This window comes from Desmodus rotundus, chromosome 2 (genome assembly GCF_022682495.2).
Source record: "Desmodus rotundus isolate HL8 chromosome 2, HLdesRot8A.1, whole genome shotgun sequence".
Classification (NCBI taxonomy): domain Eukaryota; kingdom Metazoa; phylum Chordata; class Mammalia; order Chiroptera; family Phyllostomidae; genus Desmodus; species Desmodus rotundus.
The window spans coordinates 45004366-45217132 of record NC_071388.1 but is presented as its reverse complement, the minus strand read 5'-3'; the positions used below and the strand labels follow the sequence as shown (position 1 = coordinate 45217132).

The window sequence follows — 212767 nt, the reverse complement described above, 5'->3', positions numbered from 1 at the left end:
TCTAATGTGTAAATTCATGTTGGCACTCTAGGCCTCCCACTAAGTCTTTAATTTTAGTGCATTTTGAAATAATGAAATACTTCAAACACACTGAGAAAAAGAGTCAAAAATCCATGTGCTGTTCAGACTTGATGAAACATGTCCCAGGCAGGGACATGAACAGAATTCCAGTCCAAGGACTAAGTTTGTACCATAAGAGAGAAGGTGCATTGGGCCAGAGGAAAGAGCTCTGATCCTCAACTCTGAAGGATCTCTTGGAATGGACCGGGGTTCCAGTCCAAGCTCTGCTGCCTAACAGCTCTGAAAGTTAGAGAGAATCGCACTCTCTGTGCCTCAGTTCCCACAGCTTCCCTGTGGGTTTCTCTTTCTTTCCAACCTCTCTACAGGGAGAGCCCTAGGGCTCTGTATGAATTAGCCCACCCAATCTCATGATATTGAATATTATCTCCAGCTTGGGCCTCTCCTGAACTGCAGGTATGAAGAGTCAACTGCCACCTTGACATTTCTCACATTTAAAGTCTAACAGAATGCTTAAAACACATCTCAAAATTTACATCTCGTCCAAAACCAAACTCCTCATATGGCCCCCAAATCTTTTCCTACACAGCCTTCCTCACCTCAGAAAGTGGCAACTATATTTATCCTTCCAGTTGCCCTGGGCCAAAAAAACACTTGGGGTCTCTATGACTTCTCTTTCTCTCAGACCCCGTGTCTGAGTCACCAGCACATCTTCTCAGCTTATCTTTAAAATAGATCCAGACTCAACCCCAGTTGTTACCACCCTGGGACAGGCCACTGCCCTGGAATACACCCCTTTCTTTACTCTATGGTTCCAACCCACCGGTGGCTTCTTGTCTCGTTCAAATTAAAAACCAATGTCCTGACAATAATGTATGGCTTATATTCTCTGACCCCCATTATCACATAGTAATGATTATTAAGCCTGAACTGAACTCCAGCCACATTGGCCTCTTTGCGGTTGAACAGTCCACCTGCTCCTATCTCAGGGCCTTTGCACATGTCATTCACTTCGCTCAGCTCTTCCATCTTTTTTCAAATGTCACTTAGCGAGACTTTCTCTACTTACCCAATCTAAAAATATGATTCTATAACCTGCCCTTCCTATCCCCTCTGCCTACTGTATTCTTTTCCTTACTACTTAGCACTACCTCATATACACATATTTTACTTATATGGTTTATTGTCTAGTCCCTGTATGATCCATAAGGTCAATTGATTTAGTCACTTGGCGCTTCACTATATCCCCAGTGCCTAGAACAATGTCTGGCACATAACAGGTACTCGATAAACATCTGTCGAATAAATGAGTCTTGGAGATAGGTAATATATTATGTCCTCAGAATATTACTATGACCCTATTAAGACAGAAGTGAAAACACTGGGCTAATTTTAGAAATGAGGAGACAAGATAGACTGAAATTCCATCACTACCATCCAAGTCCTTGTGTAAGGCAGCACCTCTCAAAATAAGAATACCATTAGAGAAGTCTAATCAGAGTAAGATTTATAAAAAGTTTGCTTCCAGAAAAGAAAGGAAAGAAACATGTTATGATTACTCAGTTAAGGGGGTCAAATTCCAAACTGACCTAGGCAGATTAAAATCCTGGGGTTACAATTAGATGACCTGCTGGAGGGGATAAGGGCAGGGGACCACCCCAAATACTCAAGGACAAATAGGGCTAAGCAGCAGTCTGTGACAAGGTCAGAGCTAGCAGGGACCCTTCTGATCACCTTCCCTCTTTGCTTTACAAGTGAGAAAACTGAGATTCAGGGGAGGGAAAAGAATAAGTCACCCGAAGTCAGCAGCCTAGATATCTGTATAAAGGCTAGACTAAGGCTGAAACCCTGGTTGCCTGTCTCCTATACCAACCTCACCCCATCACAAGGAGAGCTTGTCACCAAATAGCCATACAAAAGACGTATTTCATTTCCCTGGTACATGTGGCAGTACCCACACAATGCCAAAATGACTCCAAAGGAAATTCCTTAGCTGGAAGCCCTACTGAGAACCAGAATGAGACTTGGAAAAGAATTAAATTCCTTCTGGACTGTTTCAGCCAATGGAGTGGAGCCCAAAAATCACTGGTGTTTTCTGTTTGGGGAGATTTTTAAAAATATCTATCTTTGAAGAATAAAGAGGGGCTACAATGCTGATAGAAAATAAAGTCATTGCTTTAAAATACATTTGAGGAACAGAAAAGAAAGGACTGTACATATATTGACATAGACCAGGTCTCAGCCTTGTGCTGGAAAACTAAACCTTGCTTCCCATGTTTTTCCTAAAGCACGTACCTACAGAGCTGAAATCATAAAGAGAAAGAGTCCATCATAAAGAGACTCTGAGACTCAAAAAGAGGAGGGGCCGTCAACTGAAAGGGAAAGGGGAAGAAAGAGGAGGACCATGTGCTCTTGATCAGTCACAGATAATGTATTATTTATTTCTTACCATAGCCCTCCAATGCACATAGTATATTCCCATTTTGATGAGGAGCAAAATAGGGTTTGAGGAGCTTAAGTAACCTTCTAAGGCCATACAACTAGTAAATAGCAAAGCCAAGAATCCAGTGTTTCTTAGCCCCAAATTTCATGGTCTTCCCTTAATTCATGCTGTACCATGATGGTCAAGTTCCTTACTTTCTCCATGACATAAGGACCCGAGATTGAGGTATCTCTAATATCTCTTACAGATCAGATAGTCTCTGGACTTAATTTGTTGGGAATTGACCATTATTAGTGATCTTCTTGGTTCTCAATGCTCCTGACCCCTAGGAAGAGTTCTCCTCTTGGCTGGTCCACGGTCCCAAAGAGGTTGAGGAAAGTGATCAAGGCAGCACCCCTTGCTGACCCCACACAGAGGACTGCAGCCTCCAGAACCATAATTCAGTGCCTGTAGGTCTTCTTCTAGCTTGAACATCAAGACCAGTGCACAGAAGCTCCAGTGGGAGAGGCTTGGGATCCTGGAATGTCCCTGAAGAGTTCATTTATAACACCTAGGATATATCTAACAAGTTCATTATGTGGCATGTGGCAATGTATGCAAAGAAAGAATTGTCCCAGAGAAGTCTGTGCCAAGATAGGGCTAAGCTGGTGAGCAAGCCTAGACCCTCCCATCTATAGCAAGTTTAAGGGACATTAAGAGAGACAGAGTGGGTCTCCATAGACTGTAGACATCTTCCTATAGAAGAGCCAGAGCTTTAGTGCTTTAGGAAGGAGTTCTGGGCTAAAACTAAAACTGAGTGAGGCTTTAACTCCTTGTTCTGACACTATCTGTCAGTGAGACCTGAGGTAAGTCACTTTCACACTGGGGTCACATTCTAGCAGGGAGTATAGCCATAGACAAGTAATTATAACAAAGTTTGATAAGCATCTGTCAAGGATGGTAGAGCCAGTAATGGAGACTCTGAGAGCAACATAAAGCTAACGTAGCAGGCAGGAGCAAGAAGGTTTGAGGAAGGGTCAAGTCCCCAGTGTAAGGAGTGAGAATGAGTGTGGAAGCTGAACCTTAGTCCTACAGAATCCTAGGCAGGTCATTGAGGAAAATCTCAGGGCTCATTAGTACAAGACCAGGGGCCAATGGAAGCCTCTTCTTCAGTTAGAAGTCATACCAGGCAGCATAGGTGGATTACCTGGCAGTTTTATTCTAAGTCAGTTGCTGAGAACCCATTCCCCAAAATTCTGATTTTATTGATCTGAGGTGAAGCCTAGGCCCTGATATTGCTTTAAAAGCTCCCCAGGATTTTTCCAGTGCAGCCAGGGCTGAGAACTTCTGTAATAAGCAGAGATCTCTGAAAGACAGGGCCTGCCCCTTAGTACTCACTGGATCTCAACACCCAAGTCAGGGCTTGCCAGATACAAGGTGCTCAGGATATGTGACCTGAACAAAGATGAATGCTGTGTGACTGGAGCAAAGGAAGTCACCAGACAGTTATTAGAATTAGAGTAAGGGCAGGAGTAAGACTGACCTTGTATTGAGTCCCTCACCAAGCGCTGCCTACATCCTTCTTGACTATGGACACATTTGGACAAGATCTTGAAGTTGGTGGAACATAAAGCCTTATGCAGGGATCCCAAAAAGGAAAGAGAGGGGAAGGGAGGTGTCCAACAGCCCATCACAGATCAGGGGCAGTATGGTGACTCTGAAGCACACATTAATGACTACTAAACCTGATTGAAGATATCCCATCTTTATTAAAGTATCCTATCTTTATATAAGTGGCCCTCTTCCCTCCACCACTAATAGATGGCAGTGACTTTTCATTATAAAGGGGAGCAGTGGGGGAGAGGGGAAAAACAGAGTCAAATTATTAAGAGAGGTGAGGTGAACAAGGAACCTCAAAAGTACAGGGTGGCACCCCATCTCCTTTCTGCCTCCCACCACCCCCCGCTCTGTACCCCTATTATCGGAAAGTCTTCTCTCCTGCCACTCTAAACCATAGTGCATCCCATTTTAGAAAGGTATAACATCCTGCCACATATCTAAGCACTTGTGTATGGGCACATCTTTAATGCTTCCTCTATTTCTGATGACCCCCATCCCTGTGGCTCTGGGTGGACAGCTGATTTTGGTGAGAGAGCCCATGCATGGCCAATGTGAGAAGACCTTAGTATCTTTGCTGAAATTCCTAAGGTTTCAGCAAAGAGCCCAGGAGACCAGGTCCCTGCTCCTGTATTTCAGCCATCAGAACTTCTGAGAATCAGTCAGACTTGATCCCTGAACTCTGTAAAGCATGTTACAATGGAAAGTCATTGTACTTGTTTCCTAGGGACTTTGTACTTTGCTTCTAACACTCTACCTTCTAATCCTCCCCTAAATTCTCTGCCAGTTCAAGTACAGTGGGTGGGAAGCCTAGCTCTATGGGCCTCCACCCCAAGCAACATCTCTGAGCCAGGCAGACCCCAGAATTTACCCAGAGTAGAAGGAAGCTGGAAGATGGGAGCCTGGTAAAGAGAAGCAAGGGACCCTGTGGACCCAGCAGCAAAAGGACAACCTAGTGACCCCGCCTCTCTTTCTTCAAAAGGAACTTCTGCTGTGTACATGAAAGCAGAGCTGCGGATGAGGCTTGTACACTAGGCAGACGTTAATCTAAGGCTGCAGCTCCAGATGGAGGTAGAAGGGGTAGGGGCTGGACTTCACAAGGAAACAAGGATGCACTCATCGCTGTGGAAAGGCCTTTTGAGATCACCTAGTCCTGTAATCTTCAAACTTTTTTTAAAGCAGTTCATCTTTTTTTAAACAAAATTTTAAATGGAACTTCATCTAAGACGGAGCTGTTCTGGTTAAAGCCACAGGAGGAGGAGGCAGGAGTTGGGGATGGGTGGTTTCATCAGGATGGAAGACTCTACCTTCCAAATCCAAAAGTCCCTGAGGCACCTGTGCAGAAATTTGGGGCCCTGGGTTTCACTTGGAAAAACCAATGATCTAGCCCAACCCCATGATATCATAGATGGAAAAGCTGGGTGATCTCTCCAGGGAACCCAGTGAGTCAGTGGCGGCATCAGTGTTAGAACTTAACCCCATTCCCAACCCAGGTCTCTCTTCGCCCCTCCCACTAGCTGGCTGGCCCCTGGCCTTGGGTCCCCACAGTTCCCTGAGGCCCACGAGAGGAATCTTAGACTGAGCTGCGGAAGGAGAACTGCAGGTAGATGATCAGCAGCAGGACCGTGGCCCAAAACAAGCACCAGGGGACAGAGAAGAAGTTGCAGCCAGAACCCGCCTCGGCTTGCGGCTTGGAGGGGCTGGGTGGCGGCTTGAAGGTGTAGGTGCTCGCCTCCTCTTCCAGCAGCTTCTGGCTGGGCTTCCAGTGCACGATGCCCTCTTGACAGGCCTCACAGAACTCGCCCCGGTGCCGTCGGTTGTCTTGGCGGCTGGCCACGTGGATGCGGTAGTGGCCACCAGGCTCGCCGTAGCACTGCTCACGCAGGCTGGTGATGAGGTTGTCCACCAGGCTCTCGATGTTCTCCTCCAGCATGCTGGACTCATCCAGCCTCGCAGTGCCGCACTCATAGCACAGCTGCTTGAAGACGCGCATGCGCACCGAGCCCGCACGCTGGGCGCGGTCCAGGTACATGTGGAAGAGGATGACCACATGGGGCGACTGCCAGGTGTGCCAGCACCAGGAACAGTGGAACCTGCGGGGATAGGGGAGAAGAGGAGAGGACGAGTGGATGCAGTGGCAACAGCAGCAGTTAGCGGGTTAGGCGGTGGGTTTGCGGTCACCTGCATTCATTATTTTTCCCCAGGTGGCTGCCCAGCCTGCCCCCGTGTGTGTGCTGCTAGACCCAGAGCGAGCTCCTAGGATGCACCTGGCATCCAGCAACTCTCTGTCAGTCACCAGGGCCACCTACTCTGTGCTTTGCAGAGGCCTCAACTTCCTCCATCCCAGTGCACTGAGGCCTCGCTCCTGGGCTTTTGCCTCTGGGCATCTTTCCTCATTTGTAAAACATGCCAGTGTCTACATGAGCGCGGATAGCCTGCATCATATAGGATTTGTATCATCTATCCACACATTCTTACCTGTCAACAGTGGCTAGATCCAAATCAGGAGGTAGTAATACTATTATTTCTCAGCCTCCTGCCAGAGACAGGGTTAATGCATCCCAAGGCCTGGAAGTGCAGGCAATCAATCCCCAGAGTGAGCTCGCTGGGGCCAGCTGGGGATCACAGGTCACCAGCCAGTCTGGAGGACCACAAGCCCTCCTCACTTAGCCCCACGAGCCTTCCAACTCTTGTAGAAGCTCCTGGGCCCTACCAGGAAGTGTCCAGCCTTTTGCACCCCCAGCAAGTGTCCAGCTATTTACACACATTCTACCAACAAATTTAGGGGCTTCAAGTTTTCATTCTTATCTCCCCTTTTACTCACATCGTTTGAGGACTGTTTGCCCTCCCTCAGACTGAACTACAAAACTTGGGTTAGAAAATGTCCAGGACTTTGTTACTCTAAGGCAGAGAATAAGAAAGCAATCCATAAACATGTAATTAGACACAGAGCCAGTACCTAGCACATTGCAGGTGCCCAATAGGTGTTTCTTGAATTGAGTTGAATAGACTGAACCAGGGCAGGAAGGAAGGCCTTACTTCTGACCCTCAGGCAACACTATTCAGCCTCCCTATTATGTCCTAAAGGTAAGTTTTTGCATAATAGACCCCCAGTCAAGAGTGATGGAATCATCTCAGATATCATACAATATATTGTGCATACCCAGAGGCCTTTATTAAAATGATGATTTTTGACTCCGTAGGTCTAGATTAGCATGCAAGCTCTTCATCTTTAACAAGTTCCAGGTGATTTTGATGCTGCTGGTCCGTGAAGCACAAAGCAAGGATCTAGGCTAACCCCTCCTTTTGTAAATGGGAAAGTGGGATCCAAGAAGGAAATTGAATTGCTGAAGCGCCATGGAGCTAAGAGTAGAGCCAGTTTCTAGCACACTTCTTGTGTTCAGTATTTTATATTAAATCAAGCTGAATTAAATACATTAAAATAAAACTGTCCCAGAACAAGAATACTTGACCCCCAATTAATCTCAAGCCCTCCTTCTCTTAACCATGTTAAGAGATGATGAAAACCTGAAAGTATGTACAATGCAGAGTTTAGAACTAATTAATACATCCCACCTCTTTTATAGAAGGGAGGAGTTGGGCTCAGGGAGGGAGGGTTACACAGGGGCTCAGTGGAAGAGCGGGACCCAATTCTGGTGTCCCAACTCCCAGTTAGGGGCTCTTTTCCCTGCCTCCAGTCTACATGGACCCAAGAGTGAGACTGACTCTTAGTACCTGGGTTCTCCATGTCTCTGTCTCCTCTTGGAAGGTGCCCCAGTAGCTGCCTGCAAGGCCCCTATTTATTGCACTACTCACCTGCCTGAGGCATGCAATTCCAGGTACTGCTTCCAGCCAGGAGCCAGCACATTGTGCTTGAGGTTAGGGTCTATGATGAGGTCCCAGCTGTCAGCCGGCTTTGCTGCCTCCATCTTCTCATAGAAGACTTTCTTCCATTCACCTGTGGTCACGCTTTTACACATGGTCTCGTCAGTGTCGGTGGCGAGGGAGGGCAAGCTGCACCTGAGCGAGAACACAGGGAGCGATGGCAGGCTCAGGGCAGGGCAGCGCAGTCTCCACGGTCTAAAAATCCTCATCTACCGGACCAGGAGGAAGCAGGACCAGCTCCCTCCTTTGTCCGCTGAGGAACCTGTTTCCACGGCAACCAGGCGGGGCGCCAGAGAATAGAGCTTGGGGAAAAGAAAATCTCCGAAAGGGTGTTTCAGGGCCCTGAGGCTATGGAGGCAGGCTTTGTGTGTCTAGTGACCCAAGACAGAATGGGGGTCCTGAAAGGAGGCTGAGCTTCAGACCATCTCACTCTGGCCTGCGAAGGGCATGCAGAGATGAGGACCCGGGAGCTTGCTCAGCTTCACTTCACTGCCCCTGGAGGAATCGTCAGCATCTGGCTGCTATGGTAACCATGATGCCTTAGGGAGCCAAAGAGAAATAAGGGATGGGAAGATTAAACCTGTTAATAGATGCAGCAATAATAATAAACTCTCTCTCTCTGCACCTCTACCAATCTTGTGAACATCACTTTGCCATTTACAAAAACTACTGGAGGTCTCTTGATCCACAATTTTTATTGCTACTGTAGAGACCAGGAGCCTGGGACTCCCCTAGCTTATAAATGGCAGAGCTTGTATCCAAATCCAAGTTATTAAGCCCCTACCGGTTCGTTATTATTCATTTCAAACATACTCATATGCCAGGCAATCTGCCAACTGCTTGTAACTGGGTATGAACCCACCAGGCAAAATGCAACAAGATCTGTGCTATGACACCCATTTACAAGAGGAGCCCTGCGCCCAAGGGTGGGAGCCATTGCATCAGCCTGGCAGGAGCAGAAAAGGTGACTTTCAACTTCTCTATAGAAGAGGAACATAATATCCATGGGGAAAACAGCCTTTACTCTAGGTGCTTCTCCTGTTACTTTTTAATAAATTATTTTTCCTTTATAAAAGTCATTCAGGTTTGTAGAAAAACTGGAAAATACAGATAAAACAAGGCAAAAGTAAGACTCCTCCTAATAGCCATGCTCAAGATTATCACCATTAATATTATGATATACACACCTTGCCTGCGATTTTCTATACATGTACGTATGCATGTATGCATATATATACATACATTTTACATACCGCACTGTGATCTATTGTTTAAATAACAATATTTCACGAATATTTTTCTAGGTCTTTAACATTATTACACCTGTACGCTGCCAATGTTCTGTTATGTGGTTGAGTTTGATTCATATAGCCTGTCCTCTATTTGGAGGCATACATTTTTTTAATCTCTCACAATTACACTCTTGCTACCTATTTGTATAAAACGTACATATGAAACTCATAGGACGTGAATTCTAGGCATCAGAGACAATGCTTTCTGCAGTTGGAAAGCTCTTTACTCTCTGCAGAAGCTTTGTGTGGCTAGAACCTCCGAGCAGGTTCTTCAAACAGTGTGACTATGGACAGCCTGTACATCCTGAAGTTTAGGGATGTAAAGAAGGGTCTAAATCTTCCATCTGGTTCTGAAGACCATCTTCCAAGTGCTCGCCCTGCCTCTGTATGAATGTTTGATGCTTTGATGTCCTTTACTTTAGCCTCAATTTATTCATCTTAGCAATAGGATGATTAGGAAGCGGTATCTGTTGTGATTACAAGCAGGAGCTCTGGAATCGCTTGCTTGGGTTTTTGTTTGTTTGTTTTCTTTTTTTGAGGGTGGGGGTGGAGAGAGATTGTTTTTGTTCTTTGTAATTCCCTTATATCTTGCTAGGTAGCTATTCTAATATATTTAATGTGTGTCATTCATTCTGGCAAAGCATGTGTTTTTGTTTTATATAAATATATTTTTTAAATTGTATAGTACAGCAATCACTCTATAGTATTTAGTAGGTATCAGGTATTGTCCTAAGTACTTAGTGCATATTAATCTCTTTTATCCCAATAACCTCTATAGGTAGATATTGGCAGCTAGAGCTCCATTTTTCATGTATATAAGTTAAGTGGAGAGGTTAGGTAACTTGCGCAAGAATCAAAAGCTAATAATTAATGGAACTGGGATTTGAACCCATATGAGTGTCTCCAAAGCCCCAGCTTAATCACTACACTGCCCAGCATAGAATCTAAAAACGTGCTAAATAAATGTATCTTTCTACCTTTTCATCAGCTGGATATTGTCATTCGAGACTCCAAGAATTGAAATTTATATCCATTCAGCAAATGGCTCACTAGGCCATGCTGAGACCATAGCCCCCAGGAAGAGGAGTGAGGTATATTTGACTAGTCAGCCTCCCTGTTCCTATTATGCCACCTCTGCTTCTGAGCCTAAGGGAGCAACAGAGTCCACAGACTCCTGATGTGTAGTGTCAATATTTTAGAGTGAAACAAAAATTCAACTTGAAATCTTACCAAAGGCTATAGTGCATAAAGCCATCTCTAGATACACCATTCCTGCAAAGCCGTGATCATTTGATGACAGGCATCCTGGTTCCGTGGAGAGAGCACTGAATTGGAAGTCAGCAAATTTAAATATATGTCTCAGCTCTGCCCCCAGCTGGCTCTGTGACCTTGGGCAAGTCATTTCTCTTGGCCTCAGTTTGTTCATCTGTTCAGTGAAGATTTAGAGTAGGTGGTACCACTCTACCCTCTGACTGTGGCCATATGTGATTTCAAAGAGCTTTATACTTAGAAATCTGAATCCTAGGAGGGCAGGAGGTAGGATGGAAGTCACTGCATGGAGGAGGGCAGCTTCTAATCAGGCGTTGCAGGCAGTACCTTGAGTCAGGGTCTGTCTCTTTGGGGGCTGCTACATAGCTAAAAAAAAGTGGAGAGGTGTCACTCCACTAGCTTTGTACAGGACACAGTGAGAAAGACAAAAATTAAATCAGAGCCTCTGAATGCTAACCCTGGAATGGATTTTTAAGTTCACTAAATTTTTTACCCTTCAGGTCAGTACTTTTGCCTCTGAATTAAGGCAGTCAGAGCCCGTAGAAGTAAGGTGATTTAACCAGCCTCAGAAGTGTGGTGGGAGATGTCTCAGGTTGCAACCATGGCCCAAGGCGAGAATGGAGGCTGAGGACATTCCCAGAAAGTGTGTGAAGCTCAGAGAAGCTTATAGAACTTTTCCTGGAGCCAGACTGCATAACCCAACACCAGGAACAAGTTCTCTAGAAGTATTTTGCATTTGTTGCTACAGTAAACATGATGATGAAAAACAAGAACACAGAAAGTAAGGATCACCGGAGCTGTGCATGTGTGTGTGCATAACCAGCTGACGCAATCCCCATTGGCACAAATTAGGTTTCATTTAGAACCTTAGCTTGCTATGTAGAGGCCAATGTAGTACATCCTCTGTATAGCAGACTGTCTTATCTAATAATAATACTTCTATCAAGACAAATAACCCTATGGGACTGCAACCTGCTCTCTATCAGAAAAGCTCCAATGCCCTGAAATCTGCAATTTTGAGTTTGCCAGTCTAGATAGACTTCTTTGAAGCTAATGGTCTCACCTTGGCTAATTTCTTAAAGTTTGTGATATGAATAATTTAAACCCATAAGATGTTTTAAAACTAAATTTCAACTAGAAAATAAAGTGGTGAAAAACAACAGAAAGAAAACCATGCCTCTAATATGCTGTTTGGCTCAATAGGAAATATTTTATAAGGTGTATTCTTTTATTATTGTCTATCAAAATGTTGCAAAAATAAACATTGTCACTCTTGAAATGCACTAATGAAAAGCAATTCTCATATAGGGACAGATCCTTACGGGGCATTTGGGAAGTCGGGGGCGAGGAGTGGCTGTTGTTTGCTGGCTGGATCAATGATCAGAAGTTTCTACTGGCACTCAGTGCCCAGGGAACCAAAAATCTAAATGTGCCTGACAATTCCACAACAAAGAATCTTCTCAAAATCCTTCTCAAAATGCCCCACCCTTGCTGAGCCCGAACCTGAAGCTCCTCCATGACCTGTCAGTTTAGTGGTTAAAGAGGCCAGGTAGTAGTTTCAGCTTCCACTCTAATGGAACCATTGTTTTGTTCCCTGGTGGAAACATTCCTCCCTTGGGAACCAAAATGTCTAAACCAGCAGAGCCCAAAGTTATGGGGATGGGGAGCAAAGAATAAAACAGAATACAAAAAATATATATCACTAGTGTGTCTTAGGGGTAATTTTGAGAGAGCTTTCTACCTCTTAATTCTTGGAGCTGGAAAAAACAGCCCCAAACCTTGGCTGCTAAGTCAGAGCATATGCCACATGCTGGAGAACATTACCCCAACCCTCCAACGTGCCATCACCTAGATGGTCCTATAACTGAGTCTTCCAAAGGTCACCCTACTGTTCAGTCAGGACAGCTACCCAGGGTGGTGGAGATAAGGTAAGATAAATGAGTTTCATGAGCTCATTGCCAGATTCCATTTGCTTTAAAATGAGTTCCTGGTCAGAAGCAAGGCTCTACAGAACATCACAATGGTAATGGTGATGGTAAGGTATTCTCTAAGTTCACTGCTGGGTGTCCAAAGGCCATTAGCAGAAATCAACACTGAATCCTTGATAGGGGCACAATTCAGTGGGGAACAGACAGTTTGATTACAATGGACTATTTCCATAAGGGAAGAGGCAGAGTTTTGTTCTCACTGGAGTAGACAGTTGCCAGGGATATAGGTTTGCCTTCCTTCTTCACAATACTTCTGCCATTTGTGAACTTTCAGAAAGCCTTTTTCACCATTGTGGTATAACTCTACTTGGACCTCTCAACTTACCTGCTTTGGCTTCCTCACTGTGTGGTGGTTGGTTTCAGGAAGGAGAATTCCAAGAGGAAAGAAATGGAAGCTACCAGACCTTTTAAGTCAAGGGTCAGAAATCCCAGAATATCACTCCTGTCATATATTCTGTTGGTCAAAGCAATCACAGAGCCAGATTTAAGGGATGGGAAATAAACTCCCCCTCTTGATGGGGAGGCGGCATGTACCTACAGGAGGGAAGGAATTAGTAGTGGCCATCTTTGGAGACCATCTACCACAGTGCCTGATCACTTTTCCTTACCTTCCAAAAAGTTTACTGCTTTTAGACAGCTATGGAAAATTCTATAAGTAGAGATTGACATTATTTTGCAGAATAGTAAGCTAAGAATCAGAGAGGCAAAGTAGCCAAAGAGTACACTAAATCCTGCAAGCCTAAGCCCAAAATATAACCAGACCAAGAAACAGTAGGGCTTCCCACCTTGGAATCCAGCAAAGAAAACATCGCAGGTATTCATTCCACCACTACCACCCCCACACCTGCATGCCTGATCGTGATGTGTAGGAATTTTTCTCTTCTTTCCCCTCCTCCCGTCACTACTACCACTGAGCTTTTCTTCCATGCCATTGCTAAATTTTCTTAGTGCTATGTGCCACTGTCATACAAGTCATTATCAGAGCTATAGCCATGCCTCCACCCTCATTTGTCTCAGTCACAGCCCAAAATCTAAATTCCCTCATGCTCTTGAACTCTTACCCCACAAAACTCTGTTTTTCGTTTGTGCTTATTTTTCAGTGCATGGCCTGATCTCTGAGAGGGCCATTTCCCAGGAAATATTCTAAAGCTATTCACAAGGGATCAGTGCCACAGTCTACAAGGTGGAGAAAAAAGGAGGGGGGGAGCATCTGAGAAAAATTACCAAGTCCTGAAAAAAAGATTGTCTCCATTTTCACAATACTTGGTCCAAAGAAAAGACAATTACCTTCCCTTCTTTTGAAGAAGGGGAAAGCCTCAACAACATTACCTGTAGGGAAACAGCAAATTTCTTATTCATTTATTCATTCAAAAAACTGAATTCTTAACTACTATGTGCCAGGCTCTACACTAGGCACATGGGTATAATAATGAATTAGTCCCATCCATTCCATGTCCAATAACACAGTCAGCCAGGCAACCCAGACTAACTCAGAGACTTTTATGACCTGAGCACTGAGACTTATTTATAAGCCTATTGCCATACCATGGAAGTGTATCTTCTCCCAGATCGAATCATGGCCCCTATTCCAATGAATAGTGTCCCTGTCCTGAGGTGGTTTTGGAAAGGTACGCAGCTGCTTAACTCCAATGACTTGGTTTGTCATGGAACATCTAAAAGGGAAAGAGGGCACAGAATATTATCAGAAAGTCTTACACTAGTTGAATGTCATACTCATGGAGTCTAGAGGACAGGGCACAACTTTCCTTTATTCTTCTATTGAGTCACCCATCAGTACACTGAGATGTGTACCCAGAACTTTCTCTTCTCTCTCTGATCCTTTTTCTGTCTTCTCCTTTTCAATCTCTTCTGCACATCTGTTTATCTTCAGGGCCCTGATTCAGTCTTCAAAGTAGAGTATCTACAAACCAATCCACCTTTCTCCTACTGACACTGACCACCTACCATTGCATAACTTTGATTCATTAGCAAGTTTCTTTCACTTCATTCTATTAAAGGCCCTGTACTCATCACGGTAATGGGAAGAAGCAAAGGAACAGTAAAGGAGAAACAAAATTCCATCATGCCACACACTGTTCTTCCTCCAAGCATGAACATTCCAAGAAAAGCAATGAAGAGGAAATCTGGTTCTCTCCTTTGGTATTGAGGGGGAACTGCTCTGAACAGCAAATGTGTATTTCTCAGCAGCCCCAGAATAATCCTGGACTTCAGTTGCATTCAATTACTTTGGCTGAACTTCTATCATGTGACCTGGAAATAAAAATTTCTATAGGACAGAGTCAAGGAATGGAAGGTGTCTGGGAGATTATATAATCCAACCCTGATCAGATGCACCAGTGACTGACGCATCACATGATTTATGAAGCCTGAAATAGGCGTAAGATGATCAGCTTTTAACTTAGTGTGAAGGTGACTCTTCACTCAGAGTAAGGAGACTTCACTGCCGATCTTCAGACAGACTCAGTGGCCCAGGACTGGAGTCACTACAGAAGTCCAAGTAATTGGATGCCTGTTGACAGTCCAGTGGTCACCAGGCCTGAGGGTGAACTCTTTAGACCCGTGCAGCTCACTCCTTCCAGAGGCAGCAGATCTATCTACACTTTGATGGTTAGAAAGCTCTCCTTGGCTGTATTTGCAGCTTTTTCTTGAATATCTCCTCCTATAGTCAGCTCACTACTTCATAAGCTGCCTGATTTTGACAAAGCACTGCCTTTCATCAAAGTCTTTCAATGAGTTGAGCCATTTGTTTTCCTGTTTTATTCATATGGTGATCTTAGGTTTGCCTTCTGGACACTCCTCACCCCATTAATTGTGTTACACCTTCCCCACCCTAGCCACACTCTGTAACACCATTCAGATACTTAAAGCCACCCAAATTCTTCTTGTCTGCAGAAGCCCTCATTCCTTAGCTTGGAATACTAGGAATTCTGATGGCTCACTGGAAATTTCCCTTCACAACAGAATTGGGACAACTCTGAAGGGCTATCGAAGTTCCAGAGCTCCCCATAAGATCATCTATGTCTCAGTTGCAACCACATTGCGTGACAGTTTCTTGTCTGGCCAATTCTGCCTCCCTCACCTCCCCACAGGTGCAAGTCCTGAGAGCGCTTTTCGGTAAATTCTGTATGTGACTCTCCAGCTTGGAGCCTGTTTCTAGGAAACTCGCTCTAAAAGACATCCTTAAATTCTACATAGGACATCACTATTGCCACACACCTGGTGCATCTTGCCTTCGTTAGCAAGCCTCAACATGTGAACATGGAACCAAGGGAATCTGATGTAAGACACAGAGTCAAAGGGAGGGAGCCGCAAAAAAGAGAAGTTTCCCCAGGAGGCCCAGGGATTAAAAGGACCTGGAACTTTAGACTTCAACATACTTACCATGACACAGGATGGAGAATGGGAAAATTTAAAGATGTTAATCATGTCATCTTCCAGGAACTATAAACTGAAAGGGATAAAGGAAAAATAAGGAAAGTAAGATGCAGAGGAAGGAAAAACGGAAGAGGGGGCAAGTAGAGGGAAGAAGGAGGAGAGAAAGGGTAGGAATAGTAAAACGCTCAGAGAGACAAGGGAGCCATGGGAACAAAGAAACAGCTGAGGAGAAAAGAGGGGAAGCATGTTCTTCTAAAGCATGCTTTTAATTCCTGTAGTAACTTCTTTGAAGCTTGTACTTCCTTTACATCTTTAGAGTATTACTATGCTTTTCTGTGGCTTATTTTTATAGATTGCCTTTGGACTGGGTTTTTATTTTGATTTGACTTGATTTGTTTTTTGTTCATTTGTTTGTTTTCCTATTTGCTCAAATTTAAAAGAAGATGCCTGGAGGCCTGGTGTTTTCCAGCAGGCAGGTGGCTCGGGTTCCCCTCATTCAGATCACACCCTGAGTGAGGTGATTGTGCTGTGGAGGTGCATCAGGAGTAACTCACCCAGACCAAGAAGGAATCCCTCACTTCTTCCACTGCCCATTTGTATGGCTTTGAAGAGGAGATAAGTTTGGTTGGACCACTTTATGGCCATTCATTATACAGAGCCACAACAAAAAGAAGCAGAATCTAAAAAGGCATTGAAAAATAATTTATATTTGTATTGGCATCTTTCAGAGAGGTGCTAGATGTGGAATTACAATACATTGTATAACATAAAACAGTGTTCTAAACTTTCTTTTCATCCAAAAAGAAAGCTTACCATTTCCTACTTATGGTAGCAGCTATCCCTTTAAAATCTTTTTCTTTCTCTTTCACCCAAGCCACACAGAAACCCATCCTTTGCTGGTTCTCCTGAGTGCCTCTCCCAACAACCTGTTGACTTAAGAATTCTCCATTACTTCCGTGGGCACAGCAAGGCACGTGCAGGGAAGGAGGAGCAGAGCAGCGCTTTCTCAGAAAACCAGGCCCAAGTGCACTCCTCCCAGGCTCTTCCTCTGCCTGGCTATTTTTACATGTTGTGCCAGGAAGAAACTAATGCAGACTCTTCCTCTCTGTTCTCCCACCCAGGGAATTGCTGTGTCCAGTGGATGTGGTGACTTAGAGATGGGTGTTGGCATGGCCTAGAGAGACAAATGCAGGGAGGGAAATTTATTGTAAGCCTCACCACCTCTCACCTCGCAGGAAATTTCCCAGACACTGGCAAACAGTCCATCACCATATCTATTTCCCCAGGGCTGTGGTAATTGTGTCCTTTGTGTGTTTTTGTACATTTTGGAAGTAGGCCAGTAAGTTCCACAAGCTATTGCAAATAGAAGTGTAAATCCTCTCTGGAGGAAAGGATCCTAAATTCAGGCCCCAAGTTCTCCACAGATGGAGCTCAACTAAATAGAAGAATACAAAGCATTACCCTCATGGAGTGGGTTTCCAGTCAGCCCTCAAGACCATCAGGCAACAAACCTAGAAGGCTCCTTACCTGTGAAAGAATCCTGTGCAGGATGAAAGCGGATGCTCCTCCAGCTTTGACTAGTGGCAACATGGCCTCAGTTTCCCTTTAGATGACTGCCACACAGGGCAAAGTTTCTGTTTAGCTAATACCGTGGCTATGTGTAGAGTCAAGCTATATTTTCTGTCACTATGTTTTTCCTTTTTTTTTTTTTTTTTTTTTTTAGAAATGTTGCCAGTGACTCATATAGTCTCATTTCAGAAGACCTGAATTTGAACATTAGGATGTAGTGGACAGCCGATGACTCAGCCTTGCCTTACGATTAGAAAAAGACATACCTCCATTGTAGGCATGTGGAGAGGCTTCAGTTAGGACTTAGGCTGGTACATACGTATTAATTCATACATAAGTGATTGCACACTGACAGCCAAGTTAAATCTCAATCTAGTATTATCTGCAAACACATAAGGTGTTTATATTATGAAGGCTCGATGCTATAGTTCAACACAGGTCCAAATTTACATGGTGTTATGTTGCATACAAGATGAACGCTATGACAGTCAAACAAGTAATTAGAGAAGAATTTTATTCACTTGCTTTTCCAAAAGGGGACAAAAGTATCAACGTCACAAGCTGTAGCAACATTTCTCCATATTCCTGTTTCTCCCTCAGCTTTTGTTCTCTGTGCCTTCTGGCTCCTCTCATTTGCTACCTCCACCTCTCCACCACCTGTCCCACCTCCAGTCTCTGTGCCTCCGTTTCCTCACCTCTCACCCCCTAGGTCAGAAAATGGGTCAGAAAATGACCCTTCTCCCTAGGTCATTTTTCTCTGTTGTGAAATTATTATTATATATTTTCTCACAAAAGTCTAAAAACTGGGCTGGCAATGAATTTAAAGTTCAAGGGATGGGAAAGCCTGAGGAAAAGTCGGGAAGGTTGATCTGGCATTGTGGTGTTCAGGTGGGTGGGCTGGAGGGAGAGGAAACTATATGGATAATTCCTGATTAATATTAGTTTTCACAACACAGTCTTATGCTTATAAATGATAGATACAAATATGATCATCAGTTTATTTAGTGCCTCATAAAGCATAATAATAGAAGTAAAAATTAATTTATGCTCCAACTTTCTTGAAAAAGAATTTAAAGTAGCTTTCAAAGACATGTAAAATATAACAATATGTTCTATATTTTAAAACAACCAAAAACATATGATGAAATAATATGGCATTGTCCTTCAATACATCAATTTCATGGTTAGAAATCTATTGCCTAAAATACACTGGCAAAAATACAAAATGATGTACACAAAAAGCTATTTATTGCAATGTTATTTGTAGTAGCCAAAGACTGAAAACAACCGGAACGCTGTAGGGTATTAGATAACTGAAATATGGGACATCCGTCCAATGCAGAGCTATGGAGCCCAACAACGGCACTACGATTGTTCCCATAAGCTGTTGTAGAGTCATCGCCAGGATATGCTCTTAACTTCAAAAAACAAAAAGAAAAAGCTGAAGAGCAGAACTGTATATACCGATTGCTACCTTTGATCTAAGGATGGAAGATAAATATTCACTTATATTAAAGATAAATGGAAGTATTAAAAAAAAAAGAACATTCTTGCCTAGTAGGAAAGGAGGGAACAGGGTGGCTCAATCATGAAAAGAAAGACAGCCAGACGTTCTGTGCCTCCTGATGTAATGCTATCGGAATTGGACAGCACTGATGATGAAATATTCACATCAAACAATTAAGTTGGAATCTGACCAGACCTCTAGAGAAAATACAGGTTATGGGGCGGTGGGGAGGGTAGGTAGCAATAACTCAAACAACACCACAGGGTGCTATCAGCAAAGCCCAAAGTGTAGAAAATCCTACAAAAACATGATCCCCCCCAAATAATAAATAAACAGCAAAGGAAAAATAAGGGAGGGGGAACTATTATAAGTCAAAAAAGAATTGAGATGTACAACCAAATGTGATGTGTGGACCTTCTTTGGATACTGGTTGGACTATTTAAAAAAGGTGTATTTGAGATAACATGGAAAATGTGATTATGGACTGAGATGACTCTGAGGAATTAATAATTTTGTTAGATGTGATAATATCACTGTAGATTTTTTAGAACTTGTGCAAAATTTTTATAGATGCACAGAAGTATATGAGGGTAAAATTGCATGGTATTTAGGACTTCCTTCAAAATTCTCCAGCCATGAACAAAAAATATGACAAAATCTTGATAATTTTAGTCTGGGGGATGGATATATGAAGGCTTATTGTATTATTCTCTCTATGTCTAAGTATGTTTGGAAATTTCATACTAAAACAGTATAAAATTAGTAAAAACAAACAGAGGGCGAGGAAGAGTAGAACTGTAAATAAGATGGATCCAGGACTGAAGTTTGAGCACAGATGAATTTCATGTTCTTCAGTACACGTGTTACAGGGTGGCCACAAAACTGACTCTGTGTTTATAGCCACCAATGAGAAAAGGGGAAGAAGGTTCTCGGTGCCTGTACAGCTGAAACAAACAAGACTCTCAGGTAGAGCACCATTTCTGATGCTGAGTCCTAAGCCAAACCTCTCCTATGGGTCTTCATTAGAGAGCCACTGAGAGGTGCGTCGAAAAGCATCATCCTCAACAACATGTTCACAACAAACCCAGGAAGGCTTCCCTGGGGCTGTGACTGACCTCCCGGGCCACACTGCACCATCTAGCTCTCTTTGTTCTCTGACACTGTGGCCCTCAGAAATGCCTACAGCTCAGCCATGAGAAACAGTGTAGATATATCACCCACTCATTTCCCTCTGTTTTCTCAGAAGTGCTTGGGACAGCACTCTATTCTTCCCCACCAAGAACTCTTTGCAGAGCCCTTAGTTGGCCCTGGTAATACTCTCTGAATGAATAAATGAAGACTGGATTATTAAGGAACCTATTTAAGGGCTCAAATGCTTCGCATTTTCACTTTTACAATGGTTTCCAGACTGAGCTCTATTTGACATATGTTGAACATACTCTTTACCCAAAGCGATTTGTCCAACCATATTTTCTATTGTTAAAAATTAAAGTGAAGATCCTATCTATGGAATTCAAATCAAAGTGAACAAATTTTTGCCAAACTTGAATGGCCTGTTTGAAACAGTCTGGTCTAAATTAGAGGCTGAGTGGCATATATAAAATTTACAAAGATCCCCAGGTGACAAAGGGAAGAAACAACCATCTTTCAGGGTGGCTGAAACTGAAGTGCATTGAAAGGCCATAATGAATACTAATCTGGAGAAGAGTGCCGTGCATGCAAAGACTGCACAGAGAAAAAAGTGATCTAGATACAAGGATATATTATTTCAGGATGCTTGATAATGTTTCCAAGAAACGCTAGAGAGGTAAGCCAGATCAAACTCTTCACTTCCTGGACATGACCTCCAAGCCCACAACATGTCTTTGATCATGCTCTTTCCTTCTCAGATATTTCCTTAGGTGAGGAAATTGGCATCCTGGCAGGTAAAGTGACTCCCGAGATGACAGAGCTGCTACAAGGCAGAACTAGGTTTCAGACCCTAGATCATCTACTCTACGCACAATAACGTTTGCATGAAACCAAGACAGTTCTGGAAAGAGAGGACCTGCAGGGAACTGCAGGGCAGGAGGATGAGAAATGTTGTATGAGGTAGAAGAAGAGGCTGAAGAGAACTGAAGGGCATCCAATATTTTGCCAAGTCCCAAGTTCTGAAGAAGCCTCAGCAGAGTTCCCCACGAATCAGGATCAGGGATGCTTCCTGCAAGAGAAGGAAGAGGGTTGAAGAGAAGTGTAACACAGGCTACTCCAACTCCTTAAGTAAGCCCTTTGCAGAAGTCACCTAGGTGCCTAAATTATAATAACTTGCTAACATTTACATTAATGGTTTGTGCTCTTCTTTGTACACATGTTTATATTTCACATTAGAATATCTTTTAAGGGGAGGAAAAGAGAAAGAAAGAATGGTTAAGGAAGTGAGCAAGAGCAGAGAAACACAGAGAAACACAGAGACTGGTAGAAATAGAGATTAAGAAATAAAGTAGCAAAGAGAAGCTTGGCATTGGAAAAGAACCAAAGACAGGTGCTAAGAGAAGGAACAAAAGGGAGAATGGGGAAGAAAGAGAAAGAAGAAGGAAAAGTCTAGAAAGAAATTTTTTTAATCTTTTTAAAAAAGACTTTTATTTATTTATTTTTAGGGAGAGGGGGAGGGAGGGAGAAAGAGAGGAAGACAAATATTATCAATGTGTGATTGCCTCTCATATGGCCCCCACTGGGGACCTAGCCTGCAACCTGGGCATGTGCCCTGACCAGGAATTGAACCAGCGACCCTTTCATTTGCAGCCCACACTCAATCCACTGAGCTACATCAGCCAGGGCTAGAAGGAAATTTTTAAAAGAAGGTTGTGTGAGGGAGAATACATAAGTAACAAAGGTTAGTAAGGAAAAAGGAAAATAAAGAAAGAGAAAAGATGAAAGAAGAAAAAGATGGTGAAGAGAAAAAGGTGAAGAGGGTTGAAGACAGAAAACATCTAAAAGATGAAGACACAGAATTACGGGGCAGGAGTGTCGATCAGAATCCTGAAGGACAAGAAGTCAGGGCAATTAACCCTGGTCCTTCAGGCAGACTACACCTTGCAGTGGACTGTAAGTAGAATATGACAATGACCAAGAAAGATGCCAAAGACCTCAGTGTCAACAAAGCATTCTTCATCTGTAGATGTGTACGATACAGACAACACTGGGAAAGACTGGGGTGGGGCCAAAGCAGGGATGATGATGCCCAACATCCATCAAAAGGATAGACTCAAGACTTCACAACTCCAGTCTCATTGGAGACTTTTATGTAAACTCTACCAGTACTCTCTCTTTGCCTAATTACTTTCAGATTTATAACTTTCCCTCCTTTTACCCATCACCATCCCCACACTTCTGGCTACTTGGCAGGAATCCTGGACCTCAGGGAACATGCTGGATACGCTGCTGATGCCCTGGAGACATCCACAGTCTCTGCTTCAGGGGAAAACGTGGTGCAGCTAGGGTACATTCCACTCCATTGCTCAAAGATGTTCACTCAAAATTACATCAGGAGCCAGTAAATTAGTCCATTAAGTAGGGACTATAGTTACCCTTCTCAGCATCCTATCACTACTCACTTTTCTCTGAAACAAATGTTTCTATGGCTTGGGAAATTTCCAAGTGTTATTAAGGGTTGGAGTCTAAACCTTGCCATTTTTACTTCTTATCAGAGTTAGATAAACTCTGCCTCATTCTCCTGGCCAAATTGCACCCTGCTCACATAAGAACTGTATCTAAAGACACAACTCTGGGGATCTGAATCCCAACTCTGATTTGTTTTGTGAGGCCTTTTTCCTAGAGGAATCTAATAATAATTCTAGCTAAATATGACACCTTGGCCTAAGCCATAAAAGGTCACATTGGCCGAGGAGTGAGGGCATAGGTGCTACCAGGCAGACAACCCATGTCCTCTCTAGGGCCATCACGAGTTTTGTGAGGGGATCACACAAAGGAGAGTGGCTTCTCTGAGCAGGAAATGGAGCTTCTGCTGGAATCAGAACTATAAGAAGCTTAAATCCAACTGCCATCCCCTCGGGCCTGTGGGGCTGAGGTTCTGCCAAGGTGTCTTTGCCAAGATACACTTTGGAGTTCACACTCTTATCACCCATTTCACCCAAATTGATACCAGCACAGTGCTGGGAGGAGACAGGAGAGGTCAAGGGAGGGGCCCTTGTAGACAAGCCAGCACTGCGTGTGATACATTTCCCTAACCCTGGGCAGAGATTCAGCAGGGGAAGGTGCAGACCTGCCAATCTAGCTTGAAAAAGGATGGGATTTGCTGGGAAACTGGACACTCTGGAGCTCACGGAATTATGGGATGGAAGATTTAAACAGAGGAAGGGCAGAGACTCGCTCTCTTTGTCCTCCTTCAGGATCCACCTGGATGATCGCACTGCAGCCACCTGCGGTTCCCAAAGGACAGCATTTTTAAATGGGAGAAGGAACTCCAGATGCAGCCCAGGATTGGTCTGGCCTGGCGGAGGGTAGCAGGGTTGTTTTTCTTTGGGTGTTTTGGAGGGAATGGGCTCTGATGCAGAAGCTGGCCATTCTTCCAAAATTGTGTAGTTTTTGAATAAAAGACCCCTTCTTTTTTTTCACCAAACTTCTGCCTCCAGAATTTATGGGTGGTGGGCCGCAGGATCTCGCTGTTTGGTAACAAAACATGAAACCACCGAAAAGTATATAAATATCCAGTGATCATCTGCAACAGTCCCGGACAACCAGGAATAGTGTCACCAATGGACCAGAAACTTGAAGGCATTTTTTTTTCAGGGAATGATGTGGATGAAATGAGATTGAGAAACATCTTGGCCAACCAGTCACATGTAAAAAGAGGGCCTGAGAGAAAAATAAGAGCCCTGCCAGGAGCACTGAGGGTAAGGGTAGGCCCAGGGCCACTAGGGGGTTGGTTAAAGGAAAGATGGAATGGAAAAGAAGGTGTGGTATGAAAGAAACTAATCACTGTAAACATAGATACAAAACAATGTAATATGACAAAATAATTCCTGAAAGATAAGGAGCACAATGCAAAAAATATTAATAACCTGTATAAGTTAATAAAGAAGGTGAAGGGATTAGCCAAAGAACATGTATGTAAAATCCGTGGACACAGATAACAGTGTGGGGATGGCCAGAGGGAAGGGGGAGCAGGGCTGAGAGGAGGCAGTCAAAAGCAGGGGGGTGGGGCGTATGGGGACATGTGCAGTAGTGTCAACAATAAAAATAAAGAAAAAATAAATAAAAACAATGACTTGCAAAAACATACTAGGTAAGTTTTATTGAATCACTACATACAGATGCTGCACTAAGTACTCTACATGTGTTATTTCATTTAACCCTGGCCTCATTGTTATATCCACTTAAAGGATGAGGAAACTGAGGCTCAAAGAAAACTTTTTATGTATTTTATTGATTATGCTATTACAGTTTTCCCAATTTCCCCCTTTATCTTCCCTCTGCCCTGTACTCCCAACCCTCCTGCGTTCCCCACCCCCTCTTCATGTCCATGGGTTGTACATATAAGTTCTTTGATTTCTCTGTTTCCTGTACCATTCTTAACCTCTCCCCCTCTATTTTGTGCCTACCAGTTATGCTTCTTATTCCCTGTACCTTTCCCCTCCTAGTCCTCCCATCTCTCTCCCCACTGAAAATCCTCCATGTGATGTCCACTTCTCTAATTCTGTTCCTGTTGTAGTTGTTTGCTTAGTTTTTGTTTTTGTTGTTTTTCTTTTTTTTTTTTAGGTTCAGTTGTTGATAGTTGTGAGTTTGTTGTCATTTTACTGTTCATAGTTTTTTATCTTCTATTTCTTAGATAAGTCGCTTTAACATTTCATATAACAAGGGCTTGATGATGATGAACTACTTTAACTTAACCTTATCTGGGAAGCACTTTATCTGCCCTTCCATTCTATGACAGCTTTGCTGGATAGAGTAATTTTGGATGTAGGTCTTTGTCTTTCATGACTGTGAATATTTCTTTCCAGTCCCTTCTTGCCTGCAAGGTTTCTTTTGAGAAATCAGTTGATAGCCTTACAGGCATTCCTTTGTAGGTAACTGTCTCCTCTTGCTGCTTTTAAGATTCTCTCCTTATCTTTAATCTTGGGTAACTTAATGATGATGTGCCTTGGTGTGTTCCTCTTTGGGTCCAATTTCTTTGAGACTCTCTGACCAAAAACACACAGCACCAGAATGTTACCCAGGCTAGTGGGGCTCTGCAGTCCAAGTTTTTAATATAACTATAGAATGTTTCATATGATTCCAACAAAAACTAAAGAGTCCATGAGACGGGCAGAGAGTGTTTTAGAAACTTGTGTTTTAGAAACTACCCTTATTCAACACACAATGTGTTATTGTTGCCAGTTTTCCCAAATGAAAGTGAAAACAATTTGTGAAGTTGATCCCCTAGAGACTTTCAGGAGTGGCATTTCTGCTTTTTGGTTTTGTTTTGTCTTGTCTTTTTTAAAAGTTCATACTTGATGGAGAATAGTGAACATGAAAGAGCTAACAGACCCTGACCACAGTAATTCTCCATCCAGTAGATTCCATTCTGAGCCTTTCAGGACCAGAAAGCAAGTACAGCTAGAAAATTGCCCTTGGAACATGTTGTCCCTGATAAAGCTCCATCCCCTGCCATGGCATTTCCCTGGCTTCTCAGTCGAAGGGAAAATTCAGAGATGTGATACCTGTTCCTGCAAGCTGGGATCTCACAACACTGTCCAAGGGGAGGAAGAGCCTCCAGGGCAGGAAAAAGCCCCAGCTTTACAAACCCACAGCCAGAGAGAGGGAGGGACCAGCCTCAGGGTTTCTGTCTTCTGGACTACAGTGAGTGGGGCAGAAATCGGGTCACAGCAGGGGAGACAGTAAGAAAAGAAAATGGAGAGCAGGAAGTGGATGGAGAGAAGAAAAAAATGTAATAAATGTGATAAGTAGCAAAAGGGAGGAAAGAAGAAGGAAAGAAGGGATGGAGAGATGGAGGACAAAGACGGAATCTTTAGAAAAAGTTAAGCAATGACTTGGGGAGAGAAATAGAGGGGGAGGTATCTATCAATAAAAAGATGAAGATGAGAAGTAAAGGAACAAAGAGGAAAATAACAAAAAGCGACGAAGAGATAGCCAACCTATCGGATGCACAGTTCAAAGCACTGGTTATCAATATGCTCACAGACTTGGTTGAATCTATTCGAAAAACAGATGAAAAAATGAAGCCTATGCTAACAGAAACAAAGGAAAATGTACAGGGAACCAATAGTGATGAGAAGGAAACTGGGACTCAAATCAATGGTATGGACCAGAAGGAAGAAACAAACATTCAACCAGAAAAGAATGAAGAAACAAGAACTTGGAAAAATGAGGAGAGGCTTAGGAACCTCCAGGACACCTTGAAACGTTCCAACATCCGAATTATAGGGGTGCCAGAAGGAGAAGAGGAAGAACAAAAAATTGAAAACTTATTTGAACAAATAATGGAGAACTTCCCCGATCTGGCAAAGGAAATAGACTTCCGGGAAGTCCAGGAAGCTCAGAGAGTCCCAAAGAAGCTGGACCCAAGGAGGAACACAACAAGACACATCATAATTACATTACCCAAGATTAAACGCAAGGTCCTACGTCCAAGATTACTATATCCAGCAAAGCTATCATTTAGAATGGAAGGGAGGATAAAGTGCTTCTCAGATAAGGTCAAGTTGAAGAGGCTCATCATCACCAAGCCCTTATTATATGAAATGTTAAAGGGAGTTACCTAAGAAAAAGATCAAAAATAGGAACAGTAAAAATGACAGCAAACTCACAGTTATTAATGGCCACACATAAAACAAAAACGAGAGCAAACTAGGCAAACAACTAGAACATGAGGGTTGTCAATAAGGGAGTGGGAGGGGGAGAGGGGGGTAAAGGTACAGAGAATTAGTAGCATAGATGATAGGTGGAAAATAGACAGGGGGAGGGTAAAAATAATGTAGGAAATGTAGAAGCCAAAGAACTTATAAGTATGACCCATGGACATGAACTATGGGGGGGGAATGTGGGAGGGAGGGGGGTGGGCAGGATGGAGTGGAGTGGGGGGGGAAATGGGACAACTGTAATAGCATAATCAATAAATATATTAAAAAAAAAAAAGAGACAAAGAACAAAAAGAAAAGATATTGGGCCAGAAAGATCAAAGAAGAGAACAGCAAGGAGAAAAAAACTAAAGGAAGCCAAGGTAGAAAGAGAAGAAAGAAAAAGACAAACACAGAGAATGAGACAGAGAGACAAAAGGAAAGGGGAGGGAGAATCCTGGAGACTAGGGAGATAGAATGGAATGAAGAAAGGAGAGAAAGAGGACAGACAACATCAGAATGCCAGAAAGGACTGAAGGGAGGTGGGGAGAGAGGAGGAAGTGAACTGAGAAAGGGAAATGAGAATGGAGAGGCAAAAGTTCAAGAGAAACAACAAGCACATAGAGAAAGAATTTGAGAGGGAGGGAAAGTATAGATAATAGGGTAGTGCTAAGGAGAAGCAGGGAGTGGAAAGAGGTAACATTTATGGAAAAAAGAGAGGAACAAAAGAGAAAGGGTTGTGTCAGAAACAGGATACAGGAGCTTTGTCCGCTAGTCGTCTGATTCTGATTGTGTCTGGGTCTTATTTTTCTCAAATGCAGAAGAAAATGCTTCCTTCAATGATTATTGTGACAATTAAATACAATAACATGTGTGAAGCACCTGAAACACTGTAATCCCCTAATGATTTTTTTTATTTTGCATATTTATAGTCCCAATGAAAACAAGGATCCTTTTTACTCACCTGTATATAACCACCACCTAACATGCGCCCCGGCACAGAGCACGCATCTCATGTGTTCAGATGGATTGAACACACACAATCAGAAATGGGAAGATACAAAACTCCTACGAACAAGGAAGTTGCACACAGAAAAAGAAAAAGAAACGTGGGCAAGAGAGAGACAAAGAAGCAAAGAAATAAGACTAAACAGGAAAAAAACGGAAAAAGGAAGCCAATGAAGAGAAAGGAGAGAGAGGAAACAAAGAACATTGTTGACAGCCGAACAGCTCACTGAGCAGCTGCCACTCAGCAGTGAAACCTCTAATCACATGGACCTCACAGGATGTGAGCTGCCAGACGGACATTTCTGGCTGAGACATGCAGCTGCAATGAGTGATGGGGCAGGTGGCAACCCTGAGGAAGATCACAAGGACATGTTGAGGGTTGAAGAGCTCATGACATCTGTCACCTTTTGAAATGTTTAGAAAAACCCTCTTGAGCCCACCCTGACTTCTTCAAGCCCACTCTAATTTCAGTACCTAGATCTCGGGCCACAGACTCTGTGTGTCACATCCCACGGGCTCTGTGTGTCAGGGCCCACCATCATGGGGCTGAGGCACTAAGATCTCAGCCCATGGCTACCTTCAGTGATTGTAAAATACAAAGTTAGTGAGGGCTCAGCAACCATCCCATTGGATGAGAAGTTTGCTTCAAGGTTCAGTAGAAATAAGCGGGATTGATTCGTGGATGAATCAGCCAATTAGGTCCCTTAACTCCCTGACGCACACCTAGACATTATCTTCTCCTGAGGAACCTCTTGGGAGTCTACTGCTTTGGTGAACTGAATATATTGGGGGCTCAATATCTTAGATTAGTAGGTATCTGGGTAAATGGTGAATTGGCTAAACTACTTCATTAAAAGCAGTAAGCATGAAAAATGGTCAGAAAGTTTGGACAGAAAATTTGATGACCCAGTAACATCAGATGGGGAGGGACCATTCTGAGTATAAGTGTTTACCATGTGCCCTGGGGAGTGGGGGTGGAGTGGAACATGGAATAAAAATTAAAGAACTATTTCACTAATATCATTGAACGCAGGCACAGGCCTCACGGTTATGGTGCCCAGTGACCAAATATAACGTACAAAGAAGAGGGGTGTTCTCCCGCATTGAATGCCATGGAGCTTTGGCACAGTATCTCCCCTGCATCATGGTCACCAATCTCAGTCGGAGCTGTGCCACCCAGAATAGCAGCAGCAGTGCTGAGTGCAACAATATGGTGCCTAATGCGAGAGGATTGTTCCTGAGAAAAGAGAGTAGTGTCCAGAAAAAAACAAGTACAAAAAAGGGTCCAGCAAGGACAGTGTGCAACAGAATTTAATGAAAAGAACAGGACCAGAAGGAGTGTCAGTAGAGCCTAAGGTTGGCAGTGGTGAGCAGATAGCAAATGCCCCACAGTGGAGTGCCAGGTCAGAAGCAGGAAGCCCACAGCTGCCCTAATAACGCCCAGAGGTGATTGTTGGGGAAGTGGTTCCTTTCTTAAGATGAGGGAAAATCTACTCTTTGGGAGACACAGCTGAACCTCACACTCTCTAGTTCTCATTCCTTGAGTGCCGCCCACCTCTGTGTGCATAGGGAGATAGCAGGCAACTTGCAACCATGAGGAACAGGCCAAAAGCATCAGATAGTTGCTTATCCTCACATCACCGAGCCAGAGCCTCCCTCTAGATTTATGTGAGGAAAATAAAACTCCATTTAGTTTACATGTGTGCTGGACTAGTTTATGTTACGATGAAAAGCATGCGCTTTGCCAGTCTTGAAAAGTAACTGAAAGGAATTGTACCCAAGAACATATTGCTAGCTACTACTACTTGTATCCCCTCTCAAAGCCCAACACCCCAGCCCCTCTCCGTGTTTCTCTTTCCTGGGTGCTCTGTCAGCTATTGATCTTGTTGGTGTCCATAGCCATCTATGACCCAGCAACTCAAAATACCAGACCTCAGACCCAAGAGAGAATGAACTAAAATAAGCAGGAGGTAAACCTGGATTCAAGGAATAATTTGTTGGAGTGCCGGAGAGTAGTTGCTTTATTTCTTCTATAAACGGGAGACAGACATGCACAAGTTTACAGCACCCATAGAGAGAAGGGAGTTGCATACAGAGTTTCAAGAAAGTGAATGATGATAGAAGATAAAGGATTTTTCCTGAACAGAAGGAGTCTTTATTCCTCTGGGCTTAGACAAAAAGGAAGTGATAACTAAATAAAGTTTCAGGAGTGCAGGCAGGTTGAAAGGAAGGTTCTACTGCGGGGGGTAGGCAGGGAGATGTGTACAGAAAGGTGGGGTGAAGGCTTGGGAAGAAGTCATGATGGTTTGGAACAACCTTTTGGGAATAGAGGATTAGCTGTTTGTTAGGATGAAGAGACTCTGTCACAATTTGTCCCACGCTTATATATAATCAAATTAAACTTCTGGTTGGAAATGGCAGCAAGTAAAAGCAAAAAACACTTGCTTTTTTATTTGTACTTTCTTCCCACACCACATAAAAACAAAAAAAACTTTTTAAAATATTTAAACCCACAAGGACCAACAGAATGGGAAGTGAGATTACAAATGCCAGGATAATTTAGTACAATTTTGGAAAATAGAATTGGTTGGATGAGTATTAGAAAAAAAGTAGATCATAAGAAATCAGAAAACTGGAGGTGAAACGTCTGTAGGTAAAAGCAAGGCGCATCACTCACTTGAGGCACCTGGGAGCCTGTCAGAAATGCAAAGACTGGCCCCACCACAGGCCTACTAAATGAGAATCATTGGAGGGGGGCAGATATCTGTTTTTCAGGGAGCTCCTCAAGTGATTTTTATACTCCAAAGTTAGGAAAGGGCTGCAATTAGTAGGGTATGCAAAACCAGTCTTGGGAACTGTAAGCATCTGGTATATTTGAGGACAGGGATTCAGAATGAGGCAAAACTTCAAAAAAAAAAAAAACTGGTTAAAACTCTGTTTGAAGAGAGGTTGGAACTCCAGTTTCTTTTTTTCATTTGAACAACCAGATCATTCTACCTAACAGGAGGTTAGCATCCAGAAGATAATGAAGCAGGTGGACTTGAAGCCAATGACTGGAAATGGCTGAGATTAAGAATGAGACAGACTCCTCAAAACGGTATGAAGAACCTGCTTATTAAACCGGCTTCTTCTCCCACTTGGCTCCTGAAATTTAAATCAAGATTACAATTACCACAGATTAAATTACATTTTTTAACCCAAGAACTTTAATATTTGAATATTAAAATTTTCAGTATAAAAAAGTATAAACAAATAATTTCCCAAAAGTAAAAACATGGATTTCTTGATTTAAGGGAGCCTGTAGAGGTGTGGCTCTATGGCTGTACCAGGAACCACAAGAAGACATTATTATGAAATTTCAGAACAGGAATAATGACAAAAGAATCCTAAAATTTCAGAGATTGATTGAGGAAAGGTTACATAAACAAGTTCAAGAATCAGGTAGAGACTGGATTTCTCTCAACATCATGAGAGAAAATTATTTCCCACCTACAAGTCTACACCCAGCCAAATTTTTATTAAAATGACAAAACAAAGATATTTTAACACATTATGTATCAAAATATTTTTCCCTCTCATGCTTTCATCCTTAGCAGACCACTAGAGGCAGTGTTACACCAAAATAAGAGAATAAATCAAGGAAGAGGAATGGCTGAGCATACAGAAAACAGAATCTGACACACAAGAAAGAGGAGGGGATTTGAGTTTGACGATGTGGGGGAATCCATTTCCCCGAAAAGCAGCCAAAGAAGGATTCTGTGGAACAGACATCTCTTCATGACAAGCAGATTGCAAGACTTTTCTTCCAATGTCACAATCTAAAAGTGTATTTGTATGGTTTCATTTATGGTGTTTCCAGGAGATACAAAACATTGAAGTCCATTACTGGAAGAAGACTGGGAGTACATCAAGTTCACTTCTGATGCCAGGGAATTTTCGGGTGGTTCACAAGTGAAATGGGAACAAATGAGACTGCGATAACATGTATCGCACAGGGAACAGGGGGCCTGGAAAAATTAGCCTTTTTCTATTTAGGCTTTGAAGCAAGATATGGCTAGAAGGGCTCATTATTAGCTCGAAGGTCAGGGAAGAGTCTCCATACCAGAAACTCAAATGGAAATGTGCAGTAAAATAAATACCTGCCATTGGAAATTCCTCACTGGCCACATTTTCCCACATAGTCTTCTCTACGTGAATCAAAGAAAAATTTCTAGCAAGTTCTCGTGGCTGGAAGTGGGAAACTGTAACGATGAAACTTAAGCATGAGAACAGTTTAGATTGAGGACCTTTGGTTTGGAGATGGGCGGGAGGTTTCTGTTTCTTCCTTTTCTTAGAAATCTACTTAAAGCCACTAGCAAAATCAGAAGCAGAAATGCAAGTTCTTCCTTTAGAGAAATTAGAAGACTGATAAAACCTCCATTCACAAAACTAGAGGAAACAGGAAGGGTTCAGGAGAGCACTGGAAGTCCATGAGGGGTACAGGAAGAAGTGGAAAGAAAATGTCTGTAGCTTTAGACCGCAGAAAGAGACCATACAGTATACTTTCTACAGAAAGGAGCACACTCTGAAATGTAAAACCTAAATCTTTTGTTTGTAACTGAGGCATATAGTGTTCAGACCATGGCAGGGTCTCTGGACCTGGTTTTGATGTGAAAAGTGGAGGAGACAAGGGTGAATTAGACAGATAAGACACATTTCAGTCTACCCATGCGATAGGGGGAAAACAGACTTACAGAGTAAAAAGCCCTATAGCTGCCTTTTCCCATTATTATGGAGACCTAAAGACTATAAAAACTCATAGTCAAACTCAGAATCAAAAGAAATTTTCTTCTCCCTTAAAACATAGGTCTGGCACCACCTCCACATGAACCCCCATAAATATCTGGTATAGGAAAAAGTCACCTTAGTCAAAAAATGAGGTCACTAAAAGCAAGTGATCTATACAAAGAGCTATAAAAACAAATGAGAAAAAGAAAAGAAAACAGATTATGAAGTATATTTATCAGGGGAAATGTTTCTTTGGACAACTTGAAAATTATGAATATTTCATCATGACATGTTTTAAATTAAAAGAGGATTTGATTGCAAAATTGAAAGGATGCACAATGTCCCAGGAAAAGGGCACACAGAGAAATACTGTAATAAAGCTACTGAACTTCAAAGACAAAGAATCCTTTGGAGAGCAATGACAAAATATTAAGTCATGTACCCAAGAGAAAATAAAGCTGACCTCAGATTTCCCCAGAGCAAATTTCCATACCAGAAAATAGTGCAGCAATGCTGATAAAATACTCAAGAAGAGGAAATGTAACCAAGGAATATTTTAGTCCCTCAAAATGTCATTCCAGTATATAGGCAAGAAATGAACATTATTAATACCTGATGAGCTTTTCTTGTGGGAAATAATAGAAGACGAACTTCCGTTGATTGCAACAACAACAACGACAGAACAGGACTGGCGTTAAGATTGAACCTACTTTATTGTAGGGCAAAGCAAAACAAAAGCAGGAGTTATGGTAACAACACAAAATGTCATGTAGTAATCCTGATGGTGTGGAACTGACATGTCTAACAGATTTGAGAAAAGAATTGGGAGAACAAGTGAGTACCAATGTACTTAGAGCAAGGGGTCACTCACCCTTATAGCAAGGGGTCAAAAGATTCCATTGGAAGGTGATAAATCAAGTAAAAACAATGAAGGTTTATTTAGCAATACAATGGCAAATGCTAAGAAAAATAGCTACTCAAATTGAATAGAGGGGTTAAAGGGAAGAAAAGAAAATATATTAATTTGCAACTGCTCCCAGTGTGGAGTTAATAGGTTCTATTTAAACTGGTGTAAACTAAAGATTTTATCCTAACTTTAGTGGTGGTGGTTATAATAGTAGTCCTTAGATCAAAATTAAGTACTTTCCAAAGTATTAGAATAAGTACACACTGAAACAACTACAGAACATATTGCATAGTAGATTTTAAAACACAGAAATGTAAGAATCGGGTGATAGAACTAAGCTAAACACATCAGTGATGGCCAGTGGTGTGCTGAAAACATATTTAACAACGGAACTCAGGAAAACAAAAGAAAACAAAAACGTTTTGCTGATGTCCATGGTGTACCTACACCCCTGGACGTGGCCAACTTCAAGCTGCAAGTCCGACATCACCAAACGTGAAGCTGGGAACTTGAGAGCCAGTATGCCGTGGCTCGAGGACACCACTGTGGATAGCAATACATTTAAATGAGCGAAGGAGGAAACTTTCATATTGTGTTACAAAGCAAATCCAACTTAGTACTATACTCAGGAGACCTTCTTAATAACACAGTGGTTGAAAACTTTGCAAGTAAATTGGTGGGCAAATGTACACTAGGCAAAGGCGAAGAAATAGGGACAGGGGTCACCATCTGTAGTATGTCACTATGAGATAACCTGAGTTTAAAGAACACAGTACCCAATGAGACGTCTCGAAGAGTGCTTTATGATGATAAAGCATACAAATAACAATAGAAGTAGCAATTATGAACATGTATGCACCAAGCATCAATGTCATAAATAAAAATTGCAGGAGTTTTGAGGAGAAACATTAAAAATGCATTAGTAAATACAGATTTTATTACTCTCAGCCCAAGAAATTCCAAGTGAAAAAATATTATAAATAAAGATATAGAAGCATAATAATTTACTGATATATTTTATATCAAGTAACATTCTGGGAAACAAAAACAAAACAACTCATCCTTTTTCCAAGAAACCACGGAAGGGAAGAGTCATGAAAATTGAATACGTACCAGGCCACAAGAAAAATGTTTTCATATGGGTGAATACTACAGACAATGTTCTCTGAATAAAATTTGTAAACAATAAAACTAAATATAATAAAATTTGAAAACAAAATTCTCTTACCATCGGCACATTTTAATTTTATAATTTTTAAACAACTCTTGAGTCAAATAGGAATTCTAAACTAAAATTGTGGCATATATCAAAACTAATACAATTATCACATTTCATATCCCAATCCATGGATAGAACTATAGCAATGTGGAGAGGAAGTTGTATAGATTAAATTACTGCATTAATGAGCAAAACAAATTTAAATAATTGAGTATCCAACTTTAGAAGTTAAAAAAATAACTATAAAAATAAATATAAATATAGTAAGGAATGAAATAATAAAATAAAAGGTAGATGTATTATAAGTTCAAAATCAGAAAAAAAAGGTCAGAATATTTTTAAAGGTCCAAAAACTGGTTCCTTGTAGGGCAGTAAAATAGATTTGCTTTTAATCTCATCTTTTTTTAATTAATTAATTTATTTTTATTCAGTTACAATTGTCTGCATTTTCTCCCCTTCCCTCCACTCCACCCCAGCCAGTCCCACCTCCCTCCCCCACCTCTACCCTCCCCCTTGATTTTGTCCTTGTGTCCTTTATAGTAGCTCCTATAGACACCTCTCCCCACTATCCCCTCCCCACTCCCCTGTGGCTATTGTTACAATGTTCTTAATTTCAGGAAAATTACAATCACATAAAATGAGACATAATAGAGGAATCATTACAGACAGATGAGCTTCACACGTCAGAGACAACTTTGCTAAACATTGTGGGACTGAATTCGAAAACCTGAATAAAACATACAATGTTCTAATAAAAATTAATTTTAGTAAAATATGACTCAACAAAATTAGCCTACATAGATCAGTTACCACAGAACATATTTAAAATTTGTCAAAGACCTGTCTTCCCCCAAATGGGACTACTCTGAACTTTAAAAAGCAGGTGATCCCAATGCTGCCTGTACTGCTTAGAACACACAAAAGGAGACAGTTTATGTTTTACTTCCTCCAAGGAAAGATGCTATGAAGGAAAAAAAATTATAGAACAATCCCACTTATGAATGTAAACATAAATTATAAATAAAATATTAGCAAACACAGCAGTATATTAAAAGATGAATACAAGTGACTACACATGGTTTATTCTAGGAATGAAATATTAGTTCAATATCAGAAAACCTTATCATATAAATTGACATATCAAACACTAACATATAAGTATATTATCATTTCCTTAGACACTAAAAAGCGTTAGATAATATTGAATATCTGTCTGGATAAAATCTTTTGAACTGTAAACTGTTGGTACATCATTAATATGATAAAACATATTTCTCTTGATCCCCAAAGCAGCATTTATGCTAAATGATGACAGATTAGAAACATCCTCATTAAAACCAAGAATAAAATATAAATGTAAATCCCACAGTACTGGATAAAATTTCATTTTACACTCTGTACAAGTGTGTATCATGGTAACAATGGAAAGAAATGCAAGTTAAATATTTTCTTGTATTGTCTTGAGTAAGTAAGTTTTTTGAGAAGAACCAAGGACAGGGTGAGAGATATCCAAAAATAAATTGCAGTCAAACCAATTTTCATTACTATGCATGAAAGCATCCTGAATGATAATGTGTGATATGAAGCTTTGCTGTTCACCTATTTGAGAGTTTAAGAGATTAAAAGATGATAGAGTACCTAAAACTACTATGATGTTGTATGTCAATTATATCTCAATTTAAAAAACAGTTTTACATGACTCATGTTGCTATAATAATTCCATATATATTTCTTTTAATGATTGCATAGAATAGCATTCAGGGAAGGTACCTAAAATGTTATACTTTTAGGATAAGGATATATAAGAATAAGCATATATATGTTTGCTAACATAAACAATGCTACATAGAACATTCCCCTTCTTTTGGACTATTTATGCAGGACACATTATGAAGCCAACTAGCTCAAAAATATCCTCTTCTCCTGCCATCATACTTAGTGCAAAAGTAGTATTAATTTTTCTATAACTGACACACTGTTTTAATAGGATTTAATATCAAAATCTTTAATTTTGTTGTTTCACTGAATTTACAAATTTCTTCTTTTAAACAAAGTTTGTATAAAGAGATGATAGAGGTTTAATTGGTGCTGAAGCAGTTGGACATCAAAGAAAGAAAGGAGAAGAAAGAAAGAAAGAAAGAAAAAGAAAGAAAGGATCCTGACCTCTTACACCTTATACAAAGTTAATGCAAAATGCGTCCAAACTTAAATGTCAAAGATGAAACTATAAAACTTTTGGAAAAAATAGGAGAAAATCTTCAAGATCTAGGGCTAAGCAAAGAGTTCGTAGACTTAACATTAAAGGCACCACATATAAAAGGAAAAATTGATGGATTGGATGTCATCAAAGTTAAAAACACTTGTTCTGTGAAAGATGCTGTTAAGAAACTGAAAGTGCCAGCTACATGATGGGAAAAATATTTTCAAAACACATACTGACAAAGATTCAGTACTTAGAATACATAAAGAACTCTCAAAACTCAACAGTAAAATAGGGAGCAGTTGGTGAAAGGGTACAAACTTCCAGTTATACGACAAATAAGGTCTGAGGATCTAATGTGTCATGCAGTAGATATAATTGATAACAATGTATTGCAGCGATTTTCAACCTTTTTCATCTCATGGCACAGATAACTAATTATTAAAATTCTGTGGCACACCAAAAAAAGCTTATATTTTTTTCCTGGCAAAAAAAAAAAAAAGTTGTATAACTTTGACTCATTCACACCGAACAGCTATGATTGTGTTGGCTGTTGTCAGTTTTTTATTTGACAATGCAAAGGAAAAGAGATCAGTGGCCCTGACCAAATACTCGGGTATTGCATGTTTTAAAAATTCCTGCCTCACACTGGTTGAAAATGGCTGCAGTATTATATTATTAAAATTTACTAAGAGAGTAGAATTGAAATGTTCTCACCCCCCCCCAAAAAGGAAATATGTGATAGATTTGTTAATTAACTTGATGAAGGCAAACTTTTCACAATGTATGAAAAGGACCAAAAAAATACTTGGAATTTATTTATAAAAAATTGTATACCTATTCTTACATGTTTAAACTTCACTCACCTTCAAAGTACTCTCCATTTGATATAATACCCCTATCAAGACATTTTTCCACTGCTCAAAACAGTTTTTGAACTTGTTTTGAGGCCTTTCTGTGCTTCTGCCCTTTTTTGTTTCACCTCTTCTACATCAGCAAAACATTTCCCTTTGAGGGCTTTTTCATCCAAGGAAACAAACAAACAAAAAAGTCACTTGGGGCAAGATAGGGTGAATAGGAAGGGTGGGGCATGGGGGTCATGTTGCTTTGGTCAAAAACCGCTGAACACTCAGCAGTGTGGATAGGTGCGCTTGTAAATCACCCATCATGAAAGAGTCTTCAAAAAAAAAAAAAAATCACCGAAGTCAAACGCAGCCTCTCACAACAATGCCAGCTGGTGCACTGATATGGATGAGTTTCTAGAACACTCCCTGGGAGGGAAGCCTGTACTACAACAGGCCTGCTCTCCAGAAGATCATTCCATTTTTTGAAATTTATTTCAGATATGTGAGATTAATCCATTTGTGATTATCTAAAACAAACTCAGGCAATATTTGCTGGACAATGTAGGTAGGTAAGATACCTGTTCCATCATAGCCAGTGTAATTGGAAACATTTTAGATCTAATTTAAACTTCCATATACTCTTACTTGGAAAGCAGATACACTGGAACCATCTCCAACTACATATTTGTTTGAAACAGGTTTTGATGTAGCATTGCGCTTACTACAAACGTAAGCAAGAGGTAAACTGCTAATATGTAACAGAAATTTGCAATTCCTTTAAACTTAGAACTAAATATAGATATTGTATTAGAAGAAATCTTATTAATTTTCTCGATATTTTTAAATAGAACGATTCATTTAAATTTTTGTTGCATAAGAAATCTGATGTGAGCCCCGGCCAGGTAGTTCAGTTGATCAGAGCGTCTGCCAATATGACAAGGTTGTAGGTTCCATCCCTGCTCAGGGCACATACGAGACTCAACAGATGACTTCATAAGAAAGTGGAAAAACAAATACATATTTCTTTCCCTCCCTCCCTTCCTCTCTGTCTAAAAATCAACGAATATATTTTTTTAATCTGATGTGAGAATGGCATCTTGCCTCCAGGCTAGAAATTGAACAAATTGTGAGCAAGACAGATGGAATTCAGGGTTGTTGGTCGTGGTCTCTGAAGGCCTGGCATTTGCTCTATTGGACAAGAAGACGTCCCCCGGAGGCCTGTGCAGTCCCTCGCCGGTTGTTTTCAACCTTACTCGTTTATTCAACACAAGCGTGTTGAGTGCGCTGGGTGCGTCCTTGCCAAGCTTCAGACAGGCGCTGCAGCAAGTCAGAGAACTGGGGAAGAACCGGAAGCCCAAAGAGAACCAAAAGGGCATCACACCTGCAACCAGCTGCTGGCCACCGGCTCCTCTGAGGGGCACGGTCAGCGCACTACCGGAGGCGGGTCCTGTCGCCACAGAAACCACCGTCCAGTTGTCCCGCGTTTCCAGGCCCCAGTTTTGGTTGAGCGGCTGCTAATCGACGCTCCCCACGCTTGCCACCCTGGAACACTAGTGTGGCCATGGAGTCTTAATGGCTCGGGGACACTGAGGCCCTGTGACAGCGTGGCCTCGGCTAGGCCAAAGCTGGGGCAGGGACGAGTTTCCAGCCTCCCGTTGAGACGCCGCGGTGGGTTTCAGGACCAATGGGTTTGGATCCGGTGGGTTGCTCGCGGACCTGGTGGTGCCTCGGGTCTGGGTGGCCAACCGGCAGTCCCCATCCCTGTCTCACCCTCTAATATTCTACAGATCCGCGTCTCCCTAGTGGGAGAGAAGCAGAAATGCGGACAACCGCTGTGGAAAGTGGGTGAGGACCGTCCACAGAAGCAGTCTACGTCTGGCCAAACAGGGTCAGTGGCTGGGAACCATCCCACAGCTCCGACTCCCACGGGAGTAGCCTCCAGAGGCCGCTCATCGCCACCGCCTGTTTCTGGCGTGGAGGAGGGGAAAGTTGACTATAGTAGCCTGGAAAGGATTCCTGCTCAGGCCCACGAGTCACCTTTGCTGGTGTCAGTCTGGTGTTGCCCAACTAAGGCCCACAGAAGCTTGACCTGATAAATACCGGGATGTGACACTGATTAATCAGTGGTTTAATCAGCAAAGGCAAGCTTCTTACCTACCTACTTTATCCGCGCACTGCCTCTACCCAAGGGGTCCACACTGGCTCAAAACCTCTTTCTCAGTGAATCCCAGTACATCAGGTTTTGGAGTCCACTTTAAGGTCCAGTTCCTCTCCGACAGACCTGGAAGTCTCACCACTTCCTTGCTTCCTCTGACTTACTGCACTAACTGGTCCAGTTTCATGGAGGTCCATCCTGTGCAAATCACAGGGCTCCACGTTCAGGAGGACCCTGTGTTCAGAGGGCACTGTGCTTGTTTCAGTGCTCTGTGGGCACGATTTGGAAGTTCTTAAGTTTTGGACAAAGGGCCCCACATTTTCATTTTTCACTGGGCCCAGCGAATTATGCACCTGGTACTGGCTCCAACTCTCTTTTCCCAAAACCCTCTTTGACGACATTCAATTTTTTTTTTTAATGTTGTTAAAAGGAATTCTTTCTTCTGTAGACCTCTCAGTAACTACTAAGACAACAAGAGACAGAGGAAGGATGATTCTGATAACCGAGTTGTTGAAATCATTACATCTTTGTGATCCAGAGCTCACCCCCCACTTCCAACCCCATTATACTTCAGGGCCTTTGAAGAATGTGCAGAATGTGGAAGTGCCACATCTCTGAGGGCAGCAACATTTGGCTCTTTGCCTAAAGAGAGTCTGCAGGTGAGGACTCAGCTGGTCATGTATTAACGGGTGCTCTGGGACTGCTTCCCAGGTGCCCTGGAAAGGCTGGCGCAGGTGGGTGTAGGGGGTGCAGAGAAGAGAGACTGCATTGCTAGACATGATGTGGAGGAAGTCACTTAGAGAAGGAAGGTGAGGCCGTCTAACATCGTGCTGTCCAGTCCTGCAGCCACAAGCTCCAAGTGGCTGTTGCACGCTTGGAAATGGCTAGTCAGGAATATGGCCAGTGCTGTAAGTGTAAAATGCACACCAGATTTTCAAGTCTCAGTTTTAATATAAAATGGTTTATTTTTATATTGATTACATGTTGAAGTGGTATTTTGGATATGTTGGATTAAATAAAATATATTAAACTTGATTACATCTGTTCATTTTTACTTTTTAAAGTGGCTCCTAGAAAATTTTAAATTATATAATGGTTCACACTATATTTCTCTTGGAGAGCACTGTTCCTAAGATTTTGGAGCATTGGAAACAACTTAAAATGTTCAGAAAAACTACTTCTCCCCACAAAACTCACATTGCCCTTCATCAGCTAGGCGGTCTCCCAACCTACACTTACCCTATCATCTATATCACCCGCAACCTTCCTAACCTCACACTAAAGGCCTTGGTGGTTAAAGAACTGCAGCTGAACCACACAGAGCATACGCCTGCAAAGTCGTAGTCACTTGTGCTGGAGAGAGTTTCAAACTTCTGTCAGCGGTTGCCACTGACAGAAGGTGCTGGCAGAGCTGTTTCTCCTGCTTTGACTTGTTTTGCAGAAATGGACTGCAGAGAAACTGCAAAGAAGGGAAGGAGAAATGAGCAAGGGAGGGCTGTCACCTCCAACCTTCACTCCAAGTTATTGTTACTATTTATTGGGTTATAGCCATCTTGGCCTGACTTCTTCTTGTTAGTCACCCTATCTTAAAATGTAATTAACTTTAGTGAAGAAATTGCCTGATTCTCTATACTGAAGTATAGATAGGAGCAGAAAATCACCTGTCACTTTAAGCTCCCAGTTGAGCAGCCTCCTATAGTTGTAGAATGTACAATGGGTGGACTCCAATATCTTAATCTTCAGTGTTTTAAATGGCTCTTTGAGGTAGTGCTGAGTAAAGATGTTAGCTCCAAATTAATGTGTACTAGATGTTGGTCCTAACCAATCCTCCTAGAGCCTCTAGTTTCTTGAAAAATGGTCCTGTGTTTACTTAAGACAGCTGAGGCCAAGGCCTGTTAGGGTATGAGATTCTCAATACAGGACCTATTACTGAATGGATTGCCTTGAAGAACTACTCTGAAATGCTCTGTCCAGCAGCTGTGGTTGCAGCCAGAGCACTTGCTGCCATTCTCCCAGCATCTTGGTGCACCTTCACTGCCATCGTTGTGTTTGCTTTCATATTGCTCACATTTTCTGGAGTGTTTCAATTTTAGGTCCACGTCTTCCCAGTGTGGCTTTGTTTGTGAGCTACCTTACCCAAGAGTTTGTTTTGCCTCCCCACTCTTTACCCCTTCAACCATGAAGCTCAATCTCACTTGCATACCTCAATTGCTTTTCTTCATCGGCCATGCTATTTGACCAAGGCCCAGAACACAGATCTCTATTCCCTTAGACACCTGTGGTTGACTGAAATGAGGTTCTGCCCCATCAGTGTGGGAGGACCTACCATCACGTGGACATGTCTAGGCAAGAGATTAAGAAAGCTTTCAGCAGAAAAGCCTTGGAAATCACTCCCATTTTAACCATTTCCAGAGATCTTCATTTATATGTGTAGATGCCAGTTTTGTTGGTATCTTATTCTTTCTGCTGGAGGAAGTTTTTTTAACCTCCTTTCTTGTGTAGGTCTACTGATAATAAATTTTCTTTCTTTCTTTTTTTTTTTTAATCTATCTTTTAAAGTCTATTTTTCCTTCAGATCTGAAAGACATTTTCCCTGGCCCTGGTGTTCTGGGTTAATGGTATCTTCCTTCATTGGTGTAAAGATGTCATTCCACTGTATTCTGAGTTGCATAGTTTCTAAGTCTGCTGTTATCCTTAACTTTGTTTCTCTGTAGTATCTTTTGTCTGTGGCTGCCTTCAAAGTTTTCTCTTTGAGTTTTCAGCAGTTCCAATATGATGTTTCAGGGTGTATATTTTGGTATTTATTCTATTTGGGAATCTATAAGCTTTAGGAGGTTTCTAATTACTTTTGCAACTACACTGGACATTAAATATTATATTAGTTTCAGGTGTACAAACATAGTGGTTAGGCATTCATATAACTTAACAAAGTGACCACCTCCCAATAAGTCTGATACCTAGTACCATACATTGTTATTACAATATTATTGACTTATATTCCCTAAGCTGTACTTTACATCCCCATGACTAACTGCTAATTTGTACTTTCTACTTCCTTCACTTTTTCACCCAGCCCCCAACTCCCTGTTCACCTGGCAACCATCAGTTTGTTCTCTGTATCTATCAGTCAGTTTCTGTTTTATTTTTTTTAGATTCCATATAAGTAAAATCATATGGTATTTGTTTTTCTCTGACTTATTTCATTTATCATACTACCCTCTAGGTTCACCCATGTTGTCTCTGAGCTTTTTGGATTTTGGTTTAGTGTATTGCGTTATTTTTGAACTACTCAGCCATCCTTCAAATGTTTCTTCTATCTCTCCCTTCTTCTGGAATTCCGATACACTTTGGTTATATTATTTGATATTATTCCACAACTCTTGAGTATCTTTTGTGTTTTCTTCACACTTTTTTCTCTTTGTATTTTACTTTGGGTAATTTCAATTGACCTATCTTTAAGTTCACTGACTCTTAACTGTATCAAGTGTACTAATTAGCTTTTTGAGGACCTCATTAATCTCTGTTACCATGTTTTCTATTTGTAGCATTTCCATTTGTCATATATAGTTCTTGTCTCTGGAAAAATTTTCTATCTGTTCATTTATGTTATCCATTCTTTCTGCTACAACCATTTGCATATATGATTAACATATTAATCAAAGTTTTTTCTTTAAAGTATATTTTATTGATTATGCTATTAGAGTTGTCCTATTTTTTCCCCTTTATTCCCCTCTGCCCTGCACCCTCCCTCCTACCACCAACATTCCTGCCCCTTAGTTCATGTCCGTGGGTCATACATATAAGTTCTTTGGCTTCTCCATTTCCCATGCTATTCTTAACCTCTCCCCTGTCTATTTTGTAACTACCATTTATGCTTTTTATTCCCTGTACCTTTTCCCCCATTTCCCCCCACTCCCTCCCCACTAATAATCTTCCATGTGATCTCCATTTCTGTGATTCTGTTCCTGTTCTATTTATTTGCTTAGTTTGTTTTCGTTTTTTATTTTTAGGTTCATTTGTTGATAATTTTGAGTTTGTTGCCATTTTACGGTTCATAGTTTTGATCTTCTAGATAAGCCCCTTTAATATTTCATATAATAAGGGCTTGGTAATGATGAACTCCTTTAACTTGGCTTTAAATCCCCTCCCTGCTAGTTCCAACACTTAGGTTATCTCTGAGTTTGGCTCTGCTGATTGCTTTTTATTTTAACAGTGGATTGGTTTTTCTTCTTTTTTAATGAGTCTTATTTTTTTAAATTAAATGCCAGTCACCTTGTGTACAACAGTAGAGATTAAGATAAAGAGAATGTTTCCCTCAAAATAAGCATGTTTCTTCTTCTACATCAGTAATGTGGGGTAGTGAATCAGTCTAATCAGTAGTTAAGCTGCGAGTGGGTTATTTTTATTCGACTTTCAGTACACCACTGGTTTCGATTTCCTCCAGTGTTACCTTATGCTTAAGGAGTTGGCTGCAAAGATTTTCTCAATGTTCTTGTTCCACTCTCAGCTTCCAGCCTTCCCTGTGAACATGCACCACAATGGGACCTCTCTCCATGCCTTTGCCTTTCCCTCTGCTTGCTGTTACCCAGTGCTTGCTAGCTTGACGCAGTGGAGGCCAGAGGATTCTCACTCATCCTGGTCCAGTCTCTCTTAGGCAAGCCTTATATGTTTAGGCTTTGAGAGTGTGGCTTTTTCAGCCCCTCAGTCTCCCTGTGGCAGACAAAATTCTGCCATGTATCTCTGATGAGTCTTGATAAATGAGAATCTCCTGCATCCTGTAATTGTACTGCCATGAGATCCTTGGCCCAAGACTATTTCCTGTCCCTCCTACCAGGAATTGAAGTTGTTTGTTTGTTCTCCCCTACACTGCCCTTTCCCCTACCTACCCTTGGATGTAAAAGACATCGAAGGTCCTTTACCTGGGCCCTGGAGGCAAGAGTTCGCTGCTCCTTCTCCAGTGGCTTGAAGCTACTATTCATAGGTATAAAAGGGTCTGGGCAGGATTTTGTCCTCATTCCCCTATAATAAGCCTTTAGCACCAATGGAAGCTTCTGTGGTCTCCTGCCTTGTCTCAAATAGTTCTCACCACTACCTAGTAGAGAACATGGAGAAGAAACTGAAAAATAGTAATAAACTTTTTTGTCTGAGGCTCCCAGGGATTCTATATTCTCCTATTAGTCCACGGTTGGCCTTTAACAATTCATTAACAATTTTAGCTCAGTTCTTACCACCTTGCTGGTATTTGATGTCTCTTCTCCAATACTCACATCCTATCTGTTTGGTGGGGCCAGCCTTTCTTTGGGTTCCAGGTGACTTAACTGATCCACAATGCTTGATAGGGTGACCAACCTTACCAGATTATCTGGGACTGAAGAGTTTCCTAGGACATGGGACTTTCAGTACTAAAACCAGAAAAACCCATTTGGTCACCTTAAACTCATCTTCTGATAGGTTCAAGAAAAGTTATTTTTCTCTTTTTCTAGTTATTGAGATGAGAGCAATGTTCTTCATGGATTTGTATATCCTAGATGCAAGCCACATTACTGGGATATTTATGCATATTGCATCTGAACAAGAGTAATTCCTGAGATATTATACAAGTGGGGAAATATCTGTTTCTTATTAAGGCAGAGGTGTGCTTGTGAAATCTTCCCTAAAATAGAAAAAAAGCAAAATGAATTTAGTCTCTGCTACTCTTGTATCTGTCAGCAGCAGTTTTACCTGATTACTTAAATGAGCTCTGGTTGAAGAGGTAGATTCACAGCTATTCTCTCTACAACTCTACTCAACATTCAGCTAGCACCATATTTGGACTTTACTCTGAACAGATGATCATCTCCTATGGATTTTTTAGTGAAACTTAAAATTAATCAGGTTATTTTGTGGAGCAGGAAGAAGACTGAGTACAGAAATGGCTTTCAACAACAAGAGTAGGAACCACCTCTGGGAGCATTTTTGCCTCTTTGGAGTGGGAAGTTCTAATGCCGGAGGAGTGAGTCTCTAGTGAGGACTCAAGCTCCAAGCCTTAAGGGTTCTTGGCTTCACACAGGAAAGAATTTAAGACTTGAGCCAGACAAGAGGTTAAAGTGGAAAAGCAGGTTTCATTGAGCAGAGAGGACAAGCAAGAAAAGCCACTCCGTAGACACAGTAGTGGACCGTCCTCACGAGAGGAGGAAGAGACACCCCACCATCTCTAGAGGCTGAGCTTTTATGTCTGTTCGCTGTTTCTATGGGAAATCGCTGGTATGGGAAAATAGTGGGAAAACATTGGAATTAACTTTAACTTTTACAAGGTATATTTTGTGGCCTTGTGTTTCCCTTTATGGTATGGATAAATGACAATGTATCGCTGAGTAGCTACTGATCTTTGTAAGAATTTTCTTTGTCCAGAGGCTTCTATGGTCTACTTGTATCTTCGTCAGCTGAGTCCCGTGTCAGGCAGCATGTAGCAGGCCCCTGAATTAACTTCCTTTGACTTTGGTTAATTTATATAATTCTCATGCCCTTCCCCTATATTAGTTCAAATTCGTAAATGTAGGCTTTTCCCCCTTTCTTTTAACTTGGTGTGGGGGGGGATTAAAACAGTAACTTTTTACATTAGACTCTTTTTCTTGAAAAAAGTTTGGGATAGTTGTATCTTATCTCCAAATATTAAACAACTTTTTCATCAGGGATTTCAGGAACTTAGACTGAATTTATCTTGTCTTAACTTGTAAAGCATTTTATTTTGTGAGCTAATTACACTAAGAACTAAAGTGAAATTATGTCTTGGAACTTCATAACCTTTTACACTTTTTACTTTGGGAGTTGATTATAACAAAAGGTAGTAGGATGATGGTGGATGGGATTAGTACAATGGCATTGGACTTCCGTGATTGAAAGGGAAAAGGACAATGATGGATCTCATTATGCCTTAAAATATAAACATATAATTTAATGATTACACTTACGTAATCACCTCCAAGAGTGAGCAATCGAAAATTGCCAGCATTGCAGGAAATTTTTGCGTGTTGCTTCCAAATTGCAGCCCTTCTCCTCCCGGTAGGTGACCACAGTTGTGACCTGCCCAGTAATTCCGGTTTTATTCCAGTGTTTCTCAAAGTGTGGTCTGGCAGGGGCATCATCTGGAAACTTGTTAGAAATGCAAATTCTTGGACCTTTCCCTAACCTAAAACACTTATACATTTTTCTGTGGGATGCATAAAATGTGATTAAAGTATAAAGCAGGGATTCGTAAACCCTAGCATACATCAGAATGACCCAGGTGACCTATTAAAATGCAGATCCTGGGCCCTACACCTGGAGTTTCTGATAACCAACTGCCTGCTGTTGTCTGTTTTTATTCACTGACTCTAATATTTTCGGTATATTTAACTCTGTGCTAGTCATTGCATTTGAAATGTTATTGTGTAGGAACACTTGTGAGGCCTGTAATGAAAATACTTTGCTCCAAAGAGTATTTGCATTTGCTTCTGCCAGGCTCCTGGGGGACTACCAGTCTGTACCACCTGTTCAACGTTTGATATTTCCTGGACAACCCAAGGGATTCTTGCTATTTTTAAATTCTCTTCGGATTGCTTCAGTTCTTTCCCACCTTCACTCTGGGATCCTGGAGCCCAGCCTGTCAGGGGAGAAGGCCTCCTCTCAGATTCTCCAGATGTGCAGACCCAAGGTTTTGTTTTCTGTCCCCCGCGAGTCCAAAAGGCCATGAGAACGGAAGGTCTGATTCCGGAGACTGGTGGGTGCTCTCCGGGAGAAGGTGGCCTCGGGCTTGTTTACTTCTCTAGATTGGGTTTACTTTCAGCCTGATAATTCCTTATTATTTTATAATCCCTGTGATGCTTTTAAAAAGGTTATTTTAAATGTATTCTATTCAGTCTTTTCCTGGTTTTCAGCTGTAGGACCAATGCAAACAACCTGAGCCATCGTTACCAGAAAAGGGAAATCTGAAAAACAAATTACTGATGCATGGTATTTGTTTCAAAATACTGTTGTTTTTTTCAAAGCATTAAAAATTCATGGATGTCTATTTTATCATTTTAAAAAAACTTCTGTTTTTAGCTTACAACTTTACCCAGACATGGGACAGACAGGAGGGATTCGGTACAAAACCTCTCCTTGTGAAAAGATGCCCAGGGCGCATGTTTATGACCTTTAACCTCTCCAGAATGCTCTGATATCTACCAGTGGGTTCCAAGGAATGCTTCCTACCGCTTCAGAAATCCTCAAAAAATGCAGAGATGTGCCTAGTACGGAATCTATCTCACACTCTGTGGCACTTCCTATGAAATTTAAATTTTCCATCGCATCAACCAGGCTGGAAACACCAAATTTAGGAATCTTAAATGGCTTGGATTCTTGTGCCTAGGAAAGTTTCTGTCAGGGATAACATGTGAAAGGCCCAGATTTTTTTTACTGTCAAGTTCCAAGCATTTGATGGATAATATTGTTAATAAAAACTCGAGTTCGGCTGCTTGCTGCTTGAAAACCAAAACTCAAGAAACAAGTGCTGGGTGAAAAGGAAAGGCTGCTTTATTCAGGACTGATGTTCAAAGACCATCTCTGAAGTTCCAAACCAAGCAGAAGAGTTTTAAAAGTGGAGGAATAAGGAAATAGCAGGTGCCACACACTGCAGTTAACCATTTTCTTGATCATGAGACTGGCCAGTGGGCTGGCTTCATGCTATAATTTTCACACTATCACCACCCCTGCCACCTCAGGGCTGGAAAGGAGAATCCCTTGGTCACACAGGCTCATACTGCTCGAATATCTCCGACACTGTTTGCAGGAAAACCGTGCTGCCATAATTTAACTGCTCTTACCATCTCAAACTTAGACTTTTTTTTGCACCCAAATTCTTTAAAAATAACAATTTGGGCCTCTTTGCCCCACGTTCAGAATTTGACATCTCTTATTAATAGAAGGTCGAAGATCCTCCAGGGAGTGGAGCGACACCATCTGAAAGCAACTCAGTAGACAGCAAGTTGGTCAATTTTGACACTTAGTTTAAAAATTTAGCATTGACAGCTACTGGCTTTTAAAATAATAGTAATGTGAATATGCCATTAGATGGTTTTACAACATAAAACCTGTTCTAAATGTAGATTTACATTTTGTGTTATAAAGAAGAATTATTTTATTTTTAGATTCCTATTTATTGCCAGCCAGTTATTCCAGCTTTGTATTATTTGTAATAGTGGAACAATGAAACAAATTTAAGATTGCAAATATAAAATGTTATTGCAACAACTTATGAAGTTCCAAAGTCACGTATTGCGTAATTAAATTGTGGTTACAAAATGATACCTACAAATGTATCACTTTATAGAAAGATCATTTCTCTGTGTACATATCTATTATCTGGAAGGCTATTACATCAAGCTGTTATTGCTTTATTTTTTTCCTAGATAAATGGATAATAGCTTTTTTAGTGTTCTATTGCTTTTATTCTTTCTGTAATGAGCTGCTAACTTTTTCATAAGAACATTTTTTTAAAAGATGGAAAAAGTTCTTCTTGATGGAAATTTAACAAGAGAAGCAGAAGTGTGTTTCTAAGAAATGAACAGCAGGCATGTCAGAAACAGCAGGAACCAAGGGGCGCCTGCTTTTGTTGCCAAGACCAGCACGGCCAGAGAACTTGAACTGCGGCAGCTCACGAAGGGCTCCAGAGCTGCCTGTGGAACCTGCATGATGATGAGCCCTAGCTGTGATGCTGGGGATGCTTTGTTGCCTGCTTTTACTTCCTCATCTTACCTTATCCCATCCTATGTTAACATGTCTCTCTGGTCCTTAAAAGCTGTACTTTCAGCTATTCGATAAACACTATAATCTGAGTTATATGCCAAACCCCTGAGTAATAATGGCTCAGGCTATACCAGTGAGCCAAACACATCTTCATGGAATTACCATCTGTGGTGGGAGGGTCCGATGCTAACCAGATCATAGAGATGTATAGAATGGGACACAATGGGATAAGAACTATGAATAGGTTGCTGAGAGGTGGAGTTACTGGGCAAGTGGGAACATCCATGTTACATTATGCACTCAGTATGCATTCAGAGCTGTGTTTAAGCCGATATCTGTAGGAGGAGCAAAAGTCAGGGAAGTGACGATTGTGGTTGGGGAGCATGTATTTGAGACAGAAAAGACAGCATGTGTGAAGGCCCTGAGCAGCGATGCACTCATAGACTTAAGGAAGTGAAGGGATGATGGCTAGAGAACAGAAAGCAAAGAGAGTGACTTAGATGAGTTTGCAGAGGTAAGTAGAGGCCAGGTCACACATAAGTAGTAGGCACTGGCATTTTATTCACTAAGTGAGTAAAAACAGAGTCCCTATGCTCATGTAACTTATTCGACTGGGAGCAAATATTAAATCTTGCAAATGTAATTACAAACCGTGAGATGAGCTTGTCTACTTGTCAGCTACTAAAAGAAGTCTTAAGGTAATACTCTTCTTGACCCCGGACCCCGGCTACTTCTCAGACTGTGCGTTTGGAGTGTTGCACAAAGATGCCTGGCCCAGGGAATTAATGGGGAATAAAACTCTACTCGAACTCCCCTTGCCAGTCCACACCCTTGTGCAAGGCTACATCTGCCCAGAATAAGGGTATGTTTTTCTTTGTACCAAGGTGTCGTATAGGTCAGCGCATCTCTTACTCTGATATTAGGAGGGAATTCCCTATTCTCCAAATAGAATGGGAGGCTCTGCCTTACAAATGTATAGCTTCCCTGAGCACAGGAATGTATCTGAGGTGAATGTCATGGGCATGAGCAACTATAATTGTAGGTTTAGAAAAACATGACATATAAAGCAGCTCCAGGGCATAGATATTTTCTAAATCCTGCATCTGCAGGAATTAGACAATATTTTACAGACCCAGTGCCCAGTGGGTAAAGACAACCCAGTGGTGAGACAGTGGAGGGAACACCCGGCTCAAGTGCGTTATGCTGGTGGTTGAACTGGGGCAATGGGTCTTGTGGGTATCACTTTGGGGAAAGCTGTGCTGGAGGGAAAAGGAATCCATACATAAATTCTGCATTGGTTTCTGTATCCTGAATCTGGCTAATTAAACAAGGCTGTACTCCATCTCATCCAGTAGGGAATGAAAAGGGAAATTATAAGGAACAAGCAATTGAGATGATGCAGACATAAAGTAACCTTACCTACATTATTAAAGAAGTGCAAAATGATTAGGTATGAATATGTCTGTATATAAATGAATATATGTAATATACATGAATATATAGATGAATATACATTTTATATATTCATAAACATTTGTATTAAATATATAAATATGAATATATCAATATATTTGGAAAGACCTATGGGGAGGTTTTCTTGTCTCCACACCAAAAATAGTTTTGCTTCTCACGAATGGCAGATTTCTCTATTTCATGAAGCTCCAGGTAAAGTTTCTCATTTTCATGGACTGTTCTGATGTCCACAGCATACAGATCATAGGAAAAATGGGCAAAACACATGAGTAGATAGATCACACATACACACACACACAAGACATAAAAATGGTCTTTAAACATATTAAATGATATCTGACATTACTCAAATAGAGAGGTACCAATGAAAATTATAATGAAATACTTTTCCTCACCTTTCAGATTGGGGAAAATGTAGAATGTGATAACATTTTGACACAAGGTTATGAGGAAACAGTTACTTATATGTTGTGGGGAAAACTGCAAACCAATAAAACTATTGTGGAGGAAATTTAATATCTAACAAAACTACATAATCATTTACCTTTTGATCCAGCAACCCCACCTCTGGCAATTTACCCACGTGTGGGAATTTACACCTCCAACAACATGAAAATATGTGTCATGAGAATATTGTGGCATTATTTGTAATTGCAATACTGGAAACAACATAAATACCAATTTTTGGAAATATATCCCATAGAAATAAAAATTTCAGGGCATAAGAACTTATGCAAAAGAATTTTCAATGTTTGTAATAACATAAATAAAACAAAATTAAAAACTAGAAACAAAGTGAATACCTATCAATAGAGGTTTGATTGTATGGCCAAACCATGACATATTATGTGGCTATTACAAACATTAAATTACCTGGCTGGTGTGGCTCAGTGGATTGAGTGCTGGCCTGCGAACCAAAGGGTCACTGGTTCAATTCCAAGTCAGGGCACATGCCTGGGTTGTGGGCCAGGTCCCCAGTAAGGGGTGCATGAGAGGCAACCACACATCAATGTTTCTCTCCCTCTCTTTCTCCCTCCTTTCCCCTCTGTCTAAAAATAAATAAATAAAATCTTTTTAAAAATGTTAAATTAGATCTGTACCAGGCTGACTCGAAAATATTTTTCTTTTAATAGAAAAGTTAAGCTATTTCCATTTATTTATATGACTGATATATTTGATCTCAACTCTAATATTACTTGATAATTATCATGCATATTATATTTAGTATGTTTCTCGGTATAACACACTGTTTTTATTTTTTAACTTAGGAAGATTGGTATTATTTAGAGTTAACCTTTGTAATTGTATTATTTTAATGCCCTTAGTCCGCAGTTTTCTTATTTAACCTTTTACCATCCACTTTTCCTTTTTACTGGTAACCCTTAACTTCTACAAATTGCCTATACAACAATAGGCAAGTTCTAGTTTCATCTTTACTGCTTCCATTTTTAATTGTATTATTTATAAGTTGTCAGAGTATAAAACAGTTATATATCATTCTCAACCCAAGCTTGAAGTCTCAGATCTACAGTTAAATACATTAAAAACTTGCAAACTTCTAATTCCCAGCTTTGTATATAAGAAGCTTGGAAGTCTCCACTCTGTCTTAATAAGTAAAAAGCTAAACAGACTGAAAAATTGACAGTGCCTCCTGGATCCATAATAGATGGAAGAACACAGGGTAAACTACTGCCCCCACGACTGGGGAGACAGAATTTGAATACAGGGAGTCTCATAAGTGGAAAGGACCCTGAGAGCCAGTGCCAGGGTCGAAAACCCGGACTGTAATTGACAAACTGCTGGAGGCTCAGTGTGGACAACTCTGAGAATTAAAAACTCCAGAGGGACCCAGTCATGGAGGGAGAGAATAATTTTGTGAGACAGTAAATATTGAAGAAAAATCTCACACTTCCATCAGGGAATAGGGAAATGGAACCATTTAAAATTATGCCAGAGCACTCTGTTCTTCTTAACAAGGCCTGACCTCAGGGCAAGTAGTTAACCAGAGCCTAGCTGTCATGGAGGAAGAGAATTATGTTATTCCAGCCCACTCTAGTCTTTTTGTCCCACCTAAAGGGGGAGAAAAAAAAAAAAACTAAGAAACACTTGTAAAGTTCACAGCCAGAGGTACAAGGCCACTAAAAAACTAAGAGCTAATCATAGGACTGAGAACACTTTCTCTTTCTTTACACTTACCATCATATTTCTGAAGACTGATTTACAGCAGTTTTTTTTAACTGTTACATCCAACTATCAAGAAAAAAATTACAAGGCATACTGAAAAGCAATAAATACAGTTTAAAGAGACAGAGCAAGCATCAGAATGAGTCATAGCAGGAATATTGGAATTATCTGCCCAGGAAATTTAAGTTAATTAACTATGATTAATATGCTAAAGATGCTAATGAATAAAGTAGCATGCAAAAAGAGTTGGGCAATGTAAGTAGAACAGTGAAAATCCTAAGAAAGAACCAAAGAGAAATGCTATTCATCAAAAACACTGAAACAAAAATGGAGAATGCCATTGATGGACTTATTAGCTGACTGGACAGAGGAAAGAAGCTCTGAGCTTGAGTGTTATCAATAGAAACCTCCAAAACAGAAAAGGAAAGAGAACAAAACTGGAAGAAAAAAAAAAACATAACACAATATCCAAGGACTGCGCAACAACTACAAAAAGTTGTAACATACATGTAATGGGAATGTCAGAAGGAAAAAAAGGACAGAACAGAAAAAATATATGAAACAATGACAGAATTTCCCCCAAATATCAGGCAGCAAACCACAGATCCAGGAAGTCTATGGAACACCAACTAGGATAATGCAAAAAACACTACACTTGAGCATAGCATTTTAAAATTACAGATAAATCAAAGATAAAAAATCCTTAAAGAAGCCAGAGGACAGTCTGCATAATCACAACTTTTCTTAAACTCATTAGATGGCTGAGGTTACAGGATGGCTGGTTCTCCTAACTCAAAGTACAGGAGTCTCTAAAGAGAGACAAGATACAGGCACTGACTCACTTCCTGTAGCAAAGCACAGGAAGAAGATAAGGCCAGATAATAAGCCGCAAAGAATTCAGCCTACATTTTTGACCAAGTCTGAATGTGAATGTGGGATAATTTGAGAGAATATGATTTCTCTGAGCCAAAGAAATAAGGGATTTCATATCTACTTGCAGCTTTCCTAAATGGACCCCCACAAGGTATTCACCCCCAGAAAAGACTGGTTGGCAGAGCAGGAGACTAGAGGAGAAAGCATCCCTTGCACAGGCCTGCGGGGATTAAGTAGTCTCTCCTGCAGGAAAGGCAGGAAGCCTGTCTGGAAATTTATTTCTTTCATATCAGAAGAGTTAAATGATGGACCAAAGGCAGAAACCCCTGTTACTCCTAGGGCAAAGGTGAAAATTGATTGTGTCTGAGAGAAAGAGAACGAAAGAGGTGATTTTGAGCTCAGACCACAATAGGTTTCCTGCTGCTAGAGGAGGACAGGATCACTGGGAAGCTTTTATCCTCAAAATATGGGGTGCAGGGTTTACCTAAGCCTGAGGTGAGACCAGAGTGAGAGAGCCTCATTCTGCCCCAAGCAAGCTACCAAGCATTGGCAATAAGTGAGAAACAAGTGTAATCCAGTGCTGGGGGAGGGGCAAGAGGGTGGAAAGACATCCTCTCTGAAACGCAGGCAAAGGCAAACAGTAAAGGCCTTAAGCTAAAAGTGAAGCAGGAACAATGAGAAAAACTCTCAGGTAGCCCTGACCTACAATAAGTATTCGATACAAGGTAACACTAGAACTGAAAGTCAAAGATGAAATGAAAGTAATTACAGAACAACAAAGCCCCAGTCCAGCTTAATTCCTGACTACATTGATTTAACATCCCACATATTTATGGCCTAGCAGAAGAAGAGTACCCAATTCCAGGCATGAACACTACTTACCTTAGTTTTTACTGCCCTCCAAGCAATGTCTGGCTCTCAACCAAAATAAAAAATTCTATATATTCACAGTCAGCCAAAGTAATCAATAGAACCAGACTCATATATGACCCAAATGATGTTTAAACTCTAACTTCAATCGGCGATTTTCAACAAGTGTGCCACAAGAATTTTTAAAACATATGTTACCTGACTATTTAGTCAGGGGCACTGACCTCTTTTTCCTTAGATTGTGAAAGAAATGACAACAGCCAACACAACAAATGTTGTCTAGTGTGAATGAATCAAAATTATACCTATTTTTTGTCAGATCAGCAAAAATATATATTTTTTGGTGTGCTGCAGAATTTTAGTAATTAGTTTCTGTGTGCCGTGAGATTTAAACAATGGTTGAAAATTGCTGACTTAAATAACTATAATATGCTAAAGACTGTAGTGAAAAAGGTAGATAACATGTGTGAACATGGGGGATATCAGCAGAGGGATGCAAACTATAAAAAAGTCAACTAGAAATGAAATCCTTAAAAAATCATGGTAACAGACAAAATATTAAATGCATTCATGATAAAGAAAATACTCAGCAAACTAAGACTAGAAGGGAATTCTATTCCTCCTGTAATAATTAATCTACAAAACCCTGCAGCATTATGCTTAACCAGCGAAAGACCGAGTGCTTTGCTGGTAAGATTAGAAACAAAGCAACGATACCTACATCTAAAATTCCTATTCACATCAAACTGAAGTCCAGTAAGAAAAACAATTTTCATACATGTCGGAAAAAGGAAAACTTTCTATTCATGGATAAAATGGTTTTATACATAAAAAATCCCAGAGTCCACAAACAATTCTACAAGCCACAAGATACATGGAGAATATACAAAAAATCAATTGATTTTTTATATTATAGAAATGACTATTAGAAATTTATTTCTTAAAAGTAATACACACAAAAAGCATGATATTCTTAAGTATAAATTGAACAAAACAGCCCTGGCTGCTGTAGCTCAATGAATTGAGTGCAGGCCTGCAAACCAAAAGGTCTCAGGTTCAACTCCTAGTCAGGGTACATGCCTGGGTTGCAGGCCAGGTCCCCAGTGGGGGGTGCACAAGAGGCAACCACACATTGATGTTTCTCTCCCTCTCTTTCTCCCTTCCCCTCTCTCTAAAAATAAATAAATAATGTGTTTTAAAAAATTAACAAAACAGGTATATGTTGAAAACTACAAAATAGTGAAGAAAAAAAGCAAAGTCCTAAATAAATTGAAAGATATACCATACTCATAGACTGGAAAACTCAATATTGTTCAATGTCATTTCACTCCAAATTCATCTATATTCAACACAATTCCAATAAGAAACATAGTAGGCTTTCTTATGGAAGTAGACAAGTGGATTCTAAAAGTTATATGGAAATTCGAAGGACCTAGAAAACCCAAAACAACTTTTTAAAACAAGAACAATATTGAAGGGCTCATAATAGGTATTATACCTGTGTTTTATACTTATTATGAAGCTGTTGAGACAGTATAGGCATGGTTAAAGAATAGGCATGTAAAATGAAGGATCAAGATAGTTGTATTAGGTCATCTTGGAGCTGATCATTTCAGATTAATTTCCCCAGCTATCGGTAGATCATTTCAATTTGAAGATTCATGTTTTATTTCTGAGTTTTCTTCAATTACAGTTTTAAACAATAGTTCCATTTTTTTAATTTCTTCTTCAATGACTCCAATTATACCTATGTTGCTTTGTCTATTATCTATGTCAATATTTTTCTTCCTGACTCTTTTTACTTTTTATGTCACTTAATTTTTTTAGTTGTTTGCTTATCTTTGTTCAATGTTACTGAATTTTGATTTTAGCCTATTTTTCCTTGGGTGCTGTAGTGGGTTGAATGGTGCTCCCTGTCCTCCAAACAGATGACTACTCAGAAACTGTGAATGTGACTTTGTTTGTGAAAAGGGTCTTTGCAGATGCAATTAAGGTAAGAATCTTGAGAGAAGATCATTTTAGATTTTCTGGTTGGGCCCTAATTCCAATGACAAATGTCCTTAGAAGAGGAAGGGAGAAAACACATAGAAAAGACGATAATGTGAAAATGGAGTCAAAGATTAGAGTGGTGATCCGCACACCAAAGAGGACCGTGTATCTGGGGCAGCCACCAGAAGCCGGGAGAGAGGGATGGAAACTAACGGCCTCCAGAAGAAACCAACCTCACTGAATATTGATTTAACCAAATATGATACTATTAAGACTACATCAGGATTGGGTTATAGGGCAAGGGTGTATGGGTGAGGAGTAAATTGTAAGATAGCTAAATTTTCATCTCCCATCATAGTAAGTCATTTTTAAACTGAAAAATCAAAAGTGGCAGTATAACCATATTTTTTTAGAAAAATGGAAGTAAATACCATAATAAATAATTGAGATATTTAAAAGTGGTTGCCTTTGGGGAAGAGGGATGGAGAGGTAGGATGGGAGAAATGGAGAATGAGTGTTTTGAGACTGGTGTGGTGGTCTAAGGAAGCGCTAACAAAGCATTCTCTTGTCTCTTTCCTCCATACCAGATATCTTCACTCACACATCTCAGCTCCCTTGAAGACAATTCCCTTCCACCTTTTCTATTTCTGAACATATTCTAAGACTCAAATCTGGTCCCATATTCTTCTGAAAGTCATCCTTGTTTGCTTGAACAAAATTGTTCTCTGAGCTTTCATATTTGTAATGTATTACACTTTTTTGGCCTTTCATCAAATTTTGTTTTATATTATTAGACAACAGTGATTTGGAACATTCAGCAAATGCTGAGCCCCCAGAAGATGCAGGCAACTAGTAAACATTCAATTAATATAGACATTTCGAGAGAGAAAGCAGTGTCTTGCTTTAAAACCCTTAGCCTAGTGACCAGCACCCAATACATAGAGGAGAGTGGGAAATGGAAAAGAAAAGGGACTAAGGAGTGTAGTGGGGGAGCAAGAAAGTTAGGCCAATGTGCTCAGCATTACCTCTCCAAAGATGTTTTCTAGAAGAGGCCTTGAAATAGAGACAAAGGAGAGATTAATGAACAAGCATACATGTTTGTGGTATTTGTGATTTGGGTATGCGTTTTTTCTCCAGCCTAACAGGAAGTATTAAAGTATCTCAATAGCAATTACTGCCAGGGGTGTCTGACCCACAGCCCACAGGCCACATGTAGTCCAGGATGGCTATGAATGTGGCCCGACACAAAATTGTAAATCTACTTAAAACATTATGAGATTTTGTTTTGTTTTTGTTAGTGTTTGTGTATTTAATGTGTGGCCCAAGACAACTCTTCTTCTTCCAGTGTGGCCCAGAGATGCCAAAAGGTTGGAGACCCCTGATTCTAGTCCCTTCCCTCAGACTCTTTTCTGTTCTGGTCACTACCAACATCCTCACTAAATGTAACTGTGATGCCCTCACTACTACAATAATCGGAGCCATGTGTCCACTGCCTTTGAATAAATCTACCTGAAATCTGACCTGAAGTCTGACATCAGTATTGTGCAGTGCCCTGAAAAGCTGAAGAAGCTGGTTGTTCACCCTGCTTTTCTTTCCCTGGGGAGGAGAGCTCTTCCTAGCTGGGAAGTACCCTCTTGGCCTGAGTAATGCCAGCTTTCAGGATGGGAAGGTGCATGCAAGATGAAGCTGTCTTCCTTTTCGTCTTGTGCAGTTACCCTTAAGCTTTTTGTTCCACAGTGTTGCTAAAATTTCTTATGTGGACTCCAGAGCTCTCTAAAGTTATTTTTGCTCACAGCTAGCTGTCTAGTTATTGATCTTTGTGTGAGTACACAGGCTGGGGTCTTCTATGTCATAATTTTGGTGATGTCACTTTCCTTGTCATTACTGTTATTATATTTTTGTAACCCCATCAAGTGACACCAGACCTGGGCACAATGCATTTATAACAATATTTCTCAGTTGGATGAACAAGTGTTTGGATGGATGGATAGATGGATGAAGAACATCTTGACTATATAATTTAAGTTCTGAAAGAAGAGGATGCAAAGATATAGCTGGCAGGAATAGAGGGCACTAGATTTAAAGAGTCTAAAATGAATTTTAGGTATGGACTGAAGAGTCTATCCTAAGTCAAGGTTGCTTAGTTAGGCAAAAGTAGAAACTTCAATGTAAGGATAATTTTTAAAAAGTGTTACAACTCTTGAACAGTGGGCTGACAATGTTGGTATCCTTGCAGCTGGGAAACATGAAATACTGCCATGTGGCTTCTGATGGAGTTTACCAGGGCCCAGTGAGAAATAGCTCACATGAGTGAAACTAACAGGGAAAAAGAAGCTGAGATTGCTAACTGCTGGCCAAGTGTAGCAGACGGTGAGATCAGCATGGTCACTGCAGGCCAAGGCACTACCTTCCTTCTCTCAGTGAGCACTGCCTGGACCATTACAGTCTCCTATGGTTAGATTATTTGATTGTAAAAGTGGTTGCTCAGGGTTTCTCTATGTTTTTAATTCCATCCAGAATTCTCAGTTGAACGCTACTTTATTACTTAGTGCTGCCCAGGGCCACACATTTTGCCTGTGCAATATGTTCCAAGAATGGGATGTTTCTCATTTGGAAAAGTATTTATGTAAGGACAAAGCAGGTATTTTCCTTTTGATCTCCTTCCACAGAGATTCGTGAAGGCTCACAGCCTTTGTCTCATCCTGAGCTGCAGAGTTGAACAGACTGTCTCAGCTATTTTCATGCCTGTGCCTATAACTTTCTTTTCCATTCATCCTATCATGCCTTCAGAGAGACCGTTAGCAAGTGGATTTCAGAGTGCCCTGATAAAGAACTTTATGTAACTTTTTCTCCCCTACTTTAAGGCTCCTTCAACCTTTCTTTGGCAAGAGGTAAAAACAAACATTGGAAAAAGCACAGTGAGAGATTTGGGTGACGCCAGGACCTGGGCCTTCAGTGCCGGCCCTGTTTGTTCAGCTGGCCCGGCCCACCTGTAGGCTGCCCCAGCACAGAGATGTTGTCATTAGAGACAAACACAGACTTCATCACCACAGAAAGACAGACCAGATCTCATGTCTGGAAAGAGTGGGTCACTTTTGTAGCTAAAGGGTTTAAAAATACATTTACTCAAAGCAACCACACTACTTTGAGGCTCCCACAATCATACTGCTGGCTGGCTTGCGTGTGTGTATACATACACACTCCATGGGGCAGTGGCAACTTCTCCGTCACAGGCCACTTTTGCTTCCTAAAATCTCGCTATATGCTTTAATTGAAACTCTAGCCCCCTCCAATCTCTCTACCCAAATAAGCCTGTTTTTATGACAACTGTCACTTTCCTCCTCTCCTTTTTTCCTTCTGTGAGCACCAGTGCCAGACACCAGCCACTCTCACTGCCTTTCTTACCACTATATTCACTGTTGCTGAATCTGCAGACTGCTTGTTGCACGCTGAGTTTTCAATATCCCGCAGACACTTTAGGGAAGCTTAACTAGTAGGGTCTTCTCATACTTCCACTACAGTCCTCTCTTCCTATTCCATAACAGAGCTATATAACAATCAGGATCCCTTTCCCCTTTTATTGTGGCCCTTTGAACTTGAGCCCAAAAAAGGCCTTATTGAGGCCTTTTTTATCTCAGCTCTGTCCCTTTTCCTTTGGATGAGGCTTTTTCAGGAAGCTCTTTTCCAATGAAGCAAATAGAGACCCAAAGGATCCCTTCTCCAGTCCCTGAGGCAGAGCCATATATGGTTGAATGAACCCAGATTCAACTTAAGAAAAACTCCTGTAACATATTTCTTTACTTCAACTCTTAATGAAGAGAGATGTCAATTTCTGACCAAGATAGAGTAAAAGAGACTTGATTTACTCTCCTGCCTGAAACAGCTAAAGAACTAGAAAAAAAGGTGAAATAATAGTTTTAAAGACATTGTAAATCAGGTAACAAAAAACAGTGATCCTTGAGAAATGGGAAACAGGGTCTTCTGGACAAGATGGAGGTGTAGGTAAACATGTTTTGCCTCCTTGCACAACCACAGAAAGAATTACAACTAGACTCCAAAACAAATAACCCCCAGAACCATCAGAAAATTGAGCTGTATAAGTCCGACAACCAAGTATTTAACGAAGCCACATTCATCCAGACAGGTAGGAGGGGCAGAGATGCAGAGACAAGCTGTGAGCTGCTGAGATGCAGTGTGAGGCGGTGGCAGCAGACAGGCAGTCCCACATTCACGGTACAAATGAAAGAACAGAACAAAACCCCAGGAAAAGAAATGAACAAAACCTAGATAACCAACCTACCATAGGCAGAGTTCAAAACACTGGTGATCAGGATGCTCCAAGAACTCACTGAGTACAGCAACAACATAAAAACAACTAAGGAAGAAATGAAGGTTACATTAAGTAAAATAAAGAAAAATCTACAGGGAACCAAAATTGGAGGGGAGGGAGGAAGCTGGGATTCAATCAACAATTTGAAACATAAAGAAGAAATAAGCATTCAACAAGAACAGCAAGAAGATAAAAGAATTTTAAAAAACAAGGATGGTATAAGGAGCCAGTGGGACATCTCTGAACGAACCAACATCTGAAGCACAGGGGTGTCAGAAGGAGAAGAGGAAGAGCAAGAAATTGAAAACTTATTTGAAAAAATAATGAAAGAAAACTTCCCTAATTTGGTGAAGGAAATAGACATACAAGTCCAGGAAGCACAGAAAGTCCCAAAGAAGTTGGACCCAAAGAGGACCACACCAAGACACATCATAATTAAAATGCCAAAGGTTAAAGATACAGACAGAATCTTAAAAGCAGCAGGACAAAAGCAGAGAATTACCTACAAAGGAGTTACCATAGACTATCAGCTTATTTCTCAAAAGAAACTTTGCACACAAGAAGGGACTGGCAAGAAGTATTCAAAGTGATGAAAATCAAGGACCTACAATCTAGATCCAGCAAAGCTATCATTTAGAATCGAAGGACACATAAAGTGCTTCCCAGACAATGTAAAGCTAAAAGAGTTTATCATCACCAAATCATTATTACATGAAATGTTAAAGGGACATATTTAAGCAAAAGATGAATATTAAAACTATGAACATTAAAATGGCAACAAATTCACAACTATCAAGAGCTCAATTTAGAAAACAAACTAAGCAAACAGGAATAGAATCATAGGAGATCATTGGGAGGGTTATCAGCTGGGATGGGGAAGGGCGAGAATGGGGAAAAATGTACAGGGATTAAGAACCACAAGTGGTAGGTACAAAATAGACAGGAGGATGTTAAGAGTAGTATAGGACATGGAGAAGGCAAAGAATTTATATGTATGACCCTTGGACCTGAACTAAGTGGGAGGGATTGCTGGAGAGGGGGTGGGTACCAGGGAGAGGAGGACAAAGGGGGAAAAACTGGGACAACTATAATAGCATAATCAATAAAATATATTTAAATTTTTTTTACAAAACCAGAGAAATGTGAAACAAACAAGCTTAGAAGCATTATCTAAATAGAACAAATAGTTGCCAGGAAGCATCCCAGAACAAAGCTCAAGAATATTTATCAGAATACAAAAATATCTAGCACCCAGAAAGAAAATATTTATAATGCCTGGCATCCAATTAGAATTTACCAGGCAAGCAAGGAAGCAGGAAAATATTCCCCATAATGAGGGAGAAAATCATTCAAAACTGACCCCAAAATAACACCATTGGCATTACAACAGACAAGAACATTAAAACAGTTGCTAAAACTCTATTTTATATATCCAAGAAGATAGAAGAAAGATGAAAACTATAATACCTCAGGTGAAAGATACTCTGGGTTGGATTAATGGCAGGTTTGACGATGTAGAAAAAAGGATTAGTGAACTTAAAGATGTAACACTAGAAACTATCCAAATAAAACAGAAAAAAAATTAAAAATAGAAAGCATCACTGAATTATGGGATAGTATTAGACAGCCTATGATTCATGTTATTAGAAACTCAATGAAGAAAAGGAAGAGAAGGAAAAATGTTTTAAAAAAAAATGGCCAAAATTTTTTGAATTTTGATTAAAATTATAAACCCACATATCCAAGAAGTTCAAATAGTCCCAACCATAAAAAGAAAACTCCACTAAGGCACAACATAATCAAATTACTCAAAACTAGTAATTAAAAAAATCTTCAAAATAGTAAAGGAGAAAAAAAGAAATTAATACAGAGAAACAAAAGAATGACAGCAGATTTCTCACCAGAAACAATGCAAAAAGAAACGGTCTTTCTTTTTTTATATACATTATATGATTCCTGTGTAAAAAAATCCCGAAGAAGCTATAATGAAGCTCCTAGAAGTAAATTTAGGAAGATCAGACTACAGTATACCAAAAGCCAATTGGATTTCTATATATTGGCAACAAAGATTCAGAAATAAAATTTAAAAAAATTTATAATAGCATAAAAATAAGAAAATTTTAGGAATGAATCTGACCAAAGACTTGAAAGACTTGTACCCTTGAAACTACAAGGCATTAATGAGAGAAATTAAAGAAGACTTAAGTGGAGAGATACATTATGTTCAGGGATAGGAAGACTTAATATTGTTAAGATGTCAATTCTTTCCAAAATGATGTATCAATTCAGTGCAATCCCAACCAAAATCTAGCAGCGTTTTTTTTTAAGATCTAAACAAGCTAATTTTAACATTTATATGGCAATGAAAAGGACTTAAGATACACAAAATAATTTTGAAAATATGCAAATTGAAAACTACAGTAATCGTGACAGTGTAGAATTAGTATTGAGACGAACAAACAGACCAATGCAATAGAGTAGCCCAGAAATAGATCCACACACATATGGTCAATTTTTTTGGTACAGATGAAAAGGTTATTTAGTGGAGAAAGTATGTTCTTTGCAACAAATTGTGCTGAAACAACTAGATATCCATATGCAAAAAAGTGAAATTTTATTCATACATTTTACCAATACAAAAATTAACTCAAAAAGGATCATTGACTTAAATGTAAAACCTAAAGGTTTGAAACATTTAGAAGACAATTTTAAAAAGATTTATAACCTTGGATTGTGCAAAATGCCTTGGCTCTAACATCAAAAGCATAATCCAGAAAAAATAAAGTAATAAATCGGACTTCATAAAAAATTAAAATGTCTGCTCTTTAGAAGACACTGTTCAGAGAATGCAAAAAAACAAAACAAAACAAAACAAACAAACAAACCCCACAGATTGGGAAAAAATATTTGTCCATCACAAGTGCCAAAAAAAGACTTTGATCCAGAATATATAAAGAACTCTTAAAATTTAGTAATATGGTAACAATTTGTCCATATTACTAACAAAATGGACAAATTATTTGAAAATATTCTTCACTAAAAAAAATAATAAGCACAAGAAAAGATGATGAACCTTATGTCATTTTGAAATTGTAAATTAATGTCAAAATAAGAGACCACCATACACCTTTAAGAATGTCTAAAATTATTCATTCTACCAAATGTGGAGGAACTAGAACTTTCATACATTGCTGATGGGGATGTAAAACAGTACACCCAGTTCAGGAAACAACATGGCAACTCTTTAAAAAGTTAAATATTTGCCTATATCATGGGCCATATGTTACAACGTTAGCAAGTGACAGATGTGTTCATTATCTTGATTGTGGTGATAGTGTCATAGCTGCATACATGAGTCAAAACCTATCAAATCATCACAGTAATTATATACAGTTCATTGTATGTCAGCTCTACCTCAGTAGAACTGTTGATTATTTTAATGCAGGCAAGAGTTGGCATACCCCAACAGTAATTTCCCAGTTCAAGCTACCTAAAAGTAAAAGTCTAGGATCCTTTTGGGTTTTGTTGTGCCAACTTCACTGTGGAGAATGTGACACTTAATAACAGGAAGCTGGCTTAATTCATCCTTCAGAAAGACATGTCATATTTCAATCTGGGAGGAAATATTTAAAAACATACTTTTCTCTTACTATTATCTGTATTTTTTATATTTTTTTACTGTAACCATGAAATAAATGTGTTACTAAAAGAAAGTAAAATATGGCACATTTCCTGGATGTATTTCTCTTTTTCACTGAACATCCTTTTTTACATACTTAAAGAAGTAAAGAATTTTACAGGATGAAGTTGACAGCGTAAGTGAGGATTACCTCTGGTACGAGAATCTACAAAGGGTTCACAGCGATGTGAGCCATAAAGAAAACAGGCAAACCCAGTCCACAGGTGCTCTCTGACCGCTGAAGCCCCATCATCAGGGATTTCATTATTTCATTAAGTTTCCCATTAATTTCATTCTTCTGGAAGGCTGCGGTAATAAAACTCTGCTCCCAGAGAAGAAGAGCATTTGCTTTAGACACAAAATGGGTTTACTGGTGCATAGTGTTTTGGGTTTCTTACTGCTCCCCTTATCATAGGAGGTGAAACACCCAGGGAGGAGATGTTCTCTGCAGATATCTTATTTTTAATATGAAATTTAGTTTTCTCAGTCACAACTTGCACTCAGTTAAAAAGTTTATCTTATTATTATACAACCCTCATACATTGGTTAGTATTGCTTCCAGAATACTGCATCTTCCCTGTTTAACAAATGTTTATTGTGGGAACCAGGCTCTGTAGTAGACAGGAGGGATAAAGACAAATGAGACCCAAGCCCAAGGGAGCCTATAATATAACATTTAACTTCACTATAATGCAATGTATGTGGAAAAAACTACAGCATGGAAAAGGAAGGCACACAGGAGGGGCACCTACCCAAGCCTTGAAAGAAGGAATGTGTGGGCTCGCAGAAAGCTTCCCAGAGAAGATAGAGTTAGCTTTGCTTGGCAATCTTCGCTAAGAGCGTGACAAGCATAAAGACTTATGTAGGCCTTTGGGAGCAATCTATGGAACTGCATAAAATAATTCATGTTGTGCCTAATGAAAGTCCACTTTCAAAATTATGTTTGGCCAGCAAATGCTGGGGTTCACAGCCTTAAGGAAAGGGGGATTTCAGCCCAAAGGCAAAAAACAAACAACAAAAAATACACACAAACACAGAAGATGATATTAGGGTTTTCAGTTTTCGGGGGCACAGATTGGGGATTAGGGGCATTTTAAGGAACTTTTCAGTAGAAATTTTAACTAGGAGGGCGTTTTGCAAACTAACTTGTGAAAATTACAGTGATATAGGGATATGATTCGACTATGCATACCACCACAGAAAAATGCATCGAACCACAAAGAAAGGCAGCAAGAGAGGAGGCAAGGAAAACAGGATCTTCAAAAGTCAGAAAACAACAACGTGGTAATAGGAAGTCCCTACCTACTAATAACTACTTAAGTATATAAATAGATTAAATTCTTTAATTAAAAAGACTGGATAGGTAAATGGATGAACGACAAACAGGGTCCAATGCTATGCTGCCGACAACACACTCACTTTAGCTTTAAGAACACACACAGACCAGGAGCGAAGGGATGAAAAAAGGTATTTCACAAAAATGGCAACAAAAAGCACAGGCAAACAGGAGGGGGCTCTCCTCTCCCTAGCTGGGGAGGTAAAGAGGAGCCAGGACCCTGACTGGGGTGGCTCAGTTGGCTGGGCATCGTCTCACAAAGCGAAAGATAGTGGGTTCAATTACCAGTCAGGGTACATGCCCAGGTTGCAGGTTCAGTCCCCAGTCAGGGTGCATTCAAGAGGCAACCAAATCAGATGTTTCCTTCCCTTTCTCTCTCCCTCTCTTCCCTCCTCTCTAAAAATAAATAAATAAAATCTTTAAAAAAAAAGAGGAGCCAGAGCCTCACTTTTTCTCCCTCACCCCCAACACAAACACCTTTAAAAAATCAATAGATGAAAGGATAGAAATCAGGGGAAAAGCAGCCCAACGAGGTTGCATAAGGTTTCCTCCCGACCTGGACAGAGGGGTCCAAACCACCCAGCCCACCAGTGGAGAGTATCTTACAGAGATTTAGAGCCACTGTAATTTGGCAAGCACAGATCTCAGTTCTCAAACAAAATCTGTTCTTCTGTCACTTCTGTTTTGAGCTCCCATCTCCTGGAATCCAGGCAGAAAACCAGTCTCAATCAACATGGGCATTACATCTGAGCTCCAAGGAGATTTAAACGCTATGGCATTGGGCACAGGGATCAGGAGGACAGTCTTTGGCGTTATCTGGCCATGCAGCACTACTCAGGTGTCCCTCATTCATGATCCCATCAGGAAAGGGCGTTCACTCAGCACTTTCTGTGTGTCTCCAGGCATGGGATCTCTCCAAGCCTGCCTTAAGGTCCCATCTGCTTGCACTTGCATCCCCATGAAGCCCCACCCTCCAAGGACTTGCAGATCCTTCCCAGAGATTTGGCTGGGGAGGAGGACAGAGGACACTCTCTCCAGGCCCTCAGCCCCTCTCCTCTCATTGTTCTTTCCAGCTCCAGGCAACTTGTTGTAGGTGGGGGTTATAAGCAGGAGTACTTGCTAGGGCTGCTTATAACCAAGTACCGCAAACTAGGTGGCTTCCACAGAAATGGGTTTTTGCACAGTTCTGGAGGCCAGAAGTCTGAGATTGAGGTGTCAGCAGGGTGGGTTCTTTCTGTAGGCTCTGAGGGAGAACCCTTCGTGCCTCTCTCCCCTCGCTTCTGGTAATTCGCTGGCAGTCTGGTGATTCGCTGGCAGTCTTTTGTTTTAAGCAACATCTCTAATCTGATCTGATCTTGGCCTTTGTCTCTACATGGCATTCGCCCTGTGTGCATGCCTAGCCCCAAATTTCTATAAAGACATTAGTCACATTGGATTAGGGGCTCACTCTACTCCAGTATGACTTCATTTTAACTAGTTACCTCTGCAACAATCCTATTTCCAAATAAGTTCACATTCTGAGGAGACTAGACATATGAATTTTAGGGGGACATCTTCAACCCATAATGGGAGGTGAGCAGTCCATGGGATAACAGAATTATTCCCTCTCCCCTTATTCCTGCTTCTCCTTGGGAGTTTTATCCAAACATTTAGGCTATTCTCTTAGGACATCATTTCTTTAAGGGTTTTAGGCTTTTGGAAACAAGGTAAGTGCTTTCCTTTTATTTTGCTTTCTCCCTAAGGTGCTACACAAACAACAGCTTAGTCATTTGAACCCAACAAAAGCAAAAGGAAGAAAAATCAATAAATCAGTCAATATTTCACAGATGCTATCCTGCCACATAAGTGAGCATCCCTTTTCCTGGAGTACTGCAGAGGAGCTAGTGGGGGAGGGTTTGGGGATTCAGGATTCCAGCGGTGTCCTCTCTGGAGATGAGAGTAGACAAGTAAGAAAAGAGGGACATGCTTTTTTAAAAAACAGACACATTTATTTTAAAATTTTACATAATCTTTGGGTAATTCAGAATTAGCTGAGGCATTTTTCGGAAGTTGCTGAGATTGATGTCTCAGCTCCACACAATGTCAATAGCTATTCGATTGGTGAAAGGATTGGAGGACCTGATGAGAAAGGATGAAGATAGGAGCCCTTAGAGACAGAGGCTTTCCTAATTTTTAAATTATCTATAACAAATATTAAACATCTTGACAGACCAACAGTATCTGCATTTTACCAGTTTCTATGTAGAACACAGAATCACACTTAAATTAATTTGATCCCTTATATTAATAACTAAAAGCTACCATCTACCCAGTGTAATCTCAGTGTCCACACCAACATCTACCCCTGCTGATGGAATGACACCTTCCTCTGCACTCCGTGTTCATGATTCAAAGATTGCAACGAGTGTGTCAAATAAGAATAAAAAGCAAGTCAGGAATTCATGGGCCCCAGGAGGCAGACAAGACTAGTTCCACACAGCATTTAGTGGCCCAAGCACTCCTTCCCCCATTCCCAAGCAGAATCAGGCCTGGGATGCAGGCAGGAAGGAGGAGGGTCATGTTCTGCCCCCTCCATTGCCTCGGATAGTTTCCTGAGTGGTCCAAACAAGACAGTTGTTGTCCCTCAATAGGACAGTTAATTCCCTAAGGACAGGGCCCCATCTCTGGCCTCCTTCAAAGCAGGGAGCTGACCAGGAGTGAGAATAGAGCAGGTCCTTATCAAGAGGAGGAAGGAAACTGCCATGTACTGAGCACCTGTTAGGTGCCAGGAACAGGGTCAGAGCAGGTGTTCCATGTGACCCTCACAATAGCCCTGTAAAATAGGCCCATCACACCCATTTTACAGACGTAGAAACAGGCTCAGACAGGTGAATTCGCCCATGGTGGCATAACTAGGAACAGGGGAACAGGGGAACTTCAGTTTGAAACCCCAGGGCTTCTTGCTCCAGGCTCTGTCCACTGCCTCCCAAAGCCCAGTGATTTGCAATGCAGGAGTACTCCAGCTTCCAGGTAGCTGGTCCAGAGTTCAAACAGTAGAAGCCCTTGAGCACAAGGGGCCAGCTTCCCAAGTCCAGAAGCCTGGGTCTAGGAGGCCTGGCTCTACAGCATGACTCAGTAATGTTGAGTGAGTCCTTTACCTCAGTGGTCCCCAATCTTTTTGGCACCAGAGACTGGTTTCATGGAAGACAATTTTTCCAGACTAGGCAGTGGGGATGGTTTTATAACCTCCACCAGATGCAGCTCAATTGTCACTTGCCACTCACTGATAGGGTTGTCATATGAGTCTGCAAGCAATTTATTATGCTCTCTGTGCAGTCAAACCTCTCTGCTAATGATAATCTGATTTTGAAGCTGCTCCCCAGCGCTAGCATCACTGCCTCAGCTCCACCTCAGATCGTCAGGCATTAGATTCTTTCAAGGAGCATGCAACCTAGATCCCTTATATGTGCAGTTCACAGTAGGGTCCGTGCTCCTGTGAGAATCTAATGCCACTGCTGATCTGACAGGACACAGAGCTCAGGTGGCAATGTGAGTGATGGGGAGCGGCTGTAAATACAGATGAAGCTTTACCTGCTCCCTGCCACTCACCTCCTGCTGTGTGGCCTGGTTCCTAACAGGCCACGGACTGATATCAGTCCATGGCCTAGGGGTGGGGGACCCCCGCTCTACGTTCTCCACACCAGGCACTGGAGCAGTCCAGGATGGTTCTCCACCAGGGGGCGCGGATGAGCAAGCCATCTAGAAAGCCTGTCTGCAGTGGGGAGGAGGGGCTTCAGCTGTGAGGCTCTATCCCCAGCTCGTGGAGATAGACCTGGCGTGTGGTAGCGCCTCTCCAAACACTAGACAGGCAGAAGGCAAGGCCATCTGATCCACATTGTGAGAATTAGTCATAGTCTCTAAGGTTCTGACCTCTGAGAGCGACTTAAGTTCTGGGAAGCCCCATCCCCACTCCCTGAGAGACCTTTCACAGAAGGCCCATGAAGGTCAAAGAAATTGGGTCATGATACTTTTAGGGAGAAAATGCTTAGAAGTAATCTGGGAGGGGAAATACCACTTTAAAGGGAAAACCCATGATGGCAGTTAGGGGGAGATATGGGAGTGGGCATTAAAAAGGAAGAGGTGGACACAGTGTGCAAATCCAGCTAGTAGGACAGGGTCAGGGCTGACCAAGCTGAGCCTGGAAGAATCAGGGTTTTGGCAACATTCTTGTCTGGAATCTGCCATGGGTCTGCGCCCACTCCCTCAGACATGGATTGGGGTTTTCATCGAAAACTAATTTGAGCCTGTAAATTCAGGCAGACCTTAGAGAATAAATATGCATAATCAAGGCAGGAAGGAAACCACAACTCAAATGACTCCAAGAAAATCTGTTTGGCATGTTTCTCTTCTTCCTCTAAAGCCCGCGACCTCAGTGCTCCATGACCTTAGCTCTGTGAAGCCCCCTGTGGCCCAAAGACACAGGAAGTGTGTGCCCCTCCTCTCCGGGTGCACCCGCAGACCGCACAGTAAGCCCACCTCTCTACAGGGCCCCGGAGCACTGAGCTCACTGCATCCCACCTGTCTGTCACTCTCACTGAACTGAGAGCAACTTGAGCATGGGGACTGTATGTTTCTGTCCCCCCATCTCCATGTGGAAAGGAATGTGAGTTCACCAAGACCTTTTGCACATATGCACCCAGGCTAAGGACCAGCCAAACCAGCCTGCATGATGGGAACACAGGATCGCAGACCTTAGGAGCATCTCTGTTCTGGAGGAACCGAGCCAATGTTTCCTACACCCTGTACCACTTACTTGCCTCCCTTTCCCCAGAGCCAGCCTTTACCAGGCACAATCATAACTTGGAATAATTTGTTTAAAGCCTGAAATCAATGTCTAGGTGCAGATTTCAAGCAATTCAGAGTGCTGGTTTGTGAGAATAACACCCTTCAGGCAGAGAAAACAGCCCAGCTTTGGCAGCCCTGGTAGGAAAGGTGGGTCTTGCATTTACCCGTGTGGAAGGAGGGGAGGACTGTCTGGAAAGAGTGCTGGGTGTGTGTGTACATGTGTGGCAGGAGGCTCTGGGCTCACACACGTCTATGGCTATAGGGCAGACTGGACCTGGTTCCTGAAGCACAGGGCCCTTGCTGACAGAAGGCCTGGAGTGCAAGGAGCAGGCAGGGATTGTTCAGGAACATGGTCTCCCCAGGCCCAGGGTGGCCAAGAGGGGGGCTGTAAAATGCCCGATGAAGGGCGAGGGCGCCTCAGCAGTGAATGCTCCGGAAACCAGGCAGTGTGGCTTTCCCAAGCAGGTAGATGTCCTCGTCTTTGCCCAGGTTGAGGTACTTCACCATATTCTTCTCAAAGAGGAGCGGGTGGTAGGCGCCCATTGTGCAGGCGCTGTCGAAGAACTTCTGGTAGTAGTGGCACACGTCAGTCTTGCGCTTGGATGGGAGGAACTCATAAATATCCACCTGGTCACACAACGTCATCATGAGGATGATACCTGGGGAGGGGAGCAGAGGTAAGTCAGTCCTGCCTGACAACCCATCCCGCACCTCAGAGCTCATGGCCCGAAATGTGGGGAGACGTCTATCTGGAGTTTCAAGTTATTACTATGATTCCAACCTGAGTTCTCTGGTAAGCGAAACTGGCAGGCTGTTCCTTGCGCATTACTGAGCCGGATACACCTTTGTAACCCCAGCACATAGGCCAAGACCTGGTGCATGGTAGGCTCTCCCTAAACACTAGCAGACTGAAGGACTCCATCCATCAGTCAATGAATTTACCAATGTGAATAAGCTGTATGAAGAGAGAGGACAAGGCGACGGAGAAAACAGTACTGAAGCAGGGTGCAGAGCTAGAGGTTCCCCCCAAATGGAGAAGTCCCCCACAAACCTGGCTTGGGGGATGGGAAAGCTTACCACACTTGTGCAAGAAGCAGGAAGCCCCATGAGAGGCAGGAGCCTCCGTGAGACATAGGAAGTTCAGGTGAGTATTTAAACTAAGTGCAGGCAGTCACCCTCTCTCTTGGTCGTGCGGGTTGAAAGGGTGCATTTTGGACCAAGAGCTGGAGAACATGGTGGCAGGGATGATGACGATGTTGGGAAGTGCAGATCCTGCCTAGCCAAGCACGGATTACTGGGAGAAGCCAGAAATGCTGACCTGAGACTGGGGGGATGTTAAGCTTCGGACTACTTTTTTTTTTTTTCCCTGAAAGAAGGTACCTCTGACCGGCATATTCTGAAACTGGCCTGATTTGGCAAAAGGGAGGCAGGAGTGTGTGTGCATTCGTGGGTGTTTTAAAGGGAGTGGGACTTAATGGCAGAATTCCGCCATTATTCCAAATCTGTATAACTTTCAAATAAACAATGCCTTTCCTTTTCACCAAACTCTGGCATTGGGAGTCATGCTTCTTCTTGGTGGCAGGCAATCAGGCCCACACATCTGTTTCAGAACTGCATAGGCGGGGGTTCTGTAGCAGTACCATCACCCATACATAATACTGTTTAGCACTTGTATATCCCAGAGGAACCTCTTAGATGGTGCTATTTGGGAAAGGTGTTTCTTATTGTACTTGCAGGAAACGGTGTGGAGAGGAAGACTGTTCTTTCCTCAGCTGGGAGGAGGGACATTGGAGCAGGGGCACACCATGGTCTGTGTTGATGGGCTCTGCTCACTCAGGCAGGAGACTGGAGCCAAGGGGGTGGGGTCAGGTGGATGCTCTCTGGGAGACGGTGTAGATGCTGAGATGCAAACCAACAACAGGCAGGAGATTGTTGCTACCACCCACACTTGTCCCCACCTAGCTCAGTCATCTTGTGCAGGACAAGTCCTTTTCTGGGCCTCAGGTACATCATCTGCCCCAAGAGGGTGATCTACCTACTCCTCCCACCATGTGGGCTATTGTTAGGATGCAATAAGTTCATGGCTCCCCTTTTGTCAACCATAAATATCCCACTAACAGCAACACAATGAACTGCTAGCAGTGACTTTGTTCCAGAAGAATCAGATATGGGGAGATACTCCCTCCTAACTCCCTCCCTCGGCCCTCTGGCTTCCCCTGGTCCAACGAGGGAGGAAAGACACCTCTGCGACTAGGAGAGTGTAGGCACAGCAGGGATGCTTCTGGACATGACAGTATAGAACACTTCCTATGACCCAGGGCTCCAGGAAACCTCCTGGAGGGAGCACTGGGGTGGGGCCTAGCAGGGGCTGTGGCTGTGAGGGCTGGGTGAGAAGGGAGGACTGCTGGTGGATAGAGGGGGTGGGGGTGCGGGGGTCCCAAGGCAGGGCAGTAGAGTGATGAGAAAATAAGTTCCCCATGATGCTTTCCCGACTATTTCTGCTCTAAAGGACTCCAGGATGAGCCCCAGATGCAGCCACCTAAAGGTTGAAGAGAAAAATATGAAGATGTGAAATGGGAAGAGGGCCCATCTCTTTCTCTAAGGAGTACCTCTGATATTAAACATGTATTTGGTTGGTTACTCAGGGAACATTTACCAAAGGGCTATCTTGGACCAGGACACAGGAAGGATGAGTCATCCACAGTCCCCACCCTGAGGGAGGTTTTGGTCTCATGGGGTAGGAGTCACAGTCCCCACCCTGAGGGAGTTTGCATTTTAATAAGGGAAGTGGATGGGCAGATTACACAATGGTGAGTGGTTGGCGCCATCAGGAGAAAGTGGTCCATGCAGGGGCCCAGAGGACAGAGCTGCCCTTCCTGTGCATAGCCTAGAACCTCACAGACACTGCCGATGGTCCAGTCAAATTTAAAGTGAAAAGGAGGGAGGGCAGACATTCCACAAGGGCCAAGAGGACTAGAGAAAATCCAAGAAGAAAGTGTGTAGCTAGCATTCAGGGCCTTCTGTACTCTGACCCCAGGCCACCTCCCATCAGCTTTCGTCAGGGCTCCCAAACCCGGTTAAGCCTCACTGCTCATTCTATCAGGGCCACAGCTAGGAGTCCACTGGGGTGAACAGTTTTTTGAAATTTTGAACAAAGGATTATTGATTCTTTACTCTCAGATTTCAATATGGCTCAGCATGATGTTATTACTGATCCTCTCTTTATTTAAAATTTTGATATTTCATTCCTAACACTTTTATTAATTGTGATTTTAAAAAATATATACTATATTAAGTTCTATCTTATTACTGAACATTTTGGCACCCCTTTCAGTTGCAGCCTGACCCAGCCCTGCTCCTCCCATGTTCCCACCTCCCCTCTTGTCTGTGCTTCCTTCTACTCCATCTCCACTTGCCAAATCCGCCCTTCTTGCCAGCCTCACCCAAATCCACTCCTCCACAACCCTCTCGGACTGTCCCCCTAGATGGGGCCCTCTCTCCTGTGGCACAAAGTGGTTGCCCCCTGCTGGCACAAATTGAATGTTGTCTCAGACTGACACTCTAAAGAAAAAGTGTTGGGCAGGATAAACAGTAAACCAAGGCAGGGAGGAGGAGGGAGACATGTTCCACCCACTCACTCAGCAGTCCTAAGCCTGGTCTGATAATATCGCCAGGGGTTCCGAACATCACAGGAAACACCGTGCTAATAAGGGAGGTGGGGAGCCCTTGACACTCTATGTATCATTTCTACTATCAGGGAAAGAAAGCCTTTGAAACTGTGTATTCATCCCAAGGCCTAGAAGGGGGAAGAAGAGTGGCTCAATGGTGTCCAAAGAAAAAGCCCATAAAACAACTTTGGTTAACTGCCTGCCTCTGGTCACTATCTGTTTTACAAGGGAGTCCCTAGTGCTTACAGAAAGAGCCCATAAATAACTTTAGGTAACTGCCTCAACTTTAATTAACTGCCTCCTGTCACGTACCTATTTTCCAACAAGATGAACAAATGGGGTTTGAAGCAAGATAAGGATTCGGGCTAACAGACTCCACATATACCTAAGTTTGGGTAGTCACATCCCCCTGGGAAAGCTGGCACCACCTTTACCTGTCAATCAATATGTAACTTCTTCACCCCCATCCTGTCAGCTATTTAAGTCCTCAGAACAAAGGACCTGATGTTCTTACTGTCCTTACCTTGCCATGCCCTGAACCTATGTCTTTTACCACCTCCCACCATAGCTGGGCCCATTCTCTTCCATGAAAATATATCACCAGTAAACCCTGCTTGCACACTAATAGACTTGCTGATCTGTAATTCTTTACTGCATTGGCAAGAAAAACCGAGTTTCTCCCATCACAAAAAGATTCTCTTATTAATTTCTGTATCTTAGCTAGAACTTGCCACAGTGTATGAACCCAGCAAAAACTTATCAACTGTCTGGTGAATGAACAAATGAATGAATGAATGAATGAGTGAGACCCCAAAGAAAGCTAACCCCTCCTGGAAACAAACATGAGAGGTCTTTCCCCAGATGTGGACTCACCGAGCATCCCAGAGGATGGGGGATTTGGCTGAATCTCCTCTGTGGAGATTTCCTGAATGACGTCCCACAGCTGCCAAGGCATCTGGGGTCTGAGGATGTAAAAGGGCTGATCAGGATGCAGTTTACGATAGCTCTTGTAGTTATCAAAGAATCTGTAGTCGGGATTCTGGTACCACTGAAAAAGAAGGAAATGGTCATAGGAGAGAAATGGGCCAGTGCCCCTGCTGCCCCCAGGCAGTCGTCCTTGTCTGAGGACACTGAAGGGAGGTCGAGAAGCACAAGACAGAATCCAGAGACACAGCCCCTTCCTAGGAACATATTCCAGACCTCTTCCACATCACACATCACAGCCCTCACGTGACAGCAGGGGGACCCACCATGTAGCCTATGCTCACAGGGAATTTTGAGCTTGGTGGCCCTGGGACACCTTCAGGCTTTAAGATCACAGAATCTGGGAATGATATCAGTGCAGAAAGGGGTCCTTGGCACCATCCCACTCTCATTTTTAAAGGGGTAAAAACTGGGATGCAACTTGTCAAAACTGTGGGTTCAGAGTCTTTGTCCTGACCCAGAAAAATTACAGTTTTAAGCTAGAACAGCGCAAAACCATAGAAACTGAGGTAGAGAGGGTGCAAAGGATCATCAGAGCCTGTCAGATATTGCTAGGTCCTAAGTCCACACTTCAAAGTTCAGTGTCCCGGGACCAGTTCTCTTTGTCCTCCCTAAAGCCACTCTCCTGTGGCCACTGCAGCCCACATCAGAGAGCCAGGCCATCCACCCTGCATGACAAACAGTGAGAGGGCCATTCCGGAGAGGCTGAGAGTCCAGCAGGCCTGAATCTCCCGTCTTCTTCCCTGAACGAGTTGATGTTACAGATCTGGCCCTTTGCTCAGGAAATCAAGTCCTGGAGCAGGTGACTTTCCATCTCCATACTCCAGTTTCCTTACGTGTAAAATGGGACTGACCGCACTTCTACCTACTTCCTCACATTGTTATAGGAGCAAAGTGAGAATTCTGGAAACTGGAAGTGTGGGACAGGGACACTTCTGAACTGCCAGTGCAGATGAAGTAGGGTGCCCTAAAACTGAAACAGCCAGTCCTCAGGGATGGCCCAGGTCAGCCATGACTTGAAAAACCCAGGGACTCAGGAAAAGCTACAGGCAGACAGGAGACTCAATCACTGTTTCTAAAGGACACCCACTTACCTTTGGGATATCTGAATGGTAAAGAGATGGGTCCCACACAATTAGGATTCCTTCATTGTACAAACTGTTTTTGAGGAAGTGCTCTTCTGTGGTGATCAACTGCAAGAAGAAACAGACGAGCTGTCACTTGGACATTTACACTGTTTGATTTGGAACACATCACAAGGACCACCTGAGGCCTCAAAGCCCCGTGAGGTTCCTAAGTTTTCTTGCAGCACTTAACTCAGAGAGAAGAAGGCAAAGGTGCTGGCACTATGTGGCCCTGAAAGGGCATTTTGTCATTATCAATGACCATAAAGAAGAAGGTTCCACTCAGATTTTGAGATTACTGGGGCAAGGGTACAGTGAAAATGGCTTGCATACAGTTATACCTCATTAGGGGGCAAAGAGGGTGAGGTTTAAAGTCAGAATCTCATATCATCAAAATAATCTCTGGAAACCCTTTTAATTGCTTATAAGTCCAGTACACAGTATTTGTACATCATGATGGAGGCAGACATAGCACCTCTCAGGAGTCCAACACAGCCAACGATCTCCGCAGCGTCGGAGCAGGTGGCTGTGCCTGTGGTAGAGCACCAAACGAAGCCATCAGCGTGTGTGCAGGCACCATGGTACATGCAAAAGCATGCACCTCTAAACGTGAGAATCTCACCAGGCTGGTGAGATGCTCGTGCGTAACCTGCTGGAGACCACCCACAGCTCCTCTCCTCCCCTGCGTTCCTGGGCTCCCAGGCTGGCCTGTATGCAGTAGTTAAACCCAGCTGGGCAAAATGTGACTCTCATAAGACTCCCAAGACAACTGCCAAATCAATTTTGCAAAGTGTATTAACATCCTTAAAAAAATAGTATGTATGCCCTTTGACTCAATAATTTCACATTTTTGGCATTTATCCTAAGAGTATCTAAATTCGAGGGGAAAGTCTTGCACAGAAATATTAATTAAATTACTTACCAACTTAAGAAAAATCTGGTGGCAGCAGGTGAAAGATACTAGAATTGGATACAGAAAGACCTGAGCCCTTTTCTCGGCTTTGCCGCAAACTTATCTGGTGACCGTAAGTAAGTCAGGTAATCTCCCTCAGCCTTCATAGTCATCAGATGGGGTACAGGAGTGAATGAGAAAGACAGAAATAGGGCCCCAAAAATTTACAGTGAGAGAAGCCAGGTCCCTCTTATGAACTCCAAAACTGATATATGACATCAGCTGACATTCACCTTAAAAAGCAGGTAGGACATGAGGTTGCCTGGGTAGAATCTGAGAGGAACAAATAACAGAATTCAAATCAACCAAGCCTGGTGATTTATAGCACTCAAGAGGATTAGAGATAACTGGGATTTTTAAAAAAATGTCTCCTTCTAGAAGCCATAGCTCCTCTCCAACAATTTCTTAGGATAAAAAGCAGGAGGCCAGGGGCAGCAACTTCTGGCACCCTGAGACTTTCCCAGGATCTGTGGCTCCACTGTCCTCAGAAATCTCAAGAGACAGGCACAAAATTTTCTCCTTTCCAATAAAGGATAATAAACAGCAATGATGACAACAGATATAATTTAATGGCACTTATTCCAAGCCAGATATTTCCATATATTATCTCCGTTCATTTTCACAACAGCCCCAGGAGGCAATTTATAAATAAGGAAATAGAGATGTAAGTAACTTCCTCAAGCCAAGCTAGCAAGTAAGCTGGGGAGTCTGAATTTGAGCCCTTTTGACTGGAACCAGAGTCCACAATTCTAATCGACACAGAGCACTGCCTCATACAAGGAGGGTGGGATGGGACACCCATGGCTCCTTAAGGAAATAGCAAAGAAAACATGTGATGAGGGATATGAAAGTGTCATGAGAATTTTGCTTTTTGTCTGACTTGTAGTGTGTCACAGCTGAAGATCCCTGAGGGACTAAATCCAAATCCACCATTTTCTGATGGGTACACTGAGGCCCGGAGAGAAGAGAGACTATTGAGGCTTCAAAGTAAGTTTGAGGCAGAGCCAGGACCAGAGGTCAGCTCCTACCAAAGGTCTTTCTGTTCCCACAGGGCTACATTCATAAACCACAAGATGTTAAAACAAGCCAGCACACTGTCAGGACCTGGGCTACCCCAGTTCTCACTGTACCCAAAGGGGAAACGATCATTCACTTGGGCTACTTGAGGCAAATGGAAACATAATTCATAAAACTGAGAAAAAGGTAAAGATAAATGCTAGTATTACCCAGAAGGAGAAATAGAAAGTGGCCAGGGCTGGGATCTGGTGGATGAAAGGGGGAGAAGCCAACAGGTACCCCTCGATCTTAAATAGACATGACTCTGAACTTACCACATTAATTCTGGCAACCCTTAATTCTGGCAGTTCCTTTGAGGAACTCTGAGTCTCAAAGAGAGTTCCTCGGAAGAACAAAAAAGCCTCAAAACTGCTCAGGGATTTGGGAGACTATTTTGAGTCTCACTCACTGTGGTCTTAGGTGGGTCACTCCCACTCTCCAGGCTTCAGGTGCCTTATTTATAGGACACTACCATCCTAGCCAGGTGACCAGCTGTGCCCAGAGAACATCTCAGTCTGTCTTTTTTTTTTTTTAATGCAGCGGAAGGGACTTGGAGAGAATAAAGTGCCTCTCAAATGCACCTGTACTTACCCGTGGGCCAAAACTGGCCTGAGTTCAGGGAACCCTGAGTTCCTTATGATGAGGGGAGTTAAGTCATTGCCAGAGCAAGGGATCCCCAGGGAACCCCTGCCAGGAAAAGGCTACACCAGGGAGATGGAGTGTTGCTATTTAAGGTTTCAAGTAACCCTTCCAGTCATGAAGTATAAAATGCTCACTGGAAAAAGTTAGAAAATACAAGAATATATGCACACATCTATCTATCTATCTATATATATATGTATGTATGTATGAAAAGAAGAAAATTATGACCACCCACAATTACATTCTTCAGATATTAACACTATGAATATGTTGGCCTTTTTCTCTCTTATGGACTGAATTGTGTCCCCTGACCCCCAAATTCTTATGTTAAAGCCCTAACCCCAATGTGACTATGTTGGAGATTGGGTCTTCAGGGAGGTAATTAAGGTTAAATGACATCATAAGGATGAGGCCCTTAGACTCATAAGACCGATGTCTTTCTAAGATAAGGAAGAGACACCAGAGAGCTCTCTCTCTCCCTATGCACACAGAAGGAAGGTCATGTGAAGACACAGACAGAAGGCAACTATTCATGAGCCAGAAAGATATTTCGACTTTGACAGCATCTTGATCTTATACTTCTGGACCCCAGAACTATGAGTAAACAAATCTCTGTTGTTGAAGCCACTCCATCTGTGGCATTTCGTTACAGCAGGCTTAGGAAACGAATACACCCTCCGTGTGTGTGTGTGTGTGTGTGTGTGTGTAGACATTGTTATATCTTAACTATAGTCCAGACTTAGTGGTTTTGTTAAACTCCCGCAACAAACCAGGTCAATGTCTTCTCATTTATTCCTCACAATATTTCTAAGCCTTAAACAGGCACGAAAAGGAAACTCTAAGAGGTTATGCAATTGCCCAATATCACACAATGAGGTAGGGATGGAGCTGGGATGCAATTATCAACGTCTGTCTGATCTTTTCCCACTGCACTAGGCAACCTTCATTCAAAAATGCTAAGTGACGAGAAAACAAGGTGTGTGCTCTGGCTACCAGATTTAAATTTGCAGGAGTTGAAAAGTGAGTCAGTACTATAGGAAGCCAGACAAAAGGGGGTCAGGGTCTTGAGTAGAGATTAAAATTATATGGGAACTCTGAGACTTGAGAGAAGACCTGACCATTATAAACTGGACATGAGATGCTCTCACAGAGAGAAGAGCACCGCAAATTGAAGCCCCCCACAAACTCCCAAGGACAAGGGCCTGTAATTCTACTAGGTGTCACAGAAAGTTGTCAACAGAACTAAAAAGTATTAGAGGAAGTAAATGCTGGAAAGCACCTAATGTCCAAGCAAAAGAAATTGATGGAGTAATCTACGAAATTTATCCACAAAGGAGTATAATTAGGTTACAATAAAGAATGGGATTTCTATGAACTGACGCGATTTCCAGGAGACACTAGAAAAAAAGAAGAGTGTACACAATGTAGTCCACTATATTTTGTGTAAGAAATAAGAGGACTTTAAATACAACAACTTGTCTTTACAAACAGAAGCACAACAGGGTAAGTTGGCTTCCTACAAACGTGGGGGTGGTGCAGGGTGGTTCTATACCTTTTGGGTAGTTTGGAATTTTGGAAGCATGTTAATAGTCTGTGTATTTTAAAAGGAGGAATGAAAAGAAAAATCTAAAACTGAAACAAGCTGTGGCTGATGTGGCCCCATGGATTGAGTGCCGGCCTGCAAGCTGACAGGTCACCACGTTGGTTCCCAGTCAGGGCACACGCCTGGATTGTGGGTCAGGTCCCCGGTTGGGGGTGAGAGGCAACTGATCGATGTTTCTCTTCCTCTGTTTCTCCCCCCCTTTCCCTCTCTCCAAAAATAAATAAAATGTCTTTAAAAAATAAAACGGAAACAAAATGAATACAATTGCATTTCAAATGAATCCAGTAATTTTGGTGAAGAGACACAGAAGGGCTCATCCCGGCACCTTGGGTGCATATAATTTGACTATGTAACCTCAGTCTTGGGCAGAGTGCGGAGAACTCCGAACAAATCCTGAACTCTCTTCAGCAGGTTTGTTTTACATAGAGATTTGCAAAGCAATTTACAAACTATTTTAGATGTATAACAGATTTGAGCAAATAGATGAATGTGCTGAGGTTGGTTAGAAGCAGGATTCTCACTGTGAAAGAAGGGAGACTATAAATGTAGAATGGGGAAGGCAAGACATACCTTTACGTGGACAGAGTTAATTTGCAGATTTCACTTTGAGACTGCCATTTCTTAAAGAGGCGCATTTACATGTATCTACATAGATGCACACACACACACAGGTATGTGTAAATGAATGAGAACACGTGGATATGTATTATGTATGTAGAGGGGGGGGGTGTGTGTACATGCATATAATTCCTAGCTCTACCTGCAAAAAGGGCCAAAAAGCAGACACCTTAGTAGGCAGAACACACTTATGGCCCAGATAATTGGTTCCTATACCATTTTTTCAAGGAACCAGGGCTCCCTGGAAAACATTATAAATCCCAGAGGTAGGGTAGAATACTATGGAGAAATAAAACTATCCTGTATCTCTCAGGGCTCCTGAAAACAGCCCTAGACTCCTGAAACTCTTCATCTACCATGAGAATAAAATCTGTAGTTATTTGCCTGGTTAATTGCTCTGTTCTGATTCAAAACATAATAAAACTTTTCCTATCTCCCCAAGAAACCAAATGCTTATAGCCCACACTATCTCTACAGGTTAATAGAGAAATATTCCAAGAGTCCAGGAGGAAAGAGGCCCAGGAGCTTGGAAACATCTCTAGGTGAGTTCATGTGCCAAAGGGCTGGAGTAAGAAGGGGATGCTCTCAGGAGGAGAATAGGATAGTTACCTCCTGCCTTTCATAAATGGTGGGGTGAGGAGGGGATCACTTATTTGTTGTCCCTTGTATCTGAGGGCTGTCTGGAAGAAGTTCAGCCATTGTTAATATAATGAGAATGGTTTGTGTGACATCAATGTAACCTGGCAGCCAAGGAGAGTGGACTGGAATGTGCATGTGTGAACAATGACAACTTTACTATACTAGTCAGTGGGGGCAGTAGACGCCATTGAGTGAGCATGTGTACTGTGTGGCCGTCACATTCAAAATGACTGAGCGAGTAGAACAACAAATCTGCATCAAGTTTTGCATTAAGCTTGAACATTCCTCCACAGAAATTATTGGGATGATTTAGAAGGCCATGGGTAACTGGTGATTGGCAGCTTTATCATGACAACATGCTTGCTCATGCAGAGTTTTTTGTGAAACATCAAATCACCCAGGTGTCTCAGCCCACCTACAACACAGATCTGGCACCCTGTGACTTCTGGTTTATCCCAAAGCTAAAATCACCTTTGAAAGGGGAAGGATTTCAGACCATCAGTGAGATTCAGGGAAATATGATGGGGCAGCTGATGGTGATTGGGAGAACTGCGTGAGGTCCAAAGGTGCCTACTTTGACGGGAGCTGAGGCATCACTGCCCTATGTACAATGTTTCTTGTATCTTGTACCTTCTTCAGTAAATGTCTCTATTTTTCATAGTACAGGGCTGGATACTTCTTGGACAGGCCTCGTATAGGCACAATGTTGCACAGCAGATCTTTAGAATTAATGCACCTTCCATAACTGAAACTCCACACCCATTGAACAATTCCCCATCTCTCCCTCACCCCAGCCCCTAGCAACCACCATTCAATATGTGTTCCTATAGAATATTACTCAGCCTCAAAAAAGAAGGAAATTCTAATGTATACAACATGGATGAACCTGGAGGACATTATGCTAAATTAAATAAGCTAGACACAGGACAAATACTGCATGATTCCACTTACATGAGGGATTTGAAATAGTCCAACCCACAGAAGAAGAGCACACACTGCTTTTGCACTGTGCCTTTAATGACTTGGTGTGTGTGTAGGTGGGGGAAGAACAGGGTATCTTTTCTCTTCAACTAAATGGAAGCTCTTTGCCTTCTCTGGCTCTTCCCCCATACCAGGCAGGGTCTTATGGGAGTTTATTTGCTTGACTGAATGGAATATGGGCGCTGGCTGCACACCCGATGAATGGGCCACACAAGGAAAAGACTGAGAGCAGCTCTGACACGTTAAAAAATCACTTTTGACCCAGAGCTTTGAAATAAGCTGAGTCTAGTATCAAGTCACAGCTCCTTCTCTGGTTTCAAAAAATATCAGCCACCTGGACTGTGTCTGTTGGCCAAAATCAAGAAACCGTAGAACTCATGATCATGATATGATACCCATCATGTCTAAAGTTCAGCTCCTGAATCATGATGCTAAAGTACTGTATCAAGGGGATTCTATCAAAATTACCCAGCTCACCTTTGCAGTGTTTAGATCTGCTATTGATAGAAACCACCCACCACCACCACCTATCCAGACTGTCTGTCAACATTTTGAGAAGGAAATTTCGGAGCTTAAAAGAAAACTGAGGGGATTTAAAGTGCTTCTGGCAAACAAAGCGAGACCCAAATCCACAGCTATCACATGCTCTCTACAGTACCCAAAGCAACTCAACATAGATTCTTGTTTTATTATTAAATGTATTGGGGCGACGTTGATTCCTAGCGCTGTATAAATGTCAGGTGCACAATTTTACAGTGTAACACCTGTGCGAAGAGGTGATGGGGGTCAAACAGTGTGTGCTGATGGCGTTGGACTGGTCCTCAGGTGGTGAGCACACATAAGCTGCGAGCCTCGGTGCTTTCGTTTAAGAGAATGGTTGATAATCACACCTCCATGGTTCTCATGAAGATAAGACGTGTGTGGCCCTTAGACTGTAGAAGTGTTTAATAAGTAGCAACAGCTATTATCTCCCCCATTAACTGGTCTGAGGATGTCTGGTTCAGTCAATACACACTATGCACAGGACCTAGGTTTTCTCTCTCCAACCCGTACGAGAGCTTCCAAAAAAGCCACTGGGTCTTCTTGTCTCACTCTCTCTTCCCTCAAGGCCACTGGGCACAACAGGGGCTCAGCTGAGTTTCAAGAAACCTTCTTACACTTAAGTCAGAATTGAATTTATTTAAAGACACATTTAGCCGCATATGGTTTTCCTGTTGACTCTCCTAACAACATGTGACACATACATGCCTGAATAGGTCTGCTGAAACTTCACAGTATGAGACCAATCTCTGTAAAAAGCTACCTTCTCAATAACAAAACCACCTTTTTGTTTTCCGTTGCCTGGTCTCAGCCCAGATGCACAAAATGCTCTCCCGTGCCATGAGAGGGAGGTGGGGTGCTGAACGGACTCGAGCCCAGCCCCTGTCAGAAGACAGCTGCTGTCTGGGGGGCCTCTCCACGTGGGAAGAGAATGAGCCGCTCGCTGGCAGAATTTACCAAAGCAACAGCTATTCCATCAGTGACTTCTGGGTGCCAGCTGCTTTTTGTGTGCAATGGTGGGACTCACTTTGCTCATTCACAGAAACAGACACAGAATAGCTGGGGTAACCAACGAGACAAAAGACAGAGAAGCTAGACAATGAGAAAGGGAAATGATAGAAAGCTGTCAGTCACAGATCAGTATCACAAGAAGCATTTTCATGGAGCTGCCTGTGACAAAAGTGTTAAAGGAACGGCCCACAGGTGTTGTGCCACTAAGGAAGGAGAGGAAAGAGGGTTGGCATGCCTGAGGACAGGGAAAGGCTTTCCTGAGAGTGGGTACTGTGGTCACGCTCTCCTGGGCCCTGGCAGAGGGAACACAGCACTCTGGCAGTGCAGGAAAAGTGCTGTGCCCGTGGCAAAACTGCGCACTGTCTACAGCACACACTTTCTCTTGCTCAGCTTCTGATTCCATGGGAGCTGTTTTACAACTCTGTACACTGCAGCCAACTATAGATAAGCTTATTCAATTTTGCCCAGTAGTTTCATGGATGGCCCCCTCTTCCTTCCCACCGAAGAGGAAAAAAGTTTCATTCCTCTATTCAGAATTTGTGCTGTTTTGACTTTTCCTCTGAACTGGTTAGAAAATCTGTCTGGTTCTCTCATGTGAATAAACTAGATTGCTTAATCCACCATGCTCATTGTTATATCTACATGACATTACATTTTTCCTAAAAATTATCCTTTAACAGATGTCCTATCTCCCCTCTGCTGGGTACCTTCCAAGTGGCCCCAAGCCAGCTGACTTTCCCTGCTGAAATGCAAGGGGCCCCTTTGCCTGGGATTGGAAGGCACAGTGATTTCCCAACAGACACAGGCAAGCTTCACCATCCTTTACAGAGCACTTGCTGCTGCGTACCAGCCTCAGTGAAATGCTCCGTGCGTAGTACCCTGATTTGATCCTACAAAGACCCTGCATGGTAACTGTTCTTATCCCCTTTACAAACAAGGGAACTGAGGCTCAGAAAGATGAAGCAACTTGCTCCAGTTACTCACGTAGGAAGTGGGGAGGGAGGAATTTGATCAAAGTCTGTCTGAATTCCCAGGCAACCTTACCTCGTCTTTAAATAAAGTTCCAGAATCTTTGTAGGATGGAGATTTAGCTCCTCACTAAACACCACGAGATGCCCAAGATTGGAGAGAATTCCCAGAACTCCTCCACACTCCCTCTCTTTATTGCCAATGCCTACTAATCATATCACCCCTGATTGAACAGAGCTTGACCTCTCTCTGAATTCATGCTCTCCAACCTCAGCATGGCCAGCATGGCCTAGAAACCCTACTCCATTCTACTGGTTTACTCCTTCCTCCACTCTCCCCAAAGACAATTTCAAACTTTTTCGCTTAAACCTCCCCAACTAAAACCTCTCTCCCCCTCAGCCTCCCTCCAACAGAGCCTCACATCCCACTTTGCAGAGACAACAGAAGCCCTTCCAGGCTTCCACTGCAAACTGCCCCAGCTACACCTCTCCCATCCTTCTTCCTTCGGACTCCATCTTGCTGGGGTTAATCCTGGGCAGAGCTTTTGACCAAGCCCCTCCACCCCTTCACTTGCTTATCTCCTCTTTTTAATATATTCAGTTTCTCCTCACTGAGTCCATTTTTTTTATTGTGGTAAAATATACATAAAGTGTGCCATTGTCACCATTTTTAAGTATATGGCTCAGTGGCATTAAGTACAGTCACATCGTTGTACAGCCAGCACCACCATCCATTTCCGAGCTTTTCATCTCCCCCCACTGAAACTCTGTGCCCACTAAACAATAACCCCTCCCTCCCGCCAAGGCCTGCTTTCTGTGTGTTTGCATTGGCCACCCTCGGAACCTTACAGAAGTGGAATCATACAGTATTTACCCTCTTGTGACTGCCTTCCCATCAACTGTTAAACACCCTCAATTCCCTCCACTCTAAAAATAACAAAATCTGGCCCTGGGTCCCTTAACTGTCTAGAATGATTGCCCAATTTCTCTCCTGCCCTTCAGAGCCAGACGCCATCTTTTTTTTTTTAAGTAACTTTTATTTATTTATTTTTATTTACTCTTACTGTATTGTATTTTTTTTCCATTACCATTTAGTTCCCTTATGCCCCTTCTCCTCTGCAATCACCACACCGTTGTCTATGTCCATGAGTCCTTTTTCCCTTTTGTTCAATCCCTCCACCCAGTAACCCTGCCCCCTGACAGCTAGTCAGCTGTCATCCTGCTCTCCATCTATGAGTCGTCCCCATTTTCCTTGGTAATTCAGTTTGTTCATTAGATTCCACATATGGGTGGAATCATGTTACTTGCCTTTCTCTAACTTGCTTGTTTCACTCAGCATAACGTTCTCCAGGTCCACCCACACCGGAGCCAGACTTCTTTAAAGACCTATCCACAATTTCCTTCTCCACTCACTCCTGCCACTCAGTCCTCCAAACACCCCCAGCTGGCTATTGGCTGGCCTCAGCACTCTCCCAAAGAGCTGTTGCTAAGGCCACCAGTGGCCTCCATTTTGCTAAAGAGAGAACAATGCTTTTCAATCTTTACGTCAACTGGTCTCTCAGCAGCATCTGACAGTGCTCTGTCTTCATTCCCTGCAGAGGACTGGTCCTCACCCCTCTCTAGACTCTCTCTCGTGCTCTCATTCAGTCCCGCTGCTTCATTGCCACACAGATATAGATGATTCATAAACTCTCATATCCTGTCTAGACCTTTCCATGGAACTCCAGTCCCATTTATACAACTGCCTACTTGCCACCTCTTCACGGATATCTAAAAGGCAGCTCAGATCAACCTTGACCAGAACCACATTTTTGATCCTTACCCTCCTCTTTGACCCGAGCCCTCACAACCCAAAACATCTTCAATACTTCTGATCTAAGGGACTTCTAGCCAGCCAGTTACACAGACCAGAAACCCATTATAGCTGTGGCTGCTCTTCCTTCACCTCCCACATCCAATCCAACACTAAAGCCTGTTGATTGGACATACCAAATAGCTCCCAAATCCAGTCTTTTCTCAAATTCACCTTCATTTCTACTCTGGTGCGACTACCAGCATTTCTAGTCGAGCGTCCTCCAAGAGCCTCCAAAGTGTGTATCTCTACCCACTGTAAGATTTCTGATCAGATGGAAGCCAGAGATGTTTACAAAATCCAAGTCCAACAACATGGATGGATATTGAGAATATCATACTGAGCAAAATGTCAGATGCAAAAGTCAAGACCCTATGATTTGATTTCAGTCATATGTGGGATATAACACTGAAAGCACCAAACAAGCAGACAAGACAAACAAACAAAACTCAGAGACACAGACTAAACAGTATGGGTGGTTACCGGAGGTAAAGGGGGTAGAAAAGGGTAAAGGGGATCAAAAAAATGGAGATGGAAGATTTAACTTTGGGTGTTGAACACACAATGCAATATGCAGATGATATATTATAGATCGTGTACTGAAACATATATAATTTTATTAACCAATGTCATCCCAATAAATTTAACAGAATTAAAATACTCAAATGCGGCACCATGGCTTGGCACCTTCTTACTGTCAACCTCATCTCTCGGCACACACCCACCTCCCACCCCACACATACCCATTTTCTCCTAGGTCCTAGGCTCCCTTCCACATGGCCTACCTACGCTGTGGCTTCTTCTTGAAAAGCTCTTATCCTTCCCCTTTCTGTCTTTTCCTTCTCCTCCTACACAGCTAGGTATCACCTCCTCCTGACTTCCTCGATTATGGAAAATTTCCTTCTTATGGGTTCTGGCAGCACCTTGACCCTCCCCTTTACAGCACTCTCTTACAATTTTAAATGTCTTCATGTGACTATTTGATTGTGTCTGTTAGCAACATGAGAACAGGGCCAAGTCTGCTTTGCTCACCGCTGTATCCTCCACATCCATCTCAGGGTCTGCACTTGTAAATATTCGAGCAGCTGACATTTACTGACATATGTGCCAGGTTCTTAGTGCTTTGCATGGATTTTTTTCACTTATCCCTCAAAACAACTCTATCTGCACAGAAGAAATTTTACCTGAGAGTTCATCAGGCGAATGGTGGTTTTTGTGCCCACATCCTGTTGGAAGTTGGCTGTAGGCGCCCCATTAAACCTCAGGACTGCATCATGATCATCTGTAAACCACAAGGAAACAAGAAGTAATGAGTACCAGCAATCTGTAAAAACAGAGAAGTCATGGAGGGAAGGGGGGAGGGGCTAGAGCATGTTATTTTATAAGCTTTATTCCATCGTGGTCTACAGGAAGAAATTATCACATTTGTATGATGTAATTGGATAAGTTCATAGACAGAGGTGACCACCTGTCTGCCTGGCCACTGCAAGGGCTCAAGCGGTCCATATCATGGTGTTCCTGAAATCCTTTCAGTAATACCAGTATGCCTACATATGGCAGAATCATGATTCCATTTACCAATGGAGCAAAACCAAATACTCTCTTGGTATATAACCAAGGGGTCCTACTTCTATCACTGTCAAAAAAATGAAGATACTACCATAAGGTTGGTCTAACTTATGAATGCAAAGCACCCCATAGCACTCTTAAAAGCTTGCAGTGCTCAGCAATGGGAGGGATTCACTATGGCAACCAAGACCACCCTCCAGGGGATCCACTTAGGAACCTGAAGCCCAGGTATTGTCAAAAACCTGGTGGTGGCAGAGATGGGACAAAAGGTCATCAAGCTAAACTAAACCTCATATTTTCTACTTAAAGAGCTCTTTGTCAGAAACAATGTCCTAAATCCAGCCAAAATCAAACAGACCATCTTACAAAATCTACTCACTCACTCCCTGGCTTCAGTCCATGCAGCTGTTTAAGCAGAGTTTGGAAGACCTGGAGATGTTTACTGGTATTGACCAATTCGACGGGGGAAGGAACTGATGACTTTTAAGATCCATCCCAACCCCAAGCCTCCGTGATGCTGTGAGAGTTCATCCCAACCATACTTGATCAAGAAAGTTTGGGTTCACCACTGACATCTACACAGAGATGGAGCTCAGCCCAACCCTCTATGGTTTTATTTTTGCATGTGGGTTTATTTTGGAAGGTTCTTCATCCACAAAGGTAGCATCAAGAGAAAGGGGGTGGAGTGGGCATTTGGCTCACAACAAGATGATCTGAAAGGAGAATACCCACAAAATTAAGGAATTAAAGCCTCCTTCTTTATTTCAATTCTAACCTGTATACGAAACCTCAGGAATCTAGACATCTCTTTCAAAAGAACAACCTTATGCTCAATCTTTGGACAAAATCTTATAAAAAACATGTGCATAGTCCATACTATCAGTTTACAGGGCAGGCACACTGAACTTCAAATAGAAGAAGTACATCTTTACACAACTCAGATTGCAATAAGTTTTGTCAGAATCAGCCCTGATTTCACAAGTGACCAGTAGCAATCACACTAGAAATGCAAACCATTGGAAATTTCACTTAGTCAATTGTCCTATTTCACAGGTAAATAAATTATTTATCTGAGGGTCCCAATAGGAAAGAAAGACATGCTCAAATGAAGTACTAATCTAGAGTTGAATAAAAGGACTATTTAGAAAGTTGTAGGTAGAGTTTAAGGAAATCAGCAAAGAATGGAGTGACACCAGTGTTAGTGACAGCAAGAGGCCATTACAACCCCCGCAGCTAAGGTGGCAACAGGAACAGACCACCTGTCGCGAACTGTGGACTTTAGGAAAATACAGCTACTATTAATGCCTACCCGCCAGAAAGGAATCAATACCCCAACCTCTCTTTCCTTCTTCCTACTGACTTCTAGGCTCTGAGGGGGAAAGGGAGACAGCAAGGGCTATTTGAAAAGGGCTGAGGCTGTCAGTCCACGGAAAGAAGCAGCCTGTGGTTACTATGCCAGGAAAAACCTGGGGACAGGGAGCCCCACCTCACTCTCCTTCTTCTTCTCAGCTTCACACCAGTGACTATTGTCCAGTCCCCAGTAAACACCAGAGGGGCAAGGAAGCTCACAGCACCAACTTTCAATTTTCCAGGGCACAGAGTCAGATAGAAAAAGAGAGAGTGGATTTAGAAGGGCAAGAGAACCCCCAGCACAGGCGGCTGAGAATAGGTCCTCAGCATCCATCATAACAAAGGGGGATTTTTTGTTCATCCAACAAATACTAATTAAGTACCTACTCCACCAGGCACAGTTCTAGGTGATGCAGACAATGGATATGGGCAAGAAGGACAAGGTCGTTGGCCATGGAGATCTCGTAATAGTGCCAGGAGAGAAACAGTAAAGAAGCACAACAACCTATACTCAGGATAACTACTCACTGTAATTAATACCATGACACAAATAACCTGAGCTGTGTAACCGAGACCCTGCTGAATCTCCGTTAGATAGGGCAGCGATTTTCAACCGTGTGCTGCAAGAATATTTAAAACATGCAATACCTGGCTATTTCAGGGGCACAGACCTCTTTTCCCTTAGGTTGTCAAATAAAAAAATTACAGCAGTCAACACAACAATGGTCTTCCACTGTGAATGAATCAAAATTGTACCTATTTTTTTGTCAGATTGGCAAAAAATATATTTTTTGGTGTGCTGCAGAATTTTAGTAATTAGTTTATGTGTCCCATGAGATAAAAAAGGTTGAAAATTGGTGAGCTAGGATGATGATTCAGGGAATGCCTCTGAGCTGGCACCCAAAGGGTGGCCAGGGCCGGAAAGGGCCCAGGGAAGCACATTTCAACCAGAGGACACGAGAGTGTCAAGACCCAAAGAAGGCAAGGACTTGGCTAGAGACGAGTTAGTGAGAGGAAGAAGAATAAAAGATGAAGTTAAGGAGGTTGGCAGGAACCAGGTCACGCAGGATGCGGAGGCCAGGTAGAAAGTTTGGATTTGATTCTAAGGGAAAAAACATCAATCATAGATGACAACTTCAAAACAGGCTAATAAACTAGTCTATAAGGAAAGGGAACAGGATCCTTGTTGCCAAGCTTCCCTTTGCTACTTAAGGCTTAAGAGCTTTAAAACTCAAACAGGACATCAGGAAATCACTAAGAGAAATCCATTGCTACCAGGATGCCAGCAAACAAGCCTCGCAGGGGACGAAGGCTATAGAAAACAGATGCCACCACTTCTCTTTAACTTAGCATTAGAGAGCAGAAAAAGATGCAAATTAGCAAAGGAAAATTCACTACTATATATGGACAGGACATAACTGCATGCCTAGAAGATTCAACAGAATCAGCTCCTTAGAAAATTCATAAGTACATCAAAATTCACTGCCTCCAGATATAGGAACTATAAATAGCTGGAAATTATGATGAAAGAAATTTTATCACAGTTTGGACCAAACATTTTTATATTTTCAAATTAGCTTAATGAATCATCTAACCATTTGTGGAAGACTACATTCTGACTCTCGTTAGGGAAACTAGATTATTAGGTCAAGGTTGGCAAACTAGGGCCCGTAGGCCAAATCTGACACATTCCCCGGTTCTGTAAAGCATTGCTGGAACACGCAGCTAGGCCCATTCATTTACTACTGCCTATGCCTGCTTCTGTATTATAGTGGAGACCTGAGTAATTGTGAAGGATACTATATGGTTTCAAAACCAAAAATATTTACTCTCTGGCCCTTTACAGAAAAGGTTTGGTGAGCCCTGACATAAATAACCGTACTCTCCAAGGCTTCTCAATCAAAGGTTGTCTTCTCAGTCCTCCCTCTGCCAAACAACTCCATCTGCCCAAACCCCATGCCCTTTGTCTTCCACCGGATGCTCCCCTCCTGGTTTTCCTCCAGCCGCTCTCACCAGCCTTTCTGATCGTTTTTGCTGGGCCTGTTCTTTCCCTGTCCTTTAAATGTAAGCTATTTTCTAGGTTTTCTCATCAATCCTCCTTCCCGGACTACAACTATCACCTCAATACAAATGACTCCTGAATCTGATCTCCCACCCTGACCCTTCTCCAAGAGCAAACATCCAACAGCATAGACGCCTGCCCGGGAAATCCGCAAACATTTCAGACGCAGCACATCCGAGAAAGAGCCTGTCCTCTCCAGAAGCATGCTCCCCTGAAATGTGCTATAGCCAGCTCCCAGGAGAAACTCTGACTTCTGCCTCTCAGTCAAGGTCATTTCTAGCTAGACACCAAGTTCTATGTCTTCTACCTCATGATGCCTCTCAAATCAAACCTGCTCTTTCCACTACCACTACCATCTGCTCACACAGGCCTGGCCCACCTCACCTGGATGTGGCAATAGTCCCTGAGATGGGAAAGATGATATGGCAGTTCCCATAGAGAAGGGGACTCAGAGAAGTGAGAAATCTCTGCAACCACACATGATCCCATCACTCACTTACACAAAAGCCTTCTAGGTCTCTCCATAACTCAACAAATAAAACCCAAAGTCCTTATTGTGACATCCAACATCCGCTAAGAGCTGAGCCCTGGCCACGTTCCTGGCCTTGTTTCTCAGCCCTTTATAGTCTGCGAGAACCCACATCCCAGCCAAACAGGATTATCTGTGATGCCTAAGTGTACTCTGCACTTTTTCCCATGCAGCCTTTGCTTCTCTTGCTCTTGCCTCAACTTCAGTGCTGCTCTTCTTTCCTCTAGGAGAGCAAGTAAGCAAGAATATCAAGGGACTTTTCTTAACCTGACAAGGGATATGACATACCAAAAATTATTATAAAGCTACAGTCACTATGAGGCACAAGAGCAGAAGGGCTAAGCATGAGGGCCTTTGAGTCAATGACTTGGTTTCAAGTCTCAATCTGTTGTTAACCAGTTGTGTACCCTCTTTATGCCTCAATGTTCAGCTCATCAATACAAGAGGAACGATAATCATACCTACCTCCCAAGACTGCTTGGAAGATGAAAAGAGAAAGCAAGGTACACAGCAGGTGCACAGTAAGCATCACTCCTATTGGTTATAACATTTAAAAAATACCCTATTGTTTAAAATGAAAATTCATACAAATCTAAGATATTTTACATGTATACCCATCAAAAATAATTGAAAATGACTAAGCCCTGCCTCCACATCAGTTGGTCTGTGGGACTGCTGGAGACACAGCATATTATTACAATCTTCTGGTAAATAGTTTTGCAATGGACAAAAAAAAAGCCATACAGCTATTTTAATTTGGTCTCCTCATCTCATTCTTGAGGACATTTCCCCTTGGGAGGGAAGGAGTAGTCACTTATGTTATCTACCCCAAAACTGTGCCAGCCATACTGTTTGTAAGAGCAACTCATTTGAAATCATCTGATATGTTCAATAGTTGGGAATAGACTTGACACATCCCAGTTATAGTGGGAAGGTGATGGGCCTGGCATGCTGCCTGGTACTCACAGGCCTTCAACAAAGGGCCTTTCCCTTCCCTTCCCTCTTTGCATTCTATGTTCCTGTTTAGTATTGTTGATGAATCCATGAATGGATAAAAGAATAAATGAATGAATTCCTTAATTAAACTAGATGCCCAGAGCATATACTCTATAAAATGTAGAACATTTAAAAACTAACATGCAATTTTTTTATGTCTCAGAATCAGAGTCCTTCTGTGGAAATACATATTTAATATTATACATATGATCTATAGAAAAAGATTATTTTAATTAAAGTTTTGTTACATTACTCCAAACTTTTACAGAGTGCATAAAAAAATAGCATAGTTCCGATTCACGAAGGTCTCGGACTTTGCCTAAACTTCAACACAATCCCAGCTGGGCAGATGTCAGTAACTTGGCATGAAGAAGAGGATCTGCTCCCACCTGGAATGTTCCAGACATCACCATGATAGAGCAAAAATGGGGAGGAAAGGAAGTAATTGAGTTCTATCATGGGCGAACAAAAACCAGCCACAAGTAGTTTCTAGAAAACGCAGTCCAAAATAAACCGAAAAGGCAAAAGTAGAGCTGGGGCTGGTTATCTTGGCAGCTTTTATTAGTAAGTCCTGCCTATTTGGGGAGGCACAAAATGTGACCTCATCACTTCTTTTTGCTCTAGAGAATCCAATTTGAGTCTACTTTTCTTCTTTTGAGAGCCTGTGCTTGGTTTCAGACCATTTTTCCTGCCAGTCACATGCAAGAAATAAAAAAGGAGAACATGACCTCACCTGCCCCAGTACCTTCCAGAGCCTGACAGAGAGCAGTGCTTCCTGTGCTTTGTTTTCTTCATTCTGATTCGTTTCATAATAATGAAAAACACACTCTTTCAAAATAAGAGAACTGTGGAGTCTTAAGCAAGCTTATAACTCTGTGTTGCACACAACAAGGATGGTTAGACCTTCTATCTTTATTAATTATGAAAGATTTCAAGACAATCAAATTGATATATTCTGACCAGTGAGTTTTAACCTTCTGGGGGTCACATACTTCTCTAAAAATCAACTAAAAGCTATGAACTTTCTTTCTAGAAAAATGGACAGATCTACTTACACACATATTATACATATCCAATTCACAGATACTTTGCACACAATCTTAGGGATTCATGAGCCCGCCTGAAGGTAGTCCACAGCACTCAAATTGAGAATACTTGCCACTATTTGCAGGTGACATGAACTCTATAAAGAGAACCCTAAAGATTCCACTAAAAAACCACTGACACTGACCAGTGAATTCAGTAAAGCAGTAGGGTACAAAAGGAATATTCAGAAACTGGTTGCATTTTTATACACCAATAACGGCTATCAGAAAGAGATATTAAGAAAACAATCCCATTCACATTTGCATAAAAAAATACTTGGGAATAAATTTAACCAAGTAGGTAAAAGACTTGCACTCGAAAAATTGTAAGACGTTGAAAAAAATTGAAGAAAATACAAATAAATGTAAGCAGATACTATGCTCATGAACAGGAAGAATTAACATCATTAAAAGGTTCCATACTACTCAAAACAATCTATAGATTCAATGGAATCTCTATCAAAATACCAATGGTATTTTTCACAGAACTAGAACAAATAACTCTAAAATTTATATGGAACCACAAAAGATCTCAAATAGCCACAGCAACCTTGAGAAAGAAGAACTTAGTTGGAAATATCATGCTACCCGATAGCACACCATACTTCAGGGCTATCTATAGCAATCAAAATGGCTGGGACTGGCATAAAAACAGACACATAGATCAATGGAACAGAGTAGAGAGTCCAGAAATAAATCCATACCTATATGGGTGATTAATCTATAACAAAGGAAGCAAAAATATATAATGGGGTAAAGACAGTCTATTAAATAAATCATGTTGGGAAAAATGGATAAACAGATGCAAAAAAACCCAAAACTAGGCCACCTTCTTACACGTACACAAGAATAAACTCAAAATGATTTAAAGACCTAAATGTAAGAACTGAAACCATAAAATTCCTAAAAAAACCATAGATAATAAACTCTCTGACATTGCTCTTAGTATTATTTCTGATACATCTCCTCAGCCAAGTGAAACAAAAGAAAATATAAACAAATGGATCTACATCAAACTAAAAAGTTTTTGCACAGCAAAGGAAATCATCAAATAAAACACAAAAGCAACCTACTGATTAATAGAGGATATTTGTAAATGACACATCTAATAAGGGGTTAATATATGAGGAACTCATACAACTTAACACCAAAAACAAACAAAAAAACCCAATTAGAAAATGAGCAAAGACATTTCTGCCCATTTCTTAAAAATGAGACATTTCTAAAAAACAAAAACAAAAACAAAAACCAAACATACAGATGGCCAATAGACATATGAAAGTATGTTCAAGGTCAATAATCACCAGAGAAATGCAAATTAAAACCATGATATTACCTCACACCTGTCAGAATAGCTATCATCAATAAACAAACCAACAAACCGTAAGTGTTGGCTAAGATGTGGAGAAAAGGGAACCATCATGCACTATTAGCGAGACTACAAATTGGTGCAGCCGCTTGGGATAACAGTATGGAGGATTCTTAAAAAATTAAAAATAGAACTACCTTATGACCCAGCAATTCCAAGTCTGGCTATGCTCCCAAGAAATTCAAAACGTTAATTTGTGAAGATATATGCACAGCTATGTTATTGCAGCATTATTTACAATAGCCAGGATATGGAAGCAGCCTAAGTGCCCATCAATAGATGATTGGATAAAAAGTGGTACATATATATAATGGAATATTATTCAGCCATTAAAAGAAAATGAAATCATACCATTTGTGACAACATGGGTGGACCTGGAAGGTATTATGCTAAGTGAAATAAGTTAGACAGAGATAAACAAATACCATATTGTTTCAGTTATGTGTGGAATCTAAAGAATAAAATAAATGAGCAGACAAAACAGAAACAGGCTCATAAATACAGAGAACAAACTGAGGGTTTCTAGATGGGATGGGGGTTGGGAAACTGGGTGAAAAAGGTGAAGGGATTAAGAAGTAAAAATTGGCAGCTGTAAAATCGTCACGGGGTAGTTGAGTACAACATAGGGAACATAGTCAATAATATTGTAATAACTACATATGGTGCCAGGCGGGTACTAGGAAAAAAAGTAATTCCTTCCCTAATTCACTCTTCTCAAACAGAAAGGCTTAAAATTATCCAGGTAGTTGAGGCCAAAAGAGACAACCTGCCTGCAAATTTCAGAACATAAAGCAGGGATCTATCCTTCCAATTATTCTTTTTTTTTTCCTTCCAATTATTCTTAAATGTCAATTACAGTGTTTTACTTCTTTGTATCAATCAAACTCTTTTCAAACATTTCAGCAGAACACTAATATTTAAAACAGATAAAAAGAAATCTACTCTAATTGATGCAGATGCTGGTAGACTGGGTTCCCATCCTTCTACTGTCCCTGAGGGAGCTCCGGCTCATGGGCAATTGAAAAACACTGACCTGGGCCTGCTCTGCCAGTCCACGAAGACTTACCACAGTCTCCAGTCTCGTCTGCATGCCCAGATACTCCAAATGAGGTAACAATTTCATGTTCAGATAACAATCTTAACACCATAGAACCCACCTATTTCTTTGCCCAGTTGGGAGGACTTCATAGATCCCGCTGATGAGACAACAGCACACCTGCCCCATGGCCCAGCCTTGGTCCTAATGCTTTCTTTGGGCAGGTAACCCTCCCATTCGGAGGTATTGAAGGGAAAATCTGTGGCCTCTACCATGGATACGTTCACTTGGTCCCGAAGGTGGCAGCGCAGGGCCTCTGCACTGTACTTGACACCAGGCCCTGGCCCCTTGTAGGACACATTGTACTTGTTCATGCTCAGGTAATTCCTCCAGATCTTCCGCAGCCTGGGGATAAGGTTTTTGGAAGAACTGTCTTTGTTCCACACCTGGAAGAAGGGATCTAGCTTGGTCTTGGCCGGGACCCTGGGACTGCTGAGGGTCTGGCTTCCCTTGTGGGGGTCCCGGGATTTGCTTGAAGGTGCAGACTGGGAACCAGACCCCATGGCAAGTTTCTCCAGACTCATTGCCTGGAATTCCTTGGTTTGCAATTTAAGGGAATTATAGTAACTCCCTTTCTTCTTCTCCTTCCACATACAGAAGACTGCAAACAGGAGAAAGGCCAGCACACAGCAGCTGACTTTTTTCTTCAAGGTGGTGTGAATCATAATGAAAGATGCATTCAAAGGAGCAACTCTGTTCTGAGCAGGAAAACAAGCCTAAAAAAAGTAAGACAAGGCAAAAAAAAAAATGATGTAAAGAAAATCTACAAGTATAACTGTCAAGAGGCAGGGTGATGGGCTGAGCAATGGATTTAGAGTTGCAAGATTTGAATTCCACCAGGTCTGGGTTTTCAATGTAGAGAACAGTCCTCAGATGCTCCTTTCCTGTCTGTGTTCTCCATGATTCCTTCTTACACCCTGAATCTTAGTGTCCTCTTGTCTAGCTCCCCAGCTGCACTCTGAGCTTCCTGAGATCAAGAACCACATCTCTTTTGGTTCCTAGGGCCTTACACTCTCTGTTAAATGAAGGCATGCATGCTTAAAACAACTAGAAGAAAAGAAAGAGCAGGCTAACTGATCTACATCACAAGAACCCAAACTCTTTAAAATTCTAAGGGGTCCAGCACCCTTTTAAAATTGCCAGAGAGAACTCTGGCTGGTGTGGCTCAGTTGGACAGAGCACTGTCCTATAAACTGAAAGGTCACAGGTTCGATTCTCGGTCAGGGCACATACCTGGGTTGTGTGTTCAGTCTCAGTCAGGGCACATGTGGCAGGCACCTGATTGATGTTTGTCTCACATCAATGTTTCTCTCCCTCCCTTCCTCTCTCTCTAAAATCAATAAGCCTGTCCTCCAGTGAGGATAAAAATAAATTTAATTAATTAATTTTATTAATTATTTGTCTCTCCATAGACAATGCCATAGCTCTGTGATGCATCTCTCTACATGGTGGTGGACTTCTGAGTGAGGAGAGCAGGGGTTAGCTTCACAACAAAACGTTCAGATTTATGGAGTGCCTTGCAAGAGCATTACCAAAGGACAGGAAGCTGGCTTGCCTCATAGGAAAGGATAGGAAGCCTCAGTAAGACAGCAGACAAGTGACCAATTCAGGAAATGAAAACAAAGATGAATTAAGCATCCAAGGTGTTATTTCGTTTAATGTCACCATAAACCAGGGCCCCTGTGATATACAACTCCAGCGAGCACTACGTATATGACAGTCGAATATGAAGGACATCTCCTGAGCTGTTCAGAGGCCCTGACCATCACTAGCCATGGTCTTCTAATCTCCATTTCATAGATCAGCCACCTGAGGCGCTGAGAGGTTAAGTGTCTAGTGTCTTAGAGCTGAGGTTCAAATCCAAGTTCACTTGGTTACATAATCCATGTCCTTTTACTACATTCTGTACAGAACTGCAGGAAGTTCTGGAAAATGGATTTCACTAAAAAAAAATAGAGTCTGAATAGTCCCTTTTGATCTGGGTAAACCTACTTTGTTTGCTCAGAATTTATTGTGTAATTGAGTGGAAGATGAAAGCACTTTGAACTCAAACAATGTCTGTATCTTTAGAAGACCATTAAACTCTTTCCTAAATGAATGGGTTTATTTACTACAATAAGTGTAAGGAATCACCCCCGGCTTTTACTAACCCCCTTGGGCTCTACAGTCCCTTCCCATGGAGCCTGCTCCCAAGGGTATCAGGGATAAAGTGGTAGGAGTACTAGACAGGGTATTCTGGAAACCCAGGTTCTCATCCCCATTCTTGGTGACTGGATAAGTCACTTAACCTCTCTGCACCTAAGTTTCTGTACAGTCAGTAATCATCTCTTCCCCATCTCATTTACAGAGTACTGGGTGGACGAAGCCAGGATGGTATTATCAGGCTTGGATAACAAATGCAAAGACACAGGAGGTGTTCTGAACAGAGACCAGACCACAGAGCAGCCCCTCCACATGAGAACGCTGTGGAGGTGACGTGGGACAGTGAACAAGGCCAGAGTGGAGCACTGGCCCTGACTCATCAACCTGAGCTTCAGGTCCTTCAGCTGAGACTCTTCTGTCATGTCAATGACATCCAGACCATTCTTGGAATCACTGGCAGTACCAACCAAACAATGCTTCCTACCACCCCAGACCACAGGAACCAGTAGCTCTGGGCAGGGTGGCTTCCTGCCTGGGATGCTGAAGTTTTGGAAGTGTTGGTGAAATTTCACAGAGGAAGAATTTCAACTTGAAACCAAGAAATGATGTCACATCATCAGAAAACTAGGAAACTCAATGTCCTCAGCTGCCTAGCACAGCTAATCACATGACTATGATAGCTGAAGAAGAACTAGAGAAGAAGGGAAAGTAGCATTTCAGAAGTGCCTACTATAGATATAGTAGGCACTTTACCTGCAGTCTCTCATTTAATTTGTACTATAACACTATGGGGTAGATATTAAATAGCCCATTTTAGGAAATGCAGAAACTAAAACTTAGCAAGGTTACAAGCCTTCTCCAAAGTCAACAGATAATCAGTGCTAGAACCAGGATTCCATCCCAGATCGCTCTGATTCTAAAAGTTCATGGTCTCTGCACCAAAAGGACAAGCATCTGTGATAAAGGACAGTGAAAAGTCAATGCTGACCAAAGAGGACTCAGAAATCAGGGTCACTGTAGAGAAAACTCAGTCTGCCAGACAATCAGCACTAGAGCAGCCGTGACCCGAGCTCACAGTTTTCCACCGGGCAGTTCGTTCACAGTATTGTATTTATGAGACCCGTATACCCTGTGAGAGAAGCAGGGAAATTTTTATTAGCACAATTTATAGCTGAAGAAAATGAGATTTTTTTCAACATAAATAATTTTCAAAGTTGCATGAGTGAGTTAGAAATAGTGGAGCTGTGACTTGTATATGGACGAGTGAAATGAAACAGGAGGTAGAGAGACCGGGCCTGGTTCGCTGTCTGGAGAGCTGAGGCCCGGAAGGGGCTGGTGTTCAGCTTCTTGCCAGCACCTGCTCTCCAAAGTTGAGTTTCCCAGGGAAGAAGAGGTCAGCCAAACAGCCAGACACAACTTTAAAACAGCCTCAGCCTTTCGGGTCTGTGCCTGTCGTGGCCTCAAGGTGCTCACTCATCTGCAACCTCTGGACTCCCTGGCCAGGCACTTCAAGCTTCAAGACCTTTTCCCATCTCTCAAGCTGCTCTAGAAAGACACAGAGACTGAAGAAGTTTAACCTAAGCCGCGCAAACTAAGGAAAAGAGGTAGCAGATCGTTTTCCCAAAATTCTTCAGGAAAATACACTAAGCTCCGAATTCGCCAATCACACTCCAGTCTGACTATGTAAGCTTCCGGGCCTTTCCGCTGCTGCAGTCTCTCCCCAGTCCATCTGTCTGACAGTCAGACAGCATGACCTTTCTGCTCTGACCTTCTGGGGAGCCCACCTTCCTTTTAACACTATTCTTGCTCTGAATGCTCACATCTAGTGCTTGCTTTTTACTGATCTCTGCCAGAGGGAAACTCCTCCTGGCTCATTTCTGAAACCCCAGTGCCCAGCACATGCCTAGGAAAAAGAGGGCACTCAATTAAGGATTACTGAACACATGAGACTGTATCAATGGATCCTCACAACCCCTATCAGACTTCTAGAAGAATACAATAACAACTCACATTGTCACCTACAGAGAACAAGTCAGCACTGAACCAACAGAAAGAAAACCCCGGACAAACTGAGGCTTTTGCCTCCTGCCCCAGTCTACCCATCACCACATGCGCAGCATTGAATGTAGGATTTGGCACATAGTGGGGCTCGAAAGGGGTGGACTGATTTACAGAATAGCTTCAAACCTTATATAGTGTGTAGAAATAGGCAACCACCTATCCCCAACCCTCAATGAATCAACTAAAAAAAAATACACGAAGGAAACACTAAAGCTGTAGCCAAACGTTGAGACTCTGCGACCCCTGTCAGCACACTCTGCGACCCCTGTCAGCACACTCTGCCACACCATTTTTTATGCTGGGATGGTCCCCTTTGCTGCCTCCAGGTGTTTCTTACCTGCTTCTGATTAATCCCCCCGGGGCTACTGGCCCACCAGGTCCTCAGGATCTAGCACTAGTCTTCGTGGGAAGGGTATTTGCTTTATTGGATCTGGAGGCCACGGCTCGTTTTTCTCAGAATGATGAAAACACATCTGCAAAGGCCAAAATAAATAAATAAATAAAAAAGAGGTAAGAGCTGATAGGGGCAGTGTTAAAAATTAACAAGATAGGTAGGCACTTCTGCTGTTGTCTAGCATGGGCCTGGCCTAGGCTATGGCTCAATCCAGGAAGGCCCAAGGGCTTAGAAAAAGAGAGGTAAGAGCTCATTACAGGTGCAATGCCCTGGGTCGTGAACAGCACGGATGGCCTAGAAGAAGACTGATACCATATAAGAACATGCTAGAAAGGTCCATCACAGATCAACCTGGGAAGTAAGGGTTGTTTGGGAATACATAAATAGCAATTTGGGGGAGAAAGCAGTCATTTCACCTCAAAATAAAATCCAGACAGATTTTTTAAAAATTATTTATTGTCAAATAATATTTAATGAAATGTGGAGTTTAATCATATAATGTTAATATAAAAATAGGTTATAAACAGGGTAGAGTATACTATCCAAATACAGAAAAATACCTTTTTTAAAATGTGCATGTGAAAAAGAGAAAGGACCGGAAAAAAGAAATCCTGGATGGTAGAATAATGTGGCTTCATTTTATTATAATTTTTTGTGTATTCCAAATTTCTAAAATGTAGATGTATGGCTTTTACAGTTGGAAACGTATTATAAAAATGTAATTTTTAAAAGCTAAAAATACAGTTCTATATTTGTCAGCTCTTTTTTCTTTCTGATGAAATGTAGAAAAATAACAAGAAAAAGTTTAATAGAATCAGTTGCATAAAACTTCCAAATTTATGCAATGAAAAATACTATAATGTAAAGGAAAAAAAAAGAGTTAAGGTATGCATAGGGTTAATACAGTAAAAGCCTCTGAAAATAAACAGGTAATCAACATGAGCAGGCGGACAGTCACAAAATAGAAAATACAATGAACAAGCATATGAAATTGTGACTCTGTTACTCGTGCACAGGGCCAGCCGGCCGGCCTGCCTGTTCCCCAGTCATGAAGAGCTGGAATTCCCCCAGCCTGAACCCCAGGCCTTCAGGCAGGATTTTCTCCCACTTCACGCAGTGAAGCCAGTTTGTGGCCACTACAGCTGTGTCTCCCAGGACAACTAGATTGTGTATTAAGTTGATACGTAAAGCTTTGTGTTAAGTTGACTGTGTGTTAAGTTCCTTGTGTATTAAGTTGATATGCAAGCATATAAACCCAAAAGAGGAAACTGGAATATTAAGAATCATAAAATATATAGAATTTATATTAGCCAGCAGTTTTTAAAGTGATAATAATTTCATTTCTGGACAGATTATAATAAAATTGTTATATATCAAGGAAGCACTAGAAATGAATTTAATCTTTTTAGAAAGTAATCAGGCCATAGAATAGCTCGTGACTATTATCATACTTTCAGGAAATAAAACTGAGTAAATAACTCAAATAAGAAAAAGATTATAAACTTTGGTTTCTTCACATGTAAAATGATTCCCTACCTTACACAGTGTAGTGAAGACTGAAAGACGATTAATGGAATAAAGAATGAGTTTTATAAAGCAATATGCACATAAAAACATAAATTTCCATTTTTAAATTATTTATAATGGTGAAAAATCTAAGGTTAACAACTAAGCTTCCAGCAATAGGAAAATAATTAAACAATGGTATATCTACCATTATAGAACATATATGTGTGTGTGTATATAATTGTGTATAAATTGAAGTAGCAATAAGGGGGGGAAAGCTTAAAATATTATAACAAAAAATCGGAAACAGACAATGTTACCATTGTGAATAAAAGCTCTGCCTGTCCAAAAACCTAGAAAAAATGTACATGGTTGGGACCCAACAACTGCTGAGCAAACTGGTAAGAGATGAATTCTCATATTTCAGTTTGACTTTCTTTACTCTTATTATGTTAGTTGCATAATCAAAGTAAAACTGTTGGGGACAATGTTGAAAATTTGGTACTTCAACCTTGTGTATCAACTTAATACACAATCGAGTTGTCCTGGGACATGCAGCTGTACTGGCCACAGACTGGCTTCATCACATCAAGTGGGAGAAAATCCTCCATGAAGGCCTGGGGTTCAGGCTGGGGGAATTCCTGGTCTTCATGACTGGGAAACAGGCAGGCAGGCCTGCATATGACTGACAGGGCAAAAGTTAGAGGTGCCATTCTGTTCTTTGTCAAAAGTTTCAGGGCTGTCCTTATGAATTCAGAGAAGAACTAACTCCCTGGCAGCTTCTCGGTACAGTCAGAACTATCACTGATTGCTATCACTGCTTTCATGTCATGTGAATTTCCTTTGTGGCATGAGAGTTTGTGATGATGCATGTATTCATATTATTACATATTTAGTTACCTTTGTCTCCAACTTTCCTCCTACAAAACTGTAAATTCCGCAAGTCAAAACCTCATTAGCTTTCTTTACTACTGTCTTTAGTGCCCAGATAAGTGTTCAGCACATAGTAGTCATTTAATAACAATGTATTGAGTGAGTGAGTGAGCGAATGAATGAATGAATGAATGAGGGGAGGGTTGCCAGCTCTTAAGAGTTCTGCTTCCTCAGGCATCATTATTGGAAAGGGTTTTTTTCTCTGCAGCCTCCTGGCAAACACGGTGGGCAGTCATCTGCCCTTTGGATGATGCCTCTTGACTGTGAAGGCTGGTTCACTGCCATGCCCTCAATGTATGAGCTGCTGGGGCATGAGGCTAGTCTGCGTTCAGTGCACAGACATCAGAGAAGTACAGATCTTCCTCCCCACACATTAGCTGCATCTTCTTGGAACCACTTGCCCACTAAGAAAATAAAAATCAGTCCCCACTCTCGATGTCCAAAAATAAACCAGATGAAACAAAAGTAGTACAACTGCCCATCTAAATCTATTATAGGTAACGAGGGCCTTTCCAAAAATAATCACTGCTGCTCAAGAGACAGTAAGGGTGATCTTCCACCAGCTGCAGAATCCTCGATTGGCAGGGTGAGGCACTTCTCTGAACAATCATGACGATAATAGTTACCATATATTTAGTACTAGCTAAGTGCTAAGCACTGACTGTAGCTTTAGGGGTTGAGTAAGAGCCCTAGAACTAGACTGATCTGACCAAGAGTCCAAACTCTTGCCTCTCACCAGTTACATGACCTTGGGCAAGTTACTCAACTCTCTAAAACTCAGTTTCCTTATCTGTAAAACAGAACTAATAAAAACAGAGCCTATCTCATAGGGCTTTTAGATAGTCAAATAAGAATACACCCAAAGCGATAGCAATAGGGTCTGTGACAAATATTATTATACACATCACTTCTTACCATCAGCTTACTCTGTGGATACCCTATCCTCATTTTATAAATAGGGAAACTGAAACAGGGAAGACGAGTAATATGCCCAGAGTAGCTCAGCTGTGGCACTCCACATGTCCCATGCTCTTTCGTGTTTTTGTAGCCCTGCACATAAAGTTCCTTCTGCATGAAGTGTGCTTTCCTACCCTGTTCAAATGGGAACACACCCACTCAGCCTCCCACACCAGCTAGTTTCACTTGGCCTCTGAAGCCTTTCTTGACCCCACAGAGATAGACATAACTCCACTGTTGTCTCTGGCTCTCAGCAGACTACGTGACACTTACCTGTTTGCAGGTCTGCCCCAATCAGACTGAGGACTCCTTTAAGATTTATCTCTGGTCTCTGATGGCTAGCCAAGCTCTTCTCTTCCACCTAAGTCCTTGAATATTTTAGCTCTTGGATCACTATACTTCTCTCCAACACTATTTCTGTCATAACTCTTGGTGATATTAACACCCACCTACAGAATCATTCTAGTCCCTTATCTCTCAGTTCTGTGATTTTCTTTACTCCAATGATTGTGACCTCAGCCACTCCTTCTCAAGGTCATATCTCTGATCTTGTCATTTACAAAAAATATACCCACCCCCACAGTTTTGATTTTAGGCATACCCTCTCTAATTACCACCTATAATGCCTCTAGACACTATTTCCAATTTCCCTCTTCCCCCATTCTCTCCTGAACCCAGTCCTTCAGGCCTCTCCACATCCATGAAACTGCTCTTGTCTATGTCACCAAAGACCTCCACAGCCTCTGTGTTGCTAATCAAATGGTTAGTGTTCAGTTTTCCTCTGATTCAGCCCATCAGCAGTATTTATGCCCTTGGTCACTTCCTCAATCTGAGAAGCAAGTGAAAGGAAGCCCCGAGAGATTTACAAATTGCCCCAGTAGCTGTGTTTGCAAGCATTTACCTGAAGACAAGCCAGGCTGCATGGATAACGGTGGGGAGGGAGGAATTGTGCCCAGATCAAAGCCCCGAAGATAAAGGGCTTCCTTGATGCTTGTCCCAACTCTTCCACATTCAGGTGGAAAAAAAGAGTCTCTTAGCAAAGAGTAGATCTTTTCCCCAGGCAGGCAGGCACTGATGGGGAAGATTATGAAGTCCACAGACACACCTGAGTACATTTCCCGGAGGTTTTTTAAAACATGGAGAACAGAACTTTGTGGGGGGTGTTGAGTCCCCACCACAGATGGGGCAGCTGTTCCATGCTTCCTGACCATAACCAGCCACTTTGAATAGCTAAGGAGAGCTCTGAACTCAGGATTAAGGGAGCCATGGCAAAGGGAAATCACAGGCCCCTTACCACCTGCCTTCCTATTTGGCAGGTGCTTGGGAAAAAGCAGGCACTTCACACCCCATGAGTTCCCCCTCGGTGTGCTCCCCAGCCCCAGCCCCAGCAGGCACCTTGCCCAATCTTACCACACTAGAGACCACTCAGCAGTCCACTCCGTCAGTGAAGGGTAAGCTGAAGAGGAAGGAGCAAACAGGAGGGTTGAATAAATACTGCACGCCTCCCTAGCAGCAGAGCCACTCATCCTTCCTTCATATCCAATAAGCACACCCAACAGAGAAGTAGACAGGAAAAAAAATAGGCCACCTTCCTCCTCAGGAAGAGGAACTGTTTCACCTCCTCATCTTGGTATTAAGAAAGTTTTTAGCCTTTGAGACAGACTTGGAGAACACTATGTTAAGGGAAATAAGCCAGTCTGAGAAAGACAAATACCATATGATTTCACTCATATGGAATCTAATTACAAAATGAACTAACAAAACAGAAACAGACTCAGAGATAGAGAGCAGGGTGACAGCTGTCAGAGGAGAGGGGGATTGCAGCACTGGGTAAAAAAGGTGAAGGGATTAAGCAAAAAAATAAAAAATAAAAAATAAATAAACCTCACAGACAACAGCATGGTGATTACCAGAGGTAAAGTGTGTGTGGGAAAGTAGAGGAGGGTAAAGGTGGGATAAATGGTGATAGAAGGAGACGTGACTTGGGGTGGTGAACACACAGTATAATATATAGATAATGTATTATAGAATTGTACATCTGAAATCTATATATAATAATTTCTTAACCAATGTTACTCAAGGAAATTCAATAAAAAATTAAAATAACAAAAATTAAAAAATAAAGGTATAAGGAATAACATCATGAACCTATCTGTTTACATAACCCAACTCCAAAGATTATCAATATTTTGCCAATCTTATTTTATCTGACCCCCAGGCCCCTTCTTTTCCCTGGAGTCATTTAAAGCAAATGTGAGCTGCACCTCTTTGGCACCTTAGAATGGCATTAGCAATGTACCATCCTTGGGAGAACTGAGAACATATGCTCTCAAATCATTTTCTAGGGAGCTTACTTCACACACACACACACACACACACACACACACACACACACCTGCCATGCCATTAGCACCTAATATCCAATTCATTTTTATTGAATTTATTGGAGTGACACTGGTTAACAAAATTATACAGGTTTCAGGTGCACAATTCCAGAACACATCAACACTGTATTGTGTGTTCACTACCCCAAGTCCAATCTGTCCATCACCATCATTTATCCCCCTATGCCCACCTCCACCAATTCACTTTCAAAACGTTACCAATTCTAACAAAAATGTCTTTGACACTGAATCCCCTGAATTATGATCCAAACAAGGTAGACACATTTTGTTTGGATGATATACCACTTAACTTTCTTTTAATTTATTAACACTTTCTTTTCTCCCCTATTTTTCTTTTTCATGACATATATTTGTTGAAGAAACTAAATCATTTGGACTGAATCTGGCTGATGAAATCTTCATGGTGTTAACTTATTTCTCTTTGCTCTGTTTCCTCTAAACTCAGTGTTAGATATCAAGGCTTCTTGAAATTCAGCAGTTTCAGGTTCAATGGTTCTTCCAATCTTTTTACAAGGGGATCTAAGTCCTGGTTGTCTGATGGAGTTGGAGTGGGGGAAAGGCACAGAGAGGCCTGAGTAACTCCACTTTGCAGTGGTCCCTCTAAAAACAACAAATACTAATATTCATAAATAGGTCCATTCCTTCAGCAAATGCTTATTGTCTACTGTGATCCAAACTAGAGATACAGCCGTGCAGAAAGCAGCCAGAACTGGCATCCCAGAGAGGAGGTAAATAAAGAGTAAACCAAAATAAATAAATGTGTCCTGGTAAAACTGCTATGCTGAAAATTAAAGCAGGGAAAATGGAGAGAACAGCAGGGTATGTGTGGGGAGAGGATGGAGATCAGTTTTAAACTGAATAGTCAGGAGAAGTCCTCACTGAGAAGAAGGCATTTGACCAAAGACTGGAGACAGGTAAAAGAGGGGACATGCCAATTTCTGAAGCAACAAGGTGCTAGGTGGAGGGAACAGCAAAATCCCTAGGCAATGGCTGGCCCATTTCAAGGACAGCATAGAGGCCTGGAGTAGATTGTGCAGAGGAGGGGAAAAAAAAAGGTAGTATGAGCTGAGGCCAGGGAAGTGTTAGGAGCAAGATCATGTAGGGCCTTAGACTAGTGGAAGGATTCTAGATTTCACTCTGAGTAAGACTTGGCTGACTTATGTTTTAAAGGGATCATTCTGGCTATTACATTGAGAACTAAGTGTGGCGTGCAGCAGGTTAAGGGAAGATTAAAGACCTTTCAAGAAGCTATTGCATCAAAGATGGCAAAGGAGTAAGTGAAAGCTACACTAACCTCCTCCCAGGACCAATCTGGAATTACAACTAAATAGTAGAGAAATCATCCTGAATAACCAACTGAACCCTAGCTGGAGAGAAGCCTTACAACCATGGACAGAAGAAAGCACTTCAGCACAATGTGACTGGTAGGGAGTGTGGAGGAGACACAAGAGGTCTGGCTGGGTTCCCACGGGTACTGCTGAAGTGCCAGAGGGATATTTCAGTGACCAGGGGCTTCCTGTGAGTAGAAGGAAAGAAATAATTAAGATCAGAGCAGAAATAAATGAAATAGTGTCTAAAAAAATGACACAAAAGATCAATGAATCCAATAGCTGGTATTTTGAAAAGATAAACAAGATTGACAAGATCGACTCATCAAGAAAAGAAAGAGAGAGGACTCAAATAAGTAAAATCAGAAATGAAAGAGGAAAAATAACTGACATCAAAGAAATACAAAGGATTATTTAAAAATATTATGAACAATTATATGCCAACAAACTGGATAACCTGGACAAAATAGATAAATTCCTAGAAACATATAATCTTACAAAAATAAATGAGGAAGAACTAGAGAATCTGAATAGGCAGATTACTCTTAATGCAATTGAAGCACCAATCAAAAAACTCCCAACAAACAAAAGCCCTGGACCAGATGGCTTCACAGGTGAATTTTACCAAATATTCTAACAACTAACACCGCTTCTCAAACTATTTCACAAAATTCAAGAGGAGGGAGGCTCCCAAACTAATTTTACAAAGCTAGCATTATCGTAGTTCCAAGACCATATAAAGACACTACAAATAAAGAAAATTATAGGCCAATATCATTGATGAACATAGATACTAAAATCCTCAACAAAATATTAGCAAACTGAATACAACAATGCATTAAAAAGATCATACACCATGATCAAGTGGAATTTATTCCAGGAATGCAAGGATGGTACAACATTTGCAAAGCAATAAATATGATTCACCACATTAAAAAAAATGAAGGATAAAAACCACATGATTACATCAATTGATGCAGAAAAAGCTTTTGATAAAATCCAACACCCAGCCCTGGCTGGTGTGGCTCAATGCATTGAGTAACAGCCTGTGAACCAAAGGGTTACCAGTTATATTCCCAGTGTAGGGCACATGCCTGGGTTGCAGGCCAGGTCCCCAGTGGGGGTCATGCGAGAAGCAACCACACATTGATGTTTCTCTCCCTTTCTTTCTCCTTCCCTTCCCTTCTCTAAAAATAAATAAATAACATCTTAAAAAACAACAATCCAACACTGATTTATCATAAAAACTCTCAGCAAAGCGGGTATAGAGGGAACATACCTAAACACAATAAAGACCATATATAACAAACCCATTACTAACATCATGCTCTATGGGCAGAAACTACAAGCATTCCCCTTAAGATTGGAAACAGGACAGGGATGTCCGCTTTTACCTCTCTTACTCCACACAGTACTGGAAGTCCTAGCCACAGCAATCAGACAAGAAAAAGAAATACAAAGCATCCAAATTGGAAAGGGAGAGGTAAAACCATCTTTATGTGCAGATGACATGATAGTGTACATAGAGAACCCACAGATTCCACCAAGAAACTAGCAAAGTAGCTGGATACAAAATTAATACTCAGAAATCAGCTGCATTTTTATATGTCAATAATGAACTAACAGAGAGGGAAATTAAGAAAACAATCCCATTCACAATTGCTTTGAAAAGAATAAAATACCTAGAAATAAACCTAACCAAGGATGTAAAAGATATGTACATGGAAAATTGTAAGACAATGAAGAAAGAAATTAAAGAAGATACAAGTAAGTGGAAGCACATACCATGGTCATGGATTAGATGAATTAACATCATTGAAATGTCCATACTACCCAAAGTAATCTATAGATTCAATGCAATTCCTATCAAAATTCCAGTGACGTATTTCCCAGAACTAGAACAAATATTTCAAAATTTTACATGGAACCACAAAAGGCCCCATATAGCAACAGCTATCCTGAAAAAACAGAACAAAGTTGGAGGAATCATGCTAACTAATATAAAACTATATTACAAGTCCATAGAAATCAAAACAGCCTGGTACTGGCATAAAAACAGACACATAAATCAATAGAACAAAATAGAGATCACAAAAGTAAACCCATACCTTTATAGTCAATATTTGACAGAGGAAGCAAGTACATACAATGGGCTAAAGTTAGTCTATTCAATAAATGGTGTTGGAAAAGCTGGACAGATATGTGCAGAAAAATGAAACTAGACCACCTCTTACACCACACACAGGATAAATTCAAAGTGGATCAAAGACTTAAATGTTAGACCCTAAACCATAAAAATCCTAGAAGAAAACATAGGCAACAAAATCTGAGACATTGCTTGTAGAAATGTTTTTATCAGATGTATCTCCCCAGATATAGGAAACAAAAGAAAAAATAAACAAACGGGACTTCATCAAACTAAAAAGCTTTTGCACAGCAAAGGAAATCATCAACAAGATAAAAAGACAACCCACAGAATGAGAGAATATATCTGCTGATGCATCTGATAAGGGGTTAATATTAAAAATTTATAAAATGCTCACAAAACTCACCACTGAAAAAACAAACAACCCAATTAAAAAATTGGCAAAGGACCTGAATAGACACTTCTCCAAAGAGGACATACAGATGGCCAATAGACATATGAGAAGATGCTCAACATCACTAATAATCACAGAAATGCAAATAAAACCCACAATGAAATATGATCTCACACCTGTCAGAATTGCCATCATCAATAAGTCAACAAACAACAAGTGCTGGTGAGGATGTGGAGAAAAGGGAACCCTTTTGCACTGTTGAGGGGAATGCAGACTGGTGCAGCCACTGTGGAAAGCAGTGTGAAAATACCTCAAACAATTAAAAGTGGATCTGTCTTTTGATCCAGCAATCTCACTGCTGGGAATATATCCAAAGGAAGCCAAAACACTAACTTGAAAGAACATAAGCACCCCTATGTTCATTGCAATGTTATTTACAATCACCAAGATATGGAAGCAGCCCAAGTGTCCTTCAGTAGATGAGTGAATAAAACAACTATGGGACATTTACATATGGAATTCTACTCGACCGTAAAAAAGAAGAAATTTTCCCCTTTGTAACAGTATGGATGGACCTGGAGAACATTATGCTAAGTGAAATAAGCCAGTCAGAGAAAGATAAACACCATATGGTTTCACTCATATGTGGAATCTAATGAACAAACTGAACTAACAAGCAACACAGAGACAGGCTCATAGATAGAGAACAGATGACAGCTAGTTGGGGGTGGGGAGGTTAGGGGGTGGAGGGATTGAGCAAAAAGGAAAAAGGACTCATGGACATGGACAACAGTGTGGTGATTGCTGGGGAGAAGGGCATATATGGGGACTAAATGGTAATTGGAAAATATATAATAAAGATGATATTAAAAAATAAAAATACTGAACAAAATACTAGTGCAAAAAATAAATAAATAAATAAATAAGAAGCTCTTGCAATAATGTAGGTGAGAAAGGCCCATGAGTCCATTTACTGAGCTCCTACTGGGTGCTAGCGTTTTACATATGTTACCAAATTGAATCCTTACCACCATCCTATGGGGCTGGGTTATTAGCACTCCTCTTTTATAAACGACAAAGTGGAGGCTCCAAGTGAGCCAGGTTAGTCTAACATGCAAGCTGCTTGTGCTATCCAACATATGTCCCTCTACTCAGGTCCCTTCAAAGAACTCCTGAGAGCCTGTCTGCCTGACCAGGTCAACTATAGTTGCCAGGCACCATCCTTGACCTTCTGATGACCCCTCTTTACTCTGCCCTGATCCCCATCTTCTTAACCTCTCAGCGTGAAAACCTCATCCTCATCTGTACCTTAGGACCCAAACTTTCTGTCCTTAAAGACCTTGACACCCTATGGTCCTCTGAGGCTACCTCAGAGAACCGTAATACCTCTGAGAAATGGTCTATGTGCCCTGGATTCCAGAAACCTCCATAATGATGGTTCCTTTCTCTAAGATCATGAACTCTTAATTTGTGCCACCTGAACTGCCACTTAATCCTGTAATGATTCCTCTGTTTCCTCATTTTAGCGATGACTGGGTGCCCCACCAAAAATGAGCTCTTTGTGTGGCAGTTGCATGTAGAATGGTGGCTGAAAGTGGCGACCCACCCAAGAAGTACATTTTCCAGCAAGTGCATACATGCACACACCCTGCATCTGGGTGGGACCCTATGCCTAGTTATCAGCAATGAAGTGTGAGCAAAAATAACATGTGTTACTCCTAGGCTAAGGTGATGAAGAGAGACCATTACAGCAGCTAGCACCACTATAATTAATAGTTACTTAGCAGAGACTTCCTAAAGATTTGTTTCTACTGGTCTAAGAACATCAGCAGAATTCTCAGCTTAGATTTTTCATCATCCACACAATTTTCTCCTCATGCCAACATTTCACTAGCACAGTGAAAAAACTGATGCTTCCCTTAATCTAGTCAAAGCCAACAATTCCTAAATTCATCCACACCATACCTCTTGTATTTGTTTCCCCTGCTCTGATCCCCAGGTTTTGAAAGATGTTGTCAGCCAAATTTAATTACGAATTTGCATTCTTATTTCGGATATCAAATGAACAAAGATATTGCTGCCAATAAGAGCTTCTGACCAGCATGAGGTTGCCATTGTTATCACAGTCAGTTGATAGAAATCCAGCATGATTCAAGAAACTTGGTGATTTCTTCAGCCTGTGCAGGTTTGTCGGGATAAATGTGCTTCTCCCATCTGGCTTTTTGAAAAACAAGAAGTGTCTGGTGGATCTCTAGAGACCTGGGGGAAGAATTCTGGTTTGTATGGCCTGAAACTTACCCCAATACAATCACAGCTTTCTGATTTCAGTTGGTCTCCTAAAAAAACCAGGTACAACCAGTAGGCTAGACACCAAGGAGTGCTTAAAAACCTATTCTGAACTGCCCCCAACTGGCCAAATTAAGGCATTTTAAGCTTATCTGGAAGAATCTCGCTCCCAAGTGCTTAAAAATCAGGAGAACAGCAATGTAAAATCAGAATTCTACCCTCCCATCATCTCAGCACACAGCAAGCACTTGAATGCACAGCAGCAGTTACATTAGAAAGATAACCCCCTGGGACAAAACAGAGGAGCTGTTACAGCTAGGTAGGGGAATTGGGCTGCCCAGAGTTCTCCCAAGCTGAAGCAAAGGAGGAACAACACAAGAGGGAAAGAATCTATGGAAAGACCAAAGATTAAGAATTTTCTCTTAAATCCTGATAACAAGGGTCTGACAACCTACACCTCTCTCTCTGCAAACCCCAGTTTAACTGTCTTTTGTTAGAACAATGCCATCTGCTAATGTTGTCTTGAACATAATTTCCTTCAGGAACTCCTGGGCTGAAAAATCATGCCAGGAGCTGTTCATTCTACCCTTGCGTAAGGAAGTCAGGGCCAGAATTTCATTTCTGGACAGAATCATTGAAGTAAGCGCTCCTTAAATCCACCCAGATGAAAACTATTTACCTCTCTCACCTCAGCAAATTGATGTCTTTCCTAGGACCAGTCCAAAGACAAACGAGCACCATGCAAAGAGAAAAGGCAGAAGAATGTAAAAGAGTTTGATCAACTGTGTCCTCGGGCAAAAGGAATCACTTTACTCACTATTTTTCTATATTACCTGGGCATTAACATCACCTAGGGAGCATTTTTAAAATGTAGATGGCAGACTCATAGATAGAGAGCAGGATGGCAGCTATTGAGGGAAGGAGGTGGGAGGGTTAGTGGGTAGAGGGATCGAGCAAAAAGGAAAAAGGACTCATGGACATGAACAACAGCATGGTGACTGCAGGTGGGAGGATGGGCATAAGGGGGTTAAATGGTAACGGAAAAGCCCAATAAATTTTTTTAAAAATGAAATTAAAATGTAGATGCCTAATATCAACTTTAGTAGATTGTGATTTAATTCCTCTGAACCAATAAACATTAACAGAGGCCTTAAAGAATGTAAGTTCACCAGAAGGTGGCCATAGCGGAATGGGAGGGAGGCCAGGACTTCATTGGAAGGAGAGGGGGAAAATCATCTCTTGCATGCTCCTCCAGTCACGGTGGGAGATGAGTCAACACATGGGCTCAAGCATTTAGTCCCTACTTAACACAGACTCTTCCCCAACCCCGGGGGAGCTTGCTGCCCCACCATGGCTCAGCTGGCAGGGCCTTCCAATTCAATCCATGTCTTCAAGAATTTCAGGCCAAACTGTCATCAGTTCTGAGCTCCTGCCCAAAGAGATGTGAATAATTCATGTCTGTAATGAGGCCAACAGTAGTCAATACTACCAGAGAGAGAGCTAACAGCCCTTGCATCATGGTGCACCTTTCACCTTTCTCTGCTCATGACTGTGATCTTGACTTTCTCTTTGGGGAAGGAGTGTTCTGTACTCTGATCAGTCCCAGATGAGGGCTCACACTTAACTTCCACTCTAGGCCTGTGGCCATTCCCTCCTAGAAGGTAAAGGCTGGTTTTCTGGATTTTCCCTTCCCTACAACACATACACAAAGACCAATTACTGTCTGCACCCATTTGGTGTTTATTGGTGCATATTGACCAGTGGAAGTTTTAGATATTTAGATCTCAGCACTCACTAATTAACCTCACCCCTAAACTTCCCTAGTCACCATGCCCTCCTTTCTTTTTAGGGATCCCAATGCACCCAAAGTGGAAGATTCCAGACTCACTAGCATGGAGTCTTCCACTTGTGTGGACTTCCATCACATTCCTGGCCTGAGCAAATTATCTCTTGCATGCTCCTCCAGGTGCTGTGTGTTAGAATATTATTCTTCCAATCAGTCAGGGCTCTGTGGGCATAGATTTCATCATCACCCCTTCTCTGTTTCCTTCTCAGCACTGCCAAGCACAAGGCACACAGGTGACACTCAATATTGAACTGGTACCCACTGCCAGGGCCTATGGTGTGCATGTTGAGAGTGGGCGGTGGTTAACTTATAAGTAAAAAAATAATAATGTTAGACTTGAACTGAAAACATCGATGAACAGGAAGCACCTACTGGGCAGGTAGCCCTGTACAGAGAGGAGAGAGGGAGGTCGCCATGACTGCTTTCAGGGGTTTCCTGTGTCAGGCACTGTGCTAATCCTGGACATGTGATAGTTCATTCAATCCTAACCACCATCCTTGGAGGTTGGCGTGGTTATCATTTCATTTTGTAGATAAGAAAGCTGAATCTTATCGAGGTTAGAGGATTTTTGCTAGTAAGTAGCAGTGCCATGGCTTAAATCCACCATCTGAATCCTAAGACCGTGCTTTTAATGACTATCCTCAAACGGTCATCTTGTTTGACCCCTGACTCTCAGCCATAACCATGTCCACCTAACCCCAGAAGCAAATGGTTTTGGTTCCTAAGAGAACCACTGGTACTGAAATTCCAGACCCAGGGCACACATAGAACACTAGACACATGACATATCATCTCACTGAATCCTCCAGCAGCCCTGTGTGGCTGCTGTTATTACAGTTGACTTTTGTCATTTACAGAGTCAATATTAGGGATTTTGAGAACAGCCCCAAAGGCCTGATAGATAAAACAAACAGATTTTTTTTCAAGAGTGAATATGATGTGTGTGCACTAGAAAGCTGGCATGAGCCAGTCCTTTGGTGCATGAGAGAGCTCACCTCAGGCCATGACCCAGGGCGTGGGGGTTCTATGACCTCCATGTGCCAGGAAATGATGGAAATAACTGCTTGTGAACTACAGCTCCCAAGGAAAGCACATTGCTAGCCCACGTCACCGCAAGTTAATACTCAATGATGAATTTCTTTTGTTAGATTTATAAATGCCTATAGCCCTATATTCATAGAATCCCTGACAGACAGAAATCACTTAAATTGTTCGCTTATGTGTGACTGCATATACAGGGGAGATGATGTGCTGTGGTGGCATGTGCATAAGTTCCTCGCCTGTCAAGAAAACGCATGCCTCACCTTCGGGCCACTGTCAGTCCATGAGATCTTGGTCACGATGATGAAGATGTTGAGAATTCTCAAAGATCCTAAGAGGACTCTCTCGTGAATGTCCAGTCTATTGTTTCAACATTCGATAGAAGACGAAACTGAGGCTGGAGGAGGTCCTGTGACCTGCCCACAAAGGTCTGGCCCTAAAGCCAGTGTGCTTCCCTCCCTACGACTCAACAGTAAGCCGTCCAAAGTGTGCCAAATCCTGCATGCTGACCCAATCACCTGCAGACTTGGGAGGACAGAGGGAAAGAAGGAGGACTACAGAAGGCAGAGAGCTTTCCCTGGGCTCCCGACTCTCCCTCCAACCCTTCATCAGTGCTGGCCTAAGAATGGCAGAGCTGTGAGTTTACCTTTTGACCACATCCATTCAGATCAATTAATTCAACCAAGATGCAGGTAACTGGGTTCAGAACAGAGGACCTAGAGGTAAATGTCACTCCCCCTGCCCTCAAGATGCTAAATTTGAAATACCACAAGAGATCAGATAGTACCCAAGTACCTAATGCACTATTTACTTTGTTTCTCCCCACTAAAGAGTGAGTACCTGAACCATCTAGTTACTTCAGTGTTCCCAAGACCAAGGTCAGTGCCTTTGGCTTAGCTTTGTCTGCCAAAGAAGTGAATGTTTTCTCTTGCAAAGGTCAAGTATCTTAGGCCAGGAGGAAAGGCCCACATCCAGCCTGGGCTCAAAGAAGCCTTCATGATGCGAAAGGTCTAGAAGATGGGAGGGAAATGGGCAAGGGCAGGGCACTGGGGCACAGAGACAGGTTCAAGTCAGCCCAAGCAGTTGTGCAAAGCCGCAGCTGAAAGGGAGACTCGAGCCTCCCCGTGTGGCACATTGAGTAGCAGGTAGAAGAATCTGGAGTTCATTAGCTACATCGTGAAGAACAGATAAAAAGCTTCAGAGCTGGGCAATGAACTGATGAGCCAGAGGGGGACCGCACAAGTTCAGTAGTAGGAAAGGAGGCACTCTGCCTCCCACAACACCCCTGCCTCCACTTCCTGAAAACAAGTGCCCAATAAACAAATAATAGCCATTACTTCTTAGGCACCTACTACATGCCAGCCACTGTGCCAAGCACCTGTTTAATCTTTAAAATAGCTCCATAGACAAGTAATTGCTGAACATATTTTACAAGTGAGGAAACTGAGGCTCACAGAGGTATAGGATCTGCCAACCATCGCCCCACTGTGAAGAGGCAGAGCCAGGATCTTAATTCATAATGGCCTTGAGTCAAGAAAAGCTGGTGCAGCCCCCTGTGCTGATAAGAACCAAGACTGAGAATTTTAGCCAAGATGGAGGTGTAGGTAGATACACTTTTCCTCCTTGCACAACCAAAAGGACAAAAACAAACTTAAAAACAATAAATAACTAGAACTGCCAGAAAATTGAACTGTATGGAAGTCCGGCAACCAAGGAGTTAAAGAAGAAACATTCATTCAGACTGGTAGGAGGGGTGAAGACAGGCAGCCAGAGTGGAGAGGACATGGGCAAGGTGGCAGCTGGAGAACCAGGCAGGTGACAGGAAAAGGTGGCAGACAGGAAAGGCAAGGTGGAGGCTGGTAGACTGGGTGGTCTCACATTTGTGTGTGCATAAACTGGGAAAAACAACTGGGGAGTGAGACAGACCATGTAACCCAGGATTCCAGCGAGGAAATAAAGCCTCAAAACCTCTGGCTGTAAAAGTCTGTGGAGGTTGTGGTGGTGGGAAGAACTCCCAGCCTCACAGGAGAGTTTGTTGGAGAGACCCACAGGGTCCTAGAACATACACAAACCCACCCACCCAGGGATCAGCACAAGAAGGGCCCAATTTGCTTGTGGGTAGTGCAGGAAGTGACTGAAAGCCAGCAGACAGCTGAGCAAGTGGCATTGTTCCCTCACGGACCCCTCCACCACATACAACTCCAGAACACAGCAATGTGGGTTGCCTCTCCCTGGCAAATACCTAAATCTCTGCCCCTAACAACATAATAGCTGCTTGGAGACAAAAAATATGACCCTAATGAAAGAACAGATCAAAGCTCCAAAAATAGAACTGAGCAATGAAGAGATAGCCAACATATCAGATGAAGAGTTAAAAACACTGGTAATCAGGATGCTCACAGAATTGGTTGAGGATGGTCGCAAAATGGAGGAAAAAGTGAAGGCTATGCAAAGTGAAATGGAGAGAAATGTATAGGGAACCAAGAGTGAAGGGAAGGAAACTGGGACTCAAATCAACAATTTGGAACAGAAGGAAGAAATAAACATTCAACCAGAACAGAATGAAGAAACAAGAATTCAAAAACATGAGGAGAGGCTCAGGAACCTCTGGGACAACTTTAAACATTCCAACATCCAAATCATAGGGGTACCAGAAAGAGAAGCAGAAGAGCAAGAAATGGAAAATGTATTTGAAAAAAAAAATGAAGAAGAATTTCCCCAATCTGGCAAAGGAAATAGACTTCCAGGAAGTCCAGGAAACTCAGAGTCCTAAAGAAGTTGGACCCAAGGAAGCACAAATGAAGGCATATTATAATTGCATTACCCAAGATTAAAGAGAAGGAGAGAATCTAAAAGCAGCAAGAGAAAAGGATAGAGTTACCTACAAAGGAGTTCCCGTAAGACTATCAGCTGATTTCTGAAGAGAAACCTTGCAGGCAAGAAGGGGCTAGAAAGAAATATTCAAAGTCATGAAAGGCAAGGACCTACATCCAAGATTACTCTATCCAGCAAAACTATCATTTAGAATGGAAGGGCAGATAAAGTGCTTCCCAGATAAGGTAAAATTTAAGGAGTTCATCATCACCAAGCCCTTATTATATGAAATATTAAAGGGGCTTATCTAAGAAAAAGAAGAAAATCAAACCTATGAACAGTAAAATGACAACAAAATCACAACTATCCACAACCGAACCTAAAAAAACAAAAACAAAAACGAACTAAGCAAACAAGTAGAACAGGAAGAGAATCACATAAATGGAGATCACATGGAGGGTTATCAGTGAGGAAGGGGGAATGGGGAACAGGGGAAAAGGTACAGGGAATAAGAAGCATAATTGGTAGGTACACGATAGACAGGGGGAGGTTAAGAATAGTAGAGGAAATGGAAAAGCCAGAGAACTTATATGTATGGCCCATGGACATGAACTAAGGGGGGGAATGCAAGTTGGAACAGGGGCACAGGGTGGAGCGGAGTAAAGGGAGGGGAATGGGACAACTGCAATAGCAAAATCAATAAAATATATTTTTTAAAAAAGAGAACCAAGCCTGAAGTGAGGAAGACCCTCACACAAGACCTGGCTTGGAAGACTGGTGCTAAATTTCACACGAACCCAGCTTTGGAGGTGGCTAAATCTAGATATGCAAGGCAGTTTCGTTATTCGTCACCACGTGATCTTAGGCAAATGACATGAGTCCTTGGGCCTCCATTTCCTCATCTATAAAATGTGTGCAAAGCCATCTGCCTCACAGGATTGCCAGGAGGATTGGAAGGGTCATGCGGTGTCTGGCATGTGTCAGGTGCTTAGTGAATGGTGACATGTAAACCTGGACCTGGTGGTGTAGTAGAGGAAGGACAGGAGGCCTGTCTGAGCCACTGCAGGTGGGAGAAGCCTTCATTTCTGAGAGTAAGAGAGGAACTTTCCAGGGTGTCATGAGTCAGTATTTCCTTGGGCTAAACATAGAACATTGATGTTCATTTCAACAAAACTCATACGTGCCACTTTTGGTGTTAACGATGTCAACACTGCTGCTGCACAGCGAAGAGAACCAGAATTTGGGACCCTCAAGGGAGCCAGAGACAAGAGGCTGTTACTGAGAAGGCTGAACTCATGGAAAGGTCTGAAACCAGGGCACAGTTGTGAGGTCCCTAGCTCTCCAGCCTAATCACTGTGGGTACTTGAAAGTTATTTATCCTTTCTGAGCCTCTGTTTCCTCCCAATGTAGGGGGCTTCATCCTTATATCACAGGGTTGTAATAAAGCACAAGGGAAATAGTAGATGAGAAGGAGCTTTTAAGCTATGCAGATAAAACAATTATTTTAAATTTCTCCAAGACAGTGGTTTAACTTCATTGCCTCTATGAAGCCATAGGAAATGAAGCTGTAGATAAAGTACCCATCCCCATCTGAAAGAGGAAAAAGGAACATTGACAAACACTTAAGACACTAAAGATTTCTTCTATTGCCCTGGCTGGGTGGTTTAGTAGGTTGGAACATCATCCCATACACCAAAAAGTTGTGTGTTCAGTACCCAGTTGGGATGCACATGGGAGGCAACTGATGGGGCTTTCTCTCTCACACAGCAATGTTTCTCTCTCTCTTTCTCTCCCTTCCTCTCTCTCTAAAAATCAATAAACATATCCATGGGTGAGGAATAAAAAATTTAAGTGTCATTCAATGATGAACTGAGGGGAATTACAACTGTTAAAAGAATCATTTCTCTATAATCAAGATGAAAACACAAAATTGTTCAGTCTTCTCAGAGCTTGTACACCCCTGAGAGCCAGGGAAGATGCCAGGAAGTTTGGTTCTCGTTTCCACAGAGCAGAGGGCTCACTGCCCAAGGCAGGAACAGTCAGTAGACCCCAAATCCTCACAATAAAGCTTGCTGTCTTCTCTCTGGATTTTCCCTCTCTTTAGAAAATAGGCCAAACTCACTCCACCTCCCAGCCCCACCCTTATGTCTCTTGCAACTGGAACATGCACAGGAAAAAAACACAGGAAAATCAGTGAGGTGCTCCCAGAGCAAAACCCAGGCAGGCTGACAGCACTGAGGCCAATCTTGAGTTCCAGAGAAATACTTCCCTTCCAGTCAGCTACACCCACCCTCTGAGCTGAGAGAGTGGTGGAGGGTTTCCTAGCCTCACCTATAAGCCTGGGCCAGATGGTATTCAAATAACCTAAAGGGTCCCCACCCCCCTCAACCTCCCAACACCCTCTCCCCTTACCGATCAAAAGTAGGAGAGGAAAAATACTTTGAGTTTTTGCTTAGTCTTTAAGCAGACCAGTTATTTGGAATCATGACCCCTTCCTCTGTTTGGGCTATTGCCAGTATCCTGGAAGGAGTGTGTGTGTGTAGCAAGAGCATGTCCAATTTAGGGACTCTGGGCCTGGATATAGAATGAGAGTGAGAGGAAGATGAGGGGCCGGGGAAATGGGCAATGAGTTGAGGCAGAGATCCCAGCTTGGTTGGCTGCCCTGGGAAGATCATGCTCCAGGTCTGAATTTTGCTCCAAAGAATAAGGTGAGACACTGCCCAACAGCCCACCTGAAGTGTACCCTGATCCTCTGACCCAAGCACTGCAAAGTGCATTTCTACTGAATCAGATAAACACTCATTAGTAATCAGAATTTGTTCCCCCAAGATTACCTAACTCCCCTAAAATGGATTTCCTGGCCTAAATTAGCTGCATCCATCTGCCAGTAGGGATTGAAAGACCACCCAGCATGGAGATTACAAAGAATGAAAGGTGAGGAGGCAGTGACCCAACATGAGCAATAATTCCAGCAGGGGGCCTTCACTGTGCAGCGTGTGGGATCCCAGCTCTGAGCTCCTTGCCCGCTCTGTGCAGCACAGCAGAAGGTCCTTTAGTATCGCGAGCCTCAGCTTCCCAAGGACAGCAAAAGCTACTGCCTTCAGATGGACCACTGTGGACCATGCTCTTCCCCTATAAATCTCTATGCCTCTCACTCGGGTAGGCCAGTGTGACTGCTCTATTTCTTCAGTGAAAACATCTGAGGCTCAGAGAGGTTAAGGTTGTACAAAATTAGTAGCTAGTAAGTGGTAGAGGCAGGATTTGAACACAGAGCTACCTGAATCTGCTTTTGCCTCTCCTCTTCAAAATGGGGAGTGAGAAGAGGGCAATAAATCTCTCTTTTTCTACTCTCCTCTGCTGTGTCCTCCCTAAAAGGGTAGAAACCAATTCAGTGGCAGGCTGGGGAGTCAATGTCACTGGAAATCAAAGAAATACACATTAAAATAACAGGATACCGCTTTCCCCCTCATCAAATTAATATAGGCTAAAAATATATATAATCTAGAACTGACAAGGATACTCTCATATACCTCTTGTGTGAAAATAACATGCAACCTCTCTTCTGAAAGGCAATTTGGAAAAATATATCAAAGCATTAAAAATGTCCATTCTCTGTTAACTCAGTAATTTCATCCCCAAACAGGAAATAACCAGAGAAGCTGTCAAAGACTCTAGTTCCATCTCAGCCCAGGCATAACCTAAAATATCCTCAATTCACAACAACAGAGAAATGGTTAAATGTTAATGGAATGTCCACAGGATGTAATATGATTAGATTTTTTAAAATCACATTTATGAATATTTCTTAAAGTTTTTTAATGATAAATTGCATACATATAGAAAACCATAAAGGTAATATAATGAACCATCATGTACCCATTACCCAGCATCAACAATTATTAATTTGTGTCCAGTCTTGTTTCACTGATATCCACCCAGCCCCCCACCTTGGGTAGTTTAAGCAGATCCCAGACATCCTATCATTGCATCCATTAAAATGTCAGTATGTATCACTAAAAGGTACTATTTGTAAAAATAGAACCAAAATACCATTGTCAAGCCTAAAACAATTTTTAAATAATTTATTAAGTTTTCTTAACAAAATAGAAAAATGTAGGTAATATAACATGAATTTACAAAGAGTATTATAAAACTACATACTATATAATCTTAGTGGGTGGAAAGAAAGAAGAGGGAGCAAAAGAGGGAGGTAGAGAGGAAGGGAGGGAAGGAGAGAGAGAAAAGAATTTTTTTTAAATGCTTATTCACAGAGAAAAGTGTTTTGAAGGAAATATATGCAAAATATTGCCAGTACTCTGTTGTTAGCTTTGTGTTATGGGATTACAGATGGTTGGTGTTACTTTTGTATTTTTATGTATATTTTTACTAATGGGAGTCTACTATCATTTCTCTTCTTTTATTCTTCAGGCTCAATGTTTCCCTCTGGTATCATTTCCCACAAAAACAAAAATAAAAACAAAAACTAAGGAAACAACTAGAACAGGAGCAGAATCAGAGAAAGGGAGATCACATGAAGGGATTTCAGTGGGGAGAGGGAAGGGAGGAATAGAGGGGAAAAGGTACAGGGAAGGAGAAACATAATTAGTAGGCATAAAATAGATGGGGAGATATCAAAAATAGTATAGGAAACAGAGAACTCAAAGACTCTATATGTACAACCCATGGGACATGAACTGGGTGTGGGGGGATGCTGGAGGGTTGGGGGTGCAGAGCTGAGGGGGATAAAGGGGGAAAATTTTGGAAAATTGTAATAGCATAATCGATAAAAATACTTAAAAAAAAGAGAAGTGGGGAATGGTTATTATAATTAAGTGATTGCACCATCCGAGTCATCTCAGGGTTAGAACATACTGTCTTCTCCCTTGAGCATTGTTCAGATTCTCCTGGTTCTCTTTAAGAGAAGTAAACTGGGGTTGTATACTGGACTTCTGAATATCGGGTGTGAGACTCTGGGTCCTGCTAAAATTCTCTGAAAAAAAGTGTTTATATTTTTGTTTATTTGTTTAGGAGATAATTAACCTACTTAGGTTCAAATTGAAAGTTCTCCCTTACGTTTTGTAACTGGAAACTCGGATTTCAGGTTGGTTTTCACAGCCTTTGTTAGGCCACTCGGGTCTGCCTGTCACATAGGTAACGCATAGGTTTATCTGGACTTGGGTAGTGTTCATATCAGAGTTCTCACAACCTTTGTTGTGTTTATTTGGGTCTGTTCCATGCAGGCACACTGTGTAGTGAGCCCATGACACACACTAGTCCATACCCAGACTTAACCGGTCTCCTTTTCCAACACTCCTTTCAGGGGTTGCCTCATTGTCTGGCTTCCAGTGGCTCCTTTTCCTGATTCCTCTGGCTGAAAAGACCCCATCTCAGAGTTTTAGCCTCCCACACAATTATGCAATTCCATGTGACAAAGGCCATTCTGGGTCATCATTCAAGTTTTGACTCCGGTCAGAACTACCTCCTGTTACATTTTAGGTTCTCATGCAGTTGTTTTTACACTCTGTCCCGTTTTTAGTTGTAAACAGTGGTAGAGAGAAGTTGTAGTTGGATTACTTCTCTTGGCTGATACTGCTGCACTTCCTTCTCAGCAATTTTTACTTCTCAAAATTTCACCTATCTCTCAAAGCTTCATTAAAATACCACTTTCGCCCAAGAAGCCTTCCTTCTCCCAGCTAGAAGAATCTTCCTCCGAATTAATGCAGATTCAAGTTTGGCAATATTGAGAACCCAACTTAAAGCCAAATCTTTTCATGTCTACTTTTGCTCAAACATCTGGGTTCAGAACATGGCTGGGATGGAGTCAAACCCAACCAAGAAGCATTATGTGGTTGAGAGTGGACTTCACCTACATCCCAGCTTTGCTCATTGCTGGTTGCGTGACCTTAGCCAAGTCAGTTGCTTCTATGTACCTCAGTTTCCTCATCTATGAGATGGAAATAATATACTTAAAACATAGAATTGTTTGAAGACTAAATGAGTGATTAGTTGGAAAGCACCTAGAAAATGCCATGTTGTAAATGCAAGCAATTATTATCAATATTATTACCACAACTTTACTCTGAAGATAGGGAACACTACAGAGGGAAGAAGAAAAAGCAAATGGAGTTGGCTCTGTGCCCATCTCTTAACAGGCCCTGAAAGTGACTATAATTTTTGACACTTAAAAGAGCCCACCTTATGCGTCTGTGTGGATATTCTAATGAGCCATGCAACAGAATGGAAGGATAACTACATCCAGTGGACGAGGAGCTCTGGCTTCCAGGACTTGGACCTCCTTTGGGTCTGAGTTTTCTGTTCTAAATCACGACTACACAGGGCAGACTGGCCTGCCTGTACATAGCTGACCTTTGTAAAAGGCAAATGGAATTGGGTCATTTTTAAGTTTACCCTCCAATATCTTCCTGATACACACAGAATAAAAGCCAAATTGTTTAAGCTATCCCGTAAGAGACCTGCTGTGATTTCTACTGCTGCTTCTACCATCTGTAACGTCGTCTGCTGCTGCTTCCCCACAGCCCTCATATTCCAGCTGTACTGACTAAGGTTCACCCATCCCACCTCACCATTTCTCACTTTCACCTCTGCCCTCAACCTTGAGCTGAAATTTCTCTCCCTCTCATCTGGTCAAATATATAAGTGCCTTGACTTTCATGCAAACTGTTCAAGGACTTCTGTGAGGTTTTCCCAGGCTCTCCAGGACCCTGGTAGTCAGTTCTTCCCTCCTTGTGTCTCACAGCTTTCTGTAGACACCCTAGTACCCCTTTTCAGTGCGATAATCTCATTTCATAGGTCTCTCTCTCTTTCTCACTACACCAGTATCTACATGCATCCAGGATGTTTCAGGACCTCATACATGGGTAACAGCCCCATACTTCACCAATATGGTAGACCCAGGGTTGGGAAGCATTTAAGAGAACAGAATATAGTCTTTGTCATGGGGAGATCAGAGTATCCTTGAGAGATAAGACTCATTTGGAACATACAGTGCTACTGAACTACACGATTCTGACCAGCAATCCAAAAGAAGCTCAGACAAAGAAGAGAGCAGGGTGGATTGAAGTAAACCACTGAGGGTAGGAAACAGAAGGGAATTTAGAAAGCATGTGATTGAACTTGCCCGTCCCATGTTTATAGATGAGAAATCAGAGGCTCACTGGCACAGGGATGGCCACATCATTGTTTGTGATAGAGTCAAAATGAAACTCAGATTTCTTGGTGCCCTCTCAGATTCTCCAACTATCACATGTCATGCTGGGCTTCAGTATGTGGCCAGGCTTCTTGGAAGATGCAAGGGACTCATGTGGGTCTCGAAAATGTGAACTTGAGACAAAATTTATGAAATTTCCAGTACACTGTCCAGCATACAATAGAAGCTCAGTAAAGAATTGAATTATTAGGTTAAACAAGACTCCCCAGATGAGCAGTAATAAAGAAGAAGGCCCCAAAGCCAATATTTAAAGAGCAAAGCTCATTTTACACCAAGACTATTCCTATACCTGCCTAATACCCCACTCCATCAGTTACCTCCATCCAAGAAAAGTCAGTGGAGCCCAGGCATGAAGATTAAAGAACAAAATGCTCATCCTTTCTGTAACACACCCAGAGTCCAGGTTTTGCCCAGGAAACAGGAAAGCTACAAATTGCACACAACACACATACAGAACTATCCTCACCCCAAACCCTTGGCAAGGGAAGGCGACACAGATGGGAGTTGGCAAGATGTTGCAAGAGAGGAGATACTTAGGGGTGAGAACAGGCTGGGATGAGGGAACAACTGATATTTCACAGAGTGCAAGGTGGAAGGAAAGTCCTGTGCCCTTTCCAAACAAATATTATTGCACTCGTTTTTCCTCAACCCAAGCAGACCTTCCAACTTGCCTCACTTTTCAGATCCACCTGTGATGATTATATATACCTCATAGCATCACAAGCAGAATTTTGCAAGTTCATCCATTCAGCCAACCAATACTTATGGAGTGCTATGCTGTTCAAGCCCAGTGATAGGCAACAAGAATGCTGGGGTGACTGAGGCAAGTCCCTGCCTCCAGAGGGAGAGAGACGGGTAAGGGGAACACAGCTACAGAGTGTGTTACCATGTGAGGAGTCCAGCTACCCAGCCTGGATGGTTCAGGGAGGCTGCCTGAAGAGACATCTCAACTCGAACACAAAGATGAGGAAGAGCTTCCCAGGCAGGAGGTAGGGGTAGGATGGGCTGTGCTCAAGTGTCCCTTAGGTCATTTCTTTGCATTTCCCAAAAAACATGGTTTTTACCTTATCATTTAGACAAACCTGATCTGTGTCACTGAGCATAAAGAAAAAATTCACACCTTCCATAATCCTGACAGTTTCTTTTGATGCCAACTGTGGTGGGAAATCACTAATTAATAAGTATATGAAGTATCACCCTCTCTCTGTAAAATTATATACTTGCTAAGCTCAAAAACAAGATTCCATTTAAAACCTTTAAAAGCTTCAGGGACATGAAAATGTTGATTTACCTCCCATTAGTTTTAGGATTGTCCCAAACTTACAGTGTGGATGGAAAAACAAACCACCAAAAAACAACCTTGGTCAAAATCTAAGCACTGATTACATAGAACAGATCTGCCACTTAGACCAGTGTAAGGGGCCAAAGCTGTCTCTTTTGCAGAGTAGAAAATTAAACTAAAAAACAAGTTTTACTTTTAGTTCAATTTATGGAAGGTCTTCTATGCGCAGGACTCTGTGCTAAATGCTCTGTTTTCTTTATCTTACCCAAACCATGCAACACCTCTGTGCGGCAGGTGCTATAATACCATTCACAGATAAGGAGCTCAAGGCCAGAAAGGTGAAGTAATTTGCCCCACGGCAGGCCTCTCGAGTGCTGGACCCGGATTCAAACCCACGTGTACGACATTGAGTACTCACTAAGTGCCAGCCACTGCTCTTAGTACTGTTCAAATATTAACACATTTAATCCTGCCAGCAACATTATAGTAAGATGCCAGTGCCATCCTCATACGAAGATAAAGAAAAGAAGCAAAGAAAGGTAAAATAATGTGCCTGGCATCACACATCTCTCTGACTCCAGTGCCAGATCCATATGCATTTGGGGGTAGGGAAGGAAACAGGCAGGTCACATTCAGTGGGATGGAGCTCTGTCCTGCCTTTGTACACGGTGGGAGGTGAGCCTGGGCACATTCAGGGAAGTGTGTGCCCAGGCTTGAAGGTGGTGGATATGTGGGTGTGGCCCTCACCCTCAGTCTGCAAAGGAAAACTATTTAACCAACCTTCCTCCCAGGAAGGTGACATGCACCGATGGTGGCCTCACCTGTCTCACCTGTAACAGGTCAGTTACATCAGTGGTGTTCTCACAGACATGTGGGGAAAGACACACAGCCACTTGGCACACTCTTACCTTTGTTAAATTCAGGGAAACTTTAGAGTAAATTTTCATGCCCAACCAATGCTGGTGATTTTGTGGCAAAACTGATGAACTCACATCTAACTCACTGCTGGGGAAAGGGAAGCTTCTGCTATACACAAACTTACACAGTGCTGTATGTCAACTGTGTTTCAATAAAACTTGAGGAAGTAAAGGTAGCAATACCTCAAGAAAACAGAAGTGATATTCCAGAACAACTAACACACTTAAAAATACATGTAGCTTTCTGGCCCCGAATTGAAAGGCTGGGCTATTTCTTATAAAGAAGTAGTTTTATATTTATAATTATAGTTATAAGTAACATACAATTTTAATTATAAATTTATAATTTTATAATCTAATTATAAAAGGTAGAAAAGAAACATAAGAATGTGATTGCAGGCTGTAGCATCAAGTATAATGTCAAGAAATGTTGAAACAACCTAAATATCTAGCCACGGGAACCAATAAATTATGATACAGAATTCAGTGATCTCCTGGGAAGCCATTAACACACTACATGCACTATAAAGATGAGAAAATGTTCATGATAAGGGCAGAAACAAAATCAACGTCACCCGCACTAAAATTATAATTCTATTAAAAACTATTGTTTTCACAAATGGGCAATGATTGCAAGGGAACATTGTAAAATGAGCAGTATTGTGTCAGAGAGCCAGGATTTTAAAAGCGTGTCTTTATTGTCATTGCAATGTTTGTGAATAAAATGAGAAAAACAATCCTAGAACCCATTCGGTTGCCTTCAGGGCAGGCACAGGGACCTCTTATTCCAGTTCATGCTCCGCTGGAGTACTATCGTAGTCTTACTGGAGAGAGACAGCCCTGGCCTGTGTGGCTCAGATGGTAGGAGCAACATCCCATAGACAAAAAAGGTTGTGGGTTCGACGGCAACTAGTGGATGTCTGTCTCGGTCTCTGTCTCTCTCAAAAGCAATGGAAAAAAAATGTTCTTGGGTGAGGATTTAAAAAAAAAAAAAAAAGATAAAACTGGCTTCCTCCAAAAGATCACCCACCTCAGCTTCGGGGAGAGCAAACATATTTACTCGGCACCTCACAACCTGATCCTGGCTAGCTGAGCTCTGTGTGTTATAACCTAAAATTTGCACGTAACTTCTAAAAGAAAAGCCTTATTAATGGCCTCAAGTCCCAGGGGAGGATCTTTGCCTTGTAAAAGAACTCTCTGAACTTTGGCATGTGCGTTTGAAGACTACCTCCCAGAAGAAACCATAACAATGGTTTGGCAATTAGCTACCCCTGCTTTGCCCCTGGGTCACCATCCCTACCACACATGACACTATTAACACCAGCAGCCGCTGGAACCCTCAGGCGTACTATCACATCAAGGCCACTGCTCATTTCCACCTATTCAATTCAACCACACTTCCAGGTCCAGATCAAGCACTGGTCACTTAGGCACTTGCTAAAGGATAGGCTGTCCACCAGAGTGGCAAGAGGAGAGACCAACCTGGGTCAGAATCCAGCTGTGTCACCTTCCAACTTTGTGACCCCAGGCAAGTTACCTAACCTCTCTGGGCTTCATTGCCTCAGCTATTCGGTTGTGCTATAAATAATTCTTCATGCGATTGCTGAACTAAAAGAAATGTAAACCACTGAGAACTGTGCTGCCCAATACAGTAGCTACTAGCCACACGTAGCTATCAAGCCTTAGAAATGTGACTAATCCATACGGAGATATGCTGTACATGTAAAACACATGGCAGTCTGAAGATTTCATATGGGAAAAAAGAATGTAAGGTTTACATTGATTACATGCTAAAGTAATATTTTGGATATATATATTTTTTTAAGTATATTACATAATTTTATTTAAAATGTCTACATAAAATTTAATCCATTTAATACTGAAAAAAATTTAATCACATTGGTCAATTTTATGATTATCAGAACTGGCATGTACTGTTACACATATGTTAACATTTTTAGATTTTTTCCCCAAACTATTCCCTGATACTTTTTGAAGATAATTATGACTATGTTTGAGGGTTTTGGGCTCACTGACAATCATATTTGACTAGTTGAATTGATAAATTATAGTAATTTTATTTGGTGCATAACGTTTTATCAAGCATTTATTTCTGCTTTGTCATGCTAATTTACAGGGTGGGGCAAAAGTAGGTTTACAGTTGTGAGTACTTGAAACAGTTTATTCTTGTATTATTGTTTATTAATTATTATACTATTTTTCATGTAACTGTAAACCTACTTTTGCCCAACCCTGTATAATGTCTAGCAATCTTTTTTTTTTTTTTAAATATATTTATTGATTATGCTATTACAGTTGTCCCATTTCCCCCCCCACTCCACTCCATCCTGCCCACCCCCCTCCCTCCCACATTCCCCCCCCATAGTTCATGTCCGTGGGTCATACTTATAAGTTCTTTGGCTTCTACATTTCCTACACTATTTTTACCCTCCCCCTGTCTATTTTCCACCTATCATCTATGCTACTTATTCTCTGTACCTTTACCCCCCTCTCCCCCTCCCACTCCCTTATTGACAACCCTCATGTTCTAGTTGTTTGCCTAGTTTGCTCTCGTTTTTGTTTTATGTGTGGTCGTTAATAACTGTGAGTTTGCTGTCATTTTTACTGTTCCTATTTTTGATCTTTTTCTTAGGTAACTCCCTTTAACATTTCATATAATAAGGGCTTGGTGATGATGAGCCTCTTCAACTTGACCTTATCTGAGAAGCACTTTATCCTCCCTTCCATTCTAAATGATAGCTTTGCTGGATACAGTAATCTTGGACGTAGGTCCTTGCGTTTAATCTTGGGTAATGTAATTATGATGTGTCTTGTTGTGTTCCTCCTTGGGTCCAGCTTCTTTAGGACTCTCTGAGCTTCCTGGACTTCCCGGAAGTCTATTTCCTTTGCCAGATCGGGGAAGTTCTCCATTATTTGTTCAAATAAGTTTTCAATTTTTTGTTCTTCCTCTTCTCCTTCTGGCACCCCTATAATTCGGATGTTGGAACGTTTCAAGGTGTCCTGGAGGTTCCTAAGCCTCTCCTCATTTTTCCAAGTTCTTGTTTCTTCATTCTTTTCTGGTTGAATGTTTGTTTCTTCCTTCTGGTCCATACCATTGATTTGAGTCCCAGTTTCCTTCTCATCACTATTGGTTCCCTGTACATTTTCCTTTGTTTCTCTTAGCATAGGCTTCATTTTTTCATCTGTTTTTCGAATAGATTCAACCAAGTCTGTGAGCATATTGATAACCAGTGCTTTGAACTGTGCATCCGATAGGTTGGCTATCTCTTCGTCGCTTAGTTGTATTTTTTCTGGAGCTTTGAAGTGTTCTGTCATTTGGGCCATTTTTTTTGTTTGTTTGTCTTGGCGCGTCTGTTACTTTAAGGGGCGGAGCCTTAGGTGTTCACCGGGGCGGGGTAATGCTGGTCGCTGTGCTGTGACGCTGTACGTGGGGGCGGGGCCGAGAGGGAGCAATGGCGCCCGCTTCACTCTCCTCCGGATTTCAGTCTTTCACTCCGCTACCCACAATCAAACTGGGCCACTCTGGTGCTGGTTCCTGAGTAAGTGGGCCTGTGCACACTCTAGGCCCCTGTGGGTCTCTCCAACAACCTCTCCTGTGAGGCTGGGAGTCTCTCCTGCCGCCCCAACCCCCAGGGGCGCTTTCAATCAGAGGTTTGAGGCTTTATTTCCCCGAGCTGGAGCCCTGGGTTGCGCAGCGGTCTGCTTCTCTGCCCGCCGTTCCTCCGGTTTATCTGTGGGCGAATGTGGTGCCGCAATGTGCTATCCGCCACTCTGCCTGCCCCGTTCTCCGCCACTCTGAGTCCGGCCCTCTGGGTTTATCTGTGCAAATGTGGGACCGCAGGGTCTGCTAGTGCTCGGACTGCCTGCGCCATTTGTCCCACACTCCGCCAGTCTCAGTCCCGCCACAGCCACGCGAGTCCTCTCCACCCCAGTGCCGTCTCCGCCCCTCCTACCAGTCTGGATGAATGATTATTTTCTGTTTCCTTGGTGTTGGTCCCCCTTGCTGTTCGATTCTCTGTCGGTTCTGGTTGTGCGAGGAGGCGCAGTGTGTCTACCTACGCCGCCATCTTGGTTCTCCCATATTTTGGATATATTGAGTTAAATAAAACACTGAAAATTTCATCTGTTTATTTCTACTTTTCAATGTATTATAAAATTTTTAAATTACATATGCAGCCCACATTTGCGGTTTACTTTCTATTTCCAATGAACATAGTAACTGTGCAATGTTAGTTCGCTGTTTTTCCCTTGACATTCATGGACCACCTAGAGTGCTCGGCACTGTCAATGGTGTCTAAAGTCTTTAATTACGTCTGTGGTACCAAAGGAGTCTCTTCCTCTTTCCAGGCTCCAGGTTACCAACCTGAGACGTGTGACAGGGAGTAGAAAGGAAATCAGATCTAGAATCGGAAGATGGGCTCCAGCGCTGGTTCTACCATTACTAAGTAGGTAGCCCTCAGCATTTCATTTCACTCCTCTGCACTACAGTTTTGTCATTTACAAAACAGGGAATAATAATATCTTGTTTGTGGCATGAGAGAATGCTTATGAAAGTCTTGATAAACTGGAGAGTACTCTCTAGGCCAGAATTAAGTAGTATAATTTGCAGAGTGGGGAGATTGGGCAGTCCTGTCTGCTGCCTCTGATATTCTCTACCTTCCATTTTGTACTTTTATTTAACTATTTTCCATGTCTCTAAACACAAGTTTCCCCAAGAACACACCTCTTCCTTCTCACATACCCCCCAACATAGCCAAAACAGAGTGCTGCAGGCAGACCCCCCCACAAACCAACACAGACCGAGTATGCCCTGTGTACCAGACACTAAGCTTAGGGAGCTCCAGGTGCAGAGAAGGCCTTGGGAAAAAAATTGACGATACAACATGGAATATATTTGTAATGGAGAAATCGAGTAAGTGCAAAGCACCAGAAAGCAAGGGGGTGGGGGGGGGGGTGCACCTTACTTGATAAAAGCAAAGAAGGGAGGTGATGAGGGAGATGTATGAAATGGCCAACAGGAAGGATTCTGAGAGGCATTTGCGAGGATGAAAAGGTATGAACAAGCATGGAATGCTATAGCATTTAATCCAAAGTAAACATCAGCATCTGATGCGTAATGTGCCACCTAACAACATCAATCTTATCATGAGACACCCCTGGTTGAAAGATTCTTCCTGCAGAGGGAACACCACTGCCCTCCTGCCTTCACTACTTTAGGTTCCCCCAGCTCACCCCACAGCCCACTGAGGGATGTGTGCAGTAAGCTCTTGAGAAACATAAGGACCATCTGTGCCAACTGCATAAACCTCAGCTATTTGCACAGAGAGGCTTGTGAGAGCAGGAGCCCTGTCTCAAAATATCCTGTTCCTGTTTTCAGCCAGGAAATACCGATGGGGGACTCAAGAGTTGGAAAATTTTAGTTTAATATAGCTAATAAGCCTAGTAGCTAATGCATGTAAAAAGCTATTGTTTCAGGAACTGCAGGTATGGCCCACCCTGACTCCAGGAGACCACAAGCAATTGACCTTTGTGCTCCAGAAGAGACCCTAAGCAATCAAGGTGGTACCCCAGCCATTGTGTTCCAGGGACACAGGACACAGATAAAAAAAATCACTGGTCAGAGGATGAAAGGATTTTAGGGAAATTGCCAGACTGCAGCTTTTATCTGATTAACTTCTTTCCTGAATTCCAAATCCCTTATCTACACTTTTTCCTCTTTATAAAAAGGCTGGCATGAAAGGAAATGTAAGACAGTCTGTGAGGGTCCACAACCCACCATCTTGTCAGATCACTGGCCATCTGAATGGATCGCCCATAAAGACTCAATCCCTGTCTCTGCTTCTTGGGTCTGGGAGGTGACAGGTGGCACAAACACCGGCTTTTCTAGTTTCAATACCTCCTTACCATCTACACTTTATTTTCCGCCTCCCAACACCAACAGGCAGGAAAAGCAAAAGGCTGCACCATCCTATAGTTGGCAGGGTGGGCTTCTCTACCTCATAGTGTGTTTCTTCCTAATTCCAAAATAATATCTAGATTCTTGCTAGTTAAGTTAAACTGCAGACTCGTACTTTACCAAAAACACAATGTTCTACCTGCAAGGCCCAGGAAAAGCAAATACACAAAGCTTCTTGGGTAAAGATCTGAAATTGAATTTTTGCAGCTGAACTTCTCCTTCAGATTAGTATTCAAATATCAAAAGGTCATATTTTCATTTAAGATGAGAAAATGAGTGTTTCTGAAAGGGAAAGTGAGCAAGAGCAACAGATAAGTACCTATGCAGAGTACCTCACAGAGATGGCATCTGTGAGCCTGTGGCCACCTCTGCACATATGGACTGTGGAGCCACACCTTACCCAATGGTTAGTTGCAAAATCAGTGCCAGGGTCAAAAATCCCTCTCCCTTGGGAAACTATTGTTTAAAAACATTTTAAGAATTTTAAAAGTTACATCAACCTATTGCAATGTAGGGACTTGATTTGAATATTTACTTGCATAAGCAAACTGTTTTTTAATATTATATACATACATACCATCTATACATGAGTATATGTGTGTATACATACATGCATGTATATATAGATACACACATGTCTACATACACACATACAACAATTGAGGACATTTTAAAAAATATTTTATTTATTTTTAGAGAGAGGGGTAGGAAGAGAGAAAGAGAAGGAGAGAAACATCAATGTGTGGTTGCCTCTCATGCGACCCCTAGTGAGGACCTGGCCTACAACCCAGGCATGTGCCCTGACTGGTAATCAAGCCAGCGACTCTTTGGTTTGCAGGCTGGCACTCAATCCCCTGAGCCACACCAGCCAGAGCCAATAGAGGAAATTTTAATGTTGACTCCACATCTGATGATATGAAGAAGTTGGTCATTATTTAAATGTGATAATAGTATATTATAGTTAAGCTTTTATTTTTAAACAATGCTTTTTAAACATATACAGTGAAATATTTACAGATAAAATTAAAAATAAACAGCTGAATCAGAACTACTTTAATGTAAGATATTATTTTGCATGGATATTCATGTGCAGCACATGCAAATTAAAAACTAGGTCCTCCTACCTTAAATCACTGAGAAACTATAGCATGCATAGTCTGTCCATGCAACCCTGAACACTCACATAAAAGTTCACTCGGTGAATCCAACATGGCCGGGTTATTCTCCAGCCCTGGAGATTATGAGTTCTTCTTTGGGGCACCAAAATTACCATCTTGAGTTTAGTACCATGCCGCATGAAAAAGACAAGTATTTCAACACTGGGATCGCACGGAGCCCAAGATGCTCACCCTGCGAAGACCTGAGGGAAACCCCTGATTCATGTCTCCCCCGCCTGCACTGTATGAGCCTTAAATTACGCTGAGTAACTATCAGAACTGTGAGCACTATTTCAACTACTCTCTTTCTCAATCTCTCCCTTTTTAAAAATGTATGTTAAGTAGGTCGAGCTCAATTGACGTTCCACTCTGTGTACCCATGTGCTGCTTCTCTGAGGTGAAGCAAGGCTCCTGGTGTTAGAGTTGATATTTAGGGGAAGAAGATAATCACATCTTAATCCATTGAAATATGTGGCCAATACGGAGCATGCAGTGCAGCTCAGGTAACAAAGGCGATCTTTGTTGAGGGTGCATAGGCGTGTCTACCTATTTACAGCATATGGAGCTCAGAGAGCCTAGTATTCAGTTATTATTGCCATAACCATCACCATTATTATATCACTTAGCCCCTGTTCTGTGCCAGGTGCTTTCTATTTTATCTTAAATCTTCTGAATAACTCCATGGGTTGATTACTTTACAGGTGAGAAAGCTGAAGTTCAGAGTAACTGAGTGATTTTGACAAAGGCCACACAGCTACAAAGGGACAGAACCAAGATTCAAATCTCACTCCCCAAGCCTAGCACTTTCTAGCATGCTGTTACCCCTGCGTGCAAATTAGGCCTTTCAGGCACAGTTATTTAAGATCCCTTTATTTTCTAAAATATTTTTTTCAAAAACCCTGCTGAGTTGCCTAACTGCAAACTCCACTCTGTAGGCCCACGGGACGATTTCTGCAAGTCTGCAGCCCTGTTGAGTTTCACTTCCATTTTCTCTGGCTATCATCATACTGTCTTACCTTTAATCATCTGACATGCTGGAGAGAAGAGAATACAAAATAACTTTTCTTTTTGGATTGACAGAAGTCCACGTGACTCCATAATCAACCCCCCCCCCAAAAGAAACAGATCTTATAAGACAATTTTTTTTACCCTTAAATCTCAAGTCCATTGATTTATTATAGCAACTCACTCCACTTGCAAATGGTGCTGGCCAGGGAATTCTTCATCCCAGATACCCATCTGTGGGGTAGGTTGAACACAGATGTCAAGCCTGATGGCTATCAATAATAATTGTATATCAATACCACTGTCTGAACATGAACTATGTGTCAGGTGCTGCACTAGTCAGTCTCTCTCCAACTTTTGTAACACTGCAAGGTAGATGCAAGCCACCTGTATTGTGTAGGTAAAGATGAGTATCTCTACATGAAGAGTTAAGCCCCTTGCCCCAGGTCACATAACTATTACATAGCTAGGATTCAATCCCAACTTGGCAACTCAAGAGCCCATGCCTACGGCACACAGAGGCAAGACCACTCCTACAGATAAGAGTAGGTAAGCGAAGGGTTCCTGTGAAGACAAAGGGTTAGACCTTGATGGATGTGTAGGATTTGGATGACTGGAACAGTGCTGGAAGGAAATCAGGAGGTTCAAAAAGTCCCTGAGGTCCTGAGGAGAAAACACTCAAATTCAAGTGCCCTGTAGTTACGCTATTTTTCAAATAGAAAATGCTACCTGGTGGGCACTTTGAGATTCTAACTTTTGATTGATTGCAGAGAAAGCCAAATACAGGAGGTCCTCAAATAATTCCATTTTGTTATAACATTGATGAGATGCCATAGGAACTTAACTCTTGTTTATATCAAGTAGCTTAAGGTAAAATTGGTTTTGTTATACATCATTCTGCTTCAAGTCGCAGAACCTGTCAACAACAATAGGTAAGGACAAGAAGATTTAAACCGTGAGCACTCATTAAAGTGCAAACCTGCTACACTGCCCCATCCCATCAGACCACCGACATTGTTATCCAGGTCCCCCTGTATCATTGTGTGGGGTCTAAGCATTCTCTGAGGCCTAGCAGGACACCATTAGGTAAAAAGACCTTAGGGGACAGTCAAGTGGCAAACCCACTACCTGTTGAATGAATTCCCCACTCAATAGCAACAAAACATTGCCAGCCAGCATCTCCTTTCACACCTGTAATAAGGATCATGCCTTCTTCCAAGGCAGCCCAATATTCATTATGAAAAACTTTGTACTTACTATACATCAGACTGAACTCTTCCTCATGTCCTTTAGCTTTCACCTGCTGGTTCTAAGCCTACTCTCTAGAGTCTAGAGAAAAATAAATGTTCCATTTACCAGTCTGGATGTTATCAGCTCACTGTGTCACTTCCCCACCCCCACTCACACACCTAAAATATCACTGCTTTTTAACAGCTAAAAACAAAAACCCTCAAACCAGTCACTTCCTCAAATAACAACCTAATGTCTCCTTCCTCAAGACAGTCTTTTAATTTTTTTTCCATTTATGCCTCAAACAACTGAAGTCAGCCCATATCATTTCAATACAATTGCATTTCTAATTGGAAAGTCCCCAGTACCTACCTCACTGAGGACTCTCAGTTCTTTTTCTTCAAACTCCCTCCCTGTAAAGCCTGACAGGCATCCTCCCAGATCTGCCCCTGCCCCCCACCGCCATCTCCTTACCCATCAGCCTTCTCTGGTGGGGGCTCCCCGCCTGCCCTGCAATGCCCACACCCCAGGGGTTCAGCCTCAGCAGGGGATCCACGCACTCTGTACCCCATTACACAGTGTCCAGCCCCCTGTGGCATCTCCCTCAGACTCCAGAACACATCTTTTTAAAAAAAAATTTTAATTGGCCACCTATATAGAAACTTTACACTCTACATTTACTCCTTTTTAAACCACTAGCACAAATCTTAGAGCTTAGGACACAACAGTGAATAAACCAGATGAAGATCACTGCCCAGAGAACTTTGCTTTCTGACAGAGGAAGACACACACACACACACAAAAACCACACAACGTGTAATCAGCAAATTATTTATTATCTCAGAAGATGCTAAGTGCTTTGGGAAACAAAGCAGAGTAGCAGAGAATAGAAAGAGGAGGATCAGAAGAACTGACTTGAGGGAGGTTTCTATTGTTAAAAGGGCAGTGAGAATAGGCCTCATTGGGAGGTGGACACTTAAGCAGAGAATGAAAGGAGGTGAAGGAGTGAGCCCCGCAGTATATCTGGAAGAGCATTTGAGGCAGGGGGAAGGGCCTGTGCAAAGCCCTGAGGCAGGAGTGCACTGGTGTGTACTGGCTGGGCGGGGAGGAGTAGACAAGAGGATACAAGAAAAGGGGGTCAGAGAGGAACAGAGACAATTGGAGAAGGGCAGTGATCCAGTAGTGCCTTATAAGTCAGGATAAAGACTTTGGCTTTTACTCTGAGTAAAACTGAGAGCCACTGCTAGGGTTTCAGCAGAGAGGCAACCTGATCTGACTCAATATCACTTCAGGCTGCCCTGTGGGGATAAGAATAGGGGACAAGGTGAAAGCAGGCAAACCATCAGGAGGTCACTAGGAGGTACTGAATTAATGTAATAATCTTTTTTAAAAATTGATAAAATTGATAATATTGTAGAGTATCTGGGTGAGAGATGCAGGTAGCTTGGACCAGATAGTTGCAGCAGAGAGGTAGACATATTTTAGATGTGCTTCAAAAATCGAACCCAATGAATTGGATGTGAATGTGAGAGAAAGAATCAAAGATGATTCCAAGGTTTGGGGCCCAAACGACTGGAAGAATAGTGCTGCTTTCAACAGCAACAGCAACAAAAAAAGTGAGATGAGGAAAGAGCAGATCTGGAGGGGAAGAGAAGATCAGGAGTTCAGTTTGGGGTATCCTGAGTTTGAGATTAGACTGTCACAAGGAGTGATAAAGACTCAGCCTGATAGGAAATCACAGACATCAGGAGAAAGTCTTGGCTGGAGGTAAAAATGTGGGCATTATCAGCACTGAGGCCCTTTGGAGGTTCGTGAACAGCTGGTTGAGTTGTTTTCCACTGGCCCATGGATGTTTACTCTGGAGCAAGAGTTATTGGGTTTAAACCCGACTCTACTATAATACTTCTTAGCTGTTTGATCTTGAATAGGCTCAACTACTCTGAGCGTATTTCCTCACCTGTGATAGGGAGAAAATAACAGTGCCTATGTCTTAGGGTAATAATGAGGAAAAAATGAGCAATTCATGTTAATTACCTTGCACATAGTAATAGGCACTCAGTATATGTTAGTAATTAGATTCCTTTCCCCCACCCTCTCCATCTCTAACGATCTTGCTAGGCTTGGTATCTTCAACTTTTCCTTCTTTCTTACCCCATATTCAATTCATCCCTCACCCTGAGTGCTCCTGGATCACTTGTTTATCCTGATACCTCACTGACCCTATTACAAGCCCTTAAAAGGTACTGAATCAAATGAAATAGGAAACAAAGTTCTACTGTTTCTACTCAAAACATTTCTTAAATGTCTTCAACTCTCTTATTATTTTTCATGTGAGCCCCCAATAAATTTTACTTAAGCCTCAATTATAGCTCAAATGAAATTAAAATGTAATTTTCATTTGCTTACATGTCTGTCTTCCCTTAAAACTGTAAGTCTTTCAACCGCCAAGTCATAATTATCTCCACATCCTTAGCACCTTTGTGCCCAGGCCATGGTGAGTATCCAATGACCATCAGTTGAACTAAGGAAAGAAATAATTTTATTGCCTACCTACTACCTTCTAGACACTGAAATGAAAATACAATCATCACTACCTGCACAGAAACTATTGTCCCCAGGCTTAAGGAGTTTTGAGAAGCAAACAGTATACCTGAGGCTATAAACAAACTAGCTGAATAAAGGTAATGATATTATTACTATAATAAAAGGACAAGCTCTATAAAATTGATCATATTTAGGCAAAAAAAAGGATACCATCTGGGCTAAAGTTAGAAATGAAAACAGGGATCATTCATAGCTTAGACTTCCCAAGGTATAACATGGGATTTTATGCCAAATTACAAGTTACTGGGCAACTTTTTTTAACTGTAATAAGGAGGAGGAACACTTCAATCTTATTAACATGTTGTGCTTTATGGTCTGGAAATGCCAAACCTTTTAAAAGATGGTACAATGTTGAGTCTTTGGCTTGACTATACAACTTTTAGCTTCATGGCATGTCAATTCGCCCTGTTCAAAGGAGAACTGTTCTATGTATAACAACTCAGAGGGGCAAAATCGCATCGAATGATGTAACTTTAAGAAATGTCTGTATTGTATTCGAGGACTGATTGCCATAAATCTGAAGGTTGAACCTAAGTATTTTCAATTTGTTATACTAAAAATAGTACTGAATTAATGTAATAATCTTTTTTAAAAATTGATAATATTGTAATTTTGTAAAATTTAACTAAAAATCTAAAACCCAAGTGATTTCCATATAGTAAATTGAACTGTAAAGGTAAAAACAGAGAAAGAGAGAAAAAGAAAGAAAGGAAGGAGGAAGGAGGGAAGGAAGGAAGGAAGGAAGGATGGAAGGAAAAAAGAAAGAAAGAGAAAAAGAAAAGAAGGAAGATGAAGACAGGGACTGTTATTAGAATGGCTGGCTATAGCCGAAGTCTTCAAGAAAGAAAGGAGGTATGAACAGAGTTTTAAGTAGAGAAAGTGAAGAAGTGAGGAAAGACACCGGGGGCTTCTTCAGTGGTCAGAGATAACAGAGGAGAGAAAGGACAGTGTCCGAGTGTGCCCAGCTTGAAGTGGAGGACAACAGAGCTGTTGGAAGACAACACAGAACAAAAGGGAGTGTGGTAGAGGGCCCTCTACCTTACTATGAGTATGCAAATGATGTAAAACAAAAAAATAAGATCTATTCATAGTTATAGCAAATAAAGCTAAAGTTGGAGAAAGTCCTCAAATTCCTTTGCCACTCTTGGAGGATTTTGTTTTTCTAACAGACCAACACTATACACTAGACAATGCAATCTCCTTGCATTGGCGGACAAAGGTGAGGCTCGGGCAGTCTCCTTATCCAACTTTTTAGACCCAGGTAACCTTTGGTCTCCAGCTCAAGGTTAATTAAGTGATGCACAGCTCACACTCCCTTCCTCTCACTTCATCTTCCCAGCTGTCATCACTCCTCAAGAGCAGCCAAATGCCTGGCCCACGACACCCTTGCTGCAGTGCCCCAGCAGTTTGCAGATACGTGTTCCCCAACCACTGTCGGCCACCACCCTCGGTGCTGATGTATCCTCACTGGCAGTCATTAGGAACCAGAAACCTATTTCTGCTGCAGTCACCAAAAGATGACTTAAGGAATGTCATGGTTATCCACATTAATAAAAGTTAAGGATAATTTTAGATGTGAATGTAGTTATCTGCCATTCCTTCGATAACTCTGTACACAGCTTTCTTTTTATCACCACTCAGGATAACTAATCCCTAAATTTCATTCCAATCAAGAGAGGCAAAGTGATACAGGCATAATAACTTCTGATTTGCAAATCACACAGATTTTGGGTTGAAATCCAACTCCATTGTTTACTATCTCGGTCACAAAGCGCAACTTAATTGAATTCTCTGAGCCTCAGTTTATTCATCTGCAAAACAGGGGTATTGTTACCTATATCATTGGGTTTGGGGAGGATTAAATGAGAAAAGCTGTGTAAAGCATCCTGCACACAATATGTGTTTCAAAGTGGCAGCTATTATCATGGATCTTAGAATTAAAGTATCCAAGACAATCATTTCAGTAGGGTTCCTTCTGTTTTTTGAGTAGGGTTTTATAGATTGCTCTTAGTCTATAAGGAATCTTGTGCTGAGTTTTTTCATTAAGGCTGAGGTTGGAAACAGAAGGTCAATGAACCAAAATAGGGGTCAAGCCTTTTTCCAAGTGCTGATGGGACAATACCCCCTACTATGTTCTATAATTTATATGTTCACAGGATGGGCCTTAAGAACTTAAAAGCAAAGGCAAGAACACCCAGAAACATGAAGAGATAAAAAAATATCTGCCTACCATCAGACCCTTCCGGACTTTGCATAGTGGCTCAACTCCACTTCTCCTGGAACCTTAAACACCAAAGTCCTCCTCAGTTCATGCATACATAGGGCAGACACTGACAAGGCACTTGGTCCTTGAACAATTGACCTCTCAACTGGCACACTCAACACATGGTATCACCAAGTGCTTGACCACAAGTGACAGGGATCTTTGAAGGCAGTTCATTCCATTTGCAGATAGTTCTGAGTTTAGTGATTTAGAATGTAGATCCACTGCCCTTGACTTCTACCTTTAAGATCTAGTTCTAAGACTAATGTACTTTTTAAAATTTTATTTATTAATTTTAGAGAGAGAAGGGAAAGGAGGGGGGAGAGAGAGAGAGAGAGAGAGAAACACTGGTTTGTAGTTCCACGTTTGTATGCATTCGTTTGTTGCTTCTTGTGTGTGCCCTGACCAGAGATCGGAGACCAAACCTGCAACCTTGGCACACTGGGATGGCACTCCGACCAACTGAGCTACGTGGCCAGGACTGTGTACTTTTAAAGATAAACATCTTGCATGATAAGATATCCTTTAGTTAATATTTACTAAGGGCCAACCACGAAGGCACAATATAATGTTTCTTGAACTTGACAGATTCCAATATTATTCTAGGTAACTGTTACATCCACTGCTCCCCAGACCCCACCCCAGTCAGACTGAATTAGAATCTGAGACCAAGCCTGGCAATTGCTCTTTTAACAAGAACCTCAGATGATTCTTAGGATCAGGCAAATCAGAGGCTGGTGGCATAGTGGATGAGATGTAGCATACATGGGTCCACCATTTACTCACTAGGTCAGTGGTCCCCAACCTTTTTGGCACCAGGGACGGGTTTCATGGAAGACAATTTTTCCACAGACTTGGGCCGGAGAGGAGGGAGTTCAGGGGGAGGGGAGGGATGGTTTCGGGATAATTTAAGAGCATTACATTCAAGCTTACCTCCTGCTGTGCAGCCCAGTTCCTAATAGGCCCAGACCCATGCTGGTCCATGGCCAGAAGATTGGGGACCCCTGCATTTGGTGACCTTGCACAACTTATTTAACTCCTCTGAACTTCAGCTATATACTTATGAGTTCATAATGATAGCAGCATCTACCTGTAGGGCATTCAGAGGAATAAATAAGAAGCCATAAGCCACATAGCACAAGGCCTGTCAGTACTGTTATCATCACTGACCCCAATGACCCTAGAAAAGTAGCATTGGTATTATTTTTGCTCAGTGCCATGCAATTAGCAATTAAAGTGCCTAAGATAAGGATTTAAGCTCAGATCTGACCATCTGCAAAGTCTAAGTGCCAAACCCAGCATCAGGAGAAGAAGGAATCAAGTGGGCAGGAGGCCCAGTAGTACAGATGACCTACATATCCAGGGCCTGGCTCCAAATTCACACTTGGACCCAGCTCATATTGCATCCTCAGGAGCAGCCATCGGGCATCGGCTCTGACCAGCAAGATGCCCTCGGTACCACAGTCGGGGGAAAAAAGTTGGCCTTAGGCTTTCTCCTGCTTCTGCTTCTCCTCCTCTCTCCTGCATGCCACCCCTCCTCTCCTCTTCCTTTTGGGACCATCCACAATTCCCATTCTTTTTCCAGGTCTGCACCCAACCCTGCCCTAAGGAGCTCCTCTCCTGGGAGGCAGGGCAGGGACAGAGATTGAGAGGCTGGCTTCCAGACCAGGGCAAGCCATGTTCCGCTCCCCAACTTCAAGGTAATGCATTACTACTTCACACCTCTGGGTCTCAGCCTATCTCTCTGCCTCTCTCCTGGCTCATTTGCAATAATGTTCTCAGTACAGTGTCTGGCTCTTCTGTCAAACAATCAATAGCACCACAGTCCTTGACTATTACCTCTTTTTCTCTGAAGTGACATTGTATTTCAGTTAAAGTGGAACTACCTGTGATTCATACTTCGGAACATGGTTTTATTACTGAGCCCCACTTCACTTGTTCACACAAAATATGCCTCAAGTACAGGTGATACAGAAATAACAGTGTCCAATTCTTGCTCCTGAAGCTTTAGGAGAAGAGAAACGCACATAAATCGATGACTGGAAAACCATGTAAGGCATTAAGAACTAAGGGCTGGGTGTCACCAGTTCTGCGAGAGGAAATCAGAAAAAATAATGCTCATCCTGGGTTTTGAAGAATGAACAGGAGTTTGCCAGGCAGAGAAAGGTATGCGCAGCAGAAAGGCGTTCAAAAGCTCTGTCATGAAAGTAGGCCCATTGTACTCAGGAATGGTGAGACGCTGTGAGGGGTGAGGGTATCAGAGCCACAGTGACGGGAAATGGGGTTCAGCGAAATTATCTGCTCCGGAACTAAGTTTCAAGCTTATCCTGCAACAAATTGGGGCCGGTGGAGGTTTTCTAAGTGAACCTGACGTTATTAGAAGATTTCCTCTAAACTCAGTGTTGAGCTCCTGGCACTAAAAAGGAGCTTCGACGGAGCATGAAGACGTTAAGCGGAGCCACTTCAGGTGATAGAAGAGGAGCTGCCAGAGACCACGTTTCCTTACCCCTGGTCTGACCTGCAGTACCGCCATCCAGCTCTGGCCTGGCTGACTTTGAAGTCTAGTTAAGTCCTCATTAGAATACGGGGCTCCAGAGCACAGGGACAGGAAGAGACAAAGATGGGAGACAGAGGAGTTGAGACAACTGCAGGCATAACCTGAAGGTAAGCTGAAAAAATATTATTCTGTCTCTGGTGGCTTACAAGGTCCTGAAAGAAGCATGAGACAGACCTGAGTTCAAATCCCACCTCTATTCTTTTCTATCTGCAAAGCCTTGGGTAATTCACTTGATCTCTCAGGGCTGTTTAGTCATCCATTAAATCAAGGTAACAAACCCACCTCAAAGACTTCTTCTGAGGATTAAACTATAGACATACTCATTTTGTTGCAATTTGCTTTATTGGGATACTCGCTTTATTGCAGTGGTGTGGGACTGAACCCGCAATACCTCTGAGGTGTACCTGTAATTTATGTCAAGTGGCCAGCATAGTGTCCGCTGTAAGGAGTCATGCACCTCTAAATATTACTAAATGGGTTATTAATATACTCATTTTTGTCTTATGGGGGAGGGAGCTGGGCCTTCAGACTAAAAAGACCTTGAAAAAGTGTGCCTCCCCCCAAAGCACCACAATGGCATCGGCCCCTTAGGTCGCTCACTGTGCTGTTGTGAATTCCTAGGTGAGACCCTGATCAGTCCCTTCCAAGTGGCCTTCTGCCCTCCCTGGGCGGTCTGCAGTTCCTGCAGGATAGGATCACATTTCTCACCTGGGCCAGTGGGCGTGCGCAAGTGTAGGCCTTGCAGCCTGGGCTTTTTACAGGGCTCACATGACAGCCCGGTAGGGCGCAGCTGTTCCCCGCAAGGCCATTAATAATCCAGGCCTTTTTCCGCCAACTCTGGCAAACAGTCTAAAGTCACAAGTGAAAACATTGGGTCCAAATTCTCACTGGGCTAGGGGCAGAAGAGGCCAAAATAACTCGATTTTATCAGGGCTAAATCATGAAACTGAATCCGTTCTCCTTGGGGGTGGGGGGTGGCGAAGTGCAGGGCAGGGACCGTGCTCCCTACATCATCAACTTCCATACAGCTTATGGGCGATTTCAGGGAAACTATTCAGAGATGAGGCAGAGAATGGAGTCCATGTGACTTGGTGGCTAAGGAGTGAATTGAGCCATGGGTTTCATCTCAGCAAAACGAAAAGCAAAAAAACACAGCAGCCACCACAGGCAGCCCAGAGACACCTGCAACAGGAGACCTTATGAAGAGCAAGGCCATCGCCCCTTACAAACAGGGGGACATGTGGGGTAGGTCTCAGCAGGACTTCTGTCTCTTTTGCTTATACTGTAGCAGCACACACACACACAAAAAACAAAACAGTGCCTGGCATCACAGCACTCAGTCCATGTGAAGACTCAAGAAACATGGGGTGTGGAGGAAGAATACAGCCTTCAGATCCAGCAGCACCAGTTAGTAACTATGCAGATTTAAACAAGCCGTTTGTTCTCTCTAAGCCTCAGTCTCTTCATCAGGAAAATGGGATAATAACATGTACTTTGAAAGGCTCTTATAAGAAATAACTAAAATAATCTATGGAAAAGCCCCTAAAATAATGCTTGGTAGGTAGCAGGCCCTCAGTAAATGGACATCTCAGAATTAGATTTTGGCCTTCAAATCAGATCTTGAGTATCGACTCCGTTTCCAGTTCTTATAGTGGGGGGAAAAGATGGGGGCAATAAAAAGAGAATGTAAAACTGAAGATAATAAATCAAAAGAAAATAAAAGGAGACCTCTAAAGTCATACCTCCCCGTGTGACCTTGGACAAATCACATACCTCTCTGGTCTCAAAATTCTCTATGGTAATTTGGGAGGTTGGATTTGATTGGTGGTCTTCTCACTGTGCTCTTGGCACCCTAGGTGGTCTGTGGAGAACCTGAGGGGCTGTCTTGGGGTAAGGAGGGAGACAAGTGTGTCCCATACAGCTTCAGGAAGCTTCCCTAAGGAGGCTTTCTACTGAAGAAACAGTTCCACACTCAGTCCTTAGTCCTTTGCAATCTAATACTTTCTCCAAAGTCACCAGCATCCTCCCAATTACCAGATCTCTTCAGGAACATAGTCCAAGTCTAGGGTAAGGCAAGGATAGTACCTAGGGTGCAAAATTAAGGAGGCCCTCACTCTCAGGACTGTGCAAGTACAGGGTTAGCACCCAACTCTGAAGGCCTCCTTAAATTTTGCTCCCAAACACCTGGCTTCATGCTAGTACCAGCCCTGAGTCCCCAGCCCTTCTTCAATGCCCACCCTCACTCACCTCATTGGCCTTTGGCACTGCCAGCCATCTTCTCTGATAATTTCTTTCAACTGCCTTCCACGGCACTGCCTTCCATGGGTGCAGTGTTCAGTGTTCTGCTTCCTCCTGGCTCCTTTCCTTCCTCCTGGTTCCTCTCCTTCCTCCTGGCAAGAGGGATGGGACAAGGAGAGAAATGAAGGGGAGAAAAACCCATGCCAGGCAAGAGGAAAGCATGGAGGAGGGATTGCTGAGTCTGCCTTAGGACACGCTAAGTTTGAGGGGTTGGTTGAAACACAACAGGCAGGTGGGCAAGACAGCTATGAACAGAGAGATTTTCTGCCAGGGAAGAGGTTAAGACAGAGAGATTTTCTCCCCTCACCTGGCAGAATCTTCTCTCCCACCCACTTCTTTCCCTGCCCAAGTCAGGTCCACATCACCTAATATTAGCACACTCATGATAGCCTCTTAGCTCATGCCTCCTTCCCTCTCTCCTCACTGCAACATTACTCTCCTAAGTCTAGCTCTAAATGATCACACCCTTCCTCAGAGACTTAAAGTACTATCTTCCATGTTTACTCCACTAAGTCTAAAATCCTCAGTCTAACGTACAAGACCACACTCCTTCCTCACCCCCAAGTCTCCAGGCAACACCCCACCACATGCAAATGTGCCCCGAAGCTGTAGGCCACCTAATGCACCACTACTCCCTCAAGTTACCCTGGCCTGTTGCCCTGATTTAGTTCCAGCTCTTTTCTTCCTTCAATGCACCCTCACCCCAGTTCCACCTGCTGAATCTTTGTACCTGAAACAGCACACCTACTTTCTTCTCTTCCCAAATTCTGCTTCCAGACTCGCCAAAGTCTAGAGTTGTTTGTAGATGTTGGAGAATGCACTTTCCTTTCTGTTCCGCCAATAATGTCTGTGCAATATCAGTTTGGGCGATATTGGGAGTTCAGTTCTGGACCACAGCAATAAAGTGAATGCTTTTGCTCTATAAAAAGCACAACAACTGTGAGGCGCAATAAAGCAAAGCACAATAAAATGAGGTGTGCCTGTAGAGCAAAAGTGAGGTCCTTGCTTGGTCCTCATGTAAGAGCCACAGGGTGAAAAAACAAATACCTGCACAGCAGCTGCCAGGAGACCCAGACATGCAAGTAGGTTACATTTAACAGTATGTTCAGTAGCAAGTTTATGAGCTGCAGGGAGGCAGCCACCTCCACTTATTTATCTTTTCATTGCCTTTTGCACCTAGCCCAGCTGTAGGTTCCAGCAGGCTCTCGGTAAATACTAAGTGAATCAAATTAATAAGATCTTCCTGCTGTGAGCACAGAACTAATTCCAGAAAAAATAATTATGGAACTATTACCATTAAAAAGAATTTTCTTGCCTTTTCCATGTACAGATAACCTCACCGATGATGGGCATGCTCTAAAACTGAATGGTGGTGACAGCTGCGCTATTCAATGAAGTCACTCAAAACCCCTGAATTTACACTTAAAGCATGTTAATGTCATGGAATAGAAGTTGTTTATATCTGTATAATGAGCCCTGGCCAGATGACTCAGTACACCAAGAGGTTGCAGGTTCAATCCCCAGGCAGGGCATCTACCAAGGTTGGGGGTTCAATCCGGTTGAGGCGTGTATGGAGGCAATTGATCAATGTTTCTCTCACATAACGTTTCTCTCTCTCGCTGTTCCTCTCTCTCTCTCTCTCTCTCTCTCTCTCTCTCTCTCTCTCTCTCTCTCTCTTTCTCTCTCTCAAATCAATGAGCATGTCCTCAGGTGAGGATAAAAAATAATCTGTATAATGAAGTGAAATGGTGGTTGCAGGGGCTGGAGGAAAGTGCTAAAAGAAGTTGCATAATGAAAACAGAATTTCCATTTTGCAAGATGAAAAGAGTTCTGGAGATCATCAGAGAACAATGTGCGTATATTTAACACTACTAAACTCTACACTTAAAAATGCCTAAATTTTGTTATGTATATTTGTTTTATCACAATAAAAACTTTTTTAATATAAAAAATAAAATTAAAAAATCTGTATAACAATCAAAACCACCATGATAATGCACTATGTTTGGCCGAGTAATAAGCTGAGTCATGAACGTATTTAAAAACAAACGATAAAAAAGAAGACACAGCCCTGAAAGGCATGGCTCTGAGCTTAACCTCAGTCCCCATGGGATCAGTGCAAGGTGCAGGTTACTACTGCTGCACCAGCAGGTGGTTGAAAGTCTGGAGGCCACTGCATCATGTGCTACCCCCCAAGTTCAAGGCTTCTACATCATTCTCCTCCAGGCTCTTCCCACAGGGTATGTGAGCCCACCTGGAATGCAGAGCAGGCTCAGAACGGAACCCTTTCTTCAGAGTCTGAGCTCCACCCACACCTGGACAACCCAGGCCCAGTGCGGGCCTCCAAAGAGCCCTTCTGGGAAAGCACTTCCCACCTACTCCGGTTTCCATCTCAACATCACAACTTGTTGATGCCCCAGAGTACCCAAGGGTGGGCCTTTCTCCTCCTCCTCCCCCTCTTTCTCCTCCTTCTCCTCCTCCCACGTGCTGAGGCCCTTCATATTCCCATAGCAAGGTGCACACTACATGAGGTTCCCTCCACCCTAGCACAGAGGGTTTATAGCATAATGACTAAAAGGACAGGTTTGAGAGACCGTCTGGATTTGAGACAAGATAGTAAGAAGCTAGGAAAATTCATGGGCAAGTGGAAAGGGGAAACTGAGACAAGAAAATTAAACAAGACGGAGCAGTTTGAGCTGTTACAGCCAGCTGGTTAATAATAGCAAGACTTTATCTCCCCTAACCAAAGACACCTGAGAGTAAACAGTTTATATGTCTCCTCCCTAACTGGAGAGTACTTAACGTCCCCTGCCATAAACCCAGGGTGTCACGGAAGAGAGGAATTCTAATGCAAATGAAGAGGGAACACTGGAACAAAGGGAGCCAGTTTTGGAGAAACCTGCGGACTTCCCTTTCAGCCCCTCCTCCCAAGACAAACCGCACGTCTGCCTGCACTCCCCCTAGGAATTTCCCCCTCCCCAAATCCCACGTTTCTGGTATATAAACTTGCTTCTGAAAGCTCAAGGTAAGGTGGCTGTTAGGGTTTTTACCAGCCACCTTCTCAGACTCCTGGCCTCTGATATTAATAAAAAGTGCAATTATAATCCAAGCCCTGTCTCTGCTTTTTGTCTGAGTGGTGACAGACAGCATGAGCCCTGGACTGGGTTGCCCCCTGGTTTCAGGTTCAAATCCCAACTTATTCAGCAATTACTAGCTATGAGACTTCTCTGTGCCTCAGTTTTCTCCTTTATAAAGTGGAGATATTAATAATATGTAGGATATTCATAATACTTAACTCTTAGGATTGTTTGGGGGAATTAAATGAGTTAATATATAGAAAGCACTCTGTATCTGGTACAGAAATGCTATATAATTGTTAGCTACCATTGTTATCTTTTTCCAGCATTAGAGGTGTCTCTCCATCTAGGAGTGGAAACATTGAATAATAGAAAATGCTCAGTATAGAAAGGGCCTGAGGCCATGGCAGCTTCCCTTGACACTTCAGACTTTGACATTGAGAAAAGAATCATCCTGGGTCAGCTCTAGAGGTTTCTTCATCCCAGCTGCCTGGCACCAGGAAGGGCCCAGGGGAAAGAGAATTTACCCCACAGCGTAATAAAAAAAAAAAAAAAAAAAAAAAAAACCAGCATTACAGGTTGTTTGCTCATCTAGGCGGGGGGGAAAAACCCTCTGTGAAAAAATATGCAGGCCTATAAAATATCACTTTATTAGAGCCATGACCACGGAGACGGAAGAATGTTCTGTAACTGGCTAACCTGGTCAAAGAGTAACTGGGCGCAGAGCAGGGGCCCCTGAAAATAGGAGCATATTCCCCACAAACCTGGATTGGGGGAAGGAAGGAGTGGATAATATGGTGATCTTTGCAAAACAATGACAAGTTAAAGGCTGTGCTGCCACCCCAGACTTTCAGAGCATTCAAGGGCTCATGACATAGGCAGAGGAGCTTATACCACAAGATGCCCCTGCATCACAGGGAACTGTTGCCCTTGCCCTGACTATAGATGGCAGCCAAAAGAAGGTAAAAGATGCAGGGGGACCGGCAAAAGTAGCAAATTGTAGGAGAGGCCGGATATGAGGTCACATAGGAAATTCTGGGTCGTCATTTAAAATAAGAGAGGGCTGTGAGAGAAAGCAGTAGCAACCATGCGGTTTGAAAGGGACTTTGCAATGAGGTCTGAGAAAGGAAGCAGCAAGCAGCTATGCAGTTTGTAGTCAGGATTCGGCCATGAGGGCTGGTGTGCAAGGTAGAAGCCATGCCAGCCAGGAGTCAGGATTCCACCATGCGGGCTGAGGCAAGGGTAAGGAAAGAGCTGATGGAGCTGTGGTGGGAACCTGCCTAACCACCCAGATTCATGGGAGATGCTTGAGCTCAACTGGGACTGGGAATGTTGAGACTGCCGACTTTGGCTTCTCTAAAGGACATGCAGAGAAGCCATTCTCTTGGGACGTGTACCTCCCTGGACTCCACCATGACCCAGTGTAACACAGCACATGTTTCCCTGAACCATTGCACGGAGGCTGAGGACAACATACCCCAGGTCCTAAAGGACAGAGCTGCTGCGAGAGGATGGTGACTCTGAAACCCACAAGAGCACCTTCCAGAGGGGATGGAGACCTGTTTGCTCAGCCAGCTTAAGAACAGTTAAGGATATGGGGGACTCTGGGCATGGTTTTGCCGTATAGACAGGTGGGGAGCAAGGGAAGTGCTGGGTCTTGTGGGAGAACAGGGGTCTGAGTAGGAGTGCTCCTAGCCCCCGCAAGGTTGGACCCCTGTTAATAAAAATCTGTTTCCTTCAACACTGATTGTTGGGTCATGTATCAAGGCAACACATGGACAGGCCCTGGTCTGATTGGTCACAAAACGACAAAGGAAGTCAGACTCCTGGGGGAGCTCTGAAAGTGGTGGGAGGGGCACTAGGTCCTCTAGCTTCTCACATCTGAAAAGTACAGGCTCCAGTCTAGACAGCCAGGCCTGGGTGACAAGAAGAATAAGAGTCACACAAAAAGCCATTAGAGAAATGCACATTAAGACCATGAGATACCATTGTCCACCTATTAAAGCAACTAAAGTAAAAATATGACAACACCAAATGCTGACAAAAAGGTGGAGAAAGTAAATCTCTCCTATCTTGCTGGTGGGAATATGAAATGGTGCAGCCACTCTATAAAGAATTTGGCAGTCTCTTTAAAAATTAAAAATATACTTACCATACAATTCAGCAATTGCATTCCTGGGCATTTATCCCATAAAAACAAAAGCCTGTACACGATTGTTCATAGCAGCTTTATTGGTAATAGTCAAAAACTGAAAACAACCAAAATGCCTTTCGATGGGTCAATAGTGAATGGTGATCCCCCCATAGGACAAAACAGCACTCAGCAATAAAAGAGCACACTATCGACATTCTCAACCACCTGGGTGGACCTGAGGTTTGTTATAATGAGCTAAAACAAGCTGGTCTCAGAAGGTTGCATATGGTACGATTCTATTTATAGAACAGTCTCAAAATGACAAAATTACACAGATGAAAAATAGGGGACGGGGCCAGGCCAGTGTGACACTAAGGGGTGGCATAAGGAGATCTTTGTGGCGATAGAACAGGTCTGTATCTTGATTGCAGTGGTAGCCTCACTCATCTTCACACTCAAGAAAATAACATAAACTATACACACATCGTACTGATCTCAGACTCCTGGTGTTGACGCTGCACTGTAGTTACGTAAGATGAAACTATTAGAAGAAACTAAATAAAGGATGCACCTGGCACCTCTGTACTATCTTTGCAACTTTCTATGAATTTAAAATTGTTTCAAAAGAAAAAGATTTAAAAAAAAAAAAAAAAAGAAGGTGCTCAGCCAGTAAGTGAGACAGCTGGGATTCCAGTCCACATCCTTCTACTGCAAAATCCCAGTGCTCCAATCAAATTATTTACAATTTTGCACACACCTGACATTCTATATCTCCATGCCTTTGCACGTACAAACTTCTACCTAGACGGCCCTTCCTTCATCTACCTAACTTTTCATTTCCATTAAGACTCAATTCACATACCTTCTCCTCTGGGGAGCTCCCCTGACTTCAGCTAAGATTACTGACTTTTCCTTCATATTTCCTACGCACAGCACTTCTTCAACTGACTTGTAATTATCAGTTTACTTAGTGCTGCCTCCCACAACATGCAAGCCACAGAATTGGAAAATATATTTGCAAACATCTCCAGTAAAGAATTAGTCTGTAGAATGTATAAAGAACTCTTATAACACAATCAGAATTTTTTAAAAACCCAATTTTTTTAATGCACAAAATATCTGAATAGATATTTCACCAAATAAAATATGCAGATGGCAAACAAGCACATGAAAAGATGATCAATATCATTAATCTTTAGGAAGATGCAAATTAAACCACTATAAGATAGCACCAAACAGCTATTAGAGTAGCTAAAATTAAAAAGGCTGATCCTGCCCAATGCTGGCAAGGAAGTGGAGTGCCTGGGACACTCAGGCACTGCTGATAGGAGTATAAAATGGTACACCCTCTCCAGAAAACAGTTTGGCAGCTTCTCAAAAAGTTAAACATACACTGCCATGTGGCCCAGCCATTCTACTTCCGTATTTAGCCAAGAGAAAACAATGCATATATCCCACAAAAAAAAAAAATCACAAATGCTTACAGTGGCTTTACTTTAAATGTCTGTCTACAGGTGAGTGGATAAACAAATTGTGGTATTTCCATACAATGGGATACTGCTCAGCAATAGAGGAATGAACTATTGATAAACAGAAGATGAGTGAATATCAATAGAATTACACTGAGTGTAAGAAGAGTACGTGCTGTATTATGCTATTTACAGAATGTTCTAGAAAAATGCAAAATAATCAATAGTGACAGAAAGAAGATTCCTGAGAGCCTGGGCATGGGAGGTGAGACATGGAAAGGCAGGAGGGAGGGATAAGGTGATGGAGAAAACTTTAGGTGGAGGAGGAGGTAATGGTTCCTTACTTTGATTAGGGGAGAATTTCATGAGCATATACAAATAATGTCAAAACTTATCAAGTCGTGCAATTTAAATGTACAGGTTTTTATCTATCAATTATATTTCAGTACAGATACATGAAAAAATAATGAGTACCATTTAATAGTCACCTATTTTGTGAAAAAATACACTATATAAGTAATTTTTAATCTTCACTCTAGGTAGTTATTATTCAGCCCATTTTACAGATGAGGTAACTAAGCCAGAAAGTCCAGTTAATCATGCAGCTACGGTCAAACCAAGCTCAAACCCAGGTCAAATGTCTCTGAGGCTGGGGCACTTTTCTCTGTATTATGATGTCTTCCCTCAATGGTGAATTCCCAGAAAAAAGCCATAGGTGACAGTCCCCTGGCCTAAGCAAGTCCTCAAGGAAGGGTCTGAAAGAAGGACGGTGAAAGGCTGGCATCACTGAGAGGATACCCTCTCCCTTCTGGTTTGCCATTGCCACACGTTCCTCTAACAACCAAGCCCAGCCCATCACAGGTAGGGGGTCACATACGCTAAAGCTGGAAGTAGGCTGACCCTGCTCCCTAGAGCGTTCGTCCCTATGCAGCCAGAGAGTGTGGTGTGAAGAACCCTGACCAGACATTCAGAAGAGCATGTTCCACTTCACTTGTGTCAATGATAAGCCCCTTCCCCTTGCTGGGCCTTCATGCCCCCAGATGTTAAGATGTGGAGGCAAGCCCACAAGCTTTCCAAAGAACTCTTTCAACACTGATTGACAATGAGTCCCCAGCAGAATGGAGACTTCTCTCCTGAAGTACCACAGGATCAGGTACCACAGATACAAAGGATTTTTGATTGTCTACAAAACTACACACTCAGCTCCCCCATCAACCCCAGTTCCACAGGAAAAGATACCTACCCAACTTAGCAGTGCCAACCCAACTCATTCCCTCTGCCATGCTGCCTCTTTCCCTTGGCCCTACCCCTCTGCAAGGGTATCCCAAAGACCCTGACCCACCATTTGCTGCTTTGTTCCCCAAGTAGCAGGTTGAGCACTTAAAACTCTATTTTCAGAAGTCTGGGAACCCGGGGACACACAGAGCAATCTGAGACATAATTTCCCCCTTTAGAATTCTTGCAGGAAAGATAGGATCTGAGTAGTTACAGGATATATGTCACATACAGGCTTGATGTAGGGAAGTCCTCCCCTTGTCACACCTGTGTACACAAGGATAAGCCAGGATGACAGGAGCAAACAGGCCAGGATAATTGAGTGGGTACACAATAGGCTTTCAGTAAATATCTATGGAATTGAATTAAATCCATCTTGCAAAGGAATAACCATTTACCCAAACACAGGAAAAACAAACAGATCCACCTCAGTAAGTTCCCCCTGGAGAGAGCACTGAGAGTCCATAGGCTGAAAGGCCCCTACTTCCAACTGGCTGAGAGACCTGGGGCTATCAGCATGCCACCTCACTTCTGGGTGTCACATGAATAAGGAAACTACACTAAAGAGCTCTTGATGCCCCCAGCTCTGATGCTCTCTTACTGTACAGGGAAAGCCATTGGGATTGAAAGGAACAATGTGGCCCTTTGTAAAGCTCCAAGCACTTTCAGCTGCAACTATTCAGGTAGCTTCACAGATAGAAAGATGTTCCTCTAGGAAAAGGACCCTACTTGTTGTAACTTGATTTGGGAACTCTCACCCAGATGGGCGAGTAAAAAGTGGCCCCTAACTTTGAGAAGCTGTGGAGGTCACAGACAGGCTTATACCTTTATACCTTTGCTGCTTATGAGCTGTGAAATCTTGGGCAAGTCTCTTTACCTCTACAAGACTCAAGGTAAACTTCAGCTGCATGGTGGTAGAAATGCCTACCTCATTAGGTCACTGCAGAACTAAATGAGATCATGCAGTCTGAGCACAGGGCACAGTGCCTGGAGCCATCATGAGCTCAAACACCTTTTTCTTCCCTTCCCCATACATACACCTAAGTCTCCTCAGAATAAGATCTTCTCAGCTGATTTCACTGGCCTGGAAAACCAGGCCCCTGATGGGGAAGGGGGACTTAATTTCTCACACCCCAGAGGGGTACCTCCTTATGAAATGCATTGGGGCTGTGAAAGCAGAGGCAGGGTGGGGACTGAGAAGGGCAGAGGCAGGGCTGGCACCCAGAGACCATATGCAAGGGCTCAGTGAGCAGGTGGCCTCCCGAGCAGAGTCCCAACCCCCACACCCCCCCTCCCCCGCCTGGTTCCCTGCCTCCCCAGGACCACATATCTTCACCTCAGGCACGAGAGAAAACCACCAGCTGTGTGACCTAGCTTCTTAAACCAAGGGTGTGGGACCTGATGGCCTCTATAGCCTTTCCACCTTTGCAATTTTCTGGGCTACAATTCTACAGTCAACTGGTGCCTAACTGATGCCTCACCTTCTATCATCCCCTCCTTCAGGACCCAGGTAAGAGGTGAGGAGAAGAAACCAAGAGGTTCAGAAAGTACAGGGAGGGGGCAGATGCTGGGGCTCCATTATGCTAATTTAATTAGCTCTAATCTGCTGACAGCAGGGCCTTGAAGAAAGAGGCTTTTGTTTAAATTTCACATTTGGCAGGAAATGCCCCTTCTCCTCCTCCCTCCTCTACCCCCTCCCACCCCCCACCATTAGAGCTTAGGAGTCAAAAGCTCTGATTTCAGTCCTGGCTCTCACAACTGGTAGCGCTGGGGCTTCCTGTTCACACTTCTCTGACCCACTTCTTGATTTTTCCAGCAAGGAAATTTGCCCCAGATGTTGGTCAGTAAATGGAGAGTTTTCATCTGCACTTATGAAAGGGTGTCAGTAATTCACAGATTCCCCCAAGTAGGGAAATGCCAGCAACTTCTCTCCAGCAACTTCTCTCCATCAATATACCAGAGATTTACTAACCAACTAAACCCCCTTCCTCCATGGGCAGGGAGCCTCACAGCATACAAAACGTTTAATTTTCCCTTCCTTAGGAAACCCTCCCAATGTTCGTATGGGATAATAAAAACAGAAATCTCACTCTCATTCACTCATTTAACAAACGCTTATTGAGCAGAGAGATGCACCATTGACATGCCTTGCCCATGCTCTGCCACCCAGCCTGTTGGTGGTAGAGGAAGCACTGGAACCACAGATGTGCTGGCAATCCAAATCTCCGAGACAAAACAGCCCTGGTTTTTAGCACTGGCTAATGTCCGCGGTGTAAATTTTCCCACCGTGGCCAATTTCAAGCTGCCAACAATCTTTGACAACCAGCTTGCAAATCCTGAATATTTAAAAATCTGCTCTCAAGAGCCTCCAGACTAGAAACAAGTTCTCCTGGCTCCTAAGTGAGTGTTTTTTCTGCCTTACCTCTCTACCTCCATGCCAGAGGAGCCAGCGTGCTATGGAGGCTTAAAGAGTAACCTTAATAAAAACTACCTGGAAGATTAACGGCAGCAGCATTTTAGGTGTGTTTTATTTTCTTCCACCATCAGTACTTTTCCAAATATCCTATTATAATCAGAACATACCTGGGTCATTAAAGTCATTTTTAATGAGCTTACTGGAATGTTTTGCAATAACTTCCCCCCATACAATGTCTGTTATTCTATTTTCTTTGGGTTGGAGAGAGAGAGAGACAGACAGACAGAAACAGACACAGAGAAACAGTTTCCTAAGAGCTTGACTTCCCTTGCAGAACAGAACAGGTACACCTAAATTAAGCATTCACCTGAATCAGGTGCAATCTTACCCAGAGAATAAATTTACTGGTTTGGAGTCCAAATTTCACCAGCAATTGGGAAAACACAACTCCCTGTTCAGATTCCAAAAGACCTGCTCTGAAAAATCAAAGCCTCTCTGGCCACCAAAAGACTTTGCCTCCCAATCGGTTGAGGTGGAAGCAGATGGTTTGACTGGACCAGAAAAAACTGCTACTTCTTTTCTGAGCCTTAGAGGAGGTTTTCACACACCACCACCCCAATAAGAGGCATTCTGCCCTCTCTGCCCCCAGGCTGCGACTGAAAGGGTCTTACCTCAGTGCTGGGACAGACACCTGGCACCAGGGCTGGGGCAGGTTCAAGGAGGCCAGATCACTTCAGCTGGGCACCATAGCTGCTTCTCTCTGGGCTGCTGGCTGCAGACGTCTGCACAGTTGTCTCTACCTTGCCTGCAGAGAAGCAAAAAACAAAGTAAAGTTGCCTGCAAAGCACCAGAGGCACATATGTTAATAAATGCAGGAGGGTAGGAGCCCTTGCCCCTCCCACTCCCTGCCCTGGTCACTCCTACCACGTCAGAGCCCCTTCCAGAACAGTCTCACCTTAAGGAGCCAACCTTCTTCCCAGGGTTCAAACTGGCCATCTATTCACCCAAACCTACACCTTCGGGAGCTGAGCATTTCACAGTGGACTGTAGACTAAGCAAAGCAAAGTACTACAGACACTGAACCCTGGTGCTACTTACTTGCTATCATTCATAAGAAAAATAAAAGTGAAAAAACTACAGTTCCTGCCCCAAGGATTGTGTGCAGATAAGGTTGTGGACAACTGATTTCAATCAACAGATACATCAAATTGGCTCAAGTCTCACTTTGACCTATATAGTAAGCTGTTTACAATGTTGTAAATGTGAACTCAACTTCTAATTTATTTTGGAGACATTTTTAACTGAGTGTAAATTTTCAACACATATATTATTATAGCTGTCTGAGTGGACAGCATTTGTTTTTAAAGTGATTGCTTTTCTTAGTTCCAAAGAAATTCATGGTCATTCTAGAAATTTTGGAAAATGTAATTAAGTCATAAAAAGGAGAAAAGTTACTCACTCTTTCTCCACCCACCCAAGATAACTACAGATAACACATACTTATTAGTTTTATTTTATTAATAAGACTTTTTTTTACAAAGATGCAATAAAGCCAGACAATTTATGTGGCTGTACCATAAATTTACCCCACCCCGAAAGGCTGGACATCTAAGTCATCTCCAACATATTTTTGCTAATTACAAATAGTCCTTTGTAAAGATTAGTCTTTGAGGAAAATCCATGATTTTTCCTTAAGACACACTCTTAGAAGTCAAATTGCTTGATCAAAGAGTTTCCAAATTGTTCATGCGTCACGTTTCTAGTGGAAATGCGTGCGGCCTTCAAGGAGTCTGGGTTTTCAAATTCCATGCTCACACTGAGCTCAGCCCAAGTCTAAGACAAGATCCATGATGACAAAATGAGCTCCTCTAGTCAAGGTTGGGGAGGGGGGGTGTGGTAAAGAGGAAAAAAGTGAAAACCACACTTAGGAACAGAGAAGGAGTAGTAATACAGATGGGCGGTGTCTAGAAGAAAAATGCAAAGAGAAACAAGCGTCATTCAGGTGCTGATAGGAAAACTGACTGACGTCAGATGAAACAGAAGCTGAAGCAAGCCACTTGAGGGTATAGAAATGTCAAGGTCTTACAAAGATTCAGGGCAGATCAGGACAAACAAAAAAAGCATCAGGTGAGACGGAAAAATAAAAAGTTACCTGCAGTATTTGAGCATTTTGCTGCTGTGAATAATTAATGTCAACAAAACGCCAGGAGCTAGAGTCCCCATGGGGAGAGTGAACCAGGCCAGAAAGAGATCTCTACCCGAAAACACAGCCCCACTGATGGCCACCTGGGAGCCTGCCATAGGGAGCCCTCCCCAGGGAACAGCAGCAAGGTACTCTCAGAGTATGGGGACTACTGGGCTGCCGATTCACCTGCCTCCTTCACAGGAAGGAGGCCCTCGCTCTCCACCCCTATCTAGCCAGCCTCTCACCTCCTTCCTTTTACTCCAGGCCAAACCTTCAGTGAGAGATGGATAACTCACCCACTAACCTGTCTAAACAGACTTATTAGATTTTTGTGGCTCTGTAACCCAGGCAAAGACTCTGGGACACACGTCTCATGCCCCTTCCTAGCTGACCAGCCCCCTTACCACTCCACCCCATGTACCCTGCACTCCAGCCACAGCAACTCACACACTACTGAGGGAACATGGAGTTCCATCAATGCTTTTTCAATCCTTTGGAGGATGGCTTGCAGACCTCCAATGTTACTCAAGTAGGCAAGTCATCTTACCTGCCCAACCTACCACTACCCCACCCACTCACACTTTGGGCCTCCCCTGATGGTCAAAGGGTGAAATTTTGATTTAAAAGCAACTCATGCCCTGGCTGGTATGGCTCAGTAGGTTGGAGCATTGTCCCATAACTGGAAGGTTGCAGGTTCTATTACCGGTCAGGGCACATACCTATGTTGCAGGTTCAATCCCCATTCGGGGTGTGCACTATCCCCGGTCCTGACACACATGGGAGGCAACCAATCAATGCTTCTCTCTCACATCGATGTTTCTCTCTCTCCCTTCTTCTCTCTCTAAAAGCAATGAAAAAACATCCTGGGTGGAGATTTTTAAAAAATGAAGAAGAAGAAGCTTATGCATAAATAGGGAGCTGGACCAATCAGACACTTTCAAAATTGCAACTATGAAAAAAGACTACAGCAAGCTTGCAGTGGACCCTAAAGCTTAAAGGAAGTGTAGTGGGGGCCGTATAAGAAGCAAATGCCATGCACAAGAGCAAATGATGGGGCTGTGGGACCTGCAGGAAGAGAGGAAGTTGTTACACAAAGAGAACAGGGTAGAGGCCTGGGATGAGGCAGACAGGAAACTGTGCAGCCCGAGAAACCAGATGCTTGATGACTTTCTAGTAGCTGCAAGGCTCATCTGTACTTCCTACTTTTTATTTTCATAAGCATTCCCTGAATCCCTTCAATAAACCTCTGAACAACTTGGTTTAGACCAGCTCTGGGGTTCCAGCGGACTCTGGCTCATTGAAGTCTGACTGGGCTGTGCATGAGAGCAGGAGGACTTGCCCATGAGCCAGTGCATGGCTTTGCAGTAGGGTTTTGCCCATCCATTGTGACTGCTCAAAGCCTTGTTTTGTAAACCTTCCTTCCAAAGGCTGTGCATGGGTTTTGATAGATGAGACAATGGGAAGGGATACTCCTGGACTGCAGGTGTAACTTTGCGGAAATATGAGAAATAATAACAGAGCTGCAGAGACTGTAGATTCTTCTAAGATTTTTTTCTATTAAGTGGCTGATACCAACTCTTCCTATCACCCTATCAGCTTTACGCATTCAGCTGACCACAGGGTCCCCATGTATCCCCCTGTCTTGGGTTTCTTTGCAGTTTTAATACAGCATCTATTTAATGCACAATCCCACTGTAACCTGTGTGTGTTCTGCTCCCTAACCTCCCTCCTGTCCCATAAGAGTTACTGGCTTGATATCTAGATTGATTTGATTTCACTATTTTCCCAAGGACTCACCAGCCGAGTAAGTAAAACTTACCTCCTTTCCCGTGCTCAGGGCCTGTCTTCTGCTTGACCTCCGCTGCCCTCACTCCCACCTGCACTGTCCCCCACCTTAGAGCCCCTGCCAGCTCCTCAGCTAATCCCCTTTCTCCTCCACCCTCAGTCAGACCCAGAGGCGTCATAAGATAATTCTGAGGAGGAAGAGCTGCTAAGTGAGAGGCTGTCTTGGCCTCATTAAACTCCCTCAGAGATTCCAGCAGGTATTCCCTTCAGGTGCACACTGTGTGAGGCACTGACCACAGACCAGACGAGGATTTACAGAGACCTCCAAGAGCCAAAGAAGTTCATAAAACAAGCCAATAACATGCACCCTAATGGCTTCATGGGCCTGATGTAAGACTCCTCCAACCAGGTTATTACTAAAGGACTCGGTTTTGAGTCAGAGAAGTGGTTAGCCTGTCGCAGAGGCAGGACTCTGGCCCCAGGTCCCTGGCTTAAATGAGTGTTTGCACAAGGCACACAGGAGCCTTGGAGTAAAAGATAAACTGTGAACCTGGGCCCATTATTCCACATTACCTGGGAGGTGAGAAATTGTTGTGAGTGTGCTTGGATGTGCAAGCCAAATTAGCTAAGAGCCTTTATCAATTCCTGTGCATAAAACATTCCAGGATCTGGGTCTCTACAAATTTGCTGAGCTCTACAGTCAGATCAGAAGACACTGCACCCAAAATACTGTAAGAACTTCTGCTAAAATCAGAAAACTTCCTGGATTATTTCTGCTCTCCCCTCCCAAAGCTCTTGCCCTATCAGGATGGTTTATTATCTCTGGGGCCCAGAACAACGTTATGGGGCTCCTGTCCTAGAACAAAGGTTAACCACAGTGTTCCTTTTATACTTTTATAATTTAATTGTTTTTGTCAATCACTATGTGCCAGGCACTCTATGTACTAAATCATTCAGTTATTCCTCACACAGTCCTATGAAGCAAGAAGAGTTTCTCTATTTTCAGGTGAGGAAAGAGGGCTTAAGCTAGGAACCCAGGCACAGAACCAGTAAGTGACGAAGCCAGAATCCCACACGCTAGCTTTCCTCCCCTCGGCCTCTCTTCCCTCCAATGTCAGGATAAAGCTAAACCAAGCTCTTTCAATAAAGGAGATGAAATCAAAGATGAGTTGAACACTGAATACACAGGTTCTGACAAAAAGAGAAATTGTGTAAGAATTTATTTTCAGAGACCCAGAAAAAGGAACCTCTCCTGCCACTGCCCCATGCAGAATCTTGGAGGGAAGGTACTGCAGCTGGTCCTTTGTATCGTTACTGTTTTCTGCAGCAAACAATGGCTCAGTTTTCATCGTGCCTTTATGAGGGGCCGATTTGGATACATGGAGAGACAACAGATCATTTTTTAGTCAGAGCAGTACACATACATGATTTCAGTTCCTGCCCCACCCGTTCAGGCCCCTAATTTCTGTTGCCCAAATGTATCTAAATATCATGTTATATGGCTCTTTTTTTTCAATGTTAAATATTATTCACTAACTTCCTACACAAGAAAATGAGGATTTAGCTCTTTGACCACCATCCCATACACCTCTTCTACTTCCCACATCCTCTTAATGTAGTTATACCATTTTTTAAGTCAACACTAGAAGTTACATTATTTTGACAAGATAAATTGTTGGTCACAGCTTGGCCATGTGGTATGTTATGGTTAATTCCTGTCTTGCACACTCGTTAGTTGTCAGTACCTATCACTAATTCAGCCCTCAACTTTCCAACAGTTCTTTTTCTGTTGTCATTAATCTCTTGAAGATCTCCATTCTAGAACCTTCCATTCTCCTACTCAAGTCTGAGCTACTTTGTGACTTTCTGTTAAAGGGAGCATCCATTTCTTCTGCCTTAATTCACTCCCTAACATTGGAGGAGCATATCTACAGTAGCTTCCTCAGAAAGGGTGTTATGGGAGGTAAAATAGTTGAGACTCCTCATATCTGAAAATGCCAATATTCCACCCTCACATTTGATTAATAATTTTTGTCTGGATATGAATTCTCAGTTAAAAATAATTTCCTTTCAGAACTTTAAAGGTATGGCTTGTCACGAGCATATGTTCACGATATAGTCTTTCCTATAAGTCAGCCGGGCAACCGCTGGGCTAGCTGCCTGCTGAGCAGCCCGGCACCAAGGAACAGACAAGAGTCACACACAGTAACTATGCTATTCACTCAGCTTTTATTGAATTCAGGTTCACTCAAAGTAGATCAACATACATTAATATCCTACTCATACTCTAACAATCTAGGAGAAATATAAAACACACCCACACAGATATCAATAGAAAATAATGAACCCAAGTCCCAGAGTCTCAGTCTGTGGGTCTGGGAGACAACACGGTGACAAGGAAGCTGCCAGTGTCTTGCAAGGAAAGATCTCTGGAGCCAGGTGGACAGCAGGGCAGACGAAGTCCTTGGTCCAGCAGGGCAGAGCCTCCAGCGACCGATGCCAAGTGAGATCAGTTGGCGTGGAGCAGCACTCTGGTGTGTGGAGCTCAGCAGTCTCAGGAGTGGTCTGGAGCCTGCCTTACTTATACCTTGAACGTGGTGTCAGACATGGCTATTCTGATCACATGGGCAGATAACTTAGGAGTGTCTCCTTGCCAGTTGTGTCTGCTCTGACTTGGGTAGTTTCTATCTTGAACCGAAGTGTCATGGCTAACTGACAGCCATCTTGGTTGACATGAATGACTCCACTTTGTTTTATGTACTTTATGCTATTTTGATCAGACCAATGCCATTTTATTGGTCTTGCTCTCCACAGGGCTCCAGTATCTTCTAGCTTCTAATGTTAGTGTAGAATCAGATCTCTCTTCTTCTATGTAATCGTTTGGGGGTTGCTCTTTTCCTCTGTCTAGCAGCTTTTCCTCAGTCTTTTTTACAATCATATGCTTGGTGTGTGCCTTTTTCATTCATAGCCTTGGGCACTCAGGTAAGTTTTCATTCTAAAAGCCTGTGTTGTTTAGTTCTCAGAAGTTTTCTTGTGGTATTTCTTAGGATTCTTACCCTCTGGTATCTCTAATCCCTTTTTATGTAAGCCCTACTACTCAGATGTTCAACTGTTTTTAGAATGTTTCTTTCTTATTTTTCATTTCATTGTCTTTTTGGTTTGACTTTTGGCAAGTTTTCTTCAACCTTATATTCCAAATCCTTCACTGATTCATTTATTTCTGCTATGATACTTTTAATTTCCAAGAGTTCTTTTTATCTATATCTGCATCTTCTTTTAAAATATGAAGAATTTGGAATTCCAATGCTTATCAGGTACCAGCATTTGAAACTATGTCTGTAAAACAGATGTGTTTTTTCCCTGGTAAGTAAAATTTCTTCTAATTATCATTCTAGGAACAAACTCAATTTTCAGACTTAAGATCAGGGGCAGCAGGCCCAGCTGACAAGGGCGTGTGTGAGACAACATTCTAAAACAGGCAGGCATTTTCTCTGCAGTCTGTATAGTATTAATGTGATACCGTCTCTTGTCTCTGCGACACTAGCAATTATAGTTTCTGTGACATTTTCTACCGCTCCCTACATTGTCTCTATTTCTTGTGAGGTTCTTTGTTGTTGTTGTTGTTGTGTCTCGTGTTTGTTTTTCATGTTTCAAACTTTCTCCAATATCTGGTGACCCTTAGTGGTCTTTTTTTTTTTTTTTTTAATTTAAAAGTGACGCACTGAAAAGCGACCAGAAGCTCTGTGTGTGGGGCAGGACTGCTGGACTGGTGGATTTTACGAAAGGGATTGAGAGTAATCTGTCCATTTTATTTAAAGAACCCTAAATAGCGATATCTATAGGGCTTTTCCCACAAACTATTCAACTTACAGGGAGACTCCTGTCATCTTATAACTAGCGAGTATAACCCTAGCTTGCCAGTACTAGGGGGACCCACAAAAAACTAAGGCTGGGGAGTAGAGATTCATTATTCAGCGTGTAGACTTTTATTCACACCCTCTGTTCCACACATGCCCATCGCAGCCTGGCCTGCTGTGCCTGATCTCAATCAGGTCTAACCATGAGTTTGTTCCTGGAAAGATCCTTAAAGGAAATTTTAGTAACCAGGGAAAAAAAATAAAACACTTTATTTTTACAGGCATAGTTCCAAATGTTGGACATTTAGAAGTTTTAACACAGGTTCATAATTATACTTATCAGGAATCTGTGGGATCTAATAAGCACTGGGATTCAGAATTCTTCGTGTTGTAGAAAAGCAGCATGCTGACTAAATCAATCACATGTTACGTGCCACCCACAGCAAGGTCGGGCAGCTCTCCGCAATTATATGGAGTAATATTTCTGCCACAAATAAATAAATATTTAAACTAAGTAGGTTAAAGATTTATAAATAGACTCACATCAGTCCAGGTCAAGTTCTGTCACCAAATGAGTTAAAAATAAAACTTGGTTTTCACAGACTTTTATATTTGGAAATTGTAGACAAGGGATTGTGTATGCATTTCCTAAGTGTTTCCTATATCTCCTGTCACCTTAGGGGCATTTGCACAGGGACTTTGTCACTCTGGGGGCTGCTTGAGAAAAAAGCAGCAGTTTAGTTTTGGACTTGTCGTCACTGAGATCTCTATCAGACACCTAAGGAAATTTGTTGAGTAGATGAGTGAATATATGAGTGTCATGTTCAGAGAAAAGATCTGGGATGGAGGGCTATAAATTGAGGGCTGTCCACATGTGGATGGCAGAGGATCACCAGGGAGTGAGGAGACAGGGAAGAGGCCAAGTCCAAGGACTGCTCCCTGGGGGGCTCCAAAATAAACAAGTGAAGATGAGCCAACGAAGGAAACTGAGAAGGAAAAGCCAGTGAGAGACAAGAACCAAAGAGAGTGATATTCCAGAAGCCAAAAGAAGCTATTTTTTTAAGGGGAGATTGGATAATCAACTATGTAAAATACATGAAGTTGATAAATGAAGATTGGTACTGAGATTTGACCACTGGATGTGGCAATATGGAGGTCGCTAGTGAACCCAACAGGTGTAGTTTTTGTGGTGTGATGAATGCAGACAGTGATTAGACTGGGTTTAAATAATGAGAGAAGAGGAACTGCAGGGAGCAAGCACAGATGACTCAAGGAGCAGAGAAATGAGGCAGTAGCTGGAGAGGCAGAGGAGGTCAGGGAAAATGGGCCTGTACATATGTGTGGAGGGGAGGAATGACAGCCCGACAGCCATAGATGGAGAGGGAGGGAGAGAGGGAGTGTGGAGGGAGGGGAGGTGTAGGGGGAGAGAGAGAAATGGTTGAGTAGAGAAACGTTGGAAAGAAGGGAGAACTACTGGAGTCATGTCCTTAATTAAGGGAACAGGATGCAGCACAAGTGGAGGGGTTGGTCTTAAATAGGAACAGAAACCATTCATCATCCAGACTAACAAGCAGAAAGTAGAATACAGGGCATAGATTTAGTAGTGGAAAGGTGGTGGAAAAGTATTCTTCCGCTGTTTTCTCACGTGAGAGGGAAACAAGGTTGTCAGCTGAGATTAAGGATGAAGAGGAGGTGGTAAAGGATTGAAGACAGAGAAAAAGGTGTGAAACAGTCATCTAGATTAGAGAGGATGGCAGCGCTTCTCAACAAAGGCCGCCCATTGGAATAACTGCAGAGCTTTGAAGAAAGATACTGAAGCCCAGACCCATCCCACAAAGACTCGGATTTCATGAATTTGGGGTGGAATTTAGGCAGCAGTACTTTACAATCTCCCCCAGGTAATGCTAGTAGAAACCAGAGCAGAGACCAACTAGAAATAAATCAAGATGATCTGACAACACCAAAGTCCACTCAAGGGCCATGGTCATGAACTCAAGGGAGCCTAGTCAGGATGATGGTGTACTTTTCTACAGTCACACTCAGCTGTGTGGGGCAGGCCTGGTCTACAGCAAGAGAGCTGGATTTAACTAAGGTTAAATGAAATATCCTTAAAGCATATAACATGTCTGGACGTGATAAGAGCTCAATATACAAAACCGGCTGTGTTTATATCACCAGCTAAGTGACATATACCATCCTGGTAGCAAATACAATTTTGTTTTTATCTCATCAAAATGATTCACCCATTTTTTGTATATCATAAGGTTTTGAAGTCATTTGTGAATAACTAAAATCACAAATGTATATCCTCAAATATCAAGGAGTCTCCTCTGGGGGGGTGGGGGCGGTGTGTGTGTGTGTTTGACATTGAGCATTGCACATGGGATCACTGGAATTCACAGGTCACCCCATCTACCCATCCTCTCTGTGTCCCAATTTGATAACAGTGTTGTTTCAAAGTTTTGTGAAGCCTCCCCCTGAGCCCACACCACTTGAAGCCTATATTTTAGGGGTTCCACATTTACAGTTCTTATCTGGTAACCTGTTCTACTCCCTCTGGGAAGGTCCACCCTTGACCACAGGCCTGAGCATGGAGAGAGTTCTGTGCTGATAAGTGCAATCTAAACACCCTCTCTCCAAGTCAAGCCTGGCTGGGTCCAGATCCACCCAACTGAGGGAGAAAGGCTGCAGACTCTACCCTGAGCCAAATGGTGTGGGTTCCAATGCCAGCGGAGGGCATAAGCCCTGGGGGCTCACCTGCTGGGGGAGCCCCTACTGTCAGCTCCTGCCTCCTCCCACAACGGGTGGGTCTAATGCCAAATCCCTGTATGAACCTCCTTCTGTCTGGTCCTGCTGTTCTCCCTGCGCCCACCCTAACTGCTTACAAACCCCTCCTCTGGGGGTCTCACCTCCTCCGACCCTCCCTGCCCCTGCCTCTTCCTCCCAGAGCAATGTGTGCAGCTCTCTGCACCCTGATGATACATACCCATCTCTCCTTCTAAATGGAGGCCCATCCAGGGAGAGGCTGGACCTGTGCAGCTTCATATTCACTGTGTCTAGAAGAGTTTCTGGCCCATTAGGTGACCAACAACTGAAAATAACCATTGAAAGTGCTGTGACATTAAACATTACTACCATTTAGCTCTAGCTGGTGTGGCTCAGTGGATTGAGTGCCGGCCTGTGAACCAAAGGGTCACTGGTTCAATTCCCATGCAGTGCACATGCCTGGGTTGTAGGCCAGGTCCCCAGTAGAGGGCATGCGAGAGGCAACCATACAGTGATGTTTCTCTCCCTCTCTTTCTCCCACCCTTCCCCTCTCTCTAAAAATAAATAAAATCTTTTAAAAATTTCTGCATTTGTTGATCGTTAACCACGTGGCAGCAGTAGGCTAAGCACTAGAGAGCACTTATGCAATGCTGTGTGGTAGGAATGATCCGTGCAGAGTACAGATGAGAAACTGAGAGTCAGAGAACTTCCTAAGTTCACACAGCTGACAAGTGCCATGTCTAGAATTAAACTCAAGTCTTTGGGCTGCAAAGTATGCAGAGTTTTTTCCCCAGTTTTAGAAGGGCTTTCTCAGAAAGGTGACACTGTAGACGGTATGGAAAAGGCAGGGAGTTGTCCCCCAACCCTCCCACTGGGAGTCACCTGAACTGTCTGGAACACAAGGGTAGCACTCTCCCAGTGCAGAAGCATTTCCCTGGGGGGTGCCTTTCTCCCATCTCCTCCTCACTCATTCTTTCCTCTCCAAATTTACACGCCAAAATAAGATGTTTATTGTGTAGAGCAAAAAAGGAACGAGCACAAGCGCTCTAGCAGGAAGCATCTTCTGGGGATTTCATACTAATGCTGTCATGAACCACCCCCAGTCCAGGCCCTGGGCCAGCGTCCTCCCAACACTGTTCAATTGACAAAGGCAATCCATGCAGTCTGCTCAGATATGTGATGATTCAGCCTAATTGCCTTCGGCAGAGCTCCCTCACTGTCTTCCTCTCTTACCAGGGACACACTCCCATGACCCTGGCTTCCAATAGGATAAGAAAAACAAGAGCAAGGTCCCAAACCTGACTTCCCACCAGGGCTCAGCTCCATAGATCAACCCAGAGAACATTCCCTAATGCATCTTGCTGCTTGTCTCTCACTCAAGGCCAGAGGTGACAGCTAGAAAAAAAGATTGTCTGATGGGAGGACCCACCAGAGCCCCAGGTGTTCCCTATCATGGGTTCCTGCAGCCTCACCTTACCTAGAGAGCACCAGCTCATGCTTACTGGCGGTTGAGTGCATCTTGGTCTCATTGGGCAGACAGTGTGCATCGCGAGAGCTGAGCTGAGCTCACTCCACGAGGCCTCCTAAGGGCTGCGCACTGTGCCGGACCCAGGGCTGTGCAGAGAACCCAGTCAGCATTTGGCCACTCAGGAGGCCATTGTCTCACATAGCTACCTTCATACAATAGTGAGCGCAGTACAAGAGAACTACGTCTTCTCTTTCCCTTGCATGCCACAGCATTAAGGGGCTTATCCTGAGCTGAGAATGAGCTAAAAAGCCAGTGTGGAGCATAGTAAAGAGACCAGTGAGATGAGGCGGAACTGATCACTGCAGCAGTAACAAGTCAGATCTCTCAAAAACCAGCGGCCTGCCACCCCCACCGCCCCAACACACCACATACATACAGGGCTTTTGGACCCCCAGCAGCATGGGAGGCCCCATCCCAGACCCTAAAACAAGCCTGATCCTTCCTGAAGAAGTAAGTTGCCTCAGGCCACACTAGCTCAGAGCTGAGGTCTGGCTGCAGGACCACCCTGATATGTTGGGTCAGAGCCCAATTTCTTTGAGGCTAGGGCCTGCCTTGTCCTTATCAGCTCACCTGGAGAAAAAAACACTGCTTCACAGTCCCCAGACAACTTTGTCCCTCGTAGCCCTTTTCTAGACCGTGAGCCTCTCTGCCAGACACACATAGACAGGGCCTGCTCACCTGGCAGCTGACATTCCTTCCTGTAGGCTGGCAGGTCTGGAACACCCTCCTCTGCCCTGTGTAACTCACCACGTGTTGACAGCCATCCCAACTCAACTCTCTGACCCAGACTTTCCCAGCAACCCGGAAGGCAGGCAGACTGCTGGCCTCTCTCCCTCCCTGCTCCACACCCACCCACCCCACCCCTGCCCCCAGCTGGTTATCTGAGTCAGGAGACCACAGCTTCTTGCCTGTTGACCGAGGTGTTCCTTGTAAGCCTACAGGGACTGTGTCCACAACTGTGGGGGTTTTTATAGACTCCTGTGGGCACTTTAACAGAAAAGTCTGTAAGTTCACAGAAGAGAGAGCAGTGTGTCATCAATAACAAACCCTCTGTGTCACTCTTTTATACTTTCTCATCTTTTTACATCTATGATCTAATTTATACATAAAACAAATCTGGAGGTAGACAGCCCTCCCATTATTATCCTCTTTTATGGACAAGGAAATTAGGGTTTGGATTAAGTAGCTTGGGGTTACACAGCTTCTGGATAGCAGAGTCTGAATCAAATTTAATTTCTATATTTACCTAAAGATTTACCTATAAAATTGTCATGTAAAATATATTTATATTTCATAGATCTACTGTATGTAAATATATAAAGTATATTTACCTATAAAATGTTAGCCTATAAAAATATTCTTGACATTTATTTCTATTTTTATACTCCACGTTCACAAAATCGGCTAATTCAGGTCTCCTGTGCACTACCAGTCAGAGCACTGAAGAACCATGGGCTTGCAAGTGAGTACAGGCAGCTCAGGGGCTCAAGTCACAATCTCACCACTGTGTGACTTTGGGCAGAAAAATCTCTCTCTTAACTTCAGTTTCCTCATCTGCACCGGAGTGCTAATCATACCCATTCTGTAAGCTGTTGGGCAGCCTAGAGACATACCTGTGCCATACTTGGTACCTGTGGGCACTTAATGAACAGTAGCTATCCTTTCATTCATCTTTCGCTCTCCAACCATAACAAATCACCCCCTGGCACCCAGACATGCTGCATGCTTTCACTCCTCCAGGCTTTGTGTGTTGACTTGAACGCCCTTTCTTCATTCTCAACCTATCAGAACTCCTCATCCTCCAACAACCAGTGCAAATCTCTCTCTTTCTGATACCTTCCCCATTGTCCTCTGGGCCCAACACTCAATTGTTCATCTGATTTATAAAGTGTTTTGTTCTTCCTACAGTTTGGTTTTCACATAATTGACTTGCCAACTTCCCCATGAAAATACAGTCTTGTTCCATGCCCCTCTCCACACCCTGAGTATTAGAATTTAACAGTGCCTTTTAGAATAGCTGTGGTGATTTTATTCAAATAAGACCAACTTATTATTTTTTAATCAATCGACACTAGATTATACAGAGCTAAATGTCACCTAAGATCCCTCCAACCACAAAAAAAACACATTAATATCATTCTTCACATGTTTCTACATTTTCACATGGATAGAAGTGTGGAAGATGGAAGAATTCGTGAAAGAAGAAATGGATGGAATTGCTTTATAAAACAGCTATTTTTTTATTTTTAAACTTCATTTTATTTTACTTCTACAGAAAAGAAAGTAATGGAAAAGCTGAACTTTTAACACATTTCTCCACCAAAAGGATCCTTCAAGATCCTTCCAAGTTTATATATATATTTGAAAGGCTGGAGCCGTGACTTTAACACCCTGTGTAGTCAGTATGAGACAGGGAGAGTGAGCATGGTCTCCCACTTCCTCCCAGAGCTCTTCATTTCTCTTACATTCTTTTTACTTTGGCACATTCTATTTCTTAAGCTTACGGCCCACTCTTGTTTAGCTTTGCTCTATTTGAGTGGATAAAGGGTTCACCAAATGATCTTTAACCAAGCCTTTCTAAGTTTGCTTTTGATTAATCTTTTTCATCATCAAGTAGGTTTTCCCAAGACGGGCTCATATATGCTATATTCCCTGAGTTGTTGCATGTATGAGAATGGCAGCCTGCCTTACCCTTGCAGAGTGATTCAGTTAAGAGTAAAATCTTCAGTCACACCGCCTTTCCCTCAGAATTCCATATATCTCTTCTCTGTGTTTTCCAGTTTTTCTTCTGCTGCAGGTCAAGTGTGAGGGCGACAGGACTTTTTCCTTGTGGCAGAAATGAATTGCTCCCAGTATCCAGTTCCTAATTTCTCTTTCAGTAATGGAAAAACCCTGAATTTTAAGAGAGCGCCTGGCCACCCAGCTGGAGACATTTTCCCAGACTCCTTTGCAGCCAAGTAGGTCCATGTAACTAAGCAATTGGAGCAAGGGAAGTGGCATGCGTTTCCACAGATGCCCAGTTACCTTTCTGAGAGATCATCTTTGTATGATTTCTATGATGAGTTTTATTTTTTTTTCTCAGCATATATTTTAATCCTCTTCAAGCTTTCCCTCTTTGTTAGTAATTTAGTTTTCAGTGGATTCTACTTTTTTCCTTTATTAACTTTTTCTCTAATGAGGTTGTTTGTACCCTCAATTTTTTTTCCTTAGCTCTGTGATGGCCCTTTTTCTTTCTTTCTGTAGATTCATCATCTTGTTGTTGTGCTCTCAATTCATTAGTTTTCAATAAACTTTATTTTGAATAAATGAATGAATGAATGCCCCTACTGCATCTCCCACCCAAGAGCCAACTCCAATGCAGAAATTGTCCTGGGGATGGGGACAATGGGCCAGAGGTACCCCATTTATCATTGGGCGAGACAGAATAATTTTACTCATTTGTCAGGCCTTCTATCTTCCTCATCCTACTCATCCTTAAAGGGACAGCTCAAGATCCACCTGCTCAGACTTTTCCAACTCATGCTGATTACTTCCTCTCCAGTCCCTAAAGGGCTTCTCTAAACTAAAGGATTCACAGGTAATGCCTGGGTTACTAAATGAACCTGGAACTTTTGAGAAGGGGCATGAAACTTCCCCCTCTCCCTTGTACATGGTTGGGCACATAAAGGTTTGCTTCTTTGTTTGTTTGTTTAAGATTTCTGGACTACTGATTTTCTGAATGAAAGGGAGTGTGAAAGCTAGAAACAAGGCCCTGGCTGGTGTGGCTCAGCAGATTGAGTGTGGGCCTGTGAACCAAGGGGTCACCAGTTCGATTCCCAGCCGGGGCAGGTGCCTGGCTTTCACACGCAGGGGGCAGCCACACACTGATGTTTGTTTCTTTCTCTCTCTCTCTCTCTCTCTCTCTCTCTCTCTCTCTCTCTCTCCCCCACTTCCCTTCCCCTCTAAAAATAAATGAAATCTTTTTTTAAGCTAGAAACAAGACTAAGAAGAGGCTTCAACACTAGGCCTACTCATCCTGATTTAACTATAGGTTGGAAAACACTATGAGGCAGGTGGAAGAAAGAGGATTCAGCAAGAGTATTATGCTTGATAGATTAATAGAGACGAAACAAGCACCTGAGCCAGCAAACAAAACCTTCCCCACCTGCCTCTGCATGCACTGCTGGGGGGCTGAGCAAGCCTACATTCAAGTCCAAGCACCTCTACTCAATCACCATCTGACTTTGAACAAATCACCAATCCTCCCTCAGCCTTTGTTTCTTCATCTATTAAATGGAGACAATGATAGTATATGCCACACAGGGAGGTTATGAAAAATATATGATATAATGATTCCAGCCTCATCCATCACCACTTCCTGCCTGTGTGTTCCTCTCCAGGAACATCAACCTACCAGTAGTTCCCCACATACACAACAAGCCATTCCTCACCTCACATCTTTGCTCCTGCAGCCTCTTCTCCTTCAAATGCCCCTTTCTCAGAGGCTAACAGCTACTGCCTTCTAAGTTCCAGCTTAGGCATCACCTCCTCCAGGAAGCTTTCCCAAACCAATGTACCTTTTTCCCAGTTTTTGTGTATACCCAAATCATAATATTTATCACAATATATTATAATTAATATCTGCATGTCCACCTTGAACTAAGCTCTTGAAGGAACAGAACTGTGGGAATATGTGGGGTCTATATTCTAAAAATGAGCATTGTGATGGGCTACAGCAAGCATTCAATGTTTGTTGAATAAGTAAAAAGAGCAAGGACTCTGAGAGGAAGAGGGTGATAGAAGTTAGTCTGTCACTAAGTTCCAAGGCCCTGCTAGACACATTGAATATGAGTGTGCATATATACAATGCATGTTCCCAATGCCTACCACATAATGGGAACTCAATAAATATTTGATGAATGAAGTAATATTAAATAAACTTTACAAAAGAATAAATTGTTTAAGAACTTAGAAGCACAGCTACAGATAAGCCCCTAACAATGCTGATATTGAGTTCCATTTACAAGCCAAAAGCATTTGAGGTCACTGACCAGTGGTATCAACCAATCCATGGCCATGCTCACTACCAGTATTTATTTCCAGTCATAACCAAATACTGAGTACAAGTGGACATCAGAGCTTTAAATGGCAAGCAAAAAAAAAAAAAAAGAAGGATGAAAAAGAAAGAAAGAAAGAAAGAAAGAAAGAAAGAAAGAAAGAAAGAAAGAAAGGAAGAAAGAAGGAAAGAAGGAAGAGAAAGAGAGAAAGAAAGGAAGAAAACCAGGCTCAATGCAAACAACTCAGACCAAAAAGGGAAATGAGCGAATGTAAGCTGGATCCAAATGTCATGCTATTCGTGACTGTCCATTGAGTTCTTCCCAATCATGTGTTCTTAGGGGTAGAAAACTTCCATAGTCCCTGTAAGGAGAAATTCAGGCAAGCTCCCAATGAAATACAAAGACAAAGCCTTCTCACACCTAAAGGACTGGATATGTTAGCAGTGAGAAAACCTACACTATTGATGTAGGAAAGAGTTACACCAATACCAGCTTCACTACTTAGCAATAGTGAATCTTAGGGTGAGTGTCTACCACTCTCTAAAGCTTAGTTTTCTCAATTGTAAAGTGGAGCTCATGATATGAGGACACCAAATGTCGCTGTGGGGACTGGATGAGAGAACACGCAGTGCCCCCTTAGGCCCAGGTGCAAAAGCCAGAAGATGCTAACCTTGTCATGTCTCCCTCATCGAGACTTGGCTGAGACTTAAGTCCAAGAGGTTTTACCACATCTGCAGGAGAGAAAGGGACAAGCACTCAGAATGGTGGGTGCTGTCAACTCCAGCTCAGAGACTCTTCCAGAGGTTGCCAAGGGGAGCGTGTTCCTAAAATTAACGCTGAATGACGTCTCAGCACTGTGCTAGCAATACCAAGAGATGGATGTAAATTTAGAAAGACTGTAATAAAAAAAAAATTACAATCATCCTCCTGGGACATGTAGTTCTTTTCTGGTTGCCAGATTTCCTGGTCATCTAAAGTGTATGTGATATATTTATTCCTGTGGAAATAATTGATGAATATGGAGTCAAGCAGAGCTGAAGCCAAGGACAGACAGGAGGATTGCCAAGATCCAGAGGGAAACAATGTTTAAACCTCCTTTAAAGGTTTCCACTTTAATTGACCTTTCAGACCTTATGAAAACTGATCCAGTTACAATGTGTGTAACTTGTCCCACACAATCAGTCTGACTTTGCATCTTTCTGCTCCTTGCCCTATAGTCACAGAGTCATAAACTCTGAAGTTGGAAGGGACATTTTAGGACAACATCTCTGCAAAGCAGGAGTCCTCTGGTGGTAAACACTTTCACTCGCAACTTTTGCTTGTCTATTCCCATGACAGGAAGTCCACTGCCTTGTGACATAGCTTGTTCTATGATTGGGCAGTCAGTTCGGCTAAGTTCTTCCTTATCTGCTGCCCCGCAACTTCTTCCCCACGCTGAACTGGTTCTGTCCCTGACAGCAGCCACTCAAAGTGACTCTAAATCTTCTTCCACATGAAGAAGGTGCTTGTTGTTTTATCTTCTGCAGGCTAAAAAGTCCCAGATTCCACTTTTACTCCACCTCCAATACGGTGTCTGAAACCTCAGCTTCTAAGTAGCCCATTTGGGGGTGGCTTCATTTTACCATGATCTGTGTTGGACCCAGGGAAACATAACACTTCAGATGGACCTGAACCACCTGACAGAGCAGAGCCGTACTGGCGTAGTCCCTCCTCCAGAGCCTGTGATCAAATACTCCTCTTCTTGGCTCCTTTCTCCTCCCTCACTCAAGTTCCAGTCCTCCCATTAGATCCCCAATGACCCTGGGAATAGACACAAACTTGGAAGTGCCAGAGACAAGTGGGAAGAGGAGGAGGGGATGACGCAGCTCGATTTTTTGCCCTGGAAGCTGAGGGCACCCAACCAGGCAGGCTGTCTCCAAAAATAGCTTTCTATCCAAACAGTCAGCTTCTTGGTAACTTCCTGGGAGTCCTACATTCCAGCTCTCCAGGGTGTGGTCCTCAGTGTCCCTGTACCCTCTCTTTCCACCCTTTCCAGAGTTTGATGGACTGGCTTCATTTAGGCATGGGCATTGACAACCATTGTTCCATATGTCCAAGGTAACTTATAAATATATTTTTTATGGAAATAGATTAATGTCTGTCAACAGAAGACTGATGATGTAAACACATCTGTAATATAGAATGTGAAGCAGCTATGAAAAAAATAATATGTATACACTGATCATGGAAATACCTCTAATACATACAGTAACATGAAATAGGCAAATTTGTAAAGTGGCAATCATAAAGTAACGCACTGACTGAGTTTTTAGAATGGATCTGGGGGAAATGAAGGCAAAGATGTGGGTTGATTTTTTACCCTATTTGAAGATTCTAAAACAAACAGATTTCATTTACTATTTGTGTGAAGCAGCTCCCTGACTTGTATCTTTCGCCCACTGCCATCTGATGAACTCATAGCTGGAAGGGCCTGGAGAGCCAAGAGCTGCGTCCCTGAGGTGGCATGCCCAGGGTGGCATGCATCTCACTCAAGGCCACACGGCCAGCGAGTGACAGCAGTAGAACACAAGTCACAATGCAGGCCCTTACAAGATGGGAGTCCCAGTGGGTTAAAGAGAGGGCTTTCACTGAATGACTAAATCAAATCAACATTTTTCTGTTAGTTGAGTCAAAAATTCCTGCTTGAGTATAACAGTGAGTCAGAAGAGATCATGATTCTTCAAAATTAGAGTGGGAAAGGGGAGCCTGTCTCCTGCCATGGAGGAAAAGCACGGGCACAGTTGACAGGGCTCTGCCTTCTCTGGGCTTCCTTACCTTCAGCTGTAAAGCAGAGGTGAAGGGATGAGTGAGAAGGGATAAGAGAGATTTGGAAGCATGGGGTGCTCTACACGCTAGGTGTTCATCTGAGCCATGACCTCATCCTCGGAATGAGAGACCAGTGGCAATGCTACCTGAATATGTCCTGCTGTGGGGCCATGAGTCCGTGACCTCAATTCCATATGGATGAATACTGTTTCTCAGGGAGACAAGGCTGGGTTCAAGTCTGATTCATGTCCAGCTAACATGGAGCTGCTGGGCTATCTCATGGATTACCTCATTCAATACTCAACAAATTTTTATATCAAAGAAGTTCAGAAGTCACTTGCCAAAAGCCTACAACTGGTTAAAAGTGGAGCCCATCAGGTCTCCTAACTCTAAAGTCGCTCTACCCAGTCTCTTTGGGGCACAGGACCCGGCAGGAAAACTCACTTGAGCAGTAACACTTAAGTTCTCAGGTGGGCACTCTCTGTCTCACTGTCTCTGTCTGTCTGTCTGTCTCTCTCTCTCTCTCACACATGCGCACATAACAATGATGGCAGAGATAGGCCCTGAGGGAAGCACGACAATACGTCAAATATGCAGCATGCGACGCAGTGAAGTATTTCTGGCTGGGCTGATGTCACACATGTGCTTCGAAGTGATCTGGGTGGAGTAGACAGTTACAGATCGGCCATGAGTTTCGATAACTGTGGAAGAGAAATGATTGTATATGGCGGTTCATTACACCATTTCGTGTGTTTGAAATTTTCCATAATAAGACTTTTTAAATAATGCATCATATGAGTGATCATTTCTCTCTCAGCGTGTCATCTGGTACAAGGTTCCATTTTAACTGACTTTCTGCCTGTTATCATGGTAAGAAAATATTAGGACCAAAAGTTTCTGCAGTTCATGGAAATCCCAAGTATAACAATAATAGCTATCACTTACTGAGTGCTTCCTGTCTACCTGGCACTATACTGGACTCTTTAGCTATGATTTTATTTAATCCTTACAATGGCCCAGTGAGGTAAGGAAGTGAGTTTAAGTACCTTGTCCTAATCTACACTGGTGATAATTTATGAAATCCTGAATTACTTGTGCTCTTATTCCTACTGTTCCCACACATAGAATACTTAAGTATTTTAAGACACTATATGTAACTGGAACTAAACCTATGAAGTCTTTTTAAATGATAATAGCCTTTAAAGTGTATCTTAGTAATTCCAATTTTAGAATTCCATCCCTTGGAAATTATCTGCAATATGAATAGAGATTTAGTCACAAACATGTTAATCTCAGAGCTGATTAAAATAGGGGGAAAATAAGCAGTGTTTGACAATTCAGTACTGGCCCCCATCCAGGAAGTCCTCCTTTCCCACTGCTCCATCGTGGCAGTGGGGGGCTGACCCTCCTCTTGGTCCACAGCATCCTGCACTAGTCCGTTGTTGCCCTGATTCCTCCATCATGCTGTGAACTTCTTAAAAGCTGAGCTCTTCTTTTACATCTTTGGTTTAGAGTGGGCATTTGAATACGTGAGGAATGAGTTCATAAATGACCTTAGAGTTGCTTATTTAATACCTATAGAAACTGAAGTGTGGGGTGTGAAAATAAGTTGTTGGAGGTCACAAGGGCAGGACTAGGACCAAGGCCATATGGGGGGCCCTTCTCCTTCCACCTTAAAGACTTCTTCACAAATAAAAATGGCTGGTGTTTGCCAAACAAACAGACAATCCAATGAAAAAATGGGCAGAGAACCTGAGGAAACACTTATTTCAAGAAGACACACAAATGGCCAACAGGCTTATGCAAAGATGGTCAACTACCCTACCTATTAGGGATATGCAAATCAAAACTACAATGAGATACCACCTCACACCTGTGAGAATGGCTATTAACAAGACAAGCTTTCCGGTGGTTAGCGGTGCTGTTAGCACTCTCGTAAGCATGGTGAACGTTCCTAAAACCCACCAGACTTTCTGTTAGAAGCTTGGCAAGCATCAGCCCCACAAAGTAACACAGTACAAGAAGGGCAAGGATTCTCTGTCGGTGCAGGGGAAGCAGCATTATGGCAGGAAGCAGAGTGGCTATGGTGGGCAGATGAAGCCAATTTTCCAAAAGAAAGGCTAAAACTACAAAGAAGATTGTGCTGAGGCTTGAATGTGTTGAGCCCAACTACAGATCTAAGAGAATGCTGGCTGTTAAGAGATGCAAGCATTTTGAACTGGGAGGAGATAAGAAGAGAAAGGGCCAAGTGATCCAGTTCTAAGCTTCATTTTTTGTTTTATTATGTGCCAATAAAATCATAAGGATATGTTAAAAAGAGAGAGAGAGAGAGAGAGAGAGAGAGAGAGACAAGTAATAGCAAGTGTTGGACAGGTTGGAGAGAAAAAGTCTTTCACTGCTGGTGAGAATGTAAACTGGTACAGCCACTATGGAAAACAGTATGAAAGTTTCTCAAAAAATTAGGAACAGAGTTACCATATGACCCAGCAATCTGTCTTCTGAGCATCTACCTGAAAAATGTGAAAACATTTACTCACAAAGATACACACATCCCTACGCTCACTGCAGCATTACTCACAGCAGCCCAAACGTGAAAACAAGCGAAGCGTCCTTCCGCAGAGGACTGGATGAAGACAATGTGCTGCATATGTACAGTGGAACACTACTCAGCCATAAGAAGAGATGAAATACTGCCGTTTGCAACAACGTAGATGGACCTTGAGAATATCATGCTAAGTGAAATAAGTCAGACAGAAAAAGTTAAGAACTATATATTATTTCACTCATATGCGACATATAAAACTGAAAACAGCGAATGAGTAAACAGGAAAAACAAACAAACAAAAAAACTCATACACACAGACAACAGTAGAGGATTAGCAGAGGAAAGGGGGTAGAGGGGTAGTAAAGAGTAAAGGGCGTCAAATACATGGAGACAGTAGACAATCTGACTCTGGGTGGTGGGTACACAGTGCAATACACTGACCATGTACCATAGAAACGTACATCTAAAACCTATGTGACCTTATTAACCAATGTCACCCCAATAAATTTAATTTTTTTTAAATGGCTGGTATTTGAATGCTTGAGGCAGGGGTGGGAATGAGGGAGGAAGCTGGAGGCTCCTTCCTCTACCGAGCCTCACAGAACTGATCAGATCCCATGGGACTACCTGGCCTCGGAGATGCTGAGCAGCTGACATGGGTGATGAAAGAAAAAGCTGAGCTTTGATGCAGATGTAGACTCTGAACTGTATACGTGAGAAGGTTAAGCAAGAAAAACAAGAGACAAGAGATAACCGCACACACAGTGTACAGTCACTGCCTTCAAACAATGGACTGTTTTTTCTGTTTCTCTATACTTTGTTTCTACTTTTCCAAATTGCCTTCAATGGACATGCTTTATTCTTATAATCAGAATGATAAACAAAATCTAAATCACCAAATTCATTCTGAAGGCTAACCTGACCTTTCTAATAATGGCTTAGAAAAACCACCCCAGAATTCAATGTGAAACTATGTTACTGTTACATATAAACCCATGAAAAGTACATCTATTGGAATGAGAACATATGTAGCGTACATGCAGACAAGCAAGAAAACCTTTCTGTTTTTGTTTTCCCAGCAGGGCTCTGACTGAACAAATCACTGACACCCGGTCTGAGCAAATTCTCGAACTCTAATGCTCTGGGAGACTACTATGAATTTCATTAATGAATCATTCCTGTCATTTTTTTAAAGCCACCTCACACACACATTTGTAGAAAGCTACATTCTCTTTGAAACTTTCCCTCTTCCACTCTCCCATTTTACCTCCTGCTCTTGTTTGACTCATGAAGAAAAGGGGTACCCCCCACCCCAGGTCAATATTGAGATAAGTTAGATCTATTCTCTGAGGGCAACTCCTAAGGGAAGATCCAAATGCGTTCTGAGCAAGGGGCGGGGACAGGGGTGGCGTGCAGAGAATGGGTCATGTTCTTTCTGACTCGAGGCTGAGCACAGGACACCCCCACCAGCCCACCTGCTTGTCAGTGAATATAGAATGAATGAATGGAATGACTTTAGGTCTCACTCACTTGGACCCAAAAGTTCTGGTTTTGTTTTTAACTTGTTTTTTGACTAAGTTTATTTACCTTAAAGTCACACACTTCACAACAACCCAAAGGCCCCCTGTACAATTTGGCAAATAATCACACCCCTTTGTGACTAGGTAAGGCCTCCTTGAGCACAGGGCTTACACTCCAGGGGGTTATTTCCCCCCATAATTCTCTATCAGTTAAAAAGCACCCAAGCCTGCCAAGAGGTCTGAATGGTCCTAAGCACGGTTTACCTGACTTAATACTCACAGCAACCCCAGAAGATACAAGCATGTTCTTCCCCTCACATTATACAATATCCCTGCTGGTTCTCAAGGAACGCAGGGGAGAGGAGGGATGACCAGAACCTGCTTCTCTAACTCTAAGGCCTGAGCATCTTCCATTCCACTAGAATAGCCTGTGCAGACCCAGGCAGAAGGGGCTCCTGCTGTACAAAAAAGGAAACAGGAGCCCAAGAAGTTCAACAGCACAAAGCTAAGCGGGATTTCTCTTTTCTGACTTCTTGTTGCCCCTTGTTGTATGATTATACTCAAAGCAGCTCCCTACTGGGAAATAGGAGTATGTGGGAGTACAGGGCAAGAATAAAGGGAACCATTTGGTAAACACTAAAGAAAACTGATCCCCAACGATAACCTCACTGATCTACCATTGGGATCTATGGCTTTGTTTAATAACCAAACCCTATTGAAATCCTTAAGGAATTCATTACCTGACTTAAAGGGTGTTGTTACAACAACCATCATAACTTTGACTTTACTGTGGCATATCAACAAAACCCCTTTGATGCAACAGTTTCCCTTTTACACAAAAAGAGGCACTAAAAGCAGACACCTTGCCGTGTGTCCTTAGGCAAGTAATTTTTCCTAGGTGCTGGGCCTCAGTTTTCCCATCTGGAAAACAATAGGAAATCATCTGACCAGATGATTTCTGAAGTTCCTTATGCCCAGTGGAATCACCACGAAAATAAACACACTGGGAACCCTAAGAAAAGAGACAAATGTAGCCAGGAGATAAGAAGGACAGGGAGAAACAGCATGTTAACTTTGGGGAAACCCAGACTCCAAGTGTTTTGGGGTTTTTTGTTTTGTTTTGTTTGTTTTTTGTTTTCCAACTTTTCCTCTGCCAAATACAAAAATAAGCAGTTACTTACGTGGAACTCTAATTTAAAAAATTAATTAAATAAAGTCAATGAGAACAAAGCTTTGTTCTCCCACAAGTGGCTTAGGAGTAGCCCGCTAAGAGACACTTTCTTCCCAGCAGGGCCATGTCAACAGCCCGTGTTATGCCCAAACAAAGGCCTTCTGGCTCGGGTACGGGAGGCAAAACAGCTAAGTCTCCACACTTGGCCCTATTCCAAGTTGAGGGGAGGGGAAAGCCAGGAGAGGAAAATAACTAAGCTTATGAAAGGCTAGAAGAAGAGTAAGGAATTACTAAATCTATCTTTTTCTCAAATGAATAAAGAACTCTTCAAAGGGATAATGGAAGGGTGCAGCTTTCAATCTGAATTACTTTCTTTGTTTAACTCTGTTTTGCCTAAAGCCACACTGCTTTTTAAGTCAACCACAGAACCCTGCTTTTCTGCCTTTAGTGTCTGCCTGGTAGTGTGCAGTGTGGGAGTTGGGAGACCCATACTCAAGTCCTGTCTCTGTCACAGATTTGGGTTGAAACATGGTCTAGTTGCTGAACTCCACAGGTCTCCATTTCCCACCTATAAAATAAGTCGGTTCAGTGGTTGCTCTCTAGACTCTCAATAAAAGTGGTGTGGGACTGGAGGCTCCCCACTTTCCCCCAGAGACCGGTTAATCTCCAGCGGAACTAGCCACGGTGAAGCCACAACCCAAGTGCTCAGCAAGCACACTAAAGCGGCGGTGCCTACACTCCTACTCCCACGGTCTTTGGGGTTTACTCTTGCACTAATACCATTGCCTAAAAAGCCAGTTCATCCTCCCAAACATCTTGTTGCTGTCTGAACAGGTCTGATTAACCAAAATCCTCAAAGCTGAGCTGAGCATACGTAAGAAAAAGAAAAAAAAAAAAAAGCGAAACAAACTAGAGGCCTTTCTTTCCGGACCTCGAAATTCCTCTCAAACTCTAATAGAACTGCAAATAATAGCGCCCCCATCGAGAACAGGAGGCCTCAGCTGGCCTTGCTAGTACAAATGCATAACGACAAAAGGGGCCGATGACACAGGGCAGGCTAGACGCAGGGACCTACAAAGCAAAGCGCAAACGAAACCCAAGACCGCGCTGGGCGCTCTTTAAATTGGGCCGTTCTTTCTGCCGGCAGTCTACGGAGGCGCTCACGACCTCCCACCAGAGCGCAGGGACAACGGTGTACCAGGCAAGGCGGTTTGGGTTTTGGGGTTTTTTGTTTTGGAGGGGTACCCGTAGACCCTTAATTCAACCCCCATCCCTGAGAACCTTCCGTGAGGTGGAAGTGAAGGGTCGTCCAGATCACATCAAGCAACACACCACCACTGGGGACAGATTCAGCCTGCGATAATCTTTTCGTAGCTGCTTTCTTATTTCTTTCTTCCCTTTTTAAGTCTGGCAGTTAGGTCTGATGCCCAGGTGGTACCTTTTAATGTCTCTGTCGACCTCCTCCAGCAAGTGGCGCCCCCCGCGCTGCTCCCTACCCCGAAGCTGAGACAATGGCCGGTTCCGCAGGGCGGCTCCTAAGGGTTTGCAGAGCTCGGGGAGCCCAGGGCTGGGCGCACGTGCGTTTGTTATGGTGCCTGTGTCCCCACCCCCCGCCGCGGGGGTGGGGTGCTCAGTTTCCTCGTCTGTGAACCCAGCGTGCGGGATCTGAAGGAACCTGGACGCTGCTAGGCGTTCCACCCTTCCTTACTGACGGTGCTGTGGAGAAAGCAGGGTTCCTGGTGGAAGAGCGCACGTGGGTTTGTTGTGGGTCCGCAGGATCGTGGAGCTGTGGAGAAACCAGGGGGGCCCCTGGACCAGTACAAAAACACTGACACCGCCAGCCAAAAGGTGGTCAGCCCGCAGCGAAGGTGGCTAAGGCGGTGCTGGACACCAATTCTGTGTGCCCTAGGCGCGCCTGGGGATGGCCGATCCCTTCCCCTCCTACGCCCCTACGCGTCACTCCTTCCGCATCACTCCTCCAAGGGGGGAGGCGCCCCCCCAGGCTGCGCTAAGGCCCACGTCACCCCTACTCACTTGCCGTGCGCTGGCCTCGTGGAGGCCTCGTGGAGGCTGTGGCTGCTCCGCCAGCTCAACACCCCAGCCGGCCGGCAGCTGGCTCCCTTTGTTAGCGCTGGGCAGAGCCCCAGATGTCTTCCTCGGCCAGCCCTGCTCAGGGCTCCCCTCCCCCAGGTGCCTCAGGACTTAGTCCAAGGAGGGGGGCAGGAGAACCCCAGGGCTGACAGCCCCACGCTGGAGTCCCCGAAGGGGGTAGGGTCTGCTGGGGAGGGGCGGGAGACCGGGGATGAAGGGTGGAGGGGACTGGGGAAGAAGGGGAGGGGAACGTGGTGGAGGGGCGGGGAAGCAAGCGGTCTCCGTTATGCAAATAGTCAGGAAGACAGAGTGGGTCCCCCGCCACACGAAGCCCCAAAACGGTCTGGCCCTGCGGAGGTCGCTAGCGAGCAGGCTCCGGGATTAGGGGTGCCTGGTTAAGATGCCGAGTGATGCTGGGACTCTGCCTCCCCGGAGGAGGGCAGACCTGGACAAGGGGTAGTGACGACGCTGAGAGGCAAGGACCCCCAAATGCTAGCTCTATCTCCAAGTCCCCAGTGTTGAATCCACCACTCTCCTCTTTTTCCTCCTAAGGAGGGGGAAGTGTAATCCTCCTTGAGCTACCGACTGACTGCGTGAGTGAGCAAGTCACTTAAATTCTCTAAGCCTAGAATTCTTCTTTTGTAGAATATGAAGCAACAAAATCCGTTTAGCAGGATTAGGCAAGAACGCCCCAACATCCGGCGTCGCATGTACCCTGTGCTCTCAAACGCCGCAGGTTCAGAGAACAACGCGTGTGGACGAACCCCTGCACGAAGTGAGACTTCCCCCCCCCCCCACAAGGTGACTGCAGGCTGCCTCAGGCAGGGCAGTCCACGAGGAAGGGAGCGCGCACGTTCCCATCGCTGCGACTGCTTGAGGAAGGCGAAAGGAAACTGCACGTTGAGCTAGCGCCACGGGGCTCATAATGGCCATCCTTGGTGGGCCCGGGCCGCTTTCCCTAAGACAGAAAACCGCCCTACAGGGGGGACGAAAGCTGCTTAAGCCACCGCTTGGATAGAAAGTATGTGGCTACCTGAGGCAATAATCGTCTCCCAGATGCTTCTAGAGCGCCCCCTTGGCCCCTGGCTCTGAGCTTGTAGGGAAGGGGGTGTGGCAAGGGAGACAGGAAAGTGGAAGGTAGTGCAGGTCTTCTGGGCATACCACGTGGGGTACACACTCTGCGAGTGCTGGACGCCCAGGCCCAGAACTCTGCAAATCGAGGTGGCCCTCTCCCCACCACCCGTCTGGAAAAGGGGAGTTAGCCTCCTCATCTCATCCCCAATACCCTTCTTTCAAGCACTGCTTCATCCCTCCCCAGATCCTGACCCCTACATTTGTCTCTGCTGGCCCTTCCCAGCTGTAGGCGAAGCTTTGCTGCTCTGTACAAAGAGCAGTTGGAGAGGATGCCATGCAGAGTGAATTTAGATTTCTGCGACCAACTAGCTGGCTGTTGCTGTGAGTTCCTCAGCCTCTCCGAGCCTCTCTGAGCCTCTCTGAGCCTCTCTTTCCTCTTCTGTGACATGGAGACATTAATGACTGCTGTTTCCAGGATTGTGTGAAATCATCACTTAGCTTAGTAGCTGGCACACAGAAGGTACTCATAACAGTAAAATGTGTGTGACTGAGGGGAAGCACACAAACTCAGAAGACTTTCTGGGAGATTTTAGACTTTATTCTGAGAAAATAGGAAGCTATTAAAATATTTTGTGCAGGGGCATGACATGCATCTCTGTATTTTACACCAGTTTCTCTGGCAGGGTGCTGAAAAATAAATGGCAGGAGCAGAGACTGCAAGCATGAAGGGCAGAACCCACCTTGGAAACTACTGTCAGTGGAGATATGATTGGGGCTTTGGTAATGACAGAGGAAGTGAAAAGGGGGTATCCAAATAATACGTACCATTTGAGAAATTCAAAGCACTCTGCTAATTATCGTCTCTCCTCAGCCCCATTGTATAGTCGAAGAAACTGAAGTCACCTCAGAAATGGAAGGCTTAGCTAGAATTTGAACCCTCTTCCCCATTATTGAAAGCCTTAATCATTTCCTTTTCAGGTATCACTTCCGTGGCAACACTACTTAGGAACCAAGAACAAGAAACAGAGGAGAAGCTTTTTTTAGAATGTTGTTAAGTCCCCACTCCAGAGTTGCCCTTACCAGAACTCCAACCAAATTATGGGGAAAGCAAGTGAAACGCCTCACTCTGGATTCTTGATTTGCAGAAATGAGACGATCACAGAGGGTGTAATAAGCTCAAGAAGTTCCTGGGGCTCTGAGGCAGAAGAGCAGGCAAATAGTGGGTGCCCTTGGCAAGCTTCTAGGATGGGAGCAGCTTCGGAGCTATTCCATGCTGCTCCATCAAGGTTGCCTTCCTGTCAGTTGGGGCTGTTTGATCTATAACCTGAACCATTAGCTGGGGGACAGTCCTATCCTTCCCAGCCTATTTATGAAGCTTCCACACCATTTGTCCCTGGGGCCCCTGCCTTGACAGGTTTTTTTCCTTAGGAAGTGCAGATACCTACTTTTCCCCAGCCCCTCATGACCTCAGTCTTTGCCCATGAATAATAATATTTTAGGTAATGCATTTCTCTATCATCATTTTAGGCAATTTACTGGCTAATACAAATATTGCCCTACTTTATAATATAAATTAACAACAACCTACTCGCAAACAATATTTTCATAGCACTCTTGTAATGGATGAGGAGTTATTAAAGTCTTGTGCAGAAAAAGGGAGGTGCAGGCAGTGAAAGTGTCCTCCTCTCAAACTCTTCTTCCTCACACCACTGTAAATGCTCATCCCAGCCGTTAGCTAGCCTTTCCAGTTCTACTCCGCACTCTCAGCAACCCATGACCCAACACGAGGGTGCGCTCCGGGTTACAGGAACTGCTCTGAGGTCTGCGTTCACCCCCTGCCTTGAGTCTCGGTGCTGCCAGCGTCAAGGATAGATACCTAGAGACAGCGAAGTCTATAGAACCCAAGTCAGAAAATAAGAACAGAGTAACAGCTTATCTAATGTAAGCTCCCAGGACTGCTCCTGCTGCCCCTGCACAGAGGGGCCTGTGAAGAATGGAGTGGGAACAGGAAAGGATACTAGAAGGCAGAGTTTTAACACTGGACACAGGCCTCATGGGAGGACCACAGTCACAGATAAGGGAAATGGTAGCAACATAGCCCCTAGTAGAGCAAGCAGTGGCCTGGTGGTTTCAAGACCTCAGAGTAAGGTATCAGCATAGTGTGATAAGGATAGAAATGGACCTATTATGTGGGCACAGGTGTGATAGGTTAAAGAAATATTAAGAATCCTCTCTGTGTTATGCCCGAGCCGTGACCTTTTATTGTAAGAATGAAATATAGATGCACTGTCTCTTGGGGAGAACTAGCCCTTCTCCACGGAAGACTAAGAACCACTAATTTTTAACTCAGTACCTGTAAACACTGATTGTTCCCTTGGGGAAGAAGTGGGTATTCTCCCAGAGGGAACGGTCGGTCAATCGAGTCACAAAAGGCCCTGTCGCATAGCCACTTTTGTCTAAAACATATTTAAGCAGAGCCCCCAAAGTGAGACTTGGGAATCCCACTCTAGGGAAGGACGCTTTGCTCGGAACTTTTTCCAGAGGAACCCCGAATGCAGCTGTCTCCAGGATTCCCCAGTGTCTGTGTTCCGGTGTTGGTGACTTCCTGTCTGGTGATGTATGCTCTTGATTCTTGCTTTCTCTTTGCTCTTGCTTAATAAATTGCTTAACTATTCACCTTTGACTTGGGGTTCTTATTGTCTGCGAATCTGAACCTCCAAATTAAGTGGCCATGATCTCACATGTGCCCTTTAACAGCACAAGGTATGCTTGGACTGCCCTTCACCCAATCTCCTTCAGTGTCCAGCCCTGTCCTAGGAGATACATGGCAAAACCAAGTCCCCATTATCAAATCACTTATGTTGTAGCGAAATATCTCCTGGTTTACAATAATAATAATCGCCATGTACTGAGCATCTACTGTATGCAAGACAGTTTGTGTGCATGTTCTCATTCAATCCTCACTTGAGGGAAGAGGTATCATTCTAGAACCCTACTACACTTAAGTCACCTTCCACTCTCCTATTCTTGCCTTCAGGCCAATCTTAGCGTGAGATTAATGCATGGCGGGAAGGGGGTGACTACAAACCTCACTTTAAGAACGCTAAAAAGTAAGAGAAATCTTTAGTGAAGGTTTCTTAGGGAGACAAAATGGTATTACAGCAAACATCAAGAGCAGGACTTACAGCCTCCCTTTGTGCAAAGCTCTGCTCCTGACAGTCAGTCTTTCACATTCCTGCACCCCCCTCCTCAACATCCCTCAGTCTCCCATCATATTCCTGCAACCTGCCCCATCAAGATTCTTCCCTCTAGACAGGCTCCTTAATTTTCATGTTAATTAATTTAATTCCAATTGCTTTTAATTAGCCTCTCTCAGTGACTCCAAAGAGTGTGAGAAAGTGGGAAGCTACAAATAAATAAAGACAACTCACAGGAATATTTACATTTTTAAATGGTTTGCAGATGCATTATTTTACTTGAGCCCTCTTCAGACTCACAATAACCTGGGAGGTAGATAAGGTTCTTTATCATCCCCATTGACAGATGAGAACCCTGAGGCTCAGGGGTAAAGTGAGTTGCTTAAAGTCCATTAGTGAGTGTTGGGCTGTGTGTTAAAATGGAGGCCTCTTTCCTTTGTACTGTACCTGGCCCCAGGGCAGCAAAAAGGTTGGACAAGCCCATGAAACTTTCAGTGACATTTCACAGGCTGCAGCTGCCAAAACGGCTGCCCTGCTGCCTGGAGGCAAGACTCGTAAACTCTGCCCAAGAGACCAGATGCACCATGAATGGAGGAAATACAGTGGCAAAGGGACTCTGAGGAATCAAAGATGCTTATAATAAATTCTCTCAAAAAGATCCAGGAAATTTGTTTCTCTCAGGGGACATCTATCAGAACAGAAGGGGAAGCTGCCTACTGTGTAGTCCTGACCTGAGAATGACCGTCTGAATAACCTGCAGTAACGGTCAGGCTTTGTGCTAGAGAGGGTATTGATCAATGAAACCTCTTTGAAATTAACAAGTGTTCTCTGAATAAAAACACAAACAAGCCAGTATTTGATACCAGTTGGTGAATGTTCCTAAATCTGCTTCTATACATTCTCATGTTTTTAAAAATCAATTTTTAATAAATTTTCCCGGATTTTAGTGATAAATTTTGCTTTAGGAAGTTTAGGAAAGTCAGACTAGTGTAAAGAAGCAAGGTGAAAAAATTGGCCACAGAATTCACCTTTGGGTTTTCTTTGTCATGTCCTGTGTATTTTTCTAGAAGTTTCCATAGTTGAGATCATAATGTATACACATGATATCCTGCTTTTTTCCTCCATTTAGAATATATTCTAAGCATTTTCAATATATATTTATTCATTCATTTCAGTCCTTGTTAAGACTGACATAGGTCAGTTAGACTAAATAAGTTGTCTATAAATCTGACTCACCTTTGGAATCACCTGCAGAAATTATTACTTTTTATTTATTTTTAAGATTTTATTGATTTCTTTTTAGAAAGAGGGGAAGAGAGGGAGAAAGAACAGGAGAGAAACATCAATGTGTGGTTGCCTCTCACACGACCCCTACTGGAAACCCTGCCCTGCAACCCAGGAAGGTGCCCTGACTGGGAATCGAACTGGCGACCCTTTTGTCTGCAGATCAGTGCTCAATCCACTGAGTCACACCAGCCATTATTTAAAATACAAGTTCTATTCCCCCACTCCCAGCCCTTATGTTCCAGGGTCTGACCCTGGCTACGTGTAATTGCTAACACACTCCCCAGGAAATGTTGATGATCCGCAGGATTTTCAGATGAATCACTATGTTACTTTTAAGACTATTCCAGAGAAGTTTGTTCACAGGGTAAAAATCCACTAACCGTGCCTGAGCATGGGGTACTCCATTACCAGGGGAGCCTTCTCTCCTTGTACTGCCTATAATGAGGACCCTTTGCCAAAGGAGTATGAGCTGTAGATACCTAAGACAAGGCTACAGTCTCAGCCACTTTATTGTTGGCTACCATCACCAACAGTTAATTGACCACAAACAACTGGGCAATAACATCTCAAAAATCCTTCTTTGTATAAGGTACAACACAAAACCTTGGTAACTTCCCATGAAAAACCTGAGTATAGAGCTACAGCATTATCCTACCAGGAGCTGGTAAGGAGATTGGTGATTTGAATTTACCAGTCATCAGCTCTGCTAAGGCCTAAGTAAAAGGGCAATCAGATTTGGCATTTGGGGAGCACTGACAAGGTTCCATGCAGTGAGTAGGCCCTGAATGTTGCGGTGTTATCCCTTATAGCCTTCCTTGGTGATTATCATAAAGCATTCAAACATCCGGTTCAATTAGCAAACAAGTGGGTTATAATAACAGCCTGCACCCTCTCTGACCTAAATGGCTCAGACCACCAAAAGGCCTCAGAATGACTCCATAAAGAAGGCAGGAACACCAGGGCAGGCCCACTGAGGCACAAGATTGATGTGAGGGTTTGGGGATGGGGAGTACATGCGCTTGTATGAAATATATGCCATTGTACAAAAAGGGTTGCAACAAATCTCCTTGGGGTCCCATTCCAGGGAGCAACAGGCATCACCTATCACACGTCTTTGGCCAGTTCCTCTTGGAGGCCTTTCTCAATCTTACAGGAGGGGTGGATAGTAGGAAACTCATTTCCTTGCCCAAAATACGTGCAAAGGTCATAAGTTCCCATTCAGAGTGAACCTTACAGGAGGGATTTGTATTTGCAGAATCTGAGACCTGTCAGATGATTGGGTTAAGAAGAAAAGGTCACAGGACTCCTGCTTGACTTTAATCTACCCACTTCAATATGTGTTACTCCTTTAGAAGACTTCCAAGGCGCTTTCCTATACACCCTTCAACTGATGTTTTTTTTACAGATAAATCAACTGAGGCCTAGAGACTCAAATATTCTGACAAAGATCACCTTGATAATAAGTGGCAGAGTCTGGAGTAGGGCCCAGATCTTCTGACTTGGTTGTAAACCTAATAAAGGGGCCACAGGGCAGCCAGAAAATAGAGAGAGAAAAGAAGACTTCAGAAAAAAAAAACCAGAAACTGCTGTGGGCCAGCCTCACATAATGGGGCCCCTGAGAGGAATCCGGACCTGCTTATTATTTTCTGACTTTTCATAGTGGTCAGGGATTATTGGGCTCAATTTTCAGCCTATCTCTTCACAGGGCTGCAGACAAATATATAAAGCAATAAATGTATATTGTGGAGAATGACCAGCAGCCTGTGGAATGCTATTGTTGTTGCTGTAAAGAAGGAAGTCACCTGTCTGAGATAGCTTTGTGTGAAGCTGGACCTCTGATAAGGCATTTCCTTCATGCTAGCGCTAGCGCTTTTGGCACAGAGGGTGAGGTGTAGCCTTACTGCTTCTTAGATCTCATGAGCTTGACTGAATCGTAATTCTCAGTTATTGATTATGGCAGTGAAATTGAGCAAGATTAGGATCTGGATATTCCAGAATGATATAATAAATAATAATGACTTCCTCAAATTACTGAAGCAGTAACTGAACTGTGGGACACTTAATCCTCACAAAGACCCTGTGCAGTGCACACCATTAACCACATTTGGAAACGAGATAACTGAGGCTTAAGAAGTTGAAATAACTGGCCAAACGCTGGGCCCCTGGTAATTGGCAGAGCCGGGGAGTGAACCAACGTGTGTGTGGCTTCAAAGCCGCTCTTTCACTCCTGTGTTCATCAGTTTTTCCTTGGAGGCAAAGTAACGAAAGGCTCACCTGACTCATCTCCTCATTATTTCTGCCACTGGAACTGCTTATACATTTTTATTCTTCTGAAATGCCCTCCTTCCTCCCACTCTCCCTAAGTGAACATACTTCCCCTCTAAGGACTAGTTCAACCCTAAGCGTCTCCAGGAAGCCATGAGTCCAACCAAAATGATCTCTTCCTTCTCTAAAGTCTTAAAGATGCTTGCAGAATTTTCTGGGACCTTAAATTTTTTTTCATTCATTAAATTTGTAACTAAATGAGATTTGGGTTATGTACTCTTTCAAATAAGTATATTAGGTATTTCATAGGAACACCCTTTGTTTTATATAAATAAATCCACAAATGAGGACAACATTTTACAGATGTGAATTGAATCAGTTCAGAATCTTTTCTCCTCACTTAGCCATTCCCCAAATTTGGACCCAGGATCACAGGGGTCAGGAAGTGCTGGTCTCCGCTGACTCATTCATGGCCTGGAAATAGAATTACTCCTATTAGTTGACATTTTCTTCTCTGATCCCCTCCAAGGTCTTTAATAAAACTGCAATGAGGCCATACCTCTGTGATGAGCATCTCCATTCCTTGAATGACTAACGAGACAGTCACTAACTCTGTGTGGTAGGGGTGCTTTAGCAGACTTTGGGGCAAAGCAAAAACGGAGTTTGGTCACTGCTTTGCTTTTTACTAGCCAGTGGCTTGAGCAAGACTCTAAACTCCTCTGAGTTTATGAAACAGGGTTACTATAGTGCTTGAAGGATCACAGTAAAGATCAGCTATAATTCTATTATGTGCAGTGCCAGACATCAGATAGGTACCGAAATTGTCACTGGAAAGGGACTGAGCCGCGGCAGGTCTGCGCAAGCCTGGTTTGGGATGTGCAGTTTCTTGAGCCATGCAATAAAGATTTCAAGATGCGAGCCCAGATGAAAGTGAGAGTTAATCTGTTAAATGTTTGGAACAGTGAGGGAAAGGAAGGGCTTAGGAGAGAAGGAGCAAGATCACAGAAACAGTATTGAGCCAAGGCAGAACTGTTCCAGCTCCGAGGAGAGTGAGGCAAAAGGAGGTCCTTGCAGACAGGATTTGAGGGTGAGCCTGGGACTAGCTGCCACTGCCTGCTGCTCCCCTGTTGCAAGTCTCCATCGAATCTTTAGGGCTTAGGAGAAAGAAAGTGAAAGTACGCACCTGAGGAAAGTGGTGTATAGGCATGCTCAAGGGAGAGCACGTGCTGGCATCCTTTGTCTTGAGGGTTTTTATCTGTTTTCTATAAGCAAGAATTTTAGGGGGCTCTCAACAGAATATTCATCAGTTCCCAGGTGTGTCTTAATATGCTGCTACGTCAAAATCAGTATAGAGTGGGGTCAGGGATCATTCTCTGGTCAGTTTTACCTCTATCTTGGATTTCCCTTGCTCTAATAGGGTTGGTTTGTTTGTTTGTTTTATCCAGTACCCTGATTTCATCTGCTCTTGGGTTAGTCTGGCACTAACTGGGTCTCTGTTATCTATTCCCCTGACTAGGGGATATCTTTGGTTGAGGAGGATAGATTTGAACCATCTGCTCCTAGGTGCCCTTGGTTAGGGAAGATAAGGTCTTGTAATTCATTAGCTGGCTAATTGCTCAGCCATTTGTACAACTAGTGTCTCAGTTTTCTCCTTACTCTCATCAGGGAATTTTCCTAGCTTCTTACTAACCTACCTCAAAATGATGGTAGCTGTTATAACTGTCAGACGTGAACCTGATCTGAAGTTGGTGGACAACTAACATTTCAAACCCTAGGGCCAATTCAGAAAAAAACACAAATGCTTATGACTTTGGGTAAGAAGCCTCCTTCTCTTCCTTCTTTTTCTCTCATTCTTCTTTTAATCTTACTGAAAAAGTAAACATTGTAACTGTGATCACCCACTATTACAGATTAAATTTTATGTCCCTGTTCCCAGTACTTTAGTGTTGCAAACTCAATGCCCAAGGTGATGGTTATGAGGTAGAGTGTTTGGGAGGTGATTGGGTCATGAGGGTGGAGCCCTCACGAACAGGATTAGTGCCCTTGTGAAAGCTGCCTGAGAAAGCTTCCCTGCCCCGTTAAGCATCACATGAAAAAACAGGGAAAAGACAGTGCCCAGTGAGCCAGGAAGCAGGGCCTCACCAGACACTGAATCTCCTGGTGATTTGACTGTGGACTTCTCAGCCTCCAGACTGTTATGAATAAATTTCTGTTCTTTACGAGCCACCCAATGTATGGCATTTTGTTATTGCAGCCTGAATTAAGACACTGAATTTATGAAATAGACATACATCCATGAGAACATTAGTACTGCTTTTTAGCTTCTGAAAGATTCCTGCTTTCATCCTGGCATGTTGAAAAAAAAGCAAAATGAAAACAACTTTCTCATGTTTAACCGTGAAATTATAGGCCTTGGATTCGGTCAGAGAGCTAGAGGCCACAGGAGGGTCTTGTACTAGTGGTAGCTCATTACCATGTGAGAAAAACCTATAGTACTTCCAGATCTTACTACACTCATAGGATGTCAAAGATTATCTCATTACCCGCTGAGGGAAAAACACCAGGCTGGTAGAGAAACCTCCCCTGTGCTGCACATTGAGTCCAAAGTAAAACCTGGTCTCCAGGTGCTCAGATCTCTTTCTGCTACCTCCCACCCATCAGTTTAAAGACATTACTAATTAACCTTCAGCACTAGCTGTGTGCTCCTTGGGAGTACAAGGCAGAAGGAGCCAGGGCTCCAGACCTGCTGGAGTTCACAGGATAGAGAAGCAAGAGTTGCCCACCCGCAGCCGTGAGGAAACAGCTGAAGATTGGTGTGATCCAGAGCTGAGTGGGGCACACAGGCTCTAAGTAAGCTCCATAGTCCAGGAGGTATACTTGCTTTGTTCGATGATCCATCTCCAGTCCCTAGAACAGGTCAGCTGCGACTAAATTAACATGTATAATTGTTAATGCAATTCATGGACTCCGGAGCAACAGTGACTACAACTGAATCCCAGATCACCTAAGGAATAGCCGGGCAACCTTGAGCAAGTTATTTAATCTCTCTGTGCCTCAGCTTTCCCATAGGTGAAGCATGGACAACATTGAAATGATGAAATGAGATAATCTATATAAAGTACTTTAAAAGGTGCCAGCACAGAGTAAGTACTCAGTAGACTTTAGCCATAATTATTATATAAGCAATCATATCATCAGAAAAGAATTAATATTGATGAACATATACACAGACGTACTTGATATGCCATTAAATGACACTTGATAAATGAATGAATGAACAAATGGATGCAGCTGGAGTCAGAGAAGAAAGGGCTTTTTGCAGGCTGATGCACTTAGGGAAGGTTTTCAAGCAGAGGCTCGACCTGAGCCAGGCGTTTAACAAGCTTAGGGTGTGAGTAGGATGAAAGGGAAAGAAAAGAAAAATGTTTACACTTTCATAAGATCTCTTGGACAAAGACTTACATTTGAAGATGTGTATTGAAGTGTCATTTTTTTTCCTGCAAAATATTGGAAATATTTTCAGTGGCCTAAATAGCCACTGAAACAATGAAACACAATTTGATGAATCCATAAAATGAATTACTTTGAATCCATGAAAATGATATTTTCAAACAATACTTGAAGACAAACATGCTCAGATTATAATAAATTACAACCCCTCCCCTACATTTTAGACGGTGTAATATCAACTAAGTAAAAAAACAATTTGCATATAAAGAGAAAGAAAAGAAATTCCAAAGTTGTTGGAAGGGAATATGGGTAATTCTGTTTCTTTAAATCTTTCTTGATTTTTCAAACTGTCTACAATGGGCAGGTATTACTTTATTACTTTCATTTTTAATTGTAGTAACATTTGCCATTTTAACTATTTTCAGGCAAATAGTTTAATTAGTAATGTTTTTTAAAGTCTTGTATTTTTCTCAAGTGAAGAAGAGCCCTCAGCCTAGGCCCTGGTCCGCGCTGCCAGCACCTCAGAACAGCTGCCAGGCACTGTGAGCAGAGGCGCAGCCACGGCTAGAGCCTGGACTCCTGACCCCCTTGCCCTGGTAAACACTGTTATGATTTGAACATGTAACTGCCTGCTGAGGATTGGCACTTTGGCACTCCAGTAAAAGGAGTAAGTCCTCCCTAAAGTCAAGGCGTTAACATGCTTGTCATGTCTGCACCATCCAAGCCTCCCATCTCCAAGCCTCTTCATTTGGTCTCTGATTCTCCTCCAAACAAACACAGTTTTCAGGCCTTTCCTCCAATGGTCATGATTCAGGCAAGTTCCCCTCAGGCTTCAGAATCCCCCGAAATTCCCTTGTGCCTCCTGAAAAGTGTAAAAAGGAGAATGTGGGGACTCTTCACCTGGTTCTGAATGAAGGCTTGGCCTCAAGCTGCAGCTTGCATAGTGAATCATCACACCAGTTAGAGGAACACCTTGTGCAATAGAAGCCTGGCTAGAGGGAAGAGCTACCTGGCCACAGGCCTGCATTTTTGCTTCAAGGGCAGGTCCAGGGAAAATGCCAACCTTGATGTACCTCCTTGGTTTTCCTGTAATTCTATCATTTTTCACGCCCATTCTCCTCCTGCTCCATTTTCATGCATGTAATTCATTTATTCAACAATCATTATTTACCTCCCACTATATACCAGGCTCTGGGTTAGGAATTAGATACTGACACAGAAGATAAGGTTAATAATCTTATTAACTGCCAAGCGCCATGCTAAAAAGTTTTATCTACACTCTCCCATTTAACTCTTACTGAGAACTCTACAGTGAAGAGAGTGCTTTGCCCCATTTTATAGATTATACACCTGAGACTCAAGAAGGATAAGACATTTGCACAAGATAACTTCTGGGTAAAGGTGGCAATATGACACTAGATTAAAGAATCTCTCTCCCCCAACATTTAACACAATAAACAGCAAAAGTAAAAACAACAAAAGAGTAAAAAAATAAATTACCAGCAATTTCCACTTTGGGTATGGACAAATAAACACCTACCAATTTATCTGCTCTCCCACAGATAGCAGCTATAACTCTAGACAAGAAACACAACCTGAAGGCACAAGGAAGTAAATGCAGAGAGACTGGAGAGAGTCAGTTCTTACAAGAATGTAATGGTAAGTGTTGAGTTACCTATTTTTCTAGTCTTTAGCCTGGAGACAGGCTGAGATCAGCACCTTGTGAGGAGGCTAAAACTCTGATACAAAATCCATAGTCTTCTGGCCTAAAGAACAAGAAGACAGAGTGTACTGGAAAGTAAGGGGGGAGGAGAAATATTAGAAAGGAGTGATCCAAAGAGAGAAAGAGGCTCGAATTCTGTGTATGAACTCTGATCACGCTTCTGTCAGATCCTGAACAACACAGCATAAAGGCAGACTCAAAGAAGCCAAGCTAAACTAAAGATAGGGGAACTGAGCTGAGAGTTGAGCTGTTCCCCAAAGGGCAGAGCTTTGCAATTTGGATCCACCTAAGTTCATTTGCTTGCAAAAACAAAACATTAACACTCTCAGAGGACTATAATAGGATTTAGAACCCTATTATAGGTACATCAGGTACATAATGTCTAAGATATACTACAGACAAAGAACATATATAATCCAGGCTTAAGAGAAAAACCAACCAGCTGAGACCGCCCCCAGCATGATCCAGCTGATGAAATGAGCAAATAAGGATTGCCGAGCAGATATCAGAACGATGCTCGACGAAGTCAAGGGAAATATGTTTTCAGTGAATAAAAGGCAGGAGATTTTAAATGAGAAATAGAAACTCTATTTTGAAAGAACTAATGGAAATTCTAGAACTGAAAAATACAATATTTGAAATTTGAAATACTCTGGAAGGACTTGACCACAAAAGAGCCAAAGAACTTAAAGACAGATCAATAGAAATGTTCTAATCTGAAGACCATTAAAAAAAATTGAAAAATATAAGCAGAGTCTCTGAGACCTGTAGAACAATACAAAAATGTCTACATGCGTATAATTTAAATTCTAAAAGTGGAAAAAAGAGAAAATAAGGCCATAAAAATATTTGAAGAAATAATGGCTTAAATTTTCTCAATTTGTTGAAAGACACAAATGTATGGATTTAAGAAGCTCAGTGAGCCGCAAGCAGCATAAGTGTAAATAAAGACACACATAGGTATATCATAGTCAAACTGTTGGGAACTGTAATAAGGAGACATTTCTAAAAGCAGCCAGAGAAAAAAATGGTCTGTCACACAGTGGACGAGCCATGGGAATCACTGCTGAATTCTGATGAGAAACTACGGAGACCAGAAGGTAGTGGAACAGCTTTAAAGTGCTGTGGGGATGAGACAGGAAACACCTGGCAACCAAGAATTCCATATTAATTGAAACTATCCTTCCAAAACGAAGACTAAGTAAAGGCATCTTTAGAAATCCACCGACAGGAACAAGAAAAGAGGTTGAACGTTATACCACGAAAGGCGGAAAGAAGTTGTCTGAGGGAGAAGCGAGGAGTTCTGCTCCTTTCATAATCCCATACTTAACTTCCCTAGAAACAGCATGGAGGAAAACGGATGAAATGGAAAAGCCCTGATAATTTTAATAAATTGCTCCACCCCCTGTTCCAATTTGGAGAGAATATGACCGAGATGGTAAAAAAGCAGCTTGAAGAAAAGTCAAGAGAAAACATTTGGGAGCAGAAGCTCCTGCCTGTGACCACAGGACCGTGAAGGACTGTTTTCAGACCACTGTGCTAGGTTGAGGCAAGCCCACGGGAGTGGCGTTCACACCCAGCTGGGTGGCATGGGCCCTGGAACTTGGGACCTCAGAAAAGTAGAGGTGCCAGGTCTGCCAGCAAGAGCTGCATGTAGCTCCATCCCCTGCCCATCCCCTGAAACTACAGAAGAGGAAACAGGAGCGACTCAAAGCCCTCACATTACAGCTCTGCTGGGAAGGCAGCTGAGTTTTAGATAAGATAGAAATAGATTCAACAGGAAGTCACCACACTCAGTATCAAAATCAACAACCCATGTTCATCACAGGCTAAAAAAAGAAGAAACAGAGCAGAAGCTATGAAAGCACTCTGTACAGAGAGAGAGAAAAAAACAAAACAAATCAAAACAGTTCAGTCCAGAAGAAAACAGCCCAAATCAAGGGACAGAAGAATACTCACTATGAATGCATCCCTCCGCAAGCATACATATTCTAGTAAAGGATGTAACTCTAATAAATAAGAAAACAAAACCAAAAGGATAAAATAACAGCATGTGATTTTCTTAAAGAAAAAAGGAGATTAAAGTGCTAAAGAGACAAAGTGCTTCGTGAAGTTCATCTTCAGATTTAACAAATGATTGAGAAAAACAAACAACTAACAGAATAGATGCAGCGGGACATCATCAAAATATTTCTATGGACAGAAGACTTGAGATGATCTTAGCGAATATTGAGGGAAAGGACCTGAAATTTAAAACAATTAAATAATAAATGACAAAGACACTCTTACAAGAATTTTTGATGTCCTGGAAATGAAGAACTACAAAAAGTACAGAAACTGTTTAGAAATGTAATAGAGGAAAATTTCTCCAAAATGTAGAACTCAACTTTTTAATCAGAATGATGCAGTGTTTTTTCAATAATATTGATAGACAAAGGAGATATTTATACATATGCTTATTAACATAAATTGAAGGATACAGATAAAAAATCAGATTTTCCACTGCACTGTTTAGTGGCAGAGGACAGTACAGCAATGTCTACAAAGTTCTAAGAGAAAGAAAGACTGTCCCCCAAATATTACATTCCATTGAAATATCATTCAAGTATAAATGCAAAAGACAGACATTCTCAAATATGCAAGAACTCAAGATATGCAGCCCGCATGCATGAGCCCTTCTTGAAAAAATAAGCACTATCTGATCAAGAGTTGAATCAGAATGAAAAACTCAAAAAACGCTGAGAGGCAAAAACACCAGTGGTGCCCATTAAGCCCATGCAAATATCAAAGCCAAGTTAAATAACAGGGGAAGTGATGGGAGCAGAATGGATTGTAACCACCATAATCTTCAGAAAGAAATAATACTGACCAACAACAACTACAAAATGGCAGGAGGGGAGAAGGAGCTGGGCAGTAGTGTAACAGTAGGCCATCGGCTGGTGGTATCTAAAATTAAAATATGATGTTGTTGAAAGCATAGTAACTCCAACTTGTAATGGTTTTTATCACCTTTTTTTCCCCCCTGTAACCTTACACAGGAGCCAGGTAGGAAGTGCTAACAGCAAACATTTATTGCATGTTTGCTATATGCTTACTGCTTTAAGCTCTTTACACACATTAGTTTGTTTTATCTGTCATTAACTCCATAAAGTACAGTATATTCCTAGCCCCATTTTACGAAAGAGGAAATAAAACACAGAGACTTTAAACTACCCAAAGCCGCAAAGCTAGCAAGTTTTGGAATCAGAATTCAAACCCAAACAGCCAGTCTCCCCAGCTCATGTGCTTCACACCCCCCCTTTTCCATGGCTCAGTGAGCACGTGAAATGGCCAGAAGGAGGCAGTAAGAAATGGGCAGACATCTTGCAAATTAGTGTGTGCACCCCTCCCCCTCCAAGGCCTTCAGCTTCTATTTCTTTAAATAAACTGTGTGCAGCCAAGCAAAGTACCTCTGTGGGTCAATATGCAGCCTGCTGGGCACAGCTTTAGAGGGATTTAGAGGAACTGCTAATATCTCAATATATCCTTTGCAGTGAAGAAACACCTGAATTTCAGCAATTTCACTAGTTTCTAATTGTTGTTGTTTTTTATTTTTTTACTTTTAAACAACAGAATATGGAATAATTCTATTCTTATAATTTTTTCATTCTTCATGTATTATTCTAACACATAGATCTACTTGCAATAATCTATAATCATGCCCACAAATAATTTTATTTCTGAATGGTGAGACTTGAAAGTCATTTATTGCTTTCGTCCTTGTACTTTTCTGAATAATATCTCTCACTTTAGTAAAAAAAGATTTGTGAGAAACTTGTGTAAGTTCATATAGCTTGAAGCTAAGATGGAAACTCTTATCTCCTATACTTTCAGAACCATACACTGAACCAATCGTTGTCTTACTTTCTGCAGCCTTGTGTTGAAGAAGGTGAAGTCTTAATGTTAAGTAATAGAAATTAATGTATGATAGAAATTATAGTGCATTTGATGTGCTTGAAACCATGTCTAGCAAATAATAACTAGTAAATAAATGTTTGTGGTTATAACAATGGTAATTGTTATTATTCATTGCTACTATGGCACATTATTAGAAATGCAGCAATGGAATAAGTATAGGATAGCATGAAAACATAGAGGAGAAAAGCCTGCTAATCCAAAAGGGTAGTCAAGGATGACTTCCTGAAAGAGGTGATGGATGCTGAGTTTTAAACAGTCAAACTTTGCCAGGTAAGAGGTGAGGACAGCAGGGGAACGGCATGATGGATTCAAATAACTGGCGTGGCTGGAAAATGACATGTGGAAATGTAGCTCGAGAATAGATGGGAAAGGTAAATCATTGTTAGATCAGAGATTACCTCCCATGCCATGCCATGCCACGCCATGCTAAGGAGTTTGGGCTTTAAACTCAATGGGAAGTCACTGAAGGGTTTAAAGAAGAGGAGTGTCACAGTAACATATGCCTTTCTTCCATCCAAGTACTAACCAGACTCAACCCTGCTTAGCTTCAGAGATCAGATCGGATACATTTGGGGTATTATGGCCATAAGAGGATGCATGCCTTTCTGAGAGTTCACTGGCTGTTGTGTGGAGGACTGGTTGGAAGAGATGACTTCAGAGACAGCGAACTCATTGTCGTTATTGCAATAGTCTTCCTAAGACCTGACAGGCCCCAAGGCAGAGGCAGAGGCAGTGGAGAGCTTTCTAGGACTGTGGTTCTCAAAATGTGGTCCACAGACTACTACAGGTCCCTAAAGCCCTTTCAAGGGGGCTGCAAAATCAAAACTATTTTAATAATAAAATTGAGTCAATAATATTAAGGTGATATCAAAATTATTTTCATAATAATATTAAGACTTTTTCTCTGTGGTGAACTTGAATTAATAACACAAAAGCAATGATGGGTAAATCTGCTGGTATTTTAGCACTAACATCCACTAATAGTCTTTCTTTCACTATTATACCCTCACAGAAAAACATATGTCAATTGTCTTTAAAATATTCTTGATGAAGCAATCAAAATTACTATTTTCATTAAATATTGACCTCTGAGTACACCCATTTTTCATACTCTGTGTGACATAATGAAATTGGTATGGTGATGGGAGGAGAGGGAAGGGGTCATAGAAAGAGGTTGCCCAAGGCAACGGTAAACAAGCTAGTGCAGCAGGCCCCCCAGCCCTGGGCGGAGACAGGATAGGAGGAGACTTTGCACTGAGCCTAGGCAAGGCTGACAAGGGTGACTAACAGAGGAAAAAGCCCTCCTACGTCCTTCAGGAACATGGTTGCAGGGGGAGGCGCAGAGTTGCCAGGCTAGCCTGAAAAAGAATGGATTAGTTGGGAAACTGGACAGTTCAGAAGCACATGGAATTATGGGCTGGGAGATTTAAACTTAGGGGAGGCAGGGATTCAGCCTTCTTCTCTTCCTTGAGGATCACCTTGGATGATTATTCAGGGGCTGCCTATAGTTTCCCAAAAGATGGTGTTTTTAAATAGGAGAAGGAACTCCAGGCACAGCCTTGAACTGGTCTGGCAGAGGGTGGAGGGCTTTTTCTCTGGTTGTTCTAGAGGGGACAGGCTGTGAGGCAGAAGCCTGCCATTCTTCCAAAATTGTGTAGCTTTTCAATAAAAGACTTTCTTTTTCACCAAACACCTGCCCCTGGAATTTGTCTATGGCTGGTAGGCAGCAGTACCCCATGTCTGTTCAGTTACACAAGAGGAAGGACACACAAAGCACTTTTTTTATACAGAGAAATACAATGTTTTTTTAAAAAGTACTTACTTCATGGAACTCCGTTTTTGCCTAAAAATGACTGATAAACGAAGGTTGTTCATATATTTATCTTTGGGACACATTTTCTTAAAAATGAAAAAAGTGAACCTGCCACTTCAAGGAAAACAACCGTTCTTTTTTTTTTTCTTTGTAGTCTTTATTATTTATTGTGTTTGTTGCCAGTGATGAAATTTGAGTTTTCAGGCAAAAATTCAAATTTTGGAAACTTGTTTCCCCCACTAGGAATGTTAACAGCTTCCCAGTTCTTAAATATTTTTCTGAGGAGTTAGTTGCTGTGGATTAAACTGTGTCCCTCCAAAAACAGGAAGATGGAGGCAGAGATTGAAGCAGTGAAGCTGCAAACTAAGAAATGTCAAGAACTGGCAGCAGCCTCCAAAATCCGGGAAGCAGGCACGGGGCACGTTCGCCCTCAGTGCCCCGGGAAGGAACGAGCCCGCCAGTGCTCTCACTCTGGACATCTAGCCTCTAAAAAGGTAAGAATAAATTTGTTTTTTTAAGCCAATACATTTTTGTTTGTATTGCTTTGTTACAGCAGCCCTACCAAATGTGATTGTTTGATGGTGGAAAGAAATGCATCAACGTTTGCAAAATGTGCATAAGTCAGTGAACCAATATTTCCAAAAGTCTAGTATATAATTTTACAAAATAATACATGGGTAAAAGATCCATTCAAATTGTAATATGGTCCAAAAGATTTTAATATAAGGGAGTATTAAGTGTTCACTATAAGATTTCAGCTGCCTCTAACCTTTAGGAAACTAATATTTGTGTCTTGTGGAGTAGTATCAAAGAGAACAATATATAATTATGTGAAAAGGCTGTAAAAAAAAATCCCCTCCCTTTTCTAACATATTGTCAATGTGAAGCTGGATTTTCCCCAAACACTTCAACCAAAATAACATATCAGAAAAAATTGACTTCAGAGGCAGATGTGATTGTCCAGCTGCCTTCTATTAAGCCAGACATTAAAGGGACTTGCAAAGTGTAAAAACAATGCAACTCTTCTCATTAATTTTTTTAAGAGTGCAGTTATTTTCATTAAAATATTTGTGTTCATATGTGGTGGGTATAGTGTTATTTCAAATAAATATTTCAAAACTGTTTTCGTTTTTATTAGGTAAATATTTCTAGATACACATAGCTACAGCGATTGAAGGCCCAGGAAAGAGCACTGTTACAAAGGGAGAGAGCTGCCCCAGAAGAGCTCTCGAGATGAAGACCACGGTTGCGCCAACATGAAGGCATATTGAGAAAGTCAGTGAGAAACCAATCTATGAGTCAGAAAAAGAGTGTCCAAGGAGAAGAGAAACCTCACAGAGAGGGATGGCTCAGAAACAAAGTAAGGCAGAATTTTCAAGAAGGGAAGGGTCCAGAGCAGCAAATCCTATACTGCTATCAATTGCTGAAAGCAATCTAGAGGAAGAGCAGGCGAGGAGGCAGCAGGCTTGCACTACTCCAAAGTAACCAGCCTGTGCTTGGGCAGAAGTGAGAAGAGGAATATTGACATGATGGGTGGGAAGAAGGCCAGAGGAGAGCAGACATTCCAAATCCAGAAGAGACAGGTAGAAGCAATAGAACAAGACCCTCCAAGGAGGCCAGAGGATCAGAGGATAGGATTTTCAAGTGCTCAGGGGACAGTGGGGAGCAAGAAGGCAAGCACAGAATGGCTTTGGAGCTAAACTATCCGACTCAAGTCTTGCTGCTGCCAGTTGGTAAATGCTGGAGTCTGAATGTTTGTGTCCTCTTGGAATTCATATGTTAAAATTCTAATCCCCTCTAATCCCCAAAGTGATTGTACTCAGAGGCAGCGCTTTAGGGAGATACCGTATTTTGCCTTGTATAATGTGCACCCACGTTTTTGGCACAAACTTTAAGGAAAAAAATCTTTCATTTTAATTTTTAAAAATTTGTATTGTTATTCAGTTATAGTTGTCTGCATTTTCTCCCCATCCCTCCACCCTCATTTTAATTTTTTTATTCAATTTTTTATGTTTGTATTTAGATACTTGTTTTTTGTATTATAAAGGAATTCTAACATTTATTTCAGGGTATTATTTTGTAAACAGATTATCATTATTGCTTTCTAGGGTTACACTTGTAATGCATAAGCATTAAGAAAAGAAACAAAAACTTATATAGAGGCAGAATTAGTACTACCCATGTAGAATGCACACCCTTATTTTTCCCTCAAAAACTTGGGCATAAAGGTGCACATTATACACGGCAAAATACGGGGTAATTAGATTATGAATGAGGGTGGAGCCCTAATGGGATTATCACCCTCTTTAGACACAAGAGAACTTGTCTCCCTCCCTGTCCCCCCTTCCCTGACCCTCCTCCTACCTCTGTCCCTGTCCCTCTCCCTCCTCTTCTGGTTTATTAAAGGGTAGTATAAAACTTTAAACTCAGATATACAGGCTGCAGCTGGGTTTCTGATGATGAGCACCTCCAGTGAGCGGTGGCCAGGAGGGAGGGGAGAACGGACATGTCATTCTCCCTCCCCAGCCCTGTGTGACCCTTTCTGCAGTTGCTGCTGCCTCTCTGACTAATGCCAGCTGGCCCACTTGTCCCCTGTGTGGTAAGTGTCCAAGTGGTGAGTTTGCAGTGGGCTCATCTGAGAACTGTTCTGAGGGCCCCCAGATGAGAGGCAGTCTTCCTCAACTCCCCCACCCAGCCTGCTGGCACCCAAGCAGTCTGCCCTGCTGCTGAGTGAGAGGGCACAGTGCACAGCCTTTACAAGGGGAGGAGCCAGGAAGCCACTTGATCTTTACCTCTGGAGCCCGATACTCTGCTGTTTGCCTTTGACCATCCCCCATCTCTCCACCACCCTCCCTCCTCCCTAGTCTTGCCGGGTGGTGGGGGGGGGGGAGTTGTTGTGGTTTCCTGGGGCAGCAGAGCTGGTTCTACCACTTCTTAATAAGCCCCGGAATGGCAGCAGTACCTAAACTGGCAGGTGTCTTCATAAGGGAAGGGAGGAGTACTACTGTCTGTCCTTTTCAATTGTGGGCCCTGGTGCCTAAAGCAACAAACAGGAAAAGCCCTCCTCAGCCTGCTAGGCAGTTGGTGAGAAGGAGGCCAGGTGCTGGCTGAGCTCAGAGCTGCAAGAATGAGCTTAGAGAATCACACCTGGCCAGACTTCAAGTCACTCATAATTCAGATGAAGTAATTTAGCCTGACCTTGAATTTATGGTGTCCTTGAAAGGTTTTACTGGAAAAGGATAACAGGATCAGATAAGGGTTTCAGGAGAATCAGTCTGGTGGGAGGTCAGGAGGCTAGAAAATAATTCAGGAGACAGATAATAAGGGTCTTCACCAGGAGCAATGGTTAAGAGTCCTTCTGCCTCTGGATAGGCCTTCTTGGGCTCAAGGCACTACAACTGTGTGCCCTTGCTGTGCTCTGCCCACCACTTAGAACAGCCCATCCTCAAGCCCTGGAGCCAAATGTGGGCTAACTTTGCTCAGGGGGACCCTCCTCCGTTTGTATCCGCAGCAGGACCTACTCCCCGTCTCCTGACCCATTGTCTCAGCTTGGGTATTCCAAGAAGTACACACTGAAATGGAGTTTGGGATGCACTATCTTTATTAGGGATCAACATCTATGAAAGGAAGAGGGTAGAAGCAGGATCAGTCCCAGGAACAGGGTGAACTGTGATGCAGGCCTGACAAGTCATGAATCTGATGGGGAGCTCTGGAGCAAGGGCCGTCTGTCAGAGTCTCAGATCAGGCACAGAGATCCAGGGCTTTGTACCCCCACTTCACTCTGTTCTAGGAAGCAGGCTGCCCCAGGAAGGATGTGGCCACCTGTGAGGCCACTCTGCAGCTGAGGCACATCCTGACAGAGCTGACCTCTGCAGCCTGTCTGCTCACCAGTTGGGTAGCAAGCCTCCCTTGGAGGGGGTCTAGACAACACACCCCCGTGGCTGCCATCCTGCACTGCCCTCCCACTTCAGGTCTTCATGGTCAGGCACACTTCTTCCAGCTTGCCTCACCTCTGCAGGATCTGACAGCCCAAGAAGCAGAAGGAAATTTAGACTTCCGGAAATGCTCTTTATCTGTAATTGTAGCCCCAGGCATCACAATTAGGTGAATTTACTTCTAAAGAAATTGCTTAACAGCACTCCTGGCAAGAGACATTTGGAGGGGTTTTCCGATGTGTCTATTTCTGTGTTATCTGTCTCAGACTTTTATTTATGGGAGAGACCTAGTTCTTGCTGACGCATGTAAAGAATTACAGATCAGCAAATCTATTAGCATGTAATCAGTTTATTAGTGGTCCATTCCCATGGAAGAGGAGGGACCTAGCTGGAGTGGGTGGGGGAAACTGGGGGGTGGAACAAGGTTGAGGGCAGAGTAGGGCAGCAAAAGTTAAGGGCAGCTAAAGGCTGCCCCCACAGGTTAGCAAGTCCCCAGGGGACCAGACGCCTGGTGGCCTGAGGACGTGCGGCCAGACAGCCAAGAGCAGCACAGAGTGCCCAGAGAGTGAGTCCTTTGTCCTGAGGATTTACATAGTTCTGAGGACTTTGTTCTGGGATGGAAGTAAAAAAGTTACATATTGATTAATGGGTAAAGGTGGTGCCAGCTTTCCCAAGGGGATGTGACTACCCAAACGAAGGTATGTGTGGGGGTCTGTTAGCCTGAATTCTTATCTTGCTTCAAACCTCATTTGTTCATCTTGTTGTAAAACAGATACGTGACAGGAGGCAGTTAATTAAAATTGGGGCAGTTTCCCAAGGTTATTTATGGGCTCTTTCTGTAAGCACTAAGGACACCCTTGTAAAACAGGTAGTGACCAGAGGTAGACAATTAACCAAAGTTGCTTTATGGGCTCCTTCCTTGGGCACTGGGGACTCTCTCCCGCATTCCAGGCCTTGGGGTGAAAGCAGTTTCAAGGTTTTCTTTCCCAGATAGTGGAAATGCTACATAGAATTTCAAGGACTTCCCTCCTTTCTTGCTAACATGTTTCTTGTGATGTCGGAACCATGGCAATATTATCAGGCCAGGCTCAGGACTACTGAGTTAGTGGGTGAGATATGTCTTCCTCCTCCTTCCTGCGGTGGTTTACTATTCATTCTACCTAAGTGGTAAAAGGTGTTTCCTGGCAACCAGGGTGCTAGACACTGGCCAGTAACAGCAGTGCAGTCTCAGAGTTCTTCCTGTGCTGTCTCCTGCTTCACTTCGCCCCCATCTGAAATAACCTAAAACTAAGAGCACTGACCCTTAGAAAGATGTGGCCTTCTTGAGCCTTGGAAATCCTCTTTCTCACCCAGATTTGGGGCTAACTGACCAGTGTGGACGAAAGGGGCCACAGGCCAAACCTGACAAGCTCAGGGGAGGCCTGCGTGACAGTCTTACAGACTCAGAGACTAAAGTCACCACATGGATGGCCTGAAATTAAAACTTTCTAACTAAAAGCAGGTCATGACAGGTAGTCATGTCCTATACTAGAATCTTTCCTGACAAAAGTCAGTCTTTGTCTTAATTGAGCCTATTGTCTTCTTGCATCTCTGATAACATACCTCTGGTATGTCAAATTTCCTTTTTCTGGACCCTCAAAGCACTGGTACTTCCCCAGAGGGAGACCACAAACCCTCTCATTGTTATTATCAGGCTAGCTGTTCACTGTTTACTAGCCTGTCCCCACCTATGTAAAAGAAGTATATGTCTATCATTTCACCTTTTATCCAATCTCAGAAATTCCTCCCCTTGGCTTTCTCCCACCTCCCTAATTTATCACCAAGGGATTTCATATAACCCACTTATATCTTCTTTTTGATTGTAATGTATAAAATAAGGTGCAAAACTGCCATTTCTAGGAGCATTTTCTCAATCCCTTGATGTTTTGCTTCCCAACAATTATCAGTTTGTCTCAAATAAACTCAAAAAAATTTAAAAAATGGTTTTTATCCTTACCTGAAGATATTTTCCACTGCTTTTAGAGAGAGAGAAGAGGGGAGGGGAGAAAGGGAAAGAGAAGCTTCAAGGTGAGAAACATCGATTGGTTGCCTCCTATATGCACCTGGACTAGGGATCCTACACACCTGGACTGGGGATTGAACCCACAGCCTAAGTATGTGCTCTGACGGGGAATCAAACCTGCAACCTTTCAGTTATGGGATGACACTCCAAACCAACTGAGCCACACTGACCAGTCATAAAAAATTATTATATTGTCATAAAAATTCCTACATGTTTGGACGTTTCTTACATGGACACCAGGCTTGCCCTTGCTCAGGTAAACTTGAATTAAACTAGACAGGGGGGGGGGGGTTGAAGAATAACCTTTATGCTTATCTAGAAGTCTCCTGAAGATCATCTTAAGAATCCAGAGACCATCATGTTGCCAGGGGCCCGGCAGGAGCTCCATAAACGCTTGTTGAATGAAACTTCTGCAAGTATCTGAGTCTGTCGTGAAATTTATCTGAGATGAGCCCAGCACCCATTTAACCACCCACTGGCACTCATAGAATTCCTGTTAAAGGGCAAAGCAGATTTTATTTTTAGGAAGGTGATGGGCAGGTAGTTAGTGACTGAGAAATAAGATGAGGAAAGGACAGGGACACTTCTAGAAAAGTCTCAATTTATGAGCAAAAAGTCTGTGTAAACCCTGGGACTCATGCTTAATTGGTAACCCTGAGCTAGCTACTTATTATTTATAAACCTTATTGGTAAAATGAGCATATTTTTAATATATACACCACAAGATGTGCTAAGAATTAAGAGATAGCAGGTCAAGTGCCCAGCAGGAGGCCTGACACTTGCGGTGAGGTTTCTGTAGCTGTTCTTCATAATAGACAAAGGCTTGTGTTTCACCACAGAGGGGCAGAGTGGGAGAGAAGGGGCAATGAAGCCTAGGACACAGAGGTTCTTTTTTTAGGCATGAAGAAAGGTACAGTGTTACTCGTCGTTTATTTGTTCATTCTTTCAAGAATGAGCAACTTAATGAGATACTTATTGAGTATCTACTATGCGTCCGATATGACATGACTAAGGCAGGCAAAAATTCTTGCCTCCAAAAAACTTACATTCTAGTGGAGAAGGCAGACAATAAAAATATACAGTATGTTAGAAGATGAAGAGTGCTGCAGAAAAATAATGTAAAATCTGAGCAATAAAAGGGATCAGGACTGAGGGAGTCAGTGGAGTGCAGAGAGGGAGGCATGTTGCAAATGTAAATACAATGGCCAAGGTTAATAGATGTCCTTAAGGAAGTGACATGGAGCAAAATCTTAAAGATAAAGACCCCTGGACATCTGGGGGCCAGCAGTCCCATAGCTACAGTAGAGCCCTCAGGCAGGAGCCTCTGGCTGTCTGGGCCAGGGAGCAAGGGGAGGGAGCACAGAGGGGTCACAGTGAACAAGGGGCAGATCACGCTGGCTTTGTGGTTTTGTAGCCAGACTTTGCTTTTGCTCTGAATGAAACAGAAGCTTTTGCAGGGCTTTGAACAGAGATGTGATAGGGTATGACTTTAAAGGGCTTATACTGTCTAAGATGGGGAATCCATAAGAGGAATTCCTACCACCCTTCTGTATGGTGGGTATAAAGAAATCTGTTCAAAAATAGATTACATAGTTTATGTGTGACATGTCTCAGCAGGTGGCTGGTGGGGATTGCACAACACAAATGCTTGCTTAGGTTAGGGAAGCACAAAAGGATG

The 212767-nt window shown here is 42.7% G+C and overlaps 2 protein-coding genes, 1 long non-coding RNA gene and 1 pseudogene across 8 annotated transcripts; 2 read left to right on the top strand and 2 right to left on the bottom strand.

The window, feature by feature from the left end:
* Nucleotides 1–4548: 4548 nt before the first annotated feature.
* Nucleotides 4549–8419, bottom strand: RTP1 (receptor transporter protein 1). Its single transcript, XM_053918204.2, has 2 exons — nt 7874–8419; nt 4549–6150 (listed from the first exon to the last, which is right to left on the bottom strand). Exons 1-2 carry the CDS (start codon nt 8149–8151, stop codon nt 5631–5633), a joined length of 798 nt encoding a protein of 265 aa, XP_053774179.1. The 5' UTR covers nt 8152–8419; the 3' UTR covers nt 4549–5630.
* A 59924-nt stretch (nt 8420–68343) lies between these two features.
* Nucleotides 68344–186408, bottom strand: ST6GAL1 (ST6 beta-galactoside alpha-2,6-sialyltransferase 1). Of its 6 annotated transcripts, none has more exons than XM_024564566.4 (9): nt 186270–186408; nt 159709–159842; nt 148616–148758; nt 102436–102571; nt 97957–98611; nt 89024–89121; nt 76948–77046; nt 75743–75917; nt 68344–71860 (listed from the first exon to the last, which is right to left on the bottom strand). In XM_024564566.4, exons 5-9 carry the CDS (start codon nt 98558–98560, stop codon nt 71619–71621), a joined length of 1218 nt encoding a protein of 405 aa, XP_024420334.2. In that variant the 5' UTR covers nt 98561–98611; nt 102436–102571; nt 148616–148758; nt 159709–159842; nt 186270–186408; the 3' UTR covers nt 68344–71618. The 6 variants fall into 6 exon arrangements, with proteins under 6 accessions (XP_024420334.2, XP_045055057.2, XP_053774178.1 ...); XM_045199122.3 differs by lacking the exon at nt 186270–186408 and adding an exon at nt 185674–186158; XM_053918203.2 differs by lacking the exons at nt 102436–102571; nt 186270–186408 and adding an exon at nt 185674–186160.
* LOC128780208 (large ribosomal subunit protein eL42-like) lies at nt 180941–181300 on the top strand (annotated as a pseudogene).
* A 7-nt stretch (nt 186409–186415) lies between the features above and the next one.
* On the top strand, nt 186416–190030 carry LOC123480294 (uncharacterized). The gene is made up of 3 exons (XR_011650860.1): nt 186416–186503; nt 186972–187101; nt 188379–190030. It is a non-coding gene; the product is annotated as an uncharacterized lncRNA (long non-coding RNA).
* The last annotated feature ends 22737 nt before the right edge of the window (nt 190031–212767 follow it).

Coding starts and splice junctions, on each gene's coding strand:
- ST6GAL1 (XM_024564566.4), bottom strand. CDS start 98,560: ATGATTCACACCACCTTGAAGAAAAAAGTCAGCTGCTGTGTGCTGGCC. Junction 89,122..97,956: donor CCAACTGGGCAAAGAAATAG/GTGGGTTCTATG, acceptor TGTGGTTTACAG/ATGATCATGATGCAGTCCTG. Junction 77,047..89,023: donor TTCGCCTGATGAACTCTCAG/GTAAAATTTCTT, acceptor TTCTTCTTGCAG/TTGATCACCACAGAAGAGCA.
- RTP1 (XM_053918204.2), bottom strand. CDS start 8,151: ATGAGGATTTTTAGACCGTGGAGACTGCGCTGCCCTGCCCTGAGCCTG. Junction 6,151..7,873: donor GAATTGCATGCCTCAGGCAG/GTGAGTAGTGCA, acceptor CTATCCCCGCAG/GTTCCACTGTTCCTGGTGCT.